Raw genomic sequence first — 252142 nt, forward strand, 5'->3', positions numbered from 1 at the left:
ATTTAATTTTGAGTGTTGAGGAATTGGTCAAACATATCTTCCTAAGTGAACTAAAAAAATATATATTTTCTTTTTTAATTTCTATATGTCGATGTCAATTTTATTTTGCGTTATAATTTAAATGGTAACAGACAGAATATTTTCAAAATATCCTAAGTTTTGTAGAGCTTGCAGAAGCAATAACTCTAATTGAAATCATCTCTAGAAGCCCCATGAGGCGGAGGTCGATTCTTTGATTTTTTGGAATCCAATGATCCACCATTTTCGAGATGAAAAATGTAATTAATTTAAAATAATACATTACATGTATATAGTATTTTGGAGAGAATTTCTAACGAGTAGCATACTTTTGTAAAATATTTACATATATGCATCTTTTTATAAAAGAAATTGTAAGTATAACATATTTACAAAAACATTATTGTAATCGATATTTTTTTTTACACCATATTAATCAGTAATAAATCTCACATATATATAATTTTTTTTTAAGGACAATCTCACATATTAATTAATGGCCTCGAGTTGAAAATAGAGAGAAATAATTCTGACCCAAGTCTACTTAGAGGCTATTTTATCTTTATCACGCGTGGCTAATAGTAAATTTTAATTTTCCTCGTCTTTACATATTCTTTGATTTCTTTCTTCATTACCGAGGAAATAAGGAAGGAAACATACTCTATTTATCCGCTTGCTAGAACCCTTTTTAATGGTCAAATCGAGCATAGCTCAAGTGGTTAAGACATATTTTTTAGTTTTTTTTCCAAACAACTCAATCAATGGAAAAACGGAAAGGGAAAATGAGTGATAAGATCGAATCACCCTGCATAGATCCACTTTGGGATGACACTTGATATCTGCGAGGACTCTCTCAATGACCTCCTCCTCCTTGATAAGTTGATCATCGTGTGATGAAAATAGCCGGAGCAATCCATCAGAAAATGGCTGTGGTTGACATTCTCAGCTAGGACAAGGAATTGGACCGGAACTCGAACATGGCAAAGAACGGCCGTCCTGAACGCATCTCTATCTCTCACTATTTTTTTTTTTGTCATTTTATTTTTCAATGACTAAAATAAGAAATTGAAACAAAGTTTTATTTACTTTTATGTATTGTTATGTTTAGGGAAAAAATGATGAAAAATACATGAATATGTATTTTTTTTTAGAAAAAAAAATTAAGTAATTGAAGAATAATACTTTTAGTCACACTAACCGCATTAGTGGGTGATGAAATTATTGAGACGTTGTCTTATGAGATAAATATTGAAAATAGGAAAAAACTTGGCGAGGTAAACAATTAGAGATAAAAAAACCAAATTATATTATAAATTTTAACTATTTAGTTAAATTTTATATTTTTAAACATTGAAATAAAAACTATGAAATTTCATGTGTACCACATGTATTTCTTACTAGTTTGTTCCAAAGGTACTTCTAAGATTTACGAAATATCAAGAGTAGTATTGAAACTTTTGAAAGAAGAGAGATATTTTTTAAACAAAACGACAAATATATTTCAGATGTACTTTTTGTAATTTAGCCTAAAAATAATTGACTCTGTAAATATATATTGGATAACTCTAATAATTGGTTGCCAAATTAAACATAGCTCAACAGGGTAAGACACCTATATCCGACAAAAAAGTCTTGATTAATTTCTCCTCTAATCATTGATATACATGTGAGCTATAGTAAAAGATTTAGAGTAGTCTCTTTTTTGGGAATGTAAATGCCTGGAATTTCAAATGTTCGGAATTTTAGATGTTTGACATCTTCAGATGACCACGTTTGTTTCATAGGAAAATATATAAGGATGTCCATGAATATCTGGATTTCGACGCTTGATTTTGTTCTAAATTTATATAATGTTCAAAAAATACCCTTACGAATATTCATATATTTTATACATAATCTAATATAATTTTCATTTATATATATTTTTTAAATTAATTTAATGTTTTGGTTTTTTATATTAATGGTGTATATATTAATTTTGTATGTTATTGCATACGATTCATATTAATATAAGACTTTTTTTAAAAGTAATTAATATTGAATATAAATTTCGTTCTCAAAACTTTAATATTTTCCAAAATATACCATTATATAATTAATATTATCTGAGGTGAAACATATTTATTATATTATCAAATTATATTCTTTTAAGAAGAAAAATATCAAATGTAAGCTTATCATAAAAAATATATATTACTTTAAAATTATGTATTTAAGATAATAGATATTATTAATAATAATTCCTTCCAGGTATAAAAGTAGATGAAAATATTATATAATTTAATTGAACTTTATGTTATAGGTATATGTAATATATAAATAATACATATAATTATTTGTATATGATATAAAATTGTTTAATAGAGAGTGTGTACATTAATTTATTTAAATTATAAAATTACAAATAAAAAGAAAGAAATTTGATAAAAGAAAATATATAAAAAAAAATAATGAAGGAACAAAATGTCAACATAAGATGTCATTAACACGAGAATCATGAAAACCCATGTTTCAAAAGAGCATCTAAAACAATTCGAATGCCTCCCGTATGAGCATCATAAGATATCCTGACATTTTGAAATATCAATGTATCTTACGTTTCTACCAAACATACATGAGAATTTAGATGCCCGTCTCATATGAATTTGGAATCCCATCAAGTGCGGTAAACTTTTCAAGACAGTGACGAATATGAAAAAAAAAATAATAATAAATAAATAAATTGAATATGAAATAATAAATTGGGAAAATTGACAAAATAAGCTTGCTGTGAGGCCGTTTAAGTTTTTTAATCGCTCTTCTCAAAACACAAGTTTTCTAGTAGATCACCTAGTTTGTCAAATGACCTCCCATGCCCCTCCTTACTCTACTGCCAAAAGTTTAAAGCCGACGAGGGAGGTCGTTCGTCAAAGAAAGAGGCTGAGGAGAGGAAGAAAGTTACGATGGGATGGGGAAGGAGATAGAGAGAGAGTTGAATAAGAGAAAGTTGAGAGAGAGAGAATTGAGCGAGAGAGAGAAAACGAGAGACGAGTGAGCGAGAGCGAGATTGAGCGAGAAACGATTTTAAAAATTGGAATGGAGAGACGAAATCTCAAATTTAAAATACTAAGCATTGAAGATTTTTTTAACTAAAATTTAAAATTATAAAATGGCATTAATTTTAGTATATTCAAATTTGAAATTTAATTTAGATATGTTTTCTTAATTGTTTTTTTTCCTATTTAATTATTTAAACGAATCATTTGAAAAATTAACATAAATCTCTCCTTTAATACCTCCCCTAATTTTGATTAGGATTAGAATTCAAATTTATAATTTAATTAGGTAGTCCTCCTTTAATAGTAAATTTAAAATTTTATCTAATTAGGTGGAAGTATATAAAAAAAAAATCCTCTTTTTTCCTTAATCTGTTCCTGATAATATAAATCTGCTCCTTTAATCATAAATTTAAAATTTAATTTAACTCAATTTGGTGGAGTAAAGAAAAAAAAAAGAAAAAGAAAACAATCCCTTTTTTTCCTAACCATCCCATTTTTTTCGTTATTATCACTACTTCTTCAGCGCTCTCTAGATCTCGCTCTCTCGATCTCGCAAAAGAAAACAATCCCTTTTTTTCCTAACCATCCCATTTTTTCGTTATTATCACCACTTCTTCACCGCTCTCTAGATCTCGCTCTCTCGATTTCGCTCTCGTCTTTCTCGATCTCGCTCTGTCCTTCTCTCCTCTCTCTCTTCTCCCCTCCCTTCTCGACGCATTTGGTTTCATGGAGAAGAAGATAGTCCGGACAGGAGGGACGTGCAAGAGATATAGAAGGAAAGTTTTTGAAATCTTGAAAATTTGATTTTAGAAGAGAGGGTGAAAGAGTTGGGAAAAATAATTAGGAAATTTTTATCTTATTTCATATGCAAATTATGTGATGTCTATATAGAAGAGAGATGGAGTCTAGAAGAGAAGAAAAAGTAAGGAGGAGCATGAAATGTCATTTGACAAAGTATGTGATGTCTGCAGTGACTAGAAAACATGTGTTTTGGAGAGGGCGATTAGAAAACATAAGAGGCACCTGGACGTTTATTTTGTCAATTTTCCGAAATAAATCGGTGAGGTGTGGTCCTAAAGGCAAGAGGGGCGGTCCATAGCAAAACTCGGTGGTGTGGAAAAAGCCTCGTACTGTGAACTCATGAATCTCGCATTTTAGGACATATGCTGCTAAATGGCAGTAATTTTAGCCCACATAAAATTCTACAATTATTGCGATATTTGTTTTTTTTTTTTTTTTTTTTTTTTTTGCAAAGGTTCCTTTCGTCTATTTCCCCACGTTTCTTTATTGCAACAATTCCACTCACCTAATTCCAAGCAAAAATACTTGTCTTTTTCGGGGCCATGATCAATTTTATCTTTATTATTATTAAATATTTGATAATTAAGAAAAAAATGTAAAAATAACATTTTTTTAAAATAATGATTTGTCAATTTTCCAGTGGTGATGAGGACGATATCTAGTTCTCACCGATAAAAATAAAGTATTTTTCAATACAAAACCGACCTTCTTACTCACTTTTTTCTTTTTTTTTTTGCTGATTTCTCAATTTGAATAGACTTGTTATATTGTTGGTTTAATCATTTATGTGAATGTTAAAATCTATTGATGGTGAATTTATACTGAGGTGAATTGTTAATAATTTTGGGTAATTTAATAGGAGAATTAGACTACTTATATAAGAAAAATAAAAAGTTGAAATTTCTACTAATTATTATGAGAGGGAATTTAAAACATTTCTCTTTTGAGCAGCATAATTCTTCCTCTAAATTAAGTGTTATGAAAAATAAATTTATATTTTCAATTCCGATTTTTATTATAAATAATTTCATTCTAATGGTAGGTAAGTACCTTAATTAGCAAACATAACTCAATTAGTAAAGATATATTTCCCTAATAAAGGGGGGTGGGATTGATATTTTAAGTAATAAATTTTTAATAATCGTAAAGAACATTTGCATAAGCATTTTTTTATATTTTTTATTTTTACCTTCTGGAGAAAGGCATGAGCAATAGTTATTATTTTGGATTCTTTTGTGCATTTATACCTTTATGTGATAAATGACGACATTATTGTTAAAAATAGAAAATTAAAAGTAGCTGTACCGTGTGTGTGTTTATTTTTTTATTTTTTATTTCTATTTTGAAATAGTAGCTGTAATATGTTAATTATACTTTGTTTTATCTTCTGTTAATTATTCTACTCATTATTTAAATAAAAAAAAAGACCTTATCTGTTATCTCCTACATTGCATACATAAAAAATTGTATTAGATTTAAACCATTAACAATCTTATTAAATACTTTGAAAACTTATATATATATTTAGTTGCAATTGCATTCGCACGTGATGACTCTCAAATAATAGAGAAAGACCTTTTTTCCCCTCCTTACGGGACACGTGCATGATTCGTTTCATTTAATATAAATTTAGTGTTAAGTTCTCTGTGATAAACCAACTACCAATTTAATCTTGATTTTTTAAATTTGTATTTAATAAGTATCTGAATTTTTTAAAAAGAGATAATAGATTTTGAATTTGAAAAGTATAAAAAATGTTTCTAAACTTTCAATTTTACGTGTTAGAAGTTTTTTTGTTCTTTTTCTTTTTTCGATTAGACGTCTTAGAAAGTTCTTCAATTTTGTAAAATAAATTATTGATTTAATTGATATTTTTTTTAATTCACCAACTTATTAGGTAAAAGATTGAAAGTTTGAGATTTCTTAGACAACAAAAATTCAATTTTGTGTTTGATAAATCAATTATTTGAAAAAAAAAATGTGGACCATTATAGAAGTGGTCCTCCCTTCCAAATCTATTAATTTTGAAAAATATACATATTCAATGTATTCAGGAATTTATTAGACACAGAATTAAAATAAGAAATTAAAATTTGTAAAATCTCATATACAGAGATTTATTAAACCAGCACCGACAAATTCGAACACATGATTTGATGGGAGATATAGTTGAAGATGCCCAAATTTGAAATTTAGTCTATTAGATACATTTATAATTTAACATAAATTTAATATTTAATATATTTTTCAAAGAAAAAGGACCACCTTTAGGCTTTAATTGAATGGCTCCATTTGTTTTTATATCACTAAAGACCAGTCCTGAGTCTTCTCTGTTTCCTTCTTCCTCCATTTCTCACGGCAGCCTTTTCCAACTGCTGAATCTTTTTGCTATTTGAAGAAATTCAATTCAACAACATCAAAATAAATTTAAAAGGGAAAAAAAGAAAAAAACCCTACTGGTTTTGGTTGCGGCAAATCGAGAATCCATTTTAATCGGCCGCCATTCATGGCCGTAGTCATGTCCGGCAACCACCCGCCGCGCCGTCTCAACAACGCTCCCTCCTCCCCGGCCCTCTCTCTCACCCTCGTACTTCCCCCACCATAACTTTACAGTTCTCAGAACTTTCTGGAGAAATGCACTTCTGATTTCTGAGGGCTTGCTTTTTCCTGTGGTTTGTTTTTCAGGCCGGCGTTTTCGGCAATGCGGCGGCGGAGGACCTGGAGGTGGACGCGCCGGCGAGGAGAGACGACAGCTGCAGCGACAACTCCGAGCCGGCGGGATCCAGGTCGGCGGAGGATTTGGGAGCCGACCAGGACGATGAAGATGAAGACAAACAGGGGAATAGAAAAAAGCGAAAGAATCGACACACTTCTGAACAAATTAGAGAAATGGAGATGTATGTTGATTCTTGTTTATACTGTTAATCGAATGTGACTCGCCTGATTGAACAGTTTGTACTTGAATTTACAAAAGAAAGAAGAACGAAGGAGAAGAAGAGGAAGAATAATGGTAGTTTTTGAAAAGGGATTTTCTGGTGCAGGTTGTTTAAAGAATCGCCACATCCAGATGAGAAGCAGAGGCTGCAACTGAGCGAGAAACTTGGCCTTTCTTCTAAGCAAATCAAGTTCTGGTTCCAGAATCGAAGAACTCAGATCAAGGTTTGTTTTCCCCCAAATTTTCACATCATTATCTTCCTTCCTTTATTTAATCTTCGGTCTCTGTTTTCTTGCAGGCTATTCACGAGCGCCATGAGAACGCGTTGTTGAAAGGAGAAATGGAGAAAATGCGAGACGAAAACCAGGCGATGAGGGAGATTATCAGCAAAGGTTCTTGCCCTAAATGTGGTTCTTCTTCGGCTAATTCCTCTGCCGTTTCGAGGGAAACGATTTTCACTACTATTTCCGAGCAACAACAGCTAAGAACAGAGATCACTCGACTCAAAGCCGAGGTTCTATAGTTATCGGTTTCGATTTCGATTTCTATTTCTCTCTCTCTCTCTCTTCCAAGTTCTTCAAATTGAACGAACCGCCATTGATTTACAGGTGGAGACATTGCGAGTAGCTCTTGCGAAGTACGCCCCGCCGGGGACATGTACGTCACGGTCGACGGAGAACGAGGAGGGGATATTGGAGAGGAGGAGAAGTTTGGAGCAATCGAAAACCATTTTCGGGCTGGAGAAGGCTAGGGTTATGGAGATAGCGAAGCGAGCGACGGATGAGCTCGTGAAAATGGCGGATTCCGGTGAGCCCCTTTGGGTACGAAGCGTTGAAACCGGACGCGAGCTACTAAATTACGACGTGTACATGAAAGAGTTCGCCGCCGACAACGAGCGGCCGAAGAGAGAAATCGAAGCGTCGAGGGAATCGGGCGTCGTCTTCGTCGATCTTCACCGATTGGTTCAGAGCTTCATGGATGTGGTAAACGAAGCCCTAATTTATCAGGTCGCGAATTGCGATTGAAATTTCCAATTATTGCGCCCCCAATCAAATTCACGTGTTCTTCTTCTTCCCCCCCTTTTTTTTCCGGCGAAGGTTCAATGGAAGGAAATGTTTCCATCCATAATCTCGAAGGCCACGACCATGGAGGTCGTCTCCAATGGCGACGGAGCCGCCAGAAATGGCGCAGTTCAACTGGTGAGTTAATTCCTTTTGTTTGTTTTTATTTTAAATATCCCTGGAGCATATATATATATATTTATTATTATTTTTCTGAGTACGTCCTAGGAACATATGTTTATTTAATAATACCCTCATAAATTATTTACTATCAAATTACAAGTTTTTATCTCAATATTTCGAATTCTAACCAGTCTCTGAATTTTATAGAGTGTTTTTTGAAACTTTTAATTTTTGTATTCGCTAGATTTTTAGACTTTTAAAAATATTAAATAGAAAGGAAAAAAAATTTAGAAGTTGACTTATTAAATAAGAAATGGGCGAAAATGATTAAAGGTAGGTAATGTAATTAAAATATTTGGACACAACTTTACTAGTATAGGACCCAGTGCTATATTTTAGCAATTATTTATTTAATATGTTCAAAATTCAATTTATTTATGTAATTTAATTTAATTATTATTATTTTTTTAATCTTCAGCAAACTGGTTTTCTGACACTGGCCTTGTTTTTGTTGTAAAGAGTTCGACATTCAAATATTTTTTAAAAGTTAGTCAAATGTGGCTAAAAGTATATTTGTTTTTTTTAATATATTTATTGTTTTTGATGGACAGACCAATTTATCTTAAAATAATAAAAGGGTAGTTATTGTTATTTTCTTTAATATTATATATATCACGAGGTTATTGTTTACCAATGCCGTCAACATGTGTTAATTGTCCATTTATAGATTCTTTCGAAAAAAAAATTGTCAATTTATAGAGTTTTTTTTATTTTTAGTTCAACTTTTGAGATTTTTTGTCAAAGTAACTTTCACCTAAAAAATATATGTATAAAAAATTATCTTGAAACTTAACCTGACTTAATTGATTAGTTTATATTTTCGACCAAAATATGGTTCGAAATTCAACCCCACATATTGTTAAATTAAAAAATAATAATATCTATATTAGTAGTTCTATGAACCATAGCTATTTTTTAAATGGATAAAAACATAGAAAATATATCCCTCTCTTTGAGGTAAATTTTGTTCCAATAATTACTTTTAAGTGATATATTTTTGCATCGTTTTCCCTCAAGATTATATATATATGTATGTATATGTATGTATGTATGTATGTATATATATATATATATATATATTTGCGTTGTTTTTCCTATATATATATATTTTTTTTCTTTTGATTTTAGTACAATAAATATAAAGATGGTGAATTAAACCTTTATAAGATGATTTTAACTATTAAGCTAAGTTCGTGTTGGCTGGCTAATGTATTATATATAAAATATCATAAGTTTTGAAATTATTTAATATTTTATTTTCGAAAATAAAATTTTCAATTATGTTATTTTCATTAATCAATTTATTGATAAAACTTATGTGATATCATACCCAGTGAGTAGGTAAAAAAATTTAGATTAAGAGAGGAAGGTTTCTAATCTATCCTCAAAATTTGTGTGAACCACTCATATCATCGTTGATTACCTCTAATGTGCACGAACAAAAATATATTTGAACAATTAGAAAAATGTCTGAACATTAGAGATTAAAGCACATATTTTTTAGCGTATTTGTTTGGTGGTAGAAGGTGATTGTTGTGGCAGGGGTGCAGATGTTTGCAGAGCTCCAAATGCTGACTCCCGCCCTTCCCTCAAGAGAAGTGTATTTCATCCGAAGCTGCACGCAAGTTAGCCCAGACAAGTGGGTGGTGGCAGATGTCTCTGTGGATAAAGTTGGAGACGGCATCGACTCATCCTCCTCCGTCTCTAGGAAACGCCCCTCTGGTTGCATCATTCAGGACACCTCCGATGGCCATTGTAAGGTACACAACTCTCATCTTGCTTGACGAAAACTTTGAATTTGATTCTTATGATTTTACAAGTTCCAATTTAGTTTCTACAGGTTCCAATTTAGTTTCTATCGTTTCAAAAATTTTAATTTAATTTCAATAGTTTAGTCCAACTTCACATTGTCCATAGTATTATCATATTGATAATTTGGATAATTATTTTTTTTAGTATACCAAATTGAGATATGAGATTTGAACTTCAAACTCAAAAAAAGGAGTAGGTGCTAATTACCATCGAGCTGTGTTAATGTTGGTATTTGGATAATCGTATTAGTTGAGTGCAGCAGGGTTTAAGATTTAGGAATGAGTAAAAAATACAATTTAGGACGTTATGTGAGATTTAACCAAACCATAGAGACTAAATTGAAATTTTTAAAACATAGGGACAAAATTTGAAGCTAAGGCTGAAACGTAAAACTAAATTAAAACTTTTAAAACTATAGGAATCAAATTAAAATTATAGATTTCACGGTGTAAAAAATGATACTCCCCTCCTCAACAAACTTCTATTTTAACCTTTCCTCTCCTTACGTTACACTCCTTACACCTCATTCTTTCTGACTAACAATATTCCTAGGACCACACGAACCCCCCTTACTTGCTGCTTATATGGCTCCCCGTTGTTTCACACGCTTATGTTTCTAGTATGGAGTGATTTGGGGTCCATCAAAAATTAGAAGGTAAAATTTTGTCACTGACAGTAGCTTTGCTTATAACTTGATTGGTTCAGATAACATGGGTGGAGCACTGGGAATGCCAGAAAATGGGACTCCGCACAATATATCGAACCATTATCAACAGCGGTTTGATATTCGGGGCAAAGCATTGGATGGCGTCACTGCAAACCCATTGTGAATGGCAGGTGTTCTTCATGGCCACCAACGTTCCCATGAAGGATTCTACTGGTAAAACACCTCTGCCATTGATAACTTAACTTCAATGTTCCTTCAAAGTTCATCAGAACTCAGTCTCTGAAAATGAATACTTGTAGGAATCACCACTCTTGGTGGGAGGAAAAGTGTTCTTCGGCTGGCTCAAAGAATGACGTCTAGTTTTTATCAAGCCTTTGGTGCATCCATCAGCCATTCATGGCCCAAGGTCCCCACCAAAACAGGGGAGAACATACGAGTTGCTTCCAGGAAAAACTTGAACGATCCACGAGAACCTCTGGGTTTGATCTTGTGTGCAGTTGCTTCTGTCTGGCTTCCTGTCTCTCCAAAAGTTTTGTTTGAATTCTTGATTGACGAAGCTCGCCGACTCGAGGTACGCCGATCTTCTCTTCGTTCTTGCACAAAAAGATTCATGATAAGCGAGATGTGTCTATTTAATTTTGTACCTTAAAAAGTTTCTAGTAGCTCTTTAAACTTTCACGGGAAACATCCCTAGTTGCTATATTTTAAAATGTTCCTGTAAGTATTTGAACTTTCAATTTTGTGTTCCATAGATCTCAATCGTTAACTTAGTCAGCTTACGGCTTATGTGACATGTAGGCTGTATTATTACATGGTAGGTTAGTTTTGGGTAGGTTTTCGACCATTTGGTGGTGTAAGTGTTACACAGATATAAAGATCCTATTAGACACAAAATTGTAAGTTTAAAATCCATTAGAATTTTTTTAAAGTTTAGATGCCATATAAACACAATTTTGAGTTTATGGACAATATATTAGAAACTTTGTAAATGCAGAAGACTAAATAAACACAAACTCTGAAAGTTTAGAAACTAACAAACACCGAAATTTGAATTGTGATACTTTCAGTGGGATGTTATGTCGGGTGGCGGTTCAGCCGAAACAATCACGAACTTTGCCAAAGGACAGAACCGTGGCAATGCCGTCACAATCCAAGTTAGTTTCTTTTCTTTTCTCGACAACATAATGTAGAGACAGTAACTCAACTGTGCTGTAAACATTGGTCTTGCAGGCAATAAAATCAGATGAAACCAACGTGTGGGTTCTTCAAGATAGTCTAACAAACGAATATGAGTCGATGGTGGTGTATGCTCAGGTCGACATTACGAGCATGAAGTCGGTGATGGCGGGGTGTGACCCGGGCAACATCACGACTTTACCGACAGGCTTCTCGATCCTTCCGGACGGGCATCAGTCGAGGCCAATGGTTATCAGTTCAAGCAAAGAGGAAAAGGGGGCAGAAGGAGGATCATTACTCACAATGGCATCCCAAATCCTAGCCAGCGCTTCTCAAACCGCCGAAATGACGGCACAATCTGTTGAGTATGTTAACAATGTTATATCACATACCTTAAAAAATATTAAAGCAAGCCTTCAAGGTGAGGATGATTGATTATCAACATTTCTTATTCATAAAAATTCAATTAAACTCTTTTTCTTTTTTTCTTTCTAACCTTGTAGTGATTTAGAGGATAGCTCTTTAGCCTCGACATGTAATAATAATAATATATAGACATTAGACGGGTGGCGGAGGAAAGACGATTGAACAAAGACTAAAAGTATATTTTTTGTATCTATAAATGCAAATTTGAAATACGTTTTATTAATTTTTGTCTCATATCATCTGATAGTAATTTACAAATCATAACGCGATGACCTCATAAAAATTATTAGCCATCTTTTAGATATTTTAGAGAGATAAGTGAAAGTCTATGTCGGATGATCAGAGTGATTTTACATGGAGAAAAGAACTAGATCCATTGATCATATGCTCAAACGACCAGCAATTAAGCAATTAAGTGTAAAAACTACATCCATTGATCTATGTCGGATGGTCGTTTCTTTCCCAATTTGGAAGGTTGGAAAGAAACGACCGGGAAGGGGCGACCCCAAAGGAACCTGTGGTCGGAAGTCCTTTGATCATATGCTCAAACAACCAGTAATTAGGTGTAACTACCCCAACTGCCCAAATCCCTAATTGCTTATCAGATGACAATAGCGTTCCGAAAATTGACTTGATTGTCGAAATGTCGAAATGTCTACTCCCCTTGTGCACGGTCCCCGTTCAACTACCAACCCTATGACCACTTATCATTTAATTGAAGAAACAGTCTACTTAATCAATCAAATGCAATTCATCGAGAATTTTCAAAATTTTAAGTGTTTTTTATGAAATATCTTTTTTTTTCATAAACATTTTTAAGGATTCACTGTTAATTGTGTTTCACACCCATTTTTAATTAGTAACAAGCTTTTTTTTTTGGGTATTGAAAATCAATCAATTTATAAATTTTGAACATATATGGTGATATATCAGATAGCTACATAAAGTAGTGGGCATATCGATACGAACTACATCGGAGAACACGATCTAAAGATAATTACTTAAGATGATAAGGCTCTGGTTCTCTCTCTTTCTCTTTCTGTACTAAACACAGAAATTAGAGAATTTGAACCGCATCAACACTCATTTCTTCCGAATCCAGAGGCATCAGATTGCAAAGATGAGAAAACTTTAAGACGGATTCTAAAATCTCATCGAATTACATCCAAATAATCACTAGAGAAAAGAGATGGAACAATTATCTCGAATCACCAAGAGCAGATCAACAAACGCACCCGATTTCGGTTACGATTACGATGAAAGCTGTTGCTGCTGAGACTCCAATGGAATCCCGAGCTCCCCAGGCGCGGCTTCCCCTGCTTTGGGCTTGGAATTTCTCGGCGGAACCGGAATGGCCAGAAACGTCTTGGTCTTGCTAATGGGGCGACATTTCTCAAGCTCGACGACGTCTCCGACCTTGAACTGGTTATCCGGATCGTGCGCCTGGTACTTCTTCTTGATTCTGATGCGGCGCTTGTACTTTGGATGAGGCGCCAATCGGACGACCTCGACGGCGACGGTCTTGTCGCTGGTGGCGCAGACGACGCGGCCCTGGAGGGACTTCATGGCCCTAATGGAGGGGAGGAAATTAGGGGTTTGAGCGGGAGATGGAGACGGAGAAGAGGGTGGCTTAGAGAGGAGCGAGAGAGGGGTGGAGCCATGGAGGAAAGGGGTGGAAATAGAGAGCTTCTTGAGGCTCTTCAATGGAGGAATTGGCAGAAGCGACGAGGGAATGACGGACATTTCTGCGGATTTAGGGCTATCCGATTTCAGGACAAAGATAAGGATTGGGTTTTTCGCTCCCTTTTCACTGAGTGAGGAGGGAGTGGAGGGGGAATCCTGTGTGGGGTAAGCACATGGTAACCCATTTAGGATCATTAACCCTTTTTTTTTTTTTTTTTTTTTTTTTAATTTCTCGACGTAGAAGGCCTTGCACCTAAATCCTTTCTATTGAAAAGGAATCATTTGTCTTCACAAATCACCTTCTTTTAGGCTTCATTTGGACGCGTTCAAATATAGGGCGGCGGTGATACTTGTGATGATTTCCAAGGATCCAATGTAACCACTTAGGTCTACATGATGTTCTATTGAAGTGGGCAGCTTGAAACACTCGACCTGATTTTTTTTTATGTCATAGGGGAGAGATTGACATTTCTAAGACATTCAGTTCGGAGTGACTTCATTGATTTTATTTTTAAAAATTTTTTTTTGGATTTGAGCTTCCAATTGCACAACCCAATTCTACTTGATCAAGTCCCATGCTCGTTCAAAGAGGTAGTATGCTTTACCCAACTTTTTTTTTTTTTTTTTTGACAATAAAGCATAACTCCCAAGTTGACATCACACCAGCACTCTAGAGTGCGTTAAGACACTTCATTTCAATCCAAAGATGGCATAACTTTTTTTTTTTTTTTTTTACGATGGGAATTAACTAATTAAGATATTGCTACTTTTAGGAAAAGAAAAGGAAGCTTAATTATTATTACTAGAGTTCAATAATTATAGAGGATTTTCATTTCACAGCGTCGGAAAAATATGATATCCATGATTCTAAAAAGGATTACATACAAATTATACAAAGCCAATTTGGTTTACAGTTTACAGTTTACAGAACGCAACACACAAGAGTTTGTGAGTTGTGATTACAAAACCCAAAATTTTGAGTTTTTTTCATTCTTCCTATTTACATTTTACACAGGAAATATGGAAAATAGTAAAATCCCAAAAGGGGGAGAAAAATTCACTCCCTCTCTTCTGCGACTCTCTCCCTCTATTTCTCTCTATCTTCATCTTCTTCAATGGCGCGACGTCGGGCTTCTCACCGCGCCCAGGTTTTCCACGTACGAACCCGTATTGTTCGTCACTATATTCCCAAGCTTCTGCTTCGCGTCTGCATCGGCGGATAGCTCATCTGAATTCCCGAACGAATCCTTCTTCGCCTCCGCCTCATTCTGATCCTGACCCCAACCCATGAAATCCAGCAGTGTCATCGAACCCGCCGCCTCTGTGGCCGGGTTTCCCTCTTCTATTGGCTGCGGCGACTTTGGAGTTTCGTTCCCTGGCTTCTTCTTTGGTGTGCTCTGTGGCGGATTCTGAGTTAGGTAATCGGCGTGGAGTACGTCTTCAATGCGGGACATCACTGTGAACGCCAAACTTTCCAGTATTCTGGAGTAACTCTCCAAGATGGCGTGCCCCACATCCTGCACTACCAAACAGTAACTCCTCACTCCTGATTAATCTTTAAAATGCATCACTGATGGAACTAGGGATTTAGAATAATTTTGTTCTGTATACTGTGATGTTTGCTGCACATTGTTGTCTTATACTGGCAAATAAATGGACACAATATTGATTGTGTTGGATAAAAACATATATGAAATCAATTATGAGATGTTAGGCACAGTGTTGGTAAGCTGGCTCTGTGAAACTTAGAGTTAGATGCTTTTTGGTTTGTATAATGTGTGTTTTGATTGTAAAAAGAAATAAGTTATAGAATTCTAAGTTTTCTTTTCTTTTTCTGATATTCGTGAGCGTCTGGTCCAACTTAAAAAATAAATTTGTTAAGATATTAAATCTTAGTCGGTGGACATTATAGTTTTAACCTATTCCCTCTATAAGTGCTTTAGTTTTTTAATTGGCCATAATGACTGCTAGGGCTTGGCCTTTATTTTTATATATTTCTTCTATTCACTTTGTTTACCTTTAAACTTCATTTTTATATATTGACCATTTCAGATGAGATTATATAGGAGGAGATTCTTTTACCCCATTGTACTGAATTTTGCTGATGTCTAGTGAAGATTGTGGGATCCCAGGGAAGCGGTGCTTAAGGATGAGCAAGATGGTCTCTGCTCTCTCTTCAAAAAGTTCTCTCTTTTCCAAGCTCACTGCTGAACCCCAACTAGATTTTCCATCTTTCTGGTTCATCTTCCTCCTCCAAATCACGATGGAAGCTTCAATTCTGTTCTTGAGATCTAGTATTTTATGCTCTGATGATAGGTCCATGCTGGAGAGAAACTGATCAGGATCAAAGAACTCAACTGTTATATTTCTGTAGATGGAATCCCCTAGGCTTGCCCTTCCATTCTGTAAAACCATGAACAAAACTAAATTTCAGTTTATGATTCGTTTTGAAAGTCCTTACTGAAACATCCTCGGTTTCACTTACTTTAGGTAGAGATTCAATGTAGTTCTCAGGGATCTCCATTTCTGATATGATTTGAGCATTTATAGCCTGGGCTGCTTTTAGGACCTGGTTGACACAATCCTTCTGGTGCTGCATAAACTTTCTAGACGCTTCTGATAAACCATTTGGAGGAACTTTGGGTGTAGGTAGCCACCATTTATCATCTTTCCTCTTGTTATTTCCTTTCTCCGATTCATCGGCATCTCTTGATATATAAGTGAACTCGTTTTGGTCTTTGAAGTTATCTAGACACCCCTGTGTTTTGTCATGACAAATCCAACATCACAAAGCCTTTATTTGACTGAAGTGGAAAAAACAAAACAACAATAACAATAACAAAAAACACAGAAAATTTAAGCCGTATTTCTTACAATTAACATGGCATCAAGCTTCTTCAGAGCCGGGATATTCAAGTGCAAATCATTTCGTTGCCGGGTCACCATTATCTATAACAGCAATGAGCTTCATTATTTGTAAGATAGAACAAGAGGGGCAGCCCGTTCAGGACGGGGTGCTAAAAGAATGAACTAAAATGATTAAATTTACCCTAATCTAAACGTTAAGCTTGTGAGATTCGAACAACGAGGTTGAAATTTAATGGTTACCTCCATATTCGTTCCATCCTTGGATTTCTGCTGTGATGGAACAAACTCCACAATGTAATCTGTAACAGATAAGAGCAAGTCGATTTCCTTTCTCCATCTCGCTTTTCTTCCTGCTGACATTGGCTCGAGACGCCATTGTTCTCCAAAGACAGAAGCTGCAAAGTCGACAGAATTCTAGATGCTAACAGACAAATTTCTCTAGTACCATGTAAGAAAATTCTAGGCACATACCAGCAAGGTTTGTGATTGCATTAGACAATGCCAAGGCTGAGGAAACACCCTTCCCTCCCCCAGACATGTCTTCCCCCAGTAGCAACTTTGCAAACCTCTCTTTTATTTGTACCATTTCTGAATTATAACCCAATTGGAATAGGGTTATTTGCAGAATCTAACAGAAGTTTCCATCCAGAAGAAAAAAATGAAGGGAGGAGGTTTAAGTTCTATTTTGGTACTTGCACTTTCAAGATTATTACGGTACAACTTTTAGATTTATTCCATTTTAGTCCATAAATTTGTAAAAGGTTTATTTTAGTCCCTGAAGTTTAACAAAGAAACTGTTTTAGTCCTTACGTTTATTGTTATCGTAACAAATGAATAATGTGGGTTTTTGCTAATGATAAATTTTTGAAATCTTAGGGACTAAAACAGGCCTTTTGAATGTCCAAGAATCAAAATAGAGCCAATCTGAAAGTTCTAAGTACCAAACTCGGGTTTAAACCACAAAAATAATGAAGAAGAAGTTGACAAACCTGCGGTCATCGTATTGTTTGCTTCCTTGTTAGTGGCAACTTCGTCTCCCTTCCTGCTTGCCTTCGGCTTTGGAGCCTTCTCAGGTTGAATCTGTGGGGGCGGCGGAGGCGGTGGGGACTCAACAACATGCTGTTTCTCAGCGGAGCTGTTGTGCACCGGCGTTGATCCCTGACTTCTCGACGCAAAATCATCGTCGACTACAGAGTCCACCAAAATACTGGCGCTCTCCACGCTCAAGCTCTTGGCATGTCTGCCCGTATTCTCATGATTCCCTCTGAAATGATGAAGGAATCTGGCCCTGAAACCTTCGTGCTCCTGCTCCATCGCACGAACCATCTTCAGTTTCTTGACGAAACGTTTGATCGAGCACACAAGGGGCCACAAAACGGCAACTTGGGGGTTTCAGTGAGCATAGAGAGAAAATGAAAGAGAATTAAGAAGAAAGGAGGAAGAGATGAGGTATTTGTTTTTGGTTTTTGCTTCTCTTTACCTCCTGGAAAGTTTTGTTTTCTTGGTTTGCTCTTCTTTTTCTTGAGAAGTTGGTTGATGCATCTTAAGAGAATGTGGTTAGAGGAAGAAAGAAAGAAATGTATGTGTTCAGCTTAAGAGTTTTTTGCTTTGTTTTTTGTCTTCGCGAGAAAGCTCTCAGAATTGGATGGTTTAGGTGAAAATTTTCAATTTTCTGAGTCAAACTTTTCTAAAAAAATGGAAAGACGTCCATGCTTCCTTCATTCATACCCATCATCTCTCCCCTCTAAAATGGACCACTTGAAGACGACTGGTGAATATTTTTTCAATTTTTTACTCCATTTTCTTGCCTTTTTCCTTATTTGTATTTGTTGATCATTAGTTAATTTTAATTTATTTTACTCCCTCAACTTTTGAATAAGTTTATTTTTTTAAAATGTCTATGCTATCATCTTTAAACTTTAAAAAAAAATCACCCTTTGGATTCATACAGATATATGTTTTGCAGAATTATTTTCAAAAACTGTTGTCGAAAACAACATTTTTCCGTATTTTCATATTTTTAATTTGAAATTTTAAAATACAGAATTACATTACTTTGATGAATACAATATTTTATGTTATAAATTCATTTCATTTTTATAATTAAAATATGTGAAACATAACATATTAAAAATTATATGATAATTACACCAAATTTATAACATGTATGTTAATAAATTAGTAATAATATTTTAGATTGAACTAAATATTTAGTTGGTAATTATACCATACAAATATATTATTAAACAAACATTAGATGATTTTTATATTGAAATTCAATTTTCAAAATTTATTACCAAACACTCATTCAAAAACACTGATAACATGAAATAGAATCCATTTTAGGTTAAAAAACATTGTTAGTCCCTGTTACTTTAAAGTAACAATTTAGTCCTTAAACTTTAATTTGTAACGATTTAGTCTCTGTACTTTTAAATTGATACCAGTTTAGTCTTTGAAAATTCTTGTAATTTAAAGTTGGTAACGATTTAGTCCTTATCGTAATTTTTTTTTTTATTAAGTTTCTTGCATGTATAGATTGATAAACTAAAGAGGGACCAAATATGTTTATGAATTAGAAAGATTAAATTGTTATATAATAAAATTTGACACTTAATTTTAATAAAAAAATTTTACGATAGGGACTAAATTGTTACAAATTTTAAAGTACAGAGATTAAATCGTTATAAGTTAAGGTTGAAAGACTAAATTGTTACTCTAGGGAAAGTACAGAGACAAATGTATTTTTTAACCTCAATTTGGTTCCATTATAAGCTAATAGATTAAACAAAAACGACGTGGTTTTCAGACCTACTTTAATTATTGTTTTATTTTACTCATTTATTTGTTTATTAGTGTTTTTGGTGGTTGATTTTGGCAGCTATGTATTATAGGCTTTTTTCTCTGTCTGTATCTGTTATTCCTGTCCCACCATTTTAAGATTATACACAATAATGAAAAATGTGATGTTTGATAACATAATGACGGTGTGGAATCCAATATTATATTTCTTTTTTCATATAAGTTAATCAATTATATTGTATGAAATTAAATTTAGTTTATTAGTAATATTTTGCTTAATAATTTACGTCATACTAGAGATTGCTCTTTTAAATTATGATAATCACATAGGCTTTCTTCCCCCTTTCTTAAATAAATTTTCCTCCAAATGAACCAATCAATTTTTTCATTATTATTTTTTGTATATAAGTGAATAAAATTAAAAAAAAAAAATTCTGAACTCTAAAGGAGCTATTTTTCATTCAGATTTATGAGGCTAAATTAAGTGTATTAAATGAATAGAATTGAATGGTGTTGACTGAAAGTCCAAGTTGAAATAAAGGGCTTTGGCTTTAGCTCTCAACCAACAAAGCCTAGACTAAGTAAGTTGTGCTAGATTGAGAAATTAAATTATTTATTTGCAAAATTTTTATCTACACTAAAGAATTATTACCATACTTTTACAACTTTCATCTTTTTCTATATATTTTGATTTATTTTTACTAATAATTTCTCTCATTCGTGAACAATATCAATTTTGTGAAGGAAAATTAACATTTTTTTTAAAGAAAATATGTTACTTTTAGTTTTAGCATTACTAAATTAATATAAGTGTTTTTATTTTTAAATAATGTTGAGATAAAAATGAGTAATAACCAAGATTTCAAAGGAGAATAGTGATGGAAATGTTATCGAATAAAATATTGTTAAGATGGTGATGAAGATGGACATTTATGTGAAACTTAGAGAAATTAAAAATGTAAAAAAGTTATTTGAGTTAAAAGAATCTACATTTTTCTATTTCTAAATAAGTTAAAATGATTAATATTAATATTACATATATATTAGGGATATTTGTTAATATTTTACATGTTTTGTCAATTTTATTTTTTGTACTACAATGGAAATGTCGATTGTCGATTGATCTTTTATGTCTATGTCGAACCTGTGAATTCATGGACATGATACAAATGTCAACGTGTCGATGAATATTTAATACTATGGTAATAACATCCCACTAAAGTATCAAGAGTAAAATGTACGTGGATAATGAATATAATGTTCTTAAGGTTAAATTGTAAGTTTATTCTGTCAATTTTGAGAATTGCTTTAAAGAGTGTCACATAGTTTTTTAAACTTCCAAGTTTTCACTGTTATATTTAATAAATCTAACTTTAAAAGGTATCTAATAAATCTCTAACATTTAAATTTTGTATCTAATAAGTATTAGAAATCAATTTTGTGGCTAATAAATCTTTCAAGTTAAATGAGAAATTTTAAAAAATTCAATCAATTATTAAACACGACATAAAAGTTTAAGAATCTAGACTGGACTTGTAATTTAATCGATAGATTAATATAGCAAGAGATGGAAATATATAATTAAATATATTAATTTTACAGTCTTTTTATTCCTTTTCGTCCAACGGAAAAAACGGTACTTGCATTTTCTTTTTAGAAATGGAATTCTTTAACAGACGTCGTCGTTTTAATATTTAGCCGATAATCGCATCGATTAATTATATTAATTTCCCTCGTCTTTTCTGTACCTACGCGAAACCTGTGTTCTTCCGGTGATCTCCACGTTCACCATCTTCATTAGACAGCGCCCAAATCCAAAACCCTCGTCTCAATTTCCAATTATGGAGTCCATTGGGGTTCTGCTGGCTTGCCCGATGAACACTTATCTCGAGCAGGAGCTCGATAAGCGCTTCAATCTTTTCAAGTTCTGGCAGTATCCACAAAGGTCGCAATTCCTCGCGGAGCACTGCAATTCGATTCGCGCTGTAGTTGGAAATGCATCGGCTGGTGCGGACGCCAGTTTGATTGATGCCTTGCCGAAGTTAGAGATCGTCTCCAGCTTCAGCGTGGGGCTGGATAAGATTGATCTCAAGAAGTGCAAGGAGAGGGGGATTCGGGTCACCAATACTCCCGATGTGTTGACTGAAGATGTGGCCGATTTGGCGATTGGGTTGATTTTAGCGGTGCTGAGGAGGTTGTGCGAGTGCGATGGATATGTCAGGAGCGGGAAGTGGAAGATTGGTGATTACAAATTGACTACCAAGGTTTTTCTGTTCTGTTATTTTCTTTATTGGCTGAATTTGGATACCATTATCATACATGTTTAAGTTGAATTATTCCGTTCATATTCTTTATTTGTTTGTGATGCCAAAACCGAAATGGTTGAATGGTCGTTAGGCTTACTTATTTCTAGATTCAATTGAGAAGTGGTGATAAATTCAAGTAGTTGAATTGTTGTTCTATGACATTTGTTGAAATGAATTGAGAAAGAGATGAAAATTTCTGGTGTTTTCCAGCATTTTAGAGGAAGTGCCTTCCGTTTGTTTTTCAGAATAATTAGAATCTTGAAAATTTAGTTAGCCATTTATGTATTTATATTCAAAGGGAAAATGTTTAGAACTTCGAAGAATTTATGATTGTATCTGATTTTTATTTGTCAATATAATCCATTTTTCTGGATATAACTCTCAGAAATATTCCCTTTGTGGAAATAAATCTGCCTTGTCTGTTATATGTATATATATCTAATCTATTTGTTATTTTATATACATTTGTTCCCAAAAGATTAGATCCGGTGATAGAGCCTTGAGTTTCTACCAAATAACGACTATCTAGGATTTGAAATTTCCTGGGAGTTTAGATTGTTAAGTGATTGTCTGTAGTATCAAACCTAAGGAATGTGAGAAGCTGTCAGAGTTTTGAGATCTTATGTTTAGCTTTTTGGGAAATCCATGGAGAAGTAGCACTTTATCTCCCGACAGTGAGCTTGAATTGGCAGTTCAACACTGCGTGACATGATTGCGCTTGAGCCTCTTATTTCTTTTTTGAGTGAAGTTCAGCTTAGTTTTTGCTAAACAAAAGCTATTCTTGAAGTAGTAACATAAGGATTTTCTTTCAAGTTCTTCAGCACTATTCTCTGTTTCGGCTAAAGCATATATAGTCAGTTGTTTCCTTGCCATTCTTGCATGTGTTATGGAAAAATATATGAAATACAAGCCATAGTCTAAACTTTCTTTAGAGGATTCTTCGGAAGTTGAACTATGGTAGCTGATGGCCCGGCAAACACCGTATTGATAAGGCATCCTGTAACAGGATAAGGCATCCTCTTGTTGTAACTATTCTTGACTTTTTGATCTATAAAAAAAGTACTGACAATGGCATTGTTATTGCTTCTCAGTTCTCTGGAAAATCAGTTGGAATTATTGGTTTGGGAAGAATTGGCATGGCAATTGCCAAGAGAGCCGAAGCATTCAGATGTCCAATATCTTACTACTCGAGAACAGAAAAGCAGGGTTCCAAGTACAAATACTATCCAAATCTTCTCAATTTGGCCTCCAACTCCGATATTCTGATTGTTGCTTGCCCGCTAACAAAAGAGACTCACCACATCATTAATCGTGAAGTTATCGACGCATTGGGTCCAAAAGGTGTTCTCATCAACATTGGGAGGGGTCCTCATGTCGATGAACCCCAATTGGTAGCTGCCCTGGTCGAAGGCCGATTAGGCGGTGCGGGGCTTGATGTGTTCGAGCATGAGCCCGAAGTGCCCCAAGAGCTCTTTGCACTCGAAAATGTCGTCCTGGTGCCTCATATAGGAAGTGGGACTGTGGAAACTCGCACAGAAATGGCTAACATTGTGCTTGGAAACCTGGAAGCTCACTTCTCCAATAAACCCCTCTTAACTCCGGTGGTGTAGCTGTGTGATTTGAGGTAATATTAGAGCGAGAATTGAGATTTCTTGCTGCCTGCTACAACCAGTAGCCATGCGGCCATTCTTTCCAGAGATTGGTAAATGCATTGGTCGAACGATTCGATTCGGTAACGACTACCCGGTGATGTTCATAACTTGAATCTTCTATGACTATTTCTGCGATCTATCCGCTGTTGGTATTGTCTAATGCCAAGATTTATCCTATCTTATCAATATGATGAAATATTTTTTAGCACTGTTGAAATGTGAAGAAATCTGAAGGTCTTTGAGGAAATTAACAGGTGGGCTTAATGCCATTTGATCTTTAGTTTAGGTTAGTTTATAAATTGAGCAAACAATGTTTATAAGTCTTTAAATTTTTGATTTTGTACGTATTAGGTCTTTAACTTTAAAAGTATCTAATAAGTTTGTGGATTTTTTATAATGTTTAATACGTTATGATTCAAAATTGAAAGTTCAAAAGACTTATAAACACCTTTTAAAAGTCTAGCAATCTATTAGACATAATTCTAATAAGTTGAGGGATTAAATTAAATTTACTCATTGTTTTAAGAATGGATAATTAAACTATGTTTTAGTTCGCTCCAAAATTGCTTTTTAAGAAGGAATAATGGTAGATTTAGCATAATTAAAATAAAATATTAAAGATATAGTAAAAAATATATATATAGTAAAAACTAGAGTTAATCATGCTATTAAAAAAAGAAAAGTCTGATTATGTATAATATGATCCTTACTAACGCTAAAGTAAAATAATAAAAAGTTTTAAAATACAAATATTCAAATATATCTTCAACAAATAAATTTTTATTTAAAAAAAGTTTTGAAAGCCATTTTAAAAACCAAAGCAAAATTGATTAGATTTCAAATATATATATATATAAGCTGCTGCAGTCGGTCGCCGAATTTTTACACGCTGCTCTGAAATGGAGATGGAGAAGATAGGAGTCGCAATGACGACCCCCATGTTCGATTACCTTGAACAACAGCTTGAACAGCGTTTCAAGCTCTTCAAACTCTGGAACCATCCCCTGAACTCCGATTACGTTCGAGAAAACGCGCATTCCATCAGAGCAGTAGTCGGCGGCACCAAGTCCGGCGCCGACGCTAATTTGATACACTCCTTGCCTGCGTTGGAAATCGTTGCGAGCTTCAGCGTTGGTCTGGACAAGATTGATTTGCCAAAATGCCAGGAGAAGGGGATAAGGGTTACCAATACGCCCGACGTATTGACTGACGACGTCGCAGATGCCGCGATTGGACTTGCCATGGCGGTTTCGAGGAGGATTTGTGAGTCTGATCGGTTTGTCCGAAGTGGATCGTGGAAGGAAGGCGGTTTCCGATTGGCGACGAAGGTATGCTGCTTTCATTGCATTACTTTGTGCATTCCGCGCTATCTCTTACCTTAATTTGACTATGGTGAATCCTTGATGATATTGCTTGTTACGATTAAGCTCGACTGCGGGGGGAGGAACCTTAGATACTAGATTGCAGAATGTTTCTGTTAGATTCCATAGATATTAGATTGCAGAATGTTTCTGTTAGATTCCAGATATTTTCATTCATTCGATCTTGATGAACCGCCAAGATTACACTCTATCGCGATCCGACTTCATATCATTTTTCTCATCCTACTCTCTAAACCTTGGGACCAGAAGTATAGTCGAGTTTGAAGATTATAGAATTTTCCCTTACTATGAACTATGGCGAATCTATATTTCTTGGTTTGGTTGATTGACGCAGTAGTTGTTTCTTTCAGTTCAGTGGTAAATCAGTTGGAATTTTGGGGTTAGGAAGGATTGGTTCAGCCATTGCCAAGAGAGTTGAAGCATTTGGTTGCCCCATCAGTTATTGCTCTAGGAATGAAAAGCATCACAGTGGTTACAATTACAAATACTTTTCCAATGCCATAGACTTGGCTGCAAATTCCCAGATTTTGTTTGTGGCATGCACTTTGACTGAAGAAACTAAGCACATTGTCAATCGAGAAGTAATTGATGCACTGGGGCCAAATGGCATTGTTATCAACGTTGGACGAGGTGCTCATGTCAATGAATCTGAGCTTGTCTCAGCATTACTTGAAGGTCGTTTGGCAGGGGCAGGACTCGATGTATTTGAAAACGAGCCCCATGTACCTGAACAGTTGTTTGAGCTTGAAAAAGTAGTTCTTCTGCCTCACGTGGGAACTGATACCATGGAGACCAGCACCGCAATGGCAGACCTTGTAATTAGAAACTTGGAGGCACATTTCAGGAATGAGCCTCTGATTACTCCTGTGATTTGATTTCTTTATACTTTTAAAAATGTCCTGGTAGTCATCGAAACATTTGAGCTAGGGTGTTAATTTAATATTATTATTGTTTTATATGGTTCTCTTGTTTCCCAGAAAGTTTGTTGTTTACACAAGCTTTATGTGGTGAAGGAAAACCATTTCCATTTCTCACTGAAGCTGGCTCCTTCTTCATCAGTAGATTTGTTAGGGATCTGATTTAATAATATGACTCCAATTGAAAAGTTTTGGATATTTTCTGACCATTTCATAAACCAGGAGGATGCTTGTAATTGATTTTCTTTTCCCAGAAAATAGAAATTGAAGAAAAGGGGCAATGAAAATACTTGAGAAGGATTGATAACTGTCTCCCAGGATTTCAAATATTTACAGAGTATACCCACAAAAGCATCTAAAGCTTTTTGAACATAAACATCCAAACAATTCCATATTGTCATTTGGACACTTCCTACCATCTCCCTTATGTTTCTTCAATTCGATCTTTTCCTTTCCTATGAACTGGCATAGCCACAGAAAAGAAATCACTTACCCCCCCCCCCCCCCCCCCCCCCCCCCTTTTTCTTTTGCTTCTCAAAATCTCTAGAGATTCAAATAAAGAGAAAAATACAACTCAAGTCATGGGGCCGAAGAAGTCACCCCTTTGAAGATGAGAAAGTTAAGAGTCTCCAGTTTGAAGTAGATGAAAGACCCTTTGGAGTGGGTAAAGAAACAACCAAAATTTGAACCCACCACACATTGCCATCCGCTTCCATATCTGTTGTCAAAATCCTGCAAAAATCCACAACCAAACCAGTTGAGGAATCAAACACTGAGATTCTGTTACCAAAGTCTTCTCCTCCACACAGACACAGAACCTCAACCAACCAACATGGTTCTGCCATTAAAGTCAAGAAAAAAACATCTGCAACCCACCAAGTTCTTCCTCACATACACGACAAACGAAGATAGAGAGAGAAAGAGAGAGAGGTAACCTTTTTTATGTGGCCAGCAATGGATTTGCAGTCGAAAACATCATAGAGATCCAGAGCTTTATAAGCGGCGGCCATGGCTTGGACCTGCATCTTGCCAGGCATGTCTGTGTCCTGTACCAAAGCTTTGCCTTCCAACATCCTTTCCCTTCGCTGAAAAAAGAAAACTGGTAGGGATTTGCACTCAGCTATCTCTTTTGAACCTTATCTTCAAGACCCAGAAAAAAACAATCCCAATTTCAAACGTTTCTTCTTCCAAGAATATAAACAAAAACAGAACTAAGAAGAAGGAGAAGCAAATGGATGATGATTATATTCAAGGGCAGACTCTGGAAGCCCCTCCTCTTCCAAATGTGATGGAATCTTTTGAAATTCAAGCTCAAGCTTGGCACATGTTCCGATTAATATTGTTTTTCTGTCCTTCTCTCTCCCCACTTTAAGGACTTTTTAACAATATTCTATAAATAAAAAAAATATCTTTCCTCTCTCTCTCTTCCTTTTCCTTTTCCTTTTCCTTTTCCTTTTCCCTGCAATGAAGATAATCATGGCTAAAGGATAAAGCTGCTGAGGCCAATAATGAAGCCAAGTTTTTCGTTTGGTTTTTTCTGTTGATGAGTCAATGGGGAATAGGCTGTTTAGTTTTGTTCCAAAGTTAATAATATTGTACATCCAAATTTTACAAGCTCTCTCTCGTGGATTAAAGTAATGGGTCCACGTGTATCCTTTGCAGCCATCTGATCAAAGGCAGTCTGATGAATGTCCCCCAACAAATTTTAGTGCAATCAGTCAAAATGAATTAAAGTGACAGCTTTAGATGATCAGATAATAGGTAAGGTAAATTTAGAAGCAGATCAAAATGAGAAAAATCTTGTTGATGCCCCAATTTACTAAAAATTTGATGATGTATTCAATTGCACGATGAAAATAGAGAGAGAAGTTATTAAAAGGAAATTCTGACACGTAGGAGAGAGAGAATGGAATCATATTCTCTACTATTTCAAAGTGAGATAATTTCTTTTGGAATGAAGAAACCCACTAAGAATAGAATTTGTAAATCAAATAGAATTGGTTTGAGAACGAGAGATTAATTTTCTTTTCCTGGGTATGTGGGATGGTTATTTAAATCTACGATTTTTTTTTATCAAAGATATATGTAGTTGAGCTATGTTTAGATTGACAAGATGTATCATTAACGAACCAGTAAACATCTATGGAAAAATATAAATAAAGACAAAAAATGTTAGAGATCTCATTTTTATGAAAATATTGACAAAAAAATCTATGTAAATAGATATTTCTTAAAAAATAATTAAAAATATTTAAAATTAAATAAATATTTCACCTTTTTAAAATAAATTAAAAAGTTTATAGCATGTCAAAATCAGTTTATATTATATATTAATATTTTGCTTTTTATTTATGATATAATGGAAGTGCCGATTCCATCACTTCTCGATGTCAAACCATTGACCTACGAACATGTGAAAATATTGATGAAAATATCATATGTGCATAGAAATATCAACATACATATTTAGATATTTAATATTCTAAATAGCGCTAAATTCGTGATAGTTACTTGGACTAATTCACATCATAACACAAGTACTTTGATATGGACACCTTGAAGATTCCCATATTGATAGCTACATGTTGACAAAACTTTACCATCTTTTCTACCTTATCTCCATTCTTTTGATAGTACATTTAGGGCTACCTTCCATGCATAATTCTTGATCAGATCTCTTTCAACACCTCATTTTCTGTAGTGAAATCAAGTGCATGGCTTCATTTTGATAGTTTCCTGTTATTGTGTTTGCTGTTATGTGGATATTTACCATTTTTGAAGCATTTGAAGCCATCCAGAAATGGTTGCAAAGGAGGCAAACCTTTTCCAATTTATTAACATTCTTGAACAGAACAAAAAAGGATGGATCTTTACAAAGGTAACCACTCCTTATTCATACTGATGTATCTCTGCACAAACCAACACAAAAAAAAGAGTAATATGCACACAAATTTCTTTTCAAATTCATTCAGTGACAGACAGATCAAATCGAATCGAAACTTCAGGACTCGAGTGAGCCTACTTGATGGAATAATTCAACAGTTCTCATTCATATGTGCATGAATTCTTCTTGAACGTGATGGCTTTGGTGCTGCTCGAATCGATGCCCACACGGCATGAGATTTGCTTTATATGTGTTGTTCTTACTAGCTTCCCAACGACGTACCCCCGTGATAGAATCTTGAACATCAACGTCATTGGAACCGGACCACTTGTTGGGGGAACCGTTAAAGTTGATGCAGCTCCATACATCGGAACCTTAATTCCTTCCAAGTTGACAGATAACGTCCGGTGACTGTTTCTTGGCTGGTAATACTTCTTCAACTGCTCATAGGATAGGATCACAAGGCAAACGGGTCAATGGCAAAGGCAATGGCCTCCAATCCAATTAGTTCCAAAGTTGTGAGTAAAGAAACAGAAGCTGAGCACAAGTTTGTTACCTGACCAGAAGCCACAACAATCTCTGAATAAATGAGATCAATTGGTGTGGAGGTAACATGAATGCCAAATATTGTGGCGGGATTGTACACACTTAACCTCAATGTGCTATTCAATGTCAGCAACTTGGTAGGGACCCCAGTTGAATCTGAACCTTCCCCAACATAGAAATTATGCACAGCCAAGCTCTGAAAATTAGGATCAAACTTTACATTAAGGTGAAGGGTTGATTAGGAAATCTCTCTTCGTTTTTGGACTTTCAATTTTGTGTTTAGTAAGTCTCATTAAATACTTATTAGCTTAAGCTTTTGGATTCATTAAACGTCTAATGAAACAATTAGTTTAAGCTCTTCTGATATCATCTTAAGGATAAATAAACCATCATCCAACCCAAAAGCGTAAGCTAACCAGTTTGATAAATTGGAAATCATTATAAATGGAGAGGAAACAACAATGCAGAGGTTCGAACACAGAATCTTCTGCTCTGATACTATCTCAAGAACGAATAAACCATCACTCTAACTTAAAAGCTTAAGCTAACGGGTTGAATAAATTTAATTCATATACGAATACCTCATCGAAAAGCTTTGCCACAAGTTTAATAGGAATTAATAAGTTGATTACCTTAAGTGAAACGTGAGCCTTGAAAGGCCTGCTGGCTCCCCAAATGATCAAGCAAAAAAGTGTGAAGAGAGCAACAAAACTCAAGAGAGCAATTAAAGCCTGCAAGCGTCTAGAGAGAGGCTTGTCCTCAAGGTCATCATAGGGCCCTTCTTCCATAATCACATTACACTCAGGCCACCCCTTGTCATTGCTCTGCTTCTTGCCCCCTTTCCTGCCGGAAGACGACCGGAAAATCCCCGAAAACCGGCTCGCCGACGAGTTCCGGGAGTGCCGGCCGAAGGACGGGTGAGACGGCGACTCAATGGGGCTGTTGTTGTAGATTGGAGTCGTGTGCATCGACGACGACTTGTCCCCGTCGTTAGAACACCGTGAAGGGCTCTGCACATAATACGTCGCCCGCTTCGGCGACCTCGACGGCGACGACGGCGCCAAACTCGTGATATCGGACTCCGATTTCGCCGAAAGCATTGTCTCCTCGTAGAATTTGGAACTTGAAACGTTGATGAGAATTGAGGAATTGGATAAGAAAGTTTGTATGAAAGCCGAAGGAGGAAGGAGATGATGAAATGGGGTAAGGCGTAAGCCACTAGTGGGGGAATGAGTGTCGGCAGCTCCTTATTCATTATTATTGTGGTGTTGTTTTAAATTTCTTCCCACAATTTTATTGTTTTCTCTGTTTCTTACTTTTAACTTTTGAAATAAAATTATCAATCCTCATGGCTAAATGGATCCAATATCTATTATTGGACCGTCTTGGTTTCGTCACTCTATAGTTTCAAAGTGATGTCTATTGTAACAAAATTAAAAAAAAAATACTTTTAAGTGTTGTTCTTGTGTTAACTACCGTTAAATTGTTGAAGAATAAGAGAAAAAAAAAAATAGAGAATTAAAAAGATTGAGATGTCAATGTTTCAATTGTGGTCAGTTTAGAGATAATTGATTGCCTAAATATTGTTCAATTTTTAATCGGTGTTTGAACTTCAAGATCACGTCTTTTTAATATTGTTTTAAAAAAAAATTAGTTGATAATCATTTTGGCTTTTGTTTTTGGTTTTGAAAATTAAGCTTGTAAACACAATTCTTATTCATGCATTTCTTTATTTTCTTTATTCTGCTACCTACTTTTTAACCACGTTTTCAAAATATAAGTCAAATTATGAAAACTAACAAAAAATATATATATATTTTTAAGAAAGGGTAAGAACAGGTATTAAGAAAATTGTGAGCAAACAAATATAATTTTCAAAAACAAAAAACGAAACGGTTATCAAACGAATATAGGTTTTGAATTCTGAATTTTGTGTATGATAGTTAACTTCAAATTTTAAGATGCCTAAACTTGCTCAAAATCAACCCGTCACAAAATCTTTGAAAGATATAATCAACTGCGTAATTATTGTAATTATTAAAGAGATACAAAATTGAAAGTGTATAAGCCTATTAAAATAAATTTTTAAGTAAAATCTACTTCAAAGTTGAAGTTAAAGAAAGGCAATATTCTTTTTTTTTTTTTAACAGAAATATATTACAAGTTACTATATTATATTCGATTAAATGCGGAAAGATTCCCATAAAGTCGCACCAAATTGGATTCGGCTGCTAGTGATGTAGTAGTTACAACCACAAGATCAAGACAAGCAATAATAAGACAACCAATAATTCGAAGTTTTATAAACAGTTCATGGAACAATAATTATTGTATTTATTCAGCTAACTTTATTTTATTTTATTTGCTGTCACCGACAAATGTGTAAAACATCTAAAAATGTAGGTAACTCTGTTTCCCATTTGGTCTATCTTTCATAATTCTCCACTGTTCGAGCCATCAGGATGTATTAATTAATTGTAATCGAAATTCTTTGTTTTCTTCTTAAGATGGATTTGATTATGGCTTTAAAGTTAAGCTTGATACTCTCTCGTGTTTTTCCGTTTTTGTCCATATATTTTTAAAAAGTCACTATTTTAGTTTCTATTTTCTAAAATTTTTAACACAAATTGAAGCTATTTAATATAAATTTATGATTACATTTTAAGAAATTTGTTGAGTGAAATGCCATGCTCAAATGTGATCGAAATAAATGAAATGAATATGAAATAATCAAAATACAGGCACCATGACAAATGACTAAAATGAACGAAAGTTAAAAATAGAGAGACCACGTATTGGAAGTACATGGACCAAAGTTGAAAATATAGGAACCAAAATAGTATTTAGACCTTTGAAAAATAGATGTCAAAATGATTGAAGTTGACCAAAATAGATTATTTAAATTTATTCTTTAAATTTTAGTATTTCAAATCTTGGACATAAAGAAAAAAATTAAGGACAAATATTGCTCCATGAAATTAGTCGAGATGCGCGTATTCTTCATTCTTCATAATATAATATAGTGGGAGCCCTTGCTTTGATTAAGGAGTTAATCAAAATATCACCCCTCAAGAAGCAAGCATCAAGCTAGGGTTCTTGATGAACATTCTCAGCTCTTGATTCTTGAAACTTCCTTCAAGCTTCAAGCTTCAAGCTTGGGTGAGTTCAAGGTTGTGTTTTCACTTTCCAATTCACACACGTCAGTTCCTTGTGTACATTTGATCAAGTATTCCAGAGACCCAAATAATTAAGCAATATATATATAAACATTAAAGAATGTTGTTACAACACAGAATAGTTGTGGAACTTTACCAGCATCACTACACCACTACATGTTAATATAATTGGACCATATGGTTTCAGAAACATGAAACAGAGAGGAAATACAGTGAAGGAAGTAGACAGAATCCATTTAGTTTAACACTTAGCATTCACACCCTGTTGATCTTTGCTGCCTTCCACCCGCGACATCAATGGTGTCGGGAAGGTATCTGCCATCACCCGAAACGAAAAGAAAAAGAAAAATGACAATTAGAGGCCAGTGGAATTCACTCTACTGCAAATAACAATTTTTTTAATTTACTGAGGAAGGGATCCTGGCATAGCAGAGAGAACAGAACAATGACCATGTTAGATGAAGATCAGACATTCTGGAATGAGACACAGACATGTCAGGCATTCGAATGTCACGACTGTTATAGATTGTGACTGGAACTCATCACATCTGAGATTCGATAAGCTCTGAGGATACAGCTATTGTCCACACTTAAGCAAGTGAAATGTCTATTGAAACTTAGGATGGACAGGGAAATGGCTATCGAAACTGGTATATTTTTGTCATAAGAAATCCATCGAACATGCTTCGAAGTTTATATTTTAGACAAATAGACAAAGGTTGAATCGTAACAAGAAGATGGGGGAATGTTCCCATGTTCTGTTAGAGTTGGTTTTTCAGCAGATATAACTATAGCATAATATAACACCAAACTGACAATAGGAGTTTCCTCCTCTTTTAGTTTTACTCCTTAATTTATTTTCATTAAGACATGCTCTAGTATTCATGTTGTTTATCAACCTACATCAATAAGATTCCTAAACATAGAATTAGCTACATATGTAAAAGTAATCTTTAAAAAGATGTCATCATAGGAAAAATGAAGTGAAAGTTGAAATTCAGTTGGATGGAATATACTTACATTTCTTCTTCTGGTTCATTTTTGAGGGCATTTTTAGCTATACACTGAAATGCAGCATCCACATTGAATCCTTCTTTTGCAGACGTCTCAAAGTATGGTATGTTTCCTTTAGCAGCACACCACGCCTTTGCTTTCTTCTCAGAAACCTACAATGCGGTTAAAGATCCTTATGGCCGAGCAATTCACTAGAAGAGTATCTATCCTAAAGCAGAAAAGAATAATCCTCACTCTAAACAAGTAAATTCAGATAAACATTATAAAAACAAGACTGGGTGAAACTCACCACTCTACTGTTCCCACCATCCACGTCGACCTTGTTCCCCAATACGACAAAAGGGAAGTTTTCAGGATCAGACGGACTAGCCTAAACATAAAGAACAAAAAGGCTTCAATATGAATCCATATGGGTTTTCATACGCTCATAGCTATATATGTTGAACCAAAACCGACCTGAATCAGAAACTCTTCTCGCCAGTTGTTGAGATTATCAAATGATTTCATAACATTCACGTCGTATACAAGAACACAGCAATCAGCACCACGATAAAAGGCCACTCCAAGACTTTGAAACCGTTCTTGCCCAGCTGTATCCCAGATCTGAAATTTTACACTAGACATATAAATCTTCCATCTCAAGACATTACAAGGCAAACCAACACCACCTTCTCCAGAAACAAAAGAACAAAAAGTAAACCATAGGGTTTTCCCTATTACCATATATATATACATATATAACTACTCCAAACCGCAACCAAGGGATGAAGGGGGAGACAACTCTATCTCAAACATAACCAAGACAGAGAAGAATGACAAGAGAACTTTGATCACATAGTAACGGTACAATCGACAACCACCATTGTTTTGCATAGCTTCTGTTAGAAGAACAGAGTTGCAGTTTCTTTTTTTCTCTTTTTGATATTCATGTGTCCGGATCAGCTTACGTGCAGCTCGACTAAATACGAACCAACCATATAACCTTACTCATTTGGTTGATAAGGAAATTGTAAGATGTTAAATCTTAGGTAGGTGGTCACCATGGTTTGAACTCACTCATTCCTTCCAAGCCCATTCCAGTTCTTTTTCATTTCAGATATTACGACTGGTGGTCAGAAATCCCATAAAACTCTAGATTCTAGAGATCCCCAATGACCAATCCTAGCATGCCAATGCATAGCTCCAAAGATAATAGCATACCCAACAGAGGAAATTAGATATTTTAGCAATACTTACTTGTAATGTAAACAACCTGTCTTCAAGCTGAACTTCCTTCGTGAGAAAATCTGCTCCAATAGTGGCCTTGTACTGATTGCTAAACTTACGATTCACGTATCTAATCAAACAAATTAGAGTAGTAATTAAAAAACCCAATAAACAAAAAGAGTTGGAAATCAAAAATTCACAAGTTTCGGGCTCGAAGGCATACTGATTCATTAGCGATGTCTTCCCGACGCTGCCAAAGATTCGAGAAACGTAATTAGGATAAAATCCGTGACATCCAATAGAAGGAAGATAAAAAACAAGGACAGGAACTTGGAATCGAATTCCCCCACCATGGTATCTTCGATTCTCTCGAATCCAAGGAACCCAAGAGGGAATTACAGGAACGCGAATCGAAATGCGAAACCGAAAAAGGAAAATCGAAAGCTCACCCACTGTCACCGAGGATAATGACTTTCAAAAGTATGCGCCTGCGAGAAGCCATGGTTCGAAAAGCTCGAAGATTGAAGCTGGGAATTGGGGAAAATTGCAGAAAAAATTAGGGATTTTGAGTTGACGGAAAAAAAAAAAGAAAAAGAATCTGATGGAAATATTATTGGAGTCGTCGAGGGAAAAGGCCGACCGGGAAATTACAGCGAACAATGGGAGGACAGCGAAGGGCGGTTGAGTTGCTATATTCCGAAAATACCCCTCACGGTCGTTGGCTTTTTACATGGATGCCCTCACTTCCTATTTTTGAATTTTGAGATTTGCCTTTCTGTAGAACTAGAATATTCTCCTCCCATTGTTCCAATTCCTTCGTAGTTTATCCAAAATCATTACAGCCGCAAATTTTTAAATTAGTTGGCGGCAAAATGCTCTTCATTTTCCTTCTTTTGTTTTAAATTCGTCAAATCAATCTAATAAAATAATTTTAAATTTGTTTACGTAAAATGTCAAAGGCGAATCGAATCAAATGATCTGAATTTGACCAGATGGATTGTTAATAGGGGAAAGACGAATTCTTGACTCGAATGACTGGATCAAAGATGATATGCACAAAGAAAATGTGAGCTAATGCCGACGAGGTGCCGGCATACACTTTGATGCTTAAGTCAGTGTAAGAACTCATGAAAAGAACAAGAGAGAATTGTATAGAAGTGTAGTGAGTTGTGTTGTTGTACCTCAATTAGACTGGGATCTTCGTATTTATAGGCTCATGGGGGAAGGAGGAAGATTTATTTCCTTTCAAGTAATATGGCCGAGCTAAGATGTCTACGGTGGAGGTGTGCGCACCACGTTAGGTATGACACGAAGGTATGTAGAGTAGTAGGCCGCCATGGTGGCGTGCGCTTCATGCTCTAGCAAAGGTGGCTACGGTGATCACAAAGGAGAAGGGGCACCGCGGCCGCTTGGGTCACGCTCGCTTTGCTCGGAGAAGGGTTGCGCACAGGTCGCGCTCCTTATGTTGAGAAGGGGCACCGTGGCCAATTGGTGCGCTCGATTGGTGTGGAGAAAGATTGTGTGCTCTTGGTGGTGGCACATGTGTACCATGTTGGGCGTGTGAGTATTGGGCCGATGGGCCGCTGTGGCGGTGTGTTTGCCACGCTTGGAGTGCACGGAATGGGCGAATGAGCCGTGGTGGTACCTACCCGTGTAAGACTTTTTCACAACATCCCAACAAATACTATTTTAGTCTAGGTTCATTTTGGTACTTATACTTTCAATTTTGTTCATTTTAATCTCGAAGCGATTGTTTTGTTCCATATATTTTTAAAAAGTGACCATTCTTATCATTTAATTATCATTTTTATCTCATTCCTTTCAAATTCAAATTTAATTTGATGTAAATTTATTAATTAATAAATAACTTAAAATATCAAATCTTTAAAAGTTAATAAATCACTTAAAATATTTATATTAAAAAAAAAGTCACTCAAAATATTGTAGCTATACTCTAATAGCTACAATGAAATTAAAACTTTGAAGAATAATTTTACAAAATATGTACAAATTTGTTCCTTAACTCAATTGATTGCCAATAATAAATATTGAGGATGTTTGGATACAATATCAAAGAAGATAATAATATTAGGAGAGAATGTTCCAACCATTTGCTTTTAATCTATATTAATTTAAGTTAAATGACTCACAATATTTAAAATTTATGGAAATATTATGAGCTCTCTCTTATATAAATAGGTCTACGAGTTAATATGAGCTTAGTTTAGTGGTAATTAACACATATATCTAACCAAAATGTAATGAATTCGAATCTCCCACCTCACCTGTTGTATTCAATAGAAAAAAAAATGTCTATGAAACTTTTAAATTGTTTAATAATCATGAATTTATTAAAAAAAAATATCACACACATTTAAAATTCAGTGACCAGTTCAATTTAAAATGTAAAGTTTATAAGGGCCTGTTTGGTTGGATTCTGTTTTTTTTTTTCAGATTCATTGAATTAAATCAATTCAATAGAGTAGGATTTTGGAGATTGGTTTTTTAAAACTGTTTTCGGATCATGTGATTCAGACAATAGAAATTTTGAAAACAACTTTTATATCTGTTTTCATATTTATAATTTAAAATTACATTAAAAAGTATAAAACTTTGATAAATATATTATTCATATTATAAACTCATGTTTGTTAAAATTAAAATATGTAAAATATAATGTAGTCTAAATTATATTATATAACCTTGTAAAATAATAATTATACAAAATTCATAAAAAATGTTAATAAATTAATTAATATAAGTTTAAATTAAACAAAATGTTTAGTTTGTAATTACTTCTAGTTCGTAAATATATTACTAAACCCACGTTGAACAATTTTTTAAATTGAAATTCAATTATCAAATATGCTATCAAACACATACCTAAAAATAACGAAAACAAATAATAAAATTATGGTTTTGATTGAATCTCTTGTTTTTAAATTTTTGTTTTTTCATTACCAACTAAACCCATATGAATGATCACACAGTAATTCAAATAATTTAAAAGATAAAATAGAAAAAGCAACTTTGGGTGTCCCTCACGTGACCATCGTGGCTCCAGGTTCCTGGCTGTCGTCGAAAATTAAATTAAATAATGTTAAAGTGGAACTTTTTTTAGTACAAATTCGTTTATGGAACAACATCCAATTATTGTAAAACATAAACATCGAATTCAAGAAAATTGAACATTTGAGCTTAATTCAACTTGTTAAGTTATTTATTTATGATTAAAAGATAGTGTGTTCGAACTTCCACTCGTATGTTTTATTATACTAAAAAATCTGAAAAACAAAATAAAATTATTGAAAAAGAATAGTAACAAATTCATTTTTAAATGAAAAATAAAGAGACTATTCAGACAGAAAGTCAAGTTTTAATGGTATTGGTAATAGCTAATGGGGGTCAAATTATTTGTTATTATTAATAATTAAACACAATTTTACTTTGAAATTTTCAAAAATAGTTGAAAATGTTTTTTTTTAATATTTCTTATACTTCTTCTTCCTTTTTATTTATTTATTTTATTTCAATTTATTTATAAAAGGTGGTATATAAACCTACACTGGCAAGTTCCGAATGTTCTTTGACGATTTTATTTTCTTTGTTTCAATGTTTTAAATATTGATTGTAGATCTCAGTTTTAAGAAAATGTTAATAGAAATATTAACAAAATTGTGGACATTAATTGATACTTTTAAAAAATTATAAAAATCAATAAATTTATAATATATTTAAATTAATAAATAAACCTTTCATATACATGTTAAAAATTTTAATATTAATATTGTGTTTAAATAGTATATTTATTTTAATTTTAATTTTTTATTATATAATAAAAATGTTGATTAATCTCTTATATGATCTTGGTGATGTGTCAACTGAATTACTCTGTCATTTTTTCCAGAAAGAGAGAAAGAAGAAAAAAGCTGTCAATTATTATACTTATTTATATTGTATATAGGATGATAATATTTGTAGTCTTGTACTTGAGTCCCCTTTTTATTTGATAGAAGCTCTACCAAAACGTGGACTTGAAATACATCTTTATTATGCCCAACGTCTCCTTGAAAATGACATAGTCCAGAACGTCACGATTACGAAATAAAATATCGAAATTACGTTGTTATCAAGATTTTAAATATCGATGTCGATGGAAATGTCAAGGTTTCAATTTCATGAAAATATCGATGGATATTTATGCAAAAGTTAGAAAAATTAAAAACATCGTAAAAGATATTTTAATAAACATCCTCCTATTTCTAAATTAGTTAAAAATAATTAAACTTAATATTAGGTATATATTAGTGATATTTTGTTGATACTTTTCACATTTTGTCGATTTTCTTGTACTATAATGAAAATGTTGATTTACCCTTCATGAAAACGTCATGTGTCGAGAAATATTTAAAATCATAGTTGTTATAACACGGTTTTTCATTATAACGTTGTAGAGTATGAAAGGAGTATATTAAGATGAACTTTTTGCCACTCGAAATCAAACGTATATTCATTTTTTATGAATAAAAAAACAAAGAGGTGAAAACATTATGCTATATTCTCTAATATTTACATTTATCTAGCATGAAAATTTTAAAATTGTCTAAAAGGGAGAGCTATTCATATAAGACACCATCGTGACATTGTAAAATTGTCTTTCCAACACGATTACCAACTCCATAAATAAGATATTAATAATTTTAGCTGAAATAAATGTCAAATATACCTTGCACGCTGAATCCAGCTATGGTATTTAACTATATATGTAATAAATAAACAATTTATGATTTCTAAAAATACAAAATACAAAATATACAAAAACCAACGTACACATAATTTAGTGATCATTGACACTTATTCATTTTCTTGATGTAGGATGTTCAAACCCTCGAACCTCAGTACTAAAAAAACTCGTACCCTAAATTTGTTGTAAAAAAAACCAAAATAAAAATAAACACTCGGGGTAGAATGGAAAATACGATACATTCAAAAGGGTATAAATGACCATATGATAATGTCTGCAATTTTTGTTTTGTTTTTTTATGCGGGATTTTACGACATTTTTCTCTTAACATTTTGTTTGACTAATAATAGTAATTTTATATTTTTATTAATACACGTTTTTTAATTACAATATATTGGAAGGATGAGAATTTTAACTTTTGTCAATTACAACCATGTTCATGTTAACTATTAACACCTGTTTTATCTGACCTTTTACTCGACAAAAAATGATCTATAAATTTTTATTTTTAATTTCCTAAGTCCATTTTAGATTTTAAAAAGATGCATGGTCTATTAAATTTGTTACAATAAATAAAAAACAAACTAAATAATATTTAAAAATTATAAAATATGTATAAAAAAGGTATAAAGTAATAAAATTTTTAAATCAACTTTTAATCGGGGTATATTACAAATAAAATCGGTTAGTTTTATTCCTTGATTTATTAATAGATAGATGCTAATTTGACTAGAATTGTTTAAATAATGTTACAAATATAGGAATCTTTCCATTTAATATTTTAGTTCATAAAGTTTATTTTTGTGGGTATGGATGAAAATATACACCTTTTACGTTTTTTTAGTCAAACAAATATGGAGATGGAAGATTGAAATTTTGAACTGTAGCAAAGAATAAAGATATTTTAACTATTGAGCTATGCTCATACTTAATATAATTTTTTTATTTGAAAAAATACAATTTTTATGCTTAAGATAATAGTAGTGGTTCTTAATTTAAGTGATATTCGAAACGTTAAATTGAGAGAAATTTTTTTTAGTAAATGTATCAAATGGCTACTATCCTTTTAGGCAGTAATTCATTTTCTTTTTCATATTTAAAAATTTTCAATTTTATCGTGAAGTTATAAAAAATTCGTATCTATTAAAAAAAAATTGTAATACAAAAGAGCTTGTGTCGAAAATAATTAAATTATGATTTAAATAATATCTTGGTCCTATGTTTAGGATTCATTTCAATCCATTATTTCGGTCCTTTAATTTTATGTTTATCTCATTATTTCGATTATTTTTTTTATGTAGTAAAAAAAAATCTAAGACTTTTTATTAATGAAAGGTAGAGTCGAGGATCTAAAGATTTGGTATATACTGCCTTTACTGTTTTTTAGACGTTATTTATTTGTTTATATTTTGAAAGAAAGACGGATTTTTTTTATTTTCGTAATTAAGAGAAAAATTGGCCCAACCAAAACAATAATTGAAATAATAGAGGATGATCGTATGAAAAATCTCGATATTCACATTCCAGACGTCCGAGGAGCGGTTGAAATTCCGTACCCAAAAATCCAGCCCAATCCCCAACGCAGTGCAAAAGTGAAACTGACAATGAAGTATGAGATATAGACGAGTTGCGAATTCATTGGCACCTTCGGAATCCATTACTCGCCATTTGATTTGATTTGATATTATTCTTGTTTCCTTATAGAAATTCTCTCTCAATTTTTCATTTTTGCCCTCATTTCGGGGATACCCAGTTTGTGATCGCGTCTATCTCCGATTGGGGGTTTCAGTTTTTGAGGTCTGAAAATTCTAGGGTCTTCATTGGGTTAATGGGCTGCTGCGATTGAATTCACTTCCCTCGTTTTAGTATCTTGCGAGTGCAAATTTTTTATTTGTTTCTGTTGCGGGAATGAGCTCTCAGAACCAGGTTACGGTTCGGGACCTCCTCGAGGAAGCAAAGAAACGGGTTCTTTTCCTGGTCGTATCCATCGTGGGTTTATCGTATCTGATGTCATGTAAGATATGGGATTTTTGTTCGTCGAACTGCAAATAAACACCATATTAGTTTTTCTGCTTAATTTTGTTAAAATCCGATTGAATTCGGTCCATCTTGGGATTCCTTTCTTAGTTTCTAATCTGTAGAACTCAATTTGGTGTGCATAGATTCTTCGTCTGTAAAAGGATTGTTCTTGTATTGCCTGTTGCAACTTGAATCTTGCAAACCCCTTTAGTGCGTTCATTAGTTATAATCGCATCTTTACTTGGAGATACAATTTTAGTTCATCAGCATTATTATGATAACCGCTTTTGTTAACTTATGGTTTCAAAGTAGCATTAACTATGTTGGTTTGCATGGAGAAATAGAGAGGTTGCTTGGTTATCGTTCAACCGGACTATTTGAACCTTTGCTTGTTGTTTGCACTACCGTGGAACTGATTATTCATTTATTTTGAACATACAAAGTCAGTTCATAATTTTACAATGATAACGAGTCAGTTGAAAATTGGAATCAGTTTATGGAGTTTTCTTATTTTATCTGTTATATCTATTAACGTGTGATGCTTTCATACGATCTGCGTTCGAGCTTATTCTTATGATGGGAACTGTTCTGCACGAACACAGAAGTTTCTCTTTAACACACACACCCCTATTAGCCTTGTAAGGTTTATGCGAAGAGGTTTGCTTGAAGTTTTTCTATTCATTTTCAGTTTCTCTCTGCCTTCCTGGGCCTGGTGGACATTTATGTGTATTACTCTTGCTGCTGACCTTTTGCGTTGTTCTCCTACTTGGGGATATCTCAAATTTCTCTTGCTCCTGTTTCAGTGACAAGCTCCTCAGTTTGGGTAAATTTACCTGCTGCTGCATTTATGATCATCCTCATCCGATATTTCGCTTTAGATTTTGAAATGAGGAGAAAAGCTGCTTCATACATAGGTAGGCCACTGCCAGAGAACGGTATTTCCCACAAGAAACCTCTTGAGTGTCCTAAAGTTGTAAAGAAGTCAGACTGGAGAAAGAAAGTCAATTCTCGAGTTGCTGAGGATGCAATAGACCACTTCACTAGACATTTAATTTCAGAGTGGGTGACAGATCTTTGGTATTCTCGTTTAACACCTGATAAAGAAGGCCCGGAGGAATTGATCAACATCGTCAATGGTGTGCTTGGAGAAATTGCAGGACGCTTTAGGAATATTAATCTGATTGATCTTCTAATGAGGTTAAGTTCTGACATACTTATACTTTATATTTATATCCAATGGTTGATGGCTTCTGTTTCTTACACTAGTGAACTTAAATTTTTGATGTAGGGATCTTATTAATCTCATCTGCACTCACTTGGAACACTTTCGTTCAACTAAAGGAAAAATAGGGAAACAACAATTAGGAAGGGTTACTATTGAACAATTAGATACAGAACTCAGACGACTCCTGGTTTTGGAGAACAGGTTGCACCCTGCTTTATTTTCTTCTGAAGCTCAGCATAAGGTCTCAATTCTATATTTGATCATAAATGATACTGCTTCAATGAATTTTGTTTGCAAGGGCGAGGTACCTTGCATTGCATTTTTATCCCGTGGTAACCGAGTTTTCTTTCCTACACATTCACAGGTTTTGCAGCATATGATGGATGGTCTTATATTATACACATTCAAGCATGAGGATCTTCAGTGCTTATACTTTCGTTATACAGCGAGGGAGCTTCTTGCTTCTGCAGTAATGCGGCCGGTTTTGAACTTGGCTAGCCCAAGGTAATAAGCCATATCATTTTGTTTGATCATATTAAGATGTACTTCCGGCTTGATGCGGTTATATAATTTCAAAATTCTTGATAACAGGTTTATTAATGAAAGAATAGAATCCTTAGTCTTAAATATGAAAAGGCCTAAGAAACTGGAATCACTGCACGAAAATTTAGAGTCAAAACCAGATAGATCACCAAGTGCTTCCGCTGATGATTTTTCCAAGTTTCTTGATCCCATAGCTGGTGTTGAGCTGGTACAGCTGAAAAATGGGCAGTCTACAACCCCTGCAGATCTACCTAAGAAAGTTAACTTGAATGCTAGTCTTTCTAAAGACCCACTTCTCTCAATTAATACTCGATCTTCCCGGTCCTGGAACTCGGAACCCCTGACATCCCAAAATGCTGATGAAAGCACTATTCAGAAGCACAGATCTGGTGGAGAATGGGGTGAAAAGTTGGATCAGCTTTCTCGTAGAAAGGATAAGGCCTTAGCTCCTGAGAATTTTGAAAACACGTGGGCAAAAGGGAGACACCATAAAATGAAAGACGATGAAAATAAATTTAGTAAAAATGCCCAACAAGGCCTCTCCCAAGGGAAGCCTGCTTCAGTTTCAGTGAATCATGAGAGAATCTCTAAAACAGTTGATAAAGAAAGTGCGGTCAAGCTTAATTGCTTTAAGAATAACACCGTTAACCAGCTTATAGTTGATGGTACATTCTCTCCGACTGCAAACGACACTACCATGATGCATCAGCAAGACAATGATTGTGATGTCATGCACCTTAATGATCTTGACTTGGAGAGAAATACTTCAGAAGATGAGGAAACAAGCAATGTTACAGGCCTTGACTCTCCTGGAACCAAAGTTTGGAATGCGAGAAACAATAGAAATATTGGAATTTCTCATATTCATCACCCGCTTGAGAATTCTGATGGTTCTCGAGTTAAGAAGACGGGTAAAGGGAAAGATAACCATCATAGGTTATCAAGGATCCAATCTGGAAGGAAAAGATCCCGGCCTAACAGTGAGAAGGTGCCTGTCTGGCAGGAGGTTGAGAGAACAAGCTTCATATCTGGTGATGGGCGGGACATACTAAATTCCCCAAAAGAGCTTGGAAATGACGATGACTCCAGTGATGATTCCGAGATGGAGGGTTTGGGAAGAATACACAGTGGATCAACAGCTTCTTCATCTATACCTTCAATTTCCCAAATTCTTCCTAGTGATTACTCTCAAAGTTCTCTAATGGTGGATTCATTCTTTAGGTTGAAATGTGAGGTATTCTTTTAAAAATATTAATGGTGTATACTTTGAGCATGTCGAAATTTTGCTTTCTTAAACGATGATGTGGTTGTGATTTTGTCTTTTATGCAGGTAATGGGTGCAAATATAGTAAAGAGTGGTTCAAGAACATTTGCTGTATATTCCATATCTGTTACTGATGTAAATAATAACAATAGCTGGTCTATCAAAAGAAGGTTCTTACTTCAAATTCTCTCAGTTCATCTTTCACCAATGCGTTCATGATTTTCTAAACTTTTGTATGCATTTGTCTTTCTTATTCTTGCAGGTTTCGCCATTTTGAGGAGTTGCACAGACGGCTGAAAGAGTTTCCAGAGTACAATTTACATTTGCCACCAAAACATTTTCTTTCAACGGGATTAGATGTTCCAGTTATTCAGGAACGATGTATATTACTTGATAAATATTTAAAGGTCCAAACTTGTCTTACCTTTCTTTTTTTTTTTTTTTGTCTACTGTAATAGTTGTGTATCCATTACAGAATGATACATTATGAGATGTGTTTGAATTGCTGTCTAACTCCATAGTGTCTTCCCTCATAAAAAGGTCACGATTTTTCAACGAGGTCTATCTATTATCAAGAACTTTCCATTTCTTTTGATGAAAGCTTGGTTTCTGATAAATAAATAAATAAAAGAAAGAAAATCTATTATCATGAATTAGTTCTTTATATTTTATTGATTTATTATTTTTGTTGCAATTCTGGGTTTGTTGCTTTTGAGATGTTTCAGCTTTCAGCTTTCTGCTTTGTCGAGTGCACCTTACCGTCTGATGATTTTTTAACTTTATTTTCTGCAAGTCAATCTTTTTAGGCGATAGTTAGTTAGTCAAGTCATTCTTTTCAAAGTTTTTGACCACCTTTTTAATTTTTGTTTCTGTTACTCTTCAGAGGCTTATACAACTCCCGAAAATTTCAGGATCTATTGAAGTTTGGGACTTTCTCAGTGTTGATTCCCAGGTTAGATCTTTACTTCCCCACTGGATATATTGCCCTTGACGATCGGAGTCTCTATTCCGTGATGCTGAACTTATGGAATTATGTTTATTTGTTGCAGACATACATATTCTTGAATTCGTTTTCTATCATTGAAACGTTGTCAGGTAAATCATATTGAATTAGTATAATTGAATATGAATAATATGCCCTTTAGTTGGTGTTAGGTGTTAGTCTGTTATATCATACATGTTCGAAATGTTTACAGTTGATCTAGATGATAAACCCCATGAAGACAATAGAAGTATTTCAAACCCAAGCAGCCCGTTATCGGGTCTATTACCACTGATGAGAGACCATGCAATTGCCGAAATCTTGGAGCCTAAATTGCCGGCGAAGAGTAAACTGCAGGCAAATGGCTTGAGATTGAACACAAAAGGCATGTCTGTTCTTTCTCCAGTGAAAACAAGTTTTGAGGAAGTTTTATTATAAATTGTTTTTGACGATTCTGATAGTGACTCAGATTCTTCTACTATGGAGAAGAGTGGATTGTCTAATAGAAACTATGGAAAAACTGAGGATCAGAAGGAGAATGGAGCATTATCTAATAGAAACTCTTTGAAAACTGAGAGCCCGAAAGAGAATGAAAGAATGGTAGAGGCTTCTGACTCACTTCTTGATGCTGCAACTGATCCAATGTTGCCCACAGAGGTAATCTTTAACTCCATTTTATCGATTAGGAACAGGATAAAGTAGTAACGTTGATTGAAGAGGATGATTTGTGTGTATTGTAGTGGGTGCCGCCGAATTTAACAGTGCCATTATTTGATGCGGTGGATGTGATATTCCAGCTACAAGACGGGGGATGGATCAGGTGCTGTATTGAATTGAATATTGTGTTAGAAGTCATAGAAGATTGAGTGTTGTATATAAAATGGGCAGGAGGAAGGCGTTTTGGGTGGCGAAGCAGGTGCTGCAACTGGGAATGGGGGATGCTCTTGACGATTGGTTGATTCAGAAAATCCAGCGTATGCGCAAGGGATCTGCAATGGCTTCTGCCATCACTCGTGTCGAGCAGGCAGGCATCCTTCTTACTTGTACTTTCAAAAATATTATTACATACATGCTCTGATGAACCTTTAATTGAAACAGATACTGTGGCCTGATGGAGTATTCATAACCAAGCGTCCAAAGCAGCCACCTCAAGCTTCTGCTTCCAGCAATGAAACATTATCACCCCGTTCACTTGAGGAGCACGAAGCCGATCGCCGTGCTAAGTTTGTATACGACTTGATGATCAGTGCGTTCTCAATTCTCATACATGTTATGCATTCATTTTAAGTTAAGCATCTGTCTTGATCTTCAACTTGTTCTTGTGATAATAATGAAGCTAATGCACCAACCGCCATCGTGGGGCTTGTGGGTCGGAAGGAATACGAGCAATGTGCCAAGGATTTGTATTATTTCCTTCAGGTATTTGCATGCGATCACTTTCTCCTGCATTTTTAACTTGCTTTAGACTTAGAACTGTTTTTGTGATACCATTGCAGTCGGATGTATGCATGAAGCTGCTGGCACTGGACCTCATTGAGCTGCTGCTCTTAACTCTGTTTCCAGAGCTTGAATATGTCTTCAAACAGTTTCACGAAGAAAAAGAAAAGTTTGGCAAAATCGACATACACGAATAGATCAGTTAAGTCTGGACAAGTACTACACCACTACTCTCTCTCTCTTGCCATCACTCCATTTTTGTTTTTGGAGTTTCTACCCCTTCTATAGGCTTATTTACATTAGAAATTTCGTCTTTTTCATCCCCAATTTTTTCTGCACCATTGTGGATTGTATAGTACAAGCTTTGTGCACATTTAAAGTGATTGGCATCGTAAAGAGGTTGGTTTCATTGTTGATTTACACGTTTCTCTTCCCAGACTCGCATCAAAATCTGAATAAGAATTACTTGGACATATAAGAAGACTTACTATGAAAATGAATATTTACCTTAAAAATTAATTCATATGATTTTTTAATACCAAAATATTGTAGGATGACAATTGCTCTGTAAGCAAGATTAATCTAGTCCAATTTCATGAAGGAAAAAGAAACTTCTATAATTACTTTCATCTTAATGGTTCAACTTCATATAAAAAGTTACTTATTATTTAATATCTTCTTAACATGTTTTGCTAGTATGAACGTAGAAATACTCTTGGTAACCATCAAAAGCAAGACCCAAGTTTTCGACCAAAACTTATTTCAGAAACACAAGTAGTACTTTATGATTAAATCAAAATAACTCTGGTTAAAAGCTCTTGTTTTGAAAGTACCCTTCAACCTCACCCTAAGCCTACGGGTGCAAGATGTTAGGCACCAACGCCAAACACCAAGAAAAATAGAGTTTTAGGGTAGAATTGTTGATGAGCATAGTAGGGAACTAAATTTATTCAATTGCAGGAGTTAACATGAAACTATGGTTGGAAAGAATGATGCAAAAGAAAAAATAGACTTGTTTAATGAGAAAATCTAGATGCTCACAGATCAACACCTATCTTTTGATGCTATATTCGGGCTGGCCACAGCAAGACGGGTGCGCTATTGTTATCATCTTATCAAGCTATTAAGACGAGAGTGCAGAAAGAAAGAATGCTTCCATTGATAGCCAAGGAGGTATAGCTGGCAACGAGTGGCAGGGGCATTGGTGAGTCCAAGAGGCATAACCAAATAAAATGCCCCTTTATAAAACTGGATACTGAAGCTAAATCGTTAACTTATGTTGAGACTATCCCAATGCTGGGCAAGATTAACCTATAATCAAATAACCAAATCAATCTAGTGATTCCGCAAAGGATCTCCCAACCCAGACAACTTTTAGAGATAAGGGCAAAACAGAACACGCTGGAAACAGCTTAATCAAGAAGCAGTACGAACAATCTGATTCGTCATTTGACCATAATTGAAAACAATACATTTCAAATAAACTGCGTTCAACTAAATCATGAAAAGCCAAAACTAGAAAACAAAATTATATGAAATGATTCTCAGTTGAGTAAAACCCTCCTAAAAACTATAGTTGGGTACTGAAATTAAGGCGAACTTCTTCCAAAACCTTATGCTGATGCTGCAGCTCCTTTACTCCTGGGTGCAGCTTCAGTACCTAATGAAAAACCAAAATCAACAACTGACACCAAGTACAAGAAGTGAATGATGGGAAGAGTCAAATTAACTACAAATACAAATATCATACCCTCTCTGAAGCCGCTCTTGAATCTACGCGGGACATGGCGCATGTACCTCATCCTACCAGTTCCGGTTGTCTTTCTCCTAATTGCCTTCACACTCCAGTTATCTAAAAAATTCCCAGAGCCAAAGAAAAATTTAATAACAATCAAAACGAATTCAAACTACATGGAAACCTAAATCAACACGAGCATCTCATATCACTTCACTGAACGAACGAATCCAATGCACGTTCGCACAGACCAAAGCCTTCTTATTCAGGGTCATACCCAAGTACTGACTTAGTAACTTCTCTAAATGTGAAACAACACTGAACAAATTAAACGCAGTAACGATGGAACCAATAAACACGAGCCTAAACAGTCGATTTAGATCAGAGTAAATAAGGATAAAGATCGAGAGTATTTACATTTGCGCTTGCGAGCAGCAGGGAAGGCACATGCTGAACAGCGACTCTTCTGGAGATGGAAGCTGCGGCGGCCGCACCGCACACAGAGAGTATGGGTCTTGTTCCTCCTCTTACCAAAACTGCCCGTACCCTTCCCCTGTAGATTAATCGAGCGATAACACCAAGATCAAAACTAGTACTCAGAAACAAAAATCGAGAGGTAGAAGAGAGGTAAAGAGAAGTACCATTGTTGCAGGACGCAGAAACCCTAGGGAGGAGAAATTGTATCTGCAGTTTGGCTCTGGGGATATAAGCAGAGAAAATAGCCTTTTTATATGACCGAATCACAGTCTAGGGTTTCAGCTCGATTATTGGTGGGCCGGCCCAACATTGACTTGTCCAGCTTTAGTGAGTTATTGGATCGGCCCAATATTGTGTTTGAAAGTTTCCAGCCCAATTATTATTTACGACGTTCGGCCCATAGTTGGATTTAATCTATTTAATACCATTTTTATTAAACATAGATTTATCTTTCCCATCATTTTATAATAATACCTCTATCTATTTTCAATATTAAACTCTTGAAATATAACTATTATATCACTAGTTATTATTATATAACATAATATTTGTCTATCAAATATTTGTTTTAGTCGAATTTTTTTGTTAGGTATATAATTAATGCATTTCACTTATTTATAACCGATAATATAATTATTATAATAATTGAAATAATTATTTTTAAAAGAATTTTAAAAATAAATTATTTATTTTAAAATTACACGAATTAAAATAGAGGTGTATAAACTAAATAAGATTTAAATATATTTTGAAAAATAATAAAAGAAAATATTTGTTATTTTTGTCTCGATTATTTATTATTTATTTTGCGTAATACATGGCGTATATATTTGTGTGGGTTCGCGCCCCACTGCAACTGAAACAAACGAGAGAAAAGGCGCGAAAGAGTTGGGCCGCTTTGGACGGCGGCGGTGAATCGGAGAAGATGGAGAGCACAGGCGAAACTGAACCCGAATTTCCGGCATTTCCATACAAGCCCTACTCGATCCAGCTCGAGTTCATGAAGGCACTCTATAACTCTCTTAACAAAGGCGGAATCTCCATGCTTGAAAGCCCCACCGGTCTTCTTCTTTCTCTTTCTGAGTTCGATTAATAGCTAGTGGTCTCATAAAATGTTTTGTTGAATGAGGAACAGATTAAATCTTGAACGAACCGCCCTTTTACTGCGATCATGGTTTCGTGATGTAGGTTCCCGTTTTATTTACGATATGTAATCTGCTAATTTGTTTTTGAGCCATGGGTGAATCCAGGCTGTTGTTGTTCCCTGTACTAATCGGAACAATGGTCGAATTTGAAGTCTATAATTCAATGTGTCTCTTGTTTTCTCATTGGATAAATAGTAGAGTTGGTCGATCAGAAATTGCAGTGGATGGAGGAAATGCGGCATTTAATTTCCTTGAGACGAAGAACTGAGATAAAGTTAGTTGCATTTGGCAGTTTGCTGTGTTTAGAAAAACTTAGGGTATTTGCTATTGAGAAATCAGTTTAAGAAAAAACATTATTTCATCTTATATCATTTTAGTTTCAACGTCTTTTAATAAGAAAAGAAATATTCTCTTTCTATTTTTAAATTGGAATTTATTTTGTCTCTAAAGGTACGGGAAAAACTCTAAGCATCATATGTAGCGCTTTGCAATGGGTGGCTGACCAAAGGAAGAAACAGAATGGTGAGATACAAGATGGGCACGGCAAGACTGGCACAAATGGAAGCCAGTTTAATTCAGATGACGAGCCTGATTGGATGAGGGAGTTCGTTGTAAGTAAAGACCATCACATTCGGGAGAATAATAGTAAGAAAAAGGAATTCGGGGTGGGATTAGAAAGACATCATAAAAAAGGTTGCAAGGATAATTATCAAAATTTGTTTCCACAAGAGGAGGAAGACCATTGTAATATGAGGGAACAAAAGAATATGAAGGCTTCAAAGGATAGTCTGGAGATGGACGATCAAGAGTTTTTGGTCGAGGACTATGAAAGTGATGATGAAGGGACTCTTATTAGTGGGAAGTCAAAGAGGAAGGTCAATGAGGTTTCAATAAGTTCATCTAGTGATGACGAGGAGGAACAAGATGAATCTAACGAAGAGGAGAAGTTGAAAGTTTACTTTTGTAGTCGAACGCATTCACAGCTTTCACAATTTATAAAGGAGTTAAGGAAGACTATCTTTGCAAATGAGTTGAATGTCATCTGCCTGGGTTCTAGGAAGAATTTTTGTATTAATGAAGGTATATGTATCGACTTTGGTCTATTGTGTCTGTGTGTGTTTGTATTTCTTACATTATCGAATACATGTTTCAGAGGTGCTCAAACTTGGTAATGCAACTCACATAAATGAGCGATGCTTGGAACTTCAAAAGAAAAAGACTACCCAGACATCCAAAACCAAGGTATACTAGACATTCTTGTATCGGCTGTAGATTGGAAGCTGTTTCCTTTAACTGGTCCGATAAAATGTTTTCAACTAACTGCAAACTTGTCAAAGTTGAGATTATGGAGGTCTCTACCGGAAATTATCGTGCTTAGCAACTCTAGATCTGTCCATATGTTCTTGTAACACAGGACTGTGTAGCTATAATTACTCAAGAATGGTAGAATACCATTAAAAACATTGCCCGGTTGCTGATTTCTCTCTCAAGTAAAGTCAATAACTATAAAAATAAGAGTCTGCATGTACGTGGCAATGCACAAAAATTTTCTTCTAAAAATCACATATGGTTCTGAATCTAATTTGCCCCATCTTTCTATCAGTAAACCATTACATTCCACTATCCTGCCACTGGTAGTATATTTGATCCACATTGTTAATGACGTGCATATTTGATTAAATGACTATACGTTTTTATCATTGTAGACTAGAAAATAGAAAGGATAATCAAACTGAACGGAAATGGTGATTTCATTCTTTTTATTGATCTCTGAAAATGAGCCTTTTTAATTGTATGAGATGCAAACTTTTTTCATCAGGTATCTTGCCTTTCTTTTTTCTTTTTTTATTTTTTTTATTTAAACAAAGATATCTTGCTTGTTAAATAGTTATCACTGGATTCATCATTGACGCAACTTATTCTCAGACCTAGGTCCCCATTCTTAACCTTTTGTAATCTTTTTTATGAAATAAAATTCAGCTCCTCCTATAATTTGTTTAGAATTTTTTACCACCATATAGCATAGGTTCAAGCATCTCTCTCCCATTTTTGAAGGATAATGTTAATACCACTTTCTGTCATTGGATTTGGAGATTTTTCGGTCCTCTATGAACTTATGGTTACGTCCATTTACAGAAGTTAGGTGGTGCAGGAAAAATGCGCCGGACCAAGGCTTCTTCTGGGTGCCCAATGCTTAGAAATCCAAAGCTACAAAAAAACTTTAGGAGTCAGATCTCTCAAAGAGAAGCCTTAGACATTGAAGATCTTGTTCACCTTGGAAGAAATTTGGGAACATGTCCATATTATGGTTCCCGAAGCATGGTCCAGGCTGCTGATCTTATTGTCCTACCTTATCAGTCTCTTTTGTCAAAATCATCCCGTGAATCCCTTGGTCTTGTTTTGAAGAACAATATTATAATTATTGACGAGGCCCACAATTTAGCTGATTCTCTCATCAGTATGTATGATTCAAGGATCACTTATTCACAGGTATACATTACCAGATTTATTGAATTCGGCTATTAACTTCATTTTTAAAACTTTGATGAGATCCACGATACCTGGTTATTTACTCTAGTTAAATGTCTTTTTGAGTTTTGATAGCTGCATGGTGTAGAATTGATTACCTCATGGCCCTTTTTTAGTCCTACAATCAGTATTCAGAGGGAACAGAATCAGCCTGTAGAGAGGGGAAAAAAACCTTTAAATTTTAGTAGACCTGGTTCTAAGTAATTATTATTATTAAATTTTTTTTCCATTTGGTAATAAATTTCCAAACTCTTCTACAGTTGGAGAATGTGCAACAGCAGATGGAGAGGTATTTTGAAAGATTTCGCAGCCTTTTGGGACCAGGAAATCGGAGATATATTCAAACTCTAATTATTGTTACTAGGGCTCTCCTTAAAATCTTACACAATGAGAAGGAAGCATCTTATGTGGAACCTTGTCAAAATAATACAAGTGGAAAAAAGGGTACCTTAGACTATGCCATGGCTATAAATGAATTTCTGTTCTCTCTCAATATAGACAATATCAACTTTGTAAAACTGCTACAGTATATGAAGGAAAGCAACATTGTGCACAAGGTAATTCTATTTCCTTCGTACTGGCTAATTAAACCCCAGAAATTAAATTGATTCTTCTCATTTTGGGTTTAACATGTACATTTTCCAGGTTATTGGGTATGGAGAAAGAATGGTTAGCTTAAGAAATGGCACGGGAGTGAGTACCTCCGGAGACTGTTATGAGAAGGAAAGTACTCTGTCAAGCTTCAGGGCATTAGCTGATATGCTGCTGTCCCTTATAAACTTTGATGGTGATGGAAGAATTATCATCTCAAAGAACAGACGAACATGCTCAGGGGAATGTGGTGGTTATATAAAATTTGTTATGCTCACAGGGGAGAAGATATTTTCTGAGGTCCGCAAAATAAGATATTTACATCATGAATTCCACAGATCATACCTTATTCTGAGACTTTAGTTTTGAACCTTGTAGGTCGTAAACCAAGCACGTGCTGTTGTTCTTGCTGGTGGAACTTTGCAACCTATAGAAGAAACAAGAGAGCGGCTCATTCCATGGTTGCTCCCTTCACAGTTGAATTTCTTTTCATGCAGTCACATTGTTCCTCCTGAAAGTATTTTGCCAATGGCTGTTTCATCTGGTCCTTCTGGTCAGCCTTTTGATTTTAGCTACAACACCAGGAGCTCATCTGCTATCGTAAGGATATTACAGGCTTGAATTAATTTATGTCCATTTATTTTTCACTCTTTATTCTGTATATTTTTAATGTTTATATTATTGTTCCTGTTGTCTTATTCCAGATAATTCAGATATAGAGTAGATAACCTTTTCTTACTGTTCAATCCATCAGTTTATTTCCTTGTTAATTTAATTTTAGCTGATTGCACTATTCATGGGCATGAATTTACAGGTAAAGGAGCTAGGGCTTTTGCTTTGTAATTTAGTGACTGTGGTTCCAGAAGGAATTGTTGTGTTCTTCTCTTCATTTGATTATGAAGAACAGGTATATGGTGCATGGAAAGCTTCGGGCATCCTTGACAGGATTATGAAGAAAAAGCGTATATTTAGAGAGCCTAGAAAGAATACTGATGTGGAATCTGTGCTTAGGGAATACAAGGAAAACATTGATGGATTGTGTAGTAAGGATCCCAAACAAAATATTCCATCTGCTAGTGGCGCCCTACTACTTGCTGTTGTTGGGGGCAAAATATCTGAAGGCATCAACTTAAGTGATGGGATGGGCAGGTGTATTGTCATGGTTGGCCTGCCCTACCCTAGTCCATCTGACATCGAGTTGATGGAGAGGGTGAAGCATATTGAAATTCTGGGAAATTCAAATTCCATTAAGAGTTCGAAGTTTTATAATGAGGTTCCTAGTGGAGATGTTGAAATTGGTTTAGAGATCTTGAGAAGTTGCAAGAGAGGAAAAGAGTATTATGAGAATCTTTGCATGAAAGCCGTTAATCAGTCAATCGGTAAGTAATGATTGCTATATTTTTTATAATGGGAGGAACTTTAGAATTGAATCGAATTAGGTGACCAAATTGTGGGGCCTGGGCGTGTGGTGGCTATTACTGTCAGTTCGTTTATAATATAGTTGACCTGGTGACCATGATTGAAATCATGGTTAGCAGTTTTATTTCACTCTAAATCTAGTTATCAATGGTTACGCATGCTAGTTAACTACGGCAATCAACATCTTGCCTCGGTGATATCTTGATCCGGCCCTGAATGAGTAATCATAGCCTCTGAATCGATGTTTTGCTCTAAATTTTGAAGACTTGCAGTAATAATGCAGTGTTCTCAATTTCCAAGCCACCATTTTCATCTTGTCTTTATCTAACTGTGTGCTTTCCTTGCCTTTATTACAGGTAGAGCTATTCGACATATCAATGATTATGCAGCAATTCTATTAGTTGATGGTCGGTATGCCTCTAATTCCTCAAAAAGAAGCTTTTCGCACCCAGCTGACAAGCTCCCAAAGTGGATTAAGGACTGTCTCATTTCTTCAACTGAGAATTATGGTGAAGTCCATCGAAGGTTGCATCAGTTCTTTAAACTCAACAAAAAGATAGGACAATGATAGAAATTTATGTTGAATTTGTCGTTATTTGGGGCAGATGTGCACAAAACGATCATTTCTTCACCATTGTTTTACTCTCAGCAATAATTTGTATTATAGCAGTTGGTCCCAGTAGGAAAGGTGAAATCAGCTGAAACTTAGATCTGTAGTTGAATCGTAGGATTTGTGAAATAAGCTAACGCATATATTGGTATCTTTCTAATATGATATGACCTCCAATGCTCTTCTAGCGCCTGTTTATATTTGTTCTCAACAGATTTTAGTAGTGGGTGGCTTTATTCCATCAATTCATGTACAAGTTTTAAGATGTTTCGGCAGTGTGTAACAACTAACAGCCAAGATGTTTAGCATATTGGACATCTACACGTTATTTTGAGGAGCCTTATTGTGTGAGTATTGGCTATTGAGTAATAAGATCTAGCTTTGTCATGCATTTCACTGCTGACGTACCCACATCTTGTATGCCATGCTACACCTTCAGTTCAATGAGTGCCTACCTGATTTGGTTTTGTTACTAAATAGATTATCAAGCTTTTTCACCCACAACATTTGACAAATCTTGCTGTCATTCCAAGCAACAAATTCGCTATTCAGAAGCATGGTGATTATTGACTATTTCCCCAGGTAATCATCTATCTTTTATCTAGTCCTTGATATTTCTGTGAGGTGGTTGATGGTTTCACTTGGCGAAAGAAAAAAACAGGTTCCTAACTCAGGTTAATAAATTCAAGTCAAAAAGTTCATTTATGATTTCTCTAAAGAAAGTTGAGCAATTATTTGCTGCGTCTGTTACTGCTACAAGACAGTAATTTACAGTCAGGGATGAGATTCTTTTGGGGGTTGGATTGAGTTGCTTTGAAACGCTGGCTCTCTCAGAAAATGACTTTACTCTGCGGATATCAGTGATGCATCTTCTTATCTATTATCAGCTGAGAGCCTTGGTAGTACCAATCTCTTCGCTTGATGGGGACCAAAAAAGCCTTCACATAATTATGATCACGATTTTTCAACTGCATTGAATGAAATTTAATGCAGAATATGTTGAAGTGTTAACAGTTAAAACTCTTGGCCTCCACAGGTTTAACAAAAAACTGCTCAATAGAATGATTTGTCATATATATCTTGACTGTAATGCAATTATTATTTGTCTTTGTAATGTACAAAGTCCTCCCTAACCAAGCTCTTTTTTCGTTTGAGATTCATCAGGTCGAGTCTGGAATTACGAACATTGGATTTGTCCGAGGTTGAGTCAGCCACTCACATCGTATGCAAGACCAATTGACCTCATTCCACAGCATTAACACGTGCCTATATTTCTTGAATTTTTTTTTTTTTAGAATATTACACCACATGTAGAGTCGGAGATTCAAACCTACAACTCTTTAGGACCAAAAAGAAAGAAGAAGAAGAAAAAACATTGGTATGGGAACTCTCCATATATCGATGATTTTTGTGTCAATGAATTGACTGTGCTAATTTGAATTGATTTACATCTGTTACACTCTTGAAAAAAATAGCATAATCTGAATTACTAAAAATGAGTTTTTGGGGACAATGTTCCTTCTGTCCCATGGGGACCTCCCTCTTTAACTTTTCGCTGGGACCATTTGGCAAATGGGCCCTCATGGGTCGGGGATTGCCTTTCAACAATTAGATATGTGTCGAATACTGTATTTAATGTCATTACACTTTTAGCAACCCACCACACCATCTTTTAGCTTTGCATCTTAGTGAATGCCCTGCTCTTTGCACTACAGGTAGTCAAAAACGAAGCATTCTAGCTCATGGGATTCCGTGCTACACATCATCAAGATTGAAGCGGTTAAGGTTTTCAACTTTTAAAGAGAGAGAATGGCCCAAAAGGATGGAGAAGAAGTTAAAGGCAAGATTTGGAATTTCCACTTGCTCTGGCTTTGTCTTTAGGTAACTACGTGAAACATGAATTGTCTCCATCTTTCTTTTCTGCGTTGCAGAAATATTTAGTGAACCAAGGAAGAGAGAGAGAGAAATAGAGAGAGAGAGGTGCATTTGCTCTTGCAAACAGATTGATAGTTGACGAAGCCCTTGCTTTGCTTGTTGTACCACATTACAGCAACCAAATGCTGCTAAAAGGAACCATCCACAAAACCAATTACCTCTTCCACAAAACTCTTGAAAACTTCAAGTACTTATTCTCCAGAGGGTTTCAGAAGCTGCAGAAACCCACTTCCTTGAACCCCTTCTCTTGCAGGAAAGGAAACCCACATACCCATCCAACAGATCGGCTCTACATAGATTTTTATGATGAGTGGCAGTCCACACTCCATAAGGCAGCCAAGAGAAGCATTGACAGTGGCAGTGATATGACATCGAAGGGAAACATGAAGCAAGAAGACGCAATTGTGGCAAAACAAAGTCCTCCAAAGGCAAGACAAGAGAAGGCTGTGAAAGAGAAGAAGAAACCAGGAATTTCCCATCTGAGAAAAGGTGATCTTAAGAACAATAGTATGAGAGGTAATGGGTTAGTACAAAAAATGAAGGAATTGGAGATGTTGGATAGGGGAGATATGGAACAAGAGTTGGATATAGAAGAGGCAATTCATTATTACTCTCGTCTCAGAAGTCCTGTTTATCTTGAAATTGTGGACAAGTTTTTCATGGACATACACTCTGAATTCTCTGTTCCAGAACCTTCAGCTGGCAGTTTGAACAGCTCAAAGAGAAGAATGGGGTCCATGAGATTATAGATTTCCATCTCAGTGAGAGCTATATCCTTTCCTTTCCCCTTTTTTTTCCTTCCCTTTTCTGGCAAATTTGGTTTGATTGTATTCCCATATATTTATTCCTCCATTGCTTTCTTCTGAGAGTATGCATTTGTGTGATTACTGATTCGTTGCCTGCTTTTCTCCAGCTCTGTATAAAAATTTCAATAAAAATTTGAAATTTATAGTTCCTTGCTTTGGTTTGGATTTCTGCAGTATAAGTCTTGGAGGAAGAATCTTAAACTTGGCTGATTTGGAAAGACATCATATTATGTCACCCTAAACTTGATTCCATGTAATTGTTTCACTTGTTTGTCATTAGAACTTAATGAAGATTTGGATTATAAGTACAAGAAATAGTTCATTCTCATAATACTATACTAATTTTGAACATTCTCCGACCTAATTGATTACGTATTCCAAATTACAAGCTATCTACTATTTTTTTTTTAAATATTACTAGTCTCTAAAGAATTTCAATGCTATCATTCAACTTTCATAAACATTTCCAAAATACTCTTGTAAACGTTTGTTAATATTTGAGAAGCTATCAGCTCTAAAAGGGAGATTGGGGAAAATTTTGGACAAAATTGAAATATTGATTGCCACGTTCTATGTTCTACCAAGTCAATTTTTTGTTTAAAAAAATTAACAAATAATTATTTACATAAATTATATTGTTAAAACGTTTGGCTTGGAGGGAACAAGCTCGCTTAGATGCTTGTAAATTTGAATTTATATTCAGCATCATAAAAATTCATTCTATTTTGATAGTATGGGAGCATCCAAAAAATTCCAAAGAACTCTTGTTGATATATAATATATGAAAACAGGAAAATTATAACAGTTGCTGCTTAATTTTGACCACATCATACTGATACAAATAAATCTTGTAAAGCAAAATATTGCAAATTCCTTATACTGGAGAGAACAAGGCTGACCAATTTTACAAATATTGTATTCTTTGAGGGAAAAGAAATAGGTAATAAAGCACTCCAATCGCTATGTAATGGAAATTACCACAAAAATCTCAATTTGATATCAAATTTTAAGAATGCTCCCATCAAAATCATAAGGAAAAAAAATAAACAACACATCCCCATGTCGGTATCCTGGATACGTATATCCTCCACATGGCGTTTCGGAGCTAGAAACTAGCATCTGCAATTCTGCACAAGTTCATCATTAGTCAGATGAAGATATAAGTACATTATGCTCTTTCAAGCGTTTCTGGAAATTAACCAAATGATTTTGTAGTTGGTAGATGGCTGCAGCCTTTTGGGATAGAATTGCATTCAGTCTAGATATATAACCATCTAGATGATTTCCTGGTTGGTCTGCCTCCACTAAAAGGTTCATTTCCTGCAAAATCAGACATTTTATTAGTAAATATGCCTAATGGTCAGCCATAACCAGAGTAATTATGCTCGCACTTCTACAAACATCTCCTTTTATAAAGCTTCCAACCACAATGTTGAGAAACGACTGTTTCGCAGAGCTATTTTAAAGCTTATGTTGTGATTTTGCCTGCAAAATCAAACTACTTGCATAAAGTTTTTCCGCTGTATCTTGTTAAAGGATTAGTTTTAGCTTGCAGATTCAGGTAATTTCCGATACAGAATCGTTATAAAACTGCAGATGTATTGTGTGAGTATATTGAGCTGGAGGTTCTAAATTAGGCTCATACTATAAGCAAGAAGTACAGCAGACCAGCTCAGTAACATACCATCCTAACAATATTCATTGTCTCCTCGACTTGTCTCCTGTGAGCATTTATAAGATCTTCCTCTTCCTGCGAGGAATGCAAAAATGTCAAAAAATATATGATTGCTGTTTCCTCAAAGATTTGAAAATGGGGATAAGTTTATTCTGTTTTACCTGCAACAGGTCATTCAAATCGTTGTCTGAATTTGAGTTATGAGAATCTGCCTTTGGCTTGTCCTTCCATTTCGGCTGATTACTGGATTTGTGTACATTTTCTACCGCAACAGATGTTCTGTATGGCTCAAGCTTCCCATTTTTCTTCCACAAAGGTTTCCTTTGCTCAAGAATCTCCTCTGATACATCGACTTCGTCTCTTTCATTCCGTCCGACCCATGCAGGCTCATTCTCAAACATAGTTCCAGAAGGCAATGCCGAGGTCAAGGGTCCAGTTGTTGATTCCTTAAGGTTTAAAGTGGAAGAAAATGTATCCTTCTTAACATTATTTCCTTTTGAAAGGCTCTTCACCCTGGAGTACACTTATGACTTATCTATCAGAACAAGCATCTAAAAACAAGTCTATGGAAACAAAACTGCATCTAGAAATTAATGTCCTACAAAAAACTGCTGTTTACCTGTCTGCATATCTTAAGGTATTGAGAGTGTGTTCACATGATCCAGAGCTGGGCGATATACAAGATATCATGACAGTGCGTGAATTGCCAACAAATGAGTCCCTTAGAACTTCCGTCAATTTACTGCCTCTAAAAGGAATATGGCCCTGGTCATTGTCAAGAGCTCTTATGCATTCCTTTAAAGCAAGTAAGCTTTTATTGATTTCAGCACCTTCTATTCTGCATCATTTTAATGGAACATTTAATTAAACAGGCAAGAAATAATATCATAATTGCTAAATATTGCCATAGTCTTATGGAGGTAGGAATTGCAATCAACTCAAGACAATGTACAGACCCCATACCTCTCATTTATTAGTTAATCTAATCAGGATTAACTTTTAAAGTGTAATTACTTTCGGATTTCCTGTTGAATTAATTATGTCATTCAATAACTATATTAAGAATAAATATGTCCAACAATCATGTTGTTAGGCACCGATTATTCATACATATGTAAGGAGGGGTAGAATGGGTAATTGAAGGGCGGGACCTAGGAGGAGGGTGTTTTGGGAAGTTTATGTAAAGTTAGTTAGGCGTACGGTTAGTGGGAGCGAAGGAATGTATGTAAGGGAGCCTCGGGATTAGGGTAGAGGCAGTTTTTGTCATTTTGGTGTAAGAATAGCACTGTGCTATTGTGAGAGACCCAGCCCTCTCGAATTGGCTGGTCTTGTAAGCCTAAGGGCGATTTCTCTTTTGAATATCAAAGTAAAGCGAGGAAGATACCTCGCACATGTTTAGCTTTTATTTTCCTTTAAGTAACAAATCACATCCTTGTAATAGTTCACAAATGGGTGGGAGTCTTAATGTGTGTCTCCTAATCACAACAAAGGGGGAGGGGAAAATCTAGACAAATCAAAGTTTTTAATGAAATAGGTGATATCTAAGCTCCCAAACATCATACCTGACAAGTCTACAAAGCCAAAAGCATGCTATTTCCTACATATATATAGGATGGAATCAAGTTGGTTCAGTTGGTTTTAACTATTCTCATCAATTCTCCAAGTTACAAAATCAAAACATAGTTAGTTATTCAATTTTGTTTGAGTAGATTTCATAGGATAAGCAGAAATATGTAGATTGAGAAACAACTATACCTTGTCTGTTTATCATTGTCGGTGGTGTCTGCACCGCGTTCACTTCCTGCAAGATCTATAAAAGACAGTTTTCCAACCAATCGAGGCGGCTTTGTTTCTTTGCCACTTACTGAATTCTTGACAGCAAGCTGGAGTATGGCATGGGAACGAGAGGATTCCTCATTTGCACCAGTCGTTCCAGTACTTCTCGTGGCATTTCCTTTTTCAATAAGCTCTCCAATGGTCTCCACATCAGACACTTTATACTCTTGCAAACCCACAATGCAAACTTGTTGTTTACCATCCTCCCTCATGCATAGTTTCCTGCAGAATAAAAGCTTTAACTTCTAAACAAACTTATCAACCGCTATTTCATGGCAGTAGGATAAGAATAAGAACTTACTTCCTATCATTGAGAAGATCATAAAGCTTTCCTCCATATATTTCAAAGAAACTCACAAACAAGTGGAATCCCTGGTTCCTGTATGTATGATGCATCAATCTCAAGATGTCCTTTGATGCTTTCAGAGGCAACGGTTTCATGGTATAAGTCTTGCCACTACCTGTACAATAGAAAGCACCAAAGATGAAGCTTTTATGAAAGAACATGACAACCCAACATTAAAAGCTAGCAGAATGTCAAGACGTCCAAACTTTCAGTTCCAGAAACAAGGACTTGATGTATCTCATTTCCTCTGATATTTAACTTAATAGAATATTGGAAGCAACTTCAGTAAGATTTCTTGAAAGAGCAAGCCAGCAAGAGCATTAATAGTCAACTATCAGAAAGTCACCTGTTTGCCCATATGCAAAGCAGGTCGCCTTTGTTCGTTGAAATATTATGGGTACAATTGGCTCCACCGTCTCCCGGTACACCTAGATCCCAAAGATTATAAAGAAAATAAGGCATGCTAATAACTTGTGTTGAACTGTTTCTGCACTTATGATTCTTCCTTAACCAATTTATACTTTCCAATTCATTAATTGCAATACACTCACTTCATCATTTGAAACCTCCTCATTTAGCACTGCATCAAAAACAAATTCATGCTTCTCCACGTATTCTGTCAGGTCAACCTGCTTAGCCAAAAGTGAAGAAGGAAAACAATTACGACATTGAAATTCGTAAGTTTTATGAAAACGGGTACAAAGCAGTAAACCTCGCCTTAAGTTTAGTCTCATGAACTGTTAAATAATTAGCACTTGTTTCAACAATATCTTCCTCATTCTTTGCCAACTCCTTCTTGTTCATTGGCCTTTTACGCACCTGCAATAATCAGATAAGATAAATAAACAGAGGTACCAAATCATACCATGAGAAACAATTACCTGAAAATGGGATATGTGTATTTCAGAGGTGGAAATAAAGTAAAGACATTCATAGAAGAATACATACAACGACTTTGATCTTGGCAACAGAGGTAGTCCTCTCTTTGTCTGCAGCAGCCACACTTTTCAAGAGATTGTTCTCTGTCAAATCCTGAGGTCTACCTGTTTGGATGCTGTTCGAAAGACAGGCTTCAGAGTCGTCAAAGCCTCCATCCTGCACAAGATAAAATGCTATGAGACATCACAAACCTCCAAGAAAATATATGAGAGAACTTTAGCTCGTCTCTAAAAGCTACAAAATATTCGGTGCTTAAATTTAGTCCCAAATAATGTCCACCCCACACTCACTGGTCTTTCATATTTCCCAGTTTTCAGCATACAAGGAACTTGAAGTTTCTATTTATTATCTCTCTAGCCTCTAAAGTTGCATAGAACTAAACTTGAAATACAGAAAGATTATGTAATCGGTTTCAGTATTAATTTGATATGGACAATATCAGCTTCAAAGCAATAGTAGCTTTCAGGCTGATGTTCTAAATGCAGAGGATTGCGTTTACAGACAAACGTCAGTAAGCATTGTTGCCAGTTTAGGAGCCAAACTCACCGCCAATTATAAATCGGCATCCTAAATTTCAGGGAAATCGACGAAGGATCCCAAAATAAAAAGAGTAATAAGAAGTAAAAAGTGCGGAAATGAATCCAATCTCACCTCAGGAAGCAATTCAGCATCAAATGAGTGCAGATCCAAGAGTCCGGGGCTGAAATCACTCGGCGAATCCTCGCGACTTTTCCGCTGGCTTGACGGCCTTGAATTGGCTGGAGGTGTTGACGGCTCCATGTAGTACTCATTCATCCCACCAAAGCTCCTCTGCACATTTCTATACATTCTCGAACCTTGCCCTCCCCCACCGACAGAAAAACCATAGTCCTGCTTTTCATTTCAACCACAGTAAGTACAAAAAATGAACAGCACCGATACAAAACTTAACCCCATATCTAGAAACCAACAAAAATAAAAAGCAAAAAGATATCGCTATGGGTCCTGGGAAAATTGCCAAAAGCAATCGAAACCCAAGGCGATGCATTACTCAAAAGTTCGAATTTCTCACTCGAAATGGGATCCAACAGAAAACCCAAAAATTGAAAAGAAACTGAACTAGTGTCATCCATTTCAATCTAGCTCGCCGATTGAAGTGGAAAGCAAGCACAAACTCTACATAGCAACCAAAAAAAAAAAACCCAGAAGAGAAAACAGAAATTTAAACCTGTGGAGCAGAAGTGTTGGAAGGGAAATACTGAAGACCAGCTGTTTGAAGCCACCTTCCATTGGACGAGGCGTCCAAATAGTCATCTGAGAACTGCCTCTGGTGGTTCCTCACGGCTGCTCCAGATCTCTGGCCCTGTCTTCCCATCCCGTTCATCTCTCAAAACCCCGATCCGAAAACAAAACTTCACCCAAAACACCGATACGGCTTGAGGATCCGATTCAACCCAGTTGCTTGAATCAGAGCCAATCCACCATCGAAATCGAATATCAGAAGCTCCCTTAAGAAGTTAAAGAGTAAGAATGCGGGTAGCGGAGCAGAGAGTCGGAGTTTTGAGAGTTTGAGTAAAGCCAAAGACAAGACAAGAGAGAGTGGCCTTGAATATTTCGAAGAGAAGACACGCGCCTGGCGCGTGAAGAACGCGCGCGTGGGGATTGGCCGGGCGTAGGTGCCCGTAGGAGTACGGTGGTGACGGTGGTGGAGTAGTGGGATTAGCCGGATAGGGAATTAAACGACGGCGTTTCTAGTGGGGATACGTCGGGGTTTTTGAAGTTTGCCCAATAATTTAAATGCCACGTGGTGGGGCCCCAGGAGTTTTTTTTAATTTTAAAAAACTTATAATTCCGCGCTCGCCTTCTCGTTCAAATTATGTGGGGCCCTGGCGCGTGGTGGGGTGCCACGTGTCAGCCTCTGAAGCGAAGCCATCTGATTATATATTATACGTTTTATTTCATTTGTTTAATTTCTTTTTTTTTTTAATTTAGCACCCGGTTTTCAAAATAGTTTAAACTTAAATCAAATTTTTATGTTTATTTAAGTTTTAATCTTTAAATTTTAAAAATTTTCATTTTGGTCCTCCAGAAAAATCTGTTCTTGTTCTCCTCATTGCCCTTCTTATAAAATATTTAATAAAACTTAATATAGATATGTTTTTTTTTACTCATTTAGAAAACAAGTTTAGAGAAATTTCACAGCATAAAATAAATATTATTTTAAAACTTTCATAAACTTTTTTTTCAAGTATAACTTTTATGGTGTATTATAATACTTTTGAGTTTGAATTTAATGGCCAAGATTGAGCTTAAGTACAGAAGGCAAAAGTATGACCATTTATTTTATTTCGACTTGTTTGCCTAATTGAGTGTTCATCAATTTAATTTTAGTTATTTTGATGAGTTTCAAAACGATATTAGTTGGTTTAATACATTTTACTCATTGTAGTGTTCTTTTTTCGTTTAAAGCTATATTCCATCGGATGCATTAATGATTTCTCGCGAATTATTGGTCTTTGGTCAAGGAGACATAGAGGGAAGAAAATAACAATAAATAAAAATTTTATTGGTGAGCAAAATAATTATTTGTATGTATATTATTAGTTCTCACATTGTCCCATCAACATTGACATATAATCCATTCTTATTATATTCAATAAAGAAAAAAAAAGTTCACTAAAAAAACATACAAATGAGACTAAAGTCAATTGATGGAAAATTTCTCAAGCGTGGCTGACGCAATGTCGCTACCTTACCACCTCTTGTGTCCATTTAGCTTCAACTTTAAGGTAAGAATTTATTATGCATGTGAATTCGAAAATCTCAACATCTTAGTTGATACCAAAGTTTTAAATATCAATATCGATAGAAATGTCGATGTCTCAATTTCATGAATTGTCGATGTCAATAGATATTTATGAGAAAGTTGGAGAAATAAAAAAAATTGTAAAAAATATTTAAATTAACAAATAACAAATTTTCTATTTTTAAATAAGTTAAAAATACTTTATATTAATATTATATATATATATATATATATATTAGCCACATGGTTAATAATTTTCGTATTCTATCCTTTTTCTTTTTTTAATACCATAGATTAATGTCTGACATATTTAATAAGTTGATACTTAAAAATCATATAAAAGATCCATATTTTCTACGTTATCACGCAGGTTGAAAAATATGTCAAAGAAGAAGAAAGAAACGAAAAAAACAAATTATTTTGGAAGTTGACATCCAAACAAGTCCTTCCTCTGCCACTATAAATATCCCTTCATCGCCACCAAAATTTCTACTTTCTGCACGTTTCTTCCTCAGTCACTACCAAACTTCAGCGAATTGAAACTCTGCGGAATCGAATACAATCCAATCCAATCCAATCCTTCGTTTTCTTCATTTCGCCCTTTTCTGGTTCGTCACAGAATTCGATCGGTTTCTTTTTTTTTCCTTTACTACATTCTTGCAATTTCTTGAAGATTCATGGCAATGGCGGAGGAAACTGCAATCGCCCCCTATGCCGCCGGCGGTGCCCTCGCCGAAGTCGAGATCGGTCCATATTCGTTCAAGGGCGAACTGGCCCGCATTGTCCGAGGAGTCATTGTAGAAGTTACGAACGTGGAGCAAGCAAAAATCGCAGAGGATGCCGGCGCCTGTTGCGTCTTGCTCTCCGAGCCGATCCACGAAGGCATTACGCGAATGCCGGATCCGCTGCTATTCAAAGAAATCAGGGGCGTTGTTTCGATTCCGGTGATCGTAAAGGTCCGCGTCGGGCATTTCGTCGAAGCTCAGATTCTTGATTCTGTTGGTGTGAAGCACATCGATGAGAGCGACGCTGCGTCGGTTGCGGACGAGGAGAATTTTATCAACAAGCAAAATTTTCCGGAGACCTATTTTGTGTGTGGATGTCGAAGCCTGGGCGAGGCGTTGAGGAGAGTGAAGGAAGGCGCGACAATGGTGAAGACTCAAGGGGGCGTCGCGGCGTCTGCTTTAGGTGACATTGTGGAGACGACGCGCAATGTTAGGTCTGTAATGGGAGAAATTAGACAGTTACACAATATGGATGACGATGAGGTTTTCGCCTTCGCCGAGAAGATCGCAGCGCCTTATGATCTTGTCAAGGAAACCAGGCAAATATGCCGGCTACCGGCGATCCATTATGCGGCCGGAGGAATTTCGACTCCGGCGGATGCGGGTTTGATGATGCAGTTGGGCTGTGATGGAATCTTTATTGGATTGGAGATATTCGACTGCGCCAATCCCCGTGACCGATTGAGGAGAATGGTCCTGGCAGTGAAGAATTACAACGATCCCAACATTCTTGCGGAGGCTAGTTTTGGTTTCGGCGCCGCATGAGAATTGTTCACAACGGAGTAAATAGTCTTCTTCTTCTATAGTTCTTTGTATGTTTCTGATCATATACCTCTTTTCTAGTATAGATTCTGAACAGATTGTTACATTTTCGACCGTCGTCCTCCCCAATTGTTGAGAACATATAGAATGTTTTCTTGTTTAGAGTGTCAAATTCTTGAGATTGATATGATTTTCATGCAATAGAAATTACAGAATCGTACCATTTTTCTGTTCATTGGTTTTTACTTCTCAAGGAGAAAAACAGGGGAACCATTTGGGTTACTCTTCTGGGGGTTCTGGTGTTATTTAAATTGATTCTTTAGGGAACCATTTGGCTTATCAAAATCTCCAAGAACCCAACTCTTCATCACATAAAACCAACAGTTCAAACCTAGATAAATTGGGCAATCAAATGTTTGGCAATATAGGATCAAATGCTTTGTATAAATCTGGAGCATGTGTCTGAACGAGAAATTAGAAAGTGGGAATGATTCATAATTTAGTACTACACAATCAGAGCTTCATTCATTGCCGTGACTGATCAGTTCCATTGCTTAACAAACACCTCAAAGTCATCTCATAAGCAACAAAAATGGGGCCATTAACCAAAAATGCTCTGGCCACCGCAGTCCCAAGCCCTCGCCACAGAACTCTGTATCCCTCTTCTTTTACACTCTTGTCAAGACAATCTACAATTCCACTGTATGATTGTGTCTGAGCCTGAAGTCTTGTCTTTAACACATCTAATGGATAAGAAAAAACCCAGCTGACGACTCCAGCCATCCCTCCGGCGACCAACATTGTGCTCATGCTCTCTTGGCCGGACTTCCGGCAGCCCGGATGAAGCTGCTCTCTCATGCACTCATATGTCCAGAAGTAGAAGCCGTGCGCCGGCGCGTCTCTGAGCATGGTTATGGTAAGTCCTCTGTAAATCCCTCTCACCCCCTCTGTTTTGCAGATGCTCCTGGCGACGCTCACAGGGCCTCTGTGAGAAGAAGAAGAAGAAGCTGATTGTTGCGAACTCTGCAACTGGAGGCGAATCTTCACCAGTTCCACCGGCGTCAGGATTAAGCTCTGAAGAGCTCCGGTGCCAACTCCTCCAAAGGCCACAGCCTTGTAGGTCGGAGGGCCGCCGTTAGATTGATAGGAATTGAATGCCCGAGAGAGGACGGCGTAGATCTGAAACGCGGCGGCGTTCTGTAAATGCAAAAAACATTCAATCAGTATCAGGTCTTGTAATCTTAATCCGCCATTGAAGGACTTGAGATGAGAACAGAAACAGCCATGGAAGGACCTGGAAAGTGACAGAGGCCAAGGGAGCGGCCATGCCTCTGTAGAGGCCAGCAAGGCCATCGTGGGCGATGATATTGCGGAAGATTCTCACGGCGGAGCCAGAAGCCGATTGCTGTTGCCTGATTCGAAGAGTATCAAGTGGGTAGCCGGAGATTATGCCGGCGATGCCTCCAAATCCACCGGCCACAAATTCTTTACCCCAACTGCTTGCGAGGAACTCTGGCCAGAAATCCATTTCTATAATGCCAATCAACACTAACTTTAATGCCAAAAGGTACTGCTGTTTTTAAAAACTTTTCTACCTGTTGATGAAATTCAAAACCCTGTTCTTGCTTTTTCCTTCTTACCTGTTGTTTAAGCTCAACTCCCCATATTTCATTGAAACTTCTTGCCAAAACAGATCAAATAATGTGTGCTTTTTCTGGGTTCTTTTGGGGCTGCGACAAATTTGAATGTCGTAACTGATCTGAATCGAATATATACCATAACCCAGTTTTGAATATTCTGTCTCTCTCTCTCTCTCTTCCTCCAAAACGCTGAAATTTGTATTGTCCAGTGGCTTATATGGAGATTTTGAAGGAGTGGAAGAAAAACGTGAAGAGCAACGAAAGGAACAGAGAGCCCCAATTGTGACACTTGTCTTTTTCGGCCGAAACAGAAGCCACAGATGTTGCTGGTTCCATGGGAGAGAGAGAAGGAAGAAGAAGAAGAGAACGGCCAACACCAACTTTCGGAGGAGCAGTAGGAGAATGCCTCGTGGCCATGGACCAATCAGGTTCTGACATGCTGTCTTTTTTTCTTTCATTGTTTTCCTAAATTTTGAGTGGTGTTGTTAAAACTTGTTTTCAAGTTTTTGTTTTCCTGTAAGAATATGGTTTTGTTTTTATTAATTTAATCATTTAAGTCTAATTTAAAATTAAGTTTTGGATCCTAGCCTCGAAATATAATGGGTACGATTCTTATATAGATTATAATCTTGGGTATAATGACTATTCGTTGCAATAATGAATTTAGCAATTTAGTCCTTATAGTTTAATATTTGTTATGATTTAGTCACTATAATAAAAAAAATATTATTTATATTTAATGAAATTTCTTGTATATATACATGCATCAAATAATAGGGAATATGTTTTTGGTCATATTCGATGTCACACCTCCAAAAAAATTATGATTAGAAGATAACCTATAAAAAAATATTTCTACCTAATCTTTAGTTATGCTGAATTTGAACAATATTAGCTTTTTGATATCCAGTAAACTATACGATTTATCTTATAAGCAATTTACCAACTTAAATGGAGCTGAATTTGAACAATATTAGCTTTTTGATATCCAGTAAACTATACGATTTATCTTATAAGCAATTTACCAACTTAAATGCATCTAACCAACGTATCGTATCATCTTTTTTATTGTGACCTTTCTAATGTTTCTACATCTAACCACTTTTCATGTAAATAAAAAATGTCAAACTTTATAAATTAGTTTCGTTTTTACTATTCTAACAAATAAATTTAAGAAAATTACTAAACAACATGAATTTAGCTCAGCAGTGAACGTAGTTTTCTCTTTTTTAAGGTTAGAAGTTCAATCTTCCATCTCCACGTTTAGAGCGAATATTATGATTTTAGGAGAGATGAGGTTTGGAAAAAGTGGGGGATGGTACCATGGTTGATAGGAGAAATAAATGAAAGGACTTCACTCAAATTTGCATTTTGCATAACGAGGCAGATTAAAGGTTCCATATTATCATCACATCAATTTTAACCATATTCTCATTTTCTGCAGGAGATTCTTTTTTTAAATTCTTTCACCTGTCATTTTCTTTTGATAACATTTAGAATAAATTTAGCATGACCTCTAAACTGTTAAATAAGAAAAATCAACGTATATTTTAAAAAAATCAGAATAAAGTATTATTTGACTTTCTTTATTCATTTTTTGATAACTCTTTCATCTCTCAGCTTCTCTTCAGGCAAAACAGAATTTTTCCTGTGTCTCCTCTCTGGAACATGGTCTAAACTGTAGCGAGTGTTGCAGTGAACAACACATTTTCCTTTTTCTCCCCTAGCTTATAAAAAATGAAAACATTGACCAACCATGAATTCAGATTGCAACTCGATTTGAAAACTCGGATCGATTCTCACCTAGTTCTTCTGTATTATATGGTGCTTCTTATCGGGTATATAAACACAAACACCTGCCAATTAGTAGAAACAGTGCCCACCTAACCAAAAAATTTGACATCAAAATATTATTGAGCTTCTTAGGAACAAGGGGTTTCAGATAATTTGGCAATCAAAACCTGCATTAGTATGGCATTCAATGGGGATCACAGTATTTTCATCTACACAAATCAATCTGTCATGCACAGCACAGCGGGCAAGTCGAAAAGTATTCAACTTCAAATTTGATCAGTTCATGTGGAGGGAAGGATGATATTTGGTCATTCCTTATAAAAGATGTTATACCATCAGTTGATTAAAAAAACAGCAAACATCTGCAATTACACCTGGGAAAATCCGTCTGTACTTTGTGCTCGAGATCCTCGCTTGTTCCCACTTTTTTTGGGCCCAGTGCTCCCAAAGGTGGCCCCTTTTGTTGGGCCTATGAGCTCCTTTAAGTGCCTGTACATCAAATGATTCAAATTACAGTCTATTAGGTACAATCTCTCCATTTTTTTCTCTTTTCGTATAAGCAATCCAACCACTTAAACGCATCTAGCCATGGTATCATATCATTGTTGACCTTTCTAATGTTTTTACGCCCAACAACTTTGCTTATACAACTTAAAGGCATCTAGCCATTGTATCATATCATCTTTTTCATTGTGACCTTTCTAATGTTTTTATACCCAACCACTTTTCAGGTAAATACTAAAATATTTATATCAAACTTCATAAATTAGATTCATTTTTATTATTCTAACAAATAAGGTACAATCTTCTCACAAACATTAGAGAGGACGTAATATTTGAATATCCAACTTCTCTCACCTTTAATTTGATAATAAAAACCAACATAACTTACCCACGAAAATTTGTAAAGTAGAGATAGAAAGAGCTACAAATAACGGAGAAGTTAACCATAGTTAATGACACTCTCAATGATTTCTTAAGCTGAGACTCAGAACTAAAGGAAACCCATAATTAGGGCCAACGAGACTATTTAGGGAAAAAAAAAACCCAAAAAGGATAGCAGATTTAGGGGCTATTTGCAAGTGTTCTGGAAAAAGGTTTTTTGCTTTTTGCATGTTCTCTTCTCTAACCTGAAAATACGTCTGCACTGGTACGAGCAGAAATGCACAAATTCAAGAAGTGATGTGAACAATATAATGCAACTTACAGACGGTGGTAGAAAAATTTATTAAGTTTTAATCCAGGATGAGTGCATATTCATACCCGTAAGCCCTCCACACCTGGAATGTTAATTTATTCCGAATCTGATGAGTCTGATCTGGTACTTTGCCTCACACTTCTGGTTTGTGCACTAGATTTTGAAGCATTTATGGATGATTCGCCTTCATAGAAGATTACTTGACATTTTGCCAACCTCTCTTCCAATTCCTCGGTGCTGAATTCGTCCGTTCCACCAAGCTCATCAAATCCCACCTGATAGATTTACATGAAGGGTAATGTTAAAGCTCAAAGGGCACCAACTATAATTCGGTAATCAGGGGTGTATTATCATAAAGGACATACCACATAGTCATCCACTTTTGCATTCTTGATAAGAGCAAGGGTCGGAAGAACAACGATCTTCAACCTCTCAGCCAGAAATGGACTTTTCTCAGCATTAATTTTTACGAAACGCGTCTCAATATGTTGCTTTGCCAAAATACTCATGTGCTTGTCCATAACCTGTAAATGTACATGCATCGCTTCTCTCAAATGCTCAGGCTTTCAAGTGATAATTACAATTTAAAAACAAGAAAAAAATCTTAAATTATGCAAGATAATTTCCAATGGTCCTGCTTAGATGCCCATAATGTGTTGCAATGTTTACAATCAAATTTTGTATGCAAAAATATAACAAAGCATATAAGAACGAATAAAGGATCAGTCCTCTGCCAACATCCTCTCGGTAAAACATCTATTGTTTCCAAAGGCCACTAATCTTTTTTTAGTATTGGAAAAGTGTTCACCAATTTTGATAGGTATAACATTGCAAGCAAATAGAACAAAGGAGAGCTTAGCCTCTATGATAAGCAAGTGAATGCTGGTATCCAATCAATTGTCAACTAAGTTGAGAGCTATATGCTATAGAAAAAATCTCACATTGAGAAAGTGCACATTAACAAGGCACATGATCCCTAACTAGATCTAGAACCTCTTATAAACCAATGCACTTTCATTTGAAAAATCTTGTCATTCAATCATCATTCACATATTTCTATGATTTCAACTCCACTTTAGTATAATATACAAGACAAATTAATAAGGGCTGCACAAAACGAAAAACCAGAGGATTCAGAATTTGAGTCTCATTATGCTAACATGAACTCGTGTCTCATATTGCTAGGCACATTTGAGCATCGCGGTAACTGGAACACGTAGCAAAACGAAAAGATAGAAAACAATCCCTTCCTGGAATTAAGTTCAATTTCCCAAAACTTCAAAAATCCACCAACTTTACAATTAAATTGTTTTAAAAATCCAATTAAACACACTGAATCAATCAAGAATTGACTAGATAAACTTAATTGATAGAACCTTGCAGGGCCAATTTTCACGGTAGAAGTGGCAGACCACGCGATCACTAGCCTTGACAATGGAGAAGAAATCCTTCTCGACAGGAATCTCCGAGTACTCGCCGTGGCCAAGGGAGATCCATCGACTACGCTTCTCCGCCATCTTCTTCATCTGCTGCAATCTTCGCTCCCTTAAAGCCTCAAAATCGTCGAGGTCTAGACGATCTAGCGCTGCAATTTCGTCATCAATCTTGTCCTCCACGGCCTTCGCCACCGTCAGCACCTGCTTCTCCAATATCTGCGACAACGAGAAAGAAAAAACCGATCATACACAAATGCTAACAGAAATTTTTTTCTACGTATAGAGAGGCCGAGAGAGTACCTCTTGAACTTTTGAGTTCTCCATTTGCTAGAAGTTGGAAGACGATTCCCCTCGAAAAAGGTCTAAAACGTAATGAAGTTGCAAACGGATCGTTTCGAGAGCTCTTCAGCAAAATCAACCTGTCTAAGAAACCGAAAATGATTCAAACGTTAGATTCAAAAGCAATGAAGACGTTCAACCGCTGCCTTGCTGATTAGCTAAATACATAACTGAATTAGCTCAACGAAGATCAAAACTATAGAAGATTAACATAGAGCTAACCAAAACACAAAGTTGCCTCATTACCAGGGGAAACAAATAGTATGCAAGAAAATTTTACCTCAGCTTATTGGACGTGGAGACTGGACAGAGAGAAGTTGAGAATGCTGCAGTCTCACCTCGTGATTATCAACGGAAATAGGAGGACGGTGACCGCCGATCGGAGCGGAGAGAGAAGAAAGGCCAACCGGAGAGAAGCAGATCGGGGGAAGATGAGGAGATGAGGGCAGATCTAGAAGTGAATCCCTTACCTGACCGGCTGACCCAATTTTTTCGAGAATTGGAAATTCAAAATTGTATGGAGAGTTGTACGAAATTACAGAAATGCCACGAGAATGAGGATGGCGGGATCAGCACGATAATTTCAAAACTGCCACCGACAAACCGGTTCACTGCAGGATAACTAATGTCTAATGGTGAATCGAAGGCATCCGAACCACGGAGTATGCTTCGAACCGGTCGATATGAACCATTATATTTGAGAGATTTTGAAAATTTAAAGGTTTAATTGTAACCGCTACAAAAAGATTATTTAGGTTGCATATTTCTAAAAAAAAATATTTTCGAACGGCAATACATTTAAATCAAATTATATTTTAAACTATTATTATTATTTTTTTCAACAAAAATAATAATTATTTTTTTTAGTAGTGTGATAATTGGAAAACACATTTAAATCAACATCTGTTGACTTTTAAACTGTAATTGACAATGATAAACCAACAAACAAAATATTTTTGAAAACATGTCCAAACAATAAAATGGTATATGTTTTATTCTGTCAACCATTTTATATTTAAATGCCAAGCAAACTGACAAGTAACAATAAAAATTTGCTTCCTTTTTTATAAAAGAAAACATAATCTTAAGCACAACCTTTTAAAGAAATCCCTGGGTAATGAACGTTAATATTACCATGACATGGTTTAATCACCAGCTCATATCTAAAAGCCCTAATATTAAAATGGTAACAAAATTTGGGCTAAATTTAGAAAAATACTCCTAAACTTTACCACCTTGTTTCAAAAATATATTTTATTTAATATTTTGAATATAAAGTTGAATCATAATAATTAATGTAAAAACTTGTCTAGATTAAGTTAAAAAAAACAAGATGATATGTGTAGATTCGTTAATGTGAGCCTACGGATTTTATAATAATATAGATCATGAAAAATATCGATACATCATGATATATGGAGATATACCCTTTAACTAAATTATATTTTTTACTCTATTTATAGATGAGTAAAATAGACAAGTAAAGATAAAATAGATGAGTAAAATAAACAAGTAAAGATAAGGAGAATATGTATATAAATATGTTAAGTATGTGTATAGATATGTAAAAGAAAAAAAAATTTATTTTGTTCCCCCTTCTTTTTTATTTTTTTATTTGTTCATACTCTATCTCATTGTGTTCAATTAATACTTTATACATATTTACATATTTCAAATGTATCTATCATTTTTAAAAGCTAGTGAATAAAACTTTGAATCCAATACTTAATACTTGAAACTTTGAAATTGATACTTGCCATCTCGTTCCATTCCATTAAAATTGGACAAATATTTGCTCGAATGATATTTTCAAAACGTTTGTAAAAAGTTAAAGAAGTTAAAGGTTGAAGAGCATTCTTTTGTAATTAAGCCAAAACTATAGTACCTATGAATTGTATACTCAATCACAGAAGCACAACCCTGCTTTGGGGTGTAGAGTGCCTCCAGACGACCGTAAGACTGGAAAAGTTCCCCTTTCGGTATAATTCTGACCTACAGCAGCAACAAGTTGATGTAAATTTAGCCCTAAAACTGCAATGCAATCCCGATACTAATCCTACGGCCCAAAGAATTACTCTTCATCAAGCAACCAGTGTAGCCCTAACAATTCATTTCAATCAATCAGCTTCTAGTCTCAAGATAGATCATAAACTTGAAAAGCATTGAACTTCTATGATATCATTCCAGAAACAAGGATCATCACATATTTCCATCACAAATATTCTTCTAGGTTTTTACACAGAACATAACGAGAGAGTAGAAAAGCGTTTTTATTCGGTTCATGCAGAGGATAACATGTCACACAATCATTTGATTAAAACGACATCAGATGTCTGCAATTTCAGCTCAAGTAATCTACATATGTTGTGTGGGAACCCTCATTTCTTCCCACTCTTCTTGAGCCCAGCACCTCCAAAGGTCCCCTTCTGTTGGGCCTTAGCTCTTAGCTCCCTGAGAGCCTGTAACGTCAAACAACTCAAAATTATAGTAGCAATCTTCAACACAACCAGTGGACAGAAGAAAGGTTTTGTTACTGTTTCAACTTCTCACCTTTTCCTCATCCTTCTTCTTTTGAATGTTGGCCATGTCAACCTATTGAAGAAGACCCAGTAAAATTCACAAGGTAGTTTTGTAAATAATAATACAAACCTTTCTATCACTGCCTTGTTATTTAGCTGACTACATAAATGATTTTGAAGTATAGGAAAAGAAACAAATAGAAGGCAGTAATGATTACAAGACACAAAAGCTGCAACCTAGTGCTCAATTATTCATTAACTTTTGAGATAATATATGATATATTATATCAGTCTTTTAGCTTCAAGCAAACAGTGCTAGGAAATTTGTTAAATGGAAAGAGAAAAATTGAAATTAATGGGAAATCATGATAAAATGTTTCAATTGTGTCCAGTTCCTCAATAAAAGTGACATGTAGTTATCCTCATGGGAACTGAAAAGTAAAATTAGAAAAAACTTATCAAACAAAATGCAAGGGGCTGTTTGAATGCTCTTACCAAAAAAATTTTAAAAATTCAACGAAAACATGATTGAAAATTTGCTCTCTAAATGTTGTTCAATTAGTTTTTTTCCTTAATCCGTAGATAGACTATTTTTTAAAATTACTAAATTTGTTCTTTCTATGAAGTTAATAATGGTTTCATGTGCACAATAACTTTAACCTTTGCAAGCCACTCAATTACAATTCTTAAAAATATACTTGAGAACAAAGGCAAATAACTATTGAGAAAACAATCTTCCAAGCTCAAAACAACATTCTTTAAAAATCACAGCCAGACTAAACACCAAGTCACTTGCCAACCATCAGATATAATAGTAAATCGAAAACTGAAAACAGAAAATAGAAATCGTATAACACTTCCACATAGAAGACAAGTTCCTTATGAAATATTTCCATCATACTCTTATGCTGAGACCTATATTAAGAGCAACCCATAATCTAGAACTGCAAAAAAGTTCAAATAAAATCCATCTTACAGATTATGTGAATCGTAACTTAATGTGTACAGTAATCAATTAACCTGTACCAGCCATCTGATTACAGTTATTCAAAAGAGTGTTGAAGACAGACAATTAAACTATTTCCAAAACAGTTTCTCAAATACGCCACAATATCTGGCGTTTAGACACGGAACAGCTAGATCGAGCTACCCTTATATATGCATCGCTGCTTTTGTTTGAGACAAAGATCGCTCGATGATATATATTCCGTTAATGGGATTTAACAACAGACAATCCAGTGTCCTGATTTCAACCCAGGAACATACAAGCAAACAACGAAGATAAGACGATTTCATCTTAAAAGTTGTATTAAAAAAGAGAATCCAATAAAAGATAGATCTGCGGCATGGATCCATAACATAATAAATCAAGTATACCTCGTCGTACTCCTTCTTATCAACCTTGGGTTGCTTCAGAGGCTTTGCTTTCCCTCCTATAAAGGCAAAAACACAATCAATTCTCCAAATCACGATTAATGAAAAAAAGTTCTGTATCATAGCGTAGTTGTTTTTTAATCCGATCGATGGTACTGCCATATCCAAGAGAAAATCGGAATAGATAGCTTAAAATTACCATAACTATGAGGAAATAGAGCGTACCTTGCTTGGACGACATGGCTGAGATCTTGCTAGGGTTTGGCCCGAGTCGAATAGAACAAAGAGGGATCGCCTGTACGCGGCAATTGAAGGCTCGCGGAATAATACAACGGGCTGCCATTTATAGACACCATAATTGGCACGTGCTATGAACGTGATTTGATTTTATATACATACCTATATACTTTCTTACTCCCAAAATTATAAATTAAAGAAAAAAAACCTTGACCATTAAACATTATAATTAGGTTTAGGTTGGAAAGCTAATTTTAGAAAATGGAATCGTGTGGAGTGGATGCAATATAATTTTAGATGAGATTTCTTTTACATTTTTCTAAATTTGTTGAATTTTTTTTTTTTTTTTTTCGAACCGCACAGTCTCATAGTTTGAGGTATATAACAATTTAATAATTGTTTTTAGTTAAAATTTTGAGTAGCTGACTTTTTTTTTTAATACAACGTCTAGGATGTTCTAATTTAATATGCAACACAATTTAGATAAATTTAAAATTTAAACCATAATGAAACATTAAATTCTATATATCTTAACATATTCCGTGTAGAACATAATTAAATTAAAGTTTGGGAAGGGACTTTGGAGGCAAGGATTTAAATACGCGGTAGCCATATTTGTTGTTGTGAGCCATAATTAAACTATACAGACAAAATACAATTTTAACTTTGAACTTGTTGGTGTATCAAAATTTACACTAAATTTACAATTTCATCCTATTGAATGTTAGTTGTAGATGACTATTAAATTTTCCACCTTATACTTCAAAATGGGTCGTAAATTCTTACGTTATAATTCGTTTTCATTTGATGAATGATTGGATAAATCTATATTGTTTTTCAATTAATTTCAAAATATATACACACCACATTCGTACATCAAAAAAAAAAAAATTTATATATATATATATAAATATGAAATTGATGCGATCTAAATGAGATTAGCGTTAGCGTTAGAGCTAGTTTTTCATTGAGGGAAAGTGTTGACAAAGTTATGTATTAATTGTTGATTTTGTTCATTGAAAAATATGATTTCCATTTATTTTTTTTAATTGCCAAGCAACTCAACTGCAATTCGCACGTGTTTTCGACTCGTGAGTTCAAATTCCTTGTTGTATTACAAAAAGAGTTTTTTATTATTATTATTATTATTATTTTATATTTTCACAGGTAATTTATTTGTTGTTATATTATATCTTATATCCACCAGAAAAATCCAGTGCTATTCTGCCGGATACTGTCAAATCGGTACTTCGCAAACCGAGACCCATGGCAGCGGCAGAGCTTAACAATCCCTCGAACACGATATTGCCTGCAACCAAACTTCGGTTTGAGTTCCTTCATCTTCAACATCACGAATCGACGATGGCGCCGTTTCCAGTTCGGAAAATATGGATTTTGTGGCTACACTTACAGGCATGTTTAATTTCCTTTGTCTTCTTTTCCTTCCACTCTCTCTTTGAGCGCAAGGTGTTTGTAGAAAGTCCTTCCGGATTTCAGGAGCTCAGCCAACAAGTTCTCGCCGAAGATTGGTTTAAATCCCAAAGAAAAGTGATAACTGGTCCATCTATGACTAACCAGCTTCTTGAACAATTGTTCTTGGATTTCATTCGCTTTTGAAAATGGCCCCGTCTGCCAAATCTGGGGAAAGCAAACAAATTTCTTACTGGTAATTGCTTGTCAATGTATCAATCTTCCTCGAAAAACATTGAGCTGCAGGGTTTCATATTTTAAACTGATGTTTGATTTGTGAATGCAGTGAAAAGGTGGTGGCGACTGGTGGTGGTTATGTCTAATTCTTGGTCAGCCAGCATCATCCAGGTATTGCTCGAGAACTTGTTTAGGTATTGCTTGAGAACTTGTTTATCTTCGTAAATATTCGAGACTGACGGTAACTACAGAGACTTAAAAGTAAATAATATGTTATTAGACGATAGCATGAATCCAAAAAATTTATAATTTTGGCCTGGCCCAATTAATTACAACATTTTTTTAATGCTATTTTAGTAAGGAAAATACTTGGCTTCTCACTTAGGAATCTTGTCCACGACAACTCATCATTTTTAAAAAAACACTTTTCTCCCTCCTTATTGGTGAGCCAAGTATTTTTCTTTTGGTAATTGCCTTGTTTAATTTTTGATAATTGATTCAGCGTTTCTAAAAAATGAGCCAAGATTAGAAAAAAAGAATAGTCAATAGGCATTTGGTCAACCTTTCACATCAGAAGTGTTGACTCTCGGACGTGAAATATGGAGCTATATAATGAAACAGTTAACTGCGAACAGTTTTTCTTTCTAAGATGTCTACCATAATACAAAATTATTGGGGGGAAGAAAAGAAACAAACAAAAAAGTTTGAACATATCCTTGTGGAAGATTTTGACTGCAGTTTTGTCCAATTCGTTTTATTTTCAGAACTTATAATCATATGATTTCCCTCACTTTCAAATGTTGTTGGAATTTGTTAAACTTAAATAAGGCAGTCCCTTTCCAATCGACCGCCATGAAGTAAGCTCAGGACAAAAGCTTTCATCATCATATAAAATATTTAAGTTACCATGTCAAGACCGCCATTGTTGATTTCATTGTTTATCTTTTCTCAGTTCCCCTTGGTCCAAGTTCAAAAGATTTCTAATGGCAGAAGCAAAACCACCAAGTCAATTTTCAGGTCAGTCAAAACCAGGACTCAATCATTGGTTTCGTCAGTTGCAAAGAGAAGTTGATAAAACGCATGAAACTGCAAGTTATATCCTTATATTGTCCACTACAACGAGCGGTTTGTAAATGGAAACAGGCACTGGAGTTGCAGGAAGGTTTCCATTTCAATGTTTTCTGCGCTGCTGCTTTATACTGCTTCTGCTGGTGGAGTTTTCCGACTGCCAGGCTGATGTACTGGCGCAAGGCCAAGAGCTAACAGCTGGATCTCAGTTAATTTCAGCTACTGGCATCTTTACGCTCGGGTTTTACAGTCCTAGCAATTTGAATGTCAGTTATATAGGAATCTGGTACAACAGAGATTTCCAGCAGCCGTTGTGGATTGCCAATCGAAACTCTCCATTTCCCAACAATTCTGGATCACTCAGCCTCACAATTGACAACAACGGCAGCTTGAAGATTATTCGGAAAGGAGGAGGAGGAGATGGCTATAGTACTTCTTTTTCACTCTTCGATGTTGAAGAAGCAACCAATAGCAGTGCCATTCTGCAGGATACCGGTAACTTTGTACTGCATGAGCTCAACCCAGATGGCTCAGTAAAGGGGCAATTATGGCAAAGCTTTGATCATCCAACAGACACTCTGCTTCCCGGAATGAAACTTGGGATCAATCACAAGACTGGATCCACTTGGTCTCTAACGTCTTGGGGGAGCAAATATTCTCCTGTATCAGGAGCCTTCACCCTCGCAATGAATCCAAACAATACAAAACAGTTACTGATATTGCTTCGGGGAGTCATGTTTTGGACTAGTGGGAATTGGCAGGGCGGTCGTTTCGAGTTCTCTCAAGAACTATCGAGTATCAACAATCAGGACTTCAATTTTAATAGAGTTTCCAATGAGAATGAAACATATTTCTCTTACTCCACCTCCAGCTTCTATCGGTCTCCTTATTATGGACCGACGGACGTTCTACCCCAGTTGAGTTTAGACAAAAATGGTGATTTGACGTGGAGCAATTGGGGTTCAAAAGTCCATTGTCCATTCTTTGAGAATGATTTTTCTTACGGTGTTTCAGAAGATGGATGTGTGGGGGAAAAGCAACACAAAATTCCAGATTGTCGAGATCCGCCCCAGAATATTTACAGTATGTGGATGTCTGGTTACATGGAGGGAAACAGTTCCAGGTTCAAAGAAAGTGAGAACATGACGTTGTATGAATGTAAAAATATTTGCATTCCTGAATGTGATTGCATCGCCTATGGTTCTATGGATGAGGATGGCACCGGCTGCGAGATTTGGAGTGTGGGAGCAACATTTAGTTCGGTGGACGGAGGTTCACAGTGGATTTGGTTTCTGGACACTGATGGCAAAGGTAAGTTGGGTTACTTCAAACCAAAGAAGATGAACTAATAAATTGGCTCGCTTTCAAATCTACCAACTATCTAGCTTAACAAATCATGACTTGGAAGTGGAACCTTAGTTTAAGGGGGGTTTTTGTCAGAACGTAGTTGATCTTGAAACTTATTTAAAAGGGAGAGATGTTGAAAATTTGAAGAAAGCATCTCTTGGGGAGATCCATTTAAACTTTGTCAACTTCGGTTCTCAACTTTTAAACAAAAGCTACAATACTAAGTTTTAAAATGGCCCTCAATATATAGCTAGTAATGAAATCTTAATTTGTGCAGGAAAGAAGGCAAAGGTTTGGGTGTGGATTATTGTTGGTCCGATAGGAGCTGCAATCCTTCTCCTGCTGGGCTTTATTTTCTATGTCAAATGGAAAGCACAAATACTCAAAGGTAATAATATTTAAATTAAAAATGAAAACCTTTCTTTCGATGTCTTGCGAATGATGTATGAGTTTAAATATCCATATGTCTTACCCACAGCTATAGGTAAAATAAGGAAGAAGGATTCAGAGCAACGAAAATTTCTACATGAAATGGGAGTCAGATCTAAAAGTTTCAACATTCTAAGATGGAATAGACAGAGAAGAGAAGAAAAGAACTCAGAACTACAATTTTTCAGTTTTGAAACTGTAGCCACTGCAACAAATAATTTTGCAAACGAACATATGCTCGGAGAAGGTGGTTTTGGACCTGTTTATAAGGTATCATCTTTGGAAGCTCAGGTTGATATGTAAAATTCACTTGTGGGCTTGAGTATTAGCATAAGGCACGACACATAGATTACTAATATTAAATTAGAGAAGAAATCGTTGCAGATATTTAAACTTAAAAGTTAAAATCTTATGTTTTGATACTGAGTTAAGTCACAATTAGATCTAAACGTTCAAGCACATGTTAAAATGAGTATGTTGTTTGCAGGGAAGTTTGGCTGACGGTCAACAAGTAGCTATTAAAAGATTGTCAAGGAATTCTGGACAAGGACTGGAGGAGTTCAAAAATGAAGCTATATTGATTGCCAAGCTGCAACATACAAATCTGGTTAGGCTTATTGGTTGCTGCATTTATAAAGAAGAGAAATTGTTAGTGTATGAGTACATGCCCAACAAAAGCCTCGACTCCTTCCTCTTTGGTTAGTCAATTAGGCAGCTTTAGACACACATACATAATAGTTTTTTGAGTGTTTTTTCTTTCTTTTTAATGAATGGTTGGATATATATAGATAAGGAGAAGAAGCAAATGCTAGATTGGGACAAACGCTTGCACATAATTCAAGGAATAATTCAAGGACTACTCTACCTTCATAACTACTCAAGACTGAGAATAATTCATTGAGATTTAAAAGTTAGCAACATCTTGCTGGATGATGAGATGAATGCAAAAATATCTGATTTTGGCATGGCTAGAATCTTTAAGCCCACAGAACATGAAGCAATTACTAGCCGAATTGTTGGTACATAGTAAGTATGTTCTATCTATTCTGACCGGTGTTCTTTTATCAATCATAGTTTGATAGTGATAAGTTACTGTAAGTTTAATATTTCAATATTTTCTCATTACTCTAGTGTTATTACTAAGAAGCTAAACTAAGATACATACATTTTGCAGTGGTTATATATCACCTGAATATGCAATAGATGGTACTTTCTCAGTAAAGTCAGATGTCTACAGCTTTGGAGTGTTGTTGTTGGAGATCATAACGAATCAAAAGAACTATAACAACTATGATTTGGAACGGCCCCTCAATCTCATAGGATATGTAAGTTGCAATGAAGTGATGCATTTATTTTATTTTATAATCTTTTAATGCAATTAAAGAATGCATGAGGATTGAAAATGTTGAAGATTGAGAGCGAATTATTTCCAGGCATGGGAATTGTGGGTGAATGGCAGAGGAGAAGAATTGATTGATTCAGATTTGTGCAACTCTGATCAGAAACCGAAAGCTCTAAGGTGTATTCATGTCAGTCTTCTGTGCGTCCAACAAATCCCAGCAGACAGACCCACCATGCTCGATGTTTATTTCATGATTCTCAACGATTCTACTCAACTTTCATCTCCTAAACAGCCTGCATTTTCATTCCTCGAACCCCACAATCGTCGGAGGTGGAGGCAGGCAACGGTGGGCTCAGATCGGAATCGACATCGGAAACTCGTTCCTTGAATAAGATGTCAGTCTCAGTGATGGTTGCTAGGTAAGAGCACCACAATGATTTTAATTCTGCAAAGGGACAAATGTCACAACAATAGTCCCATTGTATCAAAGATGATTGTATCTTTCCCCCATGACTTTGATTATATCTACATGTAAGCATTTCATCCAAAGGATTAAATTTAAAGTATTGACTTTGATTTCATTGGTCAAGACAATAAATGTTTTTATAACGTTGGCTACCAGCAGTGGGGCACGCATAGAGCTGCCAATTACAAGCCAAGTTTGTTTGTATTCCTAACACAGTCCACAGTGGGTCATTGTCATGTGCAGTTATTGAGCTACTCAGTCAAAACTGCCATTGTTGAATTCATTTCTTCTACATCACCAAGTCTGGAAGACTTATCACCAAGTCGTGTTTCAAGTCAGTCAAAATAGAAACCTAAGTTTTGGGTAACGTTCTGTTAGTTTCAAAGAAAATTTGATAAAAACGCACAGAACTGCCACTTAGAAGGAGCGGTTTGGTAATGGTAATGGCGACTGGCAATGGTATTACAGAAAAGCTTCCATTTGAATGCTTTCTGCTGTGCTTCTGTATACTGCTTCCGCTTGTGGAGTTTGGCGACAGCCAGTCTGATAATGTACTGGCACAAGGCCATGAGCTAACACCTGGGCATGAGTTAACTTCAGCCAGCGCCATATTTTCGCTCGGGTTTTACAGTCCTAGCACTTTGAATACCAGTTATATAGGGATCTGGTACGTAATTTCACAGCATCCAATATGGATTGCCAACCGAAACTCTCCATTTCTTGGAAACTCTGAGTCACTGAGCCTCAAGATTGATGGCAACGGCAGCTTAAAGATCATCGGGAAAGGAGAAAATGGGCGGCAGAACTATTCTTTTTCAGTCTTTGATGTGGAAGAACCAACAAATAGCAGTGCCATTCTGCTGGACAATGGGAATTTTGTACTGCGTGAGCTGAACCCAGATGGGTCTGTAAAGTGAGTGCTGTGGCAGAGCTTTGATCATCCAACAGACACTCTGCTTCCTGGAATGAAACTTGGGATCAATCACAAAACTGGATCCACTTGGTCTCTAACATCCTGGAGAAGCAAGTATTCTCCTTTGTCAGGAGCTTTCACTCTCACGATGAATCCCAACAATACAAACCAGTTACTGATATTGTTTCGAGGAGCCATCTTTTGGACCAGTGGGAATTGGCACAGTGGCCGCTTTGAGTTCTTTGGAGAATTCGATTTTAATCGAGTTTCCAACGAGAACGAGACGTATTTCATTTACTTCAGCCCCAGATTTGATCGTTCCCCTAGTGTTATACCCACCTCCTACAGGTACCCATTTGGTTACTACAAATCATCAACATCGATTCTACCGCAGTTGAGATTAGAAGATGATGGTGCTGTGGAGTTGAATAGTGAGGGTTCCTACTACTTTGTTCCCCCTTCGAAAACAGTGTTTCAGGAGGGTGTGTGTGGAAAAAGCAACACGAAATTCCCGAGTGTAGAAATTGGAATTCTCTTTATTTTACGATGAGAAATGGTTACATGGAGGGGAATGGTAGGAAGTACAACGAAAGTGAGAACCTGACGATGTATGAATGCGAAAATATTTGCATTTTTGATTGTGATTGCATCGCCTATGGTTCTACCAACCAAGATGGCAGCGGCTGTGAGATTTGGAAAACAGGAGCAAAGTTTACAATTGTGGATGGAGATTCACCCTGGATTTGGGTTCTGAACGCCCTGTACGAGGAGTTATCATACACCAATGGCAAAGGTAAGTTGGTTACTTCAAAGTTACCTACCTTTTTCTTTTTTTTATTTATTTTTATTTTTTTATAATTTGGAATCGGTAGCTTTTAACTTTTTACCTGGATATCAAGACCCTTGGGTATTAAGCTCATCCATACGGTTGAATACAAGATTTGACGGTAAGTGATATCACAATGACACTTTGATTTATTACAACCAATCAAAAAGTTTTGGCTTGATGGCAAGTGAAAAGTTTTCGGTTCTTGTTTTTTGTTCTGTTGTTTTCTGTTTTTTTGAGAAAGAGAGAAGGAAATAGTGTATGTAGTAATCGTTTTTGTTGGTCTGTTTTGGCTTTTTTTTTTTTTTGTCTTTTATGTTTTAAGACTTTTCAGTTATACATTTTTTGTTTCCATGAATGCTAAAATTGTCAATGATGAACTTATACCACATAATATTTAGTGAGTTCTATAACATTTAGATGAAGAATTAGGCTGCCTAAAAGAAGAGAAGTCAAAATTTCTTCCAAGTTCTAAAAATTATAGAGGGAAAATAGATAATTCTCTCTTAAGGTACTCTAATTTCTCCCTACAAAATTCTACAGAATCACTAAATTGATAAAAACACATAAATATTAGGGACCAAAAATGCTCAAACTAATTCTTATTTCTCCATGTCTTAAGATCTTAACTTGTTCCTGACAGGAAAAGTTAGAGTTTGGCTGCCAGTTACTATCGGGGTAGCAACACCTGCCATTATTCTCCTACTTTGTTTTATCTTCTACCTCAAATGGAGAGCACAACTATTCAAAGGTAACCAGTATTATCATTTAAAAAATGAAAATGGATTTTTACCTTTTAACTTCACAAGCTGTGTATCTATCATGAACTTCCAGTCAATTTATGAAATTAACAGTTAAAAATTGATGTTGCCCTTACTTTTTATTTTTTTTAAAAAAAGGAAGAGTAAACTCTACTTCTGCTTGGATATATGTCTACGAATGAGATATGAACTGAAAAGATTCTTTAATTTGTGTTAATCCACAGTTACTGAAGAAATGAAGAAAAAATTTCTACACGGAAAGAGAATCGTATCTGAACGTTTTAAGATTTTGAGAAGGACGATCAGACAAATAAGGGACGGAAAGAAGAACTCTGAATTGCAATCTTTTGACTTTGAAACATTAGTTTCTGCTACAAATAATTTCTCAGACCACTGTAAGCTTGGAGAAGGTGGTTTTGGACCTGTTTACAAGGTATTTTCTTTCCTCTCTTATTATGAAGGATGACGATATTATATTTTTATGTTAAAAGATCTAAAAAATTACTATCTCATAGACTTGGATTCTAGCAAAGACAGAATATTGATATGAAATAAAACGAAATTATATTCTAATGATATGGACTCAAAATCTTGAATTCGGAGTATGGACGAAGTTTTTTTTTTTGGTCAGTCTTAGAAAGGAAAAAAGAGTGGAGTGTTGTTATGGGAAAATGTAAAATAATACACCTACCAACTCCAAACAGAACAGAACGTTCCTTCTGCAATTCAAGACCGATATATGCTTCAATCCTCGTAGCAGCCAAGGTTGAGTTCGGTCCACGACGTTCTCTGATTTATTCGGAAAAGAAGTGAGAGTTGAGAAGCTTAGGTTCCGTTTAGTAACGTTTTCATTTCTATTTCTTATTTTTTAGTAAACAAAATAGAATTAATGGCTCTCAACACCTATAGATTAAAAAATGACGAAACAAGATCTTTATTTACGTAGGAACAAATTGGAAATAGGAACAAGAAACAAGAAACTTGTTTTCGTTAGTTTCCAAAATTTCTATACAATTTTAAGAATGTTTTTAAAAAAATGAGGAACAAGAAACATGAGTAGTTGTCAAATTATTAGATTTCTTAAAAAAAATTGGAAACGAGAAACAAAAAACGGGAATGTTCCAAACCGGCCCTTGCTTGTCTTATAGGTTAGGTGTTTTTTATTTGTTTTTGGTTTTATTACTCGTTGCTCAGTCTGGTTGGTACTTGTAAAAAGAATTACTCTTTTAAAAATATATTTTCGATTGCATTATTTGCACTTGCAGGGAAGTTTGGGGGAGGGGCAAGAAGTAGCGATTAAAAGACTGTCAAAGAATTCAGGACAAGGATTGGTGGAGTTCAAGAATGAAACTATTTTGATTGCCAAATTACAACACACAAATCTGGTTAGGCTTATTGGTTGCTGCATTGATAAAGAAGAGAGGTTGTTGGTGTATGAGTACATGCCCAACAACAGCCTTGACTTCTTCCTCTTTGGTTAGTCATTTAAACTAACTTTTTAGCATAATACACATTTGTTTTAGTGTTGCATTTTATTTTCTTGCATCCATTTAGTTCATTCCTTTGTCTAATGAATGGTTATGGTTGGGTCATATAGACTCGAAGAAGAAGTCAATACTAGATTGGGATAAACGCTTACACATAATCCAAGGTATAGTCCAAGGACTACTCTACCTTCACAACTATTCAAGAGTACGAATAATTCATCGAGATCTAAAAGTTAGCAACATCTTACTCGATGACGAGATGAATGCAAAAATATCGGATTTTGGTATGGCTAGGGCCTTCAAGCCATCAGAGGGTGAAGCAAACACGAGCCGAGTTGTTGGTACATAGTAAGTGAATCCTATCCATATTTCTTCAATTGGTGCTATTTTTATTTAAAATGTTTCGAGTCTATTCACGTGTTGGATATGAGTATTTAATTTTATTCACAAGACTTAGCACTGGGGTAATAACATGAAATAGATAAGAAATAACGACATTGAAGACTTAAGCCACCCTACTTTGATACCATATTAAATCATCGCGGAATCCAAAATCTTAATTAAGTAGCTATGATAATTTTTTATATGCTATTACCTTGCAGTGGCTATATATCACCAGAATATGCAATGGAGGGTATCTTCTCGATAAAGTCAGATGTTTACAGTTTTGGAATACTATTGATGGAGATTATAACAGGTCGAAAGAACTACAATAATTACGATACTGAAAGACCTCTAAATCTCATAGGATATGTAAGTATATGTGGTTGGTTGTTTTTCTTTAATCCCATTAAATAATGCACGAGGAATATGGAAAATGATTAAGATGGTGAGCAAATTATTATTTTCAGGCATGGGAATCATGGGTGAATGGCAGAGGAGAAAAGCTGATTGATTCGGCTTTGTGCAGCTCTAATTATCAGAAATCAAAAGCTTAAGGTGCATCCATGTTAGTCTTTTATGTGTTCAACAAATGCCGGCAGACAGACCCACCATGTTTGATGTTTGTTTCATGATTCACAACGATTCTGCTCAACTTTTATCGCCCAAACAACCTGCAGTTTTCGTTGCTCAAATTCCTCAGTCGCCGGAGTTGGAGGCGCTCAACGGTGGGCTTAGATCGGAATCGGAACTCGAAATATGTTCTCCGAATACCATGTCGCTCTCGGTGATGGTTGCCAGGTGACCCTAGTCCTTATTTAGTCCTTATCGTGTACTGACCCTAGATTAGTATGTAAAGAGATTGAATATTATGCGACCATCAGGCTCGTGGGAGGCTGCAGTGGCAAGAACATGGAACGTATGGTATCATCTAGATAATTTTCGTTTAGATTTAAAAATATATATTTAATATTTACAAATATTTATTTTACTTTTTTTTTATAAATTTAATGGAAAGTTTTAATTTATTAAGTTGGTTTGATTAAATGCTTATATTTCATCTGAAAATATTATATTACTATTAATACAACCTTTATAAAATTACAAGGACATAATAGTCAAATGATATACTTTTTTTTTCAATTCTCGTGAACATCTAAATAAGACATTTTAATTTTAATTATTTATAATTAAGTTGGTTTCAAACACAAGGAGAAATTCGAAATCATTTTCAATATTTAAAATCTTGGAATTTGAAATCATTTCTTATCAATTCCAGACGTCAAACTGAACATTAAGAAACTTGAAAATCGGTGAGACGAGGAGTATATTTTTTAAATTCTATACGATTAGGTTCGAATTGGTTTTGCTTTTTCACTTACGTCTGGAAATGGAAAATTAAATCGAAAATTATATGTTCGCTGTTGGCTGTTGTGTTGATTCTGCGAATTAATTTCTTTCCGATCTCTCGGTTATCTGTGAATAATTTCTAAATTTCTTTTTCTATCGTGAATGATCATCTTAATGAATTACGTATATCGAGGGGGCTGGCAACTGAAGGACCTCAAGAGGAACATTTTTGAATAGGTCGCCATAAAATTGATCGATGTAGATTTGTAAATTAGCTTTCCTTTGAATGTAGAGAAAAAGCTAATGCTAGATTGGGACAAACACGTGCTCATAATTCATCGAATAATTTACTCTACCTTCACAACTACTCAAGACTAAGCATAATGATGAAGAAAACACTAGTCGAGTAGTTGGTACAAAGTAAGTAAAGTATATTCTATCTATTTCAATCAGTGTTATTTCATCCATCATAGTGTAATAGTGATAAGTTGCAGTAAATTTATTAATTTTCTCATTACTCATATTATTTATTAAGAAGCTAACCTATATACATTGCAGTGGTTACATATTACTTGTATATGCAATAGGTGCCATACAACAATTATGATCATAGCGAGTCAAAAAAACTACAACAATTATGATCTGTAAGGGCCCTTCAATCTCATAGGATATGTAAGTTGCAATGGAGGAATGTTTTTATTATTTTTTTAATCTTTTAATGCAATTATAGAATGCGTGAGGAACGAAAATAATGTTGAAATGGAGAGTGAATTATTTCCAGGCATGAGAATTGTGGGTGAACAACAGAGGAGAAGAGCCGATTGATTCAACTTTAAGCAACTCCGACCGAAAGCTTTAAGGTGCACCAATGGTCAGTCTTCTGTGCGTCCAAACAAATAGCACCAGATAGACTCAAAAACTTTCAATGCCTAAACAACCTGCAATCGTCAGAGGCGATGGCGGGCTCACACCGGAATCGACGTGGGAAACTTGTTCCTTGAATAAGATGTCAGTCTCGGTGATGGCTGTGAGGTAAGGGCACCACAATGTTCTAAATTTTTTTAGTATAACAAATGTGGGTTTGAATCTCCTGTATGTCTTAACCATTAGTTATGCATTACGTCAAACAAACGTAAAAAGAGGCAATGTTGCAACTTGAAAAAATTATCCCGTGTACTCTTAAAAGATATTATTTCTTTCCCTCATGCTCTCATAATTTTATTTCTTTCCTTCCTGCTCTTCTTCAAATGTGAGCATTTCATCCAAAGGATCAAATTTACAGGATGAATTTGATTTCATTTTGTCAATATAATTAACGTTTTTCGATCTCGGGTCACACACGAAACTACCAATTATAATGATATGATACTTTGTTTGTAGACTGTAGTCCCAAGTCACAGTGTTTTTCCAAGTGGGTGAGGTCTTGAATTGGTCAGTCGCCGGTGGGCCATGGCGGGACAATAAGTTTTACCCATCTGCAATTTTCAATTTCTAGTCACCAATGGGTTACAATCAGACACAAGTTTTCATTGGCCATTGTTGAATAATTGGTCATTTATATATATATATATGTGTGTGTGTGTGGCCATTGATTGTATCCGAAGATATTGGATAAGGTTGACCATCCAATTCAAACCCGACGGTTGCTATATATGGCCAACCTGAAATTTTCGGTGAACACCCCTACGTTGAATTGTCCAATCTCATGATCTGTAATTTCCAAGTTGGTTCTGAGTCAAGAGTCCATGACCACGTATGTTAATATCTAAAGTCAAACAAGACAAGAGCTTAAATCCTTGGATTTCCTTTCCCTAAGTTTGCAAAGAAAAGCTGATAAAAGCAAACGCATAGGACTCTGTTCGGTAATGGCGAGTGGGAGTACTGAAACTGCAGGAAAGCTTATGCTGAAATGGCTTATAGTGCTTTTTGTGGTTGCAGAGTTGTGCGATGGGCAGTCGGGGCAGGCCAACAACGTATTGGCACAAGGCCAAAAGCTAAGTTGGTCTCAGTTAATTTCGGAGAACACCATGTTTGTGCTCGGGCTCTACAGTCCTAAGTATTCGAATCTCAGTTATATAGGCATCTCCTACAACACCGATTACCAAAACCCAGTATGGATTGCCAACGGAAACTCTCCATTCTCCGTAAATGATGCGTCAATCAGCCTCACGATCGACGCCAACGGCAGCCTGAAAATTGTGGGGAAAGCAAAAGATGAGGAGCATGTGGGGTATTCGTTTTCACTGTTTGATGTGGAAGAACCAACAAATAGCAGTGCCATTCTGCTGGACAATGGCAACTTTGTGCTGCGTGAACTGAACCCAGATGGTTCAGTAAAGCGGGTGCTATGGCAGAGCTTTGATCATCCAACAGACACTCTGCTTCCCGGTATGAAACTTGGGATCAATCGCAAAACTGGATCCACTTGGTCTTTAACATCCTGGAGAGGCAAGAATTGTCCTTCATCAGGAGCTTTCACCCTCACAATAAATTCCAACAATACAAACCAGTTATTGATATTGTTTCGGGGAGCCATGTTCTGGACCAGCGGGAACTGGCGTGGCAGTAGCTTCGACTTCTTAGACATCGATTTTAATCGATTTTCCAACGACAACGAAACGTATTTCATTTTCTTCACCTCCTACAAATTGAGATTAGAAGATGGTGGTATTTTGAATATGATCAGTCACGGTTCCTTGGGCTCTTGTACCCTCGAATACTACCGTTATTACAATCAGTATATTCCAGAAGGGTGTGTGTGGATAAAGCAACACGAAACTTTTCCCGCCGAGTGTAGGACTACGACTTATACTTCTTTTGATCCGGAGATAAATCATTACATTTCGGGGAATGGTAGCAAGTACAGAGAAAGTGAGAAGCTGACCATGTTTGAGTGCAAATATATTTGCATTTCTGATTGTGATTGCATCGCCTACAGTTATACCAACCAAGATGGCAGCGGCTGTGAGATTTGGAAGAAAGGAGCAGAGTTTGCTATTGTGCATGGAGATCCTCAACGCCTAAATTTGGTTCTCATCGACCGCTACTCTCCACCCAATCGCAAAGGTTAGTTTAATTATTATTTTCTTTTTTCTAACTTGATTCGATAGACATCTAGGATTTTTGATATTAAACTCGTCTCAAAATTGAAACTTTTAAGTTGGTGTCATCAAGACGCACCAAATCCTAATGCATCAAAAGAGGCAGGAGGCAGATGAGCTAAATAAGCACACTTTTAATTATTCCTAGCTTGACAAATCAGTACTTGATTTCCAACCGATTGAAAGTTTTACAGTTGAATATATGTTTTGGTACTTCTTTTTCAAATTTGTCCCTTGTATTTTAATATTTTACAATTATATCCTTTCTGCTGATGAAGGTTAAATTTGATTTAATTGAGTTAGTTAGCAAGAATTAGGCCACATAAAGTAGATTGAAGGAACCATTAGAAATTTTCTTCTCTGAGATGGTCTTATTTCTCTTACAAATTTCTATCGAATCACACGCGAAATATCATATTTTACAAACTTTAGTCAGTTCCAACATTTACCAATGAGAATGTATAACTGAAAATTGTAGAACACAAGGGACTAAATCAAAATTTTTTAAGAAGGAATTGAAAAGACACATGAATATTAGGAGTTAGAAACATATATTAAGAAGAAGAAAAGGGTCTGGTGCCTGTTTCTTATTTCTTGATGTCTCAGGTTTTAAATTTAAAAATAATTTATATATATATATTTTTTGAAGACTCCAGCGTATACTATGTTATATTATGGAGTAGTCCACTTATATTATAATTTATACTTAACTTGTTGGTTGGTGCTGGATTTGGTTGCGAGTTATGATTGGGGTAGTAACACCTGCCACAATTCTCCTACTGTGTTTAATTTTCTACATCAAACGGAAATCACAAATATTCAAAGGTAATAATCGATATCATTATTTATTCATTAAGTATATGATTATATCAGTTATTAACACTGATCTGCTAACATTAATTATTTTGTGTTAATCCACAGTAATTGTAAAAATGGAGAAATTTTTTTATCGCTGAATGGGGTTCATATTTGAAGGTTTTAGCATTCTGAGAATAATGATCAGACAAATAAGAGATGGAAAGAAGAACCCTGAATTGCAGTTTTTTGACTTTGAAACTATAGTTTCTGCCACAAGTAATTTCGCAGACGATTGTAAGCTAGGACAAGGTGGTTTTGGACCTGTTTATAAGGTAATTTTCTTTCCTTTATTTCCTTACTCTCTCCAACATGATCGACCACGCTTGCTATTTAATTAGCCAAATTTTTTAATATTTTTTAATTTAATTTAAAGCCAGTTGTTAATCTTAATTAGTCTCAATTTTAATGACGTAATTTTGTTGTGTAATTTGTACTTGGACCAAAATTTATCATGAAATGATATGGTAAAGGTATGGACTAAAAATCTTGTATTTTATATCATGTTGAAAAGTAAAATTATATTAATTAGATCTCAAAGGTTAAAACTAGTAAAAATGTTAATCTTTAATCTTTGATTGCATTTTCAGGGAAGTTTGGGGGATGGGCAAGAAGTAGCGATTAAAAGACTGTCAAAGAATTCAGGACAAGGATTGGTGGAGTTCAAGAATGAAACTTGTTTGGGGAAGAGAATACCCTGTACACGTGGAGGACCCCTATTGGTGCTCCAAGATGACTCATGAGTCATGCCCAGCTCGGACCGCCGAGATCACCACCACTAGCGTTGACAGATGTTAAGTATGAGGGCCGAGGTGAACCTGGCCGAGGTCCGATCTACCGGGAAGCTCGGTGGGGGCCGAGGTGAGTTACTATCAGCGGCGTGATTATCAGGTGTAACCGTCGGTCCTGAGATTACCGGGTGTAACCGACGGTCCCGAGATTACTGGGTGTAACCGTCGGGAGATTAGCGGGACTACCACCCATAAGTAGAGGGCCTCACTCCACGATCATGTACGATGATTTTCTGACCTCGAACTAAACTGGGAATCTGACCTATACTGACTTGATCGTCGGAGTGCTCACCTTTTTGTGCAGGTCCGCCCAAGTATTCAGATCGGTCCGGAGGCCGAGTTCGAGCTGCAATCTGAAATACACTGTTGTGCATATCCTTGCATAAACATTTGGCGCCGTCTGTGGGGACGACAATCTAAGTCATCTCAATTCTTTTAAACCAACACGCAAGCGAAAATGGTTCAACCCGCAAACTCGACCAATACGGCAGATCGAAGGACCCTAGCTGCCAGCGATGCCCACCAGAGGGAGGTCGGAGCAGCAGTGGTAGAGGGGCAAGGTCACGACGGCTTAGCAACAGAACCCCTCCGCAGGTCGGCACGAATCACAGCGCCTGTTCTACCACCTGCGCACCCCCCAAGGACATTCAAGGCCACCCGTGGCCGAGGTGGAACCTCTAAGAAGGGCGCCCGGGGTCCAGCCCCGGGCCCGACAAGTGAGAACTTGGACGTACTCCAGAGAGAAATGGAGGCAATGCGCACGAAAATGCGGTCCATGGAGGAAATGTATAACGGAACGATATTAGCTGCAGGCGCAGGGTCCCGATCTGAGAACCGAGTGACGCGCGTTGGCATACGCGAGCAAAGGGGTTCCCACCTCGGCCCAGTCGAGGAGGAACATCCCGAAGACAACGAGAGCGAGGGACACACTCGCTAGAGAGGAGACCTCCGTGAACACCTCAACAGAAAGAGAGGCTCATCTCTCCGAAAAGAACAGTCACCATCCCGCTCACACAGGAGCTCCAACCAGCAGGCTGAATCCTCTCGCAACCCAGCAACTCCTGCAGGAGTGATTACAAGGGAGGAGTTCGACCAGCTGAGGGGCCAGCTCGACGCTCAGGTGGAGGCCTTAAAGGCCAAATGTGAGCAGAAAGAAGGTCCACTGAACGATGGCGACTTGGGAGAATCGCCATTCACCTCAAACGTTTTGGAAGCACCGATCCCTCCGAAGTTCAAAGCTCCTACCGTGAAGCCTTATGATGGGTCGAAGGACCCCAAGGATTATGTTGAGGTCTTTGAAGGCCTCATGGATTTCCAAGCGGCATCAGACGCAATCAAATGCCGCGCCTTTCAGATCGCGCTTACTGGCAGCGCGCGATTGTGGTATCAGAGACTGCCAGCCAGGTCGATCTCGACCTACTCTCAGCTGAGAAGGGAGTTCCTCGGCCAGTTCTCTTCTCGGCATTATGACAAAAAGACAGCGACTCATCTCGCCACCATCAGACAGAAGGAGGGTGAGACGCTGCGAGAATATGTCACCAGATTCCAGGAGGAGCAATTGAAGGTCGCACACTGCTCCGATGACTCAGCCATGTGCTATTTTCTCACCGGTCTAGCCGACGAAGCCCTCACGGTGAAACTTGGAGAGGAGGCCCCGGCCACCTTCGCCGAGGTGCTTCAGAAGGCGAAGAAAGTCATCGATGGACAGGAGCTCCTCCGAACCAAAACCGGCCGACCAGAACGAAAGATCGGCCGGGGCAGAAGTGGAAAAGATATAGAAAAGGCAGATCCCAAGTCCAAGGACAAGGGATCCTTTTCCAGCAGCCAAGCTGAGTATCGAAGGGCGGAGAACGGACCTACCAGGAGCCGACCTTACGAACGCTTCACCTCGACCACGATTCCAATTTCCGAGATCCTAACGAACATCGAGGAGTCTGGAATGGAAAAACTACTCAAGCTTCCTGAGAAGCTTCGAGGAGCCCCGTAGAGGCGCAGCAAGGACAAGTATTGCCGCTTCCATCGGGAGCACGGCCATAACATGTCGGACTGCTGGGAGTTGAAGCGCCAAATTGAGGATCTAATTCAAGATGGCTACTTCAAGAAATTTGTGGGAAAGCCCAGGACCAGCTCGGCAGAGAAAAAGGAAGAGCGGAAGCGTTCGAGGACGCCGCCCCGGCGCACTGACCGACCTGCGGTCATCAATACCACTTTCGGAGGGCCAAGCGGGGGTCAGTCCGGACATAAAAGAAAGGAGTTAGCTCGTGCAGCCAGGCGCGAGGTGTGCATCATCAGGGAGCAGAGGCCGACCTGCCCAGTCACCTTCGACGGTGCAGACTTGGAGGAGGTCCACCTGCCCCACAATGATGCACTTGTGATCGCTCCCTTGATTGATCATGTGGTGGTCAGGAGGGTGCTGGTAGACGGAGGCGCATTTGCTAACATCCTGTCCTTACCGACCTACCTCGCCCTGGGATGGACGAGGTCGGAATTGAAGAAAAGCCCGACACCGCTGGTTGGGTTCTCTGGAGAATCGGTCATCCCAGAGGGTTGCATCGACTTGCCGGTCACGCTTGGGCAGGACCAAACTCAGGTCACCCAAATGGCCGAGTTCGTGGTAATTGATGGTAGATCGGCCTATAACGCCATCTTTGGGAGACCCATCATCCACTCATTTCGGGCCATTCCCTCGACACTTCATCAAGTTTTGAAGTATTCCACCCCCAATGGCGTGGGCACGGTCCGAGGAGAACAGACCGCTTCGAGGGAGTGCTATGCCTCCGCACTCAAAGGCTCATCGGTCTGCGCCCTTGAAACTCTCGCCAGTAGGGATGGGACGCTCGAGTTCAAGGCCGACCTACCGAGGAGGGAGTTTGCCGCACCCACTGAGGAGCTCGAGCTTGTTCCTCTGCTTAGTCCCAAGAAGCAAGTAAGCATAGGAACCAAGCTGGGGGCCACCGACAGAGAGGAGCTAATCCACTTCCTCAGATCCAACTCGGACGTCTTTGCGTGGTCCCATGAGGACATGCCTGGCATTGACCCGCAAATTATGACACATCGCCTCAGCATAGATCCGTCATTCCGACCTGTAAAACAAAAGAGAAAACCTATAAACAAGGAGATGAGTGATGTAATTGTTGAGGAAGTTAGCAAACTTTTGAAAGCTAAATACATAAGAGAAATTTCGTATCCCGAGTGGCTCTCCAATGTTGTATTAGTTAAAAAATCTAACGAAAAGTGGATAATGTGCGTAGATTTTACGAACTTAAATAAGGCATGCCCAAAAGATTGCTTCCCACTGCCGAGGATTGATCAGCTCGTGGACGCCACAGCCGGGCACGAACTGCTCACCTTCATGGACGCCTACTCTGGGTACAACCAAATCAAGATGCATGTCCCAGATCAAGATCATACCGCATTCATAACAGACCAAGGTCTGTACTGTTACAAGGTCATACCCTTCGACTTAAAGAACGCAGTAGCGACCTACCAGAGAATGGTGAACAAAATGTTCGCCAAGCAGATCGGCCGGAATATGAAAGTGTATGTGGACGACATGCTCGTCAAGAGCAAGCGGTCTAAGTCGCATCTTTCCGATCTGACCGAAGCCTTCGAGGTTCTAAGGACATATCAAATGAAGCTCAACCCAGCTAAATGTGCCTTTGGAGTCTCTTCGGGAAAATTCCTTGGCTTCATGGTGAACCACCGGGGGATCGAGGCCAACCCCGAAAAGATTAAAGCCGTGCTCGAGATGGAGGCACCCAAAACGCTGAAACAGCTTCAGTGCCTAAATGGCAGGATTGCAGCCCTGAACCGGTTTGTTTCAAGATCGACAGATAAGTGCCTCCCTTTCTTCAAAGTCCTACGAAAGAAAGGGTCGTTTGAATGGACAGCAGAGTGCGAACAAGCATTTCAGCAATTGAAGAGTTACCTCTGTTCGGCACCTTTGCTCGCCAAGCCCCTGCCAGGGGACAAGTTCCAATTGTACTTAGCAGTGTTTGACAGTGCCGTCAGCTCGGCCCTAATCAGGCAAGAGGAAGCGCGGCAAAACCCGGTCTACTACACAAGCAAGGCTATGACCGAAGCCGAGACTAGATACCCTCAGATGGAAAAGTTGGCTCTCGCTTTAGTCACCTCGGCCCGACGGCTTAGACCATACTTCCAAGCCCATACTGTGGTGGTGCTCACTAACTTGCCCCTAAAAAACATCTTCCATAACCCAGAAGCTTCTGGACGCCAGATGAAGTGGGCAATGAAGCTAAGTGAGTACGACATCCAGTTCGAACCTAGAGCTGCGTTGAAAGGGCAAGCAGTGGCAGACTTCATAGCCGAGCTCACACCACCTTCCAAGCCTGGCGAGTCCGACCTACTGTGGACAATCTATGTCGACGGATCCTCCAATGAGAAGGGGTGCGGGGTCGGGGTCCTCTTGCTCGGACCAGGAGGCGAGCGATTTGAGTATGCCTTGAGGTTCGGCTTCCGGACTTCCAATAACGAGGCTGAGTATGAAGTATTTATTGCCGATCTACGAATCGCCAGAGCATTGGGGACCTCTTGTGTTAAGATCTTCAGCGACTCCCAGCTGGTTGTGAGCCAGATCACGGAAGAGTACCAAGCCAGGGACTCCCGAATGGAGAAGTATTTGGGCAAGGTCAGATCGTACCTCGTCCAATTTCGAACTTACGAAGTAAGCCGGGTTCCCCGAGCAGAAAATTCTAATGCCGACGCCTTGGCCAAGTTAGCATCAGCGTACGAGACCTGGCCCAGGTCGGTCCCCATCGAGATCTTAGATAATCCCTCGATCTCAGAGCCAGATCTGATGGAGATCGACGCTCCAGAGTCCTCATGGATGGACCCGATTGTGGACTTTATTAGGGGCAATTCACCACAAGACCCCAAGGAGCGCAGAAGGTTGGCAAGGCAAGCAGCTCGGTTCGTGGTCCGAAGTGGAGCGTTGTACCGACGCGGCTTTTCCCTACCTCTATTGAAATGCCTAACCCCTGAAGAGGGCCTATACGTCCTCAGAGAAATCCATGAAGGAGTGTGCGGCAATCACTCAGGCGCCCGGTCGCTGTCAGCCAAAGTGATCCGACAAGGATACTATTGGCCGACCCTCAGCCAGGAGGCCAAGAAGTTCGTTAGAACTTGCGACAATTGCCAACGCTACGAAAACATAATCCACCAACCTCCCGAGCTGCTCACCCCCATCTCGGCCCCGTGGCCATTCGCGCAGTGGGGGTAGATATCATTGGTCCTTTCCCTTTGGGCAAAGGCCAGACCAAGTTCGTTGTGGTTGCTGTGGACTACTTCACAAAGTGGGCCGAGGCCGAGGCACTCTCCCACATAACGGAATCCAGAGTCACGTCCTTTGTATGGACAAATATCGTATGTCGCTTTGGTATACCAAAGGCCATTGTGACAGATAATGGGAAGCAGTTTGACAACGCGAAGTTCAAAAACTTTTGCAGCAAGCTTGGCATAGGTCACCTTAGCTCGTCCCCCGACATCCGCAAGCAAATGGGCAGGTGGAGGCAGTCAACAAGATCATCAAGCGAGGCATCAAACTTAGACTGGACTCCAAGAAAGGCAGGTGGGCCGAGGAGCTACCAGAGGTTCTATGGTCGTACCAGACCACCCAAAGAGAATCGACGGGTGAGACCCCGTTCTCCCTGGCCTTCGGCTCCGAAGCTGTAGTCCCGGTTGAGATCGGCATGCCATCTGATAGAGTAGAGCATTACGAGCCTACAGCAAATGAGGAAGAGCTGCTCCTCAACCTCGACTTGCTGGAAGAAAGAAGAGCAATGGCCCTACTACGCCTGGCGGAATATCAGGGCAGAATGGCCAGACACTACAACGCCCGCGTTCGGCCTCGGACCTTCCAAGTCGGACATCTGGTCTTAAGGAAGGTCCAAACCCATGTGGGTGCCCTTGACCTGACCTGGGAGGGGCCGTTTGAGGTCAAGGGAATAGTCCGACCTGGGACGTACATATTGGCCGATCTGAAAGGAGACGTCCTCGCGCACCCGTGGAACGCGGAGCACCTGAAGCGTTATTATCCTTGAAATGTCAAAATGGTTTTCAATGGATCTGTAAAAACTGTTTCAAAAGAATTATGATCGGAATAAATGTGATGATTTAATTTCATGATTCCGAGTTCGACCAGAAATTAAATGGGGGCCACGGACTCCCACACGATCACATTCCAGCAGTCGGTTAAAATTCAATCCTCCAAAACCTAAGGGTACGAGGTGTGATGCCAAAACCGTTGGTGAACTTAAAATTCAATCCTCCAAAACCTAAGGGTACGAGGTGCGATGCCAAAACCGTTGGTGAACTTAAAATTCAAACCTTCAAGGCAAGGGGGCGATGTGAAAAGTTCAGAATGATCAAGCCTTTGAACCTGAGGGTACGAGATGCGATATGAAGAACAATTATGGACTTAGGATTTTAGCCTTTTAACGTTTTTAAGTTAAATGTGTGATGTTAAAAAGTCCAGAGTTGGTGCAATGCATTGAATACTACACAGCGATCCGAGTTCAAAATTTCAAGTATTTTAGTTAATGGCGCGACCTCAAAGGTACGAGGCGCGAGGTGACATTGGCTTCAACTTGAAGAAAAAACGAAGAAAGAAGGCAACAAAGTAAAAACAAATGAGAAGCCTCTTTATTGAATGAAAAGCAGAGCCAAGGCTTATAGACCTTGCAGTTCTGCCCTAACACTTACAAAAGAAGAGAAGAAAGACAGAGAAAGGCCTCATGAAAGGTGATCGCCTAAAAGCCTGCTTGAGGAGCGCCCTCCTGAGTGGTGCCGACCTGATGCTCTTCGAGGTCGGAGTAGTCAGAGTCCAGATCTCTGACGTACTTATCCACCAACGCTTGGGGGCCAGGGGTGCCGCTAGGCCCAGACGCCCACTGCTCAGCATACCTCTTCTTCAGACCACCGAGATCGATCTGAAGGTCAGGCATGTCGGAAGCAATGCCCTTCATGAGAAACTTGAAGCCCGCGTCAGAGAAGTCTTTGGCAAATCCATCGAAGTCAAGATGTTGCCTGAACGATTCCTCCAATAGGGCTCCATTGCTGAGACGCTCCTTCACCATCTCCAGCTCAGCAGTCGCGTGCTTCAGCTCCTCCTCCTTTGCTTCAAGCGCCTGGAGCATGTCGTCCTTCTCCTTGAGGAGTTGGAACTTCTCCTTCTCCAAGCCCTTGGTGATAGCATGGGCAGCTCGGAGCTGGGCCTTGCGTCTGTCCTCTTCTTTCTTCAGCAGCTCGGCCTTGGCCTCCACCTCAGCCTTCAAAATTTCCACCTCAGAGTGAGCTTTCAGCAGCTCATCCTTCATGGTGGAAGAGGCAGCCTCCAAGGCAGCAGAGAACTCCTCTTTCTCCCTCGCTGCCAGAGCTTCCCTCCCATCCAGCTCGGCCTTCACGGCCAGAGCCGATTGAATGGAAGCAACAAACGCCTGAGAAAAGGTACAAAGAAGAAAGTTAGACCGAGCTACCTGTTAGGAAATTGAGCAAAATGAAGACACCAATTTTACCTCAGCGGCGTAGTCGATGGTCCTCTGCAGGACGGACCCCGGGTCACTTACAAATTTGGACGCTCTTCTGAGGCAGCGGTCCAAACTTGCAGCCGAGATGCGGGACACCTGGTCCCTCACCCCAGAACTTGACGGCTCGACTCTGAACCGTGCTGTCACGTCGGACGTCCCGCCCATCCTGGCCTCAGGATCGTCCACCCGATCTGCGAAGCTCGCAGGCAGGGCCCCACGAGCTCCGACCTCCAAGGGGGAGGTGGTCTTCTTCTTCTTCCTCCTTCGCTTGAGAGGGGCCTCCTCCCTCACCTCCTCGCCCAAGGACGAGACGTACGCCGCCTCGGTCTGACTCCTAGGGCACTTCTCCCTCGAAGGACCCTCAGAAGACTCCAGCTCGATCACTGGGGCTGGATCTTCCGAGGCTGGCCCTGCCACGGCAGGAGTGGCAGGTTCCGAACTCTGGACGGTCTCAAGAGCATGGGCTCGGCCCTTGGACTTGCGTTTCACGTTGCTTGCAAATCCGTAAATTGCAACACACAAATCTGGTTAGACTTATTGGTTGCTGAATTTACAGAGAGGAGAGATTGCTGGTTTATGAGTACATGCCCAACAAAAGCCTCGACTCCTTCATTTTTGGTCAGTCATCATTTTTACAACTTTTTAACATAATACATTTTTTTTGGTGTCGTGTTTTCCTCCAATGAATCGTTGTACATACAGATCCCGAGAAGAAGCTAATACTAGATTGGGACAAACGCTTGAACATAATCCAAGGGATAATTCAAGGACTACTCTACCTTCACAACTACTCAAGAGTGCGAATAATTCATCGAGATCTTAAAGTTAGCAACATCTTACTTGATGATGAGATGAATGCAAAAATATCGGATTTTGGTATGGCTAGAGTCTTTAAGCCATCAGAGGATGAAATAAACACAAGCCGAGTTGTTGGTACATAGTAAGTGAATCCTATCTATATTTTGTTGATTGATACTATTTTGTTAACCCACCCACCAGATCTAAAATGTTCAAGTCGATTCATGCGTTGGATATGAGCATTTAATTTTATTCACAAGACCTAAACACGTAAAGTATTAACCTGAAATAGAAAATAAATAACATTCAAGACTTAAGCCTCCCTACTCTAATACCATATTAAATCATTTTTCGGAATCCACAATCTTAATTAACTACGTATGATAAATTTTTTATATGTTGTTACCTTGCAGTGGCTATATATCACCCGAATATGCAAGGGAGGGTATTTTCTCAATAAAATCAGATGTCTACAGGTTTGGAATATTATTGATGGAGATCATAACCGGTCAAAAGAACTACAACAATTACGGTACAGAACGACCTCTCAATCTCATAGGATATGTAAGTTGCAATCAAGAATGTTCTTATTTTTCTTGGTAAAAGAAGAATGCATGAAAAATGAAAAGGAAATTGATTTTTCAGGCATGGGAGCTGTGGGTGAATGGGAGAGGAGAGGACCTGATTGATTCGGCTATATGCAACTCCAATTATCATAAATCAAAAGCTGTAAGGTGCATCCATGTGAGCCTTTTGTGTGTTCAACAAATTGCAGCAGACAGACCCACCATGCTTGATGTTTATTTCATGATTCACAACGATTCTACTCAACTTTCATCTCCCCTAAACACCCTGCATTTTTCATTCCTCAAAATTCACTCTCCTCCGAGGTCGAAGCAGTCCGACCCGAATCGGAACTCGAAATATGTTCCCCGAATACCATGTCGCTCTTGGTGATGGTTGCCAGGTGACCCTAGTCCTTATTGTGTACTGATGTTACCCTAGTTTAGTACGTAAAGAGATTGAATATTATGCAACCATCAGGCCTCTAGGATGCTGCAGTGGCAAGAACATGGAGTCGTATGGTATCACCTAGATAACGAGTTATGGTTATAGAAATTGATTAGCATTGGTCATGCAGCATCTATTTCGAGAAATAGAAAAAATATATATTATATATGCAACAATCAGAAATTTCAATATTTTGATGAGTTTTGGACTATATTTTTTAAAATTTGGATACTGATGAACATATATTCCAAAGTACATATGTTTATTCTTTGATGGCATTTTAGAGTTGTCGAGTAAAATGTAATAATTTATGGCTAGTTTTCAAGTACAAATTTCACTCCCTAACATATATTCAATAACTATATTTGAAAATGTTTTTAAATATCAACTTTTTAAATCCTTGTGTAGTACTAATAAATTTATAGAGTTTGTGTAGAAAGTTGATATCGACATTTAAAATCTTGTGTAGCACTGCTACAAAGTAAAGTAATTAAAAGTTACAAAAATGAGTTTTGATACAGTAGAATGAATCCATGATTAAATTGTAACAGTTTTTCTTCTGGGAAAAAAATTGCTTTCAAAATTTTTGCAAAACAGTATTTTAGTAATTTTCACGAATAGTTAATTTTATTAATTTCTCTAAAAAATATCATTTAGGATTTTTTAGTAACAAGTAAGTGGTTTCAAGGGAAAAGTAAGGAGAGAATAAAGTATTATAAAAATTAATATTTAAAATGCAAGTCACTACTGACATTGCATTACTCGTGTTCTACATTTTTGTAATCGCACTTAGTTACCACTAAGTAGATCCCACACATCCAACACTATAAAAACTTTAGACGTCAATACTCAACTTCAAATTTCACTGACTTAAGCATCGTAGCTCTTTTTTATCTCTTTGTACGTCTTATTAGACTTGATGAATCCAATTATCTTGGTTCTCTCATAATCAAATTTCATGGTTAAACATATGATATTCAAATAAGGGGCAGTTGCAAATACGACAAAATATTTTGTAAAATTAGCAAAATAGCAACCACATTTAGTTTTTCCAAATATAGCACTTAAAATAAAATAGAGGTTCAATTTTAAAATGACAACTTTACCCAAATGACATACATCTGTAATATATCTTACTGTTGAAATATGTATATGATATATATACATATGATATGATATACTACTAATATGAGTATCTGATATACTTGTAATATGTATGTGATATATATCTGGTATACTACTAATATATGCTACTGATATGAGTGTATGTGCAATATTTATGTGATGTACCTCTAATATATTATTGATATGAGTGTCTGTGCAATATTTATGTGATATACCTCTAATATATTATTGATATGAGTGTCTGATTTATTACTGAATGACATATTTTGAAATATATAAAAGATTTTTTTGTTACAATCACACTTATTTATTTTCATTTTTGCTTTTCTTGCCCCATAAAAAGTGGGATTTTTTTTAATAATGCTATTTTCGAAACTAATTACGAAAATATGCCACTTTCCAAACGATTTACAAAAATAATGTTTTGGAAATGCAAGTCGTCTTTTGACGTGGCGCTTTGTGGTATCAGAGCCATGGTTTAAACCTAGCTGTGTCGGTGAATCCTCGAGTGCCGAACAAAGAAGTGGTGAGTCTCGAAAAGTGTGGTCATGGTGTAATCCGTAGGTGTGCTCTATCAGGTTGTGCCCAAAAGCCTTGGATAGGAGCAAGCTCTCGTTCGGGTCCAAGAGTAGACGGATGAGTGACTACTTGAGGGGAGGCTCGGTGGTACTTTGTTCGAGGGGAGGATTGTTGGGTTTGTAAAGTGATTGCAAACAAAGTCCCACATTGGCTAGGGAAGGGAATGATCTAATTTTTTTTAAAAAAATAAGGCTTGGTCGTCTCTTATGTTTGGCAGGATTTCAAAAATCCCGCCTAATCGTCTCTTCAAGAGACGACAATATAATTCTAGGCAAAAACAAAACAATTATTATGTATATATGACACAACATTTTAAATTAAAATGTATATTGTGGCGCAGTGGAGAAGAGATTGCTTGGTAAATTAAATGTCATGGGTTGGAGTTTTCTTTCGTTTTGGTAATATTATTATTGTTATTATAAAGGATTAACGTAAAAAAATATATATTATTATTTATTATTATTATTATTTTTTATCATTTAATAAAAAAAATATACCAAAACAGAAAAGAAAACTCCAAATATCACCACTAGAACCCATGATCTTTGACTTATAAGACAATCTCTTATCTACTGCGACACAGTATTCATTTTGTTCAAAAATGTTGTGTAATATATATATAATAAGAGTTTTGTTTTTGCTTAGAATAATATTGTCGCCTCTTGAAGGGACGACCAGGCGGGATTTTTGAAATCCCACCATACATGTCGTCTCTGACCAAGCCTTATTTTTTTAAAAAAAATTTTGCCACTTCACAAGAAGAGACGACCTGCTATTCCCAAAACATTATTTTTGGAAATAATTTGGGGAGTGACATATTTTAGTAATTACTTTCGAAAATAGTATTATTTTTAAAAAATCCATAAAAGGTGTTTCACTTTCTTACACATTATGATAATTAATTTCAATTAAACTAAAAAAAATCATTGTTAAATTAAAAAAATCCAACCTGAGCCTATAACTACCTCGCCCTATCGAATCAAATCAGACCAAAAGGGCATGATGTTTTTTTTGTTTTTCCTTTTTTTTATAGACGTTGAAGAGGTGAGTAAGGAGTGAGAAGGTGTCCCTGAAGATGGAGAAGTTCAAGTCGACGTCTGAGAATCTCATCATCTGGTGTGTTTGGGAAGAATGATAGAATAAATTATTTTGAAAAAAAAAAAGATTTAACCATGATTGATTTTCTAAAATCACAATTCAAGTGATACCTTGAAAATCAATTTAAAGTGATTTTAAATTCTCATAATCAATTTTTAAATTTACCGGACATGATTGGAAAGTTATTTTGGAAGGATAAAAATAATTACCAAAATCATTCTCAAACATACTCGAGAGGGAAACATCCCTCCCACCCCCAAATAAAAAATGTAATAGATTAATAATACAAATAGAGGAATGAAAATCAAATAAACAATACCCCTCCAACTTTGGATAAATCATAAAATGCATAAAAAAAGTTAATGAAGCTTTTGGTCTTTGGCAACAAACTAACAGCTGGCTCCATATTTAATTTGAAGGCATATGGAATATGAATCCTACTTTATGAAAAATGCTTTACCTTAGAGAAGAAGCTACTTAACAAAGTCAACAAGTCCAAGTCGTAAACAGCCACAAATTATTGTTACTTTTTTTCCTTCTTCACTTTTGCGAGTAGACAGCCAATCACAAGTGTCTTGTGTCTCCTTCATTTGCGCCTAAACCAACCCAACACAATTATTGGATTCATATGTTAAGGTTTCGTGTGGTCCCCAAATTAAAAATACCGAACATATATTTGGTAGTCAACGTGTTAAAACATCAACGACATCTACTTCTTATTTTGAGTTTAAATTATCAAATTTCAATATTTGTTAAATTGGATTCTGTCTGAGTAAAATGTTCTCTTAATAGCGTAAGTAGGTTAGTTTAAGAAAATAAAAATTTTAAATACAAAATTGAATGTATATAACTTTTTTTTAGAGTTGAATTGATTTAATTTCTTGACATGAATTCACTTAATTAACCCACCAAAATCAAATGAAGTAAAAAATATATCTGAAAATCGAATTAACCAACTATTTTTTTATTCTGCCTTTTAAGAAATTAAATTGATCCATAATATTATTTGAATTATAATTAGATTTGGATTTGATATAGTTTAGATTATATTATTTTAATTAACTTTCATATTTATATTAGATTTGAGATTATATTAGTATAAATGGGTTATTATACATAAATCAATTCAACGAAATCTAGTGTTCACTGGATCGGGTTGATTTGTTATAATTTTTTCCACTCTCCTAGGCCACAAACATGAATATTTTTTTTTTCAACTTATCAACTACCTTCACATGTGATTATCATTTTCCCTTCAATAATAAACAAGGTTTTGAACTTTAATGATGACTCATAATCTAATCAAACCATAAGCCAAGCTAATTGCTCAACATTCAGATCACATTCACTAATTAATGTCACTATTTTTAATTAATGAAAATTATTAATTATTATTTTATCTATCCAGAGACATTCCCTTGTCTCAAATTAGGAAAGCATCGTGATCAAACAACCAAAAAGATATATTCTTTTCATTAAAGACAGAAGATATCGACAGTTCATTATTTGATCCTATTTTTTATTATATACTTCTAATATCGGATTCATAATCGAGAGAATATTTCGTTTCTATAATTTGTTTAAATTTTGTAAATCTTTCCTAAACCGTCTTTTACTCTCTCTCTCTAATATAGTTGGTTAAAATACTTGACCATGAATCAAAGTAAGAATAGGTTTAAATACTGTAATTTTAACTTAGGTTAATTTTAATTTTAATTTTGTAGTTTCGAAACCGTCCTTGTATTTTTGAAATGTTTGTTTTTTATTCCTCTAATTCTAACTTAGTTCTTCTATTTTCATTTTTGTATAATTTCTTTGGATCGCAATTTTAGCAGGAGATTTCACTCACTTAATTTTTTTAAATGTAACTATATATTTGTATTAAATGGTTTAATCGTTTATAAAAATATTGGTGGTAAAATTTTACAAATAGAAACCAAAATGTTATATTTTCAAAAGTACAAAGATTGAAACGAAGATTTTTTAAAGTACATGGACTAAATTGATCAAAAGTTAAAAAGGAGAAGAATCAAAATAGATTTTTTTAAAGGACCAAAATTAACCAAAATGTAAAGTACAAATAAAAAATGTCATGTATCCAAACTAGAGCAATTTGTGAGATTTGACAAGATCACAAAGATTAAATTAAATCTTTTAAAATTATGAAGACTAAATGTGATATAATAAAGTCATCTAATCTACTTATTTTCTCAAAATCGGAGTTCAAATGTCGTAGCATTAACAATTGTTCAGTAAGATCAGTCGAGGTTCACAAGGCATACCCTCATATTTATTATACCAAAGAAAAAAACAAAATTGGCAATTTAACCTAAGAGACAAGTAATTAAATTCATTCCGATATATATATTGAAATAAAATTCATTCCGATATTAATTACAATCTGTATTATCTTATATATATATATATATATAAAATCAGATGAAGAGATTGTGGCCGGAATTTTAAACGAGGGTACAACTGTCAAAATGGAAAAACTCCAAACAAATCCGTTAAGTAAGGCCAGCTATTAACGGACGGCTCCACGTTTTATCTCCCCTCGCTAAATTTCCGTCCCTTCGCCTTTTTTACTTTTCTTTTTTTTCGGAGTTTCCATAAATTTTAACCGACAACGTTTTATCCATTTTATTACGGCCTAGATTTACCCCTCCAGATCCCTTGGCCGAACAAGGCCTACAAATCACCACCAAATTTTCACTGCCAAAAAGTAAAATTAAAAATTAAAAAAAGAAAAAAGAGAACTTTTTGGTTAATAATTTCAAGATCCTTTCTCATGGATCCGCGCGTTTTTATTTTTAGTGGGAGAGACAGAGTCCGACGTGGCACTTCCCTCTTCCACTCCCCGTCGTCGTCTCTCTTCAAAACACAGCTGGGATCATCTTTTTCTTCCTTAGACCGCACTTTTTCGGCGGATTACAGTACGGATTATTTTTTTTCTCCTCCATTTTTCTCTCTCTCTCTACAGTTTTTACATTCCGTTTTTTAACCAATTTTTTTCTGTCGTCAAGCTCCTCTGCTTCTCTTGCTCTGTCTTTTCTGTGGAGATGATTTCATGATGTTCTTCCATTTGCCGTCCTCCTTTTCTTCTTTCAATCCTTCAATGGTGGGACAGATTTTTTGACGTCTGGTTTTTGCTCTTCTGGGTTTCTTGCCATGTGGGTTTCTCGGGTTTTGGATTCTTGATTGATTGATGCGTTTACTGGTTCCAATCGCGGAGTTCTTCTTTGCCTTGTTATTGGGTTTTGGATTCTCCCCATTTTCCTGATCCCTCGGTTTTCTTCCTTATTTTAACCCCTCAACTTCCGTTTCCCATCGAGTTTGCTTCCATTTCGAAATGTTCGACATGTTCTTCAAGCCTAAGTTCTTCACAAAATGGTAAGCAACTTTTCGCAAACTCTTTTCTCTCGGAATTGATTCTGATTCTCATTTCTCTGGGTTTTCCTTTTAACCATTTTTTTATGCAGCAAATCTTGCGTGAAGCTTTTGAAGATGCGGCTGGATACAATCCGGAAGAAGAAGAATGCGGTTCTCAAGTTTTTGAAGAATGACATTGCTGAGCTTCTCAGAAGTGGTCTCGACCAAAACGCCTATAATAGGGTCTGTTCTTCTTCTTTCTCCGTTTCTTAATCTGGGTTTTTCGATTCTTAATCTCTGGTTGGTTTTTGATTCTGTAAATTATGGTTTTCAATCACCCACATGATGAATCTATACTTTCTTGCCTTTTAGTTCCTTTCTGTGCTTTCGCTTTATGTGTTAAAATTAGACCCCACTGACCAAAGCTTTTGGCCTCCTTTACACATTCTTCTTTAAGTTAATGTCACATCATTTTTAATTCCTTATCTTTCTGTGCTTGTTCTTCACAACTCTTGAGAAGTTTTGGTTTATCTTCTCCTGGTTTTCATCGCTAATCTTGTGTAATTGCTTGTGCTGATGGTGAAACAGGCTGAAGGGCTTCTTGTTGAGCGGAATGTATTGAAATGTTATGATCTGATTGATGAGTTTTCTGGGACGATCTATAATCAACTTTCTGTCTTGAGTAAGCAGAGGTAGATATCATTGCTTTCAGAACAATTTCTCTTTTTCAGGCTTGAACTTGTATAGATGAACTTATATGTGGCTTTCCCACTTTTTTGTTTCTTCTCTAGTGAGTGTCCCGACGAATGCCGAGAAGCAGTCGCGTCGCTGATTTACGCTGCAGCGAGATTCGCTGACTTGCCTGAATTGCGGGAGCTAAGGAGTCTCTTTACTGCGAAATATGGAAGATCCTTTGAACAATTTACCAACAAAGAGGTTGTTCTTTGTGGCTCCTTTCTATTGATAAAAACTCGATTTGAGGGTGTTTCTTCTTTTTATATTGAAATGTGTTTCGGTTTGGGTTCTTGCTTTCCCTTTTAGCTCATCGAGAAGCCGAGTGCGATGGCAATGACTAAAGAGGTGAAGCTCCAGCTACTCCAGGAGATAGCACAGGAATCAGGCATTGAATGGAATTCCAAGGCTTTGGAACAACAACTGTATACTCCTCCCCAAAATACAGTAAGTTGATTTGCTCTTTACTGAATTTTCTCTACCTTTTTGATCGAGATGAGCGAATGTTAAAGTAGTATGAGATTTGAGAGGGCCGAATTGTTTCGATTTTGAGTGATTTCTACCAAGTTCTGTTGAATGGAGTTCATGAAAATGATGCATTTTCATTATTTGTATGTATTGTTGATTTTCCTTCATTTTGTTGATGGTACACTTGGATACAGCCTGATGAGGAGCCAAATGCAGACAGAAGAAACAAAGCCAAGGTTGTTTCTATTCCAGTGTTTGAAAGAAAGACGAGCTTGCTTCAAAAAAAGGACAACAGCGACGACGATTCCATCTTCGACAGTAGAAGCGAAGACAATGGAACCGAAACCTCAACAGGAGATAGCAGTACTGATCAAGATGTTCAGAAAGGTGTATTTGAGGATGAAGTAGAAGATCGAAAACCTTTCTACCTTAGATTTATCCCACCTCCCTACCTCAAATCCAAGCCTAGCAAAAAGGAAGCGAGTTTTGAGAAGCCAGCCGTGGAAGAGAAGCCGAAACCCAGATCTGTGAGGCGAAGAAATAGTAAACTTGAGCCTACAAGGGACATCAACATTGGCAATGTCGACAACTCCGCGAACGATGGTACAGAAAAGGCTAGTTCGAGTCGAAACAAAGGAAAAGAAACCATGATGGGAGAAGAGAAAGGTGCAGGGGAGGAAGAGAGGATGTTAGATGGGCTTTTGATGCATTATAGTAAGAAAAAATCAACTCAAGAATCAAACAGAGCAAAAGGCAACCTTAAATCCCAAAAACACAAAGAACAAGATGAACCTCAAAGGACCAAAAATTCAAAAGCTGAGGAGGACCTTTCTGTCCCAGGAAGATCAGTTTCACTTCCCAGAGACACAAATGAGCCAATTGTTCCAATGAAGAGGCATACTAGAAACAATTCCTTTGTGCATCCTAAGCTCCCGGATTACGACCAACTCGCAGCTCGGTTTGCAGCTCTCAAAGAGAAGTAAAAGTCATTGATATCGTTCCAGTATTATCGAGTAATTATTGAATGTGACTGACACAAGATGGAAAAGTCTCCTCCTCGGAGATTCTCTTTTTTAGAAACCGGCCCAATTGCACACTTGCAATTCTATCTAGGAAATTCTAATTCTCCCTTGGCAATGTCTAAATACTTTATAGCATGTAGTGTGCAGTGCTTTACAAGTGCAGTAAAATTTCTCTAAAAAGTGGTACATAATTCACATTTACAGATATTTTCAGTGCCATTTTACTCTTGTCTTGAGCCTTATTTTTAACCTTAATTTTGATTAGAGACAGACATCCTGAAATAATTTGTCGGAGAATCCACGACAGGAAGGAAGACAACCTTGGGAGTCGTTAATTCAAAGGATTTTACGATTGGTCCATGCTGTTACTGTTTGGCCACTTTTTCTTAGACAAACAGACAAATTTTCTAGTTCCTCAAAATGACCAAAATCCTTGTCAGGATATTAAATATATGCTCGCACGGAAGTGGAATTTTTATTTTATAAATTCTATAATATATAATAATTAGTATATATAGATGTAAAAATTCGAATTTACGAACAAGTATTACTCATATTATTGATAATAATACAATACTTTGAAATATTGTATTTGATCCAAATTTAGTTATGCAAATATTTTAGGTTAAATTTTATTGTTCAATTGGTTAAATGCATGAACTCCCACTCCTATTTTCACATATTGTTAAAAAACAAATATATAATTTATTTAGGAATTAGGACTCTGAATACTTTATAATAATAAGATTTAAAATTAAAACTGAATAAAAAAGAATAAAAACATTGGTCAGCCATTTTTTTCAAAAAGACATTAATATTCTCGCCAACAATAACAGCGATGGAATATAAAAACCTTGCGTTAAGTTGCAATGACCAATCACATTTATGATCTAATTTAAGGCATATTTTCCGTATTTTATTTTTATTTTTTCTAATTAAAAATACAAAGGTGTCTGAAACGACGACGTATTGTACTGTCATCTCCTCCATTGCTTCTGCGAGACTGCGAGTGCTGCCTTTTTCTTTTTGCCTTTTCCTTCTAAAAGGAAGAAACCTGCAACGAAGAAAGGAAAGAAACCTCTTTTTTCGTCATTCGAAGAACATCACAAACGTAAAGTAGATCTTGATTCTCTCATTCGTCTTATATCCGAAGCCTCCTTCATGTTCAATTCTCAGAGAAATCTCCCCTCTTCTTCGCCATTTCACGATGGGCTGTTCACAATCCAAGATCGAGAACGAGGAGGTGGTTTCCCGATGTAAGGATCGAAAATTGTTTATGAAAGATGCCGTCGCCGCCCGGAATGCCTTCGCGGCGGCGCATTCTTCCTATGCTATGTCGCTCAAGAACACCGGTGCCGTTTTGAGCGATTACGCGCATGGAGAGGGCCCGGCTCCCGTGCCTGCTGCAGCCGTTGTTCAATCGGCGGCGTCGGCGGCAGCGTCGGCGTCTTATAATAGCCTGCCTCCGCCGCCGCCGCCGCTTCCCGGTTCTCCTAGCACGCAGCTCCAGCACGCGACGAGTATGTTCGAAATCAAGGCCTCGAAGGTTGAATCGAAGCGTGTGGAGCCGGTTATTGAGGAAGTCGATGAAAATGATATTGAAATCGAATGCTCCGTCGGTCCGTTGCGGAGGAGGAGCAGTAGAGAAGGCGGCGGACATGGCGGTAAAATGGCACTTGCGGGAGGAGAAAACCGTCCACCTCCACCTTCGAGCGAGAACCGTCGTGTTCACGCGCCGTCGCCTCAGGATTCGACATACGATTATTTGTTTTCGTTGGAAAATATGCCGGCTTCGACGTTGAGCGGTGTCGAGGATTTTGGTACTAATACAGAAGCGATGGAGCGGAGAGCGGCGGGGTCGGAGAAATCCGGCGAAGAACCGCCATCGTCTTCGGTGGGGAAAACGTCGAAGAAGGTGAGACAAGTAGGTTTTCCGGGTTCGAGCGAAGGGAAAAGAATTGTTAAAGGGAATATCAATCTTCTGCAAATCTTCATGGAGCTAGATGATCATTTTCTTAAAGCTTCAGAAAGTGCTCACGAGGTTTCGAAGATGCTCGAGGCCACTCGGCTCCATTTCCACTCAAATTTTGCCGATAATCGAGGTAACCAGCTCGATTTCTATACCAACTTCAAAATTAATCGTTCAATCATTTGAAGAAACAGAGGAACTTTAATTTATTGATTGTGGAAACCGTTCCAATTTTGTTTTTGCGTTTGATTCCTCAGGACACATCGATCATTCTGCTAGAGTGATGCGTGTTATAACATGGAACAGATCATTCAGAGGATTACCCAACAATGATGATTTGAATGATGATTTTGATACAGAGGAACATGAAACTCATGCCACTGTGTTGGACAAATTGCTCGCTTGGGAGAAGAAACTATTCGAGGAAGTGAAGGTCGAAAATCTCGAATCCCTTTTTCTCTCGCTCTCCATTTCTTGTATTTTACTGAAAAATTCACTTGTTCCTACTGTTTTTCGGATAGGCAGGTGAAATCATGAAGTTTGAGTACCAAAAGAAGGTTGCTGCTCTGAACAAGCTGAAGAAAAAAGGCTCCAATTTTGAAGCAGTTGAGAAAGCCAAGGCCACTGTCAGCCATTTGCACACCAGATACATCGTTGACATGCAATCCATGGATTCCACTGTCTCCGAGATCAACCGCATTCGAGATCAACAGTTGTATCCTAAACTTGTTCAGCTTGTCAATGGGTAATGAGTTCTTCTGATATGAAACAATGCTTAAATTTAGATTAACAAAAAAGCATTTGGCCCTCTATTTTCATTTAGTCCCTAAATCTCAATACGTAATGATTTAACTCAAGTATACAATGATTTAGTATCTGATTTGGTCCTGAGGAATATATTGATCAGTGTTTTACAGTTTATTAAGTTATGAATTGCAGAATGGCTAGTATGTGGGAAACTATGTATTTTCACCATGGAAGCCAGTTGAAGGTTGTGGCTGCTCTGAGATTGCTGGATATCTCTCAGTCGCCCAAAGAAACAAGCGATCACCACCATGAGCGCACGGTGCAGCTTTGGGCCGTCGTGCAGGAGTGGCATTCCCAATTGGAGAAGCTTCTTAGCCGTCAGAAAGATTACATAAAGGCTCTCTCAAATTGGTTAAGGCTGAATCTGATCCCTACAGAGAGCAGTCTAAAGGAGAAGGTTTCTTCCCCTCCAAGGGTCTGCAGCCCCCCAATTAAAGGGCTCCTCCATGCTTGGCAGGACCATCTCGAGAAGCTCCCCGACGAGGTCCTCCGAAATGCCATATTCACTTTCGCTACTGTGATCAACACCATAATGCAGAGCCAGGAGGAGGAGATGAAAATGAAGGCAAAATGTCAGGAGACTGAGAAGGAGCTGGCGCGGAAGAGTAGGCAATTCAAGGACTGGCAGAAGAAGTATGTGCAGCGGAGAACTGCCGATGAAGCGAACGCAGAGGAAACGGGAGATAAAGACGCTGTGGCGGAGAGGCAGGCCGTGGTCGAGGCAGTAGAGAAGAGGCTGGAGGAAGAAAGGGAAGAGTACCAAAGGGTATGCGTCCATGTGAGGGAGAAGTCATTGGGGAGCTTGAAAAACCAGCTGCCAGAGCTGTTCAGGGCATTGTCTGAGTTTTCGTTGGCTTGTTCACAAATGTATAGGCACTTGAAATCAATGTCACAGCCGCAGCCGCTGCCCTCCAGCAGGCCACATAATCAAACAACGGCACAAGGAGTTGCAATTGCAACATAAACACAGACGAAGAAGCAAGTTACTTAAAGGTGTTTCTCTTGATTCTTCTTTTTTTCTATCTCTTTTTGTCATAGTACTGTACTGTTAATTGTTATTACAAAGTATAATGTGACACGATTACAAAGAAAGTTTGGTATAAAAATGAAGCAATTGAAGACAACCAAGTCGCGAGTTAATTTCTTTACTTCTATGAATGATTTTATTTTTCGCCTTCAAGATAATCTAGTTGGCAAGAATTTGAGATTTCTAAGTTTGAACCTTAGGGTAGATGCGGATGCTCTTAAATATAGGGAAACAAAGCTCTGACTCACAACAAAAAAGAATGATTTTATTTTTCCTAAACATGTGAAATATCATTATGCTTCATCTTTAGGTAATTTTCAATTGGTTAAAACAAATTTAACAGTTTTTTTCCATTGGTGGCCTAATTGAAAATTTATAAAGTTTAAATCGAAAATATGTAAATATTAAAAATTGAATAGAGAATGGCAATTGAAACAGAGTTTTTTTAAGTAGTTTAGGAAACCATTTCCAGGGGAGTCTCTCAAGCAAGTTCTAGATTATTCAGCATTACTTCTTATAATTTTGTATTATATATTTGGATTTTTAAAATTATTATATGGTTTTCTTCTCAAATTAATTTAAAATGTTAAATAAAAAATTTCGATTGGTATGAAATGTTTCCAAGAAATGAATAAAAAATAACCCAGAAAGTAAAATTTTTTTAGCACTACCATAGTGAGAATCCATAAATTTTATTTTAGTCCATAAATTTTATTTTAGTTCAAAAAAAAGTTTTGATCTTTACCCTTTATTTATTTATTTTTCTTTCACAAATTAATGACATAGTAGCTTACAACTTTTAATAACACCATCAACCATTTTCAATTAAATAACGTGGAAGTCGACAATGCCAAATTGCTTTAGACACCACCACACCTAGAAAAAAACCAACATTTGAATAAAAAACAAACATTTGAATTAGAAGCAAAATAAACCATGCTGTACTAAAAAAATAATAAATAAATAAAACTTTAAGGGACGCTCTATGGACCTTGATCAACCCGTCTCAACACCACTTTGCCCCTACGAATGTAAGACAGAAATTAACATTAAATTCATATCTCGTGAGCGAGGATCTAGAATTTTAGTGTACAAACATAAATAAATAAATATATATAATGGAAAAATATGAATTTTAAACTCGAACATGACAGACATGTGTCATTGGTTTCAACGGAGATCCACCTCTCCCATAGACTTACTAAGTTTTTTTTTTGTTATATCAAGCACACATAAAAAGTTAAAACTATTTATTTTAAATGAAAAAAATACATTTCTCTAAAAAAAACAATGTTTAAAAATCAAAATAGGTTGACGTTGAGTTCCAACCCAAGACTATAAAAACATATTAAACAAACTAAGATGAGATTCAACCATAAAAATATATTTAAAAAGAAAAAAATATGTTTAAAAAAATAAATAAATATATATTTTTAAAAATAATAATAACAATAAAAATATATTTAAATGAAAAAATTAACAGGCCGAAAGATATTTTATTTAATAAATTATATACTATATTTTATTTAACTAAAATTCAGGCCACGTACCCGTGGTCCCAACATAAAATTCCACATATTTACTAAGTTTTTTTTTTTTTAGTTATATCAAGCCCCCATAAAATATTTGCAAATTTATTAAGCCAGATTCAGATGCTTAACCAACATGAGAAATCATTAATTTATCTCAATTTAACTCGTTAATTGGGTAGGCGACATTAATTTAACTCGTATAAGGGGGATGTTAAGCAATTTACCACTGTAAAATAATATCGAAGTTAAAAGGTTTCTTCTAGAAGTTTCCTTCAAACAAATTTGTGGTACGTACAGTTGTGAATTTGTTATTTTTAGCCATAATTCTGTTATAAGATTTTGTCAAATGGATTTAAACCATCAAATAAAATATAGAAAAAAGAAATCCAAAGAATTCTCAACTCCATAGCGTAATTATAGTGCTAATTATAGTTCAGTGGTATGTATATAAACTCCTCCCCACACCACTCTCAAATCAAGCCTTCACTACTCTTGCAGTTCTTCACCTTCATTTCATAGAACTGCAATTCATTCAATAATTTCCGAAAGGAAAAGAAAACAAAAAACCCCAAAACCAAAAACAAAATAAAATAATGGCCCGCCAATTCGTTGCTTTTGCCCTCGTGCTCTTCGCCGTCGTCGGCTTCGCCTGCGCGGCTTCCCCGGCCGAACCCCCGAAGGCCGCGGCCAACAGCACCGCCGCCGACGCCGGAGCAGCTGCGGCCCCCGGCGCCGACAACGAGATCGGAAACACTGACGGAGCCGCCGCTGCTCCGGGAGCAGGCGAAGACATCGTCGAAGGCCCAGTGGGTGGACCCGGCGCCGCCGCCGGAGGTGATCTTGTGCCGGCAGAATCGCCCAAGAGCGGTGCCGAGGCTGTGAAGATTTCCGCCGTCGCCGGAGTCGCAGCAATCGCCGGCTTTTTCTGCTTCTAAGTATTATTAATTCTGCCACAGATTCTGATTCTTGTATGTTTATTGTTTGTGATGAAATAATAAAGTGAGGGTTCCATAAATTCAATTTGTCTTCGTCTTCTTCATTTTCGTTATTTGTTTTCCATTTTATGAATTCAAATACAAAATTCTATTAATTTGGGTTTTCTGTTTTTACGGACTTATTTCAAAATTTGAGCACAAATTAAATATAGCAAAAAAATTGAAAAAGAGCAACAAAATGGAAAAAAATATTGTATCTCATGGTAAGGTAAGACATTTCTATCCTACTAAAAAAAATCAACAAAATGCTACTAATGTAAACCTATATTAATATTAATCATTTTCAATTTATTTAAAAATAAAAAATGTTTATTAGTATATTTTAATATTTTTTATGGTTTTCTAATTTCTCCAACTTTTAGATTTTCTATGAAGTTGAGATCTCTATTACCTAAAACCTTCCTAGTTTTTCTTTTCAATTGTATTAAAATTTTGGAAATTCTACTAGTAGAACCTAAATTATGTATATAAAAAAACTAGAAATTCTATTAGTAGTAAGAAATGAGATCCTTTATTAGTAAAATAAAATTACAAAAAAAAACTTAATTTAAAACTCAATATTTTAAAGGCCCAAACAAAGATAACATATAAGAAGAATTTATCACATAAATAACATATAGAAGTATTTTCATTAAAAGTTTTCAAATATTTTGCAACTATGGAACCAATTTGAGTTGCTCAAATGATACCTTAAAAATCAATTTTAAGTGATTTTATGTTTTCTTAAAATCAATTTTTTAATTTATCAAATATAATTAATGGAAATGGGAGTGATTTTGTTTTCTAACTTTTTATCAATGGAAATGGATGTGATTTTACCTAATTTATATAAAAAAAAAGTTCTTAAAATTTAACCTTTCAATTTTGTACAATGGTTTAAATTTAGTTTCAAATCTCCCTATAATTTTAAAGTTTAAATTTGGTATTTTATGATTTTGTCAAATTTCATAATTGCTATACCTATAATTATCTATAATTTAGAAAAATGTTTTTAGACGATTTCCATCCCTTCTTAATTTAATTATAAATAGTAAATTAATTATTTATCAATAATATTTTGTATCGAATCTAAAAATTTGAAATACAAACATTTTCTCATTTCATTCCCAATAATGTAAATAGTTTCCTTTAATAGTTTTAATTATAATTTAAAATTAAATTATTAAAATAGTTTTATCTTTATTGGGATTAAAGTTTAGTATATAACCAAAAATATTAGCTTGAAAATCTTTAAATTTTTAATAAACAAACAAATTACTTAGGAAAATAATTGGCCAACTTATGCAAAAATAACTTTTTTCAAAATTAAAATACGAAAATATATACTAATATACTTTTTTAGCTTTTTTTTTTCTTTTTCTTTTTTTTTCAGAATAAAAGAAATACACAATAATTAAGCTTGAAGTAACGAAAAAACTCTCCTTTCGCCTTGTCGACCTCAAAATTTGTATTTCGGACTTTGAGGAAGACAAGAAAAATTCCCCCCTCTCATTTCTCACCAAACTTCTAATACCCGTAAGTTGCAAACTCTACATAGATATTAAAAATAATAAAATATAATTCATTAAAAAAAATTAAAAAAATATGAGGTAATGCAAAATTAAATGACAGAGATTCTCAATTCATCGGTTTCATCTTCTTGTAAAAATATTAAAGTTTAATTTAATTATTTTATTTTATTAAATGAATATGAACTTTTTGTAATGTGAAAAGTTTTATAATTCTTACCTTCCTTTAACAATAAAATTAAGCTCTATTTTAAGAAAATTATGACAATTAAAATACATACTAGTACTAATTGCAAAAATAATTAAGAAATTTTCATGATTGAGTAAATAATAAAACATTAAAAATACATATAAATTTAATTTTTAATAAGATATAAATTTATCATAATAACTAATGATTTATGCGATTGGTATCATTTTTATTTTTTTAAAAAAAAAAATTGTACAACTATATATATAAACCAAAACGTAATTTTGAATATTTCACACATTTTTTTATTTTTAACTTATTTTAATAATAATAATAATAGTTATTTTAATATTATATGTTTACAATTACACTAATGATAAATAATAAAGTAAATTTATCGATTCGTGATATTATAAGGATGATCATGAAACACAAAAATCACTGCTATACTTTTGAGAGTTCAGGAAATTAAATATAATATACATCGATTTATTTGGAAATTACACTAAATTGCATAAAAATTTAATATCTACCTTAAAAAATCACAAACATGACTTTTGATTTGTCTCACGTGATTGTTCAAATTTACCTTTTTCTCTGGCTTGATTTAGTTCTTTCTTTTTCTTTTTTGAGCCTCCTATGTCCATTATCTAAATTACGTAATAAGTTTTAGCTTTTTTAAATTGAAGCTATTATTTAAATTAAATACATATTTCATTAATTATTGTAAATAATTGTAAATGACATGTTTTGTGTTAAACTTGGACAAAAACAAAACTAGAAAAATAGATTATGCTATAGATATAGTGACAAAAGGCAAATATCAATCTTTCGACCGTAATGGAAAATTAATTACTCTTGATAAAAGAAAATGCAAATGGATCGTAAATTTTGAATTATTTTCGTATGATTCACATATCAATGATAATAAATTGAAATATTCATATAAGGTCATAAAAATGAAAGAGGAGAAACGAAGTTCAGCAACTACTCCATCCCTCTACATCAATTTCATCTTCTCAGAGCTCTCTCCAATTGCTCAATTATTCACGGTGATGTGCAGCTTATCTGAAAGGGAAAAAAAAAACAAAAAATGAATTAATATTTTTCAAACTCACTAATTTCAAGACTCTAATTCAACGACTCGAGAATAAAAGTTTCGATACTTTTATAATGCATATAAGTTGACGTACCAGCAACTTCCTTTTCATCACAATCCTCATCGCACTTAACTTCACAGTGGCTAATGCCATTGCCTTTCTCCAAACACTCCTTCTCACAAGCTGCGTAGCATAACTTGAATCTCGTCGTAAACTTCGCCTCGAACTTGTCCTCCTTCTTCTCGACGTTATCGGCACTTGAGAACTGCACTATGGCTGCGGCCACCACAATGCACATCAGAAACACTGCATTCATCTTCTTGGCGGCCATTGTTTTTTCTTCTTGTTCTTCGCTTTGGTTTTGGGCCCTTTAATTTACAGTGTTTCCTTTTTCTTGCCAGTGGATGAATGTTTCAAAAGATGGCAACTCCATTTTATAGGGCTCTCGTGTACCTATATTTAGATTATTTGGTAACAAAATTACCTACAAATAGATTATTCCCTCTTCCAAATTTGGACCATTTTCCCATCTCATTGTTTAATTGAACAACAACTATATGCAATCCATTTGTAACAAACATATATTACACTTGTCATGGAGTGACAAATATGTGAACATATGGGGCAAAAAGGAAAAAATTAAATATGTGACACGTTTTGTATTTTATTTTTGAGCTCACTTGCATTTTCTATTTAACTGATTATGTTATCATGATGGTAGGTCCGACTAGAGTTGGCATGAGACGAGAACGGGAATGCATTCTCCATCCAGGTATAATGCTACAGCTAAATGAAACGAAAAGACAAAGCTTTCAAGCTCAATTCCTAGTTGCTACAACGGGTTTGTCTGCATATGATGATGTCCACTGTTCGAAGGTAGAAAAGCAAGGCAAGTGTGAAGACAAAAGCTAATTAAGAGATGAGGGAGGAACGGTATTAACTGTCGGAGTTAAGAATCATCAACAAGGGCATTGAGATTTCTCTAACTATTATTTCTTTGCGGTGAATTTTTTATAAAAGTAATATAATATAGAGTTAAATAAGCAATCTTAATATTTTATAAATATTTAAATTTATTAAACAAACTATTTAAAATAATTAAAGTGTTTTAATGTAGCAATCTTTTTCCTTTCAATAATTTTTTTTAAATAGGGAAAATGTCTAAACAAAAAATGAAAAACCTAACATAATATTATATATCCTTGAAATTTTGTTCACCTCAAGTCACAATAAAAATACATAATAAAATAAAATACAAGAATATATTGGGATGGGTCTATTGGCCATTGGGCTCTAAAATATTGTTTTATTGATATTATTGCATAGAAATTAATATTGTCTATAAATATTAACATTAATATTTAGAAAATAACCAAATAATGACAAATGTCTATTTCACTTTCTGGAACAATTTTCATTCCCTTTTGAATTTTTTGTTCAGGAATAGGCATGGAAGATGCTAATTGATGAGGCATAAACGATACCAGAAATACATGGTATATAGTCGGGAGTATTCAATTTTATTTATTTATTATTATTATTATTTAATACGATAACAGTCTATTAAAATAGTGGATGAATAAAAATTATTATTGCCAAAATATTAGAACGATGACTTAAATTTCTACAAATGATAAAATAATTATTACTATTTCTTTTTTATGGAAATTTGAGTTTGTTAAAGACAACCCTGAACAGAATGTGTGGCTTTTCAAAATTCTCAAGAGTTTATTGAAAAATGGAATTAATTTTTATGAAAATGTCAGAAGTGGGATTTGAACCCACGCTCTCTCACGAGAACCAGAACTTGAGTCTGGCGCCTTAGACCACTCGGCCATCCTGACAATTATAAACATAATTATATTTTATAATATTTACTGCTTATATTTAATATTTCAGCACAATGAATTTTTCGTAAACGACACGTCGGACTTGAATAAGATTTCCACCAAAGAGGCGTGATTGGACTAATTGTCAAGGTGTACCCTTAATTTCGAGGCCCAATTTCATCGGACGACAATCGTCCAAACCCTATTAGTGGGGTGAGTCTACCAACCCAACAAGTCAACTCTTAGGCTAGGCACGAAAAAGTTTCCAATACTACCATAGTATCATGCTCTCTTTCATTTATAAAATAAACAAAACGAATAGACCCACAATAATTATAATAGACTAATGATGTGGCAAGCAATAAATAAAATGGAGTATCAGAGATTTTTCCGACTAAGCATAGACAGTTTTTGTTTTTGCACTATTGAAAATTTGACAACTTATTAATTCTTAAAAAAAATCCATTTTTACATTTCTCTCTCGTAATTATCAAATATTTAATAATTGGTTTTCACCGTTAAGGGACCAAGTATTTCCCAACTGTAGGTCTCAGTAAATTTATTTCAATATTTATTGAAACAACCATACAATCCACTATATATTAGTGTAATCCTATGTCAAACTATAAAGTAAACGCATTCATAATTCCATTTATCAAACAAACAAACTCTCTCTTTGTTCTTATTATATTTTTATACTTAATTTTAGTTAGTTTGACCAGCTACATGCTTTGGTTACTATTCCTATTTCAATTATCATTTATTTTCAAAAAATACCTTATTGATTAATTTGTTTATGAAATCAAAATGTTACTTTGGGTTTATTTAAAAACAAAAGTGTTTTTAATGTGAGTTTCCCATTCAAACCATTTTGTGCGCAAAGTATGAATGTTTAAACTACCATTAAGAAAATATTAAATATACGCATAGTATTTTAGTAGGAGAAACGAGTGGATTTGACCATATACCTCTTATTTAATATATTATTTTAAAGTTTTTGTAACTATTAGAATGCTACGAAAGTTCGATTCTAATGTCATCCCTCTTTGAACGGAAGATTCGTGCTCTTTTTAGTTTTTGATTTGATCATCGTATTTTTGTCTATCTACGTTGCATATGTTGCTTTTTACTTTTTGTTATATCATTATAATTCTACTTATTATGATTATTACTTTTTATGAATGAGACCGTTGCTTGATTTTTTTTATTTTTTTTTTTACTACATCCACGCATAAAAATTCATGGAATTCAACTTACCCACGTACAATTTAACTAATTAAAATATTAGTTGAAAACATAGTTCAACTAGTCAAAACATTACTTACTTCCTTAAACTGAGATGTCCTCGTTGAATTCAAAAAAATTAATAAATAAACAAACAATACATTAATAACTTTTCTTAAGAAAAAGGGTTTTTTTTTTGAATGGCAATAATCTTTATGAAAAAAAATACAAATTAATTTAATACAAAATCATCCATCTTAGCTTTCATGTTCTGTGATCAAGATTGAAAGTAGGAAAAAGAATCATAATTTGTCAAATATGAAGGTTGAGAAATTAGTTTTATTTACTTGAAGAAGTTAGGTTGAAAATATCAATCTTTTGTTGGAGACTTCAAAGAAGCTTTTTAAGATATAAATTTTAGGAATTATGCAATTCTTATGGGTTTCCCGACACCAAATGTTGTAGGGCCAAGCGGTTGTCCCATGAAATTAGTTGAGATATGCGTAAGTTAGTTCGGATATCAAAATAATAATAATAATAATTTTAAACCAACAAAATTTTGTTAGTTGAAATGTCACTAGTGAGCTACAAAATTTGTTTTTTAGTTCATTAAAAAACCACAGTTAATTTATTTACTTATTTTATAAATACCACAATAAATTTAATCAAAACTATTAGAAGAAATTTTTGAATATTCTTTTACTAGGAAGCTAATTAAATTAGAGTAGATTGTGGCCAAATGCATGCTTCACTTCTTCACAAGAATTTCAATAACTTACTAAAGATGAGAATTTGAAAATTGGTTACAATTTCCATATATGTGATAAGGAAAATTTTTATTATGCAATTATTTGGTAACTAAATCCCAATTGTTCCATGCTTATTTAATAACCCTACCATATAACATTCCTAAGTTTCTAACTTCCATAATCAACAAATTTTCTAAAACTGTGGTCTTAAATCTTATTTTTTTTAAATAAAAAAGAAATATATAATGACATAAATATTTATATTTAAAAAAGAAATAGAAGATGACACAAATATTTAAAAAAGAAATAGAAAATGACACAAGCACGCCTATTTATTATTAGACACAAATAATAATTATTTTCCTTCATTGACCTATCATACTTTCAATGGACAAAATTTAAATCAATGGAGTGATTTTTTTTTCAAAGGTCATGTATAATGGAAAGGAAAAAAATGTTCTCACAGTCTAAGTTCAAGGAAAAAAAACCTACAAAAATGCTACAGAAACACGAACAAAAACAACGACAGACCAAATTAAATAGGCAAACAACATAAGAAACCACAAGCACAAAAATCATAAACTAGAAAAGAAAAAAAAAACAGTGAAAATAAATCTCACGCAGACCCATCAATATTTAGAATATGAACGCATTGTCTCGTCAAGTGGTAGCACGAGCATAAACACCGCACTACATAAGATGTAAAATAACTAACCCCATAAGAGAGACACAACCATAGATTTTGAAATTACATTTTCTTCAAATATGAGATACAGAGCCAACAATCATTCATCCTCTACTAATGCGACAAATTCATACAAACTTACTAAAGCGAGTCCAACAACAATAATTGACATATATCTCCAGCCAAAAGGTTGTGAGTTCGATTCCCCACTTCCACATATTTGTACTAAAAAATATAACTCTATACCTCATTTATGGAATGAATTGAATTGAAGGCTACAAATTTATATAAAAGAAAACCAATAACACATACAAATATACTAATGAAAGCAAACACACAAACCACTAGAAACTACAAATTTTCTTAAATTCAACATAAATTTGATTATTCCACCATCATTTAAATTAGTCAATAATCGTATCTTGGTTAGGTTTTATCCAACTCAAACCCAACAAACTTAGTCAAGAAAATTATAATTGCATTCTACTATAGTTGGACCTTAATTCTTCTAGCAATAACTAAGTTCAATGTCTATGGTAAAAAAGATTATTAAAAAAAACTTCAATATTGGAAATCAAAGTCAACCAACCAAGCCACTACCGTTGAGTTCCATCCCTTTAATTAAATATTCATTTTACTGTTTTTTTAATTTGAGAAAAAAAAACGTATTTTTTAGGCCATTAATATTTTTATGTTACTTTCTTTCTTTCTTTCTTTGTGTTGGTTGTTTTCTTTATAAGAACCAGTTTTCCCACTGAAATTTTCAAAGCCAAACCCAAAAAACTCAAAACAGTTCATAAATTCATCAGAAAAAGATGCCTAGAAAATTGCAGAAATCGCTTCAGGATTACCTCTCGAAGATCAAAAAGCCAACGCCGCAGATTCAATTTCCCAATCCCAACACGTTTTCGTCTTCAAAAAGTTGGATTTTGTCTGGTTGCAAGCATCCGAAGACGCTCTCCTTCGCCGTCGATCGGAAACAAGCCGACGGCGGCGCCGGTAACAACGACGACACCGCCGCCACGCTCGCCGATATCGACCGGTTCCTTTTCGAAAACTTCCGGTCGTTGTACCTGAAAGAGGATGAAGATTTCGGTGAGAGAAAAGCAGGGGGGGGAGATCGAGACGGCAAGAATCCAAGAGGAGTTTCACCTGAATCGCTGATGGATTCCTACAGCGGATCTCACCGATTCTTCTTCTCCCCTGGCTCATCGGGATCTCTTCCGGACGATACTCAGACAGAATCGTCGGAAAATGCAGGATCGAGCTCTTCGTCTTTGAATTGCGAAGATCGAGGCAAAGACCTAAAACTTCCGAACGATTGCATCGCGATTCTGAGGTACTCGCTGAGTCCGTCTGAGGAATTCCGGCGATCGATGCAAGAGATGATGGATGCTCATTTGAAACACAATGAGAAAATCGACTGGGAATTCATGGAAGAGCTTCTGTTCTCCTTCCTAAATCTGAACGAGAAGAAGTCGCACAAGTACATACTAAATGCTTTCGTGGATTTGATTGTGATTTTGCGGCAGAAAGCCGACGATGCTCCGGCGAAGGCCCGGACCGTCCGAAGCGTTAGAATGGTGAGGAGAATGATGTGAAATTTGCAGAATTAATCAAACGATGTTGAAAGTGAAACAAAGATTTCATAAAATAATAATGAACACAGTAAGTGGTGGGGAGAAATATATTATGATTTGGAATTTTTGAAGCTGTTAGAACAATTGTAGTCTTTGTCTGGTTCTACAACTCAAAAAGAACAGACTTAATTAAATGTATTCTACATTCTCAAGTAAATTCAACTCTGTTTCTGGATCGTACTGATTTTCTTTTTTTTTTTCTTTTTCATTTTTTTTAACTATTTATTCCATAGCCTTAAATTAACTAGAAAATAACGCTGAAAATCAATCCCAACACATTTGATAGCCTTAAAAAGTGATTCTGGAGACTAGGGAGGCTCTTCGTCGTCTCAGGTCCGTTGGATCAGCTGATATTTTGGCTTTTGACCTTTATGTCCTGTGAAATAGGTGTTTTCCCTTCCAATGTAACCCTTGGTGGTGTTGTTCCTTGTCAATAAAGTTTTCCTTTAACTAAAAAATAATAACAATAAAAAATCACAACACTATTGTTTCATTAAATTATGAATTTGATATTTCTACGCCATTTCAATTTGGCCCATAAATTTCAATTTCATTTAAAATTGAAACTTGTAGAAATACAAAGGGCGAATAAAACTTAAGCCCAAACCATGGAACCTTTTAAATTTAAGTTTAAATCACACCCACAATAAATTTATAACTTAACCTATTATTCTCGTGGGCGATGGAGGAAGATCAATAAAGAGATTTCGATAAATATAAAGGGAAAAAAATGGTCTCTCATCTTATCTAGGTCTCAATACACGAAAAAAAAATACACCAACTTATGATCTCTAATTTGGATCATGGGATGCCCTCAAAAAACTAAACAAAAAAAAAGTTCATCCTGGGATGAAACACTTTTTTTTTTTAATCTTATGAACAACGAGATGAATATATCAACAATAAATATTTCTTTAAAAAAAAAAAATCTTTCTCATCTCAATTACAAGATGGGATTCGTCTTTAACCGCAAGATGAACCTATTTCTTACCACAAGATTACCCAATTGTTCCTTCTCTCACATCTGTTTGGTGGTGGACATACCTGGCAATTGGTAGCTGTGTGTGGGCATTTTGCATCTTTTATCCTTCTCTATCACAGACTTGCCATCAATCCAGGAAGCCAATCCAAGTTCCAAATACACCATATGGCTGAGTTGCAACAACTGGGTTTCAGAGAACCAATCTTCACACTCAGACGATTCCTCTCCTCCTTAGTTCCACGTTCTGCGAGCATCAAAACTACCAAGTTCTATGATTCAGCAATTCAACAGCTAGGACTTTTCTGCAACGTAAGATATTAAACTATACAAGTCATAAAAACCATCTAACAAAGCCTTAATCTTCGGTTTTTTTCTGGCCAAATAAGGAAAAGAATAGCTCTAGCCGCGCATAACTACAAAATCCTAGCTTTACCTCTCAACCACCAACCTGAAAGAACTTCAAGCAGCCACTCTTCTATAAATCTGCATCCAATATATATATTTTTTTGTTCTATTATAGGACTTGCAGTTATTAAAGAGTTTCCTTCTTAAGTTTACATTGTTATCATCACATGCTATGCTTCAGGTTAAATAATATGAATCAATATTATAGAATTCAAATCCCAGTAGAAAACACTCAGGAATAAGTGGCTTACTTTGATGTCACGTGCTGGTCCCAAGAAACTGCTCGTACAAGGAATGATATTTTGCAGGGATATAATCCTTGAAGCTGTTGAGATTCGCAACAAGGGGAAAAAAAAGGTGATGAATAAATGTGACAAAATACTGGAAAATATGCTATATCGGAAATGTAAAGTGAGGACTTGAAGAGCCTGCTAATATGGTATATCAAAAATATAACCCAATTAGAGATCCAGAGATTTGTTGAATGTCACGTCAGACACCAAGCCACTATATATCAGAAATAGAAAAGAGTTTCTAAAGTGCCAATAAGAATGAATATACTTCTAATGAGCTCCCAACTCAGCCAGAGAATTAGAGATCTGCTGAATATGTTTTATGCTTAATTGCTCATGTTATAGCATTTCCATGAATGCTTTTGTATTTTGTGCTAAAACACATAATATTAACAATTAAAAAGAAAAATGAAAAAGACTGATTGGTATCAGTAAATGTTCTTCCGAAGAAAAAAAAAGGTGATTGGTATCAGTAAAATGTTCTTAGGAGTCTAGGACATGTCACGCCACTTTAGCTGAAAACCAAATAGCAGTCGAAGTCTGCCATCTGTCTCCAGATATGAAACCAAATAAACCAGCCAAAATAATAATAATAATAAAATAAAAAATCATCCATAGTGATAGAAGAACATACCCTTTACGAAGATGTAGCCTATCCGGTCCTGAAAATATTCCTATAATGGACTGCAAAACTTGGCTTATTTTCATTGCTTTGGTTTTAAGTGCTTTCATAAACCCAACAAAGTCCTTGTATTCTCTGGCACTGAGTTTCTCTCTGACCTGCAAGACAACTTAGAAAATATAGATTATCATAATATAAAATAACTTTTACAGAGCAAAACATAATTACGGAAAGTTAAAAGAGTTCAATTATAAAATTTTAAGAAAATCCAAAATAAAAGGCCTGGTTCCTAGTGCAAGCTCTTGTCAAGAATCAGTTTCCCCAGAAGAAATGCTCTTCCAGGATAGCAAATGTTGACATATCGAGAAAGACTTAGAGAAATGCACAGGAAAATAAGTTCAGATTTCCTAACCTAGATATTTAGCATATTACATATAAGGGCGAAACAAGGGTTTCATCAGTAAGAAAAATAAAAAGTTGGCATTAAATGTTTTCAGGGCTATTAGAAAAGCAGCCCAACTGTTCCAACAAAGGATCCCTATATTAAATAGAGTCAAAATAATGACCTTCACGTTACTGTATTAAGTCTAAAGTTTACATTCGATATATGCTTGAGTAGCTAGATGTTAGATATCAAAATTAGCTACACGGATACAGTTAATTATTAGTTAAGTGCTAGTTTTTTTTTCTTTTTTTTTGATATCCGTGAGTGTTCAAACCAGCTTACATGATCCTCGACTAATCTCATGGGACAACCACCTGACCCTACAACATTTGGTGCTGAGAAACACAAAGAAATTACTAATTCCTCGGGTAGGTGGCCATCATGGCAGTTAAGTGCTAGTTATGATCACGTTAGTGAGTTATAACTTATAAGCTAAGAGTAAAATAAATAGAGAGAGTGATTAGCAAGGAGAGAACGGTGAGGATTAAGTTTGGGTCAACGGGTGGTTCTAGTGTCATGAATTACCATGGATTACATCCACATTACAAGATGCTATGCATCAAAGGCTGCAAATCCATACAATTTAATATTTCTATGTTTTTTATTCCTATCATAGATCATTCCGACTCTTAAGGAACAAAAATAAAGGTTCTGTTGTTACATTTTACCTGACTCAGAAAATCAGATCCTTTAGCTTCCTCATCACCAAGATGAGCAGGATTGCATTTGATTATCTTGTCATTCTGATTGACAGACTCTACACCCATCTTCTTCGTAGTATGACTACTACCGTGTACGTGTAGCAATGCTGGACCAACAGCATCATTTTGCATGCCTCTGCTATCAGATGGTGAAGCTTCAGACTTCACAGAACAAATTTTGAAGGAAATGTTACTTGGTTCAGATGGTTTAGCACCAGAAGGCCCAGTAGAAATCCTCATCGTTTCTGCAGGAGCATGCTCTGTGCTGAGTAATTTCCGCTTCTTTTCACCACACCCTACCAACAATTTTTTGTTTGCTTGTTCATTCATTACAGAAAAACCAGTTAAATCAATGACTTCATGATTCTGCAACTGAGAAGATTCCTTATCCGACAATACTAATTTTTTTCCTCGATGTGATAGATCACTTGAATTTTTTATTCTGGAAGATAGAGGGTTGAAAGAGGTAACAGATGGACTATTGGCAGGAAGAACATCTTTCCAGGAGCTAGAATGGCTGGCATCTTTGACTTTAATGTTAATCAGGGAAGACACAGACTTTCCCCAAGAATCTTGACACTTTGGCTTCTGCAGTGAAAATCACAATAAAAAGGCCAGAAAAATAGACATCGCCGATCACAGAAATGTCAACTAACACGGGAACAGAAAAGGGGGGAACCTTGCCTGAGAAACAAGTTTTTCCAGGTAAACCTCGCCAAATGATTTTGCAGTTTTACTTTCTCCCCTTTTTCCTGTAAACAGACATTTTTGGTTTGTAGCAAGAGCAAGATCTCTTTCGCAAACAACTCAAATAGCAAAATATAAGTGGAACTCATCTGTGAGACACAACGGCAGTTCTGAGTTTTACAAAAAATTGGCAAGCAAGTCAAATAGTCATTTTCAAAGCTTGAATACACAGTAAGGCTGACAATTTGATTTAAGAAGATATTTAACATGAGACCGCAAGAAAAATGATCCTGTGTACTTTATCCAATTAGATAATATTCGTTACCTCTCTTAGTTTGCATGTGAGCATGTGACTAAAGTGGAAGATCCTGAAGAAAAATGGAGATAAAAAAAATTACCAATTACTGAAGTGGAAGATCCTGCACAAGCGATATCATCCAACCTAGCGGTATCAACTCCTTCAAGTTTAAATTTTGCATTACAATCTGATATACAATGGAAAAAATGTATGAGGGGCGCAGAAATATTAAAGTGAATTGTATATATAAGGAAGCCAACAATGCTTACCCTAACTAAAAGCTTTTCAATGTTATAAACTGCATAATCAGTAATTTTTAAACTAGCAAACGTGCATCAAATCAAAATTTATAGCTAAGAAAAACTTTGCAAGAAGTCATCAATTATACTAGTTACCTCACAAGTCAAATAAATCCACAAATGTAGTGAAAATGATTGACACCATATTGCCGTCAACCATATTTCCACATAAAAGAAGTTTTGATGTGATCAATATAATATACTTTCAAGATTTGATACAAGTCAACCATAAGAAATAAAGGTTCAACAACTAGGACATCAACCATAAATTCCTTTAGTAGTCTTGCCTTCTGGTTTCGGACAAATCTGATTTACGTCATCTCGAAAAAATCGGGTCAATGTGTAAACTACATCACCAAATTTGGAGTAACACTGCATAAGGAGAAACAAGTTAGGTAGAAAGTTTCAAGAACAAATATATTTCTTAAAAGAAATTCCACCTTGATATGAGGCTGTATCCAAACCGATATTTGAGACTGACGACTTGAATGGGCAAACCTAAGCAAATTAATGTTTAATAATAAAATCAATAACTCTTTCGAATATTCCAAAGAAAAAAAAAAAGTTATCCAGGAAAAGGGTGAAATAGCATATGATTCGAAGGGGAAGTTAAAGAAATATTTAGACAGCAGGTAGATGCAAAGTGACGACAATATATAACAGAAAATGCCAAACATGTAGCGGATGAAATTTAGTATTCCAAATATTAGATTGAACTATATACTCCTAGAAATATCTAGAAAGAAAATGAAATCTCAGGCTCGTAAGCATTGACAATCCCGTGTGTTAATGATTCCCGTAGATAGAAACTGCCACCTAGCTATGAAACACTATAAAATTAAATGAAGCAGAGACCAACGGTTCAACCAATTAAAGCCATGGAAAAAGAAAAAGAAAAAAATAGTGGCTCCATATTTACAAAAAAAAAAATAGAAAAAACACCTCTCATCACAAAAAATTATGGCTCCGTAGTCATGGCGATGACGTATTACACGTCCAACAGCCTGATTGACAGCTCTTGATGCTTGTTGGTTGTACCAGTCCTCTCCCGTCATAACCTGCCGCATCAATAACCCATGAGTTACAGGATCACCACCCAAAAGAAGGAAAATCACTAGTTGCACTGAAATGCTTTACCCGACAATTCCCTCTTTGTGAAAAGGACTGATGATCTAAGAAGTCGCGCTTCAGGCGAACCTGTCGCACAGTACATCAAATCTGGAAGTTAACCACAAGAACAAAGCATACAAGATTTATGCAATATGAAACTTATTTATTAGTTTGGGAGCATTTCACATCGAGCTCAAAAGATTGGGACAAACAACCATGGATGAAAAGAACTGGATTGTTCTTAAAGATGGGAGGAACTATCTAATGGGAACTTGGCCTAATGAGATCCATTTGAGGCTTAGTTTCGAACATAACGACAATTAAATGTTTGGAAATCAGTAGTCGAGTCAATCTAGAGCAATCTGAAAAAAAAAAAAAAAAAAAAACTACCTGCCCCCTGCCCTGACATAATTGATGACAGGTAGGTTAGCCATGACCTAGCTTATTGTATAATCTAGTAGTGACTGAAAACTTCAGTCCAGTAGACAAAAGTACATATGCTTCAATAACTACAAAAGCATTTTGAAGCAGATGCATATACTTTTTTTGGGAACGGAAGCTTATACATACATTTACATGCAGTTCCTGAATTCGCAACTTCAAGACAGACAGGAAATTAATAGAAAACTTACTGATGCAGCATTAAGAATCTAATTAATGAATTATACATTTCTTCTTAAACATAATGAATAATATTAGACCATTAAATACATTACGTCGTTGGTCTGTACTCTATTCAAAGTTCAGCAAGGACCTAGCTTTCGGTTCTAAATAACTACACCGACTTACATATCTCATTGACTATGAGGTAGGAAGTAAGTAAACAAACCTTTGGATCATTCCTTGAAGCAAAAGGCATGCCAGTAATGATAACAGCTCTTCCAGCATGATCAGCAAAATCTAATCCTTCACTCACCTGTGGAGGTGATTCAATCATCCATGATATTCATGACTTCAATGTGATGATGATTGTAGAATTTAATAAAAAAGTCTACAAAATATATAACAAAATTGCAGCATTATTATTTAACGCCATTTATTTAAACTAACAAGCTGCATGAACTATCTATGAAGTGAGCTATGTATCTTACCCATCACGAATAATTTTGAAGCAACGCACAATATATTGAGCTACCACAACCTCAACTTCTTTATAAAGGAGGACTAGCAAATCCTACATTTCTTTTTCTTTTTTTTTCCTACATTTCTGAACAAGGCAATAATCTCTGATCCATCTAGAGTAGTCAATTCAAAAGTGCCCATATAGAGAAGTACATAAAAAGCTGTTAAAATAAAGCATCCCATTAATGAGCCCATCTAGGCGGTTAATACTTATCGTTATTTTTACAATTGACACAAAAGAGGCCAGGTTTGCATGTGAACTTCTTTCTTACACTCCCCATATTGTTTAAGCTCTTAGAGATAAAGGCCCACAAGAAGAATTTAATATTTTTAGAGAATTTTCTCTTCCAAATGCACTTGGCTCTATCAATTATACAAAACCCAAGACTAGCCGATTCCTGTTCTCCTGCTCTTTGAACAGTTTTCTACTACGTAAATCCCAATTGGCTTGGTCCCCATTCCAACCCATCAGAATTGACAAAAACATATAACTCGAAAACTTGCCTGCATGACACTACTTATTTCTTTTCAAACCAGGAAAACTATTTTATTAAAAATAATGAAAAGTACAACCAAAAAGTGGCTGGACAAAAAACACGTCAAACACAAGCAAAGGAGTCACCTAAATTAAACTACAAAAAATGGTTGCAATTACTGATTAAACAAAGGAAAATCACAAGGATTCATATGCACCTAGAGAAGCTCAGAAGCATTAAGTGTGCCACATCCTAAACCTGTTCCGAAGACCCCTTAATACCTGAAAAATTCTTATTGTTCTTTCTTAACCAAATAAATATAGTAATACTGACAAGAAAATTTTCACGATCCTGCGGGGTTGGGTTGGGGAGAGGGATGCAATCCCATCCTCATCCCAATTCCTGTTGGGCCTTTTTTTGTCATCCCTAAATGGGTATCTCCACAACCATTTGGTATGAAAGACTCTATTTTTACTACTAATGCTGACCGCTCCCAACCTCCAAAGAATGAGGAAGATTTTACCAATTGTCACCAAAGAAATAGCATGTTGAGGCATCGCACTGGCATATTACTTTAATAAGAAGACATACCTTACCCCGACAAACAGCAAAAAATACTGCACCAGAGGATGATTTATCTTTCAGTTTGAACATGTAGTCCTGTCAGAAAGCCAATTAGCCACAGCATGACACTGATATGAAATATCACACAACTGAAGCTGTCTTTTTTTTCTTTTTTAACATTTCCAATAAGTTACGTACCTCAATTGACGAAGGAAACAATGAAGATTGTCGAGGTTCTATAACAGGCTTCTTATGCTTGCAGATTCTTGCCCAAATTGTAGTTGTACTGGAAAGACTCTGCAGAAATATAAACAAACGAAAAGATTGTATTCAAAATCAAAAAAAGCCCAGAGGCAGTAGAACAGCCTAGTGGCAGAGGGTTGAGGAAAGATTTTTCATTAAAAGAAAACAAGCAAATTTATAACTAGTTTATTCTGCATGTTACCTGATTCTTCCAGCAACTAATGCATTGGTCTAGAAAGTAGTAAGATGGAAAGAAGACAAGCAAACCATCAGGAACAATTCGTGCAAAGTTGACTGTGACCAAGAATCCAAGAAATACATCAGCACATTCTCAAGGGACTAAATCAACTACCACACTATCAAAAAAAAAATCACCAACAAGCAGGGGAATTTATCGAAGAACAAAGTTGAGAAGTAAATTGGCTTTATGATAAATTTTAACTGTGTAAACTTATTCAAATTTGGGTTGTGTTAAAAAAGAATTAAAACTTAATGAGTTGAATTGGTTTATGAGTTCACCTAAAATTAATTTAGTTTTAACCGAACTTGACTCGAATATATTAGTTGTCTTGGCATGATAAATTTTAGCATGTTATCTGCAAAAATAGTTATAAAAGTCTAAATTATAGACTTTGGCGAGCTTTCTTGTAATCAGTGTTCAGCTTCTGTTCTTGGGTTTCAATTCTTATATTTTTATGGGTTTTTGTTTTCTATGTACTGTTTGTTTTTTTCTTTTTCCTTTTTCGCTTCTTTTGGGAGCTTGTATCCTTGAACTTTTTTCTTCCTTTTCATATTATCAATGAAAAGTTTGTTTCTTGTTAAAAAAAAAAGTCTATATTAGATAACAATCCTTTCGTTGAGGCATTTATGCAGGGCATTCTCTATCTCTCTCTCTGCCTCCCTCTCTAGCTAGCATGGAGATGAAATGAATGGTTGAAGGTGGAGTTTGTTATTGACCACTAGGTGTACTTGTATAGAGAACTCTAGCGTAGACTTCCATGGTGATTTTTTGAGATAGAAGTTCCGTAATGAGGAGGCAGAAAAATAAATAGTGCATCCTCTTCAAGTTAAAACTAAATTCTAGAAATGGCTAGAGGTTTCATTAGTTATGGAAGATCAAAAGGAATCAGTAGTCCTTTAATAAACTCATGGAGGAAAGTTGAACATGCTAAATTCAAAAACCATCAAACAATATGAAAAGTTTCATGGAGCTATTTTGCATGGTGAACAACGGATAAAAGTTATCTTTCATCATATACCAAGCAAAAGGGAGCTGGGATGGAGATTATTCATGGATGACATTTCACACTTAACAAAACACACTAGATATTAAGGGAAGAATGGATGATCAACTGGCATTTGAACAAGTGGCTAGGAGCTCAACAAGTGGAAAGAAGAAAAGTGAAACAATGGTGACTCCGACATGAAAAATGAGCATGAGGGTGAGAAAGATATAAATTGTAATGGAGAGTTCAGTGAAGTTTTGGGGGTAAAAACAATATTTATAAATTGAGTTTCCATGGTATGCAAATAGAGAGGAAGCAAGAATGCTGTGCGGAAATAGGGGGTGGAGTATGTGATAAGATTTCACAGTCAAATTAGACCTCGGAATGAAAATCTCCAAGGGAGATTTGCAGTCACATTCAATGTGCAAACAAGACAATAAATATGACAATGACACATTGTTTAGAGGTTAATTTTATGGTGGGATAAAACTATCATAGATTCTTTCCTGCTCGAGTAGAGGTGCGGGATGAGAAGGATTCAAAGGCAGTTGTCTAACTGGCAGTTCCAGTAAAATCAAAACTGATGATCAGTAGCCATGCCTATTCTACTTAAAGTTTGTAAATCCAAGAGTAGAATTCTTTTTGAAAATGCTTAGTTGGAGCTAGATGAGGTTTAACAACATGTTCGATGTAATATGTCCCTTCTGGGTTTAATCTGAAGAATTTTGTAATGTTTTATAGCACGGAGTGTATGAGGAAGAAGTTTGATTGGATTTGATTTTGCAGACTGGAGTTGACAACTTCCTGCCCCAAGCCTTTTTTTGGGGTCATCCTTTAAAAGGATCGCTAAAATCATGTGGATTAGTTCTACCTTTGCAATTTCTAGGGAGAAGGGCGTTTTTCATGTTCTCTAGTTGTTATTGGAAGAGTACGGCCGTAATCTTTCTGTTAAATAGGATTTCCTCTGAGTCTTCTCTCAAAGGCCATTAATAACACTTATCTGATTTTACCGAGAGTTGGTCTGCAACCTATCTGGTTTTGGGCTTTTTCCTTTTTTAATTCCATTCGTGTTCCTTTGTATATGCATGGGGTTGGAAGAATTATCTTTCACATCAATTCTAAATAGCAAACTTACACATACCAATAGCATTTCCCAGGTCTAGCTTATATGCTTCAGACTCACGATTCCAGTAAGAAGAGTTGAAAGCGCAACCTGATGGACCAACAGGTACAACTCCAGCCCATATCTGATTTGAAGATATGACATGTGGGTTTTCCAACCGAATAGGAAAATCTCTGGGTTTACCATAAAAACACCCTGAATTAACATTTATAATAGTTGCGGATGATCGAAGTGTGCAAGAAAGAATTAAATATGTTAGAATCCATATAAATGAATTAAATTTACCCAACCCATCAGCTTAAGCTTTTGGGTTGAGTGGTGGTTTGTTCATCCTTAAGAAAATAAAAGTGACCAACAGTTTCAATTCCTGTGCAAATGACTCCAATGGGGATAAAGTGCCAGATGTCAAAATAATAGAGCCGACTTCCATTTTGGGAAATGTTTCCATGGCAATGCCCGGGTTAAAACACCACCAGCTGAGTGTTCTGGATGCTTTACCTGAAAAAGAACGCTTATAAAGTGGTACACATGCCTAAACTTGAAATTCCAATAAATGGAGAAATCATTTTCAGTTGCAATCATTTCTTATTATATCATATTTCAAACAATAAGATAATCAAGAATTGAAAATTTTAAAAGCGATAAACTAGAATATATCATTGGTGAATATGTGGATGCATTGGAGAGTAGATAGAAACTAAAAAAACTGATTCTGTATCATATAAATTGTGATTATGAACTGAGTTAATAAAATGTATAGAATGAGTAAAAGAGTCCTTTTTGTCTAAGCCATTGAACATCATCAAAAAAAATACCGTGTAAGATAAGAAAATAAGATGGACTTTTCTACTTTTTCACACTGAATAATACAGGATAAAGCAAAAAAGAGGTTAGCTCGTTAGCAGCCTTATATAAAGATAGGAGTGCCCAAGAAAATTCCAATGTTTATCTCTTCTTTAATTGATTGCATGGGATCCAAGATAATTTTATTCTTGCCCACTTTGCACGGCCATACTACACTTTATCAGGCATCAGTTAACTAATTCACTTAACCTACTCTATTAATAGGTCAACGATATAATATTGTTCTAGCAAACATAAGCCTCAGACTTTCAACCATCTTCTGAAAATCAATTAAATAACTAATTTACTTCACCTAATCTATTAATAGGTCAACGATATAATATTGTTCTATAAAACATAAGCCTCAGACTTTCAACCATCTTCTGAAAATCAATTAAAGAACAGATCAATTATCCACCATAGCCTGACAAACAGCAGGCCTACCCTGTATGAGTTAATTGCTCAGACACTTCATGTGCCAAAAATATACAAAATTGACCGCCTAACCCGGACATAAAGAAATTATTGGAACATTCTCATGTTTTCTTTTTCTTGTCTAATCATGGTCAATATAAATATAGTACAGAAAGACAAGTCTTATTAATATCTTAACAATATTACTGAGAGTGAAAGTTAAGTTAGTTAAAGAAAGAGGGAAAAGATTAAGTTATAAATGATGATAATACAGTTAACAATTTGCTGAAAAGAATAACAAATATAAGATGAAATTACCCTCCACATATCAGATATATAGCTTAGAAGTACCTTTTAGGCCATCCATAGCACTTGCTTCATTCTCCTGCACATGAACCTAAAGGAAATATTCAAACTAAGATGCAATCCAAAAAGTGTGGCATAAATAAGAGCTAATCAGAAGAGAGCTCGATTGGCAAATTTAGCAATAAAGTTCTCCACAGTCTTGGCCACTGTAAACTATATTAGCATTCTCTAACTTACTTGATAGAACTTCGCATGTTCATTGCCCTTCTCTTTAAAAATAATATCAAGAATATCTGTAATGCTTTCCAGCCGACAGCCTGTGTTCTGCATCTTTTGTTGCTTGTCTTCTTCAAGAAGCGTAGCTGCTTCCTCGATTATGCGTTTAAGATCAGAGACAGAGCCATGAGTGATATTGAGTTCCCCGAGTAGTTCATAGATGTAAGGTCCAGGCTTAGTAAATCCTAATTCCTTGGACTGGATAGGGACTTCAGATATTCGCTTCTCAAGCTTAAGGAGAAGTGCTGCATGATTTTTTAATAAGCTAGTTTTAAAAAATCAGTGGGGAAAGCAATGTGATCTATGCAAGAGTATTTGACCAATAATTATATTATATTAGAAATTCAGTTCAAATGCATGATTGCACATGCCACATTAAACAACCTGGGTTGATGTCACAACAATCATCAACCTGAAAAAGGTTCCAGTATAGCAAGATAGCTTAAAAGGCTAACTAATGAGATTAGTCAACAAAAATAATATTAACACCTTAGTTATACAAATTGAAGGTTATTTACTAATAGAACTTACCTCTAAGGATGGCAAAATTATCCGGATTTCTTGATTTGTCATTTGAGTCTTCCCTTCTCTTTATGGAAAGATCAATACAGTTTTTTGCTTCAGAAATACAAGCTGTCAGAAGCCAAGAAGACAAATCAAAAGAGGCTGCATCTGCACATATGCTTTCCTGCAAAACAATTTACGCTACGTAAGTGGCTAATCCTATGTGATACATGGTACAAACACACTGATGTGTAATGTCAATAAGCCTTGGACATAGTATATGAAAAGAGTACAGAGAAAGCATATAGGTAGCCTTGACATTCTGAAGTTAGAAGCTGCTTACCAAGTTGTGAGCTTCATCAAATATGAGTATACTGTTTTTCCAGTCAAGGGCAAGGGATTTTCTATATCCATGATCAATGAGATAGTTATACGGAGCAAACAATATATCAACAGCCTTGTGAAGCTCCCGTGATACATAATAAGGACATCTAAAAGAAAAGAAAAGAAAAATAGCAGATTAAGCAAACCATTAGCAATTTCACCCAACCAACTCCGGTATAACCTAAAAGATTGTTGTGAAAGCAAAAACATAGATGGAAAAGAACCTACGGCCCAAAACTCTTTCCAATATTGACCAGATCTTCAATGTCAATAGGTTCATCTCCAAGATGTGGATTATTCTTCATATAGCCTACAATAGACAATTAAAATATACAGGTATTAGATTTCTTACAATTGTTAAAATTATTGTTGATAGCAAATATCAACTGATCATAAGAGACATACAAGAAACTTGGAAAGTAATATTTCAAATATCCTTGGCGTCATCACTATAATTTTTAACAAAATAACTAAGAACCCCAAAGCTAAAAGTTCTGTTATATTTTTTAATACCCTTTTGGCTTAAATTCCAAAAACAATTGCCCATCTTCATCTCTTACTTCAACATTTGGATGATGAAGGGGATATTTTCAGAATCTTTACAATTCTAGCCGCACAACATTTTACCAAAAAGCAGCATATAGCATGTAACGGCCATTGAATTTTTTACCACAACATCTAGATTTTGACTTGGAATATTTGGGAAGACCAATATCAAATATGATGACTTGCATTTGATAAGTGATATCCTATTTTCGTCATTTTATTTCCTCAACCAGGATCAAGTAGTTCAATCAGCTTTCATCCTAAATACCTACATACTAGTTCTCCGCATGCTATAAAAGTTAAATACCATGACAATGCCATGAGTGAAAAAGTACAAAGTAAGAAATGCAGATGCAATTGATCTAAAGAGAATAACCAGAAACATGAGTATAATGGTTGCAATGACGTTTTCCACGTTTCCGGCAGAGTGACCGGCAGGCGTTGTTTTGTGTTCTACCACGGAGTAAACTCACTTCATCGTGAATGCATAATTGCTCTCGAGATCCTAAAACTACCATCTTGGGCCTGCATGTTTTCAAATTTAAATAGATTCAATTATCAGTCACCAATTCACGAAATAAAAAGTAGTAATTTAAAAGAAAGAGGGGGGAAATAAAAGGAAAATCAAACTACACATAAAATGATTGTTTAAAAATTAATTTTCCACCAATATAGTTCAGCTTGCCTCAATGAAGGCTCGTTAGTAAACTAATATTAACAGAAGAACATGTAAATCTCGCTAAAACCAAAAACTACACCATATAATGTTAATCCATAATAAACAGGACAAATCCTCCAACTTCATCTTCTTGCTTCACAAGTATGAATCCCAACCAATAGGCTATATTGAGGAATTGATCACTATAAATAGTGCTAGGTGAGTAATCAGCAGTAGCGCATGGTCAACTTCCTATAAAAATTACCCTATATGGACCTGTGCACTATGCTTGTATGTGGTTCAGACAAGAAAATGTCATGGAAAAATTAAGTTCAATTATCCTTCAACGGGAATAAGAAATAAATCAAGCTTCCTTAATATGGGAATGAACATCAACCTGTACGAGGTTTTCTTCAACTCTTGAATAACTTGCCGTAGTTGGCTGTGAGTGCGGGTTGTATACACAATGGTTAGAGGCTTTGTCGAAGTAGACTGTGATGTTGAAACATTCACATTGCCCTCATCATTTTGGCTGTTCCATGCACTCCGACCAGATGAGAAATCACCTAAACTCTTCCTCCAGGCCAGTGTAGCACATAGAAGGCAAAGTGTTTTCCCAGTTCCAGTTGGACTCTCTAAAAGTGCATTACAGTTCTGTCACATGATAGTTAGGTCAGGGAATTATTAAAACTCCTTTTTATATAGAATGATCTGTAAAAACTAAAATGTCACACAGGAGCCAATAAACAACTGAGCACTTGTAATTAGACATAGCATAGCAGCAATAAATTTGATGTTATATAAGTTTCAGGACTAATTTGAACATAAAATACTCATGCAATCCTTAAAACAAAAAATATTAGGTGCTAGAAGTTCACACGATATAATCCACAGCACCAGATTTCTAACAAAAAATAAACAAATAATCCCACTCATGTGTTAACACAAAATGATATCAGAACAGTTCAATGTAGCTGACTGTGAAGTAGAGGCAGGTAGCACAATACATGCCCTCTGACTTCCAGACACGTGTTGCAGCTCCGTGAAGGAAAATGACATGGAAATCTTCAAGCTTTGTCCACCGGCAGGTTACATAGTGGTAATTTGTAAAACTTGCCAAGCTTCTCTACTTGCCAGCTATGAAATGAGATGACTGATTTCCATCAATAACTCAATGCAAACAACAGATTAATTCAAGAAAGCAACAGACTCAAAAACTACCAAGTCCAAAATGCAGAAGCCGAAGAAAATATGGAGGATGGATGACTGAACAGGTTATAAAAGATCTGCAAGATAATTGGAATTCCATTGGGTTTTTAGGTCTACTTAGAGTGCTTTCTCTAAACTTCTGTGTAACTACAGTACCTACTTTGATTGTGTAAATTGGGATAATCCTTCATTGGCTCCTTTAGAACTGGAGCGGAATGATGTCCTATGTCCTCGTTTTTCATATATCAGTGGAAATATTGTGTTACTCGTTAAAAAGCACCAGGCAGGTTGAATTGGTCAATGAAGATCAATGCAGTCTTGCATTACAAAATTTTCCAATGCCATCATTTTCTCATATACTAGACACCAACTATAATACAGTAGATGGCAAAAAAAATACCGAAATGCTCATACGGGAGGAACGGTCAATTTATAAATATCAGTAGCCGCAAGTTTCATTAGTAATTTAATCATCTACTGGTAGTTCGCCATTACTGGAGCCAAGAAGTGATCAAGAAACACTTCATATACATTCTTTGCAGGGGAAATTAATGAAACTATAAGATGGCGCTATGTGAAATCTTACTTCCTGGAGAGATTGGATGACTTTTTCCATGTAAACGAGCTGGCAATCGTAGGCATCAAACGGGAAGTCGACATCGATACCTCGGATTTTGTATCTCGGCATTCTTTCTTTTTTTCTCTAAAGATTCGAGAGAAGTGTCAGCAATATTTGCCGAGAAACTTTGTTGTTGATCTTCTTCACTAAAATTATATGACCTAGAATAATTTGTTCGTCGACTCCTGCAACTCTTTCCCGCCAAAGTGGCCTTTGTGAATGGTCGAACACTGGAGGGACCATATGCACTAATATTGACTTGGTAATTCAATAATATGACATTTGTACAAATTATTTTATTATTGGGCTAAAATAATATTTTTGTTTCTATATTTTTCTATTTTTGTGTATCTGATTTGTACTTTAAAATTTTGGTTTTTGTCCCTCCATTTAGTTGTTTTCACTTTTCACAATTTCAACACGACGCACACTTGATATATTTATTAAAATATAATCATAATTTTATATTAAAAATTTTATGTTGTATGTAAAATTTGTAATATTGACTATAATTGTAAATTTTTTAAGTACGGGGACAAAAAAAACATTCAGCAAGGGTAAATCCCTCAGATTTGTCATATGTTTTGGCCTCTATTGACGCTTACAAAGCATAGACTTGATAGTCGGCGAGAAGGTGTATGGTCTTCAACATCACATATTGTTTATCAAAGGACGATAGAAGGCGACACAGCCAACTGCCTAGCAACGTTATCTGAGTCTGAATAGGTTATGTTTACTTGAAAATGGACAATTTTAATGTAACAATGAAACAAACAATAGGGTAAAATCATCCTCCAAAGTATGCATTTTTTAACTGAAATAAAATTTTAAGTACTAGTATATTTATTAAAATATAGTCACAATTTTATATTAAAAAATTTATGTTGTAGGTAGAATTTGTGTTGAAAATTTGTAATATTGATTATAATTGTAAATTTTTTAAGTATGGGGATCAAAAACAAAACGTTCACGAACATAGGCCTCTATTGACACTTACACATCATAGGCTTGTGTGGATAGGGTGTATGGTTTTCAACGCCACATATTTATCATGAGTGGATGATAGGAGGCGGCACCGCCAACTGCCTAGCAACATCATATGAGTGCGAGCAGGTTGTGGTACTTGAAAATGGACCATTTTAATGTAACAACCTCATGAAACAAACAATAGGGTAAGAACATCATCCAAAGTATAACCTCGTTAAACTGAAATAAAGTTTAAAGTACATTGAACCATTTTGATATTTTGAATGGAGATAGACAAAAATGAATCAAATATAAAGTATGACAAAAATAATTCTAACCTTATTTTTAAATCGAACTATAATATAGTTTGTTAATGTACACAAATAATATTGGTATGAAATTACTCTAGAGGGAATAAATGTCAATATCACCCAACTCAACCTCAATAGTTGGACACAAGTGTAATAATGAATAAAATAAGCACGAGTGTTATCTAGGCAAGACATTTCCATCCTTGTCCTTGTCCCCTCTAATTTTTTCCTACAAAATACCCTACAAATTTTGGTAGTCGATTCTATGCACAAAATGCATTTATTTATTTTTATAAATTAAAGTAACCTTTTGGTTGTAAAATTTAATTTGATTGGTAGAGTTTTTAGGAATAATTCGTCTGAAACAACGTTTGTTAAATTTCGTACGAACTTATCACAACTAAAAAAAAATTAAATTTAAAAAATAAATAAATACAGCACATATCATAAAACAACAAACACACAAACAATATATGTTAAACTGAATAAACATAATATAATAAACAAATCATCAATAATTCAAAAGCTCGTTCAAAACACGATTCTCAATCAAATTGAGACGAGGATGAATAGAGGAAGTGACATAGAGTCAAAGTGGAAAATAAGTAAGTAGGATGGACTATCATTAAGATATTTATATTTAAAAGGAAAAAAAGAACGAAACGGACCAGATCGATCCGTTGGAGATAGGATCTCGTTTGTGTGACAGGATAAAATATCGCATATCCGGTCCAAAGGGAGCTTAAATTCTTTAATTGATTGTGATTCAAATTTAAAAGAAAACATCAAATGTAGTAGCTAAAAAAATACCAGATTTGATTTTTTTTTCGAATTATAAAAAATCTACAATATTTTGCAACAATTCATGTAAATATATATATTTTTTAATAATTGATATTTCTATTTAAATTAGAAATAAAATCCAATAAAACAATGGCGGGCCAGTCCAGACAACCGAGGCCCAGCCCAGCCTAACCTACAACAAACGAGGAATTTGAAAAGCACAGTGTATAGATCTTTCTAGAACTTCAGTATCTATCTAGACGACTCTAGGACTACGACCACTCCAATTCCAAAGGCTGCCCCTCAAACAATAAATAAAAAAAAATTATATATTTTTTTAGAAGAAAATTCAAACAATAAATCAAAAGCAGAGAAATAGAATATAAATTAAAATAAAAAATAAACTTTAAAAATTACACAGAAAGCCCTTGAGAGTGGTACGTAGCCCTTTTATAAGCTTCCCCCAGCACCTCGCGACTTGTGTTGTTCGTGTACAAGCGCGGTCTTGGAGACTTCCAGAACCCAAGAATTCAATCTCTCTATCCCTCTCGCTCCTGCTGTTCCGATCGCTCTGAAAGGTTTGTTTTCGAAAGCTGATATCATTTCTGATTCAGATTTTGTTGTTTTCTCCACTTGTAGATCTGAGACTTCCGCTTCGCCGATTCGGACATTTTGAAGTGTTGTTTGCGTTTTGTTGGGTTTATTTTGTTAGATTCGAAGTATTTTTGTTTTACATTCGTATGAATTGTGCTCCTAACACCGTTTTCTGGAAATGAATCTGCTGGTTCATTTTTTTTTTGTGGCGTTTTTTAGCTTTAATTACTGGTTGAAGTATTTCGACCTAGTTTGATATATAACTTTTTGTTAATGTTTTCATGTATTTAATGTGTTTTGTAGTTTTCCTTGTTTGATCTGTTTTTCCTAATGTTATGATATGATAATTAATTTTTGTGGAGAGTGTTATTATATGTGTCTAGATACGTATGGACTAAAGTTAGACAAGGTAAAAAGAATGGGTTGCTCTAGTTGGATTGTGGTGTTTCTCGTTACTTTTCTCTGTTTGAATTTTATATAGACGAATTTATCCAGGTTAGCGTACTGATTTACTATTACTATTGTTTCCGCAAACAAGGTAATTAATGATGGTTTAAATATAAACTATTATACTCGTGACAATAATCACTGGTATCCCTCTTCCTGTTCATACTTTGCAAATTTGTTGATTGAATCGTAAATGTAGATGATAATAACATTCATTCCAATTTCCAGGTTCTTCTATTTTTTGACAGACCGATTGTTTTTGACATATCGGTTCAACCTATTGCAAGATGAGCGTAGTTGGTTTTGATTTTGGTAATGAGAGTTGCATTGTAGCTGTTGCAAGGCAGCGGGGTATTGATGTTGTTCTCAACGATGAATCCAAGCGGGAAACTCCAGCTATTGTTAGCTTTGGTGACAAGCAGCGTTTTATTGGGACAGCTGGGGCAGCATCAATTATGATGAACATCAAGAATTCAGTCTCTCAGATGAAGAGGTTGATTGGCCGAAAATTCTCTGACCCTGGATTGCAAAAGGATCTCCATTCGTTGCCATTTTCAGTAACTGAGGGGCCCGATGGGTTTCCTTTAGTTCATGTGCGTTACCTGGGAGAAGTAAAAACATTTACACCTACCCAGGTGTTGGGGATGTTATTTTCGAATCTGAAAGGCATTGCTGAGAGCAATCTCAATGCAGCAGTGGTTGATTGCTGCATTGGAATCCCAGTTTATTTCACCGATCTTCAGAGAAGGGCTGTATTGGATGCAGCTACAATTGCAGGGCTGCATCCACTTCGCTTAATACATGAAACTACTGCTACAGCCTTGGCTTATGGTATTTATAAAACTGATTTGCCTGAAAGTGACCAGTTGAATGTGGCATTTGTTGATATTGGACATGCAAGCATGCAAGTGTGCATTGCAGGCTTTAAGAAGGGGCAGTTGAAAGTGTTGGCCCATTCATTTGATCAGTCTCTTGGTGGCAGAGACTTTGATGAGGTATTATTTCATCACTTTGCAGAAAAGTTCAAGGATGAGTACAAAATTGATGTTCTTCAGAATGCAAGGGCTTGTCTAAGGCTTCGGATTGCTTGTGAGAAGCTTAAGAAAGTCCTTAGTGCGAACCCTGTGGCACCTTTAAACATAGAATGTTTGATGGATGAGAAGGATGTGAGGGGAATGATTAAGCGGGAGGAATTTGAACAAATAAGTATTCCAATTTTAGAACGTGTGAAAGGACCTTTGGAGCAAGCTCTTGCAGAAGCTGGTCTTACCGTTGATAATGTCCACATTGTTGAAGTCGTTGGTTCAGGTTCTCGTGTCCCTGCTATAATCAAAATATTGACTGAGTTCTTCAAAAAGGAGCCTAGGCGTACTATGAATGCAAGCGAATGTGTTGCTAGAGGTTGTGCCCTTCAGTGTGCGATCCTAAGTCCCACATTCAAAGTGCGAGAATTTCAGGTAAGAGCACCCAATTGAATGAAGACAATCGAACTTTTCCATTAGAACTCTCGTCTGACTATCATGGTCTTACATTTGAGTACAAGGGGTTAATTATTTTTGTGTTCACTTGTGTGTTGTTCAGACATCTATAAGAATTCTTTTTATGAACTTTTATGCAAGAAGTACAAAGATGTACTGAGGATTATAATTTGGTAGCTGCTGCTTTTTGAGTCTATTATTTCTGCAATTCTGCTAAACTGTTAAGATGCATCTTGTGTCAAGTGAGTGGAAAATAGTGTATTGTGGCAGCGTTTTGCATTCCCCCTCTGATTCTTAGGTCTGCTCTTTTGAAGGTAAATGAGAACTTTCCATTTTCCTTAGCGCTCTCGTGGAAAGGTGCTGCTTCAGATACTCAAAATGGAGCAGTGGACAATCAGCAGATCACTGTTGTTTTCCCCAAGGGGAATCCCATACCCAGTGTCAAGGCTCTTACATTTTATAGGTCAGGCACATTTAGCGTCGATGTACATTATACCGATTCTGACCAGCAAGCAAAAATCAGCACATACACGGTAAGTGTTTACCCTGAAAATTGAGTAGCTTGAGCACTTGCACTCTTGTAGTCATTGATTAAGTCGTTGATTATGTGCATATCCAGATTGGTCCTTTCCAATCTTCAAAAGGTGGAAGGGCAAAAGTGAAGGTGAAGGTTCGACTTAATTTGCACGGAATTGTTTCTGTTGAATCAGCAACAGTAAGTCATCTTCAAATCTCTATTCCTTAATTTGTTATCTATGTTTATCTTTAAACTTCGCTGAAGGGGGAATCTGTGTATGTTTAGCTGTTAGAAGAGGAGGAAGTAGAGGTTCCAGTCACCAAAGAACAGTCACCTAAAATGGATACTGATGAAGCACCTGCTGATGCTGGTGCCGCTCCCAGTTCTAATGAGAACGATGTTAACATGCAAGATGCCAAGGGAACCACAGATACCGGAGGTGAAAACGGCAGTGCAGAGTCAGGAGACCAAGCTGTGCAGATGGAGACAGATGCCAAGGTATGTACGGGGGAGTCCTATCTCCACAGCTCAACTCTATCTCTTAGTCAATATCAAAATCGATCATACATAGTAACAGATATGCTGTCTGTTTTCGTGAACTTAGTGTAGTAACAAGTTGGATAAGTGTTATGACACACAAATCTCTGCTTTCCTCTCTTAGTTTGATTTTCCTAATTAACTCTTCGTAACTGTCTTCCTTTTCTCTTTATTTACCCTTTTTGCTCTCATTCTGTTTCCTCCATTATGGTTTTAAAACATTTTTCTTTTCCAGTTTCTCTTAACATGTATATTGCCTTTGCTACACATATAAGTAGCCTATAAATGGAAATATAATTTTGTCAATTTGATGAGTAATTTAATTGGATCTTTTTTATTTTCTTCCCCTTTCGTTAAAATTAGAGGAAATGATAAATCCATCGAGGTTTAAATTTTTTAGCGTGTTGAACTATAAATTGAAGGTATTGTAATTTGGCACATATCAATTCCAAGAGGATTGATTTAATCCAATTTGCACAGTAAAATAATACTACTAATTTTTCAAATTTTTATTACTAGAAGTAAAAATTCACGGAAGCACGATTTTTTGAATAAAACATTTACATAAATTTTATATCATGAAAATTGGTTTGAAGTAACTAGATAGTCTCAGAGTCCCAACTTTAGTTGAATACCTTCACATATTGTTCCACTTGCAATTTCAGTATTACATGAAAGCATTTTGAGGGATGGAGGTTCTTGTACTTATGGCTGAGCTTTTTTGGCATTCAGGTTGAAGCACCGAAGAAGAAGGTAAAGAAAACCAACATCCCCGTGGTCGAATTGGTTTATGGTGGACTGGCATCAGCTGATGTTCAAAAGGCAGTGGAAAAGGAGTTTGAAATGGCTTTACAGGATCGGGTGATGGAGGAAACCAAAGAGAAGAAAAATGCTGTTGAGGCATATGTCTATGAAATGAGAAACAAGGCAAACTACTTCTATCCTTCTTTATTATAATTTTCCCTGAATGTTGAGTTTCAATGTAACTGATGAATGTCTTTGTGTTTCCAGTTGCATGATAAATACCAGGACTTCGTCACTGATTCACAGAGAGAGGAGCTTTCTGCTAAACTTCAGGAGGTTGAGGATTGGCTGTATGAAGATGGTGAGGATGAGACAAAGGGAGTCTACATAGCGAAGCTTGAGGAGTTGAAGAAAGTAAGTAAAATGTTGTTTCTAGTTTTCAACCTCCCCCACAAGAAAGAAAACAAGATTTTATTGGTTACAAGAAATGCCGTCCTTTATTTTGTGTGGTTTTTGGCTGCACTCTGATGTTGAACATAAAATTGCAGCAAGGTGACCCAATAGAGGAGCGTTACAAAGAGTTCACGGAGAGAGGAACTGTGATCGATCAACTTGTTTACTGCATCAATAGTTATAGAGAAGCGGCAGTGTCAGCTGATCCTAAATTCGACCACATCGACATGTCTGAGAAACAGAAGGTACTCCCTTGCTCCAGTCCTCTTGTGCAATTTTATGCATGAGTAACTATGTAACATATCCTTTAATCAAATATTTTCTGCAGGTCTTGAATGAGTGTGTGGAAGCAGAGGCCTGGTTAAGAGAGAAAAAGCAGCACCAAGACTCGCTTCCAAAGCATGCTACGCCAGTCCTCTTTTCTGCTGATGTGAGAAAGAAAGCTGAAACACTTGACAGGTTAGTGATCCTTTTCTTGTACTGATGGAAATGTTTTGAAGTAGAGTGCCTTTCTAATTTCCAGCCTATGGAAATGATGTTGTTGCCTGTCATTTTTCAATTAAAAACCGTGGTCATTAAGGCAAGTAAAAAAGTAGGGTGGCGTAGAGTGCTCCAAATCATGAAAAATCTTCATGTGCTACGGGTTCTCTCATACTGGAATTTGCATTTGTTGCCATCCCTGCAGGTTTTGTAGACCAATAATGACGAAACCTAAGCCAGCTGCTCCTGAGACACCTCCTCCGGCTCCTCAGGGCAGTGAGCAGCAACAGGGAGCCAGTGCTGCTTCTAACGCTAGCGCAGGCCCGAATGGGAAGGCAGCCGATGAAGCTGAGGTGTCCTCAGCTTCTACAGAGCCAATGGAGACCGAAAAACCAGATTCTACAAGTGCTGCTTAATCTGGAGAGTGCCTACTTTATAAATTTATAACGAACTGTTATTCGAGCTTAAAACGAAATCTCGACGAGGTGATGAACAACAATGGAAGGCTGGCCTTGTATTTGACTTGTGAAATCACTTGTGAAGCATTTTGTATTTGGTGTTTTTGCTAGGGTTTTCTTTTATTGTTGGAGCTAGTCTTCACCAATCCGTTTTTCAAAAGGAATTTTTTCATAGAACATGTTTATGCTTATCAATGGCCTTCCGGTGTGGAAGCTCATACTCTCATCTCATCTTTTCTGCGCTACGTTCTCTACACTATTTTGAACTCCAGAAGATTATTAAATTGATAATTTTTGTTCATTTTCTTTGATCTGAAATTGAATCTAGTATCTTCTTGAAATCACCATTGTAATTTGCACAACCTTCAAAATTCAAATAGGGCAGCATATAGAGCGGCCATTTTGTCATTTAAAAATCTCAGTAATCTCGCTGGTCTTGATGATTATTCGGCCATGAAGAAGATAATTCTTCAAGTCTCCAACAATCTGCATGAATTACAAAAATTGTATCTAATATAATAGCATGCACGAAAAATCAAGGGTCACAACAATCTTGCCTTGAATCTGAACAAAAAATTCTGCCCCAAAAGGTAGGGTTTAGGTGAATTATAATCCTGTAATTCTGTTATTACTGTTGTCAAAATTAAGAACGCCTCCATCTATACTGCACTGATTAGAAATCAATAGGGGAAGGGCCTCCCAAATATTATACAGACAGTGAGTGATCAACAACATACTAATAAATAGTAGAGACCGCTGCACGATTGCTGATTAAGATACATCATCCACTGGCACTCTTGGCGGAGGCGCCGTACTCCTCATCGTCGCCCTGCCTAAGTTTCGCAATCTCGGCCTGAGCTCTCTCCATGATCTGCCTTTTCTGCAACTCTAAATCTCTCAAGAAATCCATCCTCATCTTTTCTAACTCCATCATTTGCTGTCTTTTGCTGCTCTCTATTTTCTCATAAATTTCGCTGAACTTGTGAATTGAGTCAGCCAGCAACCTGAATGAAGAGCCGTCGTCCTCACTGTTCCTCCCACACATTCTTTTCTTGGGTGGAAGCCCATCCAGTTCATCCTCTTCACCATCATCAGATTCTGAATTTTCAGGACTATCTCTCATCTCGTCGAACCCATTTGCACGGTTTAGATAAGCTCTAGGGTTCATGAACACATACTCTCCCGAGTCTAAACCACATGATAGGCCACCTTGGTGTGGGGGCGAAGCCATTAACATGTCCATCTTCTTAAAGTAAACCCATTTGCTGGAAGAACCACCCATTTCGGTTGACTTTGATTTTTCTTTCTTATACTTCTTTTTCAATGTATCAAGGCGGTTTCGGCACTGTGTGTCAGTCCTATCGATCTTAGAAACCTCCGACACCTTCTCAGCAACCTCTTGCCATTCCTCAGATCGGAGACTTTTCCTCCCACGTTGTAGAAACCGTTCACCCCAAGCATCTAGAAGCACAACTGTTTCATGTTCATTCCAATCTGTCAGTGAATTTCTGCCCCCAACATATGATTTTTGTCCTGAAGGTGTAGCAGATGATGGTGCGGGCATTCTAGGAGCAAGTTCATAACCAGATACCAAATTCTTCAGTCGGCGCTTTTTGGGGTGTCTTTCCAATTCAGGATCATCTAATTTTACAGTATTGTTCTGCTTGTTGTCTTCATCCATATCAAATTCATCTTCATCGTCACCATCATCTACTTCTTCACTTGTGTGAGTGAAACCATTGTTCTGATCGTTTTCATCCTCTTCCTCCCCTAGTGCTTCATCCTCTTCATCGTCGTCTTCAACATCATCATCTACATATTGATTGCTGACTGGCCTTGAATAAGATGCATCCTGGCGAGGAATCTTTGGACGAGGTAGAGAACCATAACTTTCCCGATGATTTCCACTGTAACGTTTCGATACAGGATACCTTTCTTCTCCGTTGTCGTCCATTTCAGATCAAACAACAACAGAAAATCTCAAAGCTTGTTTCTCAAAAATCTAATCACTTTGTCCAATTACAACAAAATCCACATTTCCACACAACCAAACTGCGATTCAAGGACAAAAAAGAAATACTAGCTCAAGTCAATCTCCATTTCTCACACGAAAACAATCTACCCCTTACCAACGACCAAGAACAAGAAATCTTACTTCCTAACTCTTCATAAATCCGTCATGGATCCAGACCCTTCAGCAAAAACCTCGAACTTCTACCTTCACAGAGGCGGGATAGCTTCCTTCAGATCCCCTATATCTCGTCCAAGATCCGGAAATAATTTAAGATACTAGAAGCCGCAATTCATCGACAAGAAGAGAGGGGAAAAAACAAAAACTAAGTCCTCCGTCTTCTCGACTCCAGAACAACATCAAATCAACATACCTACGTAACACCAATTCCAACGGAAGATTGAAACAACATACAACAGGAAAATTGTGGCGCTCTAAAAGCCCTAATTTCAAAGATGGAACCAAAATTTCAAGAACAACAGCGTCCACAGGTCTTACCTCGAGCAAACGTGTGAAAAGCGAAGACTTCCGCAGCTGCGCGATTCAGCTGAAGCTTCTTCTTGTTCTCATAACTGGAGCTCGAAAGGATTCAGAGAAAGATGAAGAGAATAAACCTTTGGAGCAAACAAGGGGACAGACGAGAGAGCAAGACACGGGGATATCATAAGGTTGCTGCTAACGTACGCAGAGCAATTCATTTCTTTCTTTTGGGCCAATCCATTAGGCCGTAAGCCCAGCGTAATGGGCCCAATCTTTTGGTTTGGGCTCTATGCAATTGCAAGCCTTGTTTATTGGAGCACCAGCTAGGGTCGTGTTGGTTAGGTTTGAACTTAATTTCAATTTAATTCTTTTTATTTTAAAAGCTTCCACTTGTTCTTATTATATAATAAGTGGTTATCTTATTGAATATTTTTTTTTTAAACAAATGATTATTATTAGAAATAAAAATCCACTAAAATTACATATAGCGACGGTAAATCAGTTGAAGTTTTAATAAACTACACAGAGAAATTATTATCTCATGGACAGACATTTGAGAAAGTAAAACATTATTTGCAAGGAAAATCAACGGTTGGTTTAATTGTTTTACATGGATAAATTTCATCTCTCATCAGCTTTAAAATCTCTAACACCCATGAAGACTCTCCACCTCTACGACTGACTTATCTACCATTTCAGAAGTTTAATTACTTAAGGACAATAGGACGACACATTAATATAGAAAAATTCCAATCTTGCCACTAGATGAACACCTTCTCCTAATTGTCAAAAGCTCTACATTAATCTATATGTTAGATTAATCGAACCTAGGATAATGAGTTTGTATTTTCGCATTAATTAATTACATATGTGAGGTTTTAGACTAAGGAAGGAATGGGAGGAAATTAGTAGACTTTTTAGGAGAGCAAAATAATAAGATTAAATCGAAACCAAACTTATACCCTATGAGCCAAATTAAAAATTTTACAGTCTTAGGCGCTTTTGCTTCAAAATTTATTTTCCCCTTAAACGAGACAGATAGGAAGTGACATGGCAACACAACATAAGCTGGTTGTAGATAAGCTCCATATTTGCTTACGTGGCTTATTTTAACTGGTTAAAGTGCACGCCAGATGTTCAAGCTGGTATTATCCACGTGGAAAAACTTACAGAAGGAGCCACAGATCAGTGCGATATTACGTAAGTCACACTGGAGTCCAGCAACCGCAACCTATGGGTCACTGTAAATTCGAAAATCTAGAAAGGGCATTAAAGTCAATTCGCGCTCGGCTGCACCAGCGAGAAGCCGTAGCCCGGAGATGGATAGAAAAAAGACGAAGAGAAAGGCTTCTGGTTCGCCCTCAATTATCTTGAAAGAGAAAGGAATTGGAAAAGAGAGCTTCGAAATCGATGATGGGCTTTGCAATGGGAAGCACTTGCTTCTCTCAGGCTCCGCTTCATTTCTCTCGCTTCCCGTTTTCTTCAGTTTCTTCTTGCTCGTGTTCTTCACAATCTGCTTCACTCCACACAAGAAACGCAGACGCGAAGGAGAGGAGCGGAGCACCGGCGGCTTTAAAGAGCGAAAATTACTTGAATGATGATGGTTTCTGCAAGAGGAGGGCGATTCTGTTTCTGGGTATTTCAGTTTTTCCGCTTCTGCAATTGAAGGCCCAAGCGATTGATAGTTCGCCTCCAGGTTAATTAGTACTGTTGATTTTTTTCTTTTTTCTTCTTGTAATGTGGTTGTTTGGGAAATTCCACGAGATGAGTTGCAATTTGGTTGGGGTTAATTTCCAACGATATGTAAAAATGATAGTCCAATTATTGAAGTGAATGTAGTTAGTTAATAATATTGTGAAGGCAGTTTCCATATCAACCAAAGCAGCTTTGATGTTTGTTCTGTATGTTACAATAGATAAGAGTTCTTGATAGATAACTGTGTCAATGGAGATTCTGATTAATTCACACAAACTTTCTCAGTTTATACTAGGAGTTTCATGATATCTGAAGCTGTAGGGCACTGGCTCAGTTTAGATTGATTAATGCATAAGCATGTTTTTATTATCGTGTATATTACTTACTTTATTTGGTGTTACGGTTTGCAGTATGGTTTCTTATAATTAACCATTCCTTCTGCAAAATGGTTGTATATTCTCAATCTCTTAGGCTTAGCTATCAAAATATAGGTCTCTAGTTTGTTCTAGTTCAAACTCAGTCAATAAATATGAACTTAACTTTCCATATATGGTTAAGCTATACCGATCGGTTGTAGTTTACAGACAATGATTTATTCTGGAAGAGGGCTGAGAGTTTATTTGGAATGTTAATTCCTTATTTTTCCATTAAACACATCGATAGCTGGCCTTTATAGCAAAGCTGTCTCCTGATGCAAAGTTGCAGATGAAAGGAATATCCTTGTGGTTGTGGGTTGAATTATTTATTAGTAAATTTGATACCCTTCCTTTGCAAAAAAAAAAAATTTGATACCCTTTTCTAGATTAAATATCTGTTGTTAAGAAGTCAAATATTGTCTAAAAGCTCGTAGATCATGACTCATAGCTGTGATGGGGTTTGTGATGATTTTTAGTTTCAGGTTCATTGGCTTTCAAAGATGAATGTCAATTGATATTTAAATCTTCAATTTTATAATCCTCACAAAATCTACTTGATATGTTCAGAGAAAACTGAGGTGAAGGCTCAAGAAGGGAATCAAAATATGGAGGTCTGAATCTCTGCTTAATTTACAAAAGTAGGGATTATTTTGATTTATCTGGACTGTGTTATAGTTTCTATCATTCCTGAAACTTTCCAAATTATGTTCATTTTTGGACAGCTAGCGGCTCAAATAGAAAAAGCACCAAATCCTTCTGTATCTGTCCTCAATGGACTTGGAGTTTTCAGTTCGGGGGTGCTCGGATCACTCTATGCATTAGCTCAAAAAGAGAAGACGGCTGCTAACGCGACGATAGAATCTGTAAGCCCATTCTTGATCGAGCAAATATTTGCAACACCCAACTTAAAATTCTACAAAATTCACTTTGCATTTGTATTATTCTCCTTATTCTGTTAAATTATGTCCTTGAGCTATGATCTTTAACCAACAATTCTCTCTTCTCCCATCTTGATTACTTGAGGAATTTGTGTGTGTGCGTGTGTGGGATAAGGGACTTTGTATTGTTTATTCTGAATTACTAAATGGTATTGATATTTAAATTGGCAGATAAATACTGAACTGAAAGAGAAGGAATCTTCCATTGTTTCAATGAAGAGAAGCTTTGAATCAAAGTTACTGAAGGAACAGGAAGAACGAACCGAGCAATTAAGGAAAGCAAAGGAAGAACAAATTTCTTTGGTTAACCAACTAAATTCAGTCAATATTACAATTGGACGCTTGGGACAAGAGCTAAGAAATGAGAAAGGAAGAATGGAAGAGCTTAATGGTTTCATTGGTAGCCTGCAAAAAGACCTCTCAAAGGCCGAGGAAGATAAGCATATACTCAACGCAAAATTGCAAGAAAGTCTCAAGTCTATTGAACTTCTGCAAGAAAGGGCTAACTTGCTTGGTTTGGAGCTCAAGGATAAGGAGAATGATATTCAGAAGATCAGTTCTTCCGTTGCAGAAAAGGAAGTTGAATTGAAGAACTTGTTGGCCTCGCACAAGCAAGTAAAGGATGAACTTGTTGCTGCCCATTTGGAGATTCAAGGTTTAAAAGATGAGCTTCTCAACAGTAAAAAGGAACTTGAGCTGAAGGTTTCTTTGGTGGATGAATTAAATGAAAATGTAGCTTCTTTGGTCCTCGAGAGAGATGATTACAAGAGAAAATTGGAGGATGCGGACGAAGTATATGATCGTCTGAAATTATCTGCTGAAAAGAAGGCATCATTAGATGCTGAACTTTTAGGAGAAAGAGAACTGAAAATTCAGGAACTGCAGGAAAAACTTAGCGTTGCTGTTGAAGAAGTAAATGGAAACCAAACAAGAATTGATCATCTTACACAAGAAATAGATGTTTTGAAAAAGAAGCTGGAACTAGAATCAAGTGATGCACAAATACTGAAGGATGAACTAAAAGTTGCTCGCGGAAATCTTAACGAGTCAAGAAACGAAGCTTCCATTCTTACGAATCAGTTAGAAGAGTCGAGAAACAAGTGCACAGAACTTCAGTCTGAGGTTTCTAGACTACAGGCTGAATATGACGAAGTTAGAAATTCATTACAAAGCAAGTTTGAAGAGGCAGAACAAAATGTTGAAATCTTAGCCAGCGAGCTTTCAAAAACCAAGGAACTTCTCATGACAAAGAATGAAGAGCTACAAGCTGTGTCACATGAGCTGGCAGCAGTCGTTGAAAGTCGTAATGGTTTACAGAAGGAATTGGATGATGCCTATCAAAAGGCAGAAACAGTAAGGAGCGATTTAGATGAAGAGAGAAAAGTAGTTGCTTCTCTTAACAAAGAAGTTCAAACATTGGAGAAGCAAAACCTGAAGGACAAGGAAGCACGAAAATCTCTCGAAACGGACTTGGAAGAAGCTATTAAGTCGCTGGACGAGATGAACCGCAATGCATTGTTACTTTCTAAAGAATTAGAGAAGTCAAATTCCCATGTGGCCAATCTCGAAGACGAGAAAGAAGTTCTTCGTAAGAGTGTCACAGATCAAAAGAATGCCGCTATGGAGGCACAGGAGAACTTGGAAGATGCCCATAACCTTGTCATGAAACTTGGAAAAGAAAGGGACAGTTTTGAGAAGAGGGCAAAGAAACTGGAAGCAGACTTGGCATCTGCAAAGGGCGAAATATTGCGGCTGAGGAGCGAAATGAAGTCATCAAATGCCATTGTGAACAACCAGCAACAACAAAATGCTGAAGGTGAAGGCAAGGTCAAAGTCACTGTCACTGCCAAGAAAACTGTTAGGAGGAGAAAGTCGGGTTCGAGTTCCCAGTCGGATAAAGAACTACCCTGAGTGTCGTTTACTCTAACTCACCTCCACCCTCACTCCGCCAACATCTGGTTATCCTGTTAATGTCTTGCCTAGCCAGGTGCTATTGGCCTTTTTCTTGCCATAGCCCTTTGTATTCTACAAATAAACAGCAAAGTAACAAGATGTTGTCTGTTGTCCATGCTGCGAGGACTCGTGTCGTCGATATCGAACGCATGAGCATTTCGCTCCCAGCATTTTCAAGTGGCAAAGTAACCTACTGAAAATACTCTCCCATTTCTCTGTTAGTTGCTGGAAGAAGAGGGAATGTATGATTGAGTCAAGCTTGTCATGTATGTATTATTTGACAAGTCTGGATATTGGATATAGACTGTTGTGGATCCATTTATTACTTTGTATTGCCCAAAGTGAATATTCCATCAAAATTGTGGACGAAAATGCAATTTCCGCCCCCCAATTACTGGACTTTCTATTAATTTCCATCAAATAAATATTCAAAATTATAAATGTAACAGTAAGTGTTAAATAAAAAATAAGAAGTAAATAAATGCGAGATTGTTAACCTTGTCATTAGCTTCAGTAGTTCGCTGTTTGTCCTCTTTTTTTTTTTAAATATTTTTTTCCCTGAAAATAGATTTACTCATTATATCATATATAAGAGATTCATACAAAAACTTGTTATCTAAGCTTTTGATTAAAAAACATATGGGTGAGAATCTTGAATTTTCGACATTTTGATTGATGATGTATGTCTTTAACTAGTTAGAATATAACTTGATAATATATGCATTAATTAGTTGAGTTATACTTATACGTCTTGTTGAAATTTAAACCCACGATCGAATTCACAACCTTTTGATTGAAGACATATTACCAATTACTTCTGAGCTAGACTCGTTTTGGCACTGATTAGCAATATATTACATTACAAAGCTTATGAAAGTAATGAAATGAAAGCTTCATTTTACAATAAAGAAAATATACAATAAATAGTCTCTTCCAATTCATAAAAAAAAATTAATTGGAATAATACAAAAAGAATTAATAAAAAAATAAAAAGTAATATTTACGATAAATAGTCTCTTCCAATTAAAAAAAAAGATAAACCTCTAATTAGCCACAACCTGTTTTTTTAATAAAAAAACAATTAATGAAAAGTAATATTTTTCCCAATTTGTGATTAAAATTGACATAATAATACTGAATCAGTTACCTAACTAAAAATGTGGGGACCAGAGTTGTAATTTAAACTAATTATCAATATACATTACAATAATGAAAGCTTCGATTTTACAACTGTAGCGCATATCCGCGAAAGAAATTTCCGCACCAGAGGCACCAACGCGACCTAAAATATCAGACGGAAACCTGAATTTCGCTGCCGAGTTCTTCATTTTGTCTCATCTCGATCTCAAGATTGACGCTTTTATTTGTGTCAGATTTGATCTAATTCTTATTCGCTGGTTGGTTGGAAGGCATTGCGATTCGTTCGTTGTATTAGCGACTCGGGATTTGTTTGATTTCTGGGGTTAGATTCTTTCGGGATTTGTTTCTCTCTTCAATTCTGAATGTTTCTGTAGTTGTATATCATATGGATTTAGTATGGGTAGATTAGATTTAGGATTTATTTGATCCAGATCGAACGAAACAAGTTTGTCAAATTCTCGCACCAGGGCCAGCGAGAGGATTCTTGATTTTGGGAGTTCTTTTTCGAAGGGATGTACAACTTCGCGAAGAAAAATTGGCTTCTCTTGGATTTCGTTGTTAATTTGAGAGCCGATAGCTAAGAGAAGTCTTTTACTGTTGGGAAATTTATTTGCTTCCTCATCACGAGTTGATTGTTCGATTGCACTGTAAGAAGTTGGGTTCTGTTCACTTGAGGTTGAGAAGCTTGAATCGGGTGGTGGAGTCATGTTCTATGGTACAGTGGTATGGGACCCTTGGCTCATTGTTGCCCAAATTGTTTGCATTCAATGCTTGTACTACATTACTCTTGGCATATTGCTGGCGACTCTAGTTGGGACTCGCGTTTCTCGGATCAGCCTTGTCTACTTCTTTGATTATGCTACAATAACCGTTTCTACAGCCACTGGTTGGTGTGTTATTGCTTCATTCCTGCTAAGTGCGCTTGCTGGGTAAGAATTATGTTATGGATTTTCTCCCCGCCATATCTGGTATTATGTATATTTGCAATGCATGGTTTGAAATAATTGACAAATCTCAAGCAAAGTTGGTTGTCTTCCCTGTTTCTATATATCAAAACTACTTTGGAGTTTGGACGCATATTAATACTGCATTACACTTGATTTATAGAAGTTGCAGTTTATTAGATTATTTGGAATTTAATAGATAAACCCTTCTTGCTGATATTGTTATGATTGTTAACCATAACAATATTAATGTTATTGTTTAACGAGGCCATTTTTTTTGTTGTAATCTATAATGCACTTGACTGGTTGATGCCCGAAATTATTTTCTTCAATGGTTTGCAGTATGCTAGTATCATATTTGTTGTTCCTTCAGTAATTGATTTGAGAATTTCAATTAAGGTCCATATGTACTAGTTGGCTACTTGTTTTGAGAACTCACCTTTTTAATTTCCCATCATCCTAAATCCATTTTGGCCTGTTTGCAGAAATATGTGGATGTTGTTGCCCTTTTAAGTGTTCTCTGTTACTATTCACAGATATTAACTTGGTATATTTTCGGGTTACTGGGTCTGCTTGTCATAAATTCTATTTCAAATTGCGTATGAAATAACTTAAATTTGGAAACCCTATGGAATGGAAAAGTGAGTTGGTTAGAATGTGTGGGTGATGTATGATTGTTCATGCTTTTTATGTCAGAGAAGATGGCGCAGCCATTTTGCTCCCTTGAACTTTTTCCTAAATGGTGTTTTCAGCTGGGTTGGGGATCAGGGCGGTTGGAGAACAGCAACATCGTTTTGGAACAATACCCAATAATAGATGTTGATTATGTTGAATGTTGCCCTGAGCAGAACCGTAGAATATTGTTTCTTTTTCCATATGTTTGATACAATTGATAGTGTTGGTTTCAAAGCAACCAGTTCGATCCCTCATCCTCACATGTTGTACTAAAAAATGCAACCAGTTTGAATCTTAAACTTTGTTTCTTTGATCATATTCTTTACTTCATCCACAACTTATATCAGCTTCTCTCACCATTACATTTTTTTGTTTTGTTCATTCAGAGCAGGATATTTGGTTTACTTGATCGAAAGGGCAAAGAAGTGTTTAGATTTTTCAGCCACACTCTATATAATCCACCTTTTCATCTGTATCATATATGGAGGGTGGCCTTCCTCAATGACGTGGTGGGTTGTGAATGGTACTGGGCTTGTAGTGATGTCTTTGCTGGGTGAATATCTATGTATCAAACGGGAACTGCGAGAAATTCCCATAACACGATTGCGTTCAAGTAAGGCTTCTTTCCTCAGGGAAATTAACAAAAGAATCTTCTTTGCCATTCACAGCGATGAAAATTCACAACTCACAATACTAACTAACTTGACTGTCAAAATTCTTGCTAGTAGCATAGTACACAATATTTATTTCATGTTAGCTTTATATGTGACTCCATTCTATGTTTGGGATTTGCAGTTAGAGTTGATACTATTCTGATATGTACGTTTGTGGATTAATTTCATGTTTCAATCAGAATTATTAGGCTTCCTATTTATTTGTCGAAAAAAAGGTCTTCCTGTTTAAGATTATAGCAAAAAGGTCTTCCTATTCTAGTTCTCTCGCCTCAACTGAGGAGCGGTTTCAATTGTACTATAATGCAAGCATATTTTGGTGCAGATGTTTGAGCGAGAGAAGTTCAAATTTCAAGAACACCACCTCTTGATGTGTGTGATTTTTGGTGGCCTGTCTTATTAAATCTGCCTAGCTAGTGGATAAAGCTGATGAAGAGCCAAATCAATTTAGTATTCAGGAGAAGAACTACTTTGAGATACGATTATCGACCGCAAATACTGGAAAATAACAGAGATTGGTACACAGAATTATGAACCAGTGTTTCAAATGATTGGAAGTTTTGCATGAAAATTTGATTCCAGGAAATTCTTGTAAGCTGGGGAAAGAGGGAGGAGGGGAGGGTGTCACTTCCAATGGAGAAAAAATGCGATGACTAATGGCTGTATGAGCTTTGTTCCTATTTTATTTTTGGGTTAAAGGATATATTATTAGTTGCTTTTATTCTTTTAATTGTTAACACAGATGAGTTTTCCAGCTTAGTTTGAAATGAGACTTCTTTTTTCTCCTTCTCGTCATTTCTCTCTCCATGTGAAGTTTCAATGACAGTGAAAAAACCATGATTATAAAGAAAATTTAATATGTAAACTAAAGGAGAATTCAGTTGATTTATCTCGTCTTTATGGGACTTGGGTTTGCTACTTTGCTGTACCATAAAACGTCTTTTCTTTTATTGCTACGACACTGCTTGCTTTCCTCTTCTTGATAAAGGCTTTCACTGTCGCTAGGCGTGTGACTGAGTTGGGTCGGGTCAGTTCTCGGACAAGAGGAATAACCGAGTCGGTTGATAAGGTAAAGGAAAACAAAATCCTTAATTTTGGTGGGTTAAAATCGACTCGGCCTGAACCGATCCGGGTTGGATTCGTTTTTTAAGTTGTGTTGGTTCGTTACATCCTTGTATGGTTTCTTTCGTATCAGTTTAAGCGTTTTTCTTACGCTTCAAGGCATCTTATAAAGATCTGTAGCAAATAATTTTAAAGTGTCCACTTCTTCCAATCGGATTTGCATTATAAAAAAAAGAAAAAAAGAAAAAAGAACGGTGCAAATCTTGACGAAGTTAAATTTTTATTTGATTCTGCTAAATGTTGTACAAAATGTTATAAAAATCTCAATGTTTATAAGCGTATTGAACCACAATCTTTTAAAATTGTCCAGCCGAACAAGCTGTTAAATAGTCAATATTCGATTAAGATTTGATTGGATGAAGAAAAAGGTCATTCACTTTGACTTTATTTGATCATTAAATTATTTAGTCTTTCACGATGCCTTTTGCTGATCTAGCTTTTGAATATGGAATCAGCATAAACAGAAATTTGTTTTGTTTTTTGAACAAGGCTAGTGTTTCAAGCTTTGTATAAGATGCCAATATGAACTAAATATCTTGCACAAATGTCCATAGAATACAAAGGATGCTCTTTTCCTAACAGCTGGAGTTGCAAATAAAGTCTAAAGCCCCAATGAAACTTGTTCAATTATTAATGGAGAGTGATTAAAACTTGCACTAAACAATGCAATAATGGAAGTAACATCTCTCAACTTTATTGTCAAAATATTTGAGATATCAAACACTGAGATAGCTTGTGTAGTGTATTGGAGAATGCAAAGTAAAGAACTTGGGAGCAAGAAAGAAACACAAAGATTGAAACATTTCGTTGCCTCTAAATTGCTTGAACAAGGGTGGGAATCTGTTCTCCTAACCCTGGGAGGAAAAGAAAAAACTCTCCTCGACGGCCGATTTTTCGTCGTCACTAGTAATCTATATCTATTTTCTGTCTCTCTTCTCTAAGATAGGTTGAAGATGTAAGTTATGGCCGCCTCTTCCATAAAGAAGAAATGTCCTTTACAGCTTCTCCAACTGAGAGGTACAGGCCATTGAACTCGAACGGCTCCAAGACATTTGATTTGTACAGTTTTTCCATCACGTTTCCAGTAGGATTTGCAAGAACAAACTAAATGAAACAAATGCAGAAAATTTGATTAGCTAACAGTTTCCAGGAGAATATTTTGCTATACAAGCAGTTCTAGCCACATGGTTCGTACCTGCAGTGATTTTTGCGTCAACAGCTTTCTAAGTTCACATATTGTTTCTATACCGCTTGTGTCTATGGATGCCACAGCTGAGAAAAACATTTGACAAGTGTGAGCCAACTATACGGGCGGGATAATATCGAAAAAAGGAACTTTTCTACCAGTTTAGGAGTAAATTGTTTACTCTTAACATACCTGTCATGTCTAGGACTACACATTTCAGCGGAGGGCTGCCCTCATTAGCTTTTATCCGATCTTCTTCTTCCCTAACCCATCTTAGCATCCTGCTCGAGACAGATAGTTGTGTTAATGGTAAAATGATTTATTTTTTCAGAAGATTATTGCCCCAAGAAACTCATCCACTAGATATTCAGAACTAATTTCTTTATATTACATCAAGCTCACCTTTCTTGAAGATAGGTTGAATTTGCAAAGTAGATGGGAGATTCAATGGCAAGAATGAGAAATGAAGGCACTCTTGAGGCTTCTTGGTATCGGTCGAGGTTTTGGAATATTTCAGACCCAGAAATATTGCCCAAAACCATGGTGTTTGGCCTGGTGACATGCAGAAGAATCTTGAAAACAGAAACTCCAACCTGAAATTTCCGATGAGCCAGTCAGTGACACGAACTTGCAACGCAATAAACTAATGTTATAGCAATGAAGAAACTTACCGCGATGGCAAGACCCAGTGGAACCGAGATGAAAAGAACGCCAAAGAAAGAACAAAGACAAGTTATGAAGTCGAGTTTGTCAACTTTCCACAACCTGAGTGCCGCTTGGTAATCAATTAGCCCAACCACTGCTGTTATAATGATGGCTGCTAGGATGAAATTTGGAGTGTAATGGAACAGTGGCATTAGAAACAACAACGTTATGAGCACTGTTGCAGACATCACTACATTGGAGACAGTTGTTTCCGCCCCGGCATTATAATTCACAGCAGACCGGGAAAACGATCCTGAAACATCAATCCAAAGAGTTTTAATTTTCTAAATTTAAAACATCAAATAACGTCACAGGGAAAGTTAGGTAGGAAGGTAACAAACACCTGTAGTAACATAACATGAAGAACAAGATCCAGCAATGTTCATAAAACCAATAGCCATCATTTCTTTATTCCCATCCACTTGGTAGTTTTTCAAACCAGCAAACGTCCTTCCCACGGCAATTCCTTCCTAAACGTCATAAGAACAAAAATGAAAAGGATCGTTCAGCCACACAGATTTGGAAAAGTAACCAAAGTCAGGATATAAGCTTATCAAAGAAAAGTCTAAATCTTTTCTTAATAGCTTTCTGAAACAATACTTACAGTCAGGGAAAGAATTCCAGTTATAATGCCAGTTTTAATGGCAAGTCCCAATTCAGAACCAGAAAAGTACAGCATGTTCAGAGATAGAGGATTCAAGCCCTCTGGCAAATGACCAATCTATATAAAGAACACCGAAGGAGGAAATCAGTAACTGGTTATAAATAACTATTCTCGTCGGTATCAGTTTCGGGGTACCAATTTGTAGTTTAAGAATATCAGTTCGTACCACTGCGATTCTTGGAACCTTTGTTCTGAGAAGGAAGACTAAAAGAGTGGACAAAATAACTGATGTCAGTGGCGCAGCTGCTGAAATCCAGAAAAGCTTCGGTTTCTTGATGCTCTGTTTCAATTCATGTATGATTGAACAAATTAGAACCAGACTATTATTATTGTTTTCTTTTTTTAAAAACATTGAGGCCCAACTCCTTGATGCTCATGACTCACCATACTAATCACACCTTAAAAGGCCAGAAAGAGCCATTATGAAAACATAAATCACAGCAATAATATCAATTTGTGCAAAACATAAAGCCACTTACTATATGCCTTGTTCCCAGAAGAAAGAGAAGGAAACTGAAGCCCAAAACAATAGTTTGCCAGGACCACTGCACATTAATTGCACCAAGTTAGAAAAGTAAATTAATAAAAGACAAAAAGGGCCCCATCAGTTATAACACCTCAGAGCATCTAGAATTAAAAGAAATTTTTTTTTGAACCCCTTGAAAAATATCTTCAATTAAGCTAATAAAATAAAAACCAAGATTCTTACTACATTAACAAGATGAACCAGCTTTGGTTTATATAAAAGCCATCTTTAATAAAAAAAAAAAAATCCCCAATATTCTTAAATAGGATATTTGAAATAGTGAAGAGAATTTTATTGTGAACTGCTACATCGGATTGCTTGTTCTTTTCCTTCCCTTTTATTTTTCCCACCCTATAATGCTGCAAGCACTTACCTCATCTTTGCGTTGAAAAACAGAAGACATGACAGAAACAAATTGCATTTTGGTGGTGAAATGGGTAATTCCAAGCAACCCTTTGAGTTGTTGCAATGACACAATGACTGCTGCACCAGCCATAAAGCCAACTAAGGTAGCCTTTGACAGAAAATCAATCACAAAGCCTAACCTGTAAGAATAAATTAGAACCAAGCTGTTAAACTACAAGATTAAATTTAATCTCTTATACATATTCTCAACACACCCGCCCATCAAGCGATTCTCATTAGTTGTGAAGGAAAATGACAATATAGGGAACCCAAAAGTTGACTGTGCTTGGTTTTATACCTTAACAAACCCAAAGATGCCTGGAAAACGCCAGCAAAGAAGGTGGCAGTAAAAGCCAACTTAAGGTACAGGGTTGGCTCTTTGGTGAAGGAGACTTCTTCACTCAGCATCGATCCCATGACCAAGGAGGCAATTGAAACTGGGCCAACGGCGAGATGTCTGGAGCTTCCAAGGATAGAATATATCAGCGGAGGCACAAAACTTGAATCTGCAACAAAAAGTTCACAAATCAAACTTAACTTCTGGTGGTTTAATTTCCTTTAATTAAGACGAAAATGGAAGAAAATATACTTACATAATCCGATGATTGGAGGCAAATTAGCAAGCTTCGCATAACTTATCCCCTGAATTCGAAAAGAAAAAAAATGATTAAGACAAAAAGACAAAGAAAATGCGAGGTCTCGAGAAAGCACTTTTTTCTGAGGGCTAAAAAACAAAAAAAAAAAACAACTGTATTAAATTAAGCCAGAATGAAGATTGACGAACTTGACCAGTTTTTGAAAAAACAAAAACGAGTGGAGTGGAATCCACATTCCATAAATAAGAACCAGTTGAATCATCCCAGCCCCAGCCTAATCAGAACATGATGACAATAAACGGGGGAATTCAAAAGAGCGATTGCATGGCGCGGTTTGTTCATACCTGGGGAATAGCCAGGCTTGCAATTGTGAGACCAGAGACGACGTCAGCCTTGAGAAGAGCAAGAGTATACTCCGGTCCCCATTGGAAAATCGGGAACAGAAATTGAAGACCTAAAAGGAATTTTCGGAACGACGATTGGTCCTTGAATTTGTGGAACGGGTCATCGGGGAAGAACACCTCCGACAACTTGTGCTTGAGTTTCTGCAGAGTAGTCCGCTTCGGCGGCATACAGACCTTATGAATCTCGTCCGCCGCCTGCGGTGACGCCGGCATTACCTCCGGCGGAATTCTCACCACCGTTTCATGACTTTCCAAGTTCTCCACTCGATTGGAATTGATTCCCATGCCGGTTTCAACGTTTTCCCTCTCCTCTCTCTTCGCCAGAACCAGTGATAGATATGGAAAAACAAGAGGGAAACTGTGAGAGTATTTTTGAACGCTTTGGGAAATGAAATCGAGAGGATCGCAATTTATAGAGCTGGAAAAAAAAGCAATAAAATAAAATAAAATAAAAAAGAAAAAAGAAAAGAAAATTGGGGTGGTTATGCACTACCAGGGAGCACAAAATGGTAGTTACTCGGTGGTCGCTTTTTCTGCATGTACAAGGGCATTTTTCGTCATTTTACATCGAATTAATTTTCAATTTTAATCACACAAAACAAAACAAGAAGAATCTAAATATTTAATCTACCACCTCCATTCATTTTTTTTTAATTTCGTGTAAATAAAATACTCGGCTAATAATAGCTTCTTTATTATTATTATTTTTTTGAATCACAATTTTCGTCCCCTAAAATTTTCAATTTAATTTTAATTGATCGGTTAATAACCTCACAAATTGTTCTTCTATTTGGCTAGTTGTGTCGTGGATTTTCAAATGGATAAGGTGAGTTTATAGACATTTTGTGAGATTCAACAAAATCGTAACTACTAAATAAAAAATTTATGGGACTGGATTTGTAAATTAACCATTTTTTTCCCTTTATCGTTACTGTTTTCCAGGTATTATCAAAATCTTGTTTGTTAAAAACTTGATCTTCTTTTGGATAATGTTTGATTATTATTTAAGATTGGATATTGTTCCAAATATAATAGGAAACAAATCGAGATTAATGGTTTTTCATTTTCTGGAAGGGAGATAGCCTCTGCATTTGGAATGGGGCTTGTTTGTCAAAATTTTCCTAATTAATGAATATATATTTTAATTTAAAAAATAATTGGATTAATGAGTTTGGAATTGGATTGTATTTTAAGAGTGATTTTGAGAAATTTTAAAAAACTTGAAAGATTTTATATATATATATATATATATTGAGAAACACTTAATTAGTATTTTTTTTTTCAAATGTTTAGGTAAAAAATCATCGCAAATTCGCTATTAATTATGAATTTTTATATTATGGAAATATGGTTTGTTTACTGTATTAAAAAAAAAAAAGGATGGTCAGAGATGTAACTGATTATCCAAACTTGTTTCATCACGATTTTGTTTATAAAAATTTTGTTTACTCACAATATCTTTGTTAAATTATTTTATTCTCTAAAAACATTTATGAAATCCTAACCCAATTAAAAAAAAAAAATTCGAAAGTTACTTCCATTAACTTTAAAAAATGGTTAAGATCCTTGAAGGTGAGAAATTTGTTCGATCGATTAACAAATATGAAAATATATGCAGCTAAATGGTAAATTGTATAGGTCTATATTCAAATTCTCATATATTAAATTTCGTGGTACTAAGCTTTCGGAATGAATTTAAAGTACATAGTATAAAATTTCACGTCATTATATTCTATGAGTTTGTCATTGGGCGAAAAAAGGAAAGAGAGGGATGGGGTTTCTCTCGCTTTTGGCATAGCGGGCCCCCAGCGGGAGGCCCGCACGACGGGCTATTAGCTCAGTGGTAGAGCGCGCCCCTGATAATTGCGTCGTTGTGCCTGGGCTGTGAGGGCTCTCAGCCACATGGATAGTTCAATGTGCTCATCAGCGCCTGACCCTGAGATGTGGATCATCCAAGGCACATTAGCATGGCGTACTTCTCCTGTTCGAACCGGGGTTTGAAAATACAACATTCGTCCTAGTAAAATCTGTATCTTATTTCTTTATGACCCAATCCATTCTTCGGGATCGACTGCCATCAACCTTACGAGCGAGTTTGTAACTTATGTCGTCTTGTGAGGGGAGAAAGGAGTACTCTCAAGCAAGTTTTGACTGTCACAAATGTTCATCAGTCTCTTAAGTAATTATGAATCATATGTATAAATATCTTATACGGATACGAACTCACAACCTTTTAGTTGGAGGCAAACATAATTTTTTTGGTATAATAAATAGAATTGGGGAAGATTCGAACTCTCGATCTCTTGGTCAAAAACGAGTGATAATGATAATATTTTTTAAAATACTATTATATTTATATTTTAGTCCATGCTCGAATTAACCACGACCGAATATTGTTGGAGGGCTAACGAGTGAAAAGCCAAAACTTTGTTTTTCCACGCACATGCCCACACCACCACTTTTTCACTAATGGTTGGAAGTTGCCTTTTTTGTTTTTGTTTTTCTTTTTGGCCTCTTATTACTTTTTCATATTTTTTAAATAAAAAATAACAAATTTTCAACTTCCCATTACACATTAAAGTATGGAAAAAATACTCCCCATCTTTGTTTACAACTCCAGTGGGTCAGTAAGGCCACATTTGAAAGATTCAGTGAATTTAAATTTATACAAATTAGGATGCTCTAATTATTTTAGTTAAATTAAAAATCAAATTGGAATGTGAGATTATAAATTAAGCTTTGGAACAATGAGAAAGCCATAGCTTTGGAATTTGATATATAATATTTTGTTTAAATATGTTATGTGTGATAGTTTTTTACGGGTTGATTCTTGTAGATGTAGATATGGACATTTAATAATAATAATAATAATAATAAGTTGATTAAAAAAAGTCAAATTAAACTAATATTTGAAGTATAACATTATTTAGAAATATTTGTAGTTTACTATTTATATATTTTTCTAATTTATTATTTTCTTATAAAATTTTAATGCAACACTTTAAAATTTATTTTTATCTTAGGTTAAAAGTTAATTATTATGCCTAACATAACCATATCTCAATGGATTAAGGTATAATGTTGATTAAAATGTTGAAAGTTGAAATTTCTACCCACGAGTTGAACTAAAAAAATGAATCAAATAAATGTTAGAATTAATCACCATGAGCAGATGAAATAGGCAACCTAAGAGAAGAAGAGTTTTAATTTCTCATCCTAATACTTTTAGATGGTTTAATTCATCCTCTAAATGTTTGATGACTGATCATCAAGTACAAGTCTTTGGGTTAAAATATTATTTTCGTCATTTTACTCCCAGCTTTATTATTTTGGCTTAGGTACTCTAAAAATGTTCCTATTGGTTTACTTAGGTTTTGGTCTCTATATTTTTTAAAACTAACCATTTTGGTACTTTAATTTTATTTTTATTCTAATTTATTTTATCACAATTTCGACATGACACTACACTCGATATATTTATTAAAATGTAGAAATGATTTTATATTAAAGAGTTTTCGTTACGTTATGCGTATAATTTGTGTTAAAATTTTTTAAAATCAGAACGAAAATAATTATTTTTTTAGAATATAGAAACCAAAACGAACCTTTTAAAAGTAAAAAACTAAAATGAGCCAAAGTTTAAAGTAAAAGATCAAAATAATATTTTAACATAAAATGTATATATAATCAATAGTATTAAAGGTCACAATGTCGATATTTCTATGTATCTATGAGTTCGACATCTACACGAGAGGAAAATCTGGCATTTCCATAATATTACAAAAAAATCGACAAAATATGAAAAAAATTCAAAATGTCGCCCATATAGACATAATATTAATATTAATCAACTTTAATTTATCTTTGTTAATTTATATATATATATATATATATATTTTTGTCATGTTTTATAATTTTTCGTTTAAAACTTTGATATAATCTTTATTATTTTTTTTATAAGTTTAAAACTTTAAATTAAAATTTCCTCCTGTTTTTTTTTTCCTTTGAAAATCGTATGGCGTGTGACTTGAATTATTAATAAAATGCATCGGGAAAAGAGTCCATAATAAAGGCATTGCTTTGATCAGTTGGAGATTCTGCCATCTCTGAACGGCGGGACTGCCGACTAGGGAGGAGCCATGAGAGACGACACCATTATGCGTGAGACGACACTTGCACTTGCAACCCATCCTGCCCAATCAGTTTTCGTCCCCTGGTGACATGTCGTCCCATTATCATTCTCAAACAAGGCTTCACATGCATCTCTAAAACATCATATTTCCGTTTTCCAATTTTGTCTATTTCAAACCAAATTTTTAATTCTTAATTTTTTTTTTAGTTTTCAAAAACGTTTTCGAAAGTGACTACAAAACAAAGCCACATAAAAGTCTACACGTGATTTTATTTGCTTTTACTGGCTATATTCTTAAACATTCTTTTTCACCCAAATGTGGAATAGGGAGGATTACTTGAACTGTATTTATATTTCTTGTCCGATTTCGATTATTTTACATCTTGTTTGCTGTGTTCGGAAAAATAGTATTCCTTCTAGATCTCATATGAGATCATTTGAGATTTATAGGTTGTTCTATTTTTCTATTAAAAGTTCATTCTTTTGAACATTCATGCTGTATTTTTATTGTCATGTCTCTTTGATCAATTTTTTTAGTATGCATAATCCAACCATCGTAAGATTTATTGAATAAATATAGATCATAATCTATAATTTCAAATTTGTAACTTAATGGGTACCATAATATATATATATATATATATTTTATGAAATTATTGCGGCTGTGACAGACTAAAAAATATAAAATAAAGAATGCACTTTTATTTTCTTTATTTAAATTTTTTTTTTGTTGGTTTGACGTTAGCTTTAGAAGATTACATATTTATTTGTTTAAGAAAAGTAAAGTAAAATAAAAAGAATCCAAACAAACTGCGTATTTATGAACAGTTAAACGCGAGTAATGAGCAATTTGAAAATTTGAATGGAATATTTTTATTTTATTTCATTTTCACTTAACCAAAAAAAGGAATTTGTAATGAATACGTCCATCCAACGAACCAGAAGGGCAGTGAATCTGGACCGTCGGTTTGATATGGCGATGCGCCAGCATCGAGATTTCGTCTCACCGCCCTTTATTCGGTGAAAATGTTGTCTCTTTGTAATTAAGTTGTGTTTTATTCTGTTTCATTGTGCTTCAAAAAACATATATATTGCCCTTCGAAATTTCCCATCCACTAATTATTTTTTTTCATTTTATTTATTTATTTCCTAAATTTGATGTGATGTAAATAAATTCCATTCTTATTTGGAATGTAGATGTCACATTGTCACGTGATTAATTTCAAGTTGAATTATAAGTTTATTTATTAAGTCCGTGTCGTGTCATGAAACATTAATCCACTGTTTTTTTTGGCTCAAATAAGAAAATTTGTTTTCATTTTTTATTTTTAAAAATTATTATTACATCTCTTGAAAAAGTATTTGAATTTTTATTTTCAATTTTCAAAATTTAACGTAGAAATAGTACTTTTAAGCTTCATTTTTAAAAATAAAAAATAAAAATTGAAATGGTTAGTTCAACAAAAGATCAGTACAGTGATTTGGATATCAAGGTTAAATTTGTAATTTAAACATAATTTCAACAATAATTTCTTTTTCCTCTCTCTTGACAGTGGGCATAGATTTGGCACAAATCTCTCCGATTTTGACGTCAAAATATGCTTTATCATTAAATAATTTGAAAATTTTGAATTATCGTTAGAACTCGATATAATATATAAAATTTAGTTAATATATATTTTTAGTAAAGTAAGATAAAAACTTCTTTCCCTTTGAATCTTTTTTGTGGAAAATAGCTATACAAGTGTAAACTCAAACACCAGGAAAGAAAAATAAAATGAAATAGCTTGGTATATTCAAAATACAAAGTTGCAGTCTTGTCAAAAGATTTTAGTCTTTTGAGTCAGTGGGATTCGGTAGGTTTATAATATTTTAATTTCTCAATTTCAAATATAAATTGTCATCTACAACAATTTAAAATAATATAAAATTTATTAAACAGAATAATAAATTAGAATAACTCAATATGTGGTAGTATTTTTACATAGTTCAATAAAATTAGTTAATAAGCAGCCTGAACATAATACATATATATTTATATGTCAAATCGAGTATAGCTCATGTGGTTAAGACATATATCCTGACCAAAAAGTCATGAGTTCGAACCCCCATTCCACATGTTGTACTAAAAAAATACATATATCTTTGTATAAAGTTCGAATTACTATGCTACGACCAAAAAAAGGAAAAAAAAAAGAACTACATGATTGACCATCTATCTGTGAATTAATTCCACAGCACACTCCTGGATATTAAAAAAATTCTATTTTAGTCCTCACAAATTTTCACGTATTCTATTTTTCATCATCAAGAGGGGTTGGTGAACATTTAATTAGCTAGGTTTTTTTTTTTTTTCGGGAAAGGTGGTTGGGAAAATTAAGGTGAGAATTAGGGTTTGAAAATTGGGGGGTTGCAATATGTGGCACATGCATTTGGGGCATGGAAGGCATATGTGCTCTTCCTCTTCCCTTTGTAATTTGAGCAAACCCAACCACTTTTCTCATTCTTCTCCACATGTTCTATGGGACTCTCTCCCATCCATCACTTCAGCTATCCTTCATTTAATTAAAGTAAACCCCTCCCCTTCCATCAAAATTTTACAAAAATATATGCATATTTAATTTCGTTAAAAAAAAAAAAAACTCGAACACAACTCAATTAGTTAAGATATATATCATCGATAAAAAAGTTCAAAGTTTGAATCCTCATCTCACATATTGTTAAAATAAAAAAAAAAGTTTATTTAAAAAAATTAACGAAAATTGCAAAAAAAAAATCTCCATATTTTGCTATTGCAGCGTGGTTGTTATAGTTCCACTCTCGAAATTTTAATTTGAGTAATTATTCTTATATAAAGGTATGAAATAGATATTGTTGTACCTAAACTCTTCTATTTATAAATTTTCGAGGGTAAATAAGTTTAATTGTAACGATCTTTCATGAGTTCGAACTTTGGAATATAATCAAGTACATGAGTATAACTCAATTGGTCAACATATTACTTCATTCCTAAAGGTTGGAGATTAGAATCTACACCTCTTATTGAACTCAAAGAAAAAAGATGAGGTCATAATTGTAACAATTTTTAGACATTAAGATTTAGGATTTAGGATCTAATCGAAATAATTTTTTTAGACATTAAGATTTAGGATTTAAGATCTGATCGAAATAATTTTATAGTATAGAGTGGCGGTAATGGAGGTATAACGACAAAGTTTAATTTTTAAAATTTACAATTTTTTTTTATATAAGGGACAAAAAGATATCATAATTAAATAAACTTAAAAATAAAGAGAAAACACACCCACACTAAAAATGAACATGCAACTATAGAGAAATTGAGTTTGTATAGTTTTTCTTTTCTTAACTGCAATATATTTGTAAATATTTCGGTAAATAGGTTATATATGATCAAAATTAAAAATAAAAAAAAATCAAGGTTTAGATTAAATATGTCGATCAATAGATTTAGATCAAAATTGAGGAAGAAAAAGGAAGGTTAGTGGTGGAAAATAAAAACCAATTATTTTTCCCTAAATTAAGAGAAGGTTGAAAAGTTCTCAATTCTAGAACGGTAGGCTTTTCTTGTTTCTTGTTCAAAAAAGAACGGTAGGCTTTCGCTAAAAGTGTTTTTTTAGGCAAAAAAATATCACTTGATAAATATTTAAATATTCTTTTCTGCTTGTAGCTTAAACCGACCACAAGATTAATTTAATAGTATAAATATAATAATATATATCAGAATTTGCACTCAATCACATAGTAAAATAATATATATCTTTCTTTTTTTTTTAACGAAAAGTAGCACTAATTTATTTAATTTGTAATAATTATGTTGCTAACGCTATTATAGTTGAATATTTGGTGTCAAGAGTTAGGCCCCAGCAAAGAAGGAATTTGTCCCATTAGTTTATCTCAACTTCAATAAAATTATATAAAAAATAACTAAGTACATAAACAACTTTAAAATAATTATGTATTTCCAAATATAATATAAAATTTAAAGTTAAAAAAAAATTCATGTGAACTCAACCGCAAATTTGTAGGTTGAAACACAATAAAAATGTAAAATAAAATGAAACGTTTGGTGATATTTTAAAAAATAGCGTATTAAATTTATGTTATAGATTTTTCTAGTGACATTGTTATAACATAAATTTAAAACGTTGTGAGAAATTATTTTCGATATTTTTTGGATTTTCCCAAATGTCTCTTTTTTCTGGTAGTGTTATGACTTATGTGGTGAAATTTCTAAAAAAGAAAAAAGAAAAGAAAAAATCAAGACTTTGAAATTTCCTTCTATTTGAAAGGCTAGTTTTATTTTGGCCCCTCCCAACTTTAGATTATAAATTTATGTGGACATGTCGATATTTGCGTGTGTATATCCATAGAAGCAACATAAACCAAAGAATAAATCGATAAAATATAAAAAATATAAATAAAATATCATTAATATAGACATTGTTAATATTTTTAACTTATCTAGAAAATGTAAAATATTTATGTGTTAATTTAAATATTTTTACTAAATTTTTACTTTTATAACATTTTTAGACATATTAGAAATATTCATTAATATTGACAGCAACAATGATTTTTTTTTAAATTGGGACATCGAGGATTCCATGACTTTCTACGTTTAAAACTTTGAATTATATAATAATAAATGAATGATTAAATTTTTAATTAATTTTATTTTGAGAAGTATCTACCATGATGTCGGGTGTGCTTCATTGACTTACAGTTACAGTAGTTGGAAAAAGAATGACGACATACTTTTTTCGGTGTTGTGTTTCGTACCCTTTTCGTTTAATTATTATTATTATTTTTTTAATTTTCCAAATTGGATTGCAGTTTTTTTTAGTATTAAACTTAAACGTGGGATTAGTGCTTCCAAATTAGTTGACTATATTTTGTCACAAAGCACAAGGGTTTCCACAGTGTCACTGTCCGTACGATTTAGTGAGATATATATTAGCCAAAATAATATATTTGTGGTTTAATTTTCTTAGTCGGATTGGAAATTTTGTGATGAGTCAAAGCAAATAACCCTTCTAGTCAACCACGGCTACGGCCCAACGTGGTTCGTTCGTTCATTAAAAAAAAAAAAACTTATATTATTTGAATATTTTCAATTTACATGAAAATCATTTTTGTCATTATCAAAACCATGTTTGGTAAATTAAAATATTTATTTTAAGAAAGTTTAAAACAACTTTAAATTGATTTTTAAAGTATCGTGATTTTAGAAAATCAATTATACATACTGACATCTCTCTTCTCAAAATCACTAATTCAACCAGGGTTCCAAAACACGCTCTAATTAAGGTTTTTTTCTTTTAAGAAAATGGGGTACGGTTGTGTTTGTGTTGAGGCAGAATTTGGATTCGAACTATGATATCATCGAATATTCCGACAAAACAATTGTACACATAAGAGATCTAAACATCAATGTGGTGTTAAGTCCAACAGATTAACTAAATATTCTGTTGAGAGCGGCAACAAGTAGGATTGTAACGCGTTTCTCGTGCCAAGGCTTCTCTTCTTATTCTAAAGGGAGTGTTTTGGGGTTGGTTCAAGTAGATCGACTTGATTGGGTTCGATCGACTCTGTTTGATCATATCGAGTCGACATTCTAACTATGTTGTTTATTTGACCTCACTTCAAGTAAATTTAATCCGGCCATTTCAGATGACTAAAAGTGCGTTTCACTAACATTTTAAAGAGAAGTATAAAGTGTCTTCTAGAAATTAGGGATTGCTTCTGGTGATCAAATTTGTTTGAGAGATTTTATAAACTGTTAATAAATTTTCCTTTTAAATTGCTTAATTAACTTAAAAGTACAATTTTTTTTTCAAAAATAAAAAATAAAAATCTCAAACTCACCTGAATCAAGAGAGGAGATTCAAAACTACCATTTATGAAGAGATACATATTTATTACTTTGTCAATGCTCCTGATATTTGTTGCTAAAATTATATTTTAAAGTTTTTCTTATGAGTGAGGGCAGTGTAATTTGATTGTATTAATGATTTATTTTAAGTCTTTTTTTTAGTTCAACCAATTGAGCCATGTTCTTAACACATCTTTAGACATTTTTAATGTTGATTCTATAAATAATTTTTTTCGCTATATGTTTTGGCCAATCTCATAAAAAAATTATTATGAGTGGTTCTTTTCATTCATTGTTAAAGAGATTAGACCATGTTTGTTAACGTCCCATTTTGAAAAATAAAAAATTTCTACTAATATTTATTTGTTATGTTTTTATATTATTAAAGTATTTTAAAAATCTAATAAACATTTCAAATATTGAAAAAAAAAGTTCAAAACTATCTATTTTTATTTCTAAAATATGTTGTGTATATTAAAAAATATATATATATCCATATCACTTTAGAATCTATTAGCTAAAAACTATTGGATCCACGGTTATTTAATATCGTGGTTTTTCCTTTAAATATGTGATGATAAGTAATGACTTAAAAAGAAGATTCATCTCTTTTTTTAAACCACAACCATAAAAATAAAAGTAAAAGAAAAATTTGAAAAAAGAAAAGAAAAGTTGAGAAGATATATGCTAATAAAGATTGGTTATGTATCATGACTCATGAGGTGTTAAAAATTCTCCCACTCATTAAGATCCATCTGTATTGATACATGAAAAGGATCAATAAAAATATGCATTTAGAAAATTAATTGGTTTAGTCTTAGAACCAAATCATGATGCCCACCAATATAATCTTTTTTTGCCACTAAGTTCTAAATAACAAAAGGGTAATAAGGGAATCTCCATCACTTTTCTTATTTGCTTTGCAATGGTCTTATATACTTTTTGGATCCATAGTAAGTGCGGACAAAGTTCCCACGTTAGTTAAAGAGGGAGTGATTCATCATATATAGATGAGAATAATTAGCTCCATTAATATAAAGTGTGGATATACTTGAGGGTATTGAAGTATCGTTGTCGGTATCAGAGCCACGGTAAAAATTCAAGCTGTATGGGAGAAATTTTTAGATGTCGAACAAAGAAGTGATGAGGTTCGAAAGATGTGGTATGATGTGATCTGTGGTTGTACTCTATCCTACTGTGCCTGAAGCTTTGGAATGATAAGAGCAAACTGTTGTTGTAGTTCGAGAATGAACGGAATGGTTGGATGTGTTTTTTTTTTAAATTTTATTTTAAGTGATGGGTTTCTAAATTAATATCTCTTAGTGCTTATCAAAAACATGGCACTTTCTTTTATTCCACAAGTCATGTTTGGTTGGTGTTTAAATTTGTTTGATGTGGAGATATATATATTGAAAGCTAGGTGTGCGTTACATTTCATCTCTTCTCGAACAAATGGTACCTTTTGTTTCAATAATTCCAATATCATGTGGCTTAGATTTAATCTTCTTTATGATTCCATACAAATCAAAGAAAAAAACAGTGTAACTTTATATTAAAGTATGTTTTTGTTTGTTTGATGATAAATTGTATTGAAATCTTACATGTTTCTTTCTATAGTTTCTACGCAAAATTAGGACAAATCAATAAATGCTAGAATTATTAGTATGATTTTAATAGTTAACTTTTATCTAATTTAATTTCAACAAACTGTCTAATATAGTCTCTTTGCAAGGTGTGACGAAGAAGGCTACTTGAAAATATGTATTTTGATAGCAACTTGTTAAATATTATGCTATTATTTGTTGAACGACAGTGGTTAAGTTATGCCAACCACTAACATATTTGTCACTCGTTTTTTATTTTTCTTTCTCTCTTTAAGAGAGGCACGGAAAGAATCACTTATATCTCTATTTTTTTCATGGGATCATGACTCATCTAGTAAAGATTAATTGGTATAAGAATCCACACCAAGAATCAAATATCTCTTTAATTGCTTTTGTTAAAAAAAAAAGAATTTCTTTTTTACAATCTCTATCTTATATTGATGCTATATTTGGTTTTCCATTTCAGTTCAACAATGGTAGAATAGGAGTTGAATTAGCAACATCTGACATGGTAATAATTGTTTTATTTATTGAGCTATGTTTGAATTGGCTATATTGGATTCTATAATTACAAGGTTATGAATACACGACTTTCTATTCTAATACAAATTAAATATGTTAGATTATAACCAAATTGATGAATATGTTTGAATAGAAAATAAAAGTCACATTGTGAAGTTTCTTTATCGAATAAGAATTTTTTAGATAGCTATAACAAAAGAAATTAACCAATGGCCCTGTTGAGTTGCATGTGGTGATAGGGCACCTTGTGAGTAAGGTTAATTACCAATATAGATCGTGGGCCATTGAACGCTCCAAAGAGAAGAATACAATTCTCTTTTGACTTGGAGTTTGGGCGTTTGCTAATGAAGATTCTTCCTTTTTACTTGCAAAAAATGGAGCCCCCCCCATTTCTTAAGGAAAAAAAAAAAAGATTATAAGTTAGTTTCGAGAATTATTTATTGAAATCGCTACGATAAATAGCTATAGGTACAAAACTTATTCAAAATTTGAAAATATTACGTTCTATTCATGAAATCGTATCTTTTAATAGATAGAGTAGGTGTATTTAAAAATTACTCTATTTATGGAATAAGCTTTTTAAAATACTATATTTTAAAGTTTTATTTTAATCCTCAAATAATTTCGTGAGAGTGTGTGGTTGCAGTGTAGTCTCGTATGCGGCGAAGAGATTTGAAGATGTGTATGATCGATACCTTGCAATATAATGAGATGGTGACATTCTAGTACAGACTATAGGTTAAAGCGACGTTAATATATGGTGCCCATATTTGATGGACCATTTTGAATCCATATATATATACATATATATTAATTATCTCTATCCTATAGATAAAAGTAGAATATTCTTCCATTTTGGTTGAATTGATTTGATGGACTAAAATGTCTATATGCTCTTTCTCGATCAAATTCGTACTTTTTCAAAGAAAGAATTCAAATGAGAAAAAAATATTTAGAATAAGCACCCTCTTCGACAACCAATAAAAATATTATTTTATCATTCTTAATTTAATAAATATTAAAAAATAAATATAACATAAAAGTTTTGAACATGAGTTAAAAACCTAAATTTTATATAAAACTTTTACTCTCTAACTAAAAATTTTAGAGAATATAAAAAAAAAATTGGTTACCATTTACTAAACTTATGTTTTTTTATCTTCAATCAATAATAATAAATGGTTACCAAATGTTAAAAAAGAAATACACTGCTTTCCAAAATAATTACAAAACTTTATATTGTGCTGACATGCAAGCAAAAATCTAAGAAGATAAAATGACCAATATGCCCCGCTCAAGAAAGATGGGATTTGAGGAATTTTCCTAAAAAAAAAAGAATAAAATTATTTTAAAACAATTTCAAAAGGAAACAATCCAAAAGAAAATAACAATAGAAATACACAAAATTAGAGAAGGAACATGTAAATATTTTAGCATGGATGATAGATTTGTAAATATTTACACAAAATAGTATACATACGACAATCTTCATATGTTAATATTAGAATCTTAAACTCGAACGAGAAAGGGTTCGTGCTCGGTGCATATAGAAAGAGAGAAAATTGATTCGAAAGTAGGTAGGAAATTATGGATAAAAAAAATGTGTGATCAAGTATAGGTTTTGGAAGAAGGTGGATAATGGGAAGAAGGTGACCAAAACGAATGTGGGCACAAAGAAAAATTATCTTGGTGCACAAAAAAGCAAACAAAATAATAATGGTAGCAAGATAAAAAAGCAAAGCTGGCTGGAGCTTCTGAAAATTCAAATAATGGCAGTCTTTTCATTCTGGTTTCTGTATCTTTCATTAGGGGAATCCGGTGGCCATTTCCCACAGCACCAAAGCCTTTGAAAGTTTAAACTTCAATTTCGTCCCTAAATTTTTCGAATCTATTATGACGTGGTTTTTGAACTCTCGAATGTGGCTACCTATATATGAATTAAATTTACTCCATAACTTATCAGCTTAAGTTTTTTGAGCTGCGTGTGGTGGTTTATTCATCTTTTAACATGGTATTAGAGTGGAAGGTCATGTACTTGAATCCTGCATCAACTAATTAGTTTAAGTTTCTAAGTTGACATATTTGACGTATTTGACATTCCTTTTAATTGAAGCTTACAAACGTTCTTTTGAAAAATTAGTATTATTTGGTTAAAATTAATTTATAAAGAGGTAAAAAAAAACCCATTATATTGAAAGTAGTTTTTAAAGTTTTTGACAGTAGAAGAGTGATTTCTAGAATTCTTTTTGTCAGTACAAGTGGGAGTTTGGGGTTCGAACTCTTGAGTTTTGCTGGCTTTGGCGATTTGAAAAATTCTACTAATAGATGAGAAAATGCTTTTAAATTGAACGCTGAGGCATAATTTCATAACGATTTTGTTTTCGTTTTTAGTTTTAAAATTATGCTTATTTTTCTACCATTATTTTGCTATGTTTTCATATTTCTTTCTAACACTTGAGTTCTTAGCCTAATTTTACAAACAAAAATAAATTTGGCTTAAATTTTGAAAATGTTTTTAAAATGTTGATAACAAGATAGAGGGGATTCTTCCAGAGTGCTTCACTTCAAAACACTATTCTTTCCTCAGCATCCAAAAGTCACTTAGTTTCGGTTCCTAGACATCTAAAAAATATATTTTAACTGATTTTGACTTCTATATAACAATAGCAATTTTGGTCCTTGGTGTTAATTTATCGTGAGAATTTAATTATTATAGATAGATCTAAACATACTTCAAAGAGTTAAGATAATAACCGTGCAAGGTTACGGGTTAAATCTAAATGTTTATTTAGAAAAAAAGAATTTAAAGTAAATTTCAAAATTCTATAATGGCCACCTACGTAAGAATTAATTTATGATGTGTTTCATACGCAACCAAATCCAAGTTGTTGTCCCGTGGGAGTCGAAGTACGTGAAAATCAGCTCGGACACTCACGGATATAAAAAAATAAATTAAAAAATTAAATCATTTTTTTTTCTTTTTAAAGGAAAGGGAAGGGAAAATAACTATTGGTGTTTGGTTGACTTGGAAGAGAGAAGAAAAAGAGGCTTATAATTTTCCAGGAAAATGTGGGATGTGATCAAAGCAAGCACTAGATGGAAGGGAAGAACATGGAAAGCTCCTTTTCATATTTCCATATTCACAATATTCATCACAAGTGCTGAAGTTGAAAGAAAGTTTCCAAGTGCTTTCTGATCTTTCAAAAGTGCTTTCTCCTCTTCCTTTGATTTTGATTTTAATCCAAATTCAAAGAGAGTGTGTTGGCGCATGCACAACGTGAGATATCACTCTCTTCCACATTGCGCCGTAGCATATTGACAAAACTTATCCAAACACTACCACCATAATACATGGTCAAAAGGTTTCCTTTTTCTTCTCTTCCACGAAACTCGGTTTTTTTTCCCTTATGTTTTGCTCGTAGTTTTAGTAAATTTGAACTTATGAAGCTTCGGTGCGTTTAACCTGGGCAGTTTTGATGAAAGTTTGACTCACTGTTTTAATAAGCTTTTATATCTAGATGTGTCTAATCGCATTCATCGTAAACTTTCTACAAATTAGAGATTTGAATCTCCACCCACATCTTGTTTAACTTGAACTTACAAAATTAAGGGGAAACAAAAGAGTTTCGTAGCAATGCGACCACATGAAGAAGATGTTTCTACTGAAGGAAAAGGGAATAAATGATGATCATGAAGACTAAAAAAATGATTTAAGGTGACATTGTCCACGGAGAAACCACCCCAAAAGCTAAGTCACGATGATAGTATATTTCCTACCACGGGTATGGCGCTAGCGACCCTCCCTTCAAGTATGTGCTTAGTGCAAGGCCTCGTAGAACATTAAACATAGAACAATTAAGTAATGTGTCCATATGACCTTCTGCCCTCAACATCTCGAGTAAAAAATCGTGTATGGAGCCACATCGTTGAGTATAGTGTATGGAGGGTAAAAAGCTTATAGAGGATCACTATCCCTATCTTTCCACTCCTCCAAGCAGAGACCCCACCCAATTCGTTCTTCTAGACCAGACTGCTATCAGTCAAGCATTACATTATTTCCAGTTAAGCAATTAAGTTACAACTGTCATTAAGGTTCATCCTCTTAAGTTATTTTAACATATGAATGTATTAGGCAAATGATTCATCAATTTGATGACGAGAATAACAAAACTCATACACATCAAATATATATTTGCTATTTCGTCAAGCAACACTAATTACATTTAATTGAATCTTACTTGATTAAATGATGAAATTAAGTTTATTTTAACTGGAAAATTATACACTAATCCAAATAACTCATGACCTCTTAATCAAAAATAAATGTCAATTATCGTAGAACTAAACTCGTGTTGGCATAAAAAATGATAGTTGGATACGCCATCCTGCAAAAATTTTAATAAAACGTAGAATCATCAAAATCCAAGCAATTGCAAACACAAAAAATTAAATGAAGAAAAATGATACTAATTTCAATTTCAAGACTTAATCCCATAAAATTAAGTTAAACTCATCCAACTAAAATCCGAATAAAGAAATTTCGAAAAGAAAATCCTTCCCGATAAAACTCGACCATTGTTTTTTTGTTTTGTATTTTTTTTTTTCTTTTTTAAGGTTTTAGATTTTGACCAAGATTCGACTCTAGAAAGTAAAAAGTGAAAAGACAAATGATTACGGTGGTTCTTTAGTGGACGGGTTTATTCCGGAATATACCGTTTTCCTCAACACCGTTTTTTCTTATCTCTTCTTTATTAAAACAAATCCCGTCATGATTATTTACTTGAATTTTTCTCACCTCCTCTTAGTCCTAATTCCTGCCTTCTAATGCTTTATATACTTATAATCCACCTTTTCTTAAAGGTCAACTTTATAGTCATATATGCCACACTCTTTCCTTCATTTTCCACCTCCATTTGTGGAGAGAAATGAGTTTTTTATCATCGAAAATTTTAATGGGTAGATATGACCTTTTCACCGCGATAGTAGAAAAAGAAAAACAAATCTTGCTTCGACATTGCCATTTTCACGATTAATTGCCTGTAGACTCAGTTTCTTTTTTCTGAAAAAGTTATTGTAGACTTTAGTGTTAAATTTTTAATTGATTTTCGTACTTTGACTGTTTTAAGTCAACTTGAGTAATTAAATTATTGAAAAACATTTGATTTGCGATTTAATATACCTTTTCTGTAGCCATTTATAAGGAGGCATTTGGTACACTTACCACGTCTAACAACTATTTTAATTTGTGTTTTGAGTACAAATTAAAATAGTTGGAACTCAAAACCTATGTTAAGAGAATGAGTTTTAAAGGGCTTGAGTTATGCTATTAGGAGAGGCAAAAAGTGGTTTCTATTTTATTAGATATGTTGTTGTTTGGAAGGCACTTCCCTCCAAATATTGTTAATGAATAATTAGGGTTAATCAATTACACCCTAAAGATAATTTTAAGGAGACTTCATCATTTGATTAAGCAAAACAATGAGATTGCAAATGAATCTATGGTTTATTCCATGGAATATGCCTTCATGATCTTCCATTGGTTCTCAGTGGTGGAAGAGTTTGATGGTTTATATTTGCAAGTCAGAGAACATGTTGGCTGCAGAATTATATGCCCTAAAACCCCAGAAGAAATCCCACTTTTCCCTTGGAAGGAAACAAAAAAATCCAACTTTTCTTTTGGAATAAACCAAAATACTCAATTACTAACCCTTATTTTTATTTCCTTTATACAGCTTATTATATTTTGTCTTCTTTGATTGGATTTATGGATTATTTATTACCCCAATTTATACATGTAAGTGACGTATGTAGCTAGGCTGCAACATCATTCGTTAACAAGTGTGTAGACAAACGCCTCGAACATTGTCCCACAGCTTCTATATTGGTTGATAGGTGGCAACGTCTTACTGGTGACTAATGTGTGTAGAGTATGCATTCGGGAGAGGCTTCATATGCATCATTGGACTTTCTAAACTCATTTTATAGATGACATGTCCATTATGATCCATCTCTCCTGACTAAACTCTCCTACACTATTATTATCTTGCATCATTCTTCTCTTGAGGTTATATAGACTTGGAACGTTACACACATTGGTGAAAATTGAGAGCTCGACTAAAGCTTGTTCAGTAGGCTAGAGTTTGATTGTCAATGTTCGAGTTGGCTCATCGACTGGACTTTTTTGATTGAGTCATTATTTATAGTTACGTTCATGGCACTTTAAGTAGTATATAATAGAAACATTTTTTCACGTGTTACATAATCTTCTTTTATTTATTTACTTGACATCAATAAATATGAATGTGAGAGATCGTTCTTCACCGTCAAAGTACATATGTGCCTAAACTATACAGGCATAGCTCATGTTGGAAGGTTTTTTTTTCCTTCTTTTTTACTTTATAATCTTTTTATAAAAGTATAAAAAAATTAATTAAAAATTATATGAATTTAATCCCTAGATGAGAGAGAAAAGGTAAAAGTGGTACATTAATTATAATATATATGTGGGGTCCATCGAATAAGGAATGAGAATCAGATTGATAGGTTGTAGAAGTGTAATGAGATTACAAAGTTTGAGGTGGGTCCCACCATTTGATTACATTCCTACAATTTGGTAAACACGATCAAAGGAATCAAAGTTTTCATTACCATTCATTGATTACGACGGATAAGTAAACGAGGCCTTACGTGGCAACTACTTTGTATTCCTTGTACTAAAATAACAAAAAAAATAAATAGTGTGCGGGCCCGTTTTCTGAGCCCATTTTGCCCATAATTGAATGGGCTACTTAAAAGCCTTCTTTTGATAGAAACCAGGAGAGGGCCTGTCGGCTGAGCCCTTTAGTCACGTCAAAGGCCCAAATTCTATATTTAATTAAATATTTCTTTTTTATTTGTATTACTAGCAAATATTTTAATATTTATTAAGGTCTTTTTTTTAGTAGAACCACATAATTTGGGGGAGAATGGAACTTTTTTTAAACAACAAGTGAAGATGAATTCATCCTCATGACCTCTTGATCAGAGATATTTGTCAATTAATACTGAGTTACTCATGTCAAATTTAATATATGATGAAGATAGGTGATCTAACAAGTTGAAGCTCAAGTTGCCACTAATATTTTAATATCCACTAAGGTAGGTTAGTGATTTATAATTTAACTATGATCCGTCGCTAATAGACGATAAGATGAATGTGTCTTGAAAATATTTATAATGTAATTAAGCATAACAAGATAATAAGTCAGTTAATAATAAAATTTTATTACTTAATTCTTTACGCCCAGATATATATATACTTTTCGGAGTTCGTATATGAATTTGTATTAAGTTTTAGGCAAAATTAAAAGAAAAACACCGTTGAACTTTTGTTATTTATTTTTTAAAAATACCCTTATCTTTTAAAAAATTTTAATTCTACATTCATATAAACGTTTCAAAAAATATACTTGAATTAAAAATTGACGTGACCTAACATAATTAGTTGACATTATAAAATAAATTTGACCTTCTAACTTTACCGATTATAGATCCGTCACTGTGTACACACATATATGCATATCTATTTATCATAATTAAAGGTTAAATTTAACCATTATGGATGGCTCAAGTGGTCAATGAGGGTCAGTGCAAATAGCAAAGGACGTAGAGGAAATGAGTTCAAACCATGGTGGCCACCTACCTAGGATAATATAAAAAAAATGTTAAATTTGTTTGTATTGTCAATAATTAATTAGAGTAAGTTTCTACTCTAATTGTCATCTAGTTATAGATTATGTTATGTCAACTTTTCGTTCGAAATATTAATGAATGTTTACTCAAATGATATATTTTTTTTAAATTTATCAACAGTCAAGAGTAAAACTTTTGAAAGGATAGATGTATTTTAAAACAAACCACAAATTTGACGAGCATTTATTTCGTAAATTAACATGAGTTTTATCATATACATACATATCTTTTTTTAGATAATATCTCTCTCTTCGAGTACGATATGATATTTTTTAAATAAATTTTTTAAAATGACACAAATAATTAGCAATGATTTTAGGTAAATTGCATGTAATTGTTGCGGTGAAATTGCAACCATGGGACGCGATTTAAGGTGAAATTGCAGTTAATAGTCATGATTTTGTAGAAGTCGCTGCCATTGACCGCAATTTCAATATGACATGTCTTTCGTGTTGGATTAGAAATTGCATGCATTGGCTGGATTTCTATCTAATATATATTGCTTTCTTTAACTAAATTCATAAAACCCACTTATTCAGCACTGACTCATTCATAAATATCATTAATTTCCTGAGTTTAATTATACATTCCAACATTTTTTAAGATTTTTTTTGGTTAATAATGTAGATGTTTAACTTAATTTTGTAATTTTTTATTCGAAGTACATTTATTTTGTTATAATTATTTTAAGGAATTTTGTTATTACTTTTGAATCTACGCCCATTTGTTTTTAAGATTACACTATTCTTCAACTTAACCCTATAATATCTCTCTTTATTTTAGTGTATATATAATGTACCTTAGGATTTGCACGTGGGCCCGATGTGCCAGCGTGACCAACGAGGAACCAGTACTCCGCCAATGGAACCCATATTCTCCGAGCGATCGCCACCGTCGATTTCAATCTGATCATCACTACGGTGGCAACTTTTTCGCGTTCATCGTACTATCGGTTGCACCGAATCATTCCGCCGCGAATGGCAGCGTCGTAATTTTATGACGTAACTGCTAAGCTTCGATCTGCTCTCGCTCCCTTCTCATATTAACACGAAAGACTTCGATAATTCAACACTGAAACCTCTCTCGCCATCTCTCTTCTCCAAGCTCCGATCACCTGTATCGCTCCGGTGCAACGATCAAGATCTCTCTTCCCAAGCTTTCACTTGCTCAATATGGTGAGTCGAAGATTTCCATCCATTTCTTTCAACGCATCTGCATTCAATTATACCTTAGATCTGGTTGAAATCTACTTCGATTTGATCACAATTGCTCAGTATTTGCGCAGTTCTCTTGACATTGCCATTGCTATACTAATTATTGGATTTATTCTCTTTGAAAACTCGAGTGTGAGAGCTCGAATTGGTTCTGCCTTTTGGTTGTTGGAACATAGTCACGGAATTGCTCTCTCTCTATCTCTCAGCTTTCCTGAGAGAAGGACGTTGGGATCTGGCATTCTAATGTTTGGTCTATGACAGTTCATATGTTAATAAATTTTGCCGCTACTGCTGAAACTTCTTTTGTTTTTTGTCTACGACCTCGAATCATTATTTCTGCTACTAACGGATTATTTTTTTGGTGGCTTGTGTGTTCGCAGCCTCTCAGACTTGAAATCAAGGTATCCCGATTCTTCTACCTGCTAAATGGATATAATGTGTTTGGTTTTGATTATTTTAAATTATTGTTCTGTGTTTTAAAATGCCTTCGTATTGTTTGGTTCAGAGGAAACTCGCTCAGAGATCGGAAAGAGTAAAATCTGTGGATTTGCATCCAACAGAACCATGGTAATTGCACCGTTTTTCATTGCCATATGGTTTTATTGCATTAGAGTTTTGTTGGCCCTTTATAAGCAAGCAGAATGGCCATAGTTGCTTATTAATACCATTAATGGGCAGTGCTACTTCTTGGACCATGTATGGGCCAGAAATTAAAATTAAAGTTATGCTTGATGTAAATGGTTTCTGTCATGTTAGTATATTGTAGTCCATGACGTTTCGCTTCCATTCTGTTGGCATCTTTGAGACTTCTCAGTTGATCATTTATGAAATTGTGATTATCTTATATTTCCACTGCAAAGGAGAAAAAGAAGACTTGAAGGTTCTGACACACACCTTACTGCAGGATTCTGGCGAGTTTGTATTCAGGAACTGTGTGCATCTGGAACTATCAGTCTCAGGTGTGGATATATGTTATCATTGATAAGAACATCGATGCTTTTTAATATTTTCTTTATACTGTAAGTACTTCAAACATGTTTTAAAAACAAGATCAGGTTTTTTCTAATAACTAGCTGCGCCATTTTTACATCAATGAATTGTTATATTTCCTGAAGTTTGTTACATTGTTTCCCACGATTCCATGATCTTCCTTGTAAGCTTCTCCAAGTAAGTTCTAACTTCAACCACAGTTTCATGAGAAAGATAATTGTCACAGTGAATGGAACTTGTTACACCTACGGTTTGACAGTTGATTCTCTCTGTTTCTCCATTACAATATACATCTTTTTGTTTCCTATCAAAAGAGAAACAAAGGACAGTTCATTCTTTCTGTTTTTTCAAGTCTTCTCATTTTGATTGGATAAGAAACTCAAACTTTATTTTTGGAGAGAAAAAGCATATAAACTAAGAAATAATTAATCATATACTTCATTTGGTATAACAGAAGAGGGCATCCTACATGAGGTGTTACCCAAATAAATTATTATGAGCATGTATTTAAAATTACATTTATGTATAACTCTAGGTGTTTTCCCAAGTTATTATCAGTTTTGAACCTTTGGTAGGCACTTTTTAAATGTGAATTCTTTAAATAACTTCTTTGTTTAATTTTGTCAACTCTAAATTTTAAATGTTTAATCGTCTGGACACTTCTACAGATCATGGTCAAGTCTTTTGAGGTCACCGAGTTACCAGGTAAGCCGTAAAGTCAATATAGAGAGGTGGATATGAGGGGATGGAAGAATATGATATGAAGTTTTTGTTGTGTGTTCACTGTGTTGGCAGTTAGGTCAGCCAAATTTATTGTGCGGAAGCAATGGGTCGTTGCTGGTGCAGATGACATGTTCATTCGTGTCTACAATTATAATACAATGGATAAGATAAAAGTCTTCGAGGCACATACAGATTACATTAGGTGTGTTGCTGTCCATCCTACACTTCCATATGTACTGTCATCATCTGATGATATGCTCATAAAGCTTTGGGATTGGGAGAAGGGTTGGGTGTGCACTCAAATTTTTGAGGGACATTCTCATTATGTGATGCAAGTAACATTTAATCCCAAGGACACTAACACCTTTGCGAGTGCTTCTCTTGACCGCACTATCAAGGTAACATTGAGAATTTTCTGTTGGTGAAACGTCCTCTCTGTTCCTAGTTTGTATGATGATGCTGAATTAAGTTTGGTACAATTTTCGTGGCAGATTTGGAATCTTGGCTCTCCGGACCCTAATTTTACATTGGATGCCCATCAGAAGGGAGTAAATTGTGTTGATTACTTTACTGGTGGTGACAAACCCTACCTAATTACTGGTTCTGATGATCATACTGCTAAGGTCACTATTATTCTAATTCTTAACCTATGTTTCACTGGATCCAAATGGAGGATATTTAATTAAATCATATGAAAACAGGTGTGGGACTATCAAACCAAAAGTTGTGTACAGACTCTTGAAGGTCATACACACAATGTGTCCGCTGTTTGTTTCCATCCAGAACTTCCTATTATCATCACAGGTTCCGAGGATGGTACTGTTCGCATATGGCATGCAACCACTTATAGGTAATTTTGGTTCGTGATTTTTATGATATTGACATTTAAATTTTCTCCTTTTGGGATTTCCACTTATTTATTTGTCAACAGGATTTTAAATTTTGCTAACTTGGCTATGCATGAAAAAAACCGGACCGGCTACGCATTTATCATGCGCTTTGATGGGTTTTTTTGCAATACAAAGTTTCTTATCCCAAAAAAAAAAAAAGAAACTATGCATGATAAATTAATTTGGTAGTTAGGTTCCCTTGATTTATTGGTTATAAATATTTTGTCACCCATTTCATTTGAATTATATGTTTTATAGTTCTCTCATGCGAGAATTTTTTTGATCCATTTTATTGAATCTCAGGCTTGAGAACACATTGAATTATGGTCTAGAGCGAGTTTGGGCTATTGGATATATTAAGGGTTCCCGACGGTAAGTCATTTATGTGGTTGCTAATTTTGCTTTCTTCATATAAGCACTGTTTTTCCTTTAGGTAGGAATGACAGGATTGGAACCCGTGATATTTTGTAATTCTCAATCTTGTTTTATCTTTCACTTTCTCATCTTACTTGTTAAATTTCTAATTTTTTAACTTTCCCACCTTTTCAATTGAAACACTAGTCTATTATCATGTAAAATGCTCATGAAAGTTTAAATTTTACTCCATTCTGAAACAAATTAAGTTCCAGATGGATTTGAGTAAATTATTAATAGCTAATAATGTCTAATAAAGTTTAAGTTTAAATTGATTATAATTCTTTTCATGTTTAAGATATATGTTATTAGATTTTTCTAAAAATGATTTAGATAAATATAAATTCCTAATGAATGAATACTGTCAAGTACATATTATTCAATATTTAACTCCATAATTTATGGTCTATTTCTTAAAAAAAATTAAAATGAGTAAATTATTCATTATGGCAAGGTTATTTTCTATTAATCTAAAAACTTATTTGTAATAAAGAAATAACAATAGTCAAATAGTTTATTTAACATTTAAAGAAGTTCGTGTACAATTCTTTTCCTTATTAAATATAGTAATTTAACTATTATTAATAGTAAATCAATGAACATAAATTATGAATAGAGTTAATAAATAATATGTAAATAATTGAGCACATATTTGAACTTTTTAATTAGGGAGTGGACAAAATAATTAAAAGTGATTCTCCACCATTTCCTATTGATATACTAAAGATAAAAAGTAAAAATGCAGGATAGTGGATAGAGTATATAGCTCATGAGATCATTTCTAAATGGTTGAAAATTTAATATTTAAAAATCTGCTTGAGTTATTTTATTTTCTATTGCTAGAAATGATGTATCTTTTCTCCTACAGGGTTGTGATTGGTTATGATGAAGGAACAATCATGGTAAAACTTGGCCGGGAGGTACCTGTGGCTAGCATGGATAATACTGGTAAAATTATTTGGGCTAAGCACAATGAAATTCAAACAGTGAACATTAAGAGTGTAGGAGCAGACTATGAGGTTTGAACTTGATAGCATCTTTCTTTATATTCTGCTTTATGACAGCTTCTTTGTTTCTGGATTTATTTTTTGATCTTTCTTTATAGGTTACTGATGGGGAGAGGTTACCCTTGGCTGTCAAGGAATTGGGGACCTGTGATCTTTATCCTCAAGTAAGTAATTGTGCACGTATGGTTTTCTAATTATATGATTTCACATCTTCTAAATTTCATGTGTTTTCTTGTCATAAGGTAATTCATAGTTCATTGTTACAGTGATGCTACTTTGGAAGCATGTGTAGTTTTGTTTACCTTTTCATGAAACTCACTGCATGTATTACTGATAATGTTTGTGATGTTTGCTCTATGGCTTGGATGACATCTCAAATGATTAATATAGACCAGTATTCTTGTTTTCTGTTGTTATTTTTGATATCTGTTTCACTGGTCATCTTTTTATGGTGAAACTGTTGATACTTTGCTGAAAAGTTCTTGTTTAATTCAGTTTATACGAAACCTCTTGTATTAGAATGAATATTTATTTTTGTTGATTGTTCTCTTTTCCGTGAGTTTCCGGGCCATTTTGTTGATTGTTCTTGTTTTCATGTTCTACTTGTTTACTCTTCCAATTTCTATCAGAGCTTAAAGCACAATCCCAATGGAAGGTTTGTTGTTGTCTGTGGAGATGGTGAATACATTATCTATACAGCTTTGGCATGGAGGAATAGGTCGTTTGGTTCAGCATTGGAAATTGTTTGGTCATCTGATGGAGAATATGCTGCTCGAGAGAGTACATCAAAGATAAAGATTTTCACAAAAAATTTCCAGGTCTGTATTCATTTTAATAAATATTCAAGTCAAGAACTCTTGGAATTACATGGTATGTTTCATTTTATGCATTTGATGTCAATGGCAAACGATGCAACAAATGCAATGTGTTGTGCTTGTTCAAGTGAGAGGAAAACCGTATATGAAAAATATTCTGTTTAGATTCTTAGATCTACTCACTTGTGTGAATATTACATATTTTTGATAAATTTATGGGCATTTATGAATAATTTTATTTTATGATTATTTCATTGTCTATCTTGGCTCTAGTTCTAGACACTAAGGGGTGTTTGGCTCAAGGTCTAGATTTTTGTAATCTAGGCATAAAAAGTCAAGCTTATGTTTGACACGTAGGTTTGCTTTATCCCTAGCTATGAATTTTAATTCTGAAACTCACATTTGATACTGTATATTAACTTTTACAAATCACAAACGTACCAATCAAATAAAGGGTATACGAACTGGAGTTTCTATAACCAATTCATTTGCACAATCCAAACAAATGAAACCAACTCAGACTTTTCAACACTAGACTTCATGAATCTAGGTTAATTAGAACCATGAGCCTAAGGTCTCCTAAGTGTTTATTTGTCTTGTAACTTTCTTGAGTTTATGTGTCAAATATTTTAAATAGTATGCCGTTTGAAGATATTGGTTGAGCATCTTGAGTTGATGGGAAATAAGTTATTTCAGGAAAAGAAGAGCATTCGACCTACATTTTCTGCGGAGCGTATTTATGGAGGAACTCTTTTAGCAATGTGCTCCAACGATTTTATATGCTTTTATGACTGGGCAGAGTGCCGGTTAATTCGACGGATTGATGTAAATGTGAAAGTGAGTGCAGATATTCCTCAAGAAGCTTTCTAGGCAGCTTGCCTCCACAGACACATGCTTTATGTACTAAATTTTCCCTGACCTTTTGCTAATGTATTTTATTATTATTGTTTCAAAATGTCAGAATCTCTATTGGGCTGATAGTGGTGACTTGGTGGCAATTTCCAGTGACTCAGCATTTTATATCTTGAAGTACAATGTAAGCTGCCATTCATTTAAAGTCCTCTTTTGAAATAGTTGTATTTGCAGTTGCATTTACTGAATCGTTTTCTGGTGGATGCATCTCAAGTCATCTTTAGTATGACTACTGTTTGTTTGTCTTTCATGGCTAGACGTAGTGCTAAGAAAAATTTTGTCTAATAAGTATATTTTGTGATGCAGCGCGATGTTGTTTCCTCTTATCTTGATAGTGGGAGATCAGTTGATGAAGAAGGTGTTGAGGATGCTTTTGAGCTTCTGCATGAAACAAGTGAACGTGTTAGGACCGGCTTATGGGTTGGGGATTGTTTCATTTATAATAATTCCTCTTGGAGGCTAAATTATTGTGTTGGTGGTGAGGTAGTTATCGTTCCTATCCTTCCCCACCCCCAGCTTTTTGCGGACATTTTCATAAGGCTTCTTTAAGTTCACATCGATATACTGTCTTTCAACAAAAAAAGAGAGAGAAAGAAGATACTCGTTGTGGCCCCCTTGATGTATGACTTATTTTCAGGTTACTACAATGTTTCATCTGGATCGGCCTATGTATTTGCTTGGATATCTTGCCAGTCAAAGTCGCGTGTATTTAATAGACAAAGAATTTAAGTAAGCAGATGCTATTTTATATTCTTGGCACTGATAATTGCTACCGTCTGGTCTGGGTTAATGATGTGATGATCTGTTGGATGTTGCAGTGTTATAGGATACACATTACTTCTTAGCTTGATTGAATACAAGACATTGGTAATGCGTGGAGATCTGGAAAGAGCCAATGAAATTTTACCTTCAATCCCCAAGGAGCATCATAATAGGTAGCTTCGAAGTCTCAGATTTAAAACTGTGGTGTAAATTTGTAATATGACATTTCTGAAACACGTCATATCTTAAAAATAGTGTTTTTAGCATCTCTATTGTTCCAAGCAGAAATTTCAGACTTGTCTCACGTGTTATGGTAGTTTGCAGCAAGCAACTTTTTCATTCTCAGTTTAGGAGTAGGACTGTCAACAATGAATTATTGAACTGATTTCTTGTTTCTTGTTAATAAAGAAATACAATGAATTATTGAACCAGCTAAAACCATTCAGTTCCTTATTAAATTATGTTGCAACAGTGCACAAGGAAATGTTTTTTCTTAAAATTTCATACGTTCTACAGATCATTTCTGTGTCCTAAATTTATCATCACAATCTGTAAATCATAACATGTTCAAAATTTTAGATCTTGGTTTTTGCTCTATGACTTCTGACACTTGAAATTCCAATTTATAGTTCTCCCCAATAGTGCATAGATGCTTCGATACTCATGTTGTACCTGTGGTTCCCTTTTTTTTTGGACAAGAGATGCAGTATTGAATAAGAGGCATGTCTTCCTTAGATTTGGAAATTTCTGTATTGATATTTCTTCCTTAGATTTGCAATGCTGTTTATATTTACACTTGTTATTTGGGCCAATTGGTGTGTTTTTCTGTAAACTCCTTGGCTTCTTTTGAGGGTATCTTGTCTCTTTTGTATCTCTTTTTTTGTTAATGAAAGGTGTCTCTTCTTAAGAGGAGGAAGAAAGGAGAATTTTGATAAATTTCTTAGTTTTTGTTGTCTCTCAGCGTGGCTCGCTTTTTGGAATCCCGAGGTATGATAGAAGAGGCACTGGACGTAGCAACAGATCCTGATTATAGATTTGACTTAGCGATACAGCTTGGTAGATTAGATGTTGCAAAGGTATGCTCCACTGATGTCAGAGCTAAACAAATGTAGGGTGCTGTATGGAGAGCTCGTTTAGAACAATGTTTAGTTTCCTTTCTTTTCTTCTCCTTGTTTCTTTGGGGACAGGTTGCTTTAATAGTTCAATTGAGATCCAAATAAAGGTTTAATTTATCTTGTGCAGGAAATTGCAACAACCGTACATAGCGAATCCAAATGGAAGCAGCTTGGAGAATTGGCATTGTCCACTGGAAAGGTGTTTAATTTCACACTCTGTACTGCTGTCCAATACTACTTAGAGTATTTATTTAACAATTCTCTGATGTCCATCTCTGTCGAGTCATGTTATTGCAGCTAGAAATGGCAGAGGAGTGCCTAAAATTTGCCATGGACCTGAGTGGCCTGCTGCTGCTATATTCTTCTTTAGGAGATGCTGAAGGAATATCGCAGCTTGCTTCTCTTGCTAAAGAGCAAGGAAAGAATAATGTTGCTTTCCTCTGTTTATTTACGTTGGGTAAATTAGAAGACTGCCTCCAGCTGTTGGTGGAAAGGTAAAATCTCTCTTTGTTTATGATGAACCTGTTGAATTATGGTATAGATGCTTACATTGTCTTCTTGCAGTAATCGGATACCTGAAGCTGCATTGATGGCACGATCTTATCTTCCAAGCAAAGTTTCTGAGATAGTTGCTATCTGGAGAAAGGACCTGAATAAGGTAATATTTAATTCTTATGTCCTGTTGATGTTGAATATTCCTTCTACTGAAGTTTTATCATTGTTGCACATTTGGGTGAGTTGGTATATAGGGAAATAGTTTGGAGTTTGTTAGAAGGACCTATTAGCCACAGTGGTTATAAACAATGGGAGAGTGAGGTGAGGTAGGCAGATGATGAGATTAGCTTGTGGGCAATGTTTAAAAGACTCGCGACAAGTTTGGGCCCTTTTTTTCTTTCAAAGAGGTAAGGTTTAAGTTTTGAGATGCTATGTAGCGTAAGCCTTAATTTGAATGAAAAACTATACAAATCATATAACTGTACACTAAAGTATCACTAAACATAGTAAACCAAAAATATAGTCTATCAATGAAGGCATATTTTGATTTGCATTGGTTCCACTATATTCAAACCACCACGAGTGGAAGATCAATTATAGAAAACCTTATTTTTTGGGCATTTATGATTTCCAAATTGGCATAGTGAGAGCACTGTCCAAAATGACATTGGGGGCAAATAACTTATTCAACCAAGACCATAAAAGCATCCAAAATTTCCCACTTCATCTTGTATATCTGCTGAGCTGGTGAAATATAATGAATAATGTTTGAGAGGTTGGCCCATTTTTGAATCTCTAAACAATAGTCTCTTCTAAACTAAATTCGTATCCCTTTCGCTCCAATGACCATCACGTACTAAAAATGCCTTTAGAAATTGCCACCTGATACAAGTTAGGAAAGGGAGTTCAAAGCTGTAACCCATCCTTAGATCCTCCCCACAATGGTTTATATTCTCTCCCTTATCGAATTTATAGTGTGATCCTTAGTTTTCTAGATGCTTTTAGAATATTACCTCCACCAGCTTCTAGCACTCTAGCATTTGGTTGATATAATTCTTCTGCCCCCTTGGTGTGAATTCCATATGTTTACAGTTTACCTATAGTAAGGGCCGTACATATTTTCTCAAGTTTCCCAAGCCAAGCTCTCCCAGTTATCCAATTTACAAAGAGACTTCTCTTCCAGCCAACAACGTGGCTTCCTCTCCATTTCATCACGGAAGGAAATCCCTCATCTCTTTTATTGGGAATCTTAAAGAGGGAACGAAAGTTCCAACCGGTCTTTAAGGATCATTACAATGAAGAGTCATTACTAAGCCATTGAATTCGACCAAAGAAGAGGGAGACAGTCTAGAGGCCTTAGTAATGAATAATCCCTAAGCCTAAAAGGGGAGGTGAGATGAAAGACCGGAAGATGACCCTACTCGAACTTTCAACTAGTAAATATGCCCCCAAACAGCTCAGAAGCGAGAAAGGGGCCTCCTTCTCTAAGACCCTTAGATGCTTGCTGTCCCCTCTTGGCCTTCCATGGATGAATGAGCACCCTACACAGTTGAGGATCCAAGAAGCTACTTCTTCTCGAAACCTTTTTCCTCCAAAGGCTAGGAACCATTGTATTTTCTCTCTGCCCAACCTTTTAACAGAATTACTCGAGTTTACTGTTTCTTTAAACTCCTATCAAGGATCACCTAGGAATTACAATTTTTAAGAATGATACTAGTAAATACCAAATTTAGAATACTCATAACCTAAGTGTCCACTTTACTTCCTACATTTCATTCAAGAAGGCGTGCGACTATTTGTTGCCTCCCTTTATTTGTTGTCTCCCTCCCTTTATTTGTTGTCTCCCTTTATATACTATGTTTCATTACTTTTACCTTTATATTTAGATGTAATGTTCACATCAATTAGTATAGTAGGCTTCTTGCATGATGGGTTTCATGGAATATTTTTGTTAACTGTAATATGTAATTTTTCCTCTTTATATACTGGTTTTATCATATAATTTACAGTAAGAAAAGAGCAGTATGAACTGAAGGCCTTGAGATTTCATACTTCAACAAATTTATATGCACATACATCCCTTTGCAGTTATTGTAGGAAGATTTATGACATGCACAAACTTGGCATCGACTAACAACTTTTTTTTCACGTCACTTGACAACAATTAACTGATCAAGTGGTTTATAATGTTTTCATGTCACTTGCAGTCATTCTTATCACATGTTGATCAAAAACACCATTGACCTACCTCATTTAATTTTGAAAATATATTAGGTCAATCCAAAAGCAGCTGATTCACTAGCCGATCCTGAAGAGTATCCTAATTTGTTTGATGATTGGCAACTTGCAGTTTCTGTTGAATCTAAATTTTCAGAGACCAGGTACCTTTGTCTATCTTTTTTATATACACGTGAGGAAATGAAATAATGTTGAAAACGAATTGGCATGAATGACGAGGAGCAGAGGTATTTGTAGAAAAATTAATGCCATATGCCATGTACTAAAGTTATGTGAAAGCAAAAATATTGTCTCCGCTCTCTAAAGGAGGCTGAAAAATCAATTATACTTAAAGTATAATTGCCATTGCTATTCGTTTATATCTATGCAATGCAACCTAAGAAGGAATATGCAGTTCTCTGATTATGTCTGGTAGAAACATTTATCAGAGTTCATGTGTATTTCTGCTTGCAGTAGTTGTATGTGCATGTGCTTCTGCTTAAGCTTATATGACCTCAGCTTTCCACAAGTCGCCTGATAGTTCTTCTGTTGAAATGATTTATTCATCATCATGATTATTTTTTCTGCAAGTGGTGTTCTCTTGTTTGTATCATTAGTCACTCTAAAGTTGACCCATTGTAATTATTGCACATATATGATTGGTCAATCATATTAAATGGTATATTCACACATTACATGACTAAGAAACTAGTTTCAACATAGTATTGGATGCTTGATTATAGAACCTACGTTTATATCTTTCCTTGAATTTCATTAGGGGTGTTTATCCTCCTGCGGTGGAGTATGCCAATCAAGCTGACAGGTCACATGCAACTCTTGTGGAGGCTTTTAGGAATATGCATGTAGATGAAGAGGAGCTTCTTGAAAATGGAGATCCAAACCTTGAGGTATGTACTGTATGCAGATTTCATACTACTTGAAAGGTACAAAGTTCTTTTTTGCTTCCTGCTTATTTAACAGGCTTGAGTTGGTGGAAGACATTGATATTTTACTTGCTCTCTATCATTTCTTTCCTTCTAGCTATTATTAATTATCAGTTAGACCACCATTTGAAAAAGCTGTCAGAGTAATTAATTGTACATGGCTTTATCGAGAGAGAGATTCAGGGTGTGGGAATTGTGTGGATAGTTGTTCTTATTTTTTATTTTTCTTTGATAACTGGGAGTCGGAGCTTTGCTCCCCTATACCCACGGGCAAAGCTCTTGAGTGCTTATTTTGTTTATTTCCTTTTTAAGACTAAATTTTATGCAGGAGAGGTATTTCTCTGTACTACTCATAGTTGCTATTTCTTTCTCAATTACTTGCTTGTGGGAATTATATCCCATCACTGTGACATATTAATGGTTGAGTTGTGAAGTTTGGCCATTTTGTATAGAATCTTTATTTATTCAAGCGATGGAATTTGACATTCATGATGTACTTTTTTGTATTTTTTATTTTTATTTCTAGCATGAATTAAGATTGAGGTCTGGAACTTAGTTTATCTGAGTTGTGGTGGTGATTGATCAGAATGGAGATGAAGAGACTGCAGAGCACCAAAATGGAGAAGATAGCCAAGAGGAGGCTGTTGTGGTGGATGCTGATTCAACAGATGGTGCGGTTCTTGTTAATGGTAACGAGGCCGATGAAGAGTGGGGTACGAATAATGAAGGAACCCAGTCAGCTTAAAGGCAATTGGTTGCGCAAGTGTGAAAATCCAATTGTTGTCTCTGGTGATTAGTTGATTCTAAAATGCCAGCTTTGCATGTATTTGTGCAACCTGCTTTCTGTATTACTCGATCTACTACTACCTCAACATCTCTTCACAACAACAAAGAAACGCATGGATAGCATTTTAGATTATCACGAATTAATGCTTCCATATTTACTGAAATTCATACAGATTTTGCTACTATCGTCTAACATATTACATTTTAATTTTTATCGAAGGAGCATTTTTCTTGACATATGCCCTGAAAGTAGTTTATAGGATTGCACAGAACATAATTCTCTGCTAAGTTGTACCTTTCCAATATTCATTATTTTGTCATAGGAATATTGATTTCAGAATATAATCTATTTTTCTTTATTTCTCCCATATCACTTTGAAACAATTGGGATGCTTTTCTTCGAGCTCTGATGATAACTGCTGAAATTTAGTTGTGATACTTTTGTGACAAGCGATTAAAACATCTTTCATGATCACTAATGCGATTTAGAAGTCTTTCACTCATGTTCTATCTCTTTCGATGTCGGTTTTATAACTCTTCTTACTTGGTATTCATTTCCTTATATTTTGCAGTGTTAACATCAGATCACTAGGTTTCAGCTGCTCGATTCGATGCTGAAGTGGGGAGGAGAAATTCTTTACTGAAGCAGATGAACTTCTGTGCAGACATGGATTTGGCATGTGCAAATATACTCAACTACATGATCGTTCCAGCAAATAGAATTTAATGAATTTTACATTCTTTATGACTATCAAGTCAATTTTTGTAACTATAGATAGATGTACTCATTCTCCTTTTAGAATAGTTACCTTGTATTACTACTACTCTCACCTTTGGACCATGCCTTATAGAGCATAGGTTTGTGCCATGTAGATCTGATTATTATTCCCATTTTAGCCATAGCCCCATTTGCAATTTGTTATTGTAATCTTAATCAGTAGCTCGAGTCGACTTTTTTTCCTTTTTGAATTTGATTCTCGTGAAGTAAAAATAAGTGAATACAGTTTCCTTGCTCACACTTTTTGTGCTTAACCATTGTCATGGCTGAATGTCTTTCACATCAGATTTTTGTTGGCCCAGAAGTTGGTTGAAATTGTGGGGAGAGACTCTGTTTGCCACCCACTTTGTGCAGCACAAACAAATGCTGTTGCTATGGCACACGCAGGATAAATGGTCTAGTAGATTTTGTTGCCTTTCCTATTGCCATATCTCTCTGTATTCTGAGGCCTTTACATCACAAAAGTTTTTATCCATATTTATTTCTTGGAGAGAAGTTTTTTTTAATCCTTGTTCTATTTATTAGTTCTATATTTGCATTGAAATCACTTACCTGGAAGTGTGAATGGTCTAGTTTCTCTATTCGAGGTTGAAAAATGTGGTTGGTAGTTTTACATAGAGAAATGACATGTATATTTTGAATTTGTATCAAATTTGCATCCATAATGTAGCAGTCAAACTCAATAATTTTTCTAGTTTTAATATTTATAATTTGAAAAATATAGTTCCAATATGGGTTTTTTTTTCTCAAGGTGAACAAATACAATATCATTGGAAGATTTTACGTTCAAGTTATAACATTGTAGAAGATTTTACGTTCAGTGAAATGTCTCAAACAGGGACAAAGATGCTCCATTTTGCTGAGTGGTAATTTCTAGTTTTACCAAATCCTTTAATTTTGTATCAGGGGTAATTTTGGTAATTTGATGCATCATATTTTGTAGTTTGTACAAGAATAACAATAGTCATATTTTTTTCCCTGTTGTTAGTGGATGCACAAAGTCCATAACATAACATAAAAGAGGTCATGTTCACACCTCACTCAAGTGAGGCAAGTTCAACAACTTGCTCAAACAACCACAAACTATCTCTTGAGTGCGCCTGCGAGAGGCATTTGAGCAGATTCAGTATCAAAAATTGAATAAATTATTTCAACTTGATTCCAACTTTGTGGAGAAAAAACTGTCATGATTAAATTTTATTTAGTTTTATTTTTTTGGAGATGGAGAAATTTTTTGATAAGTACCTGCTCTTTTTATTCATAGTTTAACACATCATCAGTTGATATATTATTTTATTTTATAAATCACACATCGTTATTAAAAGTTGCTGATAGGAAAAACTTTTCTTTAGACAACATTTTTAATACTACAAAAGGACCTACTCTTTCCATTCATACTTTGGAAACACTATGGATTCATATATTATTTTGGTTAAAAGTTGTTGATAGGATAAAATTTTCTTTGGAGAAACTTTTGATACTCCTAGGATACCTACTCTTTCTATTCATACTTTGACACATCACTAATTGATATATTATTTTATTCTGTGATCATTGTTAAAAATTGCTGATATATCAGAAAATGAATGTAAAAGGAAGTAATATGAAAAATTTTCCCCTTCCTTGGAGACGTGAATTATTTGCATACTTTATTGGGCCGATTAATATCCCACAATACAAGCCCAAAATGTCAGCCCATGATCCAATTTACTTCCGGGTAGCGTGAAAGCTCCGCGAAATCGTTTGATGCAATCCGTGGGGAACCGACCCGGGCCCCTTCCTTTTTTTATTTATTTATTTTTTGCAAACTACAAATTTAAATTAAATTCAGTCATTTTCTATACTTTAAATTAATATATTTAACATGTAGACATAATCTTTATCAAGCATTATAATTTTCTATTAACTCGTGCATGAGCGTGTGTATGTTTTTTTTTTTTTGTAAAAATAATTTCAAATGGGTGAATTTAATAAGAATAAAATTACTCAACAAGTATATCTAATTAGTAATTACGAGTAACGACGTCGTGTAGGTATTTCGTGGAAATAACGAGGAAGAGAGAGAAACCCGAGTGCCCGTTCAAATCCGAAAAAAAGAAATTAAAAAAACCGTACGATCATTAATTAATTAATTAATTAATTAATTAAATAATAATAATAATAATAATAAAAGCAGGAAATAAGGGAAACCAAAACCCTCTCTCAATTTTCAGTCCCTCTCTTTCTCTTTCCGAACCCTCATTTCTCTCCCTCTCTGCTTCTACTTCTGATATAGCTTCGCTTGGATTCTCGGTAATTCCTGCTCCATTCTCATTTTTATGTTTCGTTTCGGAGGGGAAGGGGTGTAGATGTATATATTTCTTCGATTCTATTGCCTACCATGAGTGTATGTATATTCTAATTTTAGTGGCTTGTGACTGTTTGTTTTTTATGTTCGTTGTCCTTTGAATCTTTGGGTTGTTTGTGTGTTTTTGTGTGGTGGATAGCTCGTTCTTTCTGATCATAGCTTGTGGGCGATGTTGGTGAATCTTGATTTTAGTAGGGAATGGTACAGTTCAAGCCCTTCTATCCTATTTGGGTTTGGGGCACAGATAGTTGGAGAATATGCAACATGAAGAACCAGAGAGTATAAATAGATTTGATTTTGCTATAGAGAAAGAGGGGAAAGGGATAAAAATGGGATGTTCAATTTATTGCTTCTGTTTCTTAAGTTATGTTTGTGTCCTCACAATTTCTTTTGTATGCTTTTCCACCTTTTTTAAAAGTCAATTTGAATTTTTAGCCAAATTTTAGAAATAAAGACAATTTTGAAAACTCTTCTTTTGGATTTTAAAATTTGGCTTAGATTTAAATGTTCTTATAACTTACCTAACAAAAGAAAGAAACACATTTTTAAACATAGAAGTAGTGTTTTTAAGCTTCATTTAAAAAAAAAAAATGGAAACAGAAAACGAAATGAATGGGGCTTGGTAAATTAGTTGTTGACTTGAACTTTTTTTTTTCAGTTACTCTTGTTGAGTTGCCTGTTGTCAATTTTTTGTTATACATTCCTTACCACGAACCAGACAATTTACTGGATTGGTCTCTATTATTCCTTTTGATTATTTTGGGTATTAACTAGAATGTTATTGAGTAATTTATGTGTTTGTGATACATATCGCATTGCAGGGTTACTTTCAAAAGATTTTAAGGTTTAAGGACCAATCCTAAGAGTATCACCTTTTAAAAAATTAATTATATAGAAAAGCTCATAATTATTTCACCCGAGTGCGGTGAATTCTATGAGGTTATTGAGTGGCTTGTTTTATCCCGTTGTGTGTATTACTTGGCCAGGGCAATCATCTTGGAGATTGTCCATACAATGGTTGGTGGCTTATGTAATAGTTGTCTTCTCGTCAATATGCTGTTTTCAATTGTCAAATATGGAAATCCTTCACGCTCTTTGGCTCTCACATGTTCATTGCTTACTGAATCATTGACACTACTGACTGTTCATAGATGGATATTCAATTTTCCTTGTCTGTCCCATTAAATCACTGAAGTGCCTTATTGTGGTCTTCTTTTTTTCCCTCCCCTTTTTTGTGGGTTTCTTTGACATATTAACCATCTTTTACTTGTTTCAGTTCACATTTATGCTTTAATGACCGTGATCTCATTTCTGTGGTTGCAGTACGTGTCAATATATTATAAATCATGCTTAGCTTAAGTGTCAGTTAAACACTTCAGGCTAATAACTGATCTCGTACTTTTTTCTTTCAAACAATATCTTCTACTTAATTTTCTCCCATTAGCATCTGTGAGGCAATGTTTTAGGGGTTACTATATTTTCATACTTCGGAATTAGGTTATGACTCATCTAAAAGATTATGGTGCATCTTTTCCTACCTGCGCTTTAGCATGATCTGGAGTTATATCCATCATTCAGTTATGTTCAGAATGCGGACTGAAATGGGTATATTTGAAATGATAAATGTTTGGGACTAGATGGTTTTGGGGTAAAGTTACCATATCTGTGCTCATTACCATCATTCATGTTTGGATTCACCATTATTAGGATGAAGATAACTGTCATTTATTAGCGTCATCTTGTGGTGCTATATGTTAGTATGAGTTTTTTTTTTCCTGCAATAATGTGTAGTGGGAGGCAACTAGGGTTTATAGTGGATGGGAAATTGGGGAGAGGGAGAAGACATGGGTGGGTTTTTTTGGGGGGTGGGGGGGGGATGGGAATTTAGGTTTATGTGGAGAGATTCCAAATATAGAAATCCAAAGCTGTCATAGAAACACAAACATATATTTCTATATACACGAATTTCTTGGAGCATTCCCATGTAAAACCAAAGAAAACCGAAGAAAGGAATTCTTTCATCTCATGTTTATTTTATCTTTCATTTTTCTTCAATGAAAGCAAGATTTTTCATGAAAAAAAAATCTCATGTATATTTTATATTCAGAGTTCAGACATCTTAATGCCATGCAACGTTTGAAACAAATGGCCTATAAGAGATTGCCTTATAATGTCTTGTTCGGAAAAGAGATTGTCTAATATTTTAATTCTCATCTCTTCGTAGTTAGTTTCGTTGCTCCTATTCATCCTCCTTGACCTTTCTCTAGACTTTTCTTCTTTTAGATTTTAGTTTAACCTGTTTGCATGGGTAAGAAAAATTCTTTCTTTGAACTTGTTGAGTCATAATGTTTGTACATTCTCCAGATATCGTCTTCGATTTCTGCTTTCTAGCAGAACTCCAAAGTTCTGGGTTAATTTGCTTCACTTTTCAATGGGGGATGCTGAAAATGCCATTCCATCTACAAAGAAGAGGGCTGCTGGAAGGGAGATATCACGAGATAACCCTGGGCTTGATGATGAAGAAGAAGTTTCTGAGCAAGATACTGGAACGTTCAAGCGGGCTAGTGATGAGGTGCTGGCCACCAGAAGAATTGTGAAAATACGCCGTGGTCAGCCTGCCCCACCTGCCCCACCTGCCCCATCTTCTAATCCCTTTGCTGGAATACGATTAGTACCTCCAACTGAAAATAGTGGAAGTGCTTCAGAAGTTAAAAGTGATGCACATGAGAAAACAGGTTCAGATGACACAAATGGAAAGGATGTTTCCCACGAAGAGACTCAAAAAGATGGAGTTCATAATGATGAGCCAGCAGAAGGTAAAATTGACATTTCAGAGGCAGAGGCTAAATCTGTTCAACATGTGCAGAATGTTGATCAGAATAGAACTGATGTAAATGAATCCTCAAAACTTGAAGACATACCTAAGGTAGATAATAACCTTGTAGCTGAAAGCCGTAAGACTGAAAATAAGAAACCAGTTGAGGGAGATAAGACTCAGAATGAGGAACCTGTAAGTCAGGATAAGGCCGAAAATGATGAATGTGCAATTGGTGGTAAGAATGAGAATCTTCCTGCAAGAGGCAATATGAATGAAAATGAAGAACCCAGTGAAGGAAATGAGATACAAAACAAGGAAACTGGGGATCAAGTAAAGACAGAAAATGAAGAAAAGAGAGAAGGTGGAAGTGAAGCAGAACCAAGTAAGGAAGCTGCTCCTTTGAGCTCATTCCAACAACTATCAAGTAGCCAGAATGCCTTCACGGGTCTTGCTGGTACCGGATTTTCGACATCTACGTTCTCCTTTGGTAATATACCCAAGGATGGAGTTGGCCTGACTGCTAGTTTTGGTCTCTCTAATAATGGCAGCTCAGCCCTCTTTGGTACTTCAGGGTCTTCCATTGTTTCCAAGAGTGAGAAAAGTGGCTTCCCATCAATGCAAGAGGTTGCAGTTGAAACTGGTGAAGAAAATGAAAGTGCAGTTTTCACTGCTGATTCTATATTGTTTGAATTTATTGATGGATCTTGGAAGGAACGTGGGAAGGGGGAGCTGAAAGTTAACACCTCTACAAGCGGGACGGGCAGAGCTAGGCTTCTTATGAGGGCTAGAGGGAATTACAGGTTAATTTTGAATGCAAATCTTTACCCTGACATGAAGCTCACCAACATGGAGAAGAAAGGTATCACGTTTGCCTGTATGAACAGCACCAGCGAAGGGAAGGACGGTCTTTCAACAATTGCTTTGAAGTTCAAAGATGCATCCATAGTGGAGGAGTTTCAAGCAGCGATCAATGAGCATAAAGGCAAGGCTTCTACAGTTCTGAAAACGCCAGAGAACTCTCCTTAAGGATTCAATACTTTTCAAAGTTCATATGTGGTGGAGAAGAAGCTGTCGTGTCGTGTCGTGTCTATCAGAGGTAATCCTACAGCTCATGCTCAAGTGAGTAGTTTTTTCAGTTCGGCATTTCGTAAGCCATCCATGTAGCAGAGTTATAGAATCGTACGCATTTTGTTGTAGTTTTATTTGTCACAGACTCTTCTTTTCTCTTCATATCTTGGGTGGAACATTACTTCAGACTAAGTATGCTCCTACACCATGGAATCCTTTGTCAGAATCTCATAATTGTCAATGAACTTTCCGATATGAACCAGCTTTTCTGCTCTTGATTCACTACTATCCTACAAGTCAATAGGCGAAAGGAGGAAACGGAAAAAAAATGCGCTACTTTTGTATCATTGTTATATCATAAGCATATTACTATTCAAGAGTAGTGTTATCTGAATACTCTACAACATTATGCTGGTTTTCTTTGTTGATTCTGATGATAATGCTCTTAAACATAATCGCTTTTTCAGTTTCTTCCCAACTTTTTTTTTCTAACTTTATTTTATTCATCTGACATATTTTTTATCTTATGATTTGCCAAGTAATTACTTACCCTTCTAATTAATTTGTACCACCCAGTGTTCAAAATGTCGAGGTCCCGATTTTACAGACATGTCGATGTCGATGGATACTTCAGGAAAAATAATGAAAATTGTGGAAATTGATGAAAATTTTTTGAATTAGCAAATAAAACTTGAATGGTTGCTTAATTAGTTTATAATTGATCACCTTTAATCATTAAATGTAAGAATATGATCATTTTACTTATGAAAATGTCGATGTCGATGGAAATATCGAAAAATCGAAAAAAGATTTTTTCCTGATGGAAATTATTATTCGAATATATAAAGTAAACTTTAATTGTAAACTTTTGAATATTTGTATTTTTCATAATAAGATTCATTTGGATATGAGATAATTATCGATTTGGTTTCTAAACACGGAAATCTTTAATTAACTCTAAATTCTAATTAACTATGCCTGTTTAGTTTTTATCCACTTCTTTTTTCAAATTTGAATTTACATATTTTTCAAACAAATTTTCAAATCAATTATCAATCTAAAGTTTCCAATCAAATTTACTCAACCTGGTGATTGTGTAATTTATCCAAATTATCTACTATCTATTTCACTTCATGTTTCACCACTATTTATAGATAATAATATTTTATTTTTAAAAAATTCTAAGATTATTTCAATTTTTATATATGTCAATATTTCATATATATTGTTCAATTGTGTAACTAAAGACTAGATTGGATTAGAAATTATCAATAAAACAAATTCCAAATCTTATTAGTTATACTTTATACAGTATTAAAATGCGAATGATTATAGATTGTAGTGGCATAGTAGGAAGATGATGAAAATAAGATAACCTTAAAAGAAGAAGAGAAAAAGAAAGACATGTCGACGACATGGGGAGAAAATCGAATTTTTCCCCTATGTCCATATCGAGCATGTCGACATTTTGAAGCCTGGTACGACCCAATATTTAAGCAACCATGTTTAATAATTAAATCAAAAGTTCATAACAATTTTTTTTTGGCTGACTCAAGCCCATGGTCTATCAAGTAAAATATTAGTAGTCTTCATCCAAACTTGAAGGTTATTGGTAATGTTTTCATTTTTTGTTTTGTTTATGTTTCCTCATTTTTAATAAAGAAAAATAGAATTTCATGATCTTCAACATCTATGGATGCAAGAATAATAAAACAATATTTTTATTCATGTTGAAACAAATTGAAAGTAGGGCCGAAAACTTATTTTTGTTTTTTCTAAAATTTTTGAAACATAAATAAACAAATAAACACGTTGGCTAAATTTATAATTAAATTATAACGATTTTGAATCATTTGCAGATTAGAAATAGAAAATATAATTAAAAAAATGGCATTAACAATATTGGAACAAATAAATTAACACATATTTCGTTTCATCAGTTAAGTCGTTGTAGTATAGTGGTGAGTATTCCCGCCTGTCACGCGGGTGACCCGGGTTCGATCCCCGGCAACGGCGAGCTAAGTTTTTATTTTAATTGTTTTTCATTTTGGTATCATTATCCGGCTATATTTCTTAGTTGGTCATTTATTTATTATCCGAATATATTTCTTAGTTGGTCATTTATTTATTATTGTTTTCTTAATTTTTCCGTTATTATTATTATTTTTATTTTCCACCTCATATTTTGCTTTTCCTCCGGCCCTATTTTGTTTAAAATCTCTGAAATATTAAAGAAAAAAAACCCATTTATAACAAACTCATAATAAATAAAAGTATATACTATATCGACTGATTTCGTCTGCTTGCCAATTCAGAGAATAGCTAATTAGTAGATATATAACGATCGAGTAGAGAGGGGAGGAGTTGATAGTTACTACATAGCACATTCCTTTTCGACAACTTAACTGTAAGAACTCCAAAGATAAGCATGCTTGACTTAGAGTAATATTTCGGTTGGGTGATTCTAGTTGCTTTATTAAGAAAAACATGTGAGTGAGGATAAAGTATGCTAAAAGAACTCGTATTGGTTTGTAGGGATAATCTACGCTATTCTAAGTAGTTCATAACTAGACGGTGGTGCAATCAGGTTGTAGGGGATGGACTCGTGTTGGTTTGATTAGGGCAAAATTTGAATTTCAAATCCTAGTCCGAATCTTGGTCATGGACGTTACAAGATAAGAACCTATTATCAACCCATATAATCATGATTATCGAAGTCAAACATTTTTCTTCTTTTTTCTTTTTATATGCTAATTTCCCATAAATTTTAAAGAAGATGTCTTTATCGACTAGAAAAAACTACTCACTTGTATGAAAATTTTTCCTTACCAATTATTTTTTGATGTATTAAAAATTTTCAATTAGGTTTAGGAAAAAGAAAAGTTAAAATTTTTTTAACAAATAAGTTGATAAATCAGTAAATTATTGTATAAAAATATTTATGCCCGTAATCATGTTTTATTATTACTAACGCATAAAATTTAACTTGCCTATTAGCAAAATCAAACCCATTAACTAACAAAATTATCCTATTCAATGGGTAGAAAGTACGTTAATAAAACAATAATTTAATAGTTACATATATCTCCGATCAAAAGATTCTGAATTTAAAATTCTAATAACAACGTGTGTTAATTTAAAAATTAAGTAGTGAAATTCTGATTATACACGTTCTTTAATTATTTTAAATTGATTACAAAGTCAGATCTTTAGAATTTTCACTTAATAAAAAGGCAAACATGGTTTTATATAAGCTAATATTAGTTCGAGTCAAGTTAAATTTAGTGGTGGATTTTTTTTTTTAAGTTGGAAGCTGTTCAGTTGGAAAATGACGATTTATCATTAAAAAATGATATGATTAAAGTTTTCTATAGCATAGCTCAAATAGTTAACACATTATTAACATCAATTAGAGGATCTAGATATTGTTAAACTCATATCAAGACAACTCATCGAGTTTGACATTGTAAATCTATTTGGGTATAATTTAGATGGTAGATATTTCTTTTAGAATAGCTCCTTCGCGAAAATCTCGAAAATTTTACTTTTGAGTTCCGGTGGGTGGGAATGAGAATTTAAATCTCATTTTGATAAAAAAAAAAGAAAAAAAGATTGACCTAAAATCTCTAAGTTTAAGCATATGCTCAACGAATTCTAATTTGTGGTGTAGAGGTTAAATATTATTATTCTGTAAATTGTTAGGCACTTAAAATTTAATTGTGACATTTTAGACAAAAAATTCTCCTCCAATTTGAATTATTAAAAAAAGGTTTAAAATGATTGTTTTGGTTTGTGAATATATCATTAGCTCTCTTATTCACTACCTTTATTTAGTACTGAAAAACTTTTGTTCACTAACTTTTGGTTTTTATTTTTAATTTACTATTTTTTTTTTGAAAACTTTTAATTTACTATTTTCAATTGTAGCTCTAGGATCCAATCATCTAGTCTAATTAAATTTGGCTTTGGTGTGATTATACTTTCCTCTTGATTTCTATTCTAAAATTGGGAGAGAACATACTTTTCTTTTAATTTAATTTATATGCTATAAAATTAAAATAAACTGTTAAAAATAGAATGTTTTAAAACTATCCATGTGGAAAAATTTATATTCATTGAGATTTTTTTAGTTTAATATAAAATGAAAATTTCAAGAATTAATATCTTGATTAATTGAATTAGGCTACGATGTCGATAATTATTGAGATGAACTTAGAATCTCGACTTTTGAGCCAAAGATACTTGCATAACCAATTGACTTCTCTTTTAAAGATATTAATTTTACAACACAATATATATATATATATATATATATATATAGGCATAGGAAAAATGCAATATTAATTAGACAATAACAATACCATTCTCATAAGCTTAATTAATATATAGAAAAAGCAACCTGTTTTGTTTTTCCTTTTTACATATAATTATATATATAAAACTTGTGATAAGCCTTTAGCCTAATGGTTTTGTTTTCACCACTGACATTTATTTAGTCATAGCTCCTTCCTACATTCTTCTGCTTCTAAGCGTTTATGCATTTTTGAGAGCAGGAGTCCACACAGCTTCCCACTTTCTTCTCAGCTGTCACCAAAAAAGAAATCAAATGGTTAGATTTACCATTTAAACTTTTAATGTTTCTCAATTTAATCTTTTAAAATGTGTTTCTAATATTGTTTTAGTCATGTACTTTATAAAATTTTTAATACATTATGAAATTTTAATATTCTGTCGTCTACCCTATCGTTAACTATATTTTTAATGATATATAGTGAGCTAGTTTCCAGTATCAACTTGTGGAACTAAAATAACACAAAATCGAAAGTGTTTAGGAACTTTTTTGAACGATCTTAAAAATTTAGGAATCGTTTGAGGTAGAGGCCTCAAAACCATTAGGCTAAATAATAATTTCATACCCACGTGTGTTTATTTTCATGGAAAAAGAAAAAAATTTCTCTTTTCTCTCCCTCTTACGTTCCCACTCTCATTTGTCAAAAATTTAGGGATGGGCAATGGAAAAAGATAAGATAGTGTCTTTTCAACTCTATCAAAAGGGATACAATTATCTAAATATCAAAATTTTATATCTATCTTTGTATGATATTATGCATAGATCAGATATACCGAGAAACAATACGAACCTGGATCTTTCTTGGTGCTGAATTTGGTGCAGAGGGAAGTGGCACAGCCGAGTTTACAGAAGTAACGAGTGTCTATTTGATCGTTGAAGTCAGCTGTGGTCGATGCAGCACGAAAGAGGCAATCTGTGAGGCACTTTGCAGCGCACGTGCCGACGGGGATGCCCGGCGTGATGGCGCACACAACGAAGCACTTGGCGTAGCACTTCCCGAATGAGGCTGTGGACTTGCCTGCAACCAAGCTCAGAACCAACATAACTAAAATAAGCTCTGAATTCTTCATTTTCTTTAATTTCCCACTCTCCTGTTTTGTGTGCTTTGAGGCTGTGGCTGTGGGTTGGGAAGAAGTGCTCTTTAAATAAGCACTTGCACTTGGCACTTGGGTGGAATTGGAATATGAGCAGTACAATAATTATTCAATCCTTGACTACCTCTCTCATATTCCCATTCTTGAAGGACTTATAATGGAAGAATCTACACTCATAATTAGACAAAATTAAAACTATGTATAAAAATTAAAAATGGTTTAATTGAATCCATAGGATAGATTTGTGGATTTGGGGAGTATCAACATTCATATTCATAAGGTTTCATTTTAAAATCGAGAAGTAGTCCAGAAATATTATAAACCTCATGACTTAACAAAGGTTTATGCCCTTTCAAAATGATCATTTATCTTTTTGATATGAGCCCTTTCAAAATGGTGGCTCACCAATCTTGTCCGAATTTCTCTTTTGGACTAAATGTTCGTTTGAGCTTGTTGAGCTCTGATAGCGCATATTAATATTTATAAGGTTCTATTTCAAAATCAATTCGCAATAAGAGAAGTATAAATGTTTGTTAGATCTCTTATGTTTTCAATGTGAGATCGATCTTACATGGAGAGAGATAATTACTCTCAGTTATAATAACTTTAGATATTTGATAAGGAATGATGATTTTCATTACATAACGTCAAACGAGAAATTGAAATAGTGATATCGTGTCCCTTTTTACAAGAGGGTTATGATTCCTAAAAGAAATACTCTCACATTTTTACAATAGGATGATATTGTCTACTTTTGCTTAAGTTCGTCTAATGACTATTTTTTGTTTCAACCAAAATGCTTTGTATATAGTTCATACCAATATAATGGAGATCATTCCCCACTTATATCTATACTCATAATCTTCGCCTAAATTTCTCCTATCTAAGCCAATGTGAGATTTTGATCATCCTTTCCAATAAGATCATTTTGTATAGAATCGTTTCATGCCAAACATTTTTAAATAGTGAATGGGCTATTGAAAAAAGATGCACACCATTTATTTTTAAATATAGAGTAGTATATGGTGCATGTTATTTTTTAGTAGTCGACCTCTAAAATTAAGCACGCTTAATGGATTCTAAAAGATTGTTTGGGGTCATTATAGCTTAAATATTATTATTTAGCAAATTGTTAGCCACTTAAGAAATAATTCTGAAAATTTAGACTAAAGTTGCTCCTCCAACTTGAATTATAAAAAATGATTAAAATGATTGTTTTAGTTCTAGTGAACATATCACCAACCCTCTTGTATTTGCCTCACTTCACTGCCATTGACTTGTTTAGTATTGCAATGATTTGTTTAGTATTGGAATCCACATGTCTCAGTGAGATTGCACAGTTTTCATACTTCTTTTGTCCACTAAGTTTTGCCTTTTTTTTTTTTTATAATTATTTTCAACTTGCATGCTACATTTTTTAGGGGTGAAAAAAAAGGTTAAAACTAGCCCCTCTAATTTCAAAGATCAAGTTTGAAGATGGTGAAGTTGTTTTCCAATCTCTATACTTGATCGATAAAAACTTCGTATGAATTGATCAATTAATTTAGATTTTTGTATATAATATTTGGTTCTTTCTGAGGAAGAACGTAAAGAATTTTATTGGTGAGATGTTTGAAATTTATCCGAGAGAGAATTTTCAACCCATCAAATTTTGATATTTATTTAACCTCAAAGTTCTATAAATTAGACGAAAAATGGGTTTGCGAGAAGATCTTGATAGACTAATCAAGAAAACCGAACTAAATAAATTTAAGATCAAACCGAAAAAAAATTGTGGATATACTCCTACATATATTTTTTTTATCGTCAAAATTCCTAATTTTTGCTCCTTATTCTATTAAGAGACAGTAGATACCATTATTCAGAAAGTTGAAGATGACATTGTCATCCAAAATCCTAAATGCATGAGTCACACGAATTGATAACTTGGTTGAAATTTGTGAGTTAAATGATGTTTTCCATTAATGAAAATTTGTTTGAAAGGAAAAACAAAGACCAGAAATTGGTCTTCAATCTTATCACAAGCCAGTGAAAAATATTAGTTATTCAGAATTTGGTGGAAGTTCTATAGATGGTCAAGATTATTTATCCACCATACCAAACACACAGTTTAATTAGGGTAGACTTCGTTTAGTTTGAGGTCAATGAGAATTTAACAATATTTGAAGTCATAGCTCAGCGGTAACATATTGATACGTACTCTTTCTTTTGAAGTCGGAGGTTTGATCTTCCATATCTCTAAATTATTGTACTAAAGGAAAAAGCCACTTGAAAAAATTAAGATAGTTTTGTAATACATTTGGAAATTTCGAGGAATATAAATTTTTTTTAAAGAAAATATCATTTGGGAAATTTGTGGGCAAATTAGTCAAAAGAAATTCAGACTTCTTTTTTTTTAGAAAACATAAATAATAGTATTATTTTATCATTTATTACTAATAAAATATATAATAAATATCAAAAATTAAGTTTACGTCATGCTTGTTATATTTTATTTTGTTAAAATATTATCTTTTCATGTAAAACGTATAATTTTTTTAGTTTTAAAATTCGTAAGAATGAAGGAAATAAAATAAATAAATAATATGTACTTTTATATATTTATTTATTTTAATTAAAGAAAACAACAAAACAATGAAAATAAGAAACAAGAAACGATTTATTTGATCCACGGTTATTTGGAAAGTCGTTTCTAATTTTACATTATCCAACCTCTCTTTTCAAGTTCTACAACAATTTTGAACTATATATATATATATATATATAATCAATTGCAAAATTAAACCACACCCAGGTCTATAAGCCATTCTATAACAAAAATGCTCCATTACCAAATAAATAAATAAAATTGTGCCTTTATATATAGTTTGTAAAATTTGGAAATCACATAATTGTTGTTTTAAATTTTTTTTTTAATTTTTAGAATCACATATTTACTACTCCCCACCCACCTATCCCACTTCAAAAAGAGAGCAACACTTTTGAATAATTCAATTATTCAAGAGAAGTATGTGGTGGTTATAATTTTGAGACAAATTTAGCAGATTTTAAAAATGTTGCATAATGTAAGAGTACAAAAAAGATGCAATTTTCCAATTTTGCACATAAATTTATAATACTTTAAAAACTCATGCATCCTTGTAAAGAAAAATGGTAACAAGTTTAGTAATAATTTTTTATTTTTTAAGAAAGCAATGACAAAAAATTTCGAGAATTCGTGTCATTGTTTTACGGGGTTTGAGAGATAATTTTAAGAACAATGTAATTTTAAAAATAAAAAATAAAAAACATTGTAAGTTGCAAAGTAACAACAAAATAAATGTAAATTAAATAAAAAAAAATTAAAATCAAGATAGGTATAAAATTATTGATAGAATCAGGTGGCAGTGAACATGGTGAAATCGTGTACTTTATAGTGAAAAAATGGAGACAAAATGTGGTGAATAGTTTTAAGGATTTTGGTCATTTACTTATAGAATTCCTCATAAACGAGTATATATATTAATAAAAGTGTAAATATTTATTATTAGTATGTTAAAATATTAGATTAGTTATGGTACTTAATCACAATTCTGTGTGATATGTATAAAAGCAACCTTGTTTTTCACACACGTTATTAATGGATGCATGATGCATAGACACTTTGAAAACTATATATATCTTAATACATAGCTTAATTAATATAGATTTGGATAAAGCTTTTCAAAGAGTGACAGTTTGATCCCGATCTTTAAAAAATAGTTCTAAATGGTCATTGAGTAAAGTTGACCGTTAATTTACCAACGAAAAAATAACATGACATTGTTAAGTTGGCAATTTTAAATGATGTGACATGCATTGTTAAGTTTCTTTTTATTTTTTTCCTCTATCCTAAAAAAATATTGTAACAAAATTTATGCCAAATTTTAAAAATTCAATGGGGAGAGATCTTCTTGTATTGACTAGGACAAGCTTGGCGGGTGCATGGCGGGATAAGTTCAAACAACTTTAGACACATTTGGTGGCGTAATCATCGAACAACAATAGTATTAGAGATTATTTTAAATAGTAGGCATTTAAAAATATTGGGAAGACGAAATTTGTAATTTGAGTGTAGTGTGTACCCGGATAAATGTTGGGGGTAAATTTGTTGGTGCAAAGAGAGGTGGTACAGCCAAGTTTGCAGAAGTTAAGGCGCATGTTGCACCACGTTTTAAAATGCACAAGTCTTGGATTATATCGAAATTTTTGGAAGAATGAAGATCGCAAGGAGGAATCGATGCAGCGTTCACGCAATCGGTGTAGCCCCCTTTGGAGCTGCCTGCGAATAAGCTCAAAACCACAACAAAAACTACTACTACAACCTTCATTTTGATTCCCAAACACTTAAATTTGTGTGCTAATTGGGAACAACAGATCAAGTTTCTTAAATAACCAAAATACTTGGTCACAGAGAGCAATGGAAGCAAGCTAGAGATATTGTTAATTCAACCCTTCGCCTTGAGTTTGACACATAACCATCCACTCTATTGTGGTCACCTTTGTCGTGTCCCTATTCTTTTTTCTGTTTCGGACACCACACACGTCGCACGCAGAAGATGATGAAGGAGGGAAGGAGTGACATGTCAACCACAATATTACTCCAAGAACCCTCACGATTTTGTTTTTGGTTTCATCCAAAAGATTTTATATCGATATTTGTCATCCAAGTATATCTCTAGGGTTGGATTTACCTTCCTATTTATGGAAATCGAACATTAGATCGAGAGTCGAGGTGAGATGAGTTTGAGACATTAGTCAGAGGGAGCTAGAGCCATTAGAGTTCTCAGGGGTGGACCGAGAAGTCTCTCAGCGTCGAGGCCTACTCGGAGCAGACCCAACCGACCCGTGTCGCTGGATTCCGGCTTCCTTACCTGATTTCGTGCATCTGAGCCTACTTCTCCCTGGGCTCAATTTTGGTCTTCTGTCGCTTAGTCGGATGTCATTTTATCTTCTCATAACATATACCACCATATATCATTCACTTCAGATATTTGCATTTCCTTACCAACCTAAAATAAAATGGAATTAGAAGAGACAGAAAATTTGAAGAGGAAGAAGAAATTAGTGGTGGCTGCTGCATCCTTCTTTTTATCATTTTTTAGAAACCTCTCTATTACTTTCTTTTTTCTCGAATATATATTTCTACTTTTTCATAATTATTTAAGTCAATTTTAGTTTAATTTAAAGATTAAATAGTTTAGTTAATATTTCCAATTTTTAATTAAAACTTGAGTATTTGGTTTTTCCATTTTATTTTTTCTTCTTCTGCGAGAAATTTTTTCTAATTAATAGGCCAAAAGGAGGAAATGAAAAAAAAAAAAGAAAGAAGAAGCTACTTAATAAATTTATTCATCTGAATTCTTGGGCCGTTTTCTAATTAATTTGTTCATAATTCTTAATACATAGCTTAATTAACATAGATTTGGATAAAGGTTAAGCCAAATGGTTTTTTTCACCACTGACATATTTTTATTTATTCATAGTATCTTAAAAGCTAAACCCCAACTCTTGTACCATTCTTCTCAAGCATTCACGCATGTTCCAGAGCACCAGTCTACACAACTTTCCACGTTGGTCACAGCAGTCACATATGTTATAACATCTATTAGAAAAACAAAAACAAACAATGCATAAGCAACTTAAAACATCTATATATCAAAACTAGAGATCAGAGAAGAATGAGATCGAATAGGGTTACAAGTTTAGCCTCCAACATTTAAATTAGATCTTTAGAATTTTCAAAAAGTGTAGAGTGCGTTTGGTTAGTAATCAGAAAACAGAAATTTAAAAATAAGAGATTCAATGAAAACTAGAGTTAGTATTGTTTGTTTTCAGTGTTTTCAGATACGTGTTTGATAGCAGATTTGATAATTGAATCTCAATTTGAAAAATCGTTCAATGTGTGTTTGTTAATATATTTGTAAATTAGAAGTAGTACAAACTAAATATTTAGTTTAATATAAAGTTATATTAATTAATTTATTAATATTTTTTTTATGAATTTTGTATAATGATTATTTTACAACGTTATATAATTTAGAATACATCATATTTTATATGTTTTAATTTTAACAAACATAAAATGAGTTTATAATATGAAGTAATATATTTATCAATATTTTATTCTTTTTAATGTAATTCTACATTTTAAAAATTTCAAATTTTGAAACAAGCCCATAACCTCATCGTTTTTGTTTTTTAAACTTTTTCTTATTTTTGTATCTCTCTCTTAGTTGTTAACTTCTTAATTATTCGAGCCAAATTTTTTCCTCTTTTTAATTATATATTAACTTTCGATACTGCTAACGAGAAATATTAAAAATTTCGTTAATAAAAGAAAAGACCTTACATGGTTTATAATAGACACAAAACACAGAAATGTTAATTTCTAAAATGTAGTACATGTGGTGGGACATGTTATTTTTATTTTTATTATATAATATATGAAAAAACAAATACTCAAGTTTTAAAAAATGGAAATATTAACAAACTATTTAATCTTAAATTAAATCAAAATTGAGTTAAAAAATTAGGAAAAAAGTAATAGAGAGGTTTCTTAAAACATGGTAGCTGCTACGTAGTATTAAATTATTGATACAATTACTTGGTCCATCCATGTGTTGGCAGACATGAAAAATAGTGTCTGAAGGATGGTGCATGCAGCAGCCACGCCACCTTTTTTTTTCTTTTTCTATGTCCGAAACAGAAAAAAAGAATAAGGGCAACAGTCAAGTATTTGGGTATTTAAGAAACTGTGTTGTTGCACACAAATTTAAATACTGTTTGGAAATAAAAATGAAAATGAAGGGAAGAGTAGAGATTGTAGCAGTAGTTTTGGTTGTTGTTTTGAGCGTATTTACAGGCAGCTCCAAAGGGAGTTCCCCCGATTGGGATTGCGTGAACCGCTGCACTTCCCAATGCAGTCAGGATTTTTTTTTTGTAGCCTGCTCGACAGGTTGTATGATAAGTTGCGCCATCAACGACAACAACTACAAGGCTACAGCTACTTATAACTTCTGCAAACTTGGCTGTGCCACCTCTCTTTGCACCAACAAAAATAATCCCCGTAACGTCTTACTTCTTCCTTTTTCTCTCTCGCTACCTAATTTTATGTTTATCTCTCTTATTCATTTGTCTTATTTTTTTTTATTTTTTTTAAAAAACATGTAAAATCATCGTAAATATAGACTATAATTAATTAAGAGGGAATGAGTTATTTGTTAGGGATGCTTTTAAGTTGTTTATGTTTTTTTTTATAGATGTTATACAAGATGTGACGGCTGTGACCAACGTGAAAAGTTGTGTGGACTGGTGCTCTGAAACATGCATGAATGCTGGAGAAGGATGGAACGAGAGCTGAGGTTTAGCTTTACGATACTATAAATAAATAAAAATATGTCAATGGTGAAAAAAAAAGAAACCATTTGGCTAAAAGCTTTACCCCAAATCTATGTTAATAGAGCCATGTATTAAGATATATATATAGTTCCAAAGTGTTTCTGCAGGCACCTATTACTAATGTGTGTGAAACGATAAGGTTGCTTTTATGAACTATATATATCGTACTAACTGTGATTAAGCACAATAACTAATCTATTAACTTCCTAATATATATATATATTATCATACCAATAACAAAAATGTCTATTATCTCAAATATTTATACTTTTGTCAATATATATCCGTTTATGAAGAATCTCATATGTAAAGGACCAAAATTCTTAAATATATTTTTCATTTCTTGCGGCTGCAACCTTCATGCAAGGATTGATGGTTTATGTCTTCAATCATCCCGGTGGTTATTTCTAATTTTTCGACCACTCAACCCTTTTCTGGCAATTTTTTTATTTTCCAACTGCACATTAATTTTTCTGCATCTTAAAAAAATAAAAAATTATAACTAAACTTGCTATCATTTTTCATTAAAAGGATGCATGAATTTGTAAAATATTATACATTTATGTGCAAAATTGGAAAATTGCATCTTTTTTTTACTCTTACATTTATCTAACATTTTTTAAATCGTCTCTAAAACTAAGTGTTTGTTTGGTTGGAAAGTCAGATTTTATTTTTCTGTTATCAGAATAATAACCACCACATACTTCTCTCGAATAATAAAAATTCTAAAGTGTCTTTTGAAGTGGGATAGGTGGAATTCTAAAGTGTTGGGATAGGTGGGTGGGAGTAGTAGTACATATATGTGATTCTAAAAAAAAGAAAAAAAAACTTTTAAAACAACAATTTTGTATTTCCAAATTTTAAAAATTATAAATAAAGGCACAATTTTCTTTATTTATTTGATAATGGAACACTTTTGTTTTAGGACGACTTATAGACTTGGGTGGTCTAATTTTGCAATTGATGCATTTTTCTTTTTGAAAATTGTCAATAGAAATTTTTTCCTTTTTTCTTTAAGTTCAAAATTGTATTAGAACTTGAAAAGTTAGGCTGGATGATGTATAATTAGAAATGACTTTCCAAATAACCATGCATAAAAAATAAATTAATTTCAACAAAATAAAATTAACAAACATTACGTAATACTTATTTTTTTATTATATATTTATTTTTAATTTTATTAGTAATAAAGGATAAAATAATACTTGTCTTTATGTTTTTTCTAAAAATAAAAAACAAAAAGGAAGTCTGATTTTTTTTCTTTAACTAATTTGCCCACAAAGTTCTAAAATGATTAAAAAAATAATTTATATTCCTTAGAAGCAAGAAATAAGAAACATAAGTTAGAGAATGTATTACGCGAAACAATCTTAATAAAGATATGTGGGATCGAATCTCCGATCTCAAAGGAATGAGTACATATCAATATATTACCACTGAACTATGCTCTGCTGTCTAGTATTGTTAAATTCTACCTTCACCTTGAACTAAATGAAGTCTACCCTAATTGACCTGTGTTTAGTAGGGTAATCTTGACCATCTATAGAACTTCCACCAAATTCTGAATAACTAATATTTTTCATTGGTTTGTGATAAGATTGAAGACCAATTTCTGGTCCTTTTTTTTTCCTTAATTACAAACAATTTTTCGTTAATGGAAAACATCATTTAATTCACAAATGTCAACAAAGTTATCAATTTGTGTGACTCATGCATTTAGGATTTCGGATGACAATGTCAGCTTCAACTTTCTAAATAATGGTATCTAATGTCTCTTAAAAGAATGAGGAGAAAATTAGGAATTTTGATAAAAATATGTAGGAGTATATCCACAAATTTTTTTTTTTCAGTTTGATTTTATATCAAATTTAGTTCTGCTTTCTTGATTAGTCTATTCAGACCTTATGGCACACCCATTTTTCGCCTTTGTTGTGTCAAAAAAAAAAAGAAAAAAATCAAATTTATGGAGCTTTGGGGTTAAATAAATATCAAAATTTGATTGGTTGAAAAATCTTTCTTTTGAAGCATTTAACATCTCTCATAAATTCAAATATCTCGCACCAAATATATTTCTTTATGGTTCTCTCTTTTCTTTGCGAAAAGAAGTAGAAGGGTGGTGACCGGTGGTAGTTCATTAAGGGTAGGGGTTTAATCTCTCTGCTGGGTGGTGTTCGTGGCTTTTTCTACAGAAGGGCGGAGGAATTGCTCAGCCGTCAGGTGGAGAAGATGAAGTTAATTAACAGCTGAAGAAAAAGGAAAGCATTTTGCAATCGGAGATAATGAGATTGATCACTGGAATAACCCTCTAAAACATAGTGTGGTGTGTGTAAGATTCTATCAACAAGACTCATCAATCGGATGTCTTGTACTCAAAAAAAAAAAAAAAAAAGGAGAGATATTCAAAATGATGATTCCACCCATCTGGATGATAAACGACTCATCTATTCTTTTTTCTTCAATTAAGAGAAGAAAGAATGAAAAAAGAAAACAGCAAGTAAAAAAATCAGTAATAATCCCCAGTATAGACTGGTACGATTCAATTTTCAACATTTTGTTCGTGAGGGCTTGATTGTGTCGTAGCTCTCTCATTCGGATTAGGTTTATCGTTGGATGAACTGCATTGCTGATATTGACCCCAAAAAAGAAAAGGTAACTTCTGTCGCTCCATCCCCGCTCGGCTGTGCTACCGGAGGCTCTGGGGAAGTCGGAATAGGAGAATAGGAGAGCACTCATCTTGGGGTGGGCTTACTACTACTTAGATGCTTTCAACAGTTATCCGCTCCGCACTTGGCTACCCAGCGTTTACCTTGGGCACGATAACTGGTGGAGCTCTGATACCATATTAATATTTATGGGTTCTATCTCAAAATCAATTGGTAAGAGGAGGAGTAGCTCATGTCTATTATAAACCATTGTTAAGTCTTTTATTTTATCAATGTGAGATCCTTAACATGAACTTCCTCTCGCGGGATTTTATAGGACCTCAAGTATAGCAATTGAAAATTTTATTGGCAAATTTGAGAGAGTCCATAGTGACGAAGATGACCTCTATCGGAGATAAACTCGATGTGTCTAAACCTCTAAGAAAAGGCGTTCTCATAAAAGTTGGAGCAACGGCGGATGAAAAATGGATCCCTAATTACGTTTGATGTTATTTTCCATTTTTTTACCACATTGTTATATTCAAAATCTATAAAATTATTTTCTAACTCATGTTTTTCTTAAATAACTTCAAACTGAAATTAAAAATCCTAGATTTTTGGTTTAAACTTAATTTTTGCTTTGGGTCGGGTTTTTGTTTCTTGGAAAAAACTTAGGGTGTGTTTTGGAATGATGTAGAATAAATGATTTTGAAAAAAAAAATAGTTATAATTGATTTCTCAGATATCTTAAAAATCAATTTAAATGATTTTAAACTTTGTTAAAATCAATTTTTTAATTTGTACTAATGTGAATTTAACCATAGAAAAAGTGATTTTTGGTCGTACCAAAATCACTCCCAAAACATATCCCTAACGAATCCACATATTATAACTTTTTTTTTATATTGGCACATGTGGCTTAAGAAGTACAGATACAAGATACGGAAACGTTAATTTTTAAAAATGTAGGACGTGTGGCATGTGGGAGACATTATTTTTATTTTTTATTTTTACATAACATATAAAAAAGAAATACTCAAGTTTTCAAAAATGGAAATATGAACAAAACTATTTAATCTTTAAATTAAATTAAAATTGACTTAAATAATTAGTGAAAAGTAAAGGGAAAAAAAAGGTTTCTAAAAAAATGGTTAAAAAAGGTAGTGTTATGAGTTTAAAGTTTAAACACAACCTGCTACTATTAAAATATTGATACAACTTGGTCCATCCATGTGTTGGTAGACATGAAAAATAGTGTCAGATTTTTATTCATTAGAAGGGAATATTGCCTGAAGGATGCTGCATGCAGCAGCCACCGCTATTCTTTCCTTATCTTCAAAATTTCCGTCTCTTCTACTTTTTTTTTTCCTCTCTCTCTCTCTCTCTTTGTGCTAGGTTTGTAAGTAGCATGTAAACGAACACGGATTAGAGAAGAGTATGATTCATGGTATATAAGAGAGGAGTAAAATTATATAAAGCACTAAAAGCGATTCCATGAGAGTTATTGAAACGTCTTAGAATCAGGATTCGGAATGCGGATTTGGCCTTAATTACCCCGACATTCCTCTGTGTCCACTGCGACCTGGCCACGCCACGGTCTAATTCTTAGCTACTTAGAATAGAGTATGCTTTGTTCTCACTCACATGCTTCTTAGTAAAGAAACTAGGAGATGAGTTCTTAGGATTGAGCAACCGAAAAGGAAGGTGCACCTTGTTGGTATAGGTAATAACTATCGATTCTTTTAAACATTTTCTTAACCATTCTTCCATGGTCTCAAGATCCTTCTCATTCGAATGTGGTATCCGTTCATTCATGTACCTCTCCTTTCTACTCGGACGTCACATGCCCACCAGCTTCCGCATTGGTTCATCTTGTCGAACCACATCGTACTGGAAGGTTCCGTTTTGATACCATTATGAGGGTTCGGACCAGGATTCTAAATCCTGGACCTGGGCATTACACCCAAAGTGAATAATATCATACAATTGTGAAGATACTCGATGCACGAAGGATACCGTTATCCTTAACACTCAGTGCATGTGGCATATTCGAAATAGAAAAAGTAATAGGGATACGATAAAGTGATGACAAGAGGGTGGATGGTTATGTGTCAAGGGCTAAATTAATAAATTTTCTCTAGCTTCCACTGCTATTGTTGGGTTTGTAAAGAGTACAAACAAAGTCCCACATTGGTAGGGAAAGAGGTGATCCATGACATATATAAGGGAGGACAATTATCTCAAGAGACTTTTTGGGTTTGAAACAAAAACAAAGTCATATCAAAATCAATTGGCAAATGAGAGGAATAGCCTACTTATATTATAAACTCTCATTAGATCCCTTCTCTTTTTAATGTGGAATTCTTAACTCTTATCAAATAAGTTCTTAATTGAATGTGCCAATACCAAATGTTTAAATTTGTTTGAAGTTAACGGACTGTGTAATCCTTTAATAGTATAATCAATATACGCGTATTGACACGAAAGTTAAAAGTTGAGAGATTTATTAAAACCTTCCCCACCAATATTTTTTAAATTCCACGTACCCAATTTAAAGCTCTTTCAAAATGCATGCCGGGTAGGCACAACTCTAAAAATTGTAACTTTTTTATTCAAATATTTATTCTTTTGTGCTTTATTAGCCCCCTCTATCTCTTCTCTTTTCTCTCCCTAATTTTGGTACAATAGATGTTTTTCTTTTGTAGAGAAAGTGGGAAGCTGTGTGTACTCAGTGCTCTCGAAGCTGAAAAATGAGGAGGTGGAGTTTAGCTTTAAGATACTATGAATAAATAAAAATAGTTAAGCATGCACCCAACAATGTGTAAAAACATATAGGTTGCTCTTATGATCTATATAAATCATGCTTATGATAAAAATGGTAAGATTTTTGCATTCATGGTTGTAGTTTCACGACATTCACTTTCCTACAAATCAATTGGCGAAAAAGGAGGAAATGAAAAGAAAAATGCTACTTAATTAATTTATTCATCTTAATCAGGGAAGTTTTTCTATTGGAATTTTGTTCAAGAGATCAAATTTATAATTTAACTAAAAGAAAAGTGGCACAGTCAAGTTTGCAGGAGTTATAAGTAGTAGTAGAAGTAGTGGCCTTGTTGTTGAAGGCCAAGCGCATTCTCTAACGCACTTTCCAATGCAGTAGATGGATTTGAAGAGCGTATAACAGCATGAACCGAAGCACTTGGCATAGGAATCTCCAAGGTGAACCTGGCTGCAAATAGGCTCAAAGCCACCATCAAACTACTACTTCAACTCCCTTCATTTTAATTCTATTTTTCAATAACTGAAAAACTTTTGTGTGGTTTGAGTGCTTGGGAAGAGAGTTTCTTAAATAGGCAAATTCTTGGTGAGAGTAGAGGAAACATTACCATTGAGTGGGAGAGAAAATTACTGGAGCCTTGAACTCTAATTAAACATCCACGTTAATTGTGATCACCTTTATTATTGTCTTGTCCATTGATTAAGAAGTTTTGTTTGGATTGGATGTGGAGTCAAAACCACAATTGGAGCAAAACAAAACAAAGAATGAAAAAAAAAGGTGGGACGGATAATGGTAACTGAAATGTGGGACTTTGTTTGGAATAACAACCAAACAAAAATATAAAAGCTGATTTAAAAATTTAGAAAAAGGTTGTGGCGGCGAATTTGTGGGTGAGATAGTTTGTGGCATTTCAGAGGTGACGACTTGGGGTTGACAGCATACGGAGGGGTAGATCGAGATCCACGTATTTGGGTAATTACTTCTTGATTATATTGTGAATTTTCATTCCTATACCTAAGTATAATAGGTTAAATATTTAGAAGTTATGGGACTTTGTTGCTGGGACCTCTAGAGTGAATATGGATTTATTTAGAGTGCGCTTGTATCCAATATCTTATTATAACTCATATCCAAGTGGAAGACTAAACATATAGCTCATTTTGGGGTGAACCAATATAAATGTTTCTGTCATTTATTGCTTTCCATATATTTTCTCTGTGTATTGTGTGATTGTTTAGATAAATGGATATAACTAGAGAAATTGTTTGGAGCGCTTAATTTTCCAACAGATTTAGTGTGTGTTTATCTTGGAGCAATTATGACATTTAAAGAAACTTTTTTAGAAATCTGGATGCGTAAAGCTGGAGAATATCGGGGTTGTTAGCTTCTGAATTTCGATTCATCTTTATGAGTTATAGGGTGTATTATAATTTACATATATGATGAGTATCCATGCTTTTAAATTGTTGACGGTTTGTGAAATCAATTTTCACTAGTAGAAATTCGGGCTTATTCAATATAACTGTCATGGATTAAGACATCAAGAAAAAGGAATGGGAACATGAAAATTTTGAAAAATTGTGATTAACAGATACATAGGAATTACCCTAGCCTCTTTGGACCAATGAGCCACCTATGATGGTTTCAATTTCCAATTTCATGCTGCAATTTTAGGGTATACATATGGAATTGAGAGAAATTATACAAATGTTGAATGAATTAGCGTAGCTCTGATACCAAGTGTTGAATGAATTAGCACAAAAGGAAAAAGACGATGGCTTGAAGAAAGATATTTTGATTAGGAAAGTAGAAATATGGACACTCTTGATGGAAGACTCTCTCACACTCTCTAACTTTTCTCTCTTTCTTCACTCACTTCACTTAATTCACTCTCTTCACTCTTTCGCTTCATTCACATGGACATCTCTCTTATTTATAGGAGAAAGATCCTTGGAGCCTAAGTAAAAAGAACTTTCTAAGCTCCTCTCAAATCTTACATATTCTACATAATTCTTTTGTATGCTTATCTAAAAGATTTCTCTAGAATCCCTAAGAAAAAAGCCTTAGACGTTTCTAGACCATTTTCTTTTAGATATTTATTTACAATCTTCGAGAACAATCTAGAAGGACTAGCTATTACCCATAAGAGAAATATGTAGAGACTCCAAAAAGCTTCTAGATAGTTAGTGTTGTATTTCAACAACAAATACGAAAGAGCAATAAAAATATTAATATTATTATTACAATATAGAGATTAAATGTGTTGCATTGGTATAAAGCAACTTTTTATGTTTGAATAATTTTTTAAAAAGTTTTTCTAAGAACCATTTCCAATTACAAGTATGAACTAATTAAAAGACCTCATGTTCTTCAAAGAATATGTAAGAAACAACATTATCAAAGGCATTATATGATGAATGTGAGTTTTAGATGCTAAAATCTACCATTTAAATATGATTATCTTTTTAAATGGTTAACTATTTATTAATTAGTTCTAACATTTTACACCAATAATTTTGCTCCTCCAACTTGACTCGGAGAGAATTGATTTAAATTATTGGTTTTTGGTTTTAGTGAAAATATATCAATAATATCCCTCCTCTGATCCGTGACTTAGCTTTTTAGAAGTACCGCCCGTTAGTCTTCTCTTCAAAGGTCTTGTATCAACGCGTATTTACTTTTTCACTTGTCACAAATCGAAGTTGATCCTTCTATCAAATTCTTCCACGTAAATCTTCACTCGGATTCATATATGTTTCACTCCCTTAACGACGTTAATTTGTAAATACTGAACAACCCACATTATTCACAATATCATAGTTTTTTTCAAGATTTTATCTTTTATGATGTGGAAATCCAGATAATATTGTACAACTTCACATCATCCCCAGAAATTAAAGATACCACTTGATGGGAAAACTTCTTACTTCTCCATCAAGAAAAAGCAAAAAAAATACTTGAGAAAAATTTACGTGAAAACTCCAAATTATTGACGCAACTTGGTCCATCCATGTGTTGTTAGACATGAAAAATAGTGTCAGATTTTCACTCATTAGAAGGTAATATTGCAGCCACCTCTATTTATTTCTTCAATTTTTTTTTTTTTTTTGTCTATTCTACCTTTTATTTTGTTTCTTCTTCAAATTCTCTTCTTGTCACTCCTTATGTATCTTCGGACACTCGTTTTATTTCTTCGGACTAATTTAACCCTTTTTCTTATTTTTAAGACAACTCCATCCCTTGTATGAAGGCTGACACAACCACGCGTGTCGACCGCGTGTCTATGGCGTGTCGAGCACGTGTCCGAAATAGAAAAAATAATAAGGTTATGTGTGAAGTATTTGGCTATTTAAGAAACTTGATTTGTTGTTCCAATTATAGCACACAAATTTAACTAGTGTTTGGAATTAAAATTAAGGTTGTAGTAGTAGTTTTTGTTGTGGTTTTGAGCTTATTTGCAGGCAGCTCCAAATCTGAAGGGTCTGATTACTCCCATTGCTTGAACGACTGCACCCATTCAACCTGCCTTCATGGTTTTGATCCCATGGAACACTCCTTCTGCCTCATAGGCTGCGCTGCACATTGCGCCTTCCAGAACAACCCCACAACTCTAAATATGCCACGTTTCTAGTAATTAAGGTCCACAACCATTTCATCTTTTACCCTTTTTTTCTCCTTTATGCTTCGTTCTTCGTTCTTCGTTCTTCGTTCTTTTAGATATCCAATATATAAATTAAATTTACTCGACCCATCAGCTTTTAGAGTGTTTGGGTTGGGTGGTTGTTTAATTTATTCATCCTTAAATGGTATAGACAACCCAACAACACGATGAATAAACCACCACTCAACCTAAAAACTTAAGTTGATTAATTGGGTAAATGTAATTCAACAATTTAGTTATTATTAATATCTATGATTTACATCTCAAAATCAATTAACAATAAGAAATAGTAGCTCACTGATATCAAATAAATATCACGATGACCGCATTCATATATGTTGTAGTTTCATAACATTCACTTCCCTACAAATCAATACGCGAAAAATAGGAAATGAAAAAGAAAACGAAAAAGAAAACTATGTAATTAATTTATTCATCTGAATCTTGGACATTTTTCTCCCAATATTTGAGTAACCATGTTAAAATCATGGACCTATAATAATTAAAATCAAAAGGTTCGTTGTACCAAGTAAGATATTAGTAATCTCCATCTAAAGTTGAAACCCATATCTTCGAACTCTTTGGTAATGTTTTTCACTTTTTTTTTTAATAAGGAAGAATATAATTTGATGACCTCCAACACCTATGCAAAAATGGTAAGACAAAAAAAAATCTTGTTTATATGGGAACAAATTAGAAATAGAAGATAAAAAAAAACTTTCTTTTTTAGTTTCTAAAATTTCTACTTTTAAGAGAACAGTTCTAAAAAATGAAAACAAAAATATAAATAGCTGTGAAATGTTACATTACTTAATAAAATTAGAGCCCTAAATAAACAAGTTGGTTAAATTTATAATTAAATTTAAAATGATTTTGAAGCATTCGTAGGAAGAAATTAAATGAAAGTGAAAAGATAATGAAAACGTGTTTTTAATTAAATTAAACACTAATAATTTGTCAGTAGCTGTAGTATAGTACTAAGTATTTCCTCTGTCACATGAGTGACCTGGGCTTATCTTAAAATACTAGTTTGATCTATGTACTTTCAGTCTTGGTTCTTTTTGGTCCCCGTACTTTGAAAGTATTCATTTTGATCCTTATACTTTAAACTTTGGTTCAATTTAGTCCTTGTATTTTGAAAATGTTCATTTTAGTTGGTCTACTTTTAGAAAGTGATTATTTTAGCCCCTCTATAAAATTTTAACACATATTTTACGCATAACGACAATGTTTTAGCATAAAGTAATGTTTACATTTGAAGAAATATATTGATTTTAGTGCGGTGTTGAAATTGTAATATAAAAAATGAGATTAAGAACAAAATTAAGGGACTAAAATAGTCACTTTTTTAAAAGTAGAGGGGCCAAAATGTACATTTTGAAAGTACGAGGAATAAAATGAACCAAAGTTTAAAATACAGGGACCAAAACAAATATTTTCAAAATACGGGGACCAAAATGAACCAAGGCTGAAAGTACATCAACCAAACTAGTATTTTAACCTAATATATATATACACACATGTGTATGATATGTTTTAATTTCATTCTCAATTGTTTTTCGATTATAAAATATTCATTTTAAGTGTTAATGGTTTTGGTTAATTTTAGTGCACAAGTATAACACTAATTAGTAATTATGTCTCTCTCCTTACTCCGTATAGTCCATATTTACAATTGTCCTATCTTTTGTCTATTGAGTTGTAGTCGTGTCTTTTCTATTCGTTTTTATATTTGTTGAGAATATGGAGCCAAAAATGTTACACAACCATAAAAACTCCACATATTTTTTTAACTAAATTTTTAAAAAATGATGAATTTAAATAAGAAAAGAAAATTAGAGACAACAAAAATAGTAATAAAGCCCACCATTTGAATTGGTACATGTGGCTTGGCTCAGGTGGCCACTGACAAGTTTTGTTCTATTTTCTTTTAGTTTTTATTTAATAGAATCTCTAAAACAGAAATTTGGCAACATTTTCATTGTTAATTCCTTGAGTTTTGAGGGCACGAGATTTGTTTGCAATTTCAGAAATTATATAACTCTAATTTGGTTACATTCTCTCTTTTCATTTTACTTTTCCTCTTATACCATATTCTTTGTTCTACTTTATTAATATTTTTAGTTAAATTATATGATAATATTATATAATCTTTTTAGAAGAAAGTCGGTCAACGTGAACATTTTCCTAAAATTTAAAACTTCAATATTTCCATCAACATTGACCTCTCAAATCTTGGTCAAAGTTGGATTTCCATCAAAATTGGTGAATTTTTTTTTTCTTTTGGAGATTTTTACCCCTTTTTGTTGATTTTTTTTCCACTTCACCTACGTGCCGGTGGGGATTCGAACTAAAATCTAAGGTTAGATTTTTTCAATTATACGTGACATTCTCATCATAAAATTAGTGAGTGTTTTGTATCACAAGGTATGATATACATAAGATCATAAAAGCAACCTTGTGTTTTTCACACACTTGAACTTTTGAAACTATATCTTAATACAATGCTTAATTAACTTAAACTTTGGGGTAAAGCTTTTAGCCAAATGCTTTTTTTTTTTTTCACCAATGACAAATTTTTATTTATTCATGGTATCTTAAAAGCTAAACCCCAGCTCTGGCTCCATCCTTCTCAAGCGTTCATGCATGTTCGAGAGCACGAGTCCACACAGCTTTCCACTTTCTTCACAGCTGCCACATTCGTCCAAAAAAAAAAAAACATAAGCCAATTAAACCATCTACCGTATCAAAACTAGAGAGAAAGAAAGAGAAGAGATTGAAAGATGATAACAAAAAGTATAGAAGATAAATTACAAGTTTAGCCCCTAAACATTTAGGGTCGTGACTATCTAACCCCGATACTTTGAAAAATTTTAAATTAGATCTTTGGAATTTCGAAAAGGTTGGTGTCTTATAGATCCCCCAACTTTAAACTTTTGTGTCCTCCGTTAGATTTATATATTATTCAAAGATTACGTGGCGGACTAACTTCAAGTAAATTTTGGCATTTGGTGACGTAAGTGTTAAGACCTCGTTTGATAACCATTTTGTTCTTGTTTTCTATTTTTGAAAATGAGGCTGGTTAACATTAGTTTCACTTGTTTTCATTTTTTAAATCTGATCGAGAGTTCAAATGTGTTTCTAAGAAAGGTGAGCAAACACGCACATGCATATATAATTCTCAAAAATACAAAACTATATAAAAATAAAATTTCAAACGGAAAAGACACATCAAACTTGTAATTTAACCAAAAAAGATACGAACCGGGGTCATTCTTGGTGCTGAAGTTGGTGCAAAGAGAGGTGGCACAACCAAGCTTGCAGAAGTTATAAGCAGTAGTGGGCTTGTGGAAGGCCGTGGGGAAGGCATAGGAGGAGGCGGCCCCGGCGCATTGTGTAACGCACTTTGTAGAGCAGTAGATGGAATCGAAGGGTGTATAACAGCATGGACCGTAGCACTTGGCAAAGCAATCCCCGAACCGGGCTGTGGACCTGCCTGCAAATAAGCTCAAAATTGCCACAAAAACTACTACTTCAACTCCCTTCACTTTCCACTCTTTTTCCAAAGGCTTTGTGTGCTTTGAGTCCTTGGGGAGAGAGTTTCTTAAATAGGCAAATACTTGGTGAGTAGTGCAAGCATTACTATATAAAGTGGAAGGGAAATTATTCAAGTCTTGACTCATAAACCTATCCACCTTAATTAATTGTGATCACCTTATCTTGTCCTTTGTTAAGAGCTTTCAAGAAGGTTTAGTGTGGGTTGTCTTGGAGCAATTTTCTTCCTTGTGCTATGACTAACGATATTCATGAGATTTCATCTCAAAATCCAATGGCAACGCGAGAGGGGTGGCTCATTGTTGGGATCGATGAAGCCAAACCACAATTGAAGATCGAAGAATTGGATGAAGAAATGAATTGGAGCTGCATGGGCACGTTGGCTGAGGGGACAACATTGAGATGCGACATCAGAGCATCTCAACGCTGCAAAAGCGGGACATCACGCTGCAAAAAGTAAGAGCGTTGAGACGCTAGGGACAACGTCTCAACGAGTGCGCCTAGCGTCCGTAGCATTGAGACGCTAACGCTGCAGCACTGGTCTATAAATACATATATCATTTTGTTATGGTTCTTCAGACGTGAGGATTGAGTTTCCGTCGAAAATCAAAGGGGATTAGTGGCAGTGGCAGTTCAGAGGCAACGACTCGGGACGTTGGCAACACACAAAGAGGGTCGATCGAGATCGTTGTTTGGGGTAATTCTTGTATCTTAATTCTTCGTGAGTTCTCTTTTATTCTTGTATCTAAGTATAATGTTAAATACTTAGAAGCTGGAGGACTTTAGATGACTTTTGTTGGGACCTCTAAAGGTAAATATCTTGGGTTTGATATTGAGAGTGCTTGTATCTAATTCTGATTATAATGAAACCCACATCTAAGCGGAAGGCTGGCTGGACGTATCCCATAAGCTATATGGGTGAACAATATAAATTCTTTGTTTCATTTATTGTTTTTCCCTTAGTTTCTTATTGTATTGTGTGATTGGCTTTGTTTATCTGGATATTTGTGGAAGGGGAAATTGTCAGGAGCACATTTATTTTTCAAAACTCATATCTATTGGTTGTATCCCATTTTTTGACCAGATGCTCCTTTGAACATTTTGGGATCTAATACCAAAAGATGAATAAACTACCATCCAACTCAAAAGTTTAAGTTGATGGGTTGAGTAAATTTAATTTAATAAATTTTCTTAAAAATCTGAATGCGTATATATAGTTGGGGTAATATCCGCGTCGTTAGACGTTGAATTTTGATTCATCCTTAGTTCTGGAGCATTATAATTTACTTGAAGGTTATACAACGAACAAGTGTTTTGTTTTTGGCGAGTGTACCATGACTTGGAATCCCATTTATCAATGAGTTTGCATAGTTGTCACCTTTGTGTACCACTAAGTTCTTGTCACGTCTTTTTGTTTTTTTTCCAATTTTCATGTTACAATTTTAGGGTATACCATGGAATTGAGAGAAATCAAATTGAGGGGAATTCTAAATCTACCATTTAAATATGATTATCTTTTAAATTGTTAACCATTTATAAATTAATTATATAACATTTTACACAAATAATGTTGTAATTTGAATTATAGAAAATTGATTTAAATTATTGGTTTGGTTTTAGTGAAAATATATATTACTAATTATGTCCCTACTCTCAGTACATGGTCCAAGACAGCTAGGAGATCCCACATCCTACCTTATGTGTCCACTGAGTTCTAATCATGTCTTTTCTTTTCTTTTCATATTTTTCACTGTTGTATGGTGAGATCAATATAGAGCCGAAAATGTTCTAGAGTCCGAAATCTTGAGTCTAGAGGTGCCTTATCTTGTTTCGAAAAGTACCAAAATCATTTCACGTATAGAAAAGAAATTTGGGAGAGGCTAAGTAAAAACACCTCAATTAAGTGAAAGGGAAGAGATTTTGTAATTACAAAAGAAGGAATTAAGATCTGGAAGACCCAGAGGAAATTAGAACAATAATGTCATCTCAAAGGCGGTTGCAAGATTTGGAGACGTCAACAAAAAGTTGTATTGTTCCTCTCCAACCAAACTAACCATAAAATGGATCCCATGATATTGCACCAAAGAGTATTACGACTATTGCACCGAGGGTGTAACTACTATTGCACGTGCCCTTAAAATGGAGGAGATAAGCTGAAAAAACCAAACAACCGATGCCAAAGTGAAGATGTGTAAGGACGGTGTAGCAATATGTGATCAAGGGTTTCACTTGATTTATGGCAGAGGAACGAGGCAAAGACTTGGACTGATCTGCATAGAGGGTATTCTAAGCTGCAGTTTTTTTAATATTTATTATGTATTTTATATAAGTAAAAAATAATAACACAATATTTTATTTATGTATTTAGAAAAAATTGGAAACGGGAACAAGAAACTTGATTTTGTTGACCTCTTTTAGAATGTTTCGGTTCCTTTTTTTTTCCCTCTTTTTTAATAAATGAAAATAGAATTGCATTGCCTCCAACACTCGTAGATTCAAGAATAAATAAAGCTTATATATGTTTTAAAACATATTAAAAACAGGAACAAGAAATAAGAAACTTGTTTTGTTTGTTTCAAAATTTTCTATACACTTTTTAAAATGTTTCTAAAATATAAAAAAAAAAAAAAAAAACATCATACATAACTCCCCAGGGACACACAAACGCCAAAGGGCCGCTGACTCCTTGGATAATAAGAAAAATGAAAATTGAAGTATTATTTGTTTTAAGTGTTTTCATATTTGTGTTTAGTAACAGAATTTGAAAATTAAATTTATTCATGGTGAATTTAGAAATATATTTGTAAACTAATTGTAGTTATCAACTAAATATTTAATTTAATCTAAAATAATATCAATTAATTTATTAATATTTTGTATAATTATTATTGTACAATAATATTATATAATCTATAATATATTATATTTTAAATATTTTAATTTTAACAAGATAAAAATGAATTTATAACATAAAATAATATGTTTATCAAAAATTTTATATTCTCTTAAATTAATTTTATATTTTAAAGATTCAAATTCAAAATCTAAAAACAATCAAAATATAAAAATAAAATTGTCAAACATATTCACTAAAATCTATTCAAGTGAGTGAATCCGAAAATAAAGCCAAAGAAATAGACCCTAAATTTTTTAATAAAATTCGAAAATAAAAAACATTTATTATTAAAACAGAACCATAATATATAATTAGCTCTCACATCGACGCACACAGGTAGGGTTTTGAAATGGTGAGATCTGAATTCTGATCTCCTTATGCTGTGTCGTTTTGTCAAAAAGAAAGTTCACGGGCCATACACAGCCAAATATCAAAACAAAAACTTCCTTCCATTTCCCAATAATAATGCCCACCCGTGAACCTCTTTATAAAACACCAAATTATTCTTCAACGTACCTCATAATTTAATTTGATTTTGATAATTCAGCGGTGATTGACACCAATCTTGATCGTATGAGTGGTAACGTCCACGTATGGCTCTGTGAGAAGGGCGATGGATAGTGATAATTGATACAAATCTCTGTTTAAGAAGTCATAAGTTTGAATCTTCATTTTCGTTTGTTGTATTAAAAAATTTGATTTTAGCCCCTTTAATTATTAGGGGATATAGAGACCATAATCAAGAATGGAAAGAAGAAAAATAAATATAATGTGACTTCAATTAGTTGAACAATAATGTAATTCTTTGGTGAAAGAATGATCAATAACTTTTGTATACTAGTACTTGAGAAAGAACATGAAATTCATATTGAAACGGTTAAAATCACTTTTGTCATTACTAAAACCAGTTTCATCTCAAAATAATAATGATTTTTTTATGGAGTAATTGTCTCATAATTACTTAATGAAAATAACATTTAGTTTTAGAGGTAGTTTTAATATTATGATTATTTCAAATCAAACGTTAATAATTCAAAATTACTAATGCATTAGAAAAAAATAGTTCTAAAAGAATATTTAAATGAAAAGGCATGCAAAACTCAACATTAATATATGTATTCCCCAATCGTTTGTATATTGGGTACGGAACATCCAATCATAAAATATAGAATACAAATCCATTAAAACGCTTGATAATATAATTATATTAACAAGTTTCACAAACTTGAATGAAATTCTAATAAGTAATAAACATGGATTAATTCTATCAATAATGTGGGTTTCATTTCCTAAAACACACAATATATATTATTATGTACTGAAAAAGCAAAATCCAGTTTTGTCGAATTGGCTTCAATTCAGGCGTGGATCAATCCATGGAGCATGTCCTAGAGCACGAATCCACACATCTTCCCACTTTCTTTTCAGCTGCATTAATTAAAATCATATATAACATCCATAAACAAAACAAAACAAAAGGTCAATTCAATTCTGAAACTAGGGATGGAAAAGGGAAAATTAATGGCTAAATGTATGTTTTGAAATTAGTGTTTTTTCAATTTAATTCTTATTTGTCGATACGAACTTAGTTCAACGATAATTAATACATGTTTTGACGAAGATGTCATGAGTTCGAATCTCCTCATTTATTGTACTTCTTCATCAGAGACAGGTATCAATTTAGTTCAACTGTAATTAATTCAAAGATAGGTATCGATTATCATTAAGTCGGGTTTCATTTAAAGGCAAAATTTATTATATAGAAAAGTTTAAAATTTTATATTAAAATTAACTGATGATAATAAACAAGTTGAGAAATTTAGAGGCGAAGTTCCTAGTTTCTTTAGAATTTCATCTTCTTTCCCTGTAATTAAACCTAATTCTTCTTCTAAATTTTTATTCACTTGCAATCATCATGCAGGTAAATTCATTCCAACAAATTTTAACATTCACAAACGAAAACAGTAAAAACTAAATTGAAAGTTTCTAAAGATTATGGATATGGATAGTGGATGTTGGAACCTGGGTTATGGTTGGTGGTGAAGTTGGTACATAAGGTAGCTGCGCAGCCGAGCTTGCAGAAGAAATGGTTGTGCGTTCGGCGGTCGGCAGCGGTGGCGGTGGCGGCGGCGTCGTCGATGGGGAAAGAGGGGATGATGCAGGCCTGCAGGCATTTGAGAGGGCATTCGGAGAAGGAGGCGCCGGGGGTGATGGCGCAGATGACGAAGCAGGTGGCGTAGCATTCTTGAAAGGACGTGGATTCCGCCGTCGTCATAACGGAGCTCACCACCACCAGCCACACCATTACAGTACTTAAACCCCACTTCCCTCTCCGGTTCTCCATTTCTTCGATAACCAACAACACCAGCTAGAGATATGCCTTTTTTTTCTCTCTTTTCCTCCTTCCTTTCATTTACTAGGGAGGTTTAAATAAGTGGAGGACTGACGTCATTCGGGTCAACCCGGCCAGACCCGATAAATGATGCCCCAACCCCAAAGTCACTATCAACCTTCAACACTTGAGCCATTTGCATATGGTATGGATTTTCAAGACTATTTGGTAATTTTTTAGTTCTTGTTTATAATTTAGTACAAAAGTGTGTCAGAGCGAGTACCGATAATTGGCATATATCTATAGTGATTGCGACGAAGTTGTGAGTTCGATCTACCATCCTCACATTCTATACTCAAAAGAAAAAAAATATTAAGAAATCTAAGCATGCATGTGCGTGATAATTGTCTATATTTTTCGTTTTTTCTTTTTTAGTAACATTCACAAAATTGTATAGAAATTTTGGATACACCGATATTGAAATTTATTGTTTCTTGTTCTCGTAGCTAATTTATAAAAGAAATATAAATAAAAATATTGCACGGTTGTTAAACAATAGTAATTAACATAATGATATTTAAATATTTAATTTTAAAAATTAATTTTCATATAAAATTTATTTTGAATTTAGAATTCTAGAGAAAAAAAACAATAAATTCTTGCCTTCTCTTTTTAAATAAAAAAAATAAAGAATAAAGAATTTTATTTTTCTTTATTACACAACATCACCAAATGAGTCATTTAGGAGTTCAAATGTTTTTTTCTTTTTGGTATAGTTTAGTTTAAGTATTTTATTTTATTTTTTAGTTAGGTTATTAGTTAAGTTACCATGATTAATTTTATTTAACAATTATTGTAGTTAAAACCTATTTAACTTGAGCTAAACCTATATATACATATACACATATATATATATTTGGGTTAACAAGTCCACACGAATAGCATATTCCAACGGATTCCTACCTCCCACAACGCTCTCCTTTTGTACACTTTTGATCTTGCCCTAAGACTTTTCGCTCTACCAAAAAATTGATATCAGAGAAAATTTCTAGCCAATAAAAGATTGACCAACATCAAGAATTCAGAAATGGTTAAAGAATAAACCTATTTCGATGAGTTTTATATTGTTATGCTCCATATCCAACATCACATCCTCACTTAAAAGGTTTAATCCATCGAATGACAAAAATGGAAGAAATTGTTAAAGAAATATAAAGAGATTCCTAATATTTAAACTCCTAACAAACCATACTAGACCCCATTTGCTTTAGATTATACTATTGGTAACCAAAAAAATTAAGTACGTAAATTAAAAGATCGGGCAAAATTCAAACCAAGGCCAATTGGGGACAATATTAATGGAATAGTGGAATATTTGAGAATTTTTGACATATTTATAAATATTTTAAATCAATGATAACGGTATACTGTCGAGTATATATAGACATATATTTTTAAATATACCATCCACAAAATTTTGTTGATAGGTTAGCCCAATGTGTTATATCAATCTAAATATATGGCCCAAATTCTAAATGAGGAAACTATATGGTATATATAACCTTATATGTGGACGGACCAAATTAAATCAAATTTATCAAATAAACTTTGAGCTTCTGAGACATGACAAGTTTAAAAAAAATATGTTGTTATCCATTAATTCTCAATCTAACCAAAATTTAAAAATATATTTGGTTAAGATTTATGTAATTTGATATTAAAAAATTAAGTTTATATTTTATTAGGAGTTTGATTCATCTAAATTTTGAAAAACAAACTCGAACTCCTCAAATTATTGAATTAAATTCCATAAGTACTGTATAACATAGCATCTACCAACGAATTTATATTTTCATAGATTTTCTTTTAAAATAAAATTCAGGTCGTTAAACTGAATCAAATTTAGATTCAAAGCGAATCGTTTTAGTCTTGATTTTAAAGAAGGAAGGAAGTTGGTAGTTACAGTGTCAATAAAATATATAGGATTGAAAAAATTTATTTGATTTTGCATGTGGACCCCACTTGAGTTAAGACGCTTACGTGGCAATCTGCAATTGGTCAGCTGCTGGTACAATAGATTCACGTTTTCACTTAGCTGAAGCCGAGTCTCTCACCTGCCATATCACGATTCACGTCTCTTTCCCAATCCGTCACTTTTACCAAAATACCCTTTTAAAATTAGATAATTCCCTACAATTTCTCCTAATTCTCCTCTATTAAGGATTCTTTTCCAGCCTCGGTCTTCTCCCAAAATTCCATAATCTTTCCATGTCTTAAATTCTAGGGTTCCGGCCGAAGGTGTGCCCTAGATTTCAACCACAATTGTAGTGCCCAATCAGTCATTTTAGGAATTTCCAGTTTTCATTTCGACTTCCCGAGGTTTATCGAATTCATATTTGGTGTCTTTTTTAGTGTTTTAGGGCTCTGAGGATTTTGGATTTGTTGTTTGATTGCGGACCAAGTTTTGCATTTTGGGGGATTTTACCTTTTGGAACCTTTTTAATTGCGTGGTTGCGATCGGAGGGCTGACTTCAGATTTTTTTTCCCTTTTTGGAGTTGATAGATGGCTACTGCGACTGAAGAGGATGTTGATTATGAGAGTGATCCGGAAGAAGCGAAGCGGTCACTGGCGATGCGGAGGCGGGAAGCGAGTGATGATGAGGAGGGTGAAGGAGAAGGGGGAGAAGGGAGGAGGACGATCCGGAGGATGGGGATTCATTCGGATGACTCCGATGGTCAGGGTGGAGCTGCGGAATACGATGATGACGACGAATTGGGTGAAGAAGTAGATGAAGATGAGACAGGTGAAGGAGTTGAGGAGGTTGATGAAGGGGAGGAAGTTGACGAAGAGGAGGATGAGGAGAGGTATGGGAACAGGAAGTCGGGTGGTCATGGTGAAATTGATGCCGCCTCCGGCAATGCAGTGAAGGAACTGGATGATGATGGAAGACAGTTGACAGAAGGACCAACTGATTTGCACGAGGAGATTCTAGAAGAGGAATTTGACGAGGAGAAGAAGGTGAACGAGCCCTTCGCTGTTCCCACTGCCGGGGCTTTCTATATGCATGATGATCGGTTTAGGGACAATGCAGGTGGCCGACACAGGTATAACTCTCGCTCTCGTTCCCTTTGCAATTTTGAGAATGTTGCCCACCGCTCATATGCATATATTTTTAAAATATTTTAACACTTTGATTTGTGCATTTTGAAGTACTAGTTATCTTGCTAAAATTATGAACAAACATAATTGAACGTATTGTTAAGAATTTAGATTGGAGTTTTGCCATTGGGAGCATCTTATGCAAGGTGTTTCATTCATTGGAACAGGATTTTTTTTTTTTTTAATTGTTGTCAACTTTCCGTAGTCTTTTTCTTAGGTAGATTTTACCTGCATAGCAAATATTTTGAGAGCCTTAAGTCCATATCGACTCCCCCTCCAAGAATGTTCAGTTTGCTATTATATGGTCTAGGAATTATGGGATTGAAATGGTGCTTTACAACTGTTTCTAAAGAAATTTGGCACTTGTCAGCAAATATAAATCCGTTGACTGCTATCTTATTTTTTCTGGTTATAAAATGATGTTTTCATTAAATAGATTAGGTTAGTGATCTTATGAAATCAATACCAGAAATCCCCCTGTTCCATACAATTTGAGCAGTTTTCTATCATTAGCCTAGACGCGGGCTACTATGAACTTTGCAGGGAGAATTCAAAATTCATTTAACGATAATAATTTTTAGAAATGCTATGATGACTTACATGTTGTCCTGTTAAAGATGGAGAAAAATTGATGTACTATGAGATGGAATTGTTTTTTCCTAGAACTAAATCCCCCCTCCCCCTATCTTATTTTTTTCTGCTTATAAAATGATGTTTTCATTAAATATACTAGATTAGTGATCTTATGAAATCAATACCAGAAATTCCACCCCCCCACCCATCTTATTTTTTCCTGGTTACAAAATGATGTTTTCATCAAATAGACTTGGTTAGTGATCTTATGAAATCAATACCAGAAATCTCCTTGTTCCAGTACAATTTGAGCAGTTCAATCATGAATCATCAGCCTGGACGTGATCTACTATGAACTTTTAAGGGAGAGTTCAAAAGTGTATTTAATGATAATAATTTTTAGAAATGCTATGATGACTTGGATGTTATCTTTTTAAAGGTGGAGAAATATTTGATGTACTATGAGACAGAATTGTTTTTTCCTAGAACTAATCCCCCCCCCCCCCCCAACACACACACACACACACACACACCTTTCCTTTCATACACCCTTTCTACTTCAAGCTCTTATATTTCTTGGTGTAAGCTATTTCTAACAATCTGTAGGAGAACACATGGTGGAAGGAGATTGTGGGAGTCCAAGGATGACATGAAATGGGGGCATGATAAGTTTGAAGAAATGACTTTGCAAGATAGGCATCGTGAGGAGGTAACAATTTTGCTTCTATATGCACCAAATGCATGACTTGAATCTCTCTCTATCTCTCTTCAATCTGTTCTTTTCTTTCTACCATATTAGAGGAGAACTTCTAAGGGTCATCCGCGAGGTCGAGGTAAAAGTCGAGGCATGGATCATGGTTATGCTCGAGGGAACAGACCTCGAGCATATAACAAAAATAACACCCAAAACAATGCTCCTAAAGTTGTGAGAGGAAGAAGACCTAGACGGTATGAACAATCTATGAACAACAATACCCGATCCTCTCCTTCTCGAGAAAAACAGTGAGTAAATTATAATGATTATATATGAATTTTAATGGATGTTACTTGTTACACCTTTTGTTATCGTTCATAGAGATTTACTCATCTATCTGTCCAATTTGCATATGATATCAGATCTGTAAAGCCTCCTGAGAAAGCGGTACATAATAATGCAGGGAGATCACTTGCACCCCCTCCAAGCGTAGAAGGTGAGCCAGTCTCTGTTAGGAAACATGTCTTGGCATCAAGCCTGAATTCTGCTTCTCCACCTTTCTACCCTTCAGGGTCTGTTAAAAACATCCCTAAAGTGGAGAAAAGAGATGTACAAGCTGGACCTGAAAAGAATGTCTATGATGATAGTCGTTCTATGCCACAATCAAGTGTAATAGTGGATGGAAAGCATGTAGTTGATGCTGTTGCCATGGACAGGCTTTACATTAATGATTCAACCAATCCAACTTTAGGGAATCCTTTGTCTAAGCCATCTTCTGGTTCCTCGGTTGGCAATAATGCTCAGATTCCCCAATCTAGGCCTCAGGGGAGGGGTGCTGTTGTAGGATCAACCAGCTACCCTCCTGCATCACTCCATAGCCAAGTTAACAAGGCCTCCTTGCAGAATCAGTCACTTGGTGTTGCACGGAATCATGGTCAAATTCGGGCCCCGACTGCTGTTCAGGCTCCTGTCCAGCAGTTGGGTCAGCGACCTGGTAGTGGATCTCAATCTTCATCCCCTCCAAAAACATCTATGTCAGTAAACTCATTTGAATCTGGAGAGGTTGAATCTTCTTCGGAATCAAGCAAATTGAAAACTGCTTTGGTTGGAAAGGGAAAAGGTGTGGCCCAAGGTATTGGAGCAGGTTCCTTTATTTATGGTGGGGCTCAGATTATGGGAACCACTGGAAACATGAATATTACTCACGGAGATCAGAACTTTCCTCATACTCCAGCATTTTTGCCTGGTAAAGTTTACATATTAGAACTGTTATCTTTATGGGAAATGGAAAATAATAAAATGTATGGATTTACTCATTGCTTGTGGGATAGGGCTTGTATCTTTCATTAGTTACGAGACTATAATACTTCTTTTAAAATAAATTTGTTTTCAGTTTGAGTATGGTGCCATTCACTATTGAGTTTATGAAGTATGAAAGTAGTTTTGCCTTGTTATTATTTTCTTGATCGATTAAGTATTTGTTGAAATAGATAATGGTTTCCTTTCTTTTTTCTTTTATTTTCCTTTCTAAATTCCTTGTTTTCTCAGTTTCTCTATTATCTATGCTATTAACCTTTCATTGTTAAACATATGTAAAGTTATGCAATTTGGAGGTCAGCATCCTGGTGGTATTGGAGTTCCTGCAGTTGGCATGGCATTTCCAGGATACGTTGCCCAGTCCCAACTTGGCATGGGAAATTCAGAAATGACATGGTATGGATTCATTCTAGTTGTCATTTTCTTTCTTGAGGATGTTATATTACATGTCATAAATGCATCATGTTCTGGATTGGTGATGCTGTTAATCTTGCAATATTTTGGTAATTGATGTTTTTTAACACTGAGATGAAATGTATTAGATTAGCTAATATGTAAATCAAACGTTGTTTGGGGATCATTCTATCTAAAATGATTTGTACTGCCTTGATTCTGCAATTTTTCATTTTATGGATGGGATTGCCGGGTTGGTTTTGTGTAACTTGAATGAACTGAGATAGAATTGGTAAAGAAGTCTGTTTGCTAGGTACCATGAAGTTCCTCCTTATCTTCCATTTATTTTATATTATTTTTCTTTTGAAAAAAATCCATTTCACTACGCCATTGTCCGTTGGAGGTTCTCATTTAAGGAGCTACATATTCTTCAGGTTACCAGTTTTGGCTGGCGCAGCTGGGGCTCTGGGAGCTACATATTGTTCACCTTATATTGCTGTTGATGGTGCTTATCATGCTCGCCCCTCAGGACAGACATCATCTGTGGGAACATTGAGGTTAGTATTGTTACTCGTTTCTGCCACTATTTTATCAAGGTGTGTTTTAGTTTATATTTTGGAATTGTTAAACATTGGCACCGTGGCTGTGTTGTGGGAAAGCTGATGAAGTTTTGACTTTCAATAATGCTCTTTGTTTAGCCTTGTGTTGAGGATTCATAGTTGGTGCCTTTTGAAAATACTGAAGGGCTTCATTTATTTTATCGACCCACTTGGGCATATGTTCATACTTTGCAATACACAAGGTTTTGTTTGGAGCTTCGTTTATGATTTATGTAATCCCTGATTTTTTTTATTTGTACTCTCTGCAGCAAAGAAAATAACACAAACAAATCCAATAACGACTCAAAGCCTTCACAGAATGGTAAGATTTGTCCTCTTTTGCTAGAATATGATTGATTGTGTATGTTTATCATATGGCACAAACATAATTGTGGTTAAAACTGATCTTTCGCCTATGCAGAACATGAAAGTGATGATATTGGACAGCGACAAAATAAGCCACGTAGGTAAGTTCGGATGTCTACGTTCGCTGACTAGTAGAAAAATCTTGATGGATTTTCCTTTGCTCATTAGTAGATATCTAGGTGTAGATCTTGATCCAGATTGATGTAAAACCTTTTCTCCTTTCAGATATTCAGAGATGAACTTTGGTCAATGAAGCAAGCGAGCATAAATGATGGAGCCTATTTCAATAAGCAAAGGTTTTGAATTGATCAACCAAACTTCTATATGTTGCTCATATGCATCATCAAGTTTCTAATTGGTGATATTTGATATTTCTTATTTGCCAGGCCTTCTTCTATGCCCTTTGTGATCTCTAGCTTTGTTCTGGAGCACTTTGGGCTGCTATAGGTTCCAATAAGTATTAGGTAAATCTACTGTTGGATCTTAGAAGATATAGACTGTCGGTCTGGATAATAACCTCTTTTGTATATTCGTCTTGCAGGGATATACGACGAACTCCTCTCCTGCCGTTGATCTGAGAACAGTATTTTCAGCTTGACGTGTGACTTTTCCTTGTTTAAATTGCGGTACGTTGTTTGCTTAAACGCTTAGTTTGAATGGTTGAAATGATATGCAAAACAAGTACAAGTAATTATGTCTGGTTGATGATATTGTGGCAGGTTTTTCTTGTGGTTTGGTTTTTGAATGAAGCAAGTGAGAAAGGGCTTCCCCAAATATGAGAAAAATGAGAAATGATGAAGAAATGTGTTTGGCAGCAGCTAGCTATATAATATGTGCTAATTGTGGAGTTTGATTATTCTCTATTATATATATATATATAAATATATATATAATATGAATATGATATGATAGTGGTTTGGCTAAGAAGTTTATTTGTTTGTCACGTTGCCATTGTGGTTGAGTAATTTTCGCATGTATGATATTTTATGTTATCTCTAATGTGGGATACTGCTGGTAATGAAATCTCTAGTATTCGATTTTGCGTTACTATAAAGTATAAATAATCAATCATGCTTTATCAGTATGAGCTAAGTGTCGATTTCAAGTCCAATTTTGTGCAGCTTCCAAATAATTTGTTCACTTTTTTTATTTAATTTATTTTTCAATTCAATTTTTAAAATAATTGTTTCGAAATATGGATAGATATTGGAAGGGTATTTTCGTAATTTTTTTGTGTTTTTAAAAAAATGGGGAATTGAAAAAGAATATATGGAGTGCATGTATGTATTGTGGAAGAAGACACGTGGGAGGTAAAGGAGAACAAAACAGAAAAGAAAGAAAAAAAAGGGAATGAAAAAGAAACGAAGGGAAGCGAAGAGGAAAAGCAAAAAAAAACAGAGAATTCTTGTCTATTGGAACCAAAACAGAGGAAAGAGGAAAAAATTGATGGTGATTTTAAAACCGATTTGAGTTTGGGAGCTTGATTTTGATAAGTTTTGGAGTTTTACTATGGGTTTGTTGCTTTGCCTAAGAAATTTCTATGTTTGAACTTGGATTTCTATGTTTTTTTATCACATATTTGGGTGGTAGAATTTGCAGAAAAAAAAAAAAGAAGAAAGAAGAAAAGAAGGGGAAGAAATTTTGTTGTTGTGGTTAAAGGAAGGAGAAGATGAAGGTGGCATGGGGGTCTCACTTGTAAGGAAGATGAGAGAGAAAGAAATGTAATTGGATTGTAGAGAGAGAATTGGGTTATTGATTGAATTTGTGGTTTAATTTAAAAAATTGTAGAGTTTAATTGGAAATTAATTGTGAATTGAAATTTCATTGGTTTGATCAGAAATTGGAGCAGCGTACCAACTGGTACGAAATTCACCTCGTTCATAGGATTTGTGAGTGGTTATTTTACTAAATGTTTCAAGATATCTATTATGGAACTTCAAAGAAATATATATTACGTATGTTTTGATCATTTCTACTGAGAAATTGAGTTCACTTAGAAATGTTTTATGATTTTCTGAGAAACTGTTTGTGTTTTCTGAATATGATTGGAAATAAATATATTTAGAAGTGATTTGAGAAAGAAATGTTCTTAGAAAGAAGAAAAGAGGAATTTTATGACTGTTTATATGAGATTTTGACAATTTTATGCAGTTTCAAACTACCATTTTGTTGTATCCATGTGATTACCCGTATGTTATGGGACCATTTGACTCCACGACTCCACGTGTTGAGAGAATTATTCTGCTGTGTATATTGAGATTAAAGTATTTTTAGAAAATATATGTTGTTACAAGCTATATTTAGAAAATTACTGAATTTTAGTAGCTCAAGTTATACAAAGCTTTACTGAAAAGGCTTATTATTTCAGTTTAAAGAAGTTTGTTATAAGAGTTTAAATTTCAGTTGTTTCTATGAAAAAGTTTTACGAAACTATTTTCTTATTAAAATGTCACTCACTGAGCTTCCTAGCTCACTGTTTATCATTGTTTTTCTCCACCAGGCTGCACCTGAGTTTCAAAGAGATAGCCGACCAGTTTCTGCCACTCATCGTCTCAAAATTTGCATATCATTTTGTATCTAAATTTAGAATGACTTATAATGGAGTAGTTGTACCTTTTGTGGTTGTACAACATGTTTAGAAGTCGTGGCCGAATAGTTATTTCTGAATCGAATTATGTTACACTTTATGTTTTATATATTAAGGAATAATCTAAATTAGTTTTAGAAATTTAGAAAGAAACTTGACTATAGACTCTGTAATAGGTTGGGTTTATGGTCGGTGCAGCTTATTCTAAAACTAATAGGTGTTTTGAGACGGGTTGTGTCAGATATAATGAAATTTTATCCTATGATTATTATCTTTGGACAACGGCTTTAGACATATTACTCTCTGGCCTTGTATGATGTTATTAGAAATTTATGAACAATCCCATTTTCGGAGGAATTTAATTTATTAATGATTAAATTTCAAATTTGTGATCTTAATTAATGATGGCATAAACTTTGTTATTTAGGTTTGATTTTAATCTAATATATTAATGATTAAATTTCAAATTTGTGATCTTAATTAATGATGGCATAAACTTTGTTATTTAGGTTTGATTTTAATCTAATATAATATGAAAATGATATTAATATTTTAAAATATTGTGATCTTTAAATATGGAAAATATTGACCATGATTTTTGTATTTTTGCCATGTCATCGTTATGTTTCCTCATTATTATCATTTAAATAATATTCATCAATTTGTAGGAGTTCTTCAACTTAGATAACTAAAACATTTGAGTAGCAAGAGTCCTATTTTTCAGCCATGGCTGGTCAACGTCAATGAAAGTGGGGATTCACAAATGATTCCAAACTGCTTGTCATTTTCGAGAAAGGATTTTGCTACTCAGCATTTACTGATAGTTTTGGAGAGTCGACGACTACATCCCGACCTGGAAGTTAGCTTCTGACGACTAGCTTCTATCGCTAGCACTTTGACTTGAAAACAAGCTACAGCTACCTTGATTAATGAATGAATGAAAAGAAAGCACTTGTCGAGGAATAAAAAGGGAGGACGAGTTACCTTGAATCAATGAATGAATGAAAAGAAAGCACTTGTCGAGGAATAAAAAGGGAGGACGAGTTCACAAGCAAGGTAGATAGGAACTCCAATATTTTACTTTGAAAAGATAGTTTTCCTTATAAACTTCTTCCTATTCAACCGACGTTCTTGACATTATGTCTTGAAGAGGATTCAAACTTCTTTAGCAATCACTGACTGACGTACCTGAAGTTCTAGATCCTAACGCTCACATCAATAGGAAGATTTGACACCTCAATGTCGGCTCTTTGCCACCTTGGGATTGTAGTATGTTCCAAGGGTGGAGCTGTATTTGTAATTTTTTATTTTATAACATCACTTTTAGTTCAATCTATTTTATGTATACGATGTATGATTCCATTTATGTACTTAAAATTTGTCGGGTAGATTTTTCTATATTGTTGGATTTAATGAATAATATAAACATGTATATACCTAAATTCAAAAACACTAACGAAGATTATGTGATATATATACTCGAGTATGTATGTGAATTCACAGTATATACTACTTAAACTTACCATTCAATATATATCATATATAACGTCAATATAACTAAAACTAGCAAAACACCAAACGTCGGGATCGAGTGAAATTTTTTTAAAATATAGACAATCTTGAAATTAGGATCTCATGACTACTCATGTGTTTATCCCAAAATTTTAATAAAAGGTCGTAATATAGTATCAATCTATTATCTAAATTTTATTTTTCTTATTTTCTGAGATGTAAAATTATATATTAAATTTTAAAAATCTAAGTTCATTGATATATATGGTCAGCCGAATATTGCTAATCAATTTAATCTTTCTTGTGACATAGTTGACTTCAAATACGATTTTAATAATCCTAATTTTGAAACACTTCTTTTAGTATAAGTCATTCTTACTAGTATTGTTAATAATATTCTAGAACCTGATTGATGCGTCAATTTGGAACCTACCAATATACAATGAAGATTTTTTTTTTTTTATTACAACATGTGAGGGTGAGAGATTCAAACTCAAGATCTTTTGGTCGGAGATAGTATCTTAGCCCATCCTGCTCAGGTTGCCAATATACAGTAAGATTTTAGTTAGCTCAGGGAAGTATTCGTTCATAGCTGATGTCCTACGTGTAAGTTTATTTGTTATGAATATTGTCATTCGTAAATTTTTGTAGTTTTCATATTTATTATTGCTTTTTTTTTTTTTTTGAGGTGGAGATCAAGCTTCCTAACCAAGAGAATGAATTAGTATAACCTAACAAATATATTTATGATAGAGGATTTTTTAATAGAATTTAAAACCTTTTTAATAGAATTTGAAAGGTTTTAATAGTGAACAAATGAATAAATAAAAGAAAAAGTAACTTAGAAGATCTAAGTGGGGAGAATCTTAAGGTGAGCTTTTTTTAAAAAAATATGAAATATTTAATTGCAAAAGAAAAGATAAAAAGTAAACAAATTTAAAAGATATATGTACACACACATACATACATATAACATATATACTATTTTGTATGAATTTTGTGGGGTTGATTATGCATTTTGTAAAAAGATTTGCATTTAATTGAATATTTTTTTTAAAAAAATTATATATTATTACTTTTATTTTTAATATTATAAAGAAAAAAATTATTAAAAAATACATTATTTTATATTCTAAATTATAATAATATATATATATATATATATAATGTTATTATAGTATATATATTATATTGCTATATAAAGAATATGAGTATTCTTAGAATTGGGAGTTGGCAAATGAGAGTGCTTTAAACAACCTTACATATTAGAGAAATTATTCAACATAAGTCACTTTTATAATCATAAACATCCTACTAAAAATAAAATATAAAATAGATGAGAAAGATATCTAAAAAAAATTAGTCATATATCCTATTTAGACTATAAACATAACAGTTCCATTGTGATGACAATTTTAAATAATATTCTTTCTTAATTGATGGAATAATATTCAAATGAATTCAATGAATAGATATTCTCAAGAATGTCTTTATCTAGGAAGACAAGTATTTTTCAAATTCCAACTGATTTAGCCTAAATAAATCAAACGCAAGAACGTTTCTTTTAAACAAAAAGTATTTTATATCATTTGCATGTAAATGAATGTTGGTTTGTTTCAAAATGTATAACTCCAACGTCCACATGAGCATAGCTCAATAATAATTGGTACCTACCCCTTTCATTAAGATCAGAGGTCTAAACCATCGAATTCGTAATTTATTGTACTAAAAAAATGTTTAACTCCAATGTAGTCATCCCAATATAATTACATCATTCGATAAATTACATAAAAATTAAAACTCTTTGATATCTTTGTATCTTTTTTCTTATTATTATTATTTGAATTATACCTTTATTATGCTCTCTTTATAAACATGTGCCACTATAATATATTTTGCATTCTTATAATAACATAAAAAATTACTTCTTTTAA

At 34.7% G+C, this 252142-nt stretch overlaps 33 protein-coding genes, 2 long non-coding RNA genes, 2 other non-coding genes and 2 pseudogenes across 55 annotated transcripts; 23 read left to right on the forward strand and 16 right to left on the reverse strand.

Moving 5' to 3' along the window:
* The first annotated feature begins 6147 nt into the window (after nt 1-6147).
* Nucleotides 6148-12340, forward strand: LOC111022137 (homeobox-leucine zipper protein GLABRA 2). Of its 2 annotated transcripts, none has more exons than XM_088117753.1 (11): nt 6148-6444; nt 6543-6754; nt 6899-7016; nt 7091-7306; nt 7401-7775; nt 7890-7991; nt 9563-9796; nt 10554-10728; nt 10815-11086; nt 11583-11669; nt 11746-12340. In XM_088117753.1, exons 1-11 carry the CDS (start codon nt 6364-6366, stop codon nt 12124-12126), a joined length of 2253 nt encoding a protein of 750 aa, XP_087973879.1. In that variant the 5' UTR covers nt 6148-6363; the 3' UTR covers nt 12127-12340. The 2 variants fall into 2 exon arrangements, with proteins under 2 accessions (XP_087973879.1, XP_022154996.1); XM_022299304.2 differs by having other exon boundaries at nt 6149-6444; nt 9587-9796.
* Nucleotides 12341-13090: 750 nt separating this feature from the next.
* On the reverse strand, nt 13091-13938 carry RPS17 (ribosomal protein S17). The gene has a single exon (XM_022294506.2). The coding sequence runs from the start codon at nt 13858-13860 to the stop codon at nt 13369-13371; it is 492 nt and encodes a 163-aa protein (XP_022150198.1). The 5' UTR covers nt 13861-13938; the 3' UTR covers nt 13091-13368.
* Nucleotides 13939-14662: 724 nt separating this feature from the next.
* On the reverse strand, nt 14663-17994 carry ROPGEF12 (RHO guanyl-nucleotide exchange factor 12). Its single transcript, XM_022294482.2, has 7 exons — nt 17658-17994; nt 17140-17256; nt 16909-17063; nt 16675-16749; nt 16286-16558; nt 15883-16203; nt 14663-15317 (listed from the first exon to the last, which is right to left on the reverse strand). Exons 1-7 carry the CDS (start codon nt 17992-17994, stop codon nt 14913-14915), a joined length of 1683 nt encoding a protein of 560 aa, XP_022150174.1. The 3' UTR covers nt 14663-14912.
* On the forward strand, nt 15193-18483 carry LOC148208832 (uncharacterized). Its single transcript, XR_015787405.1, has 2 exons — nt 15193-15332; nt 17545-18483. It is a non-coding gene; the product is annotated as an uncharacterized LOC148208832 (long non-coding RNA).
* Nucleotides 18484-21199: 2716 nt separating this feature from the next.
* On the forward strand, nt 21200-23636 carry LOC148208833 (D-isomer specific 2-hydroxyacid dehydrogenase family protein). Its single transcript, XM_088117244.1, has 2 exons — nt 21200-21734; nt 22868-23636. The coding sequence occupies exons 1-2, from the start codon at nt 21312-21314 to the stop codon at nt 23384-23386; spliced, it is 942 nt and encodes a 313-aa protein (XP_087973370.1). The 5' UTR covers nt 21200-21311; the 3' UTR covers nt 23387-23636.
* Nucleotides 23637-24093: 457 nt separating this feature from the next.
* On the forward strand, nt 24094-25768 carry LOC111022216 (glyoxylate/hydroxypyruvate/pyruvate reductase 2KGR). The gene is made up of 2 exons (XM_022299395.2): nt 24094-24756; nt 25161-25768. Exons 1-2 carry the CDS (start codon nt 24328-24330, stop codon nt 25683-25685), a joined length of 954 nt encoding a protein of 317 aa, XP_022155087.2. The 5' UTR covers nt 24094-24327; the 3' UTR covers nt 25686-25768.
* A 238-nt stretch (nt 25769-26006) lies between these two features.
* Nucleotides 26007-27179, reverse strand: LOC148208834 (dynein light chain LC6, flagellar outer arm-like protein). The gene is made up of 2 exons (XM_088117246.1): nt 26663-27179; nt 26007-26459 (listed from the first exon to the last, which is right to left on the reverse strand). Exons 1-2 carry the CDS (start codon nt 26798-26800, stop codon nt 26307-26309), a joined length of 291 nt encoding a protein of 96 aa, XP_087973372.1. The 5' UTR covers nt 26801-27179; the 3' UTR covers nt 26007-26306.
* A 970-nt stretch (nt 27180-28149) lies between these two features.
* Nucleotides 28150-30411, reverse strand: LOC111018406 (uncharacterized). Of its 2 annotated transcripts, XM_088117245.1 has the most exons (4): nt 29790-30411; nt 29168-29353; nt 28750-29051; nt 28150-28636 (listed from the first exon to the last, which is right to left on the reverse strand). In XM_088117245.1, exons 1-3 carry the CDS (start codon nt 30255-30257, stop codon nt 28773-28775), a joined length of 933 nt encoding a protein of 310 aa, XP_087973371.1. In that variant the 5' UTR covers nt 30258-30411; the 3' UTR covers nt 28150-28636; nt 28750-28772. The 2 variants fall into 2 exon arrangements, with proteins under 2 accessions (XP_087973371.1, XP_022150162.1); XM_022294470.2 differs by having other exon boundaries at nt 28150-29051.
* A 1982-nt stretch (nt 30412-32393) lies between these two features.
* Nucleotides 32394-35207, reverse strand: RABG3D (RAB GTPase homolog G3D). 2 transcript variants are annotated; one of them, XM_022294792.1, is made up of 7 exons: nt 35003-35202; nt 34777-34803; nt 34584-34683; nt 33804-33950; nt 33637-33717; nt 33354-33499; nt 32394-32648 (listed from the first exon to the last, which is right to left on the reverse strand). In XM_022294792.1, exons 1-7 carry the CDS (start codon nt 35053-35055, stop codon nt 32582-32584), a joined length of 621 nt encoding a protein of 206 aa, XP_022150484.1. In that variant the 5' UTR covers nt 35056-35202; the 3' UTR covers nt 32394-32581. The 2 variants fall into 2 exon arrangements, with proteins under 2 accessions (XP_022150484.1, XP_087973041.1); XM_088116915.1 differs by lacking the exon at nt 33637-33717 and having other exon boundaries at nt 35003-35207.
* Nucleotides 35208-40789: 5582 nt separating this feature from the next.
* Nucleotides 40790-47187, forward strand: LOC111018592 (phox (PX) domain-containing protein). 3 transcript variants are annotated; one of them, XM_088116913.1, is made up of 17 exons: nt 40808-41311; nt 42005-42042; nt 42120-42513; nt 42605-42782; nt 42906-43045; nt 43133-44318; nt 44415-44518; nt 44611-44755; nt 45232-45300; nt 45398-45443; nt 45545-45715; nt 45800-45987; nt 46071-46150; nt 46219-46354; nt 46429-46576; nt 46667-46749; nt 46827-47187. In XM_088116913.1, the coding sequence occupies exons 2-17, from the start codon at nt 42039-42041 to the stop codon at nt 46962-46964; spliced, it is 3210 nt and encodes a 1069-aa protein (XP_087973039.1). In that variant the 5' UTR covers nt 40808-41311; nt 42005-42038; the 3' UTR covers nt 46965-47187. The 3 variants fall into 3 exon arrangements, with proteins under 3 accessions (XP_087973040.1, XP_087973039.1, XP_022150449.1); XM_088116914.1 differs by lacking the exon at nt 42005-42042 and having other exon boundaries at nt 40790-40906; XM_022294757.2 differs by lacking the exon at nt 42005-42042.
* Nucleotides 47188-48155: 968 nt separating this feature from the next.
* On the reverse strand, nt 48156-49254 carry LOC111018628 (large ribosomal subunit protein eL37x). Of its 2 annotated transcripts, none has more exons than XM_022294803.2 (4): nt 49144-49254; nt 48920-49055; nt 48518-48619; nt 48156-48427 (listed from the first exon to the last, which is right to left on the reverse strand). In XM_022294803.2, the coding sequence occupies exons 1-4, from the start codon at nt 49144-49146 to the stop codon at nt 48381-48383; spliced, it is 288 nt and encodes a 95-aa protein (XP_022150495.1). In that variant the 5' UTR covers nt 49147-49254; the 3' UTR covers nt 48156-48380. The 2 variants fall into 2 exon arrangements, with proteins under 2 accessions (XP_022150495.1, XP_087973042.1); XM_088116916.1 differs by having other exon boundaries at nt 48156-48451.
* A 576-nt stretch (nt 49255-49830) lies between these two features.
* Nucleotides 49831-55471, forward strand: LOC111020273 (RAD3-like DNA-binding helicase protein). Of its 2 annotated transcripts, XM_022296905.2 has the most exons (9): nt 49831-50040; nt 50575-51204; nt 51278-51366; nt 52261-52614; nt 52914-53210; nt 53299-53544; nt 53623-53844; nt 54059-54623; nt 55020-55471. In XM_022296905.2, exons 1-9 carry the CDS (start codon nt 49905-49907, stop codon nt 55229-55231), a joined length of 2751 nt encoding a protein of 916 aa, XP_022152597.1. In that variant the 5' UTR covers nt 49831-49904; the 3' UTR covers nt 55232-55471. The 2 variants fall into 2 exon arrangements, with proteins under 2 accessions (XP_022152597.1, XP_087974117.1); XM_088117991.1 differs by lacking the exon at nt 52261-52614.
* Nucleotides 55472-55613: 142 nt separating this feature from the next.
* LOC111022197 (uncharacterized) lies at nt 55614-58163 on the forward strand. Of its 2 annotated transcripts, XM_088117993.1 has the most exons (4): nt 55614-55855; nt 56438-56651; nt 56989-57113; nt 57205-58163. In XM_088117993.1, exon 4 carries the CDS (start codon nt 57331-57333, stop codon nt 57955-57957), a length of 627 nt encoding a protein of 208 aa, XP_087974119.1. In that variant the 5' UTR covers nt 55614-55855; nt 56438-56651; nt 56989-57113; nt 57205-57330; the 3' UTR covers nt 57958-58163. The 2 variants fall into 2 exon arrangements, with proteins under 2 accessions (XP_087974119.1, XP_087974118.1); XM_088117992.1 differs by having other exon boundaries at nt 56989-58163.
* Nucleotides 58164-58862: 699 nt separating this feature from the next.
* On the reverse strand, nt 58863-64374 carry LOC111017986 (ATP binding microtubule motor family protein). The gene is made up of 12 exons (XM_022293907.2): nt 64018-64374; nt 63462-63680; nt 62820-62966; nt 62589-62690; nt 62423-62500; nt 62218-62299; nt 61827-61986; nt 61445-61747; nt 60309-60527; nt 59851-60202; nt 59699-59764; nt 58863-59334 (listed from the first exon to the last, which is right to left on the reverse strand). Exons 1-12 carry the CDS (start codon nt 64171-64173, stop codon nt 59158-59160), a joined length of 2061 nt encoding a protein of 686 aa, XP_022149599.1. The 5' UTR covers nt 64174-64374; the 3' UTR covers nt 58863-59157.
* Nucleotides 64375-65880: 1506 nt separating this feature from the next.
* Nucleotides 65881-67415, forward strand: LOC111015088 (pyridoxal 5'-phosphate synthase-like subunit PDX1.2). The gene has a single exon (XM_022290007.2). The coding sequence runs from the start codon at nt 66273-66275 to the stop codon at nt 67143-67145; it is 873 nt and encodes a 290-aa protein (XP_022145699.1). The 5' UTR covers nt 65881-66272; the 3' UTR covers nt 67146-67415.
* Nucleotides 67416-67605: 190 nt separating this feature from the next.
* Nucleotides 67606-68996, reverse strand: BAC2 (Mitochondrial substrate carrier family protein). Of its 2 annotated transcripts, XM_088117765.1 has the most exons (3): nt 68783-68996; nt 68437-68672; nt 67606-68339 (listed from the first exon to the last, which is right to left on the reverse strand). In XM_088117765.1, the coding sequence occupies exons 2-3, from the start codon at nt 68668-68670 to the stop codon at nt 67668-67670; spliced, it is 906 nt and encodes a 301-aa protein (XP_087973891.1). In that variant the 5' UTR covers nt 68671-68672; nt 68783-68996; the 3' UTR covers nt 67606-67667. The 2 variants fall into 2 exon arrangements, with proteins under 2 accessions (XP_087973891.1, XP_087973890.1); XM_088117764.1 differs by having other exon boundaries at nt 68437-68996.
* A 1722-nt stretch (nt 68997-70718) lies between these two features.
* LOC111015098 (thioredoxin domain-containing protein 9 homolog) lies at nt 70719-74044 on the reverse strand. 2 transcript variants are annotated; one of them, XM_022290034.2, is made up of 6 exons: nt 73830-74044; nt 73511-73629; nt 73151-73426; nt 72140-72298; nt 71840-72049; nt 70719-71065 (listed from the first exon to the last, which is right to left on the reverse strand). In XM_022290034.2, exons 2-5 carry the CDS (start codon nt 73532-73534, stop codon nt 71870-71872), a joined length of 639 nt encoding a protein of 212 aa, XP_022145726.1. In that variant the 5' UTR covers nt 73535-73629; nt 73830-74044; the 3' UTR covers nt 70719-71065; nt 71840-71869. The 2 variants fall into 2 exon arrangements, with proteins under 2 accessions (XP_022145726.1, XP_022145711.1); XM_022290019.2 differs by having other exon boundaries at nt 73511-73633.
* A 4842-nt stretch (nt 74045-78886) lies between these two features.
* LOC111016751 (G-type lectin S-receptor-like serine/threonine-protein kinase CES101) lies at nt 78887-84093 on the forward strand (annotated as a pseudogene). The gene is made up of 10 exons (XR_015787246.1): nt 78887-79345; nt 79436-79497; nt 80279-80343; nt 80470-81705; nt 82019-82129; nt 82220-82440; nt 82658-82868; nt 82959-83196; nt 83345-83495; nt 83604-84093. The product of XR_015787246.1 is annotated as a G-type lectin S-receptor-like serine/threonine-protein kinase CES101 (transcript).
* Nucleotides 84094-84227: 134 nt separating this feature from the next.
* On the forward strand, nt 84228-90233 carry LOC111016761 (G-type lectin S-receptor-like serine/threonine-protein kinase CES101; annotated as a pseudogene). The gene is made up of 8 exons (XR_015787245.1): nt 84228-85684; nt 86361-86468; nt 86703-86911; nt 87744-87954; nt 88076-88313; nt 88568-88718; nt 88817-89147; nt 89989-90233. The product of XR_015787245.1 is annotated as a G-type lectin S-receptor-like serine/threonine-protein kinase CES101 (transcript).
* A 1328-nt stretch (nt 90234-91561) lies between these two features.
* LOC111022159 (G-type lectin S-receptor-like serine/threonine-protein kinase CES101) lies at nt 91562-102928 on the forward strand. Its single transcript, XM_088116958.1, has 4 exons — nt 91562-92762; nt 93773-93927; nt 94243-94351; nt 102690-102928. The coding sequence occupies exons 1-4, from the start codon at nt 91562-91564 to the stop codon at nt 102926-102928; spliced, it is 1704 nt and encodes a 567-aa protein (XP_087973084.1).
* Nucleotides 102929-109423: 6495 nt separating this feature from the next.
* Nucleotides 109424-112411, forward strand: LOC111015509 (Regulator of Vps4 activity in the MVB pathway protein). The gene is made up of 6 exons (XM_088116951.1): nt 109424-109991; nt 110081-110213; nt 110559-110662; nt 110762-110906; nt 111012-111149; nt 111365-112411. The coding sequence occupies exons 1-6, from the start codon at nt 109951-109953 to the stop codon at nt 112151-112153; spliced, it is 1350 nt and encodes a 449-aa protein (XP_087973077.1). The 5' UTR covers nt 109424-109950; the 3' UTR covers nt 112154-112411.
* A 791-nt stretch (nt 112412-113202) lies between these two features.
* On the forward strand, nt 113203-116096 carry LOC111021977 (protein ALTERED PHOSPHATE STARVATION RESPONSE 1). Its single transcript, XM_022299127.2, has 4 exons — nt 113203-114294; nt 114419-114594; nt 114683-114906; nt 115101-116096. Exons 1-4 carry the CDS (start codon nt 113400-113402, stop codon nt 115930-115932), a joined length of 2127 nt encoding a protein of 708 aa, XP_022154819.1. The 5' UTR covers nt 113203-113399; the 3' UTR covers nt 115933-116096.
* Nucleotides 116097-118007: 1911 nt separating this feature from the next.
* Nucleotides 118008-118542, forward strand: BCP1 (homolog of Brassica campestris pollen protein 1). Its single transcript, XM_022296520.2, has one exon. The coding sequence runs from the start codon at nt 118121-118123 to the stop codon at nt 118460-118462; it is 342 nt and encodes a 113-aa protein (XP_022152212.1). The 5' UTR covers nt 118008-118120; the 3' UTR covers nt 118463-118542.
* A 2540-nt stretch (nt 118543-121082) lies between these two features.
* Nucleotides 121083-121720, reverse strand: LOC148208835 (uncharacterized). Its single transcript, XM_088117921.1, has 2 exons — nt 121414-121720; nt 121083-121288 (listed from the first exon to the last, which is right to left on the reverse strand). Exons 1-2 carry the CDS (start codon nt 121649-121651, stop codon nt 121260-121262), a joined length of 267 nt encoding a protein of 88 aa, XP_087974047.1. The 5' UTR covers nt 121652-121720; the 3' UTR covers nt 121083-121259.
* A 1360-nt stretch (nt 121721-123080) lies between these two features.
* On the reverse strand, nt 123081-123164 carry TRNAL-CAA (transfer RNA leucine (anticodon CAA)). The gene has a single exon. It is a non-coding gene; the product is annotated as a tRNA-Leu (tRNA).
* Nucleotides 123165-126544: 3380 nt separating this feature from the next.
* OFP14 (ovate family protein 14) lies at nt 126545-127627 on the forward strand. Its single transcript, XM_022290399.2, has one exon. The coding sequence runs from the start codon at nt 126623-126625 to the stop codon at nt 127406-127408; it is 786 nt and encodes a 261-aa protein (XP_022146091.1). The 5' UTR covers nt 126545-126622; the 3' UTR covers nt 127409-127627.
* A 507-nt stretch (nt 127628-128134) lies between these two features.
* Nucleotides 128135-144039, reverse strand: LOC111017435 (RAD3-like DNA-binding helicase protein). The gene is made up of 25 exons (XM_088117490.1): nt 143770-144039; nt 142372-142628; nt 141693-141841; nt 140999-141080; nt 140730-140877; nt 140414-140570; nt 139844-140127; nt 139652-139697; nt 138400-138541; nt 138062-138216; nt 135897-135988; nt 135650-135748; nt 135479-135547; nt 134119-134205; nt 133317-133376; nt 133122-133237; nt 132620-132677; nt 132467-132551; nt 131981-132067; nt 131580-131647; nt 130863-131483; nt 129762-129907; nt 129086-129159; nt 128863-128912; nt 128135-128731 (listed from the first exon to the last, which is right to left on the reverse strand). Exons 1-23 carry the CDS (start codon nt 143869-143871, stop codon nt 129093-129095), a joined length of 3177 nt encoding a protein of 1058 aa, XP_087973616.1. The 5' UTR covers nt 143872-144039; the 3' UTR covers nt 128135-128731; nt 128863-128912; nt 129086-129092.
* A 2245-nt stretch (nt 144040-146284) lies between these two features.
* Nucleotides 146285-151871, forward strand: LOC111017667 (heat shock 70 kDa protein 14). Its single transcript, XM_022293489.2, has 10 exons — nt 146285-146440; nt 147132-148360; nt 148696-148914; nt 149001-149096; nt 149184-149396; nt 150168-150362; nt 150447-150593; nt 150728-150877; nt 150961-151091; nt 151318-151871. Exons 2-10 carry the CDS (start codon nt 147191-147193, stop codon nt 151526-151528), a joined length of 2532 nt encoding a protein of 843 aa, XP_022149181.1. The 5' UTR covers nt 146285-146440; nt 147132-147190; the 3' UTR covers nt 151529-151871.
* A 264-nt stretch (nt 151872-152135) lies between these two features.
* Nucleotides 152136-154235, reverse strand: LOC111017671 (Alcohol dehydrogenase transcription factor Myb/SANT-like family protein). 2 transcript variants are annotated; one of them, XM_088118048.1, is made up of 3 exons: nt 154080-154235; nt 153726-153954; nt 152136-153622 (listed from the first exon to the last, which is right to left on the reverse strand). In XM_088118048.1, exon 3 carries the CDS (start codon nt 153522-153524, stop codon nt 152352-152354), a length of 1173 nt encoding a protein of 390 aa, XP_087974174.1. In that variant the 5' UTR covers nt 153525-153622; nt 153726-153954; nt 154080-154235; the 3' UTR covers nt 152136-152351. The 2 variants fall into 2 exon arrangements, with proteins under 2 accessions (XP_087974174.1, XP_022149189.1); XM_022293497.2 differs by having other exon boundaries at nt 153726-153822; nt 154080-154231.
* A 1138-nt stretch (nt 154236-155373) lies between these two features.
* Nucleotides 155374-159435, forward strand: MFP1 (MAR binding filament-like protein 1). Its single transcript, XM_022294056.2, has 4 exons — nt 155374-155757; nt 156740-156783; nt 156895-157035; nt 157282-159435. The coding sequence occupies exons 1-4, from the start codon at nt 155472-155474 to the stop codon at nt 159019-159021; spliced, it is 2211 nt and encodes a 736-aa protein (XP_022149748.1). The 5' UTR covers nt 155374-155471; the 3' UTR covers nt 159022-159435.
* An 838-nt stretch (nt 159436-160273) lies between these two features.
* Nucleotides 160274-163288, forward strand: LOC111013526 (structural molecules protein). Its single transcript, XM_022287993.2, has 3 exons — nt 160274-161132; nt 162209-162435; nt 162819-163288. The coding sequence occupies exons 1-3, from the start codon at nt 160909-160911 to the stop codon at nt 162824-162826; spliced, it is 459 nt and encodes a 152-aa protein (XP_022143685.1). The 5' UTR covers nt 160274-160908; the 3' UTR covers nt 162827-163288.
* A 999-nt stretch (nt 163289-164287) lies between these two features.
* SULTR3;4 (sulfate transporter 3;4) lies at nt 164288-168493 on the reverse strand. The gene is made up of 13 exons (XM_022287982.2): nt 168042-168493; nt 167695-167743; nt 167400-167607; nt 167070-167241; nt 166650-166715; nt 166337-166450; nt 166111-166227; nt 165850-165976; nt 165473-165759; nt 165204-165394; nt 164994-165082; nt 164811-164887; nt 164288-164719 (listed from the first exon to the last, which is right to left on the reverse strand). Exons 1-13 carry the CDS (start codon nt 168384-168386, stop codon nt 164576-164578), a joined length of 1986 nt encoding a protein of 661 aa, XP_022143674.1. The 5' UTR covers nt 168387-168493; the 3' UTR covers nt 164288-164575.
* Nucleotides 168494-189002: 20509 nt separating this feature from the next.
* On the forward strand, nt 189003-202283 carry LOC111013510 (coatomer subunit beta'-2). Of its 4 annotated transcripts, none has more exons than XR_015787264.1 (25): nt 189004-189158; nt 189578-189598; nt 189703-189764; nt 190102-190156; nt 190856-190892; nt 190983-191308; nt 191402-191533; nt 191612-191760; nt 192104-192172; nt 193083-193233; nt 193320-193385; nt 193851-194039; nt 194733-194873; nt 194998-195072; nt 195255-195431; nt 195586-195677; nt 195767-195883; nt 196672-196786; nt 196953-197024; nt 197123-197319; nt 197390-197483; nt 199595-199701; nt 200316-200445; nt 201068-201304; nt 201840-202283. XR_015787264.1 is itself a non-coding variant. In XM_022287958.2 (25 exons), exons 1-24 carry the CDS (start codon nt 189156-189158, stop codon nt 201224-201226), a joined length of 2736 nt encoding a protein of 911 aa, XP_022143650.1. In that variant the 5' UTR covers nt 189004-189155; the 3' UTR covers nt 201227-201270; nt 201840-202283. The 4 variants fall into 4 exon arrangements, 3 of the variants coding, with proteins under 3 accessions (XP_087973815.1, XP_022143650.1, XP_022143660.1); XM_022287958.2 differs by having other exon boundaries at nt 201068-201270; XM_022287968.2 differs by having other exon boundaries at nt 201068-201194.
* Nucleotides 202284-204202: 1919 nt separating this feature from the next.
* On the forward strand, nt 204203-208540 carry LOC111017559 (NUP50 (Nucleoporin 50 kDa) protein). Its single transcript, XM_022293355.2, has 2 exons — nt 204203-204337; nt 206757-208540. Exon 2 carries the CDS (start codon nt 206824-206826, stop codon nt 208234-208236), a length of 1413 nt encoding a protein of 470 aa, XP_022149047.1. The 5' UTR covers nt 204203-204337; nt 206757-206823; the 3' UTR covers nt 208237-208540.
* Nucleotides 208541-210222: 1682 nt separating this feature from the next.
* Nucleotides 210223-210294, forward strand: TRNAD-GUC (transfer RNA aspartic acid (anticodon GUC)). Its single transcript has one exon. It is a non-coding gene; the product is annotated as a tRNA-Asp (tRNA).
* A 2328-nt stretch (nt 210295-212622) lies between these two features.
* On the reverse strand, nt 212623-213761 carry LOC111019402 (uncharacterized). Its single transcript, XM_022295780.2, has 2 exons — nt 213420-213761; nt 212623-212862 (listed from the first exon to the last, which is right to left on the reverse strand). The coding sequence occupies exons 1-2, from the start codon at nt 213697-213699 to the stop codon at nt 212804-212806; spliced, it is 339 nt and encodes a 112-aa protein (XP_022151472.1). The 5' UTR covers nt 213700-213761; the 3' UTR covers nt 212623-212803.
* A 6284-nt stretch (nt 213762-220045) lies between these two features.
* On the forward strand, nt 220046-221252 carry LOC148208836 (uncharacterized). The gene is made up of 2 exons (XR_015787325.1): nt 220046-220810; nt 221004-221252. It is a non-coding gene; the product is annotated as an uncharacterized LOC148208836 (long non-coding RNA).
* A 17416-nt stretch (nt 221253-238668) lies between these two features.
* Nucleotides 238669-239019, reverse strand: LOC111015320 (thionin-like protein 2). The gene has a single exon (XM_022290318.2). It carries the CDS (start codon nt 239017-239019, stop codon nt 238669-238671), a length of 351 nt encoding a protein of 116 aa, XP_022146010.2.
* Nucleotides 239020-241232: 2213 nt separating this feature from the next.
* Nucleotides 241233-247156, forward strand: LOC111017277 (CASC3/Barentsz eIF4AIII binding protein). 3 transcript variants are annotated; one of them, XM_022292989.2, is made up of 13 exons: nt 241233-241386; nt 241571-242112; nt 243347-243449; nt 243540-243742; nt 243857-244680; nt 245033-245147; nt 245579-245701; nt 246013-246065; nt 246165-246210; nt 246335-246405; nt 246496-246573; nt 246651-246735; nt 246829-247156. In XM_022292989.2, exons 2-10 carry the CDS (start codon nt 241571-241573, stop codon nt 246360-246362), a joined length of 2037 nt encoding a protein of 678 aa, XP_022148681.2. In that variant the 5' UTR covers nt 241233-241386; the 3' UTR covers nt 246363-246405; nt 246496-246573; nt 246651-246735; nt 246829-247156. The 3 variants fall into 3 exon arrangements, with proteins under 3 accessions (XP_022148681.2, XP_022148686.2, XP_087973863.1); XM_022292994.2 differs by having other exon boundaries at nt 241237-242112; nt 243857-243930; nt 244006-244680; XM_088117737.1 differs by having other exon boundaries at nt 241238-241386; nt 241564-242112.
* The last annotated feature ends 4986 nt before the right edge of the window (nt 247157-252142 follow it).

Source organism: Momordica charantia (assembly GCF_013281855.1).
Source record: "Momordica charantia cultivar OHB3-1 chromosome 9 unlocalized genomic scaffold, Mcharantia_2.0 BLBB01000009.1, whole genome shotgun sequence".
Taxonomy (NCBI): Eukaryota; Viridiplantae; Streptophyta; class Magnoliopsida; order Cucurbitales; family Cucurbitaceae; genus Momordica; species Momordica charantia.

Excerpts from the sequence above, each read along its gene's own strand:
- LOC148208835 (XM_088117921.1), bottom strand. The coding sequence starts at position 121,651 with ATGGCCGCCAAGAAGATGAATGCAGTGTTTCTGATGTGCATTGTGGTG. Across the intron at positions 121,289-121,413 it reads TGATGAAAAGGAAGTTGCTG|ATAAGCTGCACATCACCGTG; the intron begins GTACGTCAACTT and ends TTTCCCTTTCAG.
- LOC111013510 (XM_022287958.2), top strand. Across the intron at positions 191,761-192,103 it reads TGGCATGCAACCACTTATAG|GCTTGAGAACACATTGAATT; the intron begins GTAATTTTGGTT and ends ATTGAATCTCAG. Across the intron at positions 197,320-197,389 it reads CTCCAGCTGTTGGTGGAAAG|TAATCGGATACCTGAAGCTG; the intron begins GTAAAATCTCTC and ends GTCTTCTTGCAG.
- LOC111017986 (XM_022293907.2), bottom strand. The coding sequence starts at position 64,173 with ATGAACGGGATGGGAAGACAGGGCCAGAGATCTGGAGCAGCCGTGAGG. Across the intron at positions 62,501-62,588 it reads TTCATGAGACTAAACTTAAG|GTTGACCTGACAGAATACGT; the intron begins GCGAGGTTTACT and ends TTGGCTAAGCAG. Across the intron at positions 60,528-61,444 it reads GACAATGATAAACAGACAAG|AATAGAAGGTGCTGAAATCA; the intron begins GTATAGTTGTTT and ends AAAATGATGCAG.
- MFP1 (XM_022294056.2), top strand. The coding sequence starts at position 155,472 with ATGATGGGCTTTGCAATGGGAAGCACTTGCTTCTCTCAGGCTCCGCTT. Across the intron at positions 156,784-156,894 it reads AAGGGAATCAAAATATGGAG|CTAGCGGCTCAAATAGAAAA; the intron begins GTCTGAATCTCT and ends ATTTTTGGACAG. Across the intron at positions 157,036-157,281 it reads CTAACGCGACGATAGAATCT|ATAAATACTGAACTGAAAGA; the intron begins GTAAGCCCATTC and ends TTAAATTGGCAG.
- LOC111017277 (XM_022292989.2), top strand. The coding sequence starts at position 241,571 with ATGGCTACTGCGACTGAAGAGGATGTTGATTATGAGAGTGATCCGGAA. Across the intron at positions 245,702-246,012 it reads TCATCTGTGGGAACATTGAG|CAAAGAAAATAACACAAACA; the intron begins GTTAGTATTGTT and ends TACTCTCTGCAG. Across the intron at positions 246,066-246,164 it reads CTCAAAGCCTTCACAGAATG|AACATGAAAGTGATGATATT; the intron begins GTAAGATTTGTC and ends TCGCCTATGCAG.
- LOC111022137 (XM_088117753.1), top strand. The coding sequence starts at position 6,364 with ATGGCCGTAGTCATGTCCGGCAACCACCCGCCGCGCCGTCTCAACAAC. Across the intron at positions 7,017-7,090 it reads ATCGAAGAACTCAGATCAAG|GCTATTCACGAGCGCCATGA; the intron begins GTTTGTTTTCCC and ends GTTTTCTTGCAG. Across the intron at positions 10,729-10,814 it reads TCCCATGAAGGATTCTACTG|GAATCACCACTCTTGGTGGG; the intron begins GTAAAACACCTC and ends GAATACTTGTAG.
- LOC111022197 (XM_088117992.1), top strand. The coding sequence starts at position 57,331 with ATGCTGCTAAAAGGAACCATCCACAAAACCAATTACCTCTTCCACAAA.
- BAC2 (XM_088117765.1), bottom strand. The coding sequence starts at position 68,670 with ATGGATTTCTGGCCAGAGTTCCTCGCAAGCAGTTGGGGTAAAGAATTT. Across the intron at positions 68,340-68,436 it reads TGGCCTCTGTCACTTTCCAG|AACGCCGCCGCGTTTCAGAT; the intron begins GTCCTTCCATGG and ends TTGCATTTACAG.
- LOC111013526 (XM_022287993.2), top strand. The coding sequence starts at position 160,909 with ATGTTCTATGGTACAGTGGTATGGGACCCTTGGCTCATTGTTGCCCAA. Across the intron at positions 161,133-162,208 it reads CTGCTAAGTGCGCTTGCTGG|AGCAGGATATTTGGTTTACT; the intron begins GTAAGAATTATG and ends TTGTTCATTCAG.
- LOC111015098 (XM_022290034.2), bottom strand. The coding sequence starts at position 73,534 with ATGGAGAACTCAAAAGTTCAAGAG. Across the intron at positions 73,427-73,510 it reads AGAACTCAAAAGTTCAAGAG|ATATTGGAGAAGCAGGTGCT; the intron begins GTACTCTCTCGG and ends TCGTTGTCGCAG. Across the intron at positions 72,299-73,150 it reads GTGAAAATTGGCCCTGCAAG|GTTATGGACAAGCACATGAG; the intron begins GTTCTATCAATT and ends GTACATTTACAG.
- LOC111015088 (XM_022290007.2), top strand. The coding sequence starts at position 66,273 with ATGGCAATGGCGGAGGAAACTGCAATCGCCCCCTATGCCGCCGGCGGT.
- OFP14 (XM_022290399.2), top strand. The coding sequence starts at position 126,623 with ATGCCTAGAAAATTGCAGAAATCGCTTCAGGATTACCTCTCGAAGATC.
- LOC111022159 (XM_088116958.1), top strand. The coding sequence starts at position 91,562 with ATGGCGAGTGGGAGTACTGAAACTGCAGGAAAGCTTATGCTGAAATGG. Across the intron at positions 92,763-93,772 it reads CTCTCCACCCAATCGCAAAG|GTTTTAGCATTCTGAGAATA; the intron begins GTTAGTTTAATT and ends TCATATTTGAAG. Across the intron at positions 93,928-94,242 it reads GTTTTGGACCTGTTTATAAG|GGAAGTTTGGGGGATGGGCA; the intron begins GTAATTTTCTTT and ends TTGCATTTTCAG.
- LOC111018406 (XM_088117245.1), bottom strand. The coding sequence starts at position 30,257 with ATGCTTTCGGCGAAATCGGAGTCCGATATCACGAGTTTGGCGCCGTCG. Across the intron at positions 29,354-29,789 it reads AGGCTCACGTTTCACTTAAG|AGCTTGGCTGTGCATAATTT; the intron begins GTAATCAACTTA and ends CCTAATTTTCAG. Across the intron at positions 29,052-29,167 it reads TTGTTGTGGCTTCTGGTCAG|TTGAAGAAGTATTACCAGCC; the intron begins GTAACAAACTTG and ends TCCTATGAGCAG.
- LOC111017435 (XM_088117490.1), bottom strand. The coding sequence starts at position 143,871 with ATGCCGAGATACAAAATCCGAGGTATCGATGTCGACTTCCCGTTTGAT. Across the intron at positions 140,878-140,998 it reads ATTGGAAAGAGTTTTGGGCC|ATGTCCTTATTATGTATCAC; the intron begins GTAGGTTCTTTT and ends CTTTTCTTTTAG. Across the intron at positions 133,238-133,316 it reads CACAAAGAGGGAATTGTCGG|GTTATGACGGGAGAGGACTG; the intron begins GTAAAGCATTTC and ends TTGATGCGGCAG.
- LOC111022216 (XM_022299395.2), top strand. The coding sequence starts at position 24,328 with ATGGAGATGGAGAAGATAGGAGTCGCAATGACGACCCCCATGTTCGAT. Across the intron at positions 24,757-25,160 it reads GTTTCCGATTGGCGACGAAG|TTCAGTGGTAAATCAGTTGG; the intron begins GTATGCTGCTTT and ends TGTTTCTTTCAG.
- LOC111017559 (XM_022293355.2), top strand. The coding sequence starts at position 206,824 with ATGGGGGATGCTGAAAATGCCATTCCATCTACAAAGAAGAGGGCTGCT.
- LOC148208833 (XM_088117244.1), top strand. The coding sequence starts at position 21,312 with ATGGAGTCCATTGGGGTTCTGCTGGCTTGCCCGATGAACACTTATCTC. Across the intron at positions 21,735-22,867 it reads ATTACAAATTGACTACCAAG|TTCTCTGGAAAATCAGTTGG; the intron begins GTTTTTCTGTTC and ends ATTGCTTCTCAG.
- LOC111018592 (XM_022294757.2), top strand. The coding sequence starts at position 41,206 with ATGAGCTCTCAGAACCAGGTTACGGTTCGGGACCTCCTCGAGGAAGCA. Across the intron at positions 45,301-45,397 it reads TTCTCAGTGTTGATTCCCAG|ACATACATATTCTTGAATTC; the intron begins GTTAGATCTTTA and ends TATTTGTTGCAG. Across the intron at positions 46,355-46,428 it reads CCATCACTCGTGTCGAGCAG|ATACTGTGGCCTGATGGAGT; the intron begins GCAGGCATCCTT and ends TAATTGAAACAG.
- LOC111020273 (XM_022296905.2), top strand. The coding sequence starts at position 49,905 with ATGGAGAGCACAGGCGAAACTGAACCCGAATTTCCGGCATTTCCATAC. Across the intron at positions 50,041-50,574 it reads CATGCTTGAAAGCCCCACCG|GTACGGGAAAAACTCTAAGC; the intron begins GTCTTCTTCTTT and ends TTGTCTCTAAAG. Across the intron at positions 54,624-55,019 it reads AGCCGTTAATCAGTCAATCG|GTAGAGCTATTCGACATATC; the intron begins GTAAGTAATGAT and ends CCTTTATTACAG.
- LOC148208834 (XM_088117246.1), bottom strand. The coding sequence starts at position 26,800 with ATGTTGGAAGGCAAAGCTTTGGTACAGGACACAGACATGCCTGGCAAG. Across the intron at positions 26,460-26,662 it reads TTGCTGGCCACATAAAAAAG|GATTTTGACAACAGATATGG; the intron begins GTTACCTCTCTC and ends GGATTTTTGCAG.
- BCP1 (XM_022296520.2), top strand. The coding sequence starts at position 118,121 with ATGGCCCGCCAATTCGTTGCTTTTGCCCTCGTGCTCTTCGCCGTCGTC.
- ROPGEF12 (XM_022294482.2), bottom strand. The coding sequence starts at position 17,994 with ATGGTTCGTGCGATGGAGCAGGAGCACGAAGGTTTCAGGGCCAGATTC. Across the intron at positions 17,257-17,657 it reads AAACAATACGATGACCGCAG|AAATGGTACAAATAAAAGAG; the intron begins GTTTGTCAACTT and ends GTTATAATTCAG. Across the intron at positions 17,064-17,139 it reads TGCAATCACAAACCTTGCTG|CTTCTGTCTTTGGAGAACAA; the intron begins GTATGTGCCTAG and ends TCGACTTTGCAG.
- LOC111017671 (XM_088118048.1), bottom strand. The coding sequence starts at position 153,524 with ATGGACGACAACGGAGAAGAAAGGTATCCTGTATCGAAACGTTACAGT.
- LOC111019402 (XM_022295780.2), bottom strand. The coding sequence starts at position 213,699 with ATGAAGAATTCAGAGCTTATTTTAGTTATGTTGGTTCTGAGCTTGGTT. Across the intron at positions 212,863-213,419 it reads CAGCACCAAGAAAGATCCAG|CTGAGAAGAAAGTGGGAAGC; the intron begins GTTCGTATTGTT and ends TTTTGGTGACAG.
- RABG3D (XM_022294792.1), bottom strand. The coding sequence starts at position 35,055 with ATGGCTTCTCGCAGGCGCATACTTTTGAAAGTCATTATCCTCGGTGAC. Across the intron at positions 33,951-34,583 it reads ACAGGTTGTTTACATTACAA|ATCTGGGATACAGCTGGGCA; the intron begins GTAAGTATTGCT and ends GTAAAATTTCAG. Across the intron at positions 33,718-33,803 it reads GAGAAGAGTTTCTGATTCAG|GCTAGTCCGTCTGATCCTGA; the intron begins GTCGGTTTTGGT and ends CTTTATGTTTAG.
- RPS17 (XM_022294506.2), bottom strand. The coding sequence starts at position 13,860 with ATGTCCGTCATTCCCTCGTCGCTTCTGCCAATTCCTCCATTGAAGAGC.
- LOC111017667 (XM_022293489.2), top strand. The coding sequence starts at position 147,191 with ATGAGCGTAGTTGGTTTTGATTTTGGTAATGAGAGTTGCATTGTAGCT. Across the intron at positions 150,363-150,446 it reads TCTATGAAATGAGAAACAAG|TTGCATGATAAATACCAGGA; the intron begins GCAAACTACTTC and ends TTGTGTTTCCAG. Across the intron at positions 150,594-150,727 it reads AGCTTGAGGAGTTGAAGAAA|CAAGGTGACCCAATAGAGGA; the intron begins GTAAGTAAAATG and ends ATAAAATTGCAG.
- LOC111021977 (XM_022299127.2), top strand. The coding sequence starts at position 113,400 with ATGGGCTGTTCACAATCCAAGATCGAGAACGAGGAGGTGGTTTCCCGA. Across the intron at positions 114,295-114,418 it reads AAATTTTGCCGATAATCGAG|GACACATCGATCATTCTGCT; the intron begins GTAACCAGCTCG and ends TTGATTCCTCAG. Across the intron at positions 114,907-115,100 it reads CTTGTTCAGCTTGTCAATGG|AATGGCTAGTATGTGGGAAA; the intron begins GTAATGAGTTCT and ends TATGAATTGCAG.
- LOC111015320 (XM_022290318.2), bottom strand. The coding sequence starts at position 239,019 with ATGGAGAACCGGAGAGGGAAGTGGGGTTTAAGTACTGTAATGGTGTGG.
- LOC111018628 (XM_088116916.1), bottom strand. Across the intron at positions 48,620-48,919 it reads TGCTGCTCGCAAGCGCAAAT|ATAACTGGAGTGTGAAGGCA; the intron begins GTAAATACTCTC and ends GGAATTTTTTAG. Across the intron at positions 48,452-48,517 it reads CAAGAGCGGCTTCAGAGAGG|TTGTTGATTTTGGTTTTTCA; the intron begins GTATGATATTTG and ends ACTTGGTGTCAG.
- LOC111015509 (XM_088116951.1), top strand. The coding sequence starts at position 109,951 with ATGTTCGACATGTTCTTCAAGCCTAAGTTCTTCACAAAATG. Across the intron at positions 110,214-110,558 it reads ACCAAAACGCCTATAATAGG|GCTGAAGGGCTTCTTGTTGA; the intron begins GTCTGTTCTTCT and ends ATGGTGAAACAG. Across the intron at positions 110,907-111,011 it reads AACAATTTACCAACAAAGAG|CTCATCGAGAAGCCGAGTGC; the intron begins GTTGTTCTTTGT and ends TTTCCCTTTTAG.